Source organism: Mustela lutreola, chromosome 2 (genome assembly GCF_030435805.1).
Source record: "Mustela lutreola isolate mMusLut2 chromosome 2, mMusLut2.pri, whole genome shotgun sequence".
In the NCBI taxonomy this organism is placed as follows: Eukaryota; Metazoa; Chordata; class Mammalia; order Carnivora; family Mustelidae; genus Mustela; species Mustela lutreola.
The window spans coordinates 7920643-8147202 of record NC_081291.1 but is presented as its reverse complement, the minus strand read 5'-3'; the positions used below and the strand labels follow the sequence as shown (position 1 = coordinate 8147202).

At 53.6% G+C, this 226560-nt stretch overlaps 7 protein-coding genes, 1 long non-coding RNA gene and 1 other non-coding gene across 22 annotated transcripts; 2 read left to right on the top strand and 7 right to left on the bottom strand.

Moving 5' to 3' along the window:
- Window positions 1-10690: 10690 nt before the first annotated feature.
- On the bottom strand, window positions 10691-13021 carry LOC131823539 (uncharacterized). Its single transcript, XR_009350597.1, has 3 exons — window positions 12801-13021; window positions 11821-11911; window positions 10691-11600 (listed from the first exon to the last, which is right to left on the bottom strand). It is a non-coding gene; the product is annotated as an uncharacterized LOC131823539 (long non-coding RNA).
- Window positions 13022-19643: 6622 nt separating this feature from the next.
- TRNAK-CUU (transfer RNA lysine (anticodon CUU)) lies at window positions 19644-19716 on the bottom strand. The gene has a single exon. It is a non-coding gene; the product is annotated as a tRNA-Lys (tRNA).
- A 31308-nt stretch (window positions 19717-51024) lies between these two features.
- On the bottom strand, window positions 51025-52038 carry TIMM29 (translocase of inner mitochondrial membrane 29). Its single transcript, XM_059159995.1, has 2 exons — window positions 51904-52038; window positions 51025-51829 (listed from the first exon to the last, which is right to left on the bottom strand). The coding sequence occupies exons 1-2, from the start codon at window positions 51995-51997 to the stop codon at window positions 51141-51143; spliced, it is 783 nt and encodes a 260-aa protein (XP_059015978.1). The 5' UTR covers window positions 51998-52038; the 3' UTR covers window positions 51025-51140.
- A 90-nt stretch (window positions 52039-52128) lies between these two features.
- On the top strand, window positions 52129-60099 carry YIPF2 (Yip1 domain family member 2). 4 transcript variants are annotated; one of them, XM_059159991.1, is made up of 10 exons: window positions 52129-52232; window positions 52388-52448; window positions 52800-52957; window positions 53062-53142; window positions 54105-54192; window positions 55469-55585; window positions 55677-55843; window positions 55928-56110; window positions 56201-56329; window positions 56425-57429. In XM_059159991.1, exons 2-9 carry the CDS (start codon window positions 52418-52420, stop codon window positions 56309-56311), a joined length of 936 nt encoding a protein of 311 aa, XP_059015974.1. In that variant the 5' UTR covers window positions 52129-52232; window positions 52388-52417; the 3' UTR covers window positions 56312-56329; window positions 56425-57429. The 4 variants fall into 4 exon arrangements, with proteins under 4 accessions (XP_059015974.1, XP_059015975.1, XP_059015976.1 ...); XM_059159992.1 differs by lacking the exon at window positions 52129-52232 and having other exon boundaries at window positions 52243-52448; window positions 56216-56329; XM_059159993.1 differs by lacking the exons at window positions 52129-52232; window positions 56201-56329; window positions 56425-57429 and adding an exon at window positions 60032-60099 and having other exon boundaries at window positions 52243-52448.
- Window positions 56823-97927, bottom strand: CARM1 (coactivator associated arginine methyltransferase 1). 2 transcript variants are annotated; one of them, XM_059159988.1, is made up of 16 exons: window positions 97665-97924; window positions 73472-73597; window positions 71775-71881; window positions 70714-70818; window positions 68871-68981; window positions 67583-67760; window positions 65366-65456; window positions 65103-65184; window positions 59980-60065; window positions 59700-59789; window positions 59109-59246; window positions 58934-59023; window positions 58735-58847; window positions 58561-58638; window positions 58231-58299; window positions 56823-58063 (listed from the first exon to the last, which is right to left on the bottom strand). In XM_059159988.1, the coding sequence occupies exons 1-16, from the start codon at window positions 97882-97884 to the stop codon at window positions 57921-57923; spliced, it is 1827 nt and encodes a 608-aa protein (XP_059015971.1). In that variant the 5' UTR covers window positions 97885-97924; the 3' UTR covers window positions 56823-57920. The 2 variants fall into 2 exon arrangements, with proteins under 2 accessions (XP_059015971.1, XP_059015972.1); XM_059159989.1 differs by lacking the exon at window positions 58231-58299 and having other exon boundaries at window positions 97665-97927.
- Window positions 97928-99285: 1358 nt separating this feature from the next.
- On the bottom strand, window positions 99286-117145 carry C2H19orf38 (chromosome 2 C19orf38 homolog). 2 transcript variants are annotated; one of them, XM_059159997.1, is made up of 8 exons: window positions 116599-117145; window positions 112893-112993; window positions 111464-111772; window positions 109330-109422; window positions 106892-106919; window positions 106087-106130; window positions 104512-104549; window positions 99286-99909 (listed from the first exon to the last, which is right to left on the bottom strand). In XM_059159997.1, exons 2-8 carry the CDS (start codon window positions 112921-112923, stop codon window positions 99760-99762), a joined length of 693 nt encoding a protein of 230 aa, XP_059015980.1. In that variant the 5' UTR covers window positions 112924-112993; window positions 116599-117145; the 3' UTR covers window positions 99286-99759. The 2 variants fall into 2 exon arrangements, with proteins under 2 accessions (XP_059015980.1, XP_059015979.1); XM_059159996.1 differs by lacking the exon at window positions 116599-117145 and having other exon boundaries at window positions 112893-113076.
- A 3206-nt stretch (window positions 117146-120351) lies between these two features.
- Window positions 120352-123461, top strand: TMED1 (transmembrane p24 trafficking protein 1). 2 transcript variants are annotated; one of them, XM_059159986.1, is made up of 4 exons: window positions 120352-120643; window positions 121343-121440; window positions 121583-121766; window positions 122399-123461. In XM_059159986.1, the coding sequence occupies exons 1-4, from the start codon at window positions 120461-120463 to the stop codon at window positions 122615-122617; spliced, it is 684 nt and encodes a 227-aa protein (XP_059015969.1). In that variant the 5' UTR covers window positions 120352-120460; the 3' UTR covers window positions 122618-123461. The 2 variants fall into 2 exon arrangements, with proteins under 2 accessions (XP_059015969.1, XP_059015970.1); XM_059159987.1 differs by lacking the exon at window positions 120352-120643 and adding an exon at window positions 120914-121229.
- DNM2 (dynamin 2) lies at window positions 123197-204196 on the bottom strand. 8 transcript variants are annotated; one of them, XM_059159984.1, is made up of 21 exons: window positions 203881-204196; window positions 176694-176767; window positions 165674-165823; window positions 164328-164531; window positions 161873-161971; window positions 157864-158024; window positions 154475-154617; window positions 151958-152093; window positions 150643-150710; window positions 149885-150023; window positions 147465-147551; window positions 145815-145885; window positions 142617-142668; window positions 141644-141655; window positions 137622-137735; window positions 132685-132794; window positions 129961-130072; window positions 129277-129441; window positions 126847-127079; window positions 125577-125828; window positions 123197-123596 (listed from the first exon to the last, which is right to left on the bottom strand). In XM_059159984.1, exons 1-21 carry the CDS (start codon window positions 204039-204041, stop codon window positions 123557-123559), a joined length of 2583 nt encoding a protein of 860 aa, XP_059015967.1. In that variant the 5' UTR covers window positions 204042-204196; the 3' UTR covers window positions 123197-123556. The 8 variants fall into 8 exon arrangements, with proteins under 8 accessions (XP_059015967.1, XP_059015959.1, XP_059015961.1 ...); XM_059159976.1 differs by lacking the exon at window positions 123197-123596 and adding an exon at window positions 124055-124988; XM_059159978.1 differs by lacking the exon at window positions 123197-123596 and adding an exon at window positions 124055-124985.
- A 1390-nt stretch (window positions 204197-205586) lies between these two features.
- QTRT1 (queuine tRNA-ribosyltransferase catalytic subunit 1) lies at window positions 205587-213715 on the bottom strand. The gene is made up of 10 exons (XM_059159985.1): window positions 213436-213715; window positions 213199-213267; window positions 212972-213110; window positions 210110-210188; window positions 209912-210027; window positions 207738-207876; window positions 207387-207462; window positions 207168-207277; window positions 206992-207079; window positions 205587-206894 (listed from the first exon to the last, which is right to left on the bottom strand). The coding sequence occupies exons 1-10, from the start codon at window positions 213676-213678 to the stop codon at window positions 206742-206744; spliced, it is 1212 nt and encodes a 403-aa protein (XP_059015968.1). The 5' UTR covers window positions 213679-213715; the 3' UTR covers window positions 205587-206741.
- Between the last annotated feature and the right edge of the window lie 12845 nt (window positions 213716-226560).

The window sequence follows — 226560 nt, the reverse complement described above, 5'->3', positions numbered from 1 at the left end:
GGACGAGAAGGAGCAGGCGCTCCTGATGTACCACCCAACTCAGTCCGGGAAGGTCTCGCTCATGCGCACCGGGGTCTTCGTCCTCACGCAGCGTCCCCACGCCGCGGAGCATGCGCAGAGCAGGCGCCACTGCGGCGGCTATGGTGGTGGTGGTGGTTCTTCTCGCGGCTGTGACGGGAGGTTGGGGGAGGGGACGGAATGGCGGCGGGGTATGCGGGGAAGAGTTGGCCGAGGGTCCTTGAAACTCGGAAGTGAAGACCGAAGGCCGTGCGTGAGGGCGGGAGGCAGGCAGCCTGGACTGGGGCTGAGACTAAGTGGCTCTTGGGACAAGGGCCGGTCTGGGAGCTTTTCTTCATTTCTGGTCGGGGGATGGCGGGGTCTGTTGGGCAAGGCCAGGTGAACCTCGATCGTGGCTGCCTTTTCGTTAGCACTTACCCAGCACTGTTCGTTTGCTAAATATTTTTTTGACCTGCTGCTAAGCCCCAGACGCAAGTCTTGTGGCACCGCATAGACGAAGCAACCATGTTAACCGTTGTCGAGCTCTGCTAGGAAAGCAAGTAAGAGGCAAAAGAAATAAGTAGAATATATTGTGTTGAGATGGAAACATGGACAGTCGTGGGAATTTTAGTTGTTTGTTTGGTTTTTTTTAAAGATTTTATTTGACAGATCACAAGTAGGCAGAGAGGCAGGCGGTGTGGAGAGGGGGGAAGCAGGCTCCCGGCCAAGCAGTGAGCCCTATGCGTGGCTCGATCCCAGGAGCCCGAGAATATGACCTGAGCGGAAGGCAGAGGCTTTAACCCACTGAGCCACCCAGGCGCCCCAGTCGTGGGAATTTTAAATGGGGCAGCCAGAGAAGGTGTCACTGGGAAGATGTTTGAATCAAAAGGCGAAAGCAGTGAGGGGCAGAGCCTTGTTCTAAATACGAAGGCCCTGAGCCTCTAGGCCGCTTCTCTGTGTTTTGAAAGTGTCTCCAGTGCCACATCCTTTAGTCCTGCAAGTGGGCAAGTGCTCCCCAAAGTCAGGGCCCACAGCTTGTGACTGTCCCTATTCCTGTCTCTCAGGCCTGCTTTTACTCATTTTCAGGTCTCAGCTGACCACCTCAAGCCTCCACTGCTTTTGATTACTGCTTCCTTTTCCTTCACATTTCCTGGATGCTCTGTTGATTGTCTGTCTCCCTCCTCTCAATGTAATGGCAAAGATGTTACCAGTTCTAGTCACCAGTGAATACCCACTGTCTACATCTACATAAACCATACACAAACCAAGCAACTTGATGTTCTCCTCCCCTATGTACATGATACTTCAAATTTTTTATTGAAAGAATAATATAGATTGGCTGCCAATTAAGTGAATTTCATACCAGCATCAGCTCATTGCTTCTTTCTAAGCCGCTTGCAATAGAGGGTAGACAGTGAGATCTCATGCTGGAGTCGGAAAAGACCTGAATTTGAAACCTGACTCCATTGTCAGTAGCTGAGTGATGCCAGGAAAATTTACTGGACTCACCTACACTTTCCTTTTCTTCACCTGTGCACTGGAAACAAGCATGACCACAGATTGGTTAAGAGGAATCCATGAAAACAGGCCACCTGGAAGTTCTCTGAACCTTAGCTCATAATATTGAGTAATGCACAGTAGATGGGCAAGTGGAGTCTGAACCTCAGTATCTCTCCCTCAGGTAGTGGTTAAGTGTCCTTGACTTGCTAAACACAGAGGTGGTCCCTGGCCTCCAGTGGTGCACTGAGCAGACAGTGTTCCTGCTGATGGTGTGGGTAGTACATGAGCTCAGCTGGCTGTCTCCCATGTTGACCAGCTAATACATGATAGGAAAATGTAAGTGCAATGGAAGGAAAGCCCTAGGCGCAATGCAATCATAACATGGGGCACTCCTGGGTGTATGCCAACTCCCAAAGGATGAGCAGGAGCAGGGAGAAGGAGGGCACTGGGTAGAGGAAACAGGATGTGCCAAGATCCTAAAGAAAAGAATGTAGGAAGAGAACTCATTCAGCTGAGAGGGAGGTAAGCACCAGTTACGTTGGGCAGGGAGGGCCTCGTGAGCTTTTCCTGGAGTGCAGTAGGAAGCAATTAAAAGGCTTTAATCAGGAGATTCCCATAGTTGCTCATGCTGCAGGGTGGAGACTGGGTTGAAGGAGGACAGGAAGTAATGAGTCCCTTTAGGCCATTGGCATGGCCCAGGATGGAGAGGACAGTGGCCTGCACTAGAGCGAAAGTGGCACAGGTAAAGTGAGAGGAAGTCGGAGGTAGAATGGATAGAAACCCAAGAAATAGACCTGAGAGGTGAGCCTGCGAGCAGCTTTCTCTGCCCGTGAGACAAGGGGGACGTGAGAATGGGGGCAAGGGAGGGGCGAGAGTCTGGCTTTCAGGCCAAGATGTCTGTTGGGAGCAAGTTCATAGACCGTACGTTGATGTTGGATTCCCAGGTTAAGCAAAACTGTTCCTTTCAGCACTTGGTCTGTGATACATTTTATGTTAATTTCTGTGTATGGCTGAGGTAAGATGGCAGTTCATTGTTGTCCACAGGAATGTTTAGTTGTTCCAGCATCAGTCCTGAAATGTCTGCTTCCGCCCTGAATTACCTTGGCACTTCTGTCAAAAATCAATTCACCGTTTAAGTGTAAGTCTGATTCTGGACTCCATATTCTGTTGATTGAGAGGTCTGCCCTTACGCTAAGACCACACTGTCTTGATAGCTGTAGCTTTAGTATAAGTTTTGAAATCAGGTACTCCTCTTACTTTATTCTTCTAAATTGTTTCAGCTATTCTAGGTCCTTCGCCTTTCTGTGTAAATTTTAGAATCAGCTTACCAATTTCTACCAAAAACTGCTGGGATTTTGATTAGGATGGCATTGAATCTGTAGGCCAATTTGAGGAGAATTGTTCTCTTAACAATACTAAATCTTCTTATCTATAAACATGGTGTATCTGTTTATTTAGGTCTTCTCTAATTTCTCTTTGCTCTTTTCAGGCCTTTCCTACTCAGCTGAAATGACTGTTTTCAAGGTCACAGGCACCTGCCTATTGCTGAATGCAGGAGTCCGTTCTCCTCTGCAATGTCCTTGACCTGTTGGCAACAGTTGACATGTTACCTCCTTAGAACATTCTATTCACTTGGCTTCCGGTGTACCACACACTCCTGGTTTCTTCCCCTCCCATCATCTGTTCCTTCCCAGGCTCCTCCATAGCTGTTCCTTCCACCTGACCTTAAATGAACTACCTCACGACTTGGTCCCCGATGTACATTCACCCCCTTAGCTTCCAGTCTTGCCAACCTTCCAAAACCATCTACATCCTAGGTATCTAACCCAAAGGAGTAGAAAACAAGTATGTGAACAAATCCCTATAAACAAATGTTTATTGCTGTTTCACTCTTCACAAAAGCTAAACGTTGGAAACAGTCCAAATATCCATTAACAGAGGAAAGGATAGACTGTACTATACACATTCGATGGAATATTCAGCCACAAAAAGGAATGAAGTCCTAATACTTCATTCCTTTGGATATAGATAGGCCTTGAAGCCGTGGTTAGTGAAGGTAGTCAGACCCTCAAGGCCACGTGTTGTGAGTCTATCAAGTGCCTGGAATAGGCAAATCTGTACAGACAGAGAGCAGATGGTCCAGGAGCTGGGGCAGGGGGGAGTGAGTAACTGTTTAATTGGTTCAGGGTTTTATTTGGGGATGATGAAAATATTTTGGAACTAGAGGTAGTGCTTATACAACACCATGAATGTCCTAAATACCACTGAATTGTTCATTTAAAAATGTTTAATTTGGAGGTACCTGGGTGGCTTGGTGGGTTAAGCCTCTGCCTTCCACTTAGCTCATGACCTCAGGGACCTGGGATCAAGCCCCACATTGGGCTCTCTGCTCAGTGGGGAGCCTGCTTCTCCCCCATCTCTGCCTGCCTCTCTGTCAAATAAATAAATAAATTATAAATAATAAAATAAAAAATAAAAGAATGTTTAATTTTGTTATACGAATCTCACCTTAAGTTTTATTAAAAAAATTAACATGCTGATGGTTCCCAAATGTTTATCTCTTGCCTGGACCTTTCCCTTGAGCTCTAGAAACCTGCCTCTCAGATGCCATCACTGGATATTTAATAGGAGTTAAATTTTCAGTTCTGTCACATCCCTCTTTTGCTCAAAACCTCTAGAGGCTCAGGCGCCTGGGTGACTCAGTGGGTTAAGCAGCTGCCTTCAGCTGCTCAGGTCATGATCCCGGGGTCCTGGGATCGAGCCCCGCATCAGGCTCCCTGCTCAGCGGGGAGCTCGTCCTCCTTCCTGTCCTGTCCCTTTGCTGCGCTCCCCCTGCTTGTACTCTTTCTCTGTCAGATAAATACGTAAGATATTACACAAACAAAGAATAAAAGGGAAAGACCAAGAGAATGGGAAGACGAGCCACAGAGTGGAAGAAAATATTTGGAAAGACACCTCTGATAGAAGGTTATATCCAGGTTGGTGGCTCAGTCGGTAGAGCATGCGACTCTTGATCGCAGGGTGTGAATTCAGACTCCTCGAGCTGCATATTTGGTGTAGGGATTACTTAAAACCTTGAAAAATAAAATAAAATAAAATAAAATAAAATAAAACCTTGAAAACAAGACTGTTATCCAAAATGTAAAGCCCTAAAACTCCCACAATAAGAAAATGAACAACCTCATTAAAAAATGGGGCAAACCCGAACAGACAACCAGAGATGGCAAATAAGCATGTGAAAAGATGTTCAACTGCCATTGAGGAATTGCCAGTCCAAGCGCCAAGGACATGCTACCCTACGCCTATTAGAACAGGGTAAATCCAACTTGGGAAACACAAAAAATGCCCACGAGGGTATGGAGCAGCAAGAACTCTCATTCTCAGCTGGTATGAATGGAAAATAGTACAGCTACTTTGGAAGATAGTTTGGCAGTTCCTTGCAAAAACACTCTTCTGGGGGCGCCTGGGCGGCTCAGTGGGTTAGGGCCTCAGCCTTCGGCTCAGGTCATGGTCCCAGGGTCCTGGGATGGAGTCCCATGTCCGGCCCTCTGCTCAGCAGGGAGCCTGCTTCCCTTCCTTTCTCTCTCTCTGCCTGCCTCTCTGCATACTTGTGGTCTCTGTCTGTCAAATAAATAAATAAAATCTTTAAAAACAAAACAAAACAAAAAAACACTCTTCTGTATGACCCAGTATTCGTACACCTTGATAATTACTCTAAAGAGTTGAAGACAGGTCCACATGAACGCCTGTATGGGAATATTTATGCCACCTTTATTCATAGTTGTCAAAACTTGGAAGTAGCCAAGATGTCCTTCAGCAGCTGAGCAGATAACCTGCAGTCTGTGCAGACAATGGAATAATAGTGTTAAAAGGAGATAAGCTGGGGCTCCTGGGTGGCTCAGTCTGATAAGCATCTGCCTTCCGTGGAGGTCATGATCCCAGGGTCCCGAAATCGAGACCCTGCTTCTCCCTCTCCCGCTTCCCCTGCTAGTTCTCTCTTACTCTCTTTTTTGTAAAAAAAACCCCAAAGTCAGGCATCCCCAGGGGCTACCAGGCCTTTCCTCCCTCCCTGACTGGCTCGTTCCACTTCACCATGGACCTCCTGATTCTCTGTTCTGAAGAACACATCCTGGCACATCCCCCTCTAGAGCTTTGCCCATACGCTCCTGACACCTGCAGGGCCCCCTCTCCCTCTGACCCCGGGTGATGTTGCAGAGTACCCCTCCTTCATTCCAGGTTTATTTTTCTGCACGTTCCTAATACCCCATCCTGGAACAGGAGCTTTGTGTTTGTCTCCATCACCCGTATATCCCCCCGGGTTATAAGATGCTTCCTGAGGCCTCACGATTACACCCCCAGCTCAGATGCCCTGGGGAGAATGACCTTGGCCTAGAGTTAGTCCCATTGTTCAGCTCCACCCCTCAGCTCAGGTGTCCTTGGCCAAGTCACCTTCCTTGTCTGCCTCTCCTGCCTTCCCTAGTGGGAAGGATGGTGTGAGGTGTGTGGGGAGGGGCATGCTGCATATGCGAGGGGATGTGTAACATGTTTGCGGCATCACTCCCTACTCAGCAAAGATAAAACTCCCAGATGGCTTTAGCAAGCTCAGAGGATGCAGGTTCAGGTCCACATCTTGGCCAGTCAGCAGGCTCCCTGCTGATCAGAGAGCCAGATCTCAATCCCAGGACACTGAGATCATGACCTTAGCCAAAGGCAGAGGCTTAACCCACTGAGCCACCTAGGTGTCCCAGTGTCTTTTAACAGGCAGCCGTGGCTTTAACTCAGCCAGTAACTAGCATGGCATCCACTAAACTCTGCCACATCCAGCGGATACTTAACTACCCACATTTGTCAGAATTTTATTGGTGTTTTATTTTAGCTATAACATGTTTTATTTGAGGTTGACTTTATTAAACTTCTTTGAATTCTTGTACTTTGGGCTTCCATCAAATGTAAGCAACTTTACATATGTGTACATATGAATATCATATGTATACATCACATAAAATTTGGGCTAGGTTTGAAATACTGAGACATTTCACCCCATAGGATATCTGGTTGGCAAATAAGCACTTGAAAAGATATTTAGTTAGTATCTTAGCCATTAAGGAAACGTAAATTAAAACCACGCAGAGAAATCACTACCACCTATCAGAATGACTAAAATGAGAAATAATGACGAGACCAAATGCTGGTGAGCATGTGGAAGAACTGGAGTACATCAGAATACACATGGGCCTTATTGCAGGTGGAGATATAAAATGATGCAGCTTGTCTGGAGAACAATTTGGAAGTTTCAGAAGAAACTAAACAGACAAGTATCACACAACCCAGTAATTGCACTCCTGGCATTTATCCTGAAGAAATAAAAACATGTTCACACAGAAACTGTGCATTAATGCTCATAGTAGCTTTATACCTAATAGACAAAAACTGGCAGCAGCCCAAGAGTCCTTCACACAGATGAATGATTAAACAGACCATGGTCCATCCATACTACAGAATACCACTCAGCAGAGCGCCTGAGTGGCTCAGCCGTTAAGCATCTGCCTTTAACTCAGGTCATGATTGCAGGGTCCTGGGATCGAGTCCCATATCAGGCATGCTGCTCAGTGGGAAGCCTACTTCTCCCTCTCCCACTGCCCCTACTGTGTTCCATCTCTCACTGTCTCTCTCTCTCTGTCAAATAAGTAAACAAAATCTTAAAAAAAAAAGAATTCCAATCAGCAATAAAAGGGAATGAACCCTTGATTCATGCAAACAACCAAATGAATGATTCTCCAGAGAATTACGCTGAATACAAAAAAAATTTAAAAAGACAATTCCAAAAGGTTACAAAATGTCTGATTCCACTTATACAACATTTTTGAAATGGTAACTTTTTTTCTAGATGGGGACAGAAGAGCAGTTGGTGGAAGGAGGGAGGGCTGATTCTAAAGGGATAGGTATAGTAGTGGCATTGGAACTGTTTGTAATCTTGACTGTGGTGGTGGATATGGAAACCAACCCACATGATAAAATTGTATGGAACTTAATACATACACACAAACAAACAGATACAAGTAAGCCTGAGAAAATCTGAATAAGATTAGTGAATTGTGGTCTGTGTCAATATCCTGCCTGATAAATATCAATAAAGCTGGAAAAAAAAAAACCACATAGCAGGAAATTTATCTCTATCTTTATCTATAATCTATATATTTACCTCCTGGTTGTGATACTACACATCATTTTGTAAAAGATTGCCACTGGGGACTCAAACAGATATTCGCACACTCATGTTCGGAGCAGCATTACTTAACAATAGAGAAGACATGGAAGCAATCCAAGAGTCCATCAACAGATGAATAGAGAATGTGATGAATCTACACAATGGAATATTATTCAGCCTCAAAGAGGAAGGAAATTCTGATGCCTGCTACAACGTGGATGAACCCTGAGGCCATTATGCCAAGTGACATAAACTAGACATAAAAGAACGAGTATTGTATGATTCCTCTTTTACAAGGTACCAGAGAACAAGCAAATTAATAGAGACAGAAAGTAGAATGGCAGTTACCAGGGGCAGGGGAAGCGAGTGGGGAAGTTAGTGTTTGATGGGGACAGAGTTTCAGTTTGGGAAGATGAAAAAGTTCTGGAGATGGGTAGTGGTAATGTTTGCACACATCAGTGTAGATGTACATAATGCTACTAAACTGTATACTTTAAAATGTTAAATTGCAGGTCACATGTGTTTTACTACAAAAACAAACAAAGTGGAGGCGCCTGGCTGGCTCAGCCGGTAGAGCTTGCAACTCTTGATCTTGGGGTCATGAGTTCAAGTCCCACTTTGGGCATAGAGCTTACTTACTTAAAAAAACAAAAACAAAAAAGGTTACTGTTGGGGGAAACCGAGAAAGTGAGGAATTTGTGTTATTTCCTAGAACTGAATAAGAATCAACAATGATCTCAATAAAATTTTCCATTAGGAAGCTTCAAGAATATGTAATGGACCAGAGATACTCTCTTCAGTAGTGTTGGGGAAATGGGACAGCTACATACAAAAAGAATGAAATTGGACCACTTCCTTATACCATGCAGAAAAATAAACTCAAAATGGATTAAAGAGGGGCGCCTGGATGGCTCAGTGGGTTAAGCCTCTGCCTTCAGCTCAGGTCATGATCCCGGGGTCCTGGGATCGAGCCCTGCATTGTACTCTCTGCTCAGTGGGGAGCCTGCTTCCTCCTCTCTCTCTGCCTGCCTCTCTGCCTACTTGTAATCTCGGTCTGTCAAATAAATAAATAAAATCTTTAAAAAAAAAATGGATTAAAGACCTAAGTGTGAGACCTGAAACCAGAAAACTCCTAAACACATAGACCATAATCTCTTGGATATCAGCCTTACCAACATTTTTCTAGATATGTCTTAAGTAAGAGAAAGCAAAAATATGCACAGTGAAGGAAACCATCAACAAAATGAAAAGGCGACCTACTGAATGGGAGAAGATATCTGCAAATGATATCCGATAAGGAGATAATATCCAAAATATATAAAGAACTTATACAATTCAACATTAGCAAAACAGATGATCCTATTAAAAATGGGCAGAAGACCAGAATAGACATTTTTCCAAAGAAGACATACAGATGGCCATCAGACACATGAGAAGATGCCCAACGGCACTCATCATCAGGGAAATGCAGATCAAAACCACGATGAGAGGGCGCCTGGGTGGCTCAGTGTGTTAAGCCTCTGCCTTCAGCTCAGGTCATGATCTCAGGGTCCTGGGATCAAACCCTGCATGGGGATATGTGCTCGGCAGGGAGCCTCCCCCTCTCTCTCTGCCTGCCTCTCTGCCTACTTGTGATCTCTGTCTGTCAAATAAATAAAATCTTAAAAAATAAATAGAATTTACCATGTACCCCAGTAATTCTACTACGGGGTATTTGCCCAAAGAAAATGAAACACAAACTATCTGGCCCCCTCCGGTTATTGCAGCTTTATTTACAGTAGCCAAGATATGGAAGCAACCAAGTGTTCATCAACATATGAATGAATAAAGAAGGTGTGGCATGGCGATTATGTAGGCACATATGCATATATGAACATTAGCCATAAAAAATAATATCTGGCCATTTGCGACAACATGGATGGACTTGGGGGTATCATGCTAAGTGAATTAAGTCAGAGAAAGAGAAATACCATTTGATTTCATTCATATGTGGAATGTTGAAAACAAATGAACAAACAAACAAACAAAAAAACAGAAACCAGGGCACCTGGATGGCTCAGTTCCTTAAGTCTCTGCCTTCCGCTCAGGTCATGATCTCAGGGTCCTGGGATCAAGCCCTGCATCAGGCTCTCAGCTCAGCGAGGAGCCTGCTTCCCCCTCTATCTCTGCCTGCCTATCTGCCTACTTGTGACTTCTCTCTGTGTCAAATAAATAAATAAAATCTTTTAAAAAAAATAAATAAAATAAAGAAGTACAAACTTAGGCCTGGCTGGCTCAGTTGATAAGTGTGCAACTCCTGATCTTGAGGTCATGAGTTCAAACCCCACAAGGGGCAGAGAGTTCACTTTAAAAAAAAAAAAAAAGAGGTACAAACTTCTAGTTACAAAATAAATAAGTCATGGAGATTAAAAAGTACAACATAGGGAACAGCCAATAATACTGTGATGACCTTGTGTGGTGACAGATGGTACGTACCGTTACCGTGGTGAGCATTGTGTAGGATCGTGGAATTGTAATGTACACGATTGTCGAATCACTACGTTGTACACCTAATATCCACTACCATAACACTGTCTGTCAACTTTACTTAAGTTAAAAAATTGACATCAATATGCAGATAATTAAACAATCCAGTGTTGTATGCTTTGACTATGACAGAAGCAGTTGGTTTCTAGTGCGGTCTAAGTCTTTTTCAAAGAATTTTTTTCAAAGGTTTTATTTATTGGGGCGCCTGAGTGGCTCAGTCATTAAGCATTGGCCTTCGGCTCAGGTCATGACCCCAGGATCCTGGGATTGAGCCCCCCCCCATCGGGCTCCCTGCCAGGCGGAGAGTCTGCTTCTTCCTCTTCTACTCTCCCTGCCTGTGTTCCCTCTCTCACTGTCTCTCTCTCTGTGTCAAATAAATAAATAAAATCTTTTTTAAAAAGATTTTAAAAAATATTTTATTTATTTAGTTAACAGAGAAAGCACAAGCAGGGGGAGCAGCAGAGGGAGAGGGAGAAGCAGGCTCCCCACTGAGCAGGGAGCCCGATTGGGGGGGAGAGCTCGATCCCAAGAACGGGGGATCGTGACCTGAGCACAAGGCAGGCACTTAACTGACTGAGCCACCCAGGCATCCCTAAAGAGTTTTTAAAATATAGATAAAGATCTTACAGCTCTCTGGGGTGAAAATTCTGATAAACATAATACCATGAGATTAAAAAAAGCAAAGCTGCTGATCACTGACTTGTATTTTCTCAGTGGTTCTAAGCTTCCATCCAGAGAAGCAGGTAAAGTGCTTAGGACAATGTTTACCAGGAAAACTTGGGCTCAGAGGCCTTCCATATCCATTTGGGCCTATTTGGGCTCTCCTGCTCTTGGGAGTGAGCCTGTGTGTGTGTGTGTGTGTGTGTGTGTGTAATCATACTTCTTGTGGCCCTTCTGAGTTTCCCCCCTGAAGAATCAGCAGAAGGAGCCATGGGATCTGGTCAGGGCATCAGTCCTCACAGCGTCACTCTGCCTCAGAGTCTGTAGGAAACTTCCACAGCGCTCTACAGTCTAGAGAACTCACTACCTGGCTTTTGTACCCTGAGCTGTGTGGAAAGTCTGCTTATTTCACTCCACCCAGCCGGCGGTGGGTGCATGAATTTGGGCCAATGAACACACGGGTAGATGCATCTGCTTATTAGTGATCTCGAAAGACTTGCTAGGTCCCTTCTCTGTGATAATCGTACCTCAGTTGCTAGAAGAAAATTATAAAGGAAAGCGGGGCACCCGGTGGCTCAGTCAGTGAGGCGTCCGACTCTTGGTTTCGACTCAGGTGGTGATCACAGGGTTGTGAGATCGAGCCCCATGTCTGGCTCCCCGCCGGGCATGGGGCCTGCTTGGGTTTCTCTCCCTCTCGCCTTCTGCCCTTCTGGTCCTCGAAAAAATTAAAATTAATATTAAAAAAATAAAAAAAGGAAAGAGGTTCTCCCCTCTGGGAGTTACAGTCACAATGGGGAACAAGACAACTGAACAAAAACAGTTTAACTCGTCGCTTGATTCATTCATCTGTATTGTGGCACTCCTCTGCCCTGACAGAGGATACATTCTAGAGAAATCAGCAAAGCACTCGCCTGAGCAGGGCTTCCCACCTTGGCCAAGTAGGCACCCCGGCAAGGGGGCTGTTCCAATCCCAAGCCTGGAGAAGCTCCTGGAGGTTCTGAGACCCTCGCTGGTGGACATCTGGAATTTGTATTTATATAAAAAGCACAATGTTAGTCTTACCATCTGGAAAATCTGTGAACAACGGAGGAAGCAGTGACTCCAGTGGGGCAAACCCACGGACTCCCCAACCTACCCTGCCTGCTTGCCAAATCTCGGAGAAAGTCAGGGTCCTTCCAGCAAGCAATTTCCAGCTATTGTGACCATGTGATTAAAATTACCTTTTTTTTTTAAATTCCAGATTTAAGTGTGTGCTAGAATCCACATTTTTTTTTTAAAAGATTTTATTTATTTATTTGACAGACAGAGATCACAAGCAGGCAGAGAGGGAGGCAGAGAGAAGGGGAAGCAGGCTCCCTGCCGAGCAGAGAGCACGATGGGGGGCTTGCTGGGGGGCTTGATGCGGGAAACATCCCAGGACCCTGAGACCATGACCTAAGCCGAAGGCAGAAATTTTAACCCACTGAGCCACCCGGGCGCCCCACAGAATCCACATTTTTAGAGTGGCTACCAGAATGCCTCGGAGGGTCTATCACCCTTCCTATCACCCTTCAGAGGATTGGGCCACACCCACAGAGCAGATCTGGGGCGGGGCTTCAGAACCCGAATGGCCCGCGAGCTCCCAGGTGAGGCTGTCCCTCTGGCCCCGGGACTGGGATCTGGGATGAAATCCTCTTGGCAACCTGAGCAGATTCCGCCTGTGATCGCCCCAGTGGCCTCTTCCCAGGCGAGGCAGGTTAAGGAACTTGTCATGGATCACAGATGGCCAGGGCGGGGGGTGGGGGCGTGGGGGTACAGAACGGGGGAGAGAGGCGCAGGCCCCGACCAGCTCCGCTCTGGTCTCGTGACTGGGAGGAGCAACCATCTGGGAATGGAGATCTACCCCTTTTAGACTAAGTGTAGGTTTTACCTGTTTAATCAGTCCCGGATGCCTCAGAATGCGGCCCCAGCTTCCGACTGTGCCCCGTGAGGCCCCGCTCCCCTCCCCTACCTGCAGTTCTTTTCAATCCTTCCTCCACCTGCTTCAAAACAGCAGCTGTGCGCACCTGACCCTGGGGCCCCTTTCGTTTTTTTCTGGTCTTCAGGTGTCCACACACAACCCTTCAGCATGACTGCCCTCAGACTCGCCTCCCTCCCCACCCGGCCTCCCTCCTTGGCGCCCACAAGGACTCAGCTCAAACTTAACTTGATGCCCTGCCCAGACTGGTTAGACACCCTCTTCTGTTGGGACAAAGAGGAGCACTTGAGAAGGCTTCTTTAAAAGGTGTGGAAGAGGGGCGCCTCCTTGGCTTAGTCCTTAAGTACCTGCCATTGGCTCAGGTCATGATCTCAGGGTCCTGGGATCCTGGGACTGGGCCCTTCCTGGGGCTCCTTGATCAGCAGGGAGCCTGCTTCTCCTCCCGCTGGCCCTGCTTGTGTTCTCTCTCTCGCTGTATCTCTCTGTCAAATAAACAAAATCTTTTTAAAAAAAAGGTGGGGGTCGCCTGGGTGGCTCAGTGGGTTAAGCCTCTGCCTTCTGCTCAGGTCATGATCTCAGGGTCCTGGGATCGAGCCCCGCATTGGGCTCTCTGCTCAGCGGGGAGCCTGCTTCCCCCCCCCCCCTCTCTGCCTGCCTCTCTGCCTACTTGTGCTATCTCTCTCTGTGTCAGATAAATAAATAAAATCTTGAAAAAAAATTGTTGAAGAAATGAGCTTAGTAAGCTGAAGGATATTGCATGCTAAAAGAAGCCGGTGTTAAGGAACCACTAGGAGTACGGGCAATAATGGCTCACACCTGTGTAACCCTTCCTGGGACCACCTGCCATTTTAGGCCACCTGTCTGTAAATTAAAATATGAATGGGAATGCAGAATGGTACGACCATTTCAGAAGATAGTTGGGCAATTCTTACAAAGCCAAACTTAACTCTTACCATATGACCCAGCAATCATGCTCCTTGGTATTTACAGAAATGAGTTAAAAACTATGTCCGCACATGGGGCGCCCAGGGGGGCTCAGTCAGTTGAGCGTCTGGCTCTTGATTTCGGCTCAGATCGTGATCTTCAGGTCCCAGGATTGAGCCCTGCTTTGGACTCTGGGTTTGATGTGGAATTTGCTTAAGATTCTCTCTCTTGGGGCACCTGGGTGGCTCAGTCATTAAGCATCTGCCTTCAGCTCAGGTCATGATCCCAGAGTCCTAGGTTCCAGTCCTGCATCGGGCTCCCTGCTCCGCAGGAAGCCTGCTTCTCCCTCTCCCACTCCCTGTGCTGTGTTCCCTCTCTCGCTGTGTCTCTCTCTGTCAAATAAATAAATAAAATCTTTCAAAAACAAAGATTCTCTCTCTCCTTCTGCACCTCCCCCACTTCCTAAATTAAGTAGTTTAATTAATTAATTTAATTAGATTATTAATTCATTTAATTAGTTAAATCTCTTTTTTTGAAGATTTATTTATTTATTTATTTATTTCACAGAGAGAGAGATCACAAGTAGGCAGAGAGCAAAGAGCCCGATGTGGGACTCGATCCCAAGACCCTGAGATCATGACCTGAGCCAAAGGCAGCAGCTTAACCCACTGAGCCACCCAGGCGCCCAGTTAAATCTTTTTTTTAATGTCCACACAAAAACTTGTCAAAACTTGAAAGCCCCCAGCTTTTGAAACAAGTGGATAAATAAGCACATCCTCCTGGTCCATCCAGAAATATTAGCACTAAAAAGAGATGAGCTATTCTACGAAAAGACATGGCAGAACCTTAAATGCACATCACTAAATAAATGAAGCCAGCCTGTAAAGGCTACAGACTGTAGGATTCCAGCTCTATGGCATTCTGGAAGAGGCAAAACCGCAGACAGTAAAAAGATCAGTGGTTTCTAGGGGTTGATGGGGCTGGGGGAGGGCTGAATTGGTGGGGCCCAGGGGATTTTTAGGGCAGTGAAAATAATCTGTATGAACTCTAGTGATGGATACCTGTCATTCCACATTTATCTAAATTTCTGGAAAGTGTAGCACCAAGAGTGAACCCTAATGCAAACTGGGGACTTTGGGTGGTAATGATGTGTGAATGGAGGCTTATCAGTTGCAAGGAAATACCATTCTGGCAGGGGATGATGGTAATGGGGGGCAGGAGGTGTGTAGGAAATCTCTGTACCTTCTCAATTCTGCTGTGAACCTGAAACTGGTCTGAAAAATGAGGCGTATTTTATTTTTATTTTTATTTTTTAAATTTTTTTTTAAAGATTTTATTTATTTATTTGACAGAGAGAGATCACAAGTAGGCAGAGAGGCAGGCAGAGAGAGGAGGAAGCAGGCTCCCTGCTGAGCAGAGAGCCCGATGCGGGACTCGATCCCAGGACCCTGAGATCATGACCTGAGCTGAAGGCAGCGGCTTAACCCACTGAGCCACCCAGGCGCCCCTATTTTTAAAATTTTTTTAAAGATTTTATTTATTTATTTGATAGACAAAGATTACAAGTAGGCAGAGAGGCAGGCAGAGAGATTGGAGGAAGCAGGTTCCCTACTGAGCAGAGAGCCCGATGCGGGGCTCGATCCTAGGACCCTGAGACCATGACCTGAGCCAAAGGCAAAGGCTTCAACCTACTGAGCCACCCAGGCGCCCCTATTTTTATTTTTTTTAAAGATGTATTTGAAAGAACACAAGCTGGGGGAGCCACAACAGAGGGAGAGAGATAAGCAGGTTTCCTGCTGAGCAGAGAGCTGGACGTGGGGCTTGATCCCGGGACCCAGGGATCCTGACCTGAGCTGAAGGCAGATTTTTTTTTAAAGATTTTATTTATTTATTTGACCATCAGAGATCACAAGTAGGCAGAGAGAGAGAAGAAGGGAAGCAGGCTCCCTGCTGAGCAGAGAGCCTGATACGGGGCTCGATCCCAGGACCCCGGGACCATGACCTGAGCCGAAGGCAGAGGCATTAATCCACTGAGCCACCCAGACGTCCCAGAAGGTAGATGTTTTAATGAACTGAACCACCTAGACATCCCTAAAGCTTGTTTTTTTTTTTTTTTTTAAGATTTTATTTATTTATTTGACAGAGAGAGAGGTCACAAGTAGGCAGAGAGGCAGGCAGAGAGAGAGGGGGAGGCAGGCTCCCTGCCAAGCATATAGCCCCATGCGGGGTTTGATCCCAGGACCCTGAGATCATGACCTGAGCTGAAGGCAGAGGTTTAACCCACTGAGCCACGCAGGCGCCTGCTACAACTTTTTTTTTTTTTTTTAAATGTACAACATCGAGAGTGACAACTAATGTAAACTGTGAACGCTGTTTAATAACAACATATCAAAATTAGTTCCATTGTAATAAATTTCAGTGGTAACTAAAATGTTCCACACTATGTCTTTTTTTTTTAAGATTATTTTTAAAGATTTTTATTTATTTATTTGACAGAGATCACAGGTAGGCAGAGAGAGAGGAAGGGAAGCAGGCTCCCCGCTGAGTAGAGCCCGATATGGGGCTCCATCCCAGGACCCTGGGATCATGACCTGAGCAGAAGGCAGAGGCTTTAACCCACTGAGCCACCCAGGCGCCCCTACTTATTTATTTTAGAGAGAAAGAAACAAATGTTCCCCATTAAGGCAAGGTTTAATAATAGGGAAAACTGGAAACTGTGGAGATCTTCTTTCTTTCTTTCTTTCTTTTTAAAGTAATCTCTGCACCCAGTGTGGGGCTTGAATTTACAAACCTAAGATCAAGAGTTCTGTGCTCTAGCAACTGAGCCAAGCAGGCGCCCCTAGAAACTGTGGAGATCTTCAGGGGAGAGGAGATACATGGGAACTCTTTGTACTATCTGTTCAACTTTCTGTCAAGCTAAAACTGCTCTAAATAAAGTCTGCTCACTTAAAAACCGATGTCCAGGGGTGCCTGGGTTATAGCTGGATTATACGTTATAGCTGGGTTATATGTTGTATGTTATAGTTGGAATGAGGCCCAGAGGGGGATAATAACCCACCCAAGGTCACACAGTCCTGCAGAACTGGCGTTGCCTGCAGGCTCGCCAATGCTGGTGCTCGTGCCCTTAACCTTAACCACTGCACTCTTCTGTCTGCTGCACACACAGCACTAGAGATGGGGTGGGAGACCGCCATCCAGAGGTGATACGTGAAGACATAGAGGGGAGGAGAACCCTAGGTTTGCATGTGCACTCCGTCGTCTGTGACAAACAGTGCTGGTGTTTTGTTTTTTTTTTTTTAGAAAGTCTCGTCCCGGGGCGCCTGGGTGGCTCAGTGGGTTAAGCCGCTGCCTTCGGCTCGGGTCGTGATCCCAGGGTCCTGGGATCGAGTCCCAGGACTCTGCTGAGCAGAGAGCCCGCTTCCCTCTCTCTCTCTGCCTGCCTCTCTACCTACTTGTGATCTCTCTCTGTCAAATAAATAAATAAAATCTTAAAAATAAATAAATAAAAATAAAAAATTAAAAAAAAAGAAAGTCTCGTCCCACTTCTATTAGTCAGGGTTCTCCAGAGGAATGGAACCGGTCAGATGTGCACGTGGATAGAAGGACATTTGCTGTGACCTGGATCGTGTCCCCCCAACCCCCAAATTCATACGGAAGCCCTGATACCCAATGTGACTGCGTTTGAAGATAGGCCTGTAAGGGAGTAAATAAGGTCAAATGAGGTCATGGGGGGGGCCTGGATCTAATGGGGTTAGTGTCCTTGTAGGACCCGACACTGGAGAGCTCCATCTCTCCCTCAGTAAGTCTCTCCCTCTCTCTGCCTCTCTCTGCCTTGTGAGCACCCAGCAGAAGGGTGTCCGTCCATAAGCCAGGACGAGAGTGCTCACTGGAAAGTGAACTTTCTGGCACCTTGAATTTGGACTTCCTAGTCACCAGAACTGTGGGAAAATAAATTTCTGTGGTCTAACCCTCCAGCTTCTGGAATTTTGTGATGGCAGTCCAGTTGACTTTAAGAAATTGGGTTCAGGGCCTTGTGTAGCCTGCCAAGTACAAAATTGGCAGGCTGGAGACACAGGAAGGGTTGAGCCTACAGGGTAGGCTCCAAGGTCATGTGCTGGCAGAATCCCCTTCTCCTCAGCCTTTGGTTCTATCCAGGCCTTCAGCTTATTGGATAAGGCTCACTTCCATTATGAAGAGCAATCTGCTTTACACAAAGGCTACTGATTTCTGTGAATATCATCCAAAAAACCCTCACAGAAACATCCAGAATAAGGTTCGACCTGGCGTATCTGGACACTGTGGCCAGGCCCAGTTCACACCTAAAATGAACCGTCATATCCCCAAAATAGACTAGAAATGCATGGACACCAGATCACTGTTCCTTGAACACCTTTGGCATGGACATACTGAGAAATTTGGTTTTTGTCCCAGGGCCTGGCAAAGGGGGTCTGTTGTCTCTTCTTTGCCAGGATGAAGCTGGCCACAGGGAGTGTAAACTCCAAACATCTAACATTCTCCCCTTTCTGTTCGGGTGACATAAAGCAGGCCATGTGCGTTCGAGTTTGGCCCATGGTGGGTCCATTCTACCGAGGGTGTTAGAAGGTGATCTCAGGCAGAGGGTCCCCACCTCAGCACCGTGAACTTGGGGATCAAATAATCCTCTGCTTGGGGGGCCAGGTTGTGACCGTGGGGTATTGAGCTGCAATGGGGGCCTTTGTCCATCACTTGCCTCGTCCAGCACAAGGACTGGGGCCTGGACTCATCCCTCAGTGACACGCTGGTTCTCAGGCCTGCGACTATAGAAGCATCCTTGTGGCAGACAGTCCGGTGTTCTTGGTGTCCGTACTTTCTCTTCTTTTAGTATTTCACCATGACTGAGCGCGAGCTGACCGACCATCCCACTGTCTGGTGGCTGCTCAGATGATGGTTGGTTTGGTGTGTACTGGTGAGGGAGAGATGGGGTTGGCTGGGCGTCTCTCTCCCCTGTGTCCGCTCCCCGACATGTTCACTCTCTAGAACTACCTGGCTCCTCACCACCAGGCCCCGTTTCTTTTCCTTTTTAATTAATTCTCTTTTTGAATGAGAGAGATTGTGTGCACACGTGGAGAGGGAGAGGCAGAGGGAGAGGGAGAGAGAGCATCTTGAGCAGTCTCCATGCCCAGCACAGAGCCTGACGTGGGAACACAAGCAGGGAGAGTGGGAGCGGGAGAAGCAGGCTTCCTGCCAAGCAAGGAGCCCGATATGGGACTCGATCCCAGGACCCTGGGACCATGCCCTGAGCTAAAGGCAGACACTTAACAACTGAGCTCCCCAGGTGCCCCTGAAAGAGCAAATCTTAAAAGTTTTATCAGAAGGAAAAAAAATTTTGTTACCATTTACCATGATAGACGTTAGCTCAACACTGTGATGACCATTTCACGATGTACACAAATACTGAATATTACATTGTACGAGTAAAACTAATAAAGCAGCCGTATGTCAGTTATGCCTCAATTTTATTTTATTTATTTAATTCTGTTAAGATTTTTTAAAAATTAGGGCGCCCAGGTGGCTCAGTGGGTTAAGCCTCTACCTTCGGCTCCGGTCATGATCTCAGGGTCCTGGGATTGAGCCCCGCATCGGGCTCTCTGCTCAGTGGGGAGCCTGCTTCCTCCTCTCTCTCTCTCTGCCTGCCTCTCTGCCTGCTTGTGATCTCTCTCTGTCAAATAAATAAAATAGGTAAAATCTTTAAAAAAAAAAAAAAGTAGTTTAAAAAAAAGATTTTAAAAAATTAACAAATAGTATATTATTTGCCCCCGGGATAAGATTTCTTTTTCTTTTTTTTTTTTTTTTATTTAGTTGTTATGCTTATTATTTTTTTAGTAATCTCTACACCCAACATGGGGCTCGAACTCATGACCCTGAGATCAAGGGTCTCATGCTCTTCCCACTGAGCCAGCCAGGCGCCCCAGTTATACCGCAATTAAAAAAAAAAAGAAATAAAAGGAAAATCCCCCTACAGGAGAAGAAAACAAGCGAGGATGAGAAGGGACGGCCACGGACTCGCTAAGGGAAGTCCCTCCAGCCTCCCGCCGGGGGGCCAGGGCCAGGGATGACCTTTCAGAGCATCTGCTCTTTCTCCCTGCCCTGTCCTCCCTCCTCAGTCCCAGATGCCAGGCTCTGAAGGCCCCACCACTTGTGGATGTCTGTGCACTGATGTGGGGACAGAGACCCACTCATGGCCAGCCAAGGGCGGGACTGTCCCTCCATGTTGGGTGAACAGAACCCACAGCCTCCAAGACCCATTAAGTTATGATACTTCAGTGACTCGTATTTTTCTTTTAAGATTTTTTATTTATTTGACAGACACAGCGAGAGAGGGAACACAAGCAGGGGGAGTGGGAGAGTGAGAAGCAGACCTCCTGCTGAGCAGGGGAAACCCCCCCCACGCCCGATCCAGGGCTTGATCTCAGGACCCTGGGATCGTGACCTCCACTGAAGGCAGACATTTAATGACTGAGTCGCCCAGGCGCCCCAGTGACTCGTATTTAATCTTGACCTCCTACTATAAAGTATTCTGTATTTATGTGACTTCAAAGACTTTCGTGTGAAAAAAAGAACACCCTCCCTCCAGTTTAATACCCAGTTCCAACCCCAAAAGGGTGGGGCAGATTTTCGTGTTTATTTGTCTGGGTCTGTAGGCCTGCATGTCCAAAATCCTGTTTAAGGTTTTAGAACGCTTTCAGTCGTTTCTGAAATGAAAGTAACTCCCACAGGAGAGCGCTTGGCCAGCTCCATTGGAAGAACATGTGACTCTCGATCTCAGGGTCGTGAGTTCAAGCCCCACACTAGGTGTAGAAATGACTTAAATAAACAAAATATTTAAAAAAGGTAATAATTGGGGCGCCTGGGTGGCTCAGTGGGTTAAGCCGCTGCCTTCGGCTCAGGTCATGATCTCAGGGTCCTGGGATCGAGTCCTGCATCGGGCTCGCTGCTCAGCAGGGAGCCTGCTTCCCTTCCTCTCTCTCTGCCTGCCTCTCTGCCTACTTGTGATCTCTCTGTCAAATAAATAAATAAAATCTTAAAAATAAAATAAAATAAAATAAAAAAGGTAATAATTCCCCTAAACAAAGAAACTCCCACAACTCTCCAGCACCAGGGTTCTGACAACCCAAAAATGTCTCCAAACATCACCAGGTGCTTCTTGGGGGGTCAAAATGGTCCCCCAATGGAGAAGCACTGATTGAAGGTGGCTTCTAACCATCCTTTTCGCCTCACCTGTGGCTGGAGGCCCATAGTGGGAATGACCAGTTACCCCGGCCCTGGGGCTTGTACGGGCGCACACGTGTGGCCGGAGGACCCTGTGTGGGCGGGGGTGGGGCAGAACCAGGCCCCTGTCCCTCCTAGCCGCTTTCCATCCACCTCCTCTTTGCCTCTCCCGCACGTTCTCCTCCGTCTCTCTCTGACCTCGTCCCAGTGCAGACTGGGCCTGGGAGTGGCATCTGTGAGACTGTGGCAGAACAGGTTGTCCCACCCCGAACCGGAGAAAGGAGAACCTGTCTCTGCCTAAGCCGGTGTTCCCAGAATGCCCCCGGCACGTGCTCGGGCTCGCAGGCTGACCTTGGGATAGGATCAGAAGTGGAGCCTCCGCGCCGGATTCTCCCAGGAGCAGAGTTTCACTGTCTGGGCCTTATCTGGCTGTTACTTCTCCCTGCGGCTGCTCGTCGGTTCGTCTAATGACTTTATTAACCCAAGACACAGTTCTGTGAAGGCGGAAGCTGCCTCTTAGCCTTTGAAAGTGACGGCCAGCTCGCACCTCATCACGATGGCTGCTCTCCAGAAAACAGGAGATAGCAGGTGCTGGCGACAAAGTGGGGAAATCGGAGCCTTTGTGCACGGTTTGAGGGGAGACCACAGGACGGTTCCTCCGACAATTAGAAATCGAATTCACCATATGTCCCAGCAATTCCACTTTTGGGTATAGAACCCCCCAAAAATGGAAAGCAGGGTCTTAGAGCCGTTCGTCCATCCATGTTCCAAGCACCACTATGAGCCAAGTCATGGAAACAGCCCGCATGCCCATCACCAGGCGATAACAAAACGCAGGCACTGCCATTCTAGCTTAAAAAGGAAGGACATTCTCACACCTGCTACAATGTAGATGAACCCTGGGGACATTAATGCAAGGAGCCAGACACAAAAGGATAAATACTGTCTGCGTCTTCTTACGCAAGGTCCCGGGAAGAGTCAAACGGATAGAGACAGACAGTAGGAGACGTGCTCCTACGGTGGGAGACAGGAGCCGCAGGACGGGAATGAGGGTTTAGGGTTTCATGGGCGCGATGTCAGTTTTGCAAGACATAAAGAGCTCTGGGGACGCCTGGGTGGCTGGCCGGGTCCGTTGAGTGTCTGCCTTCAGCTCAGGTCGCGATCCCGGTGACCTGCGATGATCAAGCCCCACATCGGCTCCCTGCTTGGCAGGAAGCCTGCTCCTCCCTCTCCCTCTGCCACTCCCCCTGCTTGTGCTCTCCCCTCTCCCTCAAATAAAGAAATAAAATCTTTAAAGAAGATACACAGCATTCCGGCGACAGGAGGCCGTGATTGTTGCACAACAATCACGTGAGTGTATGTGCATTAACTGCATTGAACTGGACATGGAAAAATGGTTATGATGGTCAGTTTTATGGTGTGCATATTTTACCCCAATTTTTAAAAAGTCCTCACAAGAGTAATAAACCCAGGCCGTCCAGCTAACTTCCGCCAAGCCAGCCCAGGTCCTCACAACCAAGCTCAGCTGCTGGCTGGGCGACAGGAAGAGTCTCCAGATGGGACCCCCAGTCCGGGCTTCTGCTGGGAAAACTTGCTGTATGGAGGGAGGGAGCGCGCAGGTCCCCAGCACGGTGCATGACGCTCTCCTCGCCAGCCCTTTGGAGATCGGTGGCGAGTGCACAGGGCAGAATGGAATTAGGAAAGCACCAGCCCTGAGTCCGCACGCACACACAGTGATTCCTGCGGAGAGGCCTCGCCTGGCAGGATCGAAAGGAAGAAAAGCTGCTCCTTCAGCAGCTCCAAGGCTGGTTTCCTTGTAACAATACCCTGCGGTCCCTTTGCTGTGGTATCAAACGTGTCAAAGTTGCCGGCCGCGCGCTTCACCCGACACCTCTAGATGCCTGCATTTCGATTTTTTTCCTTCATAATCCAAATTCCCCCAAAAATAAAGTAGACGAGGCTCTGGATTATGTTTCTAATGCAAGGTGAGGACCACATTTCTTACTTCTGAAATCAGCCTCCAGAATCTTGCGCTAGAAGGACTAGACCCGCGGCTGCGTTGACCTGGGCTGAAATCCTCACTGTGCCCCACCAGGCCCCTGCCCTCGTCTCAGCAAGTCCCCACGCACTAGCTCACTCCAGCCACACCAGCCTTCTCGCCATTGAGCCAGCCTGCCACAGGGCCTTTGTTCCTGCTGTCTTTCTGCCGGGAGCTTTCTTGCCCCCATCCGTCAGCTCCCTCACACGGTTGTTCTGATCTCAGCTTCTCTGGTGACTGCATTTCGCAGTGCAACCCCTCCCTCAGGACCCAGCTCTCCCAACTCCCCTTTCGCTTTCCTGTTTTCCCTGTGCCCCTCATGTACCTCTCCCACTAGCATTAGAGCGCCGTGGGAATGCGGGGGCTTTCTTTCTGTCCATCAGCGTATCCCACGTGTCAGTAATAGTGGATAGTACATGCTCGATAAACACTAGTTGGATAAATGAATTTATCTGGGCCACCAATATGACACTTTAGTTTACAGTTTGAAAGGTGAAAAGGATTACCAGACTGTGAATGATTTTTAATTATTTCTAAGTTTGTATACTGTATTTAAAAAAATAGTAACAGGGCGCCTGAGTGGCTCAGTGGGTTAAGCCTCTGCCTTCAGTTCAGGTCATGATCCCAGGGTCCTGGGATCGAACCCCACCTCAGGCTCTCTGCTCAGCGGGGAGCCTGCTTCCCCGACCCCCGCCTCTCTGCCTACTTGTGATCTCTGTCAAATAAATACATTTTTAAAAATCTTAAAAAAAAAATAGTAACGATTTTGTGCGGCAGCAGCAGCAGCAGCTCCATCCCTCCAGGGGCTCGGGCCAAACATCTCAAGAGCACCCTGACCTCTGCTCACGCCCACATCCAGTGCCTCTGGAAATTTCTTTTTTTTTTTTTTTTTTAAAGATTTTATTTATTTATTTGACAGAGAGAAATCACAAGTAGATGGAGAGGCAGGCAGAGAGAGAGAGAGAGAGAGAGGGAAGCAGGCTCCCTGCTGAGCAGAGAGCCCGATACGGGACTCGATCCCAGGACCCTGAGATCATGACCTGAGCCGAAGGCAGCAGCTTAACGCACTGAGCCACCCAGGCGCCCCCTCTGGAAATTTCTAATGGTTCTGTTCTGTGGTATTGTGAATGTCTGTTTAGTTTTTGTCCCATTCCTGGCACAGAGCTCCCAAAACCCTCGGAATGCCGTAAGCGATAAGAGTGATATAGGTGTTGGGGTACCCGGCTGGCCCAGTCGGAGGAGCACACTTGACTCTTGATCTTAGGGTTGTGAGTTTGAGCCCCACAGTGGGTGGAGAGAGGACTTAAAAGTAAAGTCTTAAAAAAAAAAAAAAAAAAGGAAAAGAGTGATAGACGTGTCTTGATATCCATAACAAGCATCTTTCAACCACCCCCGAGTTTGTATTAACAAGGGAACTTTTGGAAAGCACCCGAAGGATGGAGCTGGCTGTCCCGCAAACCAGGTAAGTGTTGGGAGGACTGGCACTGGCACTTCCGGTCCCTCCCCTCCCTGCCCCCACACCCCTAACACCCCCCTCCCCCGCCTCCAGGGAGGGGAGAGGGGCTTGAGGATCACATCAAGGACCAGTGGCCAGTGATTTAATCAAACACGCCTATGTCATGAAGCCTCCATAGAAACCCAAAAGATTGGGTTCAGAGAGCTTCCAGGTGGGTGAACCAGACGCATCGGAACACAGAGCCCCAGACCCTGCAGGACAGAAGCCCCGTGTTGGGGATCTTACACCTGGTACTTCTTCATCTGACTGTTGATTTGTATCCTTTGATCTGCTGTGGTAATCTGCCAATCTAGTAATGAAACGATTCTCTGAGTTCTGTGATCTGCTCCTACGAACTTGTTGGAACCAGAGGAGGGGGTGGTGGGAACCTGTGGTTTACAGCTGGTCCATCAGACGCACGGGTGACCTGCACTTTTGACTGGCAGCAAAGGGACAGGAGACAAGTCTCTTGGGTCTGAGCCCTGAACCTGCAGGATCTAATGCCATCTGCAGGGGAGTGTGGGGAACCGTATGCACCTTGTTCTCAGAAAGCTGTCGTTGTACATTTTGACCTGCCCTCAGGCCCTTGACCACACCAAGGCTTAATTTTGTGTCACCTCCCTCAGAGTCATCCCAGGGCTGAGGCCACTTTCTGGGTGGCCTATGTCAAAGCAGTAAAGACGGGGCGCCTGGGTGGCTCAGTGGGTTAGGCCTCTGCCTTTGGCTCAGGTCATGATCTCAGGGTCCTGGGATCGAGCCCCGCGTCGGGCTCTCTGCTTGGTGGGGAGCCTGCTTCCTCTTCTCTCTCTGCCTGCCTCTCTGCCTACTTGTGATCTCTGTCTGTCAAATAAATAAATAAAATCTTAAAAAAAAAAAAAAAAAAGCAGTAAAGACATCAGCTCCCCACAGTCATCTGGGACCAGGGTTAGCAGAAGGGGCAAGTAACACACAGACCAAAGAGCCTAACGAAAGGACAGGAGGATGGATTCAAGATGGGAACTAGAGAAAAAAAATGCAAACACAAAAGAAAGCACCATGGAGGGCTTCAGGAACAACTAGATATGAGACCTAGAGGAAAAAAAAATCCAAAGCATCTCTCAGCAAATGTCTCTCCAACTTTAACCATGGCCATACGCTGGAGAGGTAACATCCAGAAGTTTTGACTGTCCCCAAGGATGCGTTCTTTTCCAAGCACATCAATGGGCTCAGACATGGCATAAGTTATTGCTGACCAGGAAAGCGCACCCAAGGTTCAGAGTTTTTACTGGGGTTTCATGAGGTAAGAGTGACTGATGGAACCATTGGCCATACGGATCCATCTTCGGCACCTCCCACGGCTGACCTCGCATGGCTCAGCTCCTGCCAGCCAGTCACATGGTTGGCTTTTTTGGTGTGGTCGGCCCCCACCCTGAGTCATCTCCTCGCATAAACAATCCAGGGGCCCACCCTGAGTCATCAAGTCCACATCAAGTACCCAGTGCAGTCTGAGGTTCCCACCATGAGAAGCCAACCCGGCTCCTGCCAGGAAATCCCAAGGCTTTAAAGGTTACCTCCGAGGAGCCAAGACAGAGACCAGACCTCTCTTTGGGGAGTTCTTCACTATACGGTGTTACACCTCAATTTAAAACTTATCAAAATAATAGTTCCACATCTAGGCCAATTGTAATAAAGCCTAGACATCAAAGAGAGAGAGAGAGAAAGGGAAATGACTTTAAGATCAATCAGAATAAAGCAGCAGCAATCATCCTGACTGCCGACATTGCAAAAGCAGCAGTGAAAAGTCAGAAGACAGGGAATCCCATCTTCGATGTACTGATTTTTATAAAAAACCAGGGTGCCTGGGTGGCTTAGTCATTAAGCGTCCGCCTTCGGCTCAGGTCATGATCTTGGGGTCCTGGGATCGAGCCCCACATCGGGCTCCCTGCTCAGCGGGGGGTCCTCTTCCCCCCCCTCCCTCTGCCACTGCCCCTGCTTGTGCTCTTTCTCAAATAAATAAATGAAATCTTTTAAAAAATTAACATAATAAATAAAAAAACTAAAGTCAACGTTGCACTGAAAACAGTTTTCAAAACACAGGGAAAGGAAGGTATTTCCGGCAAATAAAAACTGAAGGTTGGCCATGGGCCAACACGCCCCCAAAGTTCTACAGGATCTTCTTCAAGCGGAACAGCAGAGAAGTGAGCCCACATGGAAGGGCTGAGAACCAAGAAGGAATGTTGAGTGGAAAAAGTATAAATGTGGGTAAATCCAAATGAGTGTCAAATTTGAAATACTCATAATAATGCAATGTGAGGGTGCCTGGGTGACTCAGTGGGTTAAAGCCTCTTCCTTCAGCTCAGGTCATGATCCCAGGGTCCTGGGATCGAGTCCTGCATCGGGCTCTCTGCTCAGCAGGGAGCCTGCTTCTCTGTCTCTCTCTGCCTACTTGCGATCTCTGTCTGTCAAATAAATAAATAAAATCTTAAAATAACGCAATGTGAGGTGGAAAATGAACAACTTAGAACTCATTTTCTGGTTTTTTTTTTTTTTTGAAGATTTTATTTATTTATTTGACAGACAAAGATCACAAGTAGGCAGAGAGGCAGGCAGAGAAGAGGAAGCAGGCTCCCTGCTGAACAGAAAACCCGATATGGGGCTTGATCCCGCATGATCCCTGGGATCATGACCTGAGTCCTAGGCAAAGGCTTTAACCCACTGAGCCACCCAGGTGCCCTGAGAACTCATTTTCTTAAAAAAGTCTGGTGGCCTTGTTCAGCAGATGTTTCTGGAGCACAGAAGACAACCCAGATCCTGATGTTTATGGGTGGGGTGAGGTATGTGATAGGAGAAATGCCTCGACCAACTGTCTGGTTTCTGGGCGACAAGCCCTCAGAGGGCAGAGCAGGGACGAGAGGCTAGACCGTGCGGGCGGTGGGGGAACCACCGCGGGAGCTCCAGTTCAGGCGACGCCTGGGGCCAGTGGGGCTGTGTACAGAGAAGCAGCCTCTCGGCACCACTGGTTTCTGTGAAAATGAAGACTGTGAGCTTACGAGACGGTGGGTGTGAGACGTGGTTTGGCAGCCAGCCGCGTGACCTTCCCCAGCCGCTGAACTTGGCTGTCCCCGGGCGGCGGACGGGCTCTCTTGGCATTCTGAGCCCAGTGCAGGTGTGCGCCCTCCCACACCCCGCTGACAGTGTGTGCAGAGAACGGTGCCTTTTCTTTTTCTTTTTTTCTTTTTTTAAAGAAGGCAGTCACGTTTCTGCACAGAAGGTGGCTAAGAACCAGCCTGAGCGTCCCTCTCATCTCGGGACGCAACACGTGGCGGGCTGGTCCATAATTCTGGATACTCCTCTCTCGCCTCAGAATAACTCGTCAGCTAAAAATATTTTCTTGGTGGGCGCCTGGGGGGCTCAGTGGGTTAAGCCTCTGCCTTTGGCCCAGGTCATGATCTCAGGGTCCTGGGATCGAGCCCCGCATCGGGCTCTCAGCTCAGCAGGGAGCCTGCTTTCCCCCACCCCCGTCTGCCTGCCTCTCTGCCTACTTGTGATCTCTCTCTCTCTGTCAAATAAATAAATAAATAAAATCTTAAAAAATAAAGAATTTAAAAAAATTTTTTTCTTGGGGTGCCTGGCTGGTTCAGTCGCTGGGTGTCTGCCTTCAGCTCAGGTCATGATCCCAGAGTCCTGGGATCGAGCCCCGCATCGGGCTCTTTGCTTGGCGGAGAAGCCTTTGCTTCTCCCTCTCCCACGCCCCCTGCTTGTGTTGCCTCTCTCCCTGTGTCTCTCTCTGTTGAATAAAATGTTTAAAAAAAATATTTTCTCAACGAGGCTAATCATTAGGGAAATGCAGATCAAACCCGCGACGAGATACCACCTCGCGTGCATCAGGGTGGCTATTATATAAAAACAAAACAAGGAAAATCGCAAGTGTTTCGAGCACATGGAGGAGAGGAGGCCAGTACAGCCACCGTCGGAGACAGCTGTCGCATGTCCGGACTGCCTTCCTTTTTGAGACGGAATCCTATTCAGTCACGTGCTTAAATCGCTTTTATCAACAGGCACTTAGGTTGGCAGTTGTGAATCCTGGTGCCGTGAACATGGGCACACACACATCTAGTCAAGACCCTGCTTCTAGTTCTTTCGGGTGTCCACACCCGGAGCTGCTGGGGACACCTGAGGGGCGCAGTCGGACATCCGGCTTGGTCTCGGCTCGGGTTGTGATCCTAGGGTCCCTGAGATCTGCCCTGGACTAGGGCCCGCGCTCGGTGGGGATTCTGCGAGAGATATTTTCTCTCTCTCAAATAAATAAATAAATCTTAAAAAAAGAAAAGTGGAATTGCTGGGTTACGTGGTAATTCTGGGTTTCTTCTCTCGAAGTCCCTCCATACGAAGTCCCTCCCAGCAGCGATGCGCCAGGCTTCCGCCCAACGCACGTCCTCACCAACCCTTACCATGTTCTTTGCTGCTGTCGTAGTTTTTAGACTGGCCGTCCTGATGGGCGTACCTCATGGTGTCAGCCTGATCATTTTGAAAGCACTTTAACTCTGTAGCAACTTAAAAAAAAAAAAAAATTCTTTTTATTTGAGGGAGAGAGAGAGAGAATCTCAAGCAGACTCTGTGCGGATCGCAGAGCCCTACTCGGGGCTCAAACTCACGACCCTAAGATTGTGACCCCAGTCGAAATCAAGAGTCAGAAGCTCAACTGACTGAGCCATCCAGACGCCCCAGACTGCAGGGTGAGGCTCATGGGATTATTTCCCAAGCCTACACCCAACAGCTAACTGTTTTCAGGAGGAGTAGGGAGACTTTCCAGCACCAGTATATCAGCAAAGCCACAGCTCAGCAAACCAACTGAGATAAAACCGAGCTGCCGATGTGACATGCGCCGCCACAAAGACTCCAGGAGCCCTTGCAGGAGACGATGAGAACTTTCCACAGATAGCTGTCCCAAGAGTAACGTTCGAACCAACCTGGAAACACACTGCTCACACTATAACTGGTCAGGGCTTAGCCGGACTCAAAATGATGGAAAACTCTAGAAGTTCTAGCGTGAATAACAACCAGAGAAACTAGGTTCTCAGAGCACCCCTCCCTGTTTGTTTGTTTGTTTGTTTGTTTTTAAGATTGTATTTATTTGAGAGAGAGAGAGCATGAGAAGGGGAAGGTCAGAGGGAGAAGTAGACCCCCTGCTGTGCAGGGACCCAGATGAGGGACTTGATCCAGGGACTCTAGGATCATGACCTGAGCTGAAGGCAGTCGCTCAACCAACTGAGCCACCCAGGGGCCCCTCCTCCCTGTTTTTAATTCAAAAGATTATGAGAATTTCAAATGTTTTCTCACCTAATTATTTGCTGGGAAGGATCAGAGGCAACTACAGCATTTGAGGACACAGTTTCCCCAAGACTGCCCTCATTTCTGATCTCAGTTACAAGTTCAGGTTCCCTCAAGACCACCTGCAGGTTTGATAACTCACTGGAAGCTCTTAAGCCCACAGTTACAGTTTATTACAGGGAAAGGATCATTACAGACTGAGATCAGCTGAGGGAGAGGCGCACAGGGCAGCGTCCAGGAGAAGTGTCACGTGTGCAGTTTTTGTTGTCTCCTCCCGATGGGAGACAGGACAGCTTTCCTCTCCCAGCATCCATGAGTGATGCAACACAGAGTATCGCTGGTCAGGGAAGTTCACCCAAGTGCAGGGTCCAAGTTTGTAGGGGGCACTGTCATGTGGGCACAGTTGACTGACTCGTGGGATTGCCCACAACGTCGACCTCCGTCTCCAAGTGCACTGATCCCACGTGACCCAAAGCCCCCACCTCAGACCATGTCGTGGGTCTTTCTGGCCCCCATCCCAAGTCATCCCACTGGACTCTCCAGTGCAACCCAAGGCCTCCCGGCAAACAAAGACCCTCCTATCCGGCATGCATCTCTGAGATTACCTCCCAGAAGTGGGAGACGAAGACCACACCTGTTTTTGGACAAGGGGAAACTCTACTTACTATGCAGTGTTCTGGTCCGTTTCCTCCAGGAAATGGCAAAGTGCAAAAGGGCAGGAACTAGAACCAGCTTTGTCTCCCAGGGCCAGAGATTTTGTTGCATGCAAAGAATGGGACTACTGAAAAAGGAAATTCTTCTAGGTTGAAGTATTTGGGTCATCGTCATAGACGGCATGGATGGGGATCTGCCTTTAGGGCTGTCCCCTGAGCCCTTGTTGGAAGAGAAGCCTCTTCCTCTCCATATGATGGCCACTGTTCTGGAATGAATGTTGAAGCCCCCAGAACCCGTCTGTTGAAATCCTAACCCCCAAGGTGTTGATATTAGGAGCACGGGGGCCTCTGCACAGCGATCAGGTCTTAAAGGTGGAACCTTTGTGAATGACCATTCGTGCCGTTATAAAAGAACCCAAGAGAACTTTCTTGCCTTCTTACTGCTAAGTGAGAGTCCCCCGAGATGTCGATCATTTCCAAGCCAAGGAGAAACATCTCCCCTGAACCTGACCTTCCTGCCACGTTGATCGTGGACTTCCCAGCCTCCTGAACTTCCCAGAAATCAATCTCTGTCGATAAGCCACCCAGCCTGTGGCGGAATGAGGCCACACTGGGCGGTCCCCACCATGCCCAGCCTCTCCTGAGCTCACAGGGCCACTTCTCAACAGCAACCCCACAAAAGAGCTCACTTAAAAAAAAGGGGGGGGGGCTTTCGGTTTCCTGAGAGCAGAAAACGCCCACCCAGGGACAGAGACAGGGCTCCTCCCAGGGTCACCTCCTCTGGCCAAGTGGTTTTGGACAAATCACAACCTCTCTGGGCCTCCATTCCAGTGGCTGGACTAGAATCACCTTTCTAAGGCCATGGGGTAACGTGTTACTGGTGGCACGGGTGACACTCAGTGGGTGTCAGCGCTGTGAGGGGTCTGCGTCCTTCGAGCTCTGTGCCGTGTTCCTCATCACCTGTCCCCCTGGCTGATGTCTCCATGTAATGAGGTCGCAGCCACAAGGCTCAGGCTCAACAGCTTCCGCAGTAACAGTGTTCCCCTAAAATGCATTTCATCACTGATTTTTAAAAGTAATTTTTAAAACACCATGTTTAAATATACAAAAAATACACCATCTTAACCAATTTTTAGCATCCAATTCAGTGAGATTAAGTATACTCAACATTGGGGGTGCCTGGGTGGCTCAGTGGGTTAAGCCGCTGCCTTCGGCTCAGGTCATGATCTCAGGGTCCTGGGATCGAGTCCCGCATCAGGCTCTCTGCTCAGCAGGGAGCCTGCTTCCCCCCCTCTCTCTCTCTCTGCCTGCCTCTCTGTCTACTTGTGATCTCTCTCTGTCAAATAAATAAAATGAAATCTTAAAACAAAAAAGTATACTCAACATTGTTGTGTAGCCAATCACCTCCATCCATCTCCAGAACTTTCCATCTTCTGAAACTGAAACTTTGTCCCCACACAACACCGACTCGCCTTCCCCTCCCCCAGCCGCTGGCACCCACCATCTTCTTCCTGTCTCTTTGGATCTGTTACCCTACATACCTCGTAGAAGTGGAATCACACGGCATTTTTCCTTTTGTAACTGGCTTATTTCACTCAGCACAGTGTCTTCAAGACTCATTCGTGTTGTGTCAGACTTTCCTTCCTTTTTGAGGCTGAATAATATTTTATCGTATGGATAAATGATAATGTTTTGTTTATTCATTCACCCACGGTTGGACAATAGGGTTGTTCCCACCTGCCGGATACTGTGAACAATGCTGCTATGAGCGTGTTATTAGTTATTCTTAGTTATTCTTTTGAGACCTTCCTCTCGGTTCTTTTGGGGAAACACCCAGAAGTAGATTCTTGGACCATATGATGATTCTGTTTTGAGTTCTTCCAGGAGCCGCCATACTGTTTCCCATCGTGGCCATTATCACATCTGTTTTTACTGTTCTCTTGTACATAAGAGCAAGTGGTGCTGGCTGCCGTGTATGATAATAGTAGAAAATTGTCTTCGAGAGGCTTCCTTAGATGAAATGGTGAACCCACTAAAGTAAAATTAAAAGTCTGCTTAAAAAATCTGGGTGTTGAGGCATACCCCAGCTGCTCTGACTTCGCTTCAGGTGGACTCGTGGGCTGAGTAGGAAATTTCAGGGTGGGCTTGTTTCTGTTCTTTGCTTTCAATGTGTTTTCTTTTGCTAATGGTACAAACACTTCTGTTTTATCCTGCTATGAATCTGGAACAAACCTTCAGCAAGGGGGTGGACTGGAGGATTTTTCTGACATTCTTTCTGGTGATCTTATGCATTCCATCTTTGCGATGTTTCCCAGAGATACTTGCTGGCCTGTCATTAAAAACACAAACTCACGCAGACTTTGTAGCAGTCACATATCCTGGGAGCTGCTGGCATGTTAAAACCCCTTTTTGCCAGGATAATAGCTAGAGAGATCGCAGCTAATAGAACCAGTCCCAGCTGTCTCCATGGTAACAATGTACCCTATCAATGTCACCTTCATCCCGCCAAGAACATGGTTCATAGGACCAGTCCCAGTTGTCTCCATGGTAACATTGTACCCTATCAAAATCACCTTCATCCCTCCAAGGACGTGGTTGCACAGAGATCAAGGTAGAGCCAGGAGGGGGAAAGATACCAGTGTGTTTTTAATCTCCACTTAAACAGTTTCCATCTCTGTAGATCAAGCTAACAATATTTAAAAGCAGAAAGGCTCATAATGGGCTTTGACATTTTTATAAGGCAGCATTTCCAAACAGAGTAACACGGAGCAATGGCCTCAAATGTACAGGCAAGAACATTCTCCTGACCACATGATGAGTCAGAACAGGCTTCATGTATGGTCTCAAGAGCAGAGACTATTAGGAATCATACTCTGAAAAAAAAAATTGCATTATGATGGAAAGAAATCTGAACATAAGCTATAGCCACCAGGATCTAATGCCCGGGATCCACTAAGTATCAATCATAAATACCATCAGCGAATGGGCAGGATTTCACATTGGCAGCAACTTCGGCTGTCATTTGGGGTCACCTCAAAGCCCTCGCTACAGAACATAAGGTCCAGGATGTAAATTCATCATTGACAACAAATAATGACTCTCACTGACTCTTCAGCCTACTGTAACAGGATACCATAGGCTGGATGGCTTATAAACAACAGAAATTTCTCTCTAAGACCTGAATTCTGGGAAATAGAAGATCAAGGCATCAGCAGATTTGATTCCTGCTTCATTTCCTTTTTTTAAAAGTATTTTTATTGTGTCCTTGCATGGTGGAAAGAAGGCAAGGGGGAGCTCCCTGGTATCACAGATCCCATTCATGGGATCCCTGCCAAGATCTAATCACCTTCCAAAAGCCCTACCTCCTGATACCATCACGGGGGGGGGGGGGGTTCTGGATCTCAATATATGAATTTTGAAGGGACACATTCAGATCATAACATTGACTGAGTGTGTAGCACATGCCAGGCACCAGAGAGGTGGTAGGGAACAAGAAGGACAGACCCCTACTTCTTTGGACCTTCATCCAGTGGGGAAGATGGCAGAGACAACATCAGTGTACTAGGGAGGAAGGCAAAGCTGGGCACGAGGCTATAGAGTGATCTCAAGAGTAGTCAGGGAACACGTTTTTAAAAAGGTGATGCTGAGCAGAGCCCAGAATGAAGGGATGGAGCTAGGCAGATAAATGGGGGTGAAGAAAAAGCTTTCAAGCAGAAGAAACAGCAAGTGCAAATGTCCTGAGGTATGACTTCACTTGGTGTGCTTATGTTCAAGAAGAGCTTGGAACTACATGTGCAAGTCAGGGGAGAAGTAGAAGACTATTCGAGGGGGAGTTTTCAGGACACTTTGAATACTTTAGTGATTACTCAGTAATCTGTCCTGCCCTCATAGTCACCTGGAAAGCATTTAGCAGAGTTTTTTTGTTGTTGTTGTTGCTTTTTTTTTTTTTTAACCATTTAGCAGGTTTTGAGGGCCAAAGAAAAAGCCATCTTGTTTCCTTCCTCTAATACATTGTATGCTGAAAATTAGTTTTCTCGGGTACTTACAGAACATAATGGAGAAAGGTTTTTTTGTTGTATTTTTTGTTGTTTTGTTTTATTTTTAGGCTAAAGCACATGGTCTCACTTAACTCATGTCACCTAAAAAAATCTCTTGCCTCCCGGCCCTAGTATCCTCTTGTGTAACTGACTAACCCAGAAGTCCCAGGATGATATGCTCCACAGAGGTGAACTCTGTAGAAGCCATTGCTGGGACAAGGAGGAGCGATGGTTAAGCCCTTGGGTTGAACCAGACTGCTTGGGCCTAACTTCACCTCCTACCACTTTCCTGTAAGATGGGAACAAGAAATAGCAGGAGTATCTATATGAACAAAATGGGAAATATTAATAAAGAGGTAGAAAACCTTGGGACACCTGGGTGGCTCAGTCAGCTAAGCCTCTGCCTTCAGCTTGGGTCATGGTCCCAGGGTCCTGGGATTGAGCCCTACATCAGACTCCCTGGTTGGCAGGGAGACTGCTTCTCCCTCTGCCTGCTTTCCCTCTGCTTGTGCTATCTCTCTCTCTTTCTTGTTCTCTTGCTGTCAAATAAATAAATAAAATCTCCTTGAAAAAAAAAAAGTTGAGCAGCTAGAAGAAAGAATCGTCACAAATGAAGATAGAGACAATAGTAATTATTGAGTCTGAGGAACAGAAAGAAAGAAAAATGAAGAAAAGTAAACAGAACTGTAGGGACGTATGGGAAACCATCAAGTGGACCAACATACTCCTGTGGGAGTCCCAGAAGGAAAACATTTAGAGAAAGGGGCAGAGGTAACACCTGAAATAATGGTTGTAAACATCCCATATTTGATGGAAAAAAACATGAAGCTCAATAAACTCTCAACAGGGTGAACTCAGAGAGACCCACACCAAGACATACTATTCTGAAAGCGAACCACAGAATCTTGAAAGGAGTGAGCTAGAGCCAGAAGCAACTCATTGCATACAAAAGATTGTGCAGACCATGAGCCGATTTCTCATCAGAAGTTCTGGAGTGTCCTAACAGAGTCAAAGTACAAAATGAAGAAAACTGTCCACCAAGAATTCCACATCTGGCAAAACTGGCCTTCAAAAGTGAGAGAAGCTGGGCGCCTGGGTGGCTCAGTGGGTTAAGCTTCTGCCTTTGGCTCAGGTCATGATCTCAGGGTCCTGGGATGGAGCCCTGCATCGGGCTCTCTGCTCAGCGGGGAGCCTGCACCCCTCCACCCCCTCTGCCTGCCACTCTGCCTGCTTGTGATCTCTGTCTGTCCAATAAATAAATAAAATCTTTAAAAAAAAAAAAGTGAGAGAGGAATTAAGACCTCCCCAGGCAACAAAAGCTAAGGCGGTTTGTCACCGGTGGACCGGCCTATAAGAACTGCTCCAGGGCATCCGGCAGGTGAAAGGACAGTAACTCAAAGCCACGCAGAGACATAAAGAGCCCAATAAAGGGGAATACACAGGAAATCATAAAATCTGCTATTCTTGTAACTTCAGTGTATCACTCTCCTGTTTATTTGCTCCATAATTTAAAAGACTAATGCATTCAAAAAAGTATTGGCTTGTGTTTTTGGACACACAGTGTTTGGAGATGTAATCTGGGGACAACGACAACCGAAAGAAGCGGCTTGGAGCCATGAAGGAGCACGGTGCCTGCTACTGTTTTCAGGGGGGTCAACCCCAGTCAGTGTTCTAACATCTGGATGACTCATGTTCTAGCCACCCAGGGGCCCCCACAATTGTGAGTTCCATGTGCATTTCACCACAAAAAAAAAAAAGTATATGAGTGGGTGCCTGGGTGACTCAGTCGGTTAAGCGTCTGCCTTCAGCTCAGGTTATGATCCTGGCATCCTAGGATCGAGCCCCGCAACGGGCTCCCTGCTCAGCGGGAAGCCTGCTTCTCCCTCTCCCACTTCCCTCTCTCACTGTGTGTGTCTCTCTCTCTTAAATAAATAAATAAAAGAACACCCTTCTGCTTCACTCTCTTTGAAAAGTGTTTTCAGAGAGGCAGAATGCCTAGATTAAAAAAAAATAAAAAGTATATGAGAAATTTTTTTTTTTAAAGAGCTATCAAGCCATGCAAAGACACAGAGAAACCCACTTAAGGGAAAGACGCCAGTCTGGAAACACTGTCCTGTATGATTCCAACTGCAGGACATTCTGAGAAAAGACAAAAGTTTAGAGGCAGTGAAATATCAGGAGTTGCTGGGAGGAGTAGGTGAAACAGTAGATTTTTCATGCAGTAAAACCGTTTTGTATGACTGTAAGGGTGGGTCTGTGCCATTGTTTTCAAAGCCCATAGAATTTCCAACACCAAGAGTGAGCCCTACCATAAATTATGGGCTTTTATTAGAAACAATGTATCAATCTTGCTTCCTTCTTTATTCTTCATTCCATAGTAATGCAAGATGTTAGTAATTGGGCAAACGAGGATGGGCTGGGAAGAGGGACATAGAAAATCTCCGTGTACGTCCTGGTTAATTTTCATGTAGAATTGAAACTGCTCAGGGTGCCTGGGTGGCTCAGTCGTTAGCCATCTGCCTTCAGCTCTGGTCATGATCCCAGAGTGCTGGGGCTCCCTGCTCAGCGGGAAGTCTGCTTCTCCCTCACCCACTCCCCCTGCTTGCATTCCCTCTCTCATTGTGTCTCTCTCTGTCAAATAATGGATAAAATCTTGAAAAAAAATTAAAACTGCTCTGTAAAATAAAGTCTATGAATTTCCACACCTGCATCTGAATCCACTGGGGAGCCCTGCACACGCATGAGAAGCCCCTCACCTCCATGGAGTCACTCTCTGGGTGGGTCCCTCAGACCAAAAAGAAACCCCACAATTCCCAGGCCATTCATTCCCCATTCGCCTCAGACCCTGGTTTCTGATTGAACCAGACAAAAGCATTGTTGGGCAAAAAGATGTTAGAATTGCGCTGATGGGAAATCAGAACTCGGGGCTGCTCTTTCCCCCTGCTGCCCCTACTGCCAGGCTCATCTCTACAGATGGCAGATCAACCTGGCACATCAGTTAGCAAACTTTTGGGGGGACCAAGCCCCATAAATGCTGAAAAAAAAATTTCCAAGGAAGACAACTAGGCATGAAACCCGGGTTTTTATTCCAAAGGAAGCAAGTCCAGCTTTCCCCTCCAAGTCATTTTCCTGATCAGCCCTAGTGCAAGGCAAAGACCAGATCAGCCCCAGCGTGGGGAACAGCGCCTTGGAACAGAGGGGGAAATGGTTGGCGCCAACCTGGTGAGAGAGAAAGGGGAATCTGGCTCCCTCTGGTGGTCACCATGCGCCACACACTCATCCGATGGTGAGGTCACCAGCATGTCCTTCAGCAGGTGCATAAATAAACATAGGGTGGTCATCCAAATAGTGAAACACACACACACATATGCAGAGAGAGAGGGAATCTATAGAGACAATAAAAAGATCAAGGGTTGGGGGGAGGAGGGATGAATAGGCGGGGCCCAGCTGAGTTTTAAGATACTGACGGGGTGCCTGGGTGGCGCAGTCATTCATTGTCTGCCTTTGGCTCAGGTCATGATCCCTGAGTCCTGGAATCAGGTCCCTGCATCGGGCTCCCTGCTCAGCGGGGAGCCTGCTTCTCCCTCTCCCACTCCCCTGCTTGTGTTCCCTCTCTCGCTGTCTCTCTCTCTCTGCCAAATAAAAATATTTTAAAAATTTAAAAAAAAAAAGATTAAAAAGACACTGAAACTATTCTGTACCATATAAATGGATACGAGACATTATACCTTTGGCAAAACCCATAGCCTGTACAGCACCGAGAGTGAACCCTAATGTCAACTGTGGGCTTCAGTTAATAATAATAATAATGTACCAGTGTTGCTTTATCCATAATAATCAGTTACTAATCCAAGGTCTTAGCGACAGAGGAAACTAGGGAGTGGAGGGGGTCTGTGAGGATCCCTCCTGAGTGAAAAACACTCAGTTTTTCTGTAAACCTAAAGCTGATGTCAATTTTTTTCCTGATGTTTATTTAAAAAAAAAAAACTTTATTTGAGGCATGACTCATATAAAAACCAATACAAAAAGACAAATGCCACATGAGACAAGTTATAGGAGTTCCCTAAGGAGTCACATCCGTGGGACAGGTAGTAGATGGTGGGAGCCAGGTGCTGGGGAAACGGGAAATGGGGAGTTTAGTGTTTAGTGGGGACAGTTTGTGGGAAGATGCAGCATTCTGGAGGTAGGTGGTGATGACGGTCACACCGCACGAAAGTGCTTAATGCCTCTGAACTGTGTGCTTTCAAATGGCGAAGATGGGGGGAGGCGCCTGGTGCTTCAGTTAAGCATTGGACTCGATTTCTGTGAGATCGAGCCCCACATTAGACATCACATGAGGCGAGTAGCCTGCTTGAGATTCTCTCCCTCTCCCTCTGTGCTTCTTCCCCCCTCTAAAAATATAAATAAATAAATAAATAAAATGGCTCTGATGGTAAATCTTATGCGATGTTGTATTATACCACAATTTTTTGAGAAATGCTTTGAGGGGGGCGCCTGGGTGCTCAGTGGGTTAAAGCCTCTGCCTTCGGTTCAGGTCATGATCCCAGGGTCCTGGGATTGAGCCCCGCATTGGGCTCTCTGCTCAGTGGGGAGCCTGCCCCCCCACACTGCCTGCCTCTCTGCCTACTTGTGATCTTTGTCAAATAAATAAATAAAATCTTTTAAAAAAGGGGGGGTGACCTTGCCTAAAACAATGCATTCGTTGATATTTTACTTTTTTTCCCCATTCCCTCTGTTTTTTTTTTTTAAATAACTTTTTTTAAGATTGATTTGTTTATTTGAGAGAGAGAGAGCACACATCCAGAGAGTGTGTGTGCAAGTGGGGGAGGGGTGCAGGGGGAGACTGTTGTAGCAGACACCCCGCTGAGCAGGGAGCCCAGCCCAGGGCTCAATCCCAGGAACCTGAGATGAGATCGTGACCTGACCCAAAACCCAGAGTCAGACACTTCACTAACTGAACCACCCAAGTGACTGCTTTCTCCCCCTTTAAAACCCGTTCCTTCTCTGTAAGCCCTTGGCAGCTCTCCCCTACTTGCTAGATGGGAAGCTGCCCACTTCATGAATCAATTAATAAAGCCAATTAGACCTTTAACATTTATTCGTTTGAATTTTTGCTAGTTAACAGGGGTAAAGGTAGTTTCACACTTGTCTTGAGCTCCAAACTGACTCCCCAGCACCCCTGAACTTGGGCAGTGCTGAGCAGGCAGTGGCTGACCTCGTCACCTGAAAAATGTAAGGCCACCCAGCTACTTGCTCTCTGACCCTCTCTCCGTTTGGTTTGATGCTCTCTCTCTTGCTACGCAGAATTTCAGAGACACAAAACAGGCGCACCTGAGTGGCTCATTCAGTTACGAGTCCACCTAATGGCTTGGGCTCAGGTCCTGATCTCATGGGTCATAGGATCGAGCCCAGAGTCAGGCTCCCTGCTTGCATGCTCGCTCACTCTCTCAAACAGATAAATCAACAGATCTTCTTAAAAAAGAAAATAAAAGAGCTGGTTCTTTACAAATATTCTCCAAGTGCTCACGTGCAGCCCCCCCAAGGCGGGAACCCTGTGCAGAGTTCCTGACTCTCGGGCTGTTACCTCCTCTCTCGGCTGTTGATAACCAGCTAAATCACTGTTGTCTGCATGTTTGGGTGTTTTTCCCTTTGAATTTTTGTTTACTTGATGCTGTCTGCACATCGTTTTCTTTTGAGAGAAAGTATTAGGCCAGAAGGAGCCAAATCCCCACCTTGCCTTGCTGGTGTCCCTGTGCTGTTCAGGGGGACGAAGAGAGGCGCATGAATCTGGATCATTCACCCTCTCTTCCATGGAGTCCCCGCTGTGTACCCCGCAGCCCGAATCCATACGTGCGACCTCACCCCCGAGGTGATGGATCAGGAGGTGGGATTTGCAGGACGCTTCTGTCCCCAGCCTGGAGCCCTCATGAATGGGCTGAGCGCTCTTATAAGAGACCCCAGACAGCTCCGCAGACAGGGCCCAGCAAGAAGGCTACAGTTCAGCCAGCCAAGCCAGCGCTCAGATCCCAGACCTCGGCTTCCAGAACCGTGAGAAACAAATGTTTGTTTGATCAACTACCCGGTCCGTGGTGTTTTGTCGGGGCCGCTGGACCAAGCAGAGACCGAACCCCAGCAGCACAGGACAGTCCACACTTGACCTATATCTGACTGTTGGACGTTTAATCATTTGCCTCGGACGGTCTGGGTGTCCCCCTGGGGTACACAGCTTCTCTGGGAGAGCTGCCCGTGCGCTCGTGGCAGCTGCGGTGAGGACGCCCAGGTCCCTGGGGTCACCTTCCCACTCAGTGGTCAAGGACAGCTCGCGGTTGTGTCTCCGTGATGGCCACTGTTGTCACACTAACCTCAGCCAGTCTGATGACGGTGACATGGCATTTCTGTTGGGATCCCCTTCCTGCTGTTCCCAGCAGTCTCGGGTCAGCGTGGGTACTCGGCTGAGACCACAGCTTCCGGTCTCCGCTGTGTCATCGGGGCCCTCCCCAGAGGCTGGGAACTCGGGCTCTCAAGGGCCTTTCCGTCAGCAGCCGCTCAAATGCTTAAGATCAATCACTGAACCAGCCTTTTGAAAGAAGTCTGATTAAGGAACTAACGTTTCTTACTGTACCCTAGCCAGTGATGTCCCACCATTGGGGTTTCCACCAAACAGTTTCCTTGACTAGACTTTTCTTGTTCCATTGAACTTTAACTTCCTGCCTTTGATGTTGTTAAAAACCAAGAATACATTTTTTTAAGATTATTTATTTATTTATTTATTTGACACAGAGAGAGAAATCACAAGTAGGCAGAGAAGCAGGCAGAGGGATGGGGGGGAGCGGACTCCCCACTGAGCAGAGAGCCCCATGCAGGTCTCTATCCCAGGACCCTGAGACCATGGCCAGAGCTGAAGGCAGAGGCTTAGCCCACGGAGCCACTCAGGCACCCACCCAAGGGTCCTCTGGTAAAAGTTGAGGAGAATACATAGACTCAGGGGCCTGGCAGAATGGGACCTAATTTCTTCTACTAATTTCTTTTTTTGTTTTTTAAAGATTTTATTTATTTATTTGACAGACAGAGATCACAAGTAGGCAGAGAGAGAGAGGAGGAAGCAGGCTCCCCGCTAAGCAGAGAGCCCGATGTGGGGCTCGATCCCAGGACCCTGGGATCATGACCCGAGCTGAAGGCAGAGGCTTTAACCCACTGAGCCACCCAGGCGCCCCTTCTTCTACTAATTTCTGTATTTGTTAATTTAATACAGCGGGCATATTGCCTTGGGGGAAGAGGAGAGTTCAAACAACGTTTGGGAGAGAGGATAGCAAAGAAATTCTCTTACGAAAATGTTCAGAGCAGCCCTGTTCCTAAGAGCCCAGCGGTGGAAACAACCCAGATATGTGGTTTTGGGATGAGCGAGGAAATCAAACATGGTAGATCCATACAATGGAATATTATTCATCCGTAAAAAGGAAGGAAATGCTGACCCTTGCTACAACATGGATGAACCCCAAAACACTAGGCTAATAAAAGAGGTTGGACACCCAAAAGTCATAGCGTGTACGAGTCTGTGTATATGGCATATCCAGAGGGGCCCCTGGGTGGCTCAGAGGGTTAAGTGTCCGCTTACGTGGGATGCCGGTGTCTCCTGAGCTCCAAATAAGGTGGACAGACAAAAGCATCGGGCTGCATTTGGAGGCCCCTAGTGACGTCATTGATTCCGACCTGGATCAAAAATCCTTAGAAGGGGGGCACTTGGCATCACCTGGGGAGATTTACAAACTGTGGTTGCCTGGGACCCAGCCCAGGAGAGTGACTTCCCTGGCCTAGATGGGTCCCCCAGGTGGACCCAACATGCACCCTGAGTTGAGAGCTGATTGCAAGAACCATGGGGGCAAAGGAACGGTTGAAGGGCACAACCAGCTGACAGATCCCCATGTGGGCTCCAGGCCAAGATGGCTAAACCCATTCCTGCAACAGGTCCAAGGTTCAGGGGCCGGGAGACTTCTCTAGATGAAAAGGACGTTAAAACAACCACATACAATGTGCGGACTGAGTTCGGTTCTAGATTGAAGCAGATCCAAATTTAAGGAGACCTGTTGAAACTCTCCAAGAAATGTGATCGCGGACTGGCTTCAGATGATTCCAGAGAATTACTATGGATTTTGTTCGGCGTGACAGTCACGTTGCCACTGTGAAAAATGCATATGTGAGAACAGGGGTGAGTTATGTGATGTCTGGGATTCGCTTTAAAATATTCCAGCCAAGAAAAAATGAAGAAGGAACAGCTAACACAAATGTGGCAAAACCTTGGGCTGCCTGGGTGGCTCAGTCGCTTAAGCATCTGCCTCTGGCTCAGGTCATGATCCCAGGGTCCTGGGATCGAGCCCAGCATCAGGTTCTCTGCTCGGCGGGGAGCCTGCTTCCTCCTCTCTCTCTGCCTGCCTCTCTGCCTACTTGTGATCTCTCTGTCAAATAAATAAATAAAATATTTTTTAAATTAAAATAAATTAAAAAAAAATACTCCAGCCAAGAAAAAGTGAAGAGGGAACACCTAACACAAATGTGGCAAAACCTTGGGCTGCCTGGGTGGCTCAGTCACTTACGCATCTTCCTCTGGCTCAGGTCATGATCCCAGGGTCCTGGGATCGAGCCTCACATGGGGCTCCCTGCTCAGCGGGGAGCCTGCTTCCCCCTCTCTCTCTGCCTGCCTCTTTGCCTACTTTGTAATCTCTGTCTGTTAAATAAATAAATAAAATCTTTTTTTAAAAAATAAATAAATTGGGGTGCCTGGGTGGCTCAGTGGGTTAAGCCGCTGCCTTCTGCTCGGGTCATGATCTCAGGGTCCTGGAATCGAGTCCCGCATCAGGCTCTCTGCTCAGCGGGGAGCCTGCTTCCTCCTCTCTCTCTCTGCCTCTCTGCCTACTTGTGATCTCTCTCTGTCAAATGAATAAAATAAAATCTTTTAAAAATAAATAAATAAATAAATAAAATCTTAAAAAAGAAGTGACAAAATCTTAACTGTTGAGTTGGGCCATGCGTATGTATGGAAGTTCAAACATACTTCCGTGTTTGGAATTTTTCAGGCAAAAGAGTTTTACGGCTTTATTAGCTGTTCCCAAACCTTAATGTCCTTTCGGTGCTGCCTCTCCTCTCAGCTGTCTCCCAAACAGGTACCTCTCACGTGACCAAATTTGGAAGGAGGGTGACTTGCGGAGAGTTTTTCAGAAGTCAGGTGCTTGTTCTCGCCCCGACACCTGAGCAACCTGAGCATCGCTCTAAGACCCTGCTGGGTGGGGCGCGTCTGGAAAAGCCAGTCACACTCAGGTGATTGCAGCCGCGCTTGCTGCAGGGGCCTGCACTGAAGTGGGGCGGCCCCTGGAGCACAGGATTTAAGGCGGCACCTCCCTCTCCGGGGCAAACCCCGCGCTTGCTGGACCTGGACACAGAGTTCCTCCTTAAAGCCTAGGCCAGGCATAGGCACCTCGATTGCCGCGTGCTGTACCAGGTCCTATGGCGTTGGAGGCCTCAGTACAATTCCCAGAAAACTAGGGAACTGGGCAGGCTCCCAAGGCAATCCAGGGGGCCCTGCCCATCCGTCAAGCTCTGTGAAGTCTCAGGGGAGAGGACCAGGCTTCCTGCTAACCAGGTAGGTGCAGGTGCAAGGGATGGATGTGGTCCCTCCCTGCAGCCCCGACTTTGGCCACGATCTACCCACCATCTCTAAAGAGCAGTGTATGCTCTAAGAAGGGATGTGTGGGGACCGCACTACCTCGCCCACTGCTTCTCAGAACAAAAGCAAGCGGTGGCCAGCCATTCCCACCGGGGTACCGCCGGGGAGCCCGCCTCGGAGCCAAATCTCTGGTGCCCTCTGCTGGTCGCTCTGATTACAACAGCCTTTTCCGAGGTCAGCAGGGAAAGCTGGAATAATTAAAACTCGTTAAGAGTAAATTTTAAGAAAAAGGGAGAGCTGGAAAATGTTCGTATTGTATTCAAGTGTCTTTGGGCTCTGAGAGACAAGTTCCAGGCACTGTCGGTCCTCCGTTTACTGAGCATTCCCCATGGGCGGCCCCGGACCAGCTCTATCCCTGCGGGCTCCGGGCAAGGCTGGGGAGCCACAGCCCCGGGGCTAACTCGGAAGGCTGGGGCATGGCTTCAGAGCCAGGCTCTTACCCGTGCGACGCGCCGTGGAATGCACGTGCGTGCTCGGTACCAAGTGCTTCCTCGTGGTTTTTGATTTCTCTAACAACCCTGGGGAGAATCATTCCCATTTATAGATAAGGAACTTGAGGTCTGAAGTCACTCCACCTGTCCTTGGTTGGTCACAAGTGTGAAAGGTGAAATTCAAACCCTACTTTATCTTTAAGATTTTATTTATTTGGGGCGCCTGGGTGGCTCAGTGGGTTAAGCCGCTGCCTTCGGCTCGGGTCATGATCTCAGGGTCCTGGGATCGAGTCCCGCATCGGGCTCTCTGCTCAGCGGGGAGCCTGCTTCCCTTCCTCTCTCTCTGCCTGCCTCTCCGCCTACTTGTGATTTCTGTCAAATAAATAAATAAAATCTTTAAAAAAAAAAAGATTTTATTTATTTATTTGAGACAGAGCAAGAGTGATCACAGAGGGAGAAGGGGAAGCAGAAGCAGCTTCCCCACTTGGCAGGGAGTCCAACACGGGGCTCATCCCAGGACCCTGAGATCATAACCTGAGCCAAAAGCAGACGCTCAACCTACTGAGCCATCCAGGTGCCCCCAAGCCCTACTTTAAAAAAAAAATACACAATATTATTAACTGTGGTCACCATGCTAATTATGACGTCCCTGTGACGTACTCGATGTTCGATGTTCGTACCTTTGACTCTTCGCCCATTTTGGCCCCCATCCCCATCCTCTGACAATCAACAATCTCTTCTCTGTATCTGTGAGATCCTGTTTTGTTTTTTCTTTGTTGTTCTGGCTTTTTTTAGATTCCTCATATAAATGAGATCATTTAGCATTTGTCTTTGTTTCGCTTACTTCACTGAGCAAAAGGCCCTCAAGGACCATCCACGTTGTCACAAACGGCAAGGTTTCCTTCTTTTTTACGGCTCAGTAATAAAGTTTGTCGTGTATATATATATACTACATTTTCTTTATCCATTCATCCACTGATGTTTCCGCATCTTGGCTCTCGTAATTAATGCTGCAGTGAACATGGGAGTGCCATGGGAGTGCACATATCTTTTTGAGTTAGTGTTTTTGTTCAGATAAATATCCAGGAGCAGCATTGCTAGATCATACAGTTCTTTTTTTTTTTTTTTTTTTTTTAAGATTTTATGTATTTATTTGAGAGAGAGAGAGTGAGAGAGAGCATGAGAGGGGAGAAGGTTAGAGGGAGAAACAGGCTCCCTGTGGAGCTGGGAGCCCAATGCAGGACTTGATCCCTTGACTCTGGGACCATGACCTGAGCCAAAGGCCGTCGCCTAACCAACTGAGCCACCCAGGTGCCATTTTTTTTTTTTTAATATTTATTTATTTCAGAGAGAGAGAAAGAGAGCTTGAGCAGGGGCCACAGAGGGAGCAGGAGACAAGCAGAATCGCTGCTGAGCAGGGCGCCAGGATCACAGGGCTCCTATCCTAGGACCCTGAGATCATGATCTGAGCCAACATCAAGACTCAGAGGCTTAACCGACTAGGCCACCCAGGCGTTCCTGGATCATATATTAGTTCTATTTTTAATTTTTTGAGGACCGTCCATACTTTTTTTCCACAGAGGCTGCACTAATTTTCAATCCCAACAGTGCATGAGAGTTCCCTATTCTCCATGTCTTGGCCAACACTTCTTGTTTCTGGTCTTTTTGATACTAGCCATTCTCACTGCATGAGGTGATACCTCATTGTGGTTTTATTTGTGTTTCCCTAATGGTTAGTGATTTGAGTATTTTTTCATGGACCTGTTGGCCATCTGTATGTCTATTTGGAAAAAAATGTATATTCAGGTCCTCCGCCCCTTTGTTAAATCAGCTTGAGTTTTGCAATTGAATTGTATGAGTTCTTCATATAAATTGGATATTACCTGCTTATCAGATTTTTTTAAAGATTTTATTTATTTATTTGACAGACAGAGATCACAAGTAGGCAGAGAGGCAGGCAGAGAGAGAGGGAGGAAGCAGGCTCCCCGCTGAGCAGAGAGCCCGATGTTGGGCTCGATCCCAGGACCCTGAGATCATGACCTGATTGACCTTAACCCACTGAGCCACCCAGGCGCCCCTGCTTATCAGATTTTTGATTTAGAAGTATTTTCTCCCATTTGGCAGGTTGCCTTTTCATTTTGTTGATGGTTTCCTTTGCTGTGAAGAAGGTTTTTAGTTTGCTGTCGTTCTACTTATTTATTTTTGCTTTTGTTGCCTGTGGTCCTTGGTGCCAAATCCAAAAACTCATCACCAAACCGATGTGAAGGAGCTTACTGCTTGTTTTCCTCTAGGAGTTTTATGGTTTCACGTCTTACATTCTTTTACCCATTTTGAGCTATTTCTTGTGTATGGTGTAGGATAGTGGCCCAGTTGCATCTTTAACTATTGCATTCTTTCGAATGTGGCTGTCCAGTTTTCCCAACACTGTTTATTTATGTTTATTACTTAAAGTGATGTATTTATTTATTTGAGAGAGAGAGACAGTGAGAGAGAGCATGAGAGGGGAGAAGGTCAGAGGGAGAAGCAGGCTCCCCATGTTGCTGGGAGTCCAACGCAGGACTCGATCCTGGGACTTCAGGATCATGACCCGAGCGCATAGCAGTTGCTTAACCAATTGAGCCACCAGATGCCCCCAACACCATTTATTGAAGAGACTGTCCTCTACCCATTGTATGTTCTTGGCTCCTTTGTTGTAAATTAATTGACCATTTGTGCATGGGTTTATTTCTGGGCTCTCTATTCTGTTTCATTGATCTGTGTGTCTGTTAGGTGCTGATATCATACCGTTTTGAATAATGCACCTTGTAATATACTTTCTCAGGAAGCGTGACGCCTCAGCTTTGTTCTTTCTTGAGATTGCCTTTACTATATAAGGGAAGGGTTTCTGTGGTTTCCTACAAATTTTAAGACTTAAAAAAAAAATTTCTGTGAAGTGCCATTGGAATTTTGGTAGAGTTGTAGATTGTTTGGGGGTAATATGGGCATTTTAACAATATTCTTCCCATCCATGAGCATTTATGTTTCTTCAATTTTTTTTTTTCATCAATGTCTTGTAGTTTTTAGCATACAGGTCTTTCAGCTCCTTGGTTAAAATTATTCCTAAGTGGTGTTTTTGATGCAATTGTAAATGAGATTGCTTTCTCAATTTATTAGTTTGTGTAATGCAAATTTTTGTCTATTTTGTATCCTTCAATTTTACTAATCCTCCTTTCCAATTTGTTTGACTTTTTTTTTTTTTTAAGATTTTATTTGTTTATTTGAGAGATTGAGAATGAGAGAGAGAACATGAGAGGTGGGAGGGCCTGATGCGGGACTCGATCCTGGGACTCCAGGATCATGACCTGAGCCAAAGGCAGTTGCTTAACCAACTGAGCCACCCAGGCGCCTGACTTTCTTTTTCCTTATCTAATTATTCTGGTCCAGTTCAATCACAACATTCGTGTGAAAGCTGGGATTCAAACTGTACTTTTAAGTCCCACTTCTTCCCCAGACCCTACACTCCTTATGGAAAGAGACAGTTCATCCGCTTTGCTGTTTCTGATGCTGGTAGATTTGGGGCGGGGTGGGATCTCTTCTGGGCTGAGAGCCAGTCCTGCAATGCTTCCCTCTCCCCAGCAGGATCACACAAGCTCCGACCCACAGTGGGCATATGGTCATCTCCTTTAACTCTTTCAGCATTTGAGGCCCACACTGGACTAAGCACTATAGGGTGTTGGGAGCTCAGCAATGAACAGACCCCTGGAACCACCCTTTGGGCGCCTGTGTATACCCCAACACCCAGTCTCCTTGTCTGATCTAACAATTCCAGTCCACAGGCTTTACAACTCAGGAGGCAAAAAGGTACTGGAGAGAGGGAGCAAAAATATGGAGGACTCCTCTGGAAAAGGCTGACCTTCCAACCAAAGACAAAGACACACAGACTTTAGGCCTACACTAAGCTCCTAAATTCCTGGAACACTGAGTTATCTACTTGGTTGTCAACTGCTCCTTTCAGCTTCACACCTACAGGGGGTCTGCATGGGACCCACCCTGGCTGAATGTCAGAAGTGGCATTTGATAACCAGCTCAAGGGGTGAGGCCATGCCGCTCTTTCAGTACTTCTGATCACAGCGAGGAACAGGTCTCACTCGATGCCAGTGTGTCTTAAACCTTTCCTGAGGTTGGTTAGTATCTCTGTTGAACAGAGACATCAGGATTTAGGCCTTTGGTAGGTAACACGGTAAGATTATAATTTAGTATCTGCCATATTTGTTCTCATTAATTTCTTTTTCATATTCACTAACTCACTGTATTCAAGGTTTACTTACGGCTAATGATAGCAGCATTTAGTAATTCTGGCAGGATGCTGTTAAGATCTAATATAGGAAAAAAAAAAGATCTAATAAGATCTAATATAGGATCCTGAGTTTGAGGAGTAAGGCCACAGGGTTGGGAGTTAGAGCTTGAATCATGGTTTCGCCACAGCTTTGGAAAAATCAACTTTTTTTTTAAAAAATTAGATTTATTTATTTATTTGATAGACAGAAATCACAAGTAGGCAGAGAGGCAGGCAGAGAGAGAAGGAGGAAGCAGGCTCCCCGCCGAGCAGAGAGCCCGATGGAGGGCTCGATCCCAGGACCCTGAGATCATGACCTGAGCCGAAGGCAGAGGCTTTAACCCACTGAGCTACCCAGGCGCCCCGAAAAATCAACTTTTTGAACATCACTTTTTCCACTGTACAATGAAAAGTTTGACTTGCAAGATGCTCCTGTCCCAAAAATATGCGTATAAAAACCACTGGGGGCGCCTAGATGGCTCACTGGGTTAAAGCCTCTGCCTTCTGCTTGGGTCATGATCCCAGGGTCCTGGGATCCCTGAGTCAGGCCCTCTGCTGGGCAGGGACCCTGCATCCCTCCCCCCAACCCCGCCTGCCTCTCTGCCTACTAGTGATCTCTGTCAAATAAATAAAAATCTAAGAGTAAATAAATTTAAAAAAAGAAACAAAAAACCACCATGTCCAGCATACCCATAAAATGAACGGAAGGTCTAAATACCAAAACTGAACAGCAAAACACATGAACTCAAACACCACAACAAAGATTATTGTTTCATGGGGTTTCTTTGATTTTTTGGTATTTGGGGGTTTTGTTTTGTTTTTTGTAAGCTCTATGCCCAACATGGGGCTTTAACTCATGACCCCAAGATCAAGAGTCACGTGCTCTTCCAATTGAGCCAGCCAGGCAACCTTTCATGTCCCAGCTTTATTAACTAGACAGAGATACCCTCATTCCTCTATCTGTTTTTAAAGTAGAGTTATCACAACCTAAGTACCAGCTTTGTACACTAGCCTATTCCATCCACAGGATTCTGGGTTTCCAGGGTTATTGAAATATAAACAGAATCTGTGATTCTATAGATAATTTCAGATCAGAAGATGTTTTTTCCTCCCAAATCACTTCAACATCACTGTTGTGAGGGAAAAGGTGGTTTTTGCAAAAAGATTTCCTGTAAAATCTGTACCACTGACAGTCCCCTGGTTTGGTATGGTTTATCGTAAAACGTTACCATTTGGGGTAAGCTGGGTGAAGGGTACAAAGAACGTCTTTGTGCTATTTTTCCTCTTTCCTCTGAAACTGTGTTTTTTTTTTTTTAATTTGACAGACAGAAATCACAAGCAGGCAGAGAGGTAGGCAGAGAAAGAGGAGGAAGCAGGCTCCCCGCCGAGGAAAGAGCCCGACACAGGGCTCGATCCCAGGACCCTGGGATCATGACCAGAGCTGAAGGCAGAGCCCTTAACCCACTGAGCCACCCAGGCGCCCCTGAAACTGGTTTTTTTTTTTTTTTTTTTTTTTTTTTAGAGAGAAAGGGAAAGCAGAGAGAGAGACAGAGCGCAGAGAGGGAGTGAGAGAGAGAAGCAGACTCCCTGTTAAGCAGAGTTCCACTCAGGGCTTGATCCCCGGACCCTGAGATTATGACTTGAGCGGAAGGCAGACGCCGGACTGGCCATCCAGAAACTGTTTCTTAGCTTTATTTCAGAATGATTAAAACTACTACTCATGAAAACGAGGATAAACTTTTCAACTCCAAATTTAAAATGAAAATCAGAACGGTCTTAGGACTCCTTGGGAGTCACCTGACAAATGTGATTAGCCTTGGTCGAGAAACTGTGAGGCTCAATGAGGAAGGCTCATGTAGACTCACAGCTAACTCGACAATGATAAACGTCACATGGTCTTGTCGCTTTGCTCTCCCCCAACTCCTAAACCAACCGAGACGGAGACCAAAACCAAGCTAACTCTGAATTAGCTTTGGCTAACAGGAACGAGAGGAGAGTGGCCAAAAAGGCTGTGAAATATTCTGCACATAATTTATTTAAGTCACTCTGCATCTGATGCTCGCTTGCACCCACTGCACCATCCGCGCCAGGGCTTGGGCCCGGTCTGCACCCAGGCCTCGGTCTCATCTGGGGACCTCCGACCGCACCAGGGAGTCGGCCTGACTCAGGGCGAGTTTGTCTTTCTTCTCCTTCTGCAAGACCTGCTCCTCCCACAGCGCCTGGTCCACCTGATCGTCGGTGAGCACGACAGGCTTGTACTTCTCGTCAAAGAGCCGCTCGTTGGTCTCGGAATGCAGCTGATGCGGCCCGACGACGCGCAGATGAGCCGGCAGGTGCCGGAACTCCTCGTCGTTGATGTCGCAGTCGCGCATCCGGGCGGCCAGCACCCACCAGCGGCCCACGAAGCCCAAGTCCAGGATTCGGTCCGGGAAGTCGGTCCAGCGGGGCTGCAGGTAGCGGCAGCGGGCCTGGTAGAGGCTGGCCTCGGCGTCCACGGGCGCCTCGTACACCAGCGCGCAGAGGCCCAGGTTCACGTGGCGGAGGCGGCCGCGACCCCGCAGCCACAGCAGCCGCTGCACGTAGTCCTCGGAGGCGCGGTTGCGCGTGGCCGGGGCCAGCAGCAGAAGGGTCCCCGACGCATCCAGCAGCGCCTCCTCGAAGGCCGCCTCGCTCGGCGCCAGCGCACAGCAGGCCGCCGCGCCGCCCAGCAGCCCCGTATACACGGCCGCCCGCCAGGGTCGAGCCCGCGCCGCCGCCGCCGCGTCCCGGCAGGCCTCGGCGTAGTCCCGGAGCAGCACGCGGGCCCAGGAGCCTGAGGAGAGAGAAGCAGAACAAACAGGTGAGAGCAGGCCGCTGTGGCCACCGCCGCCTCCCGCCGCTACTCACCCAACCGCGTCCACACGCCTGGCTTCGCGGCCGCTGGGCCACCAGACTCTTCTCGGTTTCGGGACCAAAATCTCTTCAGAGCGGCCGTCGCCATTCTCTTCCGGCTTGGCGTCCCGTTTCCGAAGAGAAACACCGCGTATGCGAAGAAAAAGGCCCGGGGGCCTCCTGCGCAAGCGTGAGCAATGCCGGAAGTGGTTTCCCATCGGAAGAGAATAGAAAAGGGACCGATGCCGGATGTTGCTGTCCGAGCTGAGCGCGGTCGGCTGTGGCGTGGAGGCGGGCCGCGCAGGCGCAGAGAGCCTGGGCCACGCCGACTGAGGCAGCGTCAGGTGAGGAGGGCGGGGTGCACCTGTGGGGCGGGGACGGCGAGTTTCACCCCCCCGGCTCCGTGCCCTAACGGCCAGGCTGGGCTCGGGCCTGAGAGAGAGGCCCCGGGGGGCACCGAATAGGGTTGGGGGCGGGTGTCATTGGCCTCTGTCCTCAGAGCGGGATGCGGTGACGCCCCTGAGCGACCATGGCAGCGGCCGACGAGCTGGCCTTCCACGGTGAGTGCGGCGGCGACCGGCCGGAACCTCCCACCCAGGTTCCAGCTGACCGCCAGCATGAATCCCGGTCAGCTGTGAGCCCTAACCCCGACCCAGGCAAGATGCCCATCCGGGACTCGAACCCCACTCCCGGCAGAGCCTCTGTCCCAGAGCTGACCCCATCCCAGAAGCAGCCTTAATCGCAGGCCCTGGCTAGGAGTGGGGGAACACGCCTTCCACATGCTCATAATTTAGGAAGCTGGGCCCTTCGGTGGCCCCAGTTGGGAGTCTTGGCCCCCAGATGAGCCATGGACCAAACCAAATTGTCCTGACTCCCAAAACACGCCTGTGTCCCATATTCCTTCTCGGTAGAGTTCGAGGAAGCTTCTGATCTGCTGGCCGAGACCCCAGATGCGGCCACCACCAGTGGAAGCAATCAGCTGACCCCACAGGGGCACGTGGCCGTGGCGGTGGACTCGGGTGGCAGTTATGGAGCTGAGGAGGAAGTGGAGGAGAGTGACAGGACTGCGGTGAGTCCCGGCGGGGCCCTGCCTGCCTCCCGCCTTGCCCCCAGCCTTGCCCCCAGCCTCTGCCCAGGCCATACGGGCGGCTACTGAAAGCCCATGCCGTTCAGCTCCTACAGGAGGAGAAGCAGCAGCCCGGATTCTGGACGTTTGGCTACTATCAGAGTTTCTTTGACGTGGACACATCCCAGGTCAGGCCCGGGAAGTGGGTGGGATGGGGCTTGCAGTCACACAGGGCTCGAGCCACCAGCACGGAGCCCTTCCTGGACACCGGAGTGCTGGGGATGCCCAGGTGGGAGAACGAGTTCCCGCCCAGGCTGGCTGGATTAACTGCATGTGGTGTGACCGGGGCTCATGGGAACACAGATGCATGTGCTCAGGCAGGTTAGAGAAGGGCCTCCTGGAGGAGGTGAGGAGTGCGCTGAGACCGGAAGGAGAAGGAAGCCTCAGCTGGGCAGACTGAAGGGAAGCACGTGTTGCAGGCACAGGGAACAGCAGATACAGAGGACCGGAGGGGAGAGAAGGCGTGAGGTGTCACAGGAACCCGCGGTCACTTGGTCTGGTTGGAGAGTGTGAAGTGGGGGACAGGTAGGCGGAAGCCAGAGCACAGAGGCCTCGTATGCTGTGTGAAGGAGTTTGGGTTTTATCCTGACGGTGCTGGGAAGCCATCAGCGGGTTAGAGCAGGAGAGGAATGAGTGGAATTAGCAGACACGGTGCAAGGACGTGGGTCAGAGTGCCCAGGCCAGGAAGGGAAATCATAAACTTGGGGCGCGGAACAGGGGACATAGAGGAGAGAGATGTAGGCGGAAGGAGACCAAGGACTTGACTGTCCCCTACCTCACAGTCCAGACACATCACAGCAGGACAGGCTGTTCAGGGCAGCCACGCCAAGGGAAGGGGAAGTAAAGGGAAAGATGACTGGCCCAGAAGATTCCTTCAGTTGGCAGCACACTGGGGTATTGAGACTGGCAGGGGGAACGGCTCCAGCCCCTCGAGAATCCAGCGGGAACATCTGAGGCCTTGCAGGCAGGGGAGATGGGAGGTCAGCAAGGAGGGAGCCTCTGAGGGCAGGGCAGGAGCTTGGCCCTCTCCTCTGTCGGGGCTAAAGGGCCCCGTGCAAGGCTTCCATTCTGAGCCCCACCTTGTCTCCAGGTCCTGGACCGAATCCGAGGCTCGCTGCTGCCCCGGCCTGGCCACAACTTTGTGCGGCACCATCTGCGGAATCGGCCAGACCTGTATGGTGAGTGGTGGTGTGCATTCAGCTCGAGAACTCCCTCGGCACACGTGGAGCGGGTGCTGGCCCATGGATTCCAGCTGAGAAGAAAGCAAGGGGCACTCCGGAGAGCAAGGGGCACGTCCTGTCTGGGGAGACGGTTCTAGACAAGGCTGCCAAGGGCAGCAGGGCTCAGAAGAAGAGCAAACAGTTTAGAGCATGTGAGTTGCCGTTTCACATGGGTTGGACAGGGAAGACCCTTATGAGAAAGATGAGAGAAGGATGAGGCCTTGTTGGTGTTAAGGGATGGTGCTGAGGAGATTCAGGGGAAGAACATTCCAGAAGGGGACACGGGTCCAGTGATGGGGCAGTATTGTCCTTGGCGTAGTGAGTTATATGAGGTCACAGAGGTGACAGGAGGAGACTGCGCTTGCCGTACAGGTCTCCATGAGAAGGAGTCTCAGTTAAGGGCTCTGAGGCTTCCTCTGGCCATGGGGGCAGGGGGCGCGGGGCGGGAGCAGTGCTCTGCCATTTTCCACGTGTGGGATGGTGGGATCCAGCCCAGGTGGAGAGCAGTGGTTGGACTGTGGACTAGATCTCAGAGTTGGAGTCGCCAGGATGTCCTGACATGCCCGAGGGGGTTGGGAGGAGAGAGAGGCAGGATGGCTCTGGGGTGTTCATCGGGACCACCCAAGGAATGGGCCTGTCATGTACGGACTGGAAAGGCTGGGCAGGTTGGAGGGGAGGGCACAGGGGTGGGAGGCTGGAACTGGAGAGGCCTAGACGTGCCCATGGAAATGTTGACTATAAGCCTGTGGTTCAGGGCACAGACCGGACTGGAGATATTTGGGAGACATTAGGCTCGATGTGACATAAGGGCCGGAGGCTGGGCAGGATCGTGCAGGGGGTGAACACAGAGGGAGAGGAGGGGTCAGGACTGTGTCCTGAAGGTCCCCGTTGTTAAAGGGGTCAGGGACTTACAGATGTTGAGGAATTGCCAGGGGAGTGATGTGGCAGAAGCCAGGAGCACGAAGTCCTAGAAAGCACATGCAGTGTGTTTCCAGAAAAGGGAGATCAGCTACATACAGCAAAAGCTATGGAAAGGTCAGGAAAGCTGAGGGACTGGGAGCCAGCACGGGCTTCAGCCACCCCACATTGTCATCACTGGTCATGTTGCGGGGGGAGTCAAGTCAGGGTGGAGGTAGCTCGGACCTTAGAAAGAGGCTTGGGTCCCGGCACAGTTGAGATGGGACAAGTCACCTGTCCTGGGAGCCCTGGGTTCCTCACCACCCCCGGCCCACAGGCCCCTTCTGGATCTGTGCCACACTGGCTTTCGTCTTGGCCGTCACTGGCAACCTGACCCTGGTGCTGGCCCAGAGGAGAGACCCCTCTATCCACTACAGCCCCCAGTTCCACAAGGGTAAGTGAAGTAGGCAAGGCCCCGGCCCTGCCCAAGCTGGGAGTGCCGCGGAGCCCCGAGGGTGACGGCCTGCCTTACCCCTGCCCCCCAGTGACCGTGGCCGGCATCACCATCTACTGCTACGTTTGGCTGGTGCCGCTGGCGCTGTGGGCCTTCCTGCGGTGGCGGAAGGGGGTCCGCGAGCGCATGGGGCCTTACACCTTCCTGGAAACCGTGTGCGTCTACGGCTACTCCCTCTTTGTCTTCATTCCCACCGTGGTAAGTGCGGCCCCAGGCTGCGGAGGGGGGGGCGACAGGTGCCCAGTGGAAGGCCTGGCAACCAGCTGCCCGTGTCGCCCCCAGGTCCTGTGGCTCATCCCTGTCCCATGGCTGCAGTGGCTCTTCGGGGGGCTGGCCCTGGCCCTGTCAGCCGCTAGCCTGGTGTTCACTCTCTGGCCTGTTGTCCGAGAGGACACCAGGTTGGTGGCTGCGGTGCTGCTCTCGACTGTCGTGCTGCTCCATGCCCTCCTGGCCGTGGGCTGTAAGGTACAGGCGATCAGGGCTGGGCCTCGGGCTTGGGGGAGATGGGGTGTCACCGACTGTCCCCCAACACTGACCCCAAGGGCTTCGGCACAGTTTTACTTCTTCCAGCCGCTGCCTCTGGCGCACCCGGCCCCCCCAACACAGGCTGCATCTCTGTCCCCAGACCTCCCGCCGCCGCCCACCTCTAGCACCCACACCACCTAGGGAATGCCCGGCCCGAAGGTGAGGCCAGTTTCCCGCGGCCCCTGGGGGCTTCTCCCGCCCTTGCTCCCCGAGGCCAGGCGTCACAGCTCTGCTCCCCGGCGTCTCCCTTTCAGGCCCAGCATGAGGGGAAACCGCTGCCCGCCCTGCCCCTCAGACGATGACTGAAGTCTCCCCTGACACCTCGAGATCACTCTGCTGCTTTCCAGACTTTTCTTACAAAGCAAACACTTTTATTTTCTATGCAAAGGTGATTCCGAGAATTTGTAGAAAGGTGGGAAAAGGGCAGCGAAGCAGAGAGCTTCCGGGGGGGCTGGTGCCCCCGGGCTCCCCGCCAGGTCTTCTGCTTTCCCTGATGGGACGCGTGGGAGAGCCGACAGGGCCACCCCGGCCTCGACTGTGCCTGCCCTTCCTGGGTGCCCAGGGAGCGGGTCCCAGGGCCGAGCCTGAGCTCCACCACGGCCATGTTCGGGGGTTCAGCAACGGGGGAGCAGAAGTAGAAGAAAACTGCCTGTGCTGAAACATACATTTCCTTGTTTATTTGTTTTGTTGGGGGGGGGCAGAGGTCCCTGCAAGGCCCCTTCCCAGGCTGGGGAGGGACCAGAACGCCATCATAGTAGTAGGGACTGGAGCGTCTACAAATATCACGGGAAATAAACAGGCCTAACGTGAGCTACGAGGGGAAAGGACGCCTTCCACGATCGATTCTTGAGGTTTCTCATGTCGGCCCCAAGTGGCTGACAGTGACCCTTCCCTCCAGGCCCTGGGCCCATGGGGCCACCTGTTCTAACTCTTGGTAGGGGTGGGGGAGGGGACCTGCAGGGGCTCAGGGACAGGACAGCAGCAAGAGGCAGGGGCCGAGGACGGAGGGCCTTCCCGACAGCCGGGGTGGGTTGTACATTCAAGTGTGAGGTGAACCCTTTGGTGGGAGGGGGGCCTCGGGTCTCTAGAGGCCTGGCCCCACCCCTGTCCCGAAGACTCGGCAGGGCTGCCCCTCACCACTGAGCCTCTGAGTGGGGGGAGAGGGGCTGCTGGCTCGGCCCGGCCGGCCTGGTTTCTCAGAGGGTCTGTGGATTGACACTGGTTCTTCTCGTAAAAAAATAAAATTAAAAAAAGCAGCATGTCACGCCCATTGTGACCAAGGCCTGGTAGTTGAAGGGGAGGCCCCGCCCAGTCAGGACCGCCTTCCCACTGGACACAGGCAAGGGAGGGCAGGCGCCGGGGGACCGGGTGGGGTGGCAGCTGCTCCCCGCGCGCCCCCCCCCCTCCGACACCGGGCCTGCAGCTGTTAGCCCCGGACACGCCTGTTACAGAAGATGTCAGACCCAGGTCAGGGTGGAGGGCAGGAGGGGGAGCCAGGGCTCCCACGACATGATCTCGTGTAAAACATGGCAGCGACACACGCTCAGGGCCAAGATGTGGGTGGGCGGTGGAGAGGGGACGGCGGCGGCGACGTCGTGTAGAAAAGTGTCCGAGTTCCCAGAGCAGAGGGCTGGGGCCGGGAGCCGGGGCTTCCCCGGTGCGGGGGTGAGAGCCGCCCAGGCGGGGAGGGGGTGGGCAGGGTGTTCATTTGGTTTCCTGGTGCTGTCAGTCTGTTCCACGCCGGAGGGGCCTAGCTCCCGTAGTGCATGGTGTTGGTCGGGATGGACATGGGGGAGGCCATGGAGATGGCGGGGCCGCCCATGGTGAACTGGCTGTTGACCGCGTAGTGGGCGCTGGAGCCGCCGCCGCTGCTGCCCTGGGCGCCGGAGGACCCTGTGGGGTGGGGGTGGGGGGTGGCACGGGCGCTGAGGGGCCGGCCCTGCCCCCTCGCCCGCCCAAACCCGCGGCAGAGTCAGACAGAGACAGACAGCAGGCGAGAGGGCAGGCGGGCGGCCAGGGGACCACACACTCACACCCACGGGGCCCGCTCCCGCCGTTACCTTGGACAATCCCCGTGCTCATTATGGAGCCCATCCGGGAGTGGGTGTGATTGACAATCCCCGTGTTGGCTGCGCAGCGAGAGGGAGGAGGAAGGAAGGCAGACGGCGTCACCGCCCCCGGCCGGCCCCCGGCCGGCCCCGCGCTGGCGCTAGGGGGTGGGGAGGGTGGGCGCGGCGGCTGCAGAGTGCGCGGAGAAGAACGGAACGTGGGGCCTCTGCCCGGAGCCCCAGGAAGAGAAGGGAGTGACGGCGACCGTGGCACAGAGAGCCCAGGCCCTAGAGAACTGTGGCCGCCCACCCCGCCGCCCCCAGGCCCCTGGGGAGACTCACCTAAAGGAATCAGGTTGTTGTGGCCCACGCTGGAGCCACCGGCTATGACACTGCTCAGGTCGTAGGCGGTCGGCATCCCTGTGTGCAGAGCCGGCGAGGTCAGGGGTGGGGAGGCCGTGTCCTCACCCCCACCCCCAGCAGAAGCACCCCGCCCCGCCCCCACCGGCCACTCACCAGCCACGGCCATCCCGCTGCCGAGGTTGTAGGTGCTGCCCGTGTTCCACATGTTCTCCGAGGGGGACGTGTAGTGGGAGCCGGGCGGGGGCGAGGGCGTCGTGCCTGTGTATCTGCAGCACAGACAGACCAGCGCGCAGGGCTGAGAGGCCGCAGGGCAGGACGGGCACCCCCTGTGGAGGCTACGGGCCCATCCTACCTGAAGAAGGGGTTTTTCAGATCCAGGAGGTTACTGGATTTGGAGCCCGTCTGGTCTACCTGGGCCACAATACTGATGTCATAGCTCTGTCTGCAGAGAGGACAGGGCAGGACGGCCATGAGCTGGCTGGGGAGACAGACCCCTGCCTCCCCCAGCCCCGGGTGGCAGCTCCCACCTCTTGTTGGCAATAAGCAGACATGTCCCTGAGAGCGTGTCCCCGGCCTTGGCGAACAGTGGTGACTGGAACAGGCAGCGGACCTGGTACCAGTGGGTCAGGGGCTCCGTCGGGGCCGTGGACAGCCATACTGTCATTCTGCCAAGCAAGGACAGGCACACGCAGGACCAGGCTGCAGCCTCTGCCCTGTGCGCCTCGCGCTCTCCCCAGGTGTTTCTGATGGGTCCCCTGGGGCCCTAGAGCTGAGACGCTGGCTGGCCGGGCATCCCAGGCACACGCCCATGCACACACGTCCATGTACACGCACACACCACAGTGAGGATGGGCCCACTCACCCTGACCTCTGCCAAGAGCCGGAGACCGGGCTCCATGAGGGACAGTTACTGAGAACAAGACAGACCCCCCCCCCCACCACCACCAGTCTCTGGTTCAGAGGGAGCTCTCATTGCTTTTGCAGGGACAGGGAGCCTAGAGCAGTCCTGTCCTGTCCTGTCCTAGCCCCGAGCCCACCCTGGGGATCACAACTGCAGGGAAGTCGCTGGGACTGGGCCGGGGCGGCGCACGGAGCACACCCTCGCTCTTTGCACTCACATGGAGCCGATGAAGGCGACATCAAACCAGAAAGCCAGGCCGTGAACTAGCCCGGAATGCAGCATGTGGAATTTGAATGGGATTTCTATCCTGGAAGGCAAAGTGCAGTGATTGCTGGGGAAGCCAAACAGGGACGGCCAGGAGAGAAGAGGGGTGGCTGGGTGCAGTGTCCCGGGGCTGCTGCCGGCCCGCCCTGGGGCAGAGAAGGCCTGAGGGAGTGTGTGCCGGTCCTGGACCCTAGCAGGAGCCAGGCTTAGCAGCGGGGCATGGGTGCCAGTACCTGTGCAAATCTCCTTCTTTGGCTTCTAAGAAGTTCACTGTGTACTTGACAGACTTGGCCATCAGGATCCGGATGTCAAATGTGTCCTGGGAGAGAGACCACAGTGTGACCTGGCTTCAGGCACGAAGGCCAGCTGGGAAGGGGTGAGCTCTGCCCCACTCCCTGTCTGGCCACGGCTTTGAGGCCGTTGGGCTAAAACCATTCTCAGACATGCTGGGCGGGGTGGGGTGTCCTCGAGCCACCACAGAGGACAATGAGGCGACAGCTCTCAACCATTCATGTGCATTAGAGACTTGGCAGCTCCCCTTCTGGGAGTCTGACCTACACGTGTGCGTGGATGTGTCCAAGCTCGCACACACACAACCAGTCGTGCTCTGGAAACTACCTAATGACGCCACCAATGTCCCATCCATCAGGGACTGAGCAAGGACGGGGAGGCTGTGAACAGGTGGGGAGGGTCTCAAGACGGACTAAGTTAATAAGCAAACGGGGGGACTGTGCTGCCCTCCACTCCCGCCAAGCTGGAGGCTTTAGAGCAGACGGGCGCTCCTGTGAGCAACTACAGCAGCTGAATAAAATACTGGGGCGGGGGGGGATACTTGGGGGGAGCCTAGTTTGCGAGTCAGGAAGAGCAACAGTGGCGGCCGCCACTCTGGGAGCCAAGATCCTGGAGACACGCTTTTCCGCCTGTGCCTTTCCCCTTGGGGCAGGACCTTCTGGCGGCCTCCCGAGATGGGGACAGCAAAACGGGGACTCAGGGTCACCAAGGCAGCTAGGATTCCAGGGCTCCAGAAACGAACAAAAGGGAAATGCAGAAACAGGAGATGGGCATTCTGCACGGGATCCCACTCCGCGGTGTGGGCCAGTTCCCGAGCTGCACAGGCCTGGGGCTGAGAGGCGGAGAACTCACGCAGGAGCCACTCGGAAGACGCTCATAGACCAGGGGGAGGTTCAGCCGCACATGAGTGCTGGACGAGGAGCCCTCATGAAGCAGCCACCAGGCTTGCACTGAGACCACTGACTGCCGGGCCCTAAAGCAGCAGTTCCCCAAATGTGGTCCCTTCCAAAGCACTCGCAAGGTCAAAACTATTTTCATGATAGTACTAAGATGTTTTCTGCCTTTTTCTTTGGTTCATTTACCAACTGAACACAGAAGTAGAATCCAACTGTCTTCTATTAAGCCAAACATTAAAGAGATTTGCAAATTAAAAATGCCAACTGTGGGGCGCCTGGGTGGCTCAGCTGGTTAAGCATCGGCCTTCGGCCCAGGTCATGATCCTTCGGTTCTTGGATCGAGCCCCACATTGGGCTCCCTGCTCAGTGGGTGGCCTAATTCTCCCTCCCCTCCCCGCTCATGCTCTCTCTTGCTATCTCTGCCTCTGTCTCTCAAATAGATAAAAATCTTAAAAGGGACACCCGGGAGGCTCAGTTGGTTAAGCAGCTGCCTTTGGCTCAGGTCATGATCCCAGGGTCCTGGGATGGAGCCCCACATCGGTCTCTCTGCTCAGCAGGGAGCCTGCTCCTCTGTCTCCCTCTGCCTGCTGTTCTGCCTACTTGTAATCTCTCTCAATCTCTCTGTCAAATAAATAAATAAAATGTTTAAAAAAAAATCTTTTAAAAAAAGCCAATTGTTCTCACTGAAAAGTTTTGGAAAATCGTTTTTTACTTAAAGATTACTATGTATGTTGGGCACGTAGGTGGCTCAGTCAGTTAAGCGACTACCTTTGGCTCAGGTCATGATCCCAGAGTCCTAGGACTGAGTCCGACGTTGGGCTCCCCCTACTCTGTGGGGAGCCTGCTTCTCCCTTTCCCTCTACCTGCCACTCCCCCTGCTTGTTCTCTCTCTCCCTCTGTCAAATAAATAAAATCTTTTAAAAAAATACTATTTATGGGGGCACCTGGGTGGCTCAGTGGGTTAAGCCGCTGCCTTCCGCTCAGGTTGTGATCCCAGGGTCCTGGGATCGAGCCCCGCATCGGGCTCTCTGCTCAGCAGGGAGCCTGCTTCCTCCTCTCTCTCTGCCTGCCTCTCAGCCTACTTGTGATCTCTGTCTATCAAATAAATAAATAAAATCTTTTAAAAAATACTATTTATGTTAACATGTAATGGGCTTGTTATTTTAAAACATGTATTTTTTAGGCTTGATTTTTTTTTTCAGGGCTTGAACTCACAATCCTGAGATCAAGATCTGAGGTGAGGTCAAGAGTCGGATGCTCCACCGACTGAGCCACCCAGGCTCCCTATCTTGGACTTTATTTTTAATACCAAGAGATACTGACAGTGTAGCAATAGCTAGAACACTAACACAAGCTCTTTGGGATCCTCCATTTTTAAGAATGTGAACAGGTCACCTGAGACCAAAATGCTTAAAAACCATTGCCCTATAAGCAGCCAAGAAATAGCCCAGCAGGGGCGCCTGGGTGGCTCAGTGGGTTAAGCCTCTGCCTTCGGCTCAGGTCATGATCTCAGGGTCCTGGGATCGAGCCCCGCATCGGGCTCTCTGCTCAGCAGTGAGCCTGCTTCCCCTTCTCTCTGCCTGCCTCTCTGTCTGCTTGTGATCTCTCTATCTCTCTATCTCTCTCTCTTTCTGTGAAATAAATAAATAAATAATCTTTAAAAAAAGAAATAGCCCAGCAAAAGTCGAGTCTGAAAAGCAGCCTCAAAATATGTCAAATGCCTGAAAAGGCCAAGGTGATCTATCTATATGGCTAATTGCCTTAAGAAAAACAAATCCTTGAGAGGGAAAACATCATCCAGAGCCTCCATATTTCATTCTGGCATCCAATAAGCAGGTATACTGAGAGAACCAAAGGATGAGAAGAAAAAACTGAGAGTAAACAAAAAAGAGAAGTATACTTAGCACCTACATACTAAAAGTGACCAGAAACTTAGAGATGTACAAGGAAAAAAAAGGTAGAAAAAATGAATTTCAGAGAACACAGATTAAGAAAAAAGCAAAATGAGATCCTGGAACTGAAATTAAGAATTAGAAAATCAGGGGCGCCTGGGTGCCTCAGTGGGTAAAACCTCTGCCTTCGGCTCAGGTCATGGTCTCAGGGTCCTGGGATTGAGCCCTGCATCGGGCTCTCTGCTCAGCGGGGAGCCTGCTTCCCCCCCCCTCTCTCGGCCTGCCTCTCTGCCTGCTTGTGATCTCTCTCTGTCTCTCTGTTAAATAAATAAAATATTGGGGCACCTGGGTGGCTCAGTGGGTTAGGCCGCTGCCTTCGGCTCAGGTCATGATCTCAGGGTCCTGGGATCGAGTCCCACATCGGGCTCTCTGCTCAGCGGGGAGCCTGCTTCCTCCTCTCTCTCTCTCTGCCTGCCTCTCTGCCTACTTGTGATCTCTCTCTGTCAAATAAATAAATAAAATCTTAAAAAAAAAAAAAAAACTTCTCCATATTAAAGGAGCTAAGTTTAAAAAAAAATAATAAAATATAAAAAAAAAAAAGAATTAGAAAATCAGGGGTGCCTGGGTGACTCAGTGGGTTAAGCCTCTGCCTTCAGCTCAGGTCATGGTCTCAGAGTCCTGGGATCAAGCCCCACATGGGGCTCTCTCCTCAGCGAGCAGAGAGCCTGCTTCTCCACCCCCAACTGCCTCTCTGCCTACTTGTGATCTCAATCTCTCCATCAAACAGATAAATAAAATCTTTTTTAAAAAAAGGAATTAGAAAATCAGCTTAAACAGCAAAGAGAAGACTGGAACTGGAAGACGAATCAGGAGGAAATACGAAAATGAAGCAATTAGAGAAAAAAAGGATGGAAAATGCAGAAAAGAGTGTAAGAATCATCTGAGATAAAAGGTCTTAGGAGAAGAAAGAGAATAGGGCAGAGGTAGTGTTTAAAGAGACAGTGCCCAAGAGTCTCCCAAAACTAGTGAAAAACATCAAGTGGGGGGAAACAATAATAATTTTTTTTTTAAAAATTTAGAATGAATTTTAAAAAGATGAGAAATTTATACCCATAAAGACCAGTAATCACATCAAATGTAAAATGGTCTCAATGTTGCAATCAAAAGACAAAAAATGTCAGTCTGGTTAAAAAACAAATCCCAAATATGTGCTGCTTCCACAAAACAAACCTTAAGTAATAAGGACACAGAAAGGTTGAAAATAGAAAAATGGAAAAACATAAACTGTATGAAGATTAACCAAAAAGAAAGCCAAGGTAGCTGAACTACTAACAGGAAAAAGAAAAAAAAATGGGGGTGGGGAGCTTTAGGGCAACTAGTACTACTTGAGAGAAAAAAGGGAACATTTTTTATGATGACAAAAGGATAAATCTAAGAGGAAGATACAATAATCCTAACCTGTATGCACCTAATAAATTAGTGCCTAAAAACATAAAGCAAAAACTCAGGAATGGGAAATCTACAATCGGCAATAGGAAAAGCAGAACCTTCCCTCCACCACCCAACATTAGGAGACAGACAAGATTTGACCAACATGATTAACTAATGTGGCCTGACAATATAACACTGTACTCGACACGTGATAAATACACATTTTTATCAAGTACACACAGAACTTTAACCAAAAGAGACCATGTAAGTGGGTATAAAGCAACGGTAGACAAATTTCAAAGGAACATACAGTGTATGTTCTCTGACCATAGGAAGAAAAAGAGTATGTTGATTATGCTATATTTTGAGGAGGATTATATACATATGGATGTATTTGTGTGTGTGTGTATTTATACATATACACATATTTGTATATGCACATTTAGATATAAAACTTCCGAAAAGATACACAAAAAATATTGTCTGCCTATACACTTTTCAGTTTTATATTTTTTTGATTTTTGAACCACGGATCTGGGTCAGTTCAAAAATCTCGATTAAAACCAATTAAAATCAGTTCACCAGGAACCAGGCCCGCAGCAGCCGGCGCATCCCGCATGCTTACTGCGCGTGAAACACTCTCCATGCACTGCCACTTTCCCCCGACATTCCTACGTGAGAGTTCTGTGTCGCAGCCGAAGCAAGAACTCAGCGGGGACAGTGGCTTTCCTAGGGCTGCACAGCTTGCACAAGGCCTGACAGGAAAGACCATGGCCTCCTCTTGTCACCCCAGAGGAGGGCCATGCCCAGTGCTAACTGCAACAGTGCCTTGGGTGCCCCACTCACCACCACAGGCTGCCGGAAATACTCGTCCACCGCAGCACCTCGGAGGGCTGACAGGTCCACTCCATGGAAAGATGGCTGGTACCTGCAGAAAGCCCCCATGCCCCACAGCAAGGTCACCAGCAGCAGGAGAGACAGGTGGGGCAGGCTGCCTTTTCTCCCAGCTGGCCCTCATCCAGCCCAAGTCTTTCAGGTCCTACTGAGGATGAGGAGAGAGCGAGAAGCGGGCTGTCCCTGAGAAGGCAGGACGCCCAGGTCACACTCACCAGAAGTTGGCCTTGGTGAACTGCTCCATGTAGAGCTGCTCATCCGTGAAGGGTGCGAGATGGACGTCACCAATGGTGGGGAACATGTTTCCTGGGGGTGGGGGCAGGGAGGGGTGCTGCCGTCAGCGCGGAGCATCCCAACGGGCCTGGCAGAGCTTCCAAATGGCCCCACGATGCCCAAGCCTGGGACCGCCCAGCCTCTCTCTCATTCACTGGCATGTCCGCACGACACAGAGGTCGTGAGCACCTTCTCTCCCCCGAGCCAAGATGAACATTAGACGCGCACAGACTCGTTACACTCGGACAGCCAGCCAGGGAGGCAGGAAGGCCTGTCCTACTGTTCCACGACTAGGGCGAGGAGCTAGGAAGGCACCTGCCAAAGCCTCAGGGGCAAGCAAGCGGGGCCTGGGGCGCACAGGCAGGCCTCCGGGTCCCCGCGCTGTCCGCCAGGCGGGGTCTCGCGGGTGCCGTCGTCCACGGACAGGCGCGCAGCCAGGGAAGGTGCGGCAAAGCTCTCTGGACAGAGTAAAGGTGAGGCCTTGGCTACACTGTCTGGCCCTCAGATGACACCAGAGGCTGGGCGGAGGGTTTCACTGAACCCAAGCTCTGGCGTACAGGGGGCCACTGGGCTGCCCCGGTCTGCGACATGGCCTGAAAGGGGAAGGGGCGGGAGGGCAGGGTCCTGCCTTGGACTGATTCGGTGAACAGCCCGATGAGCCAGCGGCAGCGAGCACCAGGGCTCAGGAGGCCCCACCAGCCTGGGGAACTCAGGCCCTGGGTCACCTGGTCTCCAGATGTGGGCCTCCCTCCCTCCTATGCAGGCGAGGGGGGCCTGGAGGCAGGACTCTGCCTTCTTGACGGGCTACAGGCTCAGCTGAAGCCGCTGGGATGGGGGAGGGGCGCACGCGACTCGGGCTCGGAGGCCACACTCCAGGCCGTCTGCCAGGAGGACACGGCTACCGCCCTGGGGCAGCGGGGCCAAGGGGGCCTGCTCTGAGAGCACCTCAAGGTATTTGGCTGGGGAGGGGATTCCCTTCAGCCCGCCACGGAGCATCCGGAGGTGGGACAAACCGTGTGCAGGCTGAGAGCGGAGGGTGGGGTGGGGGGTGCCGGCCCCGAGCCTCCTAGTGGACAGGCTGCTTGACAACCGCGTGAGCCGCCGGGGCCACCAGAGCTGGAGCCCCATCGGGGCTGACATCCTCTAAGAGGAGCCCACTCTGCTGGGGCGCCCCCACCCCAGCCAGCTCAGCTCAGGACACAAAGGGAGGAGAGCGGGTCCAGGATAACCCCCCACGTGGCCTGGCTTCCCGCTCAGAGGCGTGACACAGGCCACGGCTGCGGGAGGCGCTGCCCACGCCCTTCCCCCAGGGGCGGAGCCCAAGGCCGGGCCCTGCAGCCCAGATCCAAGGAGGCCTGAGGACCAAAGTGGTGCTTCCCCCAGAGAAGCACCCTGGTCCCCAAGGGTCCTGCCAGTCCTCCTGGCCACGGTCCTCCCAGGCTACACGCACGCATGTGCACACACACACACAACCTCCTACTTGTACAGAAACACTCGAGATACATACACAAACCCCAAACCATGCCCGGAAATGGGACACACCGGCAGATGTTCGTGGCGGCCACGCACAGACCCCCAGTGACCCAGATAAGGAGATCTGAACAGCCCGTGACCCAGCCGCATGGAGAGGAAGGCACAGTGACACAGACAGCTGCTCCCTGATACCCGGGAGCCCCCGGCCCACCCGCAAACACATACGAACGCCCTCCTTTGACTCCCCGGCTCAAGAGGAGCTCGGGGGCCTGCCAAGCCATGGTGAGGTCTGTGGTGCTGGGATGAAGACAGAAGGCGGCCTCCCCAGGAAGGCGGCCACCGCAGAACACCTCTGGACCTACCGCAACCCCCATTCCCAGCCACACAGGTCCCCATGACACCAGGGCACAGATTCCCCCCTGTCATCTGTGGTAGTCTCTGGGGACCTGGGGTTGGAGCAGGGGGCTCTGTACTCGGGCCGGGCTGGCAGATGTCTGGCCCAGGACTCGTGAAGCCACAGCCAGCTGGGGTCGGGTGGGGTTCAGGGGTAAAGGCCTAGATGTCCCCGGCCCCACAGGCCGCTGACACAGGCAGGCAGGGTCAGGAACCACAATCGGACCAGGCAGCAGCCAGGGGCTCTGCGGGACCCCGGCCCAGCTGCCGCCCGCGCCAGCAGGGACACTCACCCCCAGGCCGCAGGTACTTTTTGGCATGGAGGTAGCTCTCAAGCATGCGCTCGTTGAAGAGCATGTAGCCCATGGGCTCCGAGATGATGATGTCCACCTGCTCAGGGAGCGAGACTTCCTCCACCTTCCCGGGGATGACCACGATGCGCTCCGTGAGGTTGTTACTCTTCACCAAGACCTGTGGGTGGGGGGGAGGGAGGGGTTCTAGAGGGGTCATGGGGACTTCTGCCCCCAGCCACACCATGGGTCGTTCCCAGACCCCTCTTCTGAGGGGACGGCTGCGACACACGCGCGGCCGCCAATCTGCTGCCTCCATGTTGGTGTCCTAACCACAGCCATCAGCAGCCACGGCCCGTCGGGCGCTAACTCCGGCTCCAGCCCTGAGGTCACCTCTCCCCTTCAAGGACAAAAGCTGATGAGAGGAGACAGGACGAGCAGGCTTTGCTATAGTCACCAAAGCTAAACCTGGACGCACCCAACCTAGTGATTCCAGTGCTAAGCACGTGTCCTACAGATGGGACCACACAGCACAGAGCGGACACGTGCGTCAGGATTTGGCGCAGGAGGTGTTTGTACCGCAAAGATCACAGAGTGGACCCAAGGTCGATGGCGACAAACAGTGGTCCCCCCTTCTCGTTCCCCCCACACCGCCCTCCGGGCCAAGAGATGCTCTGAAGCCACTCGCGACAGTGAGGAAGCTCGTCCTGTGGGAACACAGACCATCCCAGACAGGCTGTCCGGGAGCAGAGCACCACGTGTGCTGGGCTGTGTCACAGGAGGACACCCGCCAGCGCGCGGAACCCGGGACAGCTCGGGAGACCTTGCACACAGGTCTCTCCGGCTCCTGCGGGGTGGGGGCCCCTGCGGGCTGGGGGCGCGGGGTGACCATCTGCTGTTTACCCTCTGCAGCTTTTAGCTTCTGAACCTTGCGAATGAAGGTTTCAGGGCTCGGAAAGGAGAAAAGAAAACAAAACCCTGTTGCTCCCCACACTGCACAAATGTGGGGGGTGGGGCTCAGAGCAGGGCCACTCGCCGGGACAGTCCACCCCCTGAATCAGGAGGCTGTGCAGCCTCTGAAGACAGCAGACGGGCCCGGGCCCTGTCCTGGAGGACACAGCACCTCAGGCCCAGCCCCTCCCTCCCTCAGCCAGTAGGTTCTAGACACAAGAGACCACAGAGAAGCAGCGTCCCCGGGGAGCACGTGCCCTGGCAGGGCCGGCTTCCGCAGGCGGGGAGAGGCACACAGCTCCAGGGCGAGGCCAGGCCGGGGTCACGGCGGGCTGCTGACCTCTGCGTGCTGGGCCATGGTGCTGGCTTCCACCGCGTAGATCTTCCTCGCTCCAGCTTGGGCGGCGAAAAACGAGAGGATCCCAGAGCCACAGCCAACGTCAAGAACGATCTGGAGGAGGAGGGGGCAGGGAGAACACGGCACCAGTGAAGCGGACGGTGATCGCAAGGGACGAGCCTGCCCGGGGTGCTCGCTCCGTCGGGGCCCCCGCTGCCGGGTGCACTCTGGGCCCTGCAGCCCCGGCTGGCCGCGCCTGCGGCTGGTTTCTGAGAGCCACTTGGACGCGTGCGAGCCCCTCATTTGGATCCGAGGGTGGCGGGGGGGGGGGTTTCTGAAGACTGCTAGGCTGTTCAGACCGTGACACTCTCAGGCCAGATTCAGAAAGGAAGGGATTGAGCTGTGATCGGTCTACACAGCACTGCAGACACCGGGTGGTCACGAGCAGGCCTGGAACTCCTCTGGGAGCGAGCACTCGCCAAGGACACCCCTGAGTCTTGCCGTGCAACTGCTAAGGCTCAGGGCAGACCAGCCAGACCTACATATGGGGCAGGAAGGGGTGGCCCTGACCCCTGACCCTGCAGGGCATCCCAGCAACAGGAGCAGTGCCCAGGGAAGGCTCCACTCGGCCCAAGCGCACATCTCTTGACTCGTTGGGCCAAGGGCTGTGGTCCTCTGCAGACGTGAAAAGGTGTCCCTCCGGGACCTCAGCAGCTCGCACAGGCAGGAAAGGAGCCCTGAGGGGGGCTGTCGTGGGGTCGGTGCAGGATCTCTGGGCTGTATGCTGACGGCTCAGCTGGGGCGGGGAAGCTGCCCGGCACCCCAAGGGCCACTCGGCCCCCAGGATGTGGACCCTCAGAAGAGCCCAGGCTTGCGTGTGGCTGGCTGTCCTAACCCGGGACTGGACCGACTGCTCCCTTAGGGGCCGAATCAAGGCAGCATTTCTGGGGGCGCCGCGCATGAGCTTTCTGGAGCAGACCTGCTCTGCAGATAGCAGCAAGCCCAGCAGGGGCACCCAGTCGGGGCACTGGGACTGTCGGGGCCGGGGGTCGAGAGATCTGCTCATGATCCTGAGCTTGAGAGTCACATACAGGTGCCACTGGCTGAGTCAGCGAGGTTCCTGTCTTTCTTTCTAATCATGAGTATATGCTACTTGGTAAGAGTAAAAAGATTTTTCTTTTTTTAAAAGAGTTTTGGTTTTTTTTTTTAAGATTTTATTTATTTATTTGAGAGAGGGAGAAAGCACGAAAAGTGGAGGATCTGGGGGAGAAGGAGACTCCCTGCTGAGCAGGGAGCCCGATGTGGGACTCGATCCCGGGACTCCAGGATCATGACTTGTGCCAAAGGCAGGCACTTAACCAACTGAGCCACCCAGGGGCCCCAGAGAAAAGAGATTTCTAAAGCAACTAGGACAGTAACTAGATAAATTACAGTGTATCCACGTGACTTACTAGTATGTCCAAGGTGTAGCATTAGGTGGAAGAAAGTGTTTTACATGAAGAGCCTACAGAATAGATCTTGTTTTGTAAACTACTGAATTAACTAAATTAAAAATGCATACGCTGCTAGAAGTGGGGGGGTCCCTGACTGGTGGCAGCGGTGGGTTTGCAGTAAACTGACAGAGGCTTTTCCCTGCCTACATCATATACACCAGGTTACTTTATTTTTTTACACAAAAAGCAGTTAGCTTTTGTAATAAGAAAAAAAATTAAAGATCAAATCAACGAGCAAAGAAAAACGTAATCAGGGCCGAGGACATAGCACCACGGCTCAAAGCCAGAGGGAAGAGGCGCTTAGGACAGCGGAGGGAGGCCGGGCTCCGCCGGCGGGTGCCAGGCCCGCTCACCTTGTCCTTGAAGTCTGTGTGGTTCTGCAGGATCGCGCGCTGGTAGGTGCCCGTCCGCACGTAGTCCTGCATCATGTTCTGCTGCTGGGACAGGTAGCCATAGAACTGGAACAGAGACAGGCCAATGGCACAAGGCACGTGGCAGCGCAGATGGCCGAGGCCCCGGCAGGCCCTGTGACAGAGGAGGGCCCACTGGGGCACGAACCTCCCTCAGGAAGCTGCACCCCCTCCACCGAGCCGGGCCCTGCTGGCAGCTGCTGGTCACTCCAGGGAAGGAAGCAGAAAGCCAGAGTGGCCCCCGGGAAGGACACCGCCACCGTCACCACGGCCGAAGTAGGCAGCCGGGTGCTGCCTGGACCTGGACACCAGCCCAGCAGAAGTCAGAATGTGCCAAGGAAGGGGTCCTGGGATGGGGGAGCGGCCTGCCCCATCTTAGGGTCCCCAACGAAGCAGAGTTGTCGATCAAAACAGAGCCCTAGAACTCAGGGCGCCAGACAGGTGAGGTGGTGCGGGGTCTCTCTGTGAGACAACGGGCGAGCGGGAGGCAGCGTGGCACCTGCGCCGGGCCACGGGCTTTGGCATCAGGCAGACCTGGCTTCCCGTGTTGGCTCTGTTGCATAATAGCTGTGTGACTTGGAGCAAGTCATTTAACCTCTCTGAGCCTCAGTTTTCTCATCTGTAAAATGGGGACAATAATAGTACTTACCTCCTAGAGTTGTTGGGAGGATCAAGTGCCTCTGTGCACGTCAAAGAGCTTGGACCCGGGCCTGACCTACAGCACGGGGTTGGTGTGACCGTGCTCCTGTGACTCTGAGCGCTTGTGGTCCCGAGCTCCACCTGCACTCACATGCTTCCAGCAACCCTCCTAGGCAGGCCCTAGCATCTCCGTCTCACAGATGAGGAAACTGAGGCCCCGCAAGTGAAGGACACCTGCCCAATGTTACGTGGCCAGCGAGGGGCAGAGCCGGGACGAGAACCCGGGTAGGCCCGCCCTGCACCGCACGGCCTCCCAGGGGCCACCCGGTGGTGACAGCCTGGCTGGGGGGGTGACGGGTACCCACCTGGAAATACTGTACGGCAGAGGACTCCTCGGTGCGCTCGCTGAACACCGACCGCTCCAGGGTGTGGCCCCGACAGGTTTTCAAGATGTTATAGAAAGAACAGAAATCTGGAAGGGGAAAGCCAGGTCATGCGTGGGCATCTCGGGGGGCGGTCTAAGTGCACACCCCAGCTCTTCCCTTTGAGCACTCGAGCCTGGCAATTGCTCTTTCCCAGTGTTGAGACTGGAGAAGGCAGCCAGCCCAACCTGCCCCTTGGCGGCCGCCACAAGAAGGCCGGCGTCCCATATGCTCTGTGTGGCCGGCAGGGACGAGCCGGGCCGAAGCCTCGGGAGGACGCGTACCCGCCGAGCCACGGTCAAGGCCTGCGGGTCTGCCCCAGCCAAATAACAGCGAGTGCACCCGGCGGCTCCCGGCGGGGTCTGTGTGGGGTGCAGCGGGGGGCGGGGGGGCTGATCCACAACGTAAAGGTAATTGCTGCCCCGGGACCGTACATTCAAAATGGTCACGAGGGCCAAGTTCCCCATGTGTCTTTGAACACAGCGTTTTCAAAGCAGAACAGAATCTGTAAGGCAAGCTTTTAAAGACTGCAGGCGCGCAGCCTGGGCAGATGAAGTCCTAGAGGCGGACAGCAGGGCAGCCGCACAGCAGCGGAAGCACACGGGAGGGCCCCGCGCTCGGCCCTTGTGCCTCGCAAGTGGCACATTTTCGCTACCTGTACTTTACCTCGATTCAAAAAACTGAGAGAATTAAAAGGGAAAAAAGTTGGGGCGCCTGGTTGGCTCAGTGGGTTAAAGCCTCTGCCTTCGGCTCAGGTCATGATCCCAGGGTCCTGGGATCAAGCCCCACATCGGGCTCTCTGCTCAGCAGGGAGCCTGCTTCCTCCTCTCTCTCTGCCTGCCTCTCTGCCTACTTGTGATCTGTCAAATAAATACATAAAATCTTTAAACAAAAAAAAAAAAAAAGGGAAAAAAGTCAACTAAGTATCCAGAGCAGGATCAGACTGGCAGGACTAGACCGGTTTAAAGGCAGACTCGGGGCTGTCTGTGCAGGCAGGGGAACAGAGCGGGGGGTTGCCTCTGTGGGGAGGGGGTCAGTCACCAGGCTGCTTCCTCTATCCCCCTCCCCCGCCACCTCCTCCTCCAGTGGCACCAGGACAGCTGGGGGCTCCTGGGCATCGGTGACGGTGACCAGGCTGGGCTGCCACACCTTCACGCGCTCTCCAGCTCCAGGCACCTCATCACCACGAGCCACCAGCGGTGGCATGGAGACCACCAAGCCTTCCTCGGGAAGCCTGTATCTAGCAACCCCAAAAAGAGTCTGCTTAGAACCCTCCCGTGGCTTCTCTGTGCACTCGGAACAGGGCTCTGTGCCTCGGGACCATGTCTTGCCCCCTCCTCCACTTCTAGGACGCCCAGGTCCCAGAAAGCCCCCCAAGGGCTCCTCCATGAGCCCTGGGGGGCAGCCAGGTGGTCGGGGACAGGCCTCTTGAAGGAATGGCTGTATGAGCCGAGCCAAGAAGGGCCCAAAGGATTCAGCAAGGGATGGTCTGGGGCGGAATGGTCCGGGCAGTGACAACGGACACTGATCCGCATGGGCATCATCTGTGACGGCGACCTGGGACAGAGGGATGGGCCGCGGTTCCACCAGGCTCCAGGTCCCCCTCGGGTCAAGCGCCGGCAGGACAAAGGGTCACGTACCGTTCGGCGTGGCGAACTGGATGAGGACGCTGTTGCAGCCCAGCGTGATGATGAAGGACTGCTTGCCCACGCGGCTGCACTCCGTCTCCCGGGACACCGAGCACTTGAACACACACACGTCCTCATCTGCGGGAGGAGAGAGGTGCGCATGAGCCAGCAGCTCCTAGGGCCAGCCGAGCGAGGCTCCCCGCCCGCCGAATTTGTGCAAGTCGTGTCCCGGCCCCCCCACCTCCCTCTCGTCACGGCCCCCCAGGATGCTTCGGGGGTACCCAACAGCCCACTCAGGGAGCGCCTGCCTCATGGGCCCGCCCGCATGGCCCAGGCCGAGGAAGAGGGGATGGCCGGGGAAGGCGGGACAACGCGTGGCCAATGGACAGGAGGGCTGTGCACGGAGGGACCAAGGCTGAGAGTAAGGTAAGGGGTGGCCAGGCACCATGGGCCCAAGCAGGACCTCCCAGCCTGGGGGCACCTCTGCCAGGACGTTCCCTCACGAAGCAGCTCCTGGGGCCCAGGCCCTGGGTCATACGGTGGCACTGCGCTGGGTCGCCTATAGGCCCCGCTGAGGGAGTCTTGTGGGAATGCACCAATTCTGCTCTGTTACATGGGGGGACAGTGGGCCTTCACCCCTGAGCGGGGTGGCTGGGGGTCAAGAAAGAATTTCTGGGGGTGCCTCTGTTCCTTCACCGGACTCCTTTCCCTCTCGTAGTGATGCGACGCCGGGATTATGAGCGCAGCCACTGAAGCCAGACGGCCTGGGCCCGTGCCCCACCCGCACTGCTCCCTGTAGGACTTGGGCAGGTCACTCCGTCTCCCTGAGCCTTGGTTTTCTCATCCATCAAATGGGGCTAAAGGTGGGGCAGGCACTGGGCCCAGCACACAGGGATCACGGCATCCACAAGCTGCCGCCACCACCAGTCCTGCTCCTTCATTCAACAAGTGCAGGACACGCTGCCCCCAACCCCAGCCACATGGTGAAGCTTGGCAGCACCAGAAACAGGACAGACCAATAAGCCACCAAGGTCCTAGTGGGGGGCGGCAGGACAGACATGCCATCTGTCGTCTGCTTGGCAAAAGCGTTTCCTCTGGTCCTCTCATGACGGTTCCAGATCATGAAAACCTTTTCACAAGCTACAGAGGACGATGGGGGGCGGGGGACGTGAGGGTGCAGGTGTGACAACGTGAAATGACCCAGGTGTGACAACAGCATGTGGTTCTGGAGAATCATGCTCTCTTTCTTCCAAGAAGCGGGGAAGTACCAAGAGTGAATTCTCGTGATGTTGGTAACATGCCTTTGTGCTCATCAAACAGACAACTACAAACTGTGCGTACAGACACCAGCATCGGCACGCATGTGGTGGAATGTCCCAGGCCCTCCAGAAAGCCAAAACCACCTTGAGAAAGAACAAAGGCACCCCCCTTAAGTTTTTGTTGTTGTTGTTTTTAGTAATCTCTACACCCACTGTGGAGCCCGAACTCACAACCCCGAAGTCAGGAGTCCCACAGTCCACCAACTGAGCCGGCCAGGCCCTCCTGACATTCAACAAGGGTGCCGGGAGCATTCGATGGGAAGAAAATCATCTTGAGAAATGGTACACGGACAACTGGAAGTTCACATGAGAGAGAATGAAACTGGACCCCTACCTCACACCACAACTAAAGCCTCACTCCACTAGATCAATGACCTAAACATTAGCGCTAAAAACTGTAAAACTTCTAGGACGAAACAGAGGAGTAAATCTTCCTGAACTTGGATTTGGCAAAAGACTTCTAGAGGTGACATCAAAAGCAAAACTAGATCAACTGAACATCAGAACTGAAAAACTTTTGTGATCACAGGACGCTATCAGGAAAGTGAAAACTAGGGCGTCTGGGCAGCCCAATCTGTAAAGCGTCTGCCTTAGGCTCAGGTCATGGTCCCAGGGTCCTAGGATCGAGTCCCACATCGGGCTCCCAGCTCCATGGGGAGTCTGCTGCTCCCTCTGACCTTCTCCCTCTCATGCTCTCTCTCACTGTCTCTCTCTCAAATAAGTACATAAAATTTTTTCTTTCAAAAAGAATCTTTAAAAAGAGTAGTGAAGACTACCTACAGAATGGGAGAAACAATTTACAAATCATATGCCTGATAAAGATAGTGTCCTGAATATATAAAGAATTTATGCAGCCCAAAGAGAAACAACACAATTTAAAAATAGGCAAAGGACCTGAATGGACGCTTCTCCAAATAAGATACAGGACTGGCTAACAAGCACATAAAAAGATGCTCAAACCATGAGTTATCGGGGACACAGAAATCAAACCACATGGAGACATCACTTCACACCCACTAGGATGGCTATAATTTAAAACAAGTAGGGGAAAATTACAAGTCTTGGCAAGGACGTGAAAACTAGAACCCTCGCACCCTGTGAGAGACGTGGGAATGTGAAATGGCACAGCCGCTGTGGAAGAGAAGCTAGTGGTTCTTCAAACAGTTAAACATAAAATTACCATTTGACTCAGCCACCCCACTCCTGGGTACGTACGCAAAAGTACGCAAAAGGATGAGAGAAGCAGCCAAACGAGCACCCGTATCCAAATATTCCAAGTAGCACTATTCACAAGAACGAGAAAGTCGCAACAGCTCGGATGTCCATCACCTGCAGGACGGACACACAGGATGTGGCAGACCCACGCACGGAGGTGTTATGCTCGCATAAAAAGGAATGAAGTCCCAGGGCGCCTGATGGGCTCAGTCAGGAGACAGAGCAGCTCTTTGACCTGGGGTCAAGGGTTTGAGCCCCATGCTGAGTGTAGAAATTACTAAAAGAATAAATAAGTTGGGACACCTGCGTGGCTCAGTGAGTTGAGCCTCTGGCTTCAGCTCAGGTCCTGATCTCAGGGTCCTGGGATCGAGCCCCGTGTCAGGCTCTCTCCTCAGCTGGGAGCCTGCTTCCTCCTCTCTCTCTGCCTGTCTCTCTGCCTACTTGTGATTTCTGTCAAATAAATATATAAAATCTTTAAATAAATAAAAAAGTAAACTTTAAATAATCTTTAAATAAATAAAATAAAATATAAAAATAAAAATAAATTAAATTAAATTAAAATATTTAATCTTTAAATAAATAAAGCAGTAAACTTAAAACCCAAAAAACAAAAAACTGAAATCCTGACACGGGCGACAACACGGATGAAGCTCAGAGGTATTATGGTGATTGAAAGAAGCCAGACACAAAAGGCCACATACATGTGATTCCTTTTATATGAAACATCCAGAATCCGCTAATCCGCAGAGACAGAAAGCAAACTGGTGGCTGTCAGGGGCTGGCAGGAGGGCGAATGGGGAGGGACCTCTTAATGGATTCAAGGTTTCCCTCTGGGGTGATGAAAACGCTCTGGAACCAGACAAGGGTGGTGGTCACCCAATACTGTGTATCTACTAAATACCCCTGAAATGTACACTTTAAAGTGATTTGTTTTTATGTTATGTGAATTTTATCTCCACAGAAAAAGAAAAGTGCTCCCAGCGCATGAACGCAGATATGAAGGGCCTCTGGTGTTCATGGCTCCCAAGCTCTCCCCTCCTGTAGTCTGAGCACCAGACCTGGGCCCAGCCCTCCTCACCCCTCCGGAGCCAGGTGCCCCCGTCCTGGGAGGAAGGCGCGGCCAGCCCCCTGACCACCGTCCCCCAGGGCTCCCCATGGCTCCCGCATGCAGCCGGAAGTGGGTCCCAGGAAGGGACCCTGGCACGGTGCCGCCCTCTACGGCCCTCCTGGGGCGGGAGATAAAGCCAATCTGTTGGTGGCACCAGGGGAACAGCAAGCGGAGGAGGAGGGCCTCTGTTCCCCATGCAGCCTGGCAACCCGACCAGTTGCCCGAGGCGCCCCCTGCGAGCTGGCGCTGGGCGAGCCACCACGAGGACCTGTGGCCAAGGGGAGCTTGGCCGTGTCCAGGGAAGCCAGTGACCTGAACTGTCCCACTGTGGAGAGGCAACCGTGGCCCGTGGAGCCTGCCCCCTGTGAGAGTCACGGCCACACCACCCCACAGACAAGTCCCAGGAACACAGGAAGGGCTTGGTAACTATTTGACAAACCAAAGGAAAAAAAAAAAAAGCTGAACCATGTTCTTCCATTTATTTATTTAAGACATTATTTAGGGGCACCTGGGTGGCTCAGTGGGTAAAGCATCTGCTTTCTGCGCAGGTCATGATCCCAGGGTCTGGGGATCGAGCCCCACATTAGGCTCCTTGCTCGGTGGGGAGCCTGCTTCCTCCTCTCCCGCTCCCCCCACTTGTGTTCCCTCCCTTGCTGTCTCTCTGTCAAATAAATAAAATCTTTTTTAAAATTTAGATTTATTTAAAATTTATTAATTCTTAAAATTTTATCAATTTTATTTATATTAATTGATACTAAAATAATTTTACTTATTTAAAATGTATTGATTTTATTTAAAAAAAATAAAAAAAAAATTTAAGATTTTATTTATTTGACAGAGAGCACGCACAAGTGGGCGGACTGGTAGGCACAGAGGGAGCAGGAGAAGCAGGCTCCACACTGAGCAGGGAGCCGGATATGGAACTCGATCCAGGACCCTGGGATCATGACCTAAGCCAAAGGCACATGCTTAACTGACTGAGCCACCCAGGCGCCCCTTCTTCCATGTATTTAAAAGACTCAGAAATCGAAGCTCCTGGAAGGCCCCGTGTGACCCACACCCCTCACTCATCACCCCTACAGTCTCACCGTAGGCCAGCTCCTAGCCTTGGCACAAGCCTTTTCCCCTTTGCCTACTCTGCCGTCTCACTAGGATGGGCCCTCGGGACAGGACTGGTGGGGTGGCGCTGTCTACCCCTGCCAGGGGACAGCCCACAAGGGGCTTCTGCTCATTCGCTGCCCAGGGTCCCCCAGGCCCTGATGAGCAGAGCTAGCATGCACACCCCATCTTCTGGCCAGTTCCCTGGGACAGGATGGGGGGATGTCCTGGAAGACAGCGTCTCCCCCCAGGCAAGAGGTCTAGAGCCTGGACCCAGAAGTGGCAATTAGGTACGCACTCCCCCCCGCCCAGACACGCGTGCGCACACACACACAGGAGTGCCTCTGTTGGCCAGGAAAGCTCCTGGTAACTCAAAGACTGGCACTTTCCGCTCTAGTCGCCCCTTTATCCAGCCATCACTGGGTGAGCCATGGAAGAGGCAGGAGTGACTCTGTGCCCCGCCTCCAGAAACCCAATGAGAAAACCGATCTGCCCTTATCATATGGGCAGGGGCAGCGTACTGAGGGGCTGGGAGCACAGGGCCCAGAGCGGTGGGGGACAGGGAGAGGGAGAGGGCTTTGAAGGCTGCTATGATGATTTCGGCGGGGGTGACCACAGGGAGAGCTGTTGGCCACGAAGCTGTGCTGGGTTCCTGGTGATCGAGGTCAGCGGAGCTGGGGTTTCTGCCCTGCAGTAATACGATCGGGCAGCAGAGCTCGGGAGGGGCCCCCTCCCAGGCTGGCTTCTCTGGAGAGGCTCTCCTCCCAAAGCAGGGTCTGAACAGAGGAGTACGCGGGAAACACACATGGACTCGGGAGTAGTCATCGTGCCGCAGACGGGCCCAGCCCGCTCCTGGCCCCAGCCTGGCACCTCGGGTCGGCCTCCCACCTGCTCTGCTGCAGGGCATCCCGCTGGGGCTCCGATGCCAGGGGACTGGGGACCAGAACCCCCAAGGACAAACACAGGACCAGCATGCTCATGGTGTGCTGATGGGAATCCCAGGGTAGGAGAACCTTCCTGCACCTTGTTCCCCAAGAAGGCAGGCCCCTGTAGCTCCAAGCAGCCCCAGGGAGCCAGGCCCAGCACCCACCCACCCCTCACTGAGACCGGGATAGGGCTGGCATCCCACACTGCACCAGCACTCTCCAGGAGCCACACTCTGTCCTGTCTTTACCCCTCAGAGCACCTCTGTGTCCATCTACTGCTCCACTTATCCATGAGGAAACAGGGCTCGGACAGGTAAAGAGTCTCTCTCAAGGTCACACAGCATATGCGTGGCCGAGCTGACCGGCACCAGGGTCTGTGCTCCCAACCAAGGCGCTGCACAACACGCCTGTGCTTCCTGGGGGTAAGTGTCGGCCAGCTTCCCCTGTAAAGGAGCAGGGAGTAAATACTTGGGGTTGGCAGGCCTCAGAGTCCCTGCTGCTAGGACTCACCTCTACGCAGACCATACGCAAGCGAGCGCGGCCGTATGCCGACACGACTTTTGGACAAAGCCAGCAGTGCATCGAGAACCCTGGCCGCGCAGAGGCTGGGCGCTGAGCCCTTTCCGCCCACTGCCTTGCTGGCTCACCGGACATCGAGAGGCGGAGTGACCCTCCCCATCCCAGAGGACGTGAGGACAGCCGGGGCAGGGGGGGGCTTGGTGACGAGGACCCGCAAGTAACGGGCACAGCTGCCGGGGCACAGGGGCCCCAGGGGAGCCTAGAGACGGCACCTGACTGCGGCTGGGATGAGGAGTGGGAACGAATTCTCCAGCAAGAGGAAGAAAGGCCCATGGGAAGGCAGGAACTGAAAAGGAGGCTGGCATGTTGTGATTTATACTGAACAGACACCTGGCACAGAGCTCCCAGGACTCTGGGAGTGCCTGAGCTGATAAGAACAATAAAGGGGTCTCCTGTGAGTCTGTCAAAGCCCCCCTGGACCACTTGAGTCTATGTTAATGAGGCGACTCTCCAAAAGCCCCAAAGGATGGAGGTTGGTTGCCAGGGGGACCAACGGAGTAATTAGAGGGCTGGAACTTTCAGTCCCCCTCCTAGGCCTCCAATGGCTAAGGACTTATCAATCATTCCTGCGTATAAAGTCTCCATCAAGATAAAACCCAAAGGACGGGGCTCAGAGAGTTTCCCGGCTGTAAGCACGAGTCAGCGCTGGGAGGGGGCGCCCCTTCCCCACACCCTGCCCTACGCCCCTCTTCCTCCGGCTGCTCCCGAGTTCTATCCCGTCTACATTAACCACCGTTCTAGGAAGGGAACGGTTTCCGAGCTCTGTGAGCCTCTCCAGCAAATCCACTGAGCCTGAGGAGGGGCCCTGGGAACCTTAGATCTGCAGCCGGGCGGTGAGGAGCTCAGGGGACATCTTGGACCCGTGGTGGGGGTGGAGGGCGACAGTCTGGTGGCCCCGAGCTCTTACCCTGGGGGGTCTGACACTGTCTCTGGACAGGCAGGCAGTATCCGAATGGAGCAGACTGTGGGCCACGTGGCTGGTGTCGGAGGCCCCCATCTACACAGCGATCAGAGCGGGCAGTGTCAGTTCTCAGAGCAGGGGAGACACCCAGGAGGCCGCTTCTCCTCAGAGGACCCCAGTTGGCAGAAGGAGGGGCCCAAGACAGCCTGGCTGTGGCCAGGGAGTCTGCTGGGCTAGACTCCCAGGCCGGATGGGCAGATCTGGGTCTCAAGAGGCTGGGGAGTCCAGCCGCTCCCACAGCCGTGGGCGGCACCTGGAGGGACTGAGTGCTGAGCCGGCCTTGGGGACAGGGCTGGAGGAGCTGTGGGCCAGGCAGGAGATGAGGGAAGCTGGGAAGCCAGCGGCTCTTGGGGCAGGGGGACAAGCTGCCTGCTCCCTAACCATCACAGAACCAACCCGGACACCCCCTTCTCGATGGCTCCCTGGGCACCAGAAGCTGGGAGACCCTGCCGCACAGGGGCCTCCCCAGGCCTAGGCTTAAAGGAAATGCCTTGCTCAGCACCTCAGCCCTGGGCCGACCCCAAGGCCTGGCCGCCAGGAGGGCCTCGAACAAGCTGGCTGATTCAGGGAGCAGCAGACACACAGGCGCCTATCTCAGGGGCACTGACCAGATGGTCCCAGGGACACATGCCGGGCCTCCGTCACCTCCTGGTCACGTCTAATGTGGCCAATCTGCTGCGGTTGTTCTCCTGCTTAGACCTCTCCATGGTTTCCCAGAGCCTTCTGGAACAAGCACACACTCCTCACGGAGCTCACGAGCCCCTCCTCCATGTCCCCCATGCAGCCACACTGGCCTTCGCCACCCCCAGACCATGGGCAGGACTTCTTTCTGGCCTCCATGGCTCCCAAGATCCAGAACGCCCTTCCTCTCTTCCCCCATGTTGCTGTTACCTCCTCCTTGAGGTCCTCCAGCACCTCTCAGACAAGCGGCCGGCCACACATCAAATCTTTATGTAATGCCCTCCCCCCACCCCCCACTGCCCAACTGATAGCCCAGAGAAGCACAGGCCCAGAGGTCCGCACGTGGCTGCCATGGCGCCCAGACCCAGAGGCACTTGGGGGATGCTCACCTACCTGGTGGCCCTGGGGCATGGAGTCTGGGAGGCCAGGCCCCTTCCCTAAGTGCAGGGGACAGACGGCATGGGGATCCCGGTGCCCAGGCCCTAGCGGCACACGTGGCCTCAGGAAGGTTACTTAAGCACTCGAAGACGCTGGGCACCGGGCGCCCACACAGTCAATTTCCTGCCCACTCTGCTCTCCTCCGCCTCCCCCTCCCTCTGGAACAAGCAGTGATGGGACACACAGAGGGTCACTGGGTCCTTCAGGCTGGTCAGACCTGGGTCAGAGGGACCCAGTGGAAGAAGGACAAAGGCCTGGAGTTCTACTGTCGCCCCGTGGAATCTTCCATCCTCGCGCCAGACGAGGGAGGCTGCGGCATGGAGAACGGAGGCAGAGGATGAGACGGACAAGCCGTCCCCAGCTCAGGGGGAAACGGGCCACATTCCAAGTCCCAGCCTCTCTAGCAGGGAAACTATCACAGCCATCAAACGAGCACTAATTAAAGCTATTTATCTTGGCAGACTTGGGGCCAGGGGGGTTGGGGGGGGAGAACTGCTTGTCCAAACGTGAGGTCTTTGGCTAGATCACCTCCTGCCACCACACACAAGACAGGCCGTGCACCTTGCAGTGGAAACCATCCCGCCGTAAGGCCGGGTAGGTGAAAAGGAGGGCGAAGTGCAGGAAAGTCAAGGTGCTTTCCTCAGCCTACCCTGCTTGGGGCCATCAGCTCCCGTCCGGCCCGGGGGCCCCCAGCCTTCCAGCACTCCCGGGTGCCAGCAGGAGGCCAATGGCCCAGCACGGAGAAGAGGGTAAGAGGGACCAGAAGAACTCAGGGAGGGGGGCTCTGATACACGTGTACATGGGGTATAGGCAGATCTCAGCCTGCCTCGGGGAGTAGGCGACACCCTCGCCGAGGCAGGCACTGGGTGATGCAGGGCTCACCTTCCTGGAAGGGGCCCCGTCTCCCAGAGGCGCCCCATGCCTGGCGGCAGGAACCGAGTTTCCAAACTGTGGGCACCAGAAGCTTCCCCCCACCCCGTCCCTGTGTGGTGTGGCATCCCTGTGGCCAGGAGAGGAAGGAGGTCACTCGGCTCAACAAATGACTCGTTGAACACGACACAAAAAAACTAATGATGTACTCTTTGCTGGCTAATTGAACAGAATAAGTAAGTAAGTAAATAAATAAATAAATTACAATGAATCAAAATGAAAAGAAATGATGGGGATCGAGGAAGACCAGGGTTCGGGGCCAAACTTGCTACTCTCCGGCTGTGTGACTGTGGCCCTTCGTTCCTCATCTTCAAATGGTAATAGTGACGCAGCCCCCGGGGGGGCAGGACATGACCGGTGTGGAACCCTGACTGCCTTCACTCTCGACCTCAGGGGCCTCATCCGGGAAGGGGGGCTCACAAGTGGATAAGACGCCCTCCCTGCAGCCCAGCTTCTGCGAGAAGACGTTGGGGACAGCACGGCACCAAGTACGCAGTAGCCAGAGCAGCCACTCCATGCTTCAGCAGACCCGCGCCAGTCTCAGAAGAGAACCCAACCCCGGGAAGCCTAAGCCGGGCCGGCCTGGCCTCCCTCTCGGCCAAGTAACCTAAGCCCGCTCCTCCGGTGCTGTCCCAGGAGACGCTCCACACAGCTGCCGGCCCTGGGGTGTCTGAGGACCAGGAGGTCACCCTGGCTCCTCTGGCCTGGCCCGGCCGCGGGGGCGGAGCGGGGGAACAAACTGTCTCGCGCATCTCTTCCCAGGGCATCTGTCAGGGCCTCCCCACCCAGAACCCCCCCGCCAGCCCTTCGAGGGCCTTATCCTGGAACTCCACTTGCCAGTGTCTGCGAAGATAAACCCAGACCCGGGACTGTCCAAAGCAGCTGAAAACCAAACTGCCCGCTGAATGGGGGAAGGAAGGTGCAGCCAGTAGAAAGCCGGGGGGTGCAGGGGGGCACCGTGAGGGCTGGCAAACATCCAGGTGCCACGGGTATAAAATGGGGGGGTGGGTCGGACAAGCATACACACTGCAGGTCTGGGGACTTTTCTGGAAAGAAACACTGACAGAATGGCTTCGTGGCTGCCTCTGGAGGGCAGACGGCCTTGGCACCATGCCCCTTTCCTCTCCCGTGGCTTAACCACGCAGAACTTCGGGCACAGTGGATTCCCAGGGAAAGACTGCCGTGGGAAAATCCAGGCAGGAAGGTCACACCGGAAGACGACAGGGGATGTGGGGCACGGGCCAGGACCAGGAGGACTTTCCAGGTTCCACCCTCCTGAGCCGTTTGAGTTCTACCCTGTGCACAAGAGATAACCAGACAAAGCAATCACGACGGCAGGTGACGTCTGGCACCCACTCAAGGCATCTGGGGTGTCCCAGAGTGAGCAAGTGTAACCACATACCTCCCTCAACCTGCTAGAGGGCCAGAGGCGGGGGGGGGGGGGTGGGAAAGGGCCTGTGACTGAAGGGTCCCTCTAAGGTAGGCAGCTGGACGGCATGGACTTCTCAGCGACGGCTCTCGGCTGGAGGAGAGTAGCACCCACACCCCTCCCCGTGTGACGGGAGGAGGAGCAGTGACCCCACAGCAGGGATGCATTCCAAGCAGCTGTCACCCAGGGAAGCCCTTCTCCCCGCATCAGGGAGGCCACATAGTGAGGCACATTTCCCAGAACTCCAGCTCGCATCAGAACCAGGTCAGAATCTGGGCTCTGCTACCCAGAGCCTCCCCCTCCCCACCAGCCCCAGGCGAGAGGCAAGTTCCCACGGCTCCCTACTGTCCTGGGGACTAATACCCTCTTGGTATCCAGCCCGATACCCGTGGGTGTTACTGGCCCAAAACACAAACCCTTGCTGCCATGTCCCCAAGGCTTTCTGGCCCAAGGCAGAGAGTAGAGCCCCAGACAGAATTCTGGCCTTATGCCCCCCAGCCCCCATCCGGCCACTGGACCAGCTCGACTAAGTGCTCCTCTGGGACACAGGAGCAGCCATCTGGCCAAGGCAGAGCGGGGGCCAGCTTCACCTGGTGCTTGGGAAGGTCTTCGGTTTAGGCCTCAAAAGCTCCCGGATGGGTCTAAAATTTAGGCCCTTTCTAAAGGGGTCCCAAGTGGATGGAAAGCACCTCCTTCCCCATTACCTCCCTAGGAGGAGACCAGACAGGGGCCCTTATTTCTATCAGCAACGGGTTATTTTCTAAAGCAGGGACGGGGTCGCACAGTGTGTTCATTCCTTTGAGAAGAGTCACAAGAACCCAAGAGCGAGCCCCCTCCAGGGGCACAATGAGGCTCGTACTGGGTGGCGGGGTGGGCAGCGTGGAGGGCAGCCTGGAAACCGCAAGTGGCAGGTGTCCTTCAGGAGGGGCCCTGAGAACTCAAGTCTCTGAGGAGGACACTTCCCGGACTACCCAGCAACAGGTAACAGGACACTGGGGACAGACTCAGATGGGGTTGGGGGTGGGGGTAGATGGAAAAGCCCCTGACCCGAGAGGCAACCACCCAGGGGGTTTCCTGCTCACACTAGGGGAAGCAAGGTTCCCCCTGGCCCCAGCACCACCAGGGCCACAGGCCTCCCGGGCTCCTACTGGGTCTGACCGAGAGTCGCGGCAGCACCCCAGGGAACGTGAGCCGCCAGCCACCCCCCACAACCCCCCTATCCCACCGCCCGGGCTGACCCAGGCTGCAGAAGGGCCCCCGCGCTAGCAGCCCCAGACCCCAGACCCCACGGACCAGCGACAGCTCCTCGAGATCAGAGCCCTGCAAGGGGGCTCCCCGCAAAGGGCTTGCCTGTGGCTGGGCTGGTGGTGGGGGGCAGGGGAGGCCAGCCCCACCTCCAGACCCAGCAGGATGGAGCCCAAAGAGGAGTTGAATTGTGGGGTGTGTGGAAGGGCAACCCCAAGAGAAGAAGGAGCAGACAAAGAAAGAGCTTGGCTTTTCAGAAAAGAGTCCTAGGGGGACCAGGCGGGAGCTATTACATGCAAATGTCTCCCCATCCATGCTAATCAGCTGCGCTGCCCCGGGCTTTGTGAGCCACAAAAGGGACAGCAGATGTGCGCCAGGGTTCCCTGGCCCCTGAAAGTTCGGGCTTAGCCGGTAAGTATTGGGGGGGGTGGTTAGGCAACAGAACCAGCAGCCCCAGCCCCTGGGCTCCTCCGTCTGAGACCCGGAAGCTGGGACGCACTCACTACTGGATAAACGCCTAAGGCTGCTGGGTGCCTTGCTCACAGCTCCAGACCACGGTCCTTTCAAGAGAGGAAACCGAGGCACAGACAGGATGTGCTCAGGGGAGCTTAGCCCGGGGACCCCTACCTTATGAAAGAGCCAAGCCCCACCCCAGCATCCACCCGGAAGGACAGGGGCTGTAGGCCCTGGCTGGTTGACGACAGGGGCCATCCCCGAGGGAAGGCAATGGAGCTTGCCTCCTATGGCTGTGAGGGGTCACGAAGGGTCTGCACCCCCCGTGACAGCAGGAGCTGGGTGGGCAGTGCTCTCAGAGGACCAAGCTTGGCAGGGGAGGCCTTTGGCAGAGGGGACACGTGGGGAGGCCTGGGAGGCAGGGCTGGAACGAGGCATGTCAATGGGCAACAAGAGGACCCCGGGCAGTGGGGGGTGGGGGCGACCTTCAAAGTGGGGAGTACACTGCACCTTTTGGCCCCCGTCAAGGTCAGGGCCAGCGTGCTCAGCCCAGGGAGCGCAGCCCACCATGACTGAGGGGCGGGAATGCGGTTCCTGGGGGTTCTGCCCTGGGGATGGCGGAAGGCCCTTGACATGCAGACCGGAGTGGCTCCAGAGAGGCTGCATAGGGACAGGCAGGACCATGGGGCAGGGGCAGCCTCAGCAGAGAAGGACGAGGGAGGATGACCGTGCAGCACAGGGGCTGAGCACGGGGAGGCCGCCAGGGGCCCGCCCCTGCCCTCAGGCTGCCTCACTGAATGGGACTCCAGATGAGGCAAGGGCGAGAGGGGACAGAGGCTGCCTCGGCCCTGGACAGAATCAGCAACGAGGCAGGAATGAGGAAAGACTGGCTCTGGGCCCCAGAGGAGTCCCCGGGGGCCACTTCTCCGACACAGCACAAGGACCAGAAGGGGCAGGTGGGCACCTCCCCCACGCACCTTGCAGGCTCCTTTAGGGCACGGATGCTCCAGAAAGGCAGCTCGGCTAGGTGGGGGTGCTGGAGCCAAACCAGGCTGGCATCCCAGCGGCTCCCTGCCCCCAATGCCTCTGGTTCCTCGCCTATAAACCGGGGGAGGGGCTGTGGCTACTCAGCTCCCTACAGGATGTGCGTGGCTGGGGAAACAGAGAATGGGCTAGTCCCCCACTCCCCCCCACCCCCGGCCCCGCACTCACTGCTCCGCCCAGCACCCCTGTGCCAAGTGCACGTGGCAGCCAGCCGGCCCATCGGGGCTGCTCTCACGGAGAGGCCGAGAGGCCGATCAATGAACACACAGCGCCTGGCACGGAGCCCGCCTGCCCGGCACATGGTCGTGCTCGAGCTCAGCGAACATCCACTATAGCAGGCCTCGCGGATAACCGGGGGATGTGGGCAGGGGGTAAGGGGCATCAGAGCCAAGCATCCTGACGGTGTCCCCCCATCCGGGGGGCCCATCCAACACTCGGGACTCCACCCGCTGGTCACACAGAGCGCTCGCAGCAGAGCCGGGTTCTGTGGGGGACCCCTCCCGGGCGCAAGGCAGGTCTGGAAACTCCAGTCAGCCTCTGCCTTCCCCTCCAGCTCGAGGAAGAACACGGCCAAGTTTCTGGAATGTCCCTCTCAGGTCTGCAAGAGAGCCCCCCCTCCTCCCCCGTCTGCCTGGGATTCCTTATTCACATGCCCCCTGGAGGGGATCACGAGCACTGACCTGCCAGCCCTGCCCCCAACTGTCCTCACCTGGAGCGTCACCCACACCCGCGGCATCAGGCAGGTTTCCGGACGTGAAACCAGTCCACTCTGCCGTGTGTAACACAGCCAGCGCAGACGAACCCCCGCCACACGAACACAATTAGCAGGGAAGCAAACCCGCCAACAATCTTAAAGAAAAACAGCCCAGACCCGCTCTTGCCAAAGCTGTGGGTGATGAATTGCTTGGAGACACACAAAAAGAGGGAATAAAAGGGGGTTCCCTCTCTCCGTGCAAGGAGTGGGGACGGGGAGGAGGCAGAGCCCCCTCCCGCAAACCAGTCTGGACCTGTTTGCGAGAAGGCCCTGCCTGGCAGAACAAAAAGCACCCAAAGGCCGGGGGACACGTTCTGGGTCCGGCCTCGGGTGGCACTTTCACGGGCCGCAACAGAACCACCCGACGTTTTGGCCTCTGTGGGGGTTGATGAAACAACAATTAAAACAAGTCATCGAGAGTGTCACGAGACCAGAGTTCCAGATCCAGCTCCCTCGGGCCTGGGGGAAGCCTGGTCTCAATTTCCTTCATCGAACTGGTTTTCGGGAAACAAAGGGAAGGGGGCAGGGAAAGCCCGGAACTCCCGATTCTTCAACCAAGAGCCAGAGCAGGTGACCGGGTCTCTCGGGGCGGGTGCGAAAGTGCCAGCAGCCCCAGCCCACGCCGCGCCTGCGACCCTGAGTCCTGAAGCCTCCCAAGCAAGTCCCTGAAGTGAGGGAGCAGGAAGGCGGACGCACATGGGGGCCGGGGGGCCCTCCGGAGTCATGGGGGACCAGGCACGGCCAGGCAGGATCTCAAGGCCACGGTGGGCCCCTCCCAGGCCTCGAGGTCTCCGGGTTTTCTGATCGCCAGGCACCTGGCCACCCACACCTGGGACACATCTTCCCTTCTGGACAACGAGGCAGGTTTAGACTCTGTGTTATTCCTCTGCTGTGCGCTGGGCTCACATCAACCTCCAAGCCGCCCTCCATCATCCCAGAGGAACCGGCAGCTGAACTGCCCTTGCCTGGCCAGAGTCACAAGGTCACATCAAGGTAAGACTCCACCCCCTTTACTCCTCATGACCTCCAGCAGCTTCTGACCCAGACAGAGCTGCTGCAGTCCCGGAGAGGGAAGGGAGAACATTCATTCCAGCTGGGGAGCGCTGAGAGGGCAGGACCACTGACCCAGGGATGCTGCAGAGCCCAGGCACCCCCAGAGCCACAGCCCCCTGGTCCCCAGGAGCTCCCTCCTTTCTATCTCAACCCTCTGGCCAGGGGCCTCCCGCCCCCACGCTTAGCTCCTCAGCTGCCATGCTCCGCAGGCTGGCTCCTGGGCCACGTCCCCCACAGCGGGGTGGAGAAGAGTGCCTGGCTTGTGCAGAGCTATGCCTCCAGGCCACCCACAGATGTCCCCCAGCACCTGGGTCACCTGCCACCAGCTAAGCCCCTCATCGAAGCCTCCACCCACAAGGAAGGAGAGATCTAGGAGTCGGAGTCATTAGCCAGGGATCACCCTTCGAGGAAAGGACAGGGGTTTGGAGCTGGGCTGGAGCCCAGACACAGCCACAGGTGTCACCTCCCTCCCCACCACTCTTGGAAGAAACACCGTGGAACCCCTTGGGGGCCCCCTACACTCACCCCTAGCATCCTGCTCCAGTAACATCTGGGCTTGCCTGGTGGCAGCCTCGATCTTAAGCCTTCCTACTAAGTCACACCAGCCCTCCAAGGTAGGTGCCATCAAGAAGCCCATTTTACAGCAGTAGAGGAAACAGGCACAGAGATGTCACGCCAAGGTGTGGAGCCAGACCTAGGCCCCCCTAGGCCCTCCTCGGGCCTCACCTGCTGTTCTCCCACAGGCTCTGCCGCCCCACCCGAGCCGGGGGGCCGCCCTGCCGAGCCCCACCGCCCCCTCGTCCTCCCCAGCATTTTCAAGCCTCTGCCGCCTTCACTGTCTTCTGGAGGACACAGACCACTAAGCACAACGTGTTTAGGTGACTGCGGACTTAGCTCCTGTCACACAACCGCCCCCAGGCCGGCAACTGCGGGAACATGAGCTTGGCTTGGGCGTCACCGTATCCGCAGCTCCTAAAACAGGAACTGGCACACAGCAGACGCTCAGTGCGCTCTTGCCAGCGGTCTAAAGGTAGACGCGAGGTAACCTTCCACCATAAAAAGGCAGCAAGTCCCCCGCCCAGTTCGTGCTTGTGGCTGGATAGAGGGAAGGTCAGGTCTCTCCATCTTCAAAGAACTGTGGCTAGGCCCTGGGGGCCTGAGCGAGGTGCGCCCTCCCCTCTTCCCCTCTCCTGGAGACTCCACCACCCCGCCCCCCACCACTGCCATCTGGCTGGGTCCCCTCCCCCAGCCCTCCAAGGGGGCTGCCCCTCCTGACCAGAAACCCAGTAACCTCCCCTTTGCTCTGGCTCACTCTGACAGACTGCTGACGTCTTGGTCCTGGCCGATCAGAGCCGCACCCCAGCCCAACAGACCCAAGACCCCAGCCTCTCCCACCAACCACCCCATTCCTCAGAAGCCAGAGCCATCCACTTCACTCCCAATCCAGGACTAACCTCCAATGACTCTCAGCCTTTCTGGTGTCAGAGATCTGTCAGGGCGAGGATCCAAATGGGAAGCCTTTCCCCAGAAACACAAACAGAGAACCATCAGCAACACCGCATTCATGTCCATCAGGTAGACACACCACGAAGAAGCTGACATGTGTTCCCGCCAGAGAGCTGCCACTGTCACCCCCTTTCTCCTTTGTGTCAAGGAGTCTGGTTCAAGGTCACAGCCACTGACTCTTGTCCCTCTAGACTTCTGCAAAACTGCATGCAATTTTAGGGCATCATGGGACCCCCCAGGGACCCTTAAGGACTTCAAATTAACAGACGTGTCTAGGGACGGCTCGGTGGCTTAGTTGGTTAAGTGTCTGCCCTCAGCTCAAGTCATGATCACAGGGTCCTGGGATCAAGCCCCTCATTGGGCTTCCTGTTTGGGGGGAAGCCTGCTTCTCCCTCTCCCTCTGTCTGCCAATCCCCCTGCTTGTGCTCTCTCTCTCTGTCAAATAAATAAATAAATCTTTTTTTTTAAGATTTTATTTATTAGAGGGCGCCTGGGTGGCTCAGTGGGTTAAGCCGCTGCCTTCGGCTCAGGTCATGATCTCAGGGTCCTGGGATCGAGTCCCGCATCGGGCTCTCTGCTCGGCGGGAGGCCTGCTTCCCTCTCTCTCTCTCTCTGCCTGCCTCTCCGTCTACTTGTGATCTCTCTCTGTCAAATAAATAAATAAAATCTAAAAAAAAAAAAAAAAAAGATTTTATTTATTTATTAGAGAGAGAGCATGCACAAGAGAGGGAACACAAGCAGGGAGAGTAGCAGAGAGAGAAGCAGGTTTCGCGCTGGGCAGGGAGCCAGACGCAGGGCTCGATCCCAGGACTCGGGGATCATGACCTGAGGTGAAGGCAGATGCTTAATGACTGAGCCATCCAGGCGCCCCAATAAACAAATCTTTAAAAAAAGAGAGAGAGAGAGAGACTGTCTCAGAGCTGCCCGAAGCCCTTCCCAGCCTCCACTCTCCACCGGGAGCAGCGAGTCTGTCCCCGGTCTGGCTCCCCGGGAAAGGAACGGCACCCGCTGGGGGAGGTTCCCCAGCCTCTCCCACTCTGCTACATCCGACCCGCTCCGATGTCCTGCACCTCACATCAGCCCTGAGTTCCCGCCATTCTCCTTCTACCCAAAGGCCCTTCCCACCCACGGTGCCCAGACCGCGACCAGCGATGCGGCGCGCTCACTCCAGGCGCGGCTCGTGGCGCTGGCCACTTTGCACCTGTGATCTCCGACGCGGGCCCCTACAAGCCCAAACGCTGTTGGTCGGACTAAACCGGGTGCACAGGGATCATAAAGGGCCCCACGTGGCAGCTCAGGCGGGAGTCCACCACCCGAAGCGTTTGGGTCAGGTTAGGTTTTGCTGTCAAAGGAGCAGCAAGCCAGTCTTTCAGAACTTCTGGGTTTCCAAATGGCCACTGAGGGGCTTTGGTCAGGTAGAGAGGAGGAAGGGGGGCTGGGAGGTGGGCAGCGGGCAGGACCTGGGCCTGGAAGAGCAGACCAGCTTCAGACCCGAGGCAACAGCCCCCCACCTCCATAGGGCTCCAAGTCAGATGCCCAGAGGAAGGGGCCAGGGGCCGAAGGAGGGTGCCGGGTAAGGAACATTTTCCCACACCCGAGGGCAGCCTGGGTTCACAGAAATGCCTCTCTATTTTAAGAAACAAACCACTGCAAGTGGAAGGACAAATGGCTCCTGGCGCAGAGCCTCCGTGCTGGGGCAGTGACCAGCAGGAAGGGGACTTCGGGCAAATCGAGGCAGCAGGCCCATTCCAAAGGGGGCAGCACTGTTCAGTACACCTCGGGGCCCGGGGGCCCGGGGTCACCAGCCCTTCTGAGTTTTTATAAGTACAAAGTCAGATTTTGATGTGAAATCACACAATCTAAAAAATAGCGGGGGGTCTACTTCTGGTTTAACCACATAGCGGGAAGCAAACCTGAGGGCAGGCCATTCACAACCCTGGCCGCGGGTCATGGCCTTCGCCCTGGGCGGAGCTCATCTTCTGTGCCATAATACAACTTCCGGGCCTCTGACACACTTTTGGGGCAGGCTAAGGTGAGACTATTCAGTTACATTCCTATTGCATTCCCTAGTCTGGAAGCTTCCACGGGCCTCTCTCGCCCTGCTCCCATGCACTGTAACCTGCTGCCACAGTGGTCTTCGGAAATGGCGGGCAGCTCCTGATCACACACACCAAAAGGCCCTGTCGTTTGTAAAACGTCACTTGGACCTCACCTCGCTACCCCACCTTTGGCTCCTCCATTCTTCAGAGAGACCCCCTGGCCCCACACCAGGCTGCTGACCCCCATCCCCACTTGAACCCTCCATAAACCAGAAACGCCCTTCCCAACCCTGGCTATGTCCACATCCCACCTACTGTGACCACGGTGACTGATCGTCGCCCAGCGTCTGTCCTCTCTCCTCCGGAAAGAGAAGCCCTGAAATTAGCTGCGCTGAGCCCGTGGACCACGCCGACAGACGACAGACTACATTTCCCAGCCTCTCTTGCAGCTAGGGGCGGCTCCGCGACTGCATTCTAGCCAAGGGGATGAAAGCAGAAGAGCCCAGAGCCAGCCTCTGGACACTTTTCTTAACAGACACCTGGCCTATGTGTTTGGCACCTTTGTCCCTTCCTCTGTCCTGCTGTCTGGACACCAGAGTAATAGCTGGACTCCAGCTGCCACGTTGCTCCACAGGGACAGGACCTCACCCTAGAAATGGTGGCAGGGCGTGGGGGTTAGCTGGAAGGACCTGCACCCAAGGAATTCCTAAAGCAAAGTGTCTACACCAGCCCAGATCTGCCACCTCTCCGCCGTGACAGCACAATAAAATGTTGCTAGAGCCACTGCCTCTGGATCTCCGTTATGCATGAATAAATGGAATCCTGACCACTTTCCACCAAACCACCCTGCAGTGTAACAAAGAGCAGGTCCCACAGCTGTGACCTTGAGAGCCAGCTCCCCTGCAGGACCAGCCATGCCACCTGGTCAAGCCCTCTCAACTGTTTTTCCACCAATACAATGGAAGCGGTGTCCCAGACCTCCTGGTACTATTCGAAGCACTAACACACAGCCACAGCCACACCGTCAGGCTAACTGGCCCAGAGAGTCCGGAAAGTATAGTCTATCGGGCCTGAGTGATCAGGACATTTCACAACCAAAACAAACAGATGGACACAAAGAAAGGCTTTTCAGTTTCTCTTAAAAGCTGTGGCATGGGGCACCTGGGTGGGCTCAGTGGGTTGGGCCTCTGCCTTGGGCTCCAGTCATGGTCTCGGGGTCCTGGGATCAAGCCTCATATCGGGCTCTCTGCTCAGCAGGGAGCCTGCTTCCCCCTCTCTCTCTGCCTGCTTGTGATGGCTCTGTCAAATAAATAAATAAATAATCTTAATTAAAAAAAAAAAGCCGTGGCAGTTCTGGCGAGCCGGGCTGGGGCCATGTTCCCACCGTAACCCCCTCTCCTCCTGCCTGCTTCGTTCACTTATCTCAGGGGTCCACAAGCTTTTTCTGTCAAGGGCCAGCAAGTCAGTTTTGGTTTTTCAAGACCCAAGAGTGTCAGTTGAATATTCTTACTTCAGTTCTCGGGGCTTTTTTAATAGACCCTTCAGAAACATACAAAGCTCCCTTTAGTGGTTGAAACAGAGGCACCGGCCTGCTCTGGCTCACAGACCATCGTCTGCCCATAGGCCCTAATTTATGTTTTTATCCTCTCCCCAGCTGTCCCCAAGGTCCAACATTTGAGTCTGTCCACACCGGGTCCCACAGAGCCTGGTGCCCAGTAAATGCTCAGGAAAATGACAGCAAGAAGGAGCACGTTACAGGCACCCCTGGAGTGGGAATGAGGCGTCACCCCAGCTGGACACTGAAGGTCTTAGAGTGGACAAACTCTTTGGCTCCCCCTCCCCCTGCTGCCAGGGGGGTACCACACGACTGTGACTGGAGGAAGTCCCAAGAGCTCCCGGGTCTACGGCAGCAGGCCGGCCCTCAACCTTGCTTTCACAAAGGGTTTTTTCCTCTGGGGTTTCCACGCCCTGGCATGCCCCCCACAAACTGAAACGGAGCCCCTATCAGAACCAGGCAAACCGACTCGCACTGACCTAAGAAAAAAAGTGACACAGTCATCTCCAGAAAGGACACCGTGGGCCTGAGGAACCGAGAGTGTTCTGCTCTCCGCCGTGGCCGGCCCGCAACGGGCTTCCCGAGAAGCTGCCTCCTCTCCAAGGGAAGGCTCCCTGCGTCCAAGAACTCCAGCGGCCGTGCCAAAGCTTCCTCAAGGCCCGGGATGCCCGCACCTCTGCCCAGGGAAAACGGCCCGGTTTTGGTAGCTGCCATTTAGCCACTGCCATGGACACGGGCCATCAAACGGCGAGCAGGGGCGGGGAGGGTTATCGTTCCCTGCGGGGTGACCGGGACAGGGCCTTCTGCAGCTGTCATCTTTCTCACATGGGAGGGTGTTGTATGCCTGCTACCCAGACCCATCTCCCCAATCTCCCTAGCACCCGCCCCCGCACCCCCGCACTGAGGCGGCAGTCACAGCCCCGGGGTCCCTCTTCCATCTGCTGGGGGTGCGAGGCAGCAGCTGGACGGACGGCCCTGCAGCCAAGAGGCTCCCTCCTGGAGAAGGCCCCAATCCCCACACATGCCCACAGTGGCTGGACCATCTCTGACTTTCTCCAAGGGACTACGGGCTCGCACTCTCCACCCGGCGGGCCGGGGCTGCTCGTAGATCCAGGAGCATGGTGTACCCCCACACCTCAGCCCTGGTACTCCACACTCCCCCAGCATACTTCACAGCGATCCCGTCCCGTGCGCCCTGCTCTCCATGCCTCCTGCTCAGGGACAGGTGATGCCTCACCCTGTGCAGTGACCCAGCCAAGTCTGAGGTCATCACCAGCCCCAGCCTTTTAGGCAGCAGGTGCTACCCCCAAAAGAGTATTAGCTTACTGAGCAAACACACGCTATGTCACAGTGTCCCGCCATCTCCCCCATTCTACCGATAAACAAACTGAGGCACAAAGACTCACAGATACTAGTAGGGCAGTGATTTAGTCCTCGTAGTAGACCCTAAGAAAGTGTGTCCAAGCCTCAACCCCCCAAGCCCGAGCCTGCGAGAGTGGCTTATCTGGAAAAAAGGGTCTTTGCAGATGTAATTAAGGCTCTCAAAGATAAAATCTTTCTGGATTTAGAGCGAGCCCTAAATCCAATCACAGGTGTCCTTACAGAAAAGACACAGAGACACAGTGGGGAGGCTGTGTGAAGACAGAGGCAGAGAAGGGAGTTCTGTTAACAAAAGCCAATCAAGGCCCAAGATCCAGACGAAGCTGTTAGAGGTGAGAAGACATTCTCCTCCAGGGCCTCTGGAAGGAGTAGGGACCCTCACAACACCTTGATTTCAGATTTCTGGCCTCAAACTGTAAGAAAATACATTCCTTTTGTTTTAAGGCATCACGTGTGGCATGGCAGCCTTGGGGAACGAACAAAACCAGGGTCAGCTGAATCCAGAACCCACGTTTTCAGGCCCACGTCAGTGCTCCTTGACCATCGAGGGTGAGAAACATTCTTGCAGACCCTAGAGGATATCATCCCTGACTCAGGATCTCAATCTGAGAAACGAGGACTTTCCCCCTTTCACAAATGCCTCAGTTATGAATTACCTCTAAAAGACAATGTTATCTTTATAACTAGTAACAACGTCGAGATTACCCACAACACAACACAAAATATAAAAGCTCTCCTGGAGGAAGATGTTAAACACAGGAGATACTAGGTCTGGGGGTGCCTGGGTGGCTCAGTCAGTTAAGTGTCTGCCTTAGGCTCAGGTCATGATCCCAGAGTCCTGGCTGGAGCCCTGCATCAGGCTCCCTTTTCCCTCTGCCTGCAGCCCGCCCCCCCTCCACCCCGGGAGTGATCTCTCTCTCTCAAATAAAATCTTAAAAAAAAAAAAAAAAAGGAGACACCAGGTGTGGTGTATTATGAGCACTCTCTGTACTATGTCCCCAATAATTCTATAAATCAAAAACCGTCCAAAAAATCAAAAGAAGTTATTTACAAAAGAAAAACTATCTTGGAACTACTTTGAGGATTAGCCTCCGGATCCCAGTTGGGAGAAACGCTGCCCATCTTTATTCTTTATTAATGCTTGCCAAATGAATGGCCACGCTTAGCACCTGGGAGAGCCTGCTGAGCATAAAATAGAGCTTAAGTGCCTGTCCTGAGCTCTGACCCCCACCTGGGATACCCTTCTCCCCTCTCCTCATTTGGTCCCAGAAAACCCGGCTCTGCCCCCCGCAGAAAGAGCTGAGATACCTGGGAGGTAGGCACAACTCCACAAGTCTGGGTCTTCCAAGCGGAAGTGCAGGGAGAACCCAGTGTGAACGGGCTGCTCTCGATATTTTCCTTTGGCCCACCCCCCCACTTCCCAAAGGGGCAAAAAAAAATTCACACAGGCCAAAGGCAGGAAAGGGCCTCCTCCGTGGCTCCCAGAGCATCAGTGCAAGAAGCCCTGAGACAAAGCTGAATGAAACAGAATAGCAAAATGTGACCAAGCAATCAGGAATCAGAACAGATAAATAAAGAGTAACAGAGAAAGAAAAAGGATCAACTACAAAGACTCGGGGGCCTTGGCAAACACATTTGTGATTTTTTTTTTTTTCCACTGAAATGTCAGTTTTGAAACTAGCTTCTGAAAATGTAACCAGCTTCTCACATCCCCAAAAAGAAAGATCGGAGGACCGTGGCGAGGGCGGAGGCTGTGTTACCTCTTACTTCGGAGCCGGACATCAAGAAGCAGCCCTACCCTTCCACGTTTCCACCAGGAGCACATCTAGCGGCTCGCACCACCCTGGCATGGGCCCTCTCTCCGGGTCTAGAAGTTTCCCACACGGAGGTCCAGAACGCCAAAACGCTCGCGATGGGTGGAACCAGGTCCTCCAGGCCGCCCCAGGCCGGGCACCACTTTCCAACTGTCCTCAGCAGTCGTGGGAGTCCCGAGAGATGGCCAAAGGCTGCCCCCATCCCTCCATCCCTCTCCTAGGGCGGCCACACCCGCCCCCGGGGACCCCCACCTCTCCCATACCCCAGGCCCCCTTTCCTCCCACCCAGCCCCCACACCCTCGGCCGGCTACGAATTCACCTTCCCCGCTCGGCCCCCCACTTCCTGCCTGCCCCCTCCCAATCTCAGGGCCCTCACTCCCCCATTTCCCGCTTCCCACCGTACTCCGGGCACCTCACCTCTGGCCACCACGCACGCCTTCTTTTCTCTCTGCCCCTTGACATCGTTCCTCCACTGCCCTCACTCGGGGGCCCCCCACTCCCAGCTCCCTCGGCCCGGCGCCACGGACCCCACACCAGGCCCCCACCGCTCAGGGCCCCTCACCCTCGGGGCCCCGGGCCCCTAGCTGCGGCCGCGTCCCTCCCGCCTCTGGTCCCCCGCCCGACCCGCCTCGTGGGCAGCCCCCGCGCTCGGCCCGGCCCCGGGGCCCCGCACTCACGGCTGTAGAGGGCGATGCCCGCCGCGTCCGGGCCGGCGCGCACCTCGAGGCGCAGCGCCTGCTGCTCCGCGTGCCGCTGGATCTCGCCGTTCGCGTCGCCGATGGTGAGGAGGCGGGCGCCGGGGAACACGGACACCGCCGCGCAGGGCCCCGCGCCGCCCGGGACCGCCGCCCCTGCGCCGCCCGCGCCCGGCCCCGCCGCAGCCGCCGCCGCTGCCATCTTAGATCCGGCTCCAGGCCCCACCGCCGCCGCCGCCACCGCCGCCGCCGCCGCCGCGCCCGGGCCCAGGCCGCCGCCGCTGCCGCCGCCGCCGCTGCCGACGCGCAGGCCGAGGCCAAGGCCGAGTCAGGCAGCGCCGCCTGCCGGCCACGCTCCGCCTCGCCGCCACTGCCGCCGAGGTCCGGCCCCGTGGCGCAGCGCCCCCTGCTGGCCGCCTAGGGCACCGGGAGGGAGGGTGCCGGGGGACGGGGCCGCCCCGCCCCGCCCCGCCCCGCGCGAACGGTCGCGGCTTTGTGAGGTGGCTCCGCGGCCCAGGAACGGCGGGGGCGGAGCGTGAGCCGGGGGGCGGTGCTCCGTCTCTCGGACACGCCCCTGGGCCTGGGCCCCGCCCCCCGGCCGGGCGAGGCTCGAAAGGCCGCGCTTTGTACCGCGGGGCTGGCGCGGAGAAGCGGGGAGGGCGGGGACAGGGGCGCGCCCTAGGGGGCGGTGTTCGGCCGCGTGGGCACGCCTTGGGCCACGCCCCGCGCAAACGGTCGTGCTTTGTGAGGCCGCCGCCCTGCCCGGAAAGGTGGAGGCGGGTCTGACGTCCGAAGACTCCGACACACCTCTGCGGGTGCTCCGCCCCTTGGCCCTGCCCGGCTTTGTGAGGAGACACGCGGGGGGCGGGGTCCGGCTACGATGAGGCTCCGCCCCTGTACCGGTCCTGCTCCCTCCCACTGGATGTCGCTTTGTGAGGCGCCGGGCTCTCAGGGAGGGCCTGCGCGAGGGGCGGGGCCAGATCCCGGGACACGCCCCCAGCGTGTGGCCCCACCCCGGCCCTCCAGAAGGGAAAATCAGTTTGGGGAGGCACTCAGTCTCTGCCCTGGACCTGAGTCGTGGGAAGGCCCCCACCCAGCATTCAGCCGCTCCTTCTCTCTTCCCCATCGTCTCCGCCCCCTTCCCCCATTGCCCTCCTCCTCCCTCCTTGGCCATCTATTCCCCTACGAAAAATTCTAGGATCTCTCTCTCTAGGCCCCTCCCTTAACCCCTTTCTTCCCCCCCACCGATGACTGGCCAATGAATCTTGCAGAGCAGGGTCAAGTGCCGCCTTCACACACACACACACACACACACACACACACCCCTATCTTCCAAGTCCGTCTGTCACTGCTTGAGGGCGTCATTCTCTTCTAGAGGGTCCAAAAAAGATTGTGACGTCTTTCCACCTTCTTTAGTTCCTACTCTTCTCTGGACCTCCATCATCTCACTCACCAGTGCAAGGACTTCAGCAAAGACCCCGTGTGACAGTGTCCGCCCTCCGAGCTTTCCCTTGACTGCATGCACCTGAGGGCAACTAGGCATCCGGTGATTAGACCCCAGAGATTCTGGGCTTGAAGGATTACACTCCACAGAGACCTTGGGAACTGCTCAACCAACACGTGCTGTAATTAATAACTTAGGCATCCCAGCAGGACAGGCTAACAGAACATACCCCGGGTACCCTATGTCCCAAAAACCTGGTTGGGTTGGTCAAGTCAGATGTGGCAAGGGGAGGAGGAAATCGGAGGGGTGTGTGGAGGGCCCAGACCGCTTATGGCCCAGCTGGGGGCCACAGGGATCCTAACATCTCCTTCCCACGAGGCCTGAGAAGCTGGGAACCCAAAAAGAGTCTTCCTGCTTTCTGTCCAGACTCCAGGACAATGTCTGTGCCCCCTCTGCTCCTCCTGCTTCTCTGTGAGGAGGGTCCCAAAGCCAAGGATTCCCTTTGCCTCCTCTGTCAATTCCCTGAGAAAACAGCAGCCAGAAATCTCAGAGTAGCTGGAGGGACTTCAGGCCCTCGAGAGAAGGGGCTGAATGGAGAATGCACAGACACAGAGGGGCCCCCGGTCCTCAGCCTCACTGGCAGGCCCGGAAAGTGCTGAATTCGGGGGGCTCAGGCGAGGATGACGTGGAGGTGGGCCTTTTCCGGGGCCCAGAGCTGCCGGGTGTCTCGGTGGAGCCTGAGCACGCATCTAGAGTGGTTGCATCTTCTTCTGGATTCATTTTCTTTGTCCATGGAGGAAAAACAGAGAACAGGGTGATTTGAGGTTCCACGATCCAGGGTCTCCCTACATTCTGAGTTTGAGATACCCCCCGCCCAGTCCATCCGGTCTCATTTCAGCCCCACACACCACCCCACAGCTTCAGGACCCAGATCCTGTCCTCTGTCCTCCTGCCTGTCTGCATGCTGAGTAGGGAAGCAGACAGCATGGGTTCAAATCCCACCTCCGCCTTGTCCCATTGAGTAACAACTTAACCCCCCTGAGCCTCACTTTTTCCTTTTGCCCAATGGGGAGAATGCTCCTAGACCCCTCCTAGAGTTGCTACAAAACATGGAGGAATTAAATAGATAAAGTGGCTAGCACATAGCAAGCGCTAATAGTTAAGTGAACAAAGCTGTGACCATGATCTCTTCCCCTCCCCCACCTTGTCGCCCTGTTCTGGACTCCCACAAAACCTGCCTCGAAAGTCTATCCTCTCCTCTACCATAGATGCTCCTGCCCCAAATGCCAGTCAAGAGGAGATGAACTTGGGATGCCTGGGTAGCTCAGTTGGTTAAGCGTCTACCTTTGACTCAGGTCATGATCCCAGGGTCCTGGGATCGAGTCCCACATCGGGCTCCCTGCTCAATGGGGAGCCTGCTTCTCCCTCTGTCTCTGCTGCTCCCCCTGCTTGTTCTCTCTCTCTCTCTCTCTCTGACAAATAAATAAATGAATAAAAATCTTTAAAAAAAAAAAAAAAACAGAAGAGATGAAGTTGATAAAACTGAAGTTTGGTGGGTGAAAGCAGGCTGGGGTTCCATCCCGGCCCCATACGTCCCTAGCTGGATGATCCCAGTAAGGCCATAATTAGCTTCTGTGTCCTTGTCTATTAAAAAAAAAAGGGGGGGCGCCTGGGTGTCTCCATCAGTTGTGTGTACGACACTTGATTTCAGTTAAGATCATGATCTCAGGGTCCTAGGATCCAGGCCCCCATCTAGCTCCCTGCTCAGCGGGAAGCCTGCTCGAGATTCTCTCTCTCTCTCTCTCTCTCCCTCTGCCCCTCCCCCTGCTCTCTCTCTCTCTCAAACAAAATTTTAAAATTAAAATTAATGTCAACCCCACTTCCTAGGGCATCCTAGAGCAAATATCAGACCCTCAGCAGGGTATCACGATACAAGCTGGAGAACAATTAGCTGCTTCACTTTTATTTCAGCCATCAAATGCTTCAAAAAGAAACTAGAATTGAAAGCAGGGACTCAGACAGATATTTGCATACCCATGTTCATAGCAGCACTGTTCATAATAGCTGAATGGCAGAAACAAATGAACAGAAAGCAAAATTCTGCCTTCAACAAGAAGGCTGTGTGTGTGCTCTCTCGCTCTCTCTCAAATAAAATCTTTTTTGTAAAACACCAGACACAAAAGGATGAACAGTATATGGCATCATTTCTAAATAAAATGTCCAGAATACGCAAATCCGCAGAGAGAGAAAGGAGCATGGTAGATGCCAGGGGCTCGGGTTGGTTAAGAATGAGAAGTTAGTATACAGTGGGGACAGTTCTATTTTTGCAGGACAGAGTTCTGGAGATCCATGGCGGTGATGGTTGCACAAGGTGAATGAATGCACTTAATGCCACTGAACTGGACTTTAAAAATGGCTAAAGGAGCTCCTGGGTGGCTTAGTCCTTAAGCATCTGCCTTCAGCTCACGTCATGATCCCAGGGTCCTGAGATCAAGTCCTGCATTGGGCTCCCTGCTCAGCGGGAAGCCTGCTTCTCCCTCTCCCACTTCCCTTTCGTGTATTCCCTCTCTCCCTGTCTGTCAAATAAATAAATAAAATCATTTTTTCAAATGGCAAAAATGGTCAATTTTATGTTACATATACATGTTACCGTATTTTTTTTTATGTTACCATAATGAAAAAAAAAAAAAAAGAAAGAATACCTAGAAAAGATCTCACTAGGGACGCCTGGGTGGCTCGGTTGGTTGGGCGGCTGCCTTCGGCTCAGGTCATGATCCCAGCGTCCTGGGATCGAGTCCCACATCGGGCTCCTTGCTCGGCAGGGAGCCTGCTTCTCCCTCTGCCTCTAGCCTGCCACTCTGTGCCTGTGCTTGCGCTCTGTATCTCTCTCTCTCTCTAACAAAAAAAAAAAAAAAAAAAAAAAAAAAAAAAAGAAAAGATCTCACTAGAATTTTCTGTGAAGGAAAGGAAGCATGGTAGTGTGGCTAGCATGCTATCATTTATGTAGAAAGCATGAGGGTAAACATCCTCTCTTTTCACTTTTGCTTGCATTGCCAAGAAGCTCCTAATGGTGGTGGCTGTCTGCATGTGGAGGGGGAGACCATGGAGTGGAAAGGGGTTACTGACAGAAGGATGCTTTACTGGATATATAATTTTGACATATGGATGTGTTTCACATAAAAAAAAAATTTTTTTTTTAAGTAGGCTCTGGGGGCGCCTGGATGGCTTATTGGGTTGAGCCTCTGCCTTCGGCTCAAGTCATGATTTCCAGGTCCTGGGATGGAGCCCTACATCAGGCTCTCTGCTCAGCAGGGAGTCTGCTTCCCCTATTTCTCTGCCTTCCTCTCTGCCTACTAGTGGTATCTCTCTCTCTCTGTGTGTCAAATAAATAAATAAATAAATAAATCTTCAAAATAAAAAAAAAGTAGGCTCTGTGCCCAACATGGGGCTTGAACTCACCACCCTGAGATTGAGTCACATGCTCTATCCACTGAGCCAGCCAGGTGTTCCCCTCCCCCAAGTTTTTTAATTAAAAAAATATATACATATATAGTCACAAGGACTAAGATACTTTTTAAATTTTTCTCCCTGTCTCTGTTTCCATTTGTTTCATTTTCCTTAAAAAAAAAAAAAAGAAAGAAAGAAAAGGAGAGAAGAAAAATCCCCAGGGTCCTGGTGCCTTGACAGCACGTCTTCTCACAGAAAGTTTTAGAATTTGCCCTGCCTACTGGATTTTGGGCGGGGGGAGGGTTTTGTTTTTTACTTTTTGTTTTTCGTTTTTTGTTTTTTCTTAACACCATAGGATTTGTCCCGGAACTGAGACCTCACAGGGCTGAACTAGCCGGCGGGGCCAAGCCCCTTCCTTCCCACATTCATACACAGTTTAAATTCCCTTGCTCCTCTCTCCGGAACCCCAGTATCGCGTCTGCACCTGCCCTTGGGCGTCGCCGGGTAAAGGGGCGCGTCTCTGGTCCCTCCACGCCCGCGGCTCCCCGGGACTCCCTGTCGCCTCCCTCCGCCCTCTCCCTCCGTCCATCATCCGCCGTGTTTGCTGTCTCCTGAATCGATCTGACCAGCATCCGTTCCCTTCTTCCACCTCCGTTGCCGACACGCTGGACCAAGCACCCACCACTTAGCTCGCCTGGACCAGCACCGTCGCCTCGGTCCTGGCAACCACCCCCGACCCCCGAATGACACATTCCGGTCGGCCCACGCCCCCCAAGTCTGTCCTCCCCGCAGCCGCCAGAGGGCGCGGGTGAGCACCTGAATCGGTCACCTCTCCCCCGCCCCCCTTCCCCGCCCGGGAACGCTCCATGGCTCATCACATCTCGGCAACAAAGTTCTCCGCGAGGCTCCCCTCGACTCTCCATTCGGCTCCACTCCAGTTATCCTGGACGGTGCCAAGAACGTGTCCCGAGACTGGGGCCATCTTCCGTAGCTACCCCCTGCCTGTTGGCCAGCTCTGAGACTTCCTGGATCTCCCATCTAAGGGCGAAGTGAGCTTCCCTCCCACTCCTACCCCCTGTGGCATCGTCTGTCTCCCCGCCACCCACCCCCAGGGAGAAATTAAAAAGCTCTGAAGAATTAAAGGCTTTGTCCTGTTCTTGTCCCAACACCCAGGAAGGGTGTGTTGAACCAACCCAACCCTCTCCCATTATGGTGCCCTTGGCACCAACTCCCCACCCAGGCTCCCTGACTGCAGTCCCAAAGTGCCCACTTGCAAAGGGGCAGATTACAGAGACCTTCCCCACCTGTAAGAGAAATGCTCAGCTTGGAGAGTTAAGCTGAAATCCCTGAAACTGAACATAAAAACAGGCTTTTCTTTACCAGGAGGGGACTACAGTGTGCATCAGACTGTTAAAAAGCACGTGACCCTTGGGGCGCCTGGGTGGCTCAGTGGGTTAAAGCCTCTGCCTTTGGCTCAGATCACGATCCCAGGAACCTGGGATGGATCCCCATATCAGGCTCTCCGCTCAGCGGGGAGCCTGCTTCCTCCTCTCTCTCTGCCTGCCTCTCTGCCTACTTGTGATCTGCCTGCCAAATAAATAAATAAATCTTTAAAAAAAAAAAAAAGCACGTGACCCCACCCGCTCACCCTGAGTCCCCTGTCACCATTCTGTAGGGTCGGCCCCATGGTGGGCAAAGGCGGCCCGGAGATCCTGCCCAAGGGCATCGGACGGCCTGGACGTGGCTGCCTCCCATCCCCTGGGATTTTCCAGAGCCAACTCTCAGCTCACAAACAAATCCCTGCTCAGGGATTCTGGGCTTTTCCCAGCCACACCCCACCCCCGCCCCAAGCTCAGAGATATCAGACCACCTGATGGTGGTCTTCCAGAGGTTAAGACAGTCAGCAGAAACCCAGGACCAAGAAATGCAATGACTTACCATGGAGATGGCAAACAGAGAGTTATCAAAGGTCATATCTGAAATAGAAAGAGAAAGGAAAGCCCAGTGCCAGTATAAAATCCCTGCTCACTGCCCTCCGGGGGCCCTCCCGTCAGAGCCACAGGCCTCAAGTCAACTGTGAGGAAGGGCTTGGGACCCATTTCCCAGCATGCTTTGCTCCCTTCGAGCCCATTCTGCAAGGTGAACCATTCCCAGCTGTGAACTGAACTGTGTCCTTTTTCTCCTCAGAGCCCTCCCCCAGGGGCCTCTTGTGGCCCTCTGATAAATGGGTTTCTCCTCTCTGCTCCCACTTTCCAGAACTTCTCTCAGGGCCTCCACCGCCCCAGTCTCTCCTTCCATTGTCTGCTCTCCACCCGCCTCCACCCCCCACGGCCCCCTCCTGCATCTCTGCCTAAACACCACTTTCTCCCAGGACTGCCCTCCTGGCCCCAGACAGGGTCCCGCCGGCCATGGGCTGTTTCCCCACTGCAGGATGGGCTTGTGAGTGAAGACCACCTGTCTTGGTCTTTGAGGGATGTCCCCCAAACGTTAGCACATAGTAGATGCTCAGTAAAATTATGGACCCGTGGGAGCTCCTGGGTGACTCAATCGGTTAAGCCTCTACCTTCCGCTCAGGTCATGATCCTGGCGTCCTGGGATCAAGCCTGAGTAGGACTCCTTGCTCAGGGGAGGGGGGCTGCTTCTCCCTCTGCTGCTGCTCCCCCTGCTTGTACTCGCTCTCTCTCAAATAAATAAATAATCTTTTTAAAATTAAATAAAAGTGTGGAACAGTGAAAGTACAGAGGATGGAATTTCTCCGCTTGGGGCCACTTCCTGAGTGCCCCCCCGGCCCCCGGGTGGAAGCCTTCAGGATGACACGTTCTGGATCACCACTTAAGGACAGGGCCAGGCCGTCTGTCCCCCGTGGAACTGAGGGCCCAGCACTGGAAGCAAGTGTTACATACACACTTGTGTTTTTCTCCCAAGGGGTAAGAAGAATGATAGGGTGCTGAAGGCAGGGAAATAGAAACACACCCCCCAGTCTAGGGAGTCAGGGAAGGCTTCCCGGAGAAGGCAGCCTTTAGACCAAGACCAGAGGGAGAAAGAATGTTGTAGGCAGAGATCAGGATGACTGAAGGGCCTGAGGATGAGGCGGAGAGAGAAGGTGAGAGGTGAAACCTGGCCCTGGGGGGAGGGGAGGGTGTATCCTTGACCCTAAGGGAAGTGAGCGGCTGCAGAAGAGGCTCAGTAGCAAGTAAGGAGACCCGCTAGCATTTTTCTTTCTTTCTTTCTTTTCTTTTCTTTTTTTTTTTTTTTTAAGATTTTATTTATTTGTCAGAGAGAGAGAGAGCGAGAGTGAGCACAGGCAGACAGAGTGGCAGGCAGAGTCAGAGAGAGAAGCAGGCTCCCTGCGGAGCAAGGAGCCCGATGTGGGTCTCGATCCCAGGACACTGGGATCATGACCTGAGCCGAAGGCAGCTGCTCAACCATCTGAGCCACCCAGGCGTCCCCCCGCTAGCATTTTTGAGGGGGTGAGCCTGCCCTGGCAGGGGATAGGAGTAAGAAGGTACATACCTGTGGTGGCGAAGTTGACCTGAACCCAGCAGGATTCTCGCTGTCTGCAAAGGGATTGGGGAGAGAGATGACCCGCTCCTCTCAGACCGGAGGGTTGTTCCAGGAGGCCCTGGCTCCAAACTTGGCCTTCACTCCCCACCTTTCTTTGCATCCTCCCCCGAGTCCCCTCAGAAGGAAGTTCTCTTCCAGGAGCCACATCGCCTGGTGAAGTCTGGATTCGATCCCTGGGGCTGCTGCTAGCTCTATGCCACCAGGCAGCGGGGGCTCCAGCCCTCTCTCAGGGAAGAAACTGAGGCTGGGGCCACTGCCTACAGGCTACAAGTTGGGCACCGCACAGCCCCAGAGGGTGTCACCTCTCCCAACTCTGACTTCCTATAGAGTATTACAACCATTTTGGGCAGTCAGTGGTTGAGGGATGTGAGCACGACTCAACCACTTGCTCCCTGCATGGCTAAGTTGAGCCTCAGTCTACTTGTCTATAAAATGGGACTACTTATAAAGGCCAGCTCTAGCAGTAGCTGTGAGCAGCTATGGACTCCAGCAGCAGCTCCTAGCACAGCGCTCTGCACACCCTAGGTGCTTTATAATTGACCCCAGTTCCTCTTAAGCAACCCTCCCACGAGAGGGCGCTGTTTGGAATGGAGACACCCACCCCCCACCCAGCACCGGAAGTGCCCCTCTGTCCCCAGAACCTGGCCAGGTCTGATTCCTTAACACCCACAGGAACTTCTACCACGAACCCACCAACCATCTGATATTTCTTTCCACCAAAGCACCCTTTGAGGATCTCCAGAGATGGTCTCACCTTTTCTTCTGCAAATTTTTTACTTTAACTGGGAACAAAAAAATAAATAAACATTTATTAGATTTTAGTCGTGGTTGCCTCCTAGTTGCAAAAAACAAAACAAACAAGACTGCAGGGGCGCTTGGGTGACTCAGTGGGTTGAGCCTCTGCCTTTGGCTCAGGTCATGATCTCAGAGTTCTGGAATCGAGTCCTGCATCGGGCTCTCTGCTCAGCAGGGAGCCGGCTTCCCCCTCTCTCTTCCTGCATCTCTGCCTACTTGTGATCTCTCTCTGTGTGTCAAATAAATAAATAAAATCTTAAAAAAAAAAAAAGTCTCCAAAGTCTCCCTCATATATTTATGACCCAACCTTGCCTTCTCCTCCCACAAATGTGCCCCTCACAGGAGAGCTACTGCAAAACCCTCCCCACCACCCAATTACCTGAGTGATGTGTATTGGTAAAAGCTTCAAACAAGCATGTAAAAAAAATTTTTTTTGTTAAAGATTTTATTTTAAGTAATTTCCATATCCAACGTGGGACTCGAACTCACAACCCCAAGATCAAGAGCTGCATGCTCTACCTACTGAGTCAGCCAGGTGCCCCCTACTACTGTTTCAATTGGTTTTGTTTATTGTCAGCTGCAGTGATTGACAGGAGCTGGGGGAGGAGGAATGGTGAGTTAGTGTTTAAAGGGTCAGAGGGGCCTGGGTGGCTCAGTGGGTTAAGCCTCTACCTTCATCTCAGGTCATGATGCCAGGGGCCTGGGATCGAGTCCCGCATGGGGCTCTCTGCTCAGCAGGGAGCCTGCTTCTCCTCATCTCTCTCTGTGTCTGTCTCTCTGCCTATTTGTGATCTCTCTGTCAAATAAATAAATAAAATCTTTAAAAAAAAAAAAAAAAGGGTCAGAGGGGGGGCCTGGGTGGCTCAGCAGGTTAAAGCCTCTGCCTTCGGCTCAGGCCATGATCCCAGGGTCCTGGGATTGAGCCCTACATCGGGCTTTCTACTAAGTGAAGGGCCTACTCCCCGCCCCCCTGCCTGCCTCTCCGCCTACTTGTGATCTCTGTCTGTCAAATAAATAAATAAAATCTTTAAAAAAAATAAATAAAGGGAACAGAGTTTCAGTCGGGGCAGATGACAAAGTTCTGGAGATGGACAGTGATGATGGTTGCGTAACGAATTGAACGTACTCAATGCTGCTGAACTGGACACTTAAAAATTAAGGGTTGAAATGTGAAACTTTGTGTTATATATATTTTATAATTTAAAAATATATGTCATGGGCGCCTGGGTGGCTCAGTGGGTTAAGCCATTGCCTTCGGCTCAGGTCATGATCTCAGGGTCCTGGGATCAAGTCCCGCATCAGGCTCTCTGCTCAGCAGGGAGCCTGCTTCCCTCTCTCTCTCTCTCTCTCTCTGCCTGCCTCTCTGCCTACTTGTGATCTCTGTCTGTCAAATAAATAAATAAAATCTTTAAAAAAAATAAATAAAGGGAACAGAGTTTCAGTCGGGGCAGATGACAAAGTTCTGGAGATGGACAGTGATGATGGTTGCATAACGAATTGAACGTACTCAATGCTGCTGAACTGGACACTTAAAAATTAAGGGTTGAAATGTGAAACTTTGTGTTATATATATTTTATAATTTAAAAATATATGTCATGGGCGCCTGGGTGGCTCAGTGGGTTAAGCCATTGCCTTCGGCTCAGGTCATGATCTCAGGGTCCTGGGATCAAGTCCCGCATCAGGCTCTCTGCTCAGCAGGGAGCCTGCTTCCATCTCTCTCTCTCTCTCTCTGCCTGCCTCTCTGCCTACTTGTGATCTCTGTCTGTCAAATAAATAAATAAAATCTTTAAAAAAAATAAATAAAGGGAACAGAGTTTCAGTCGGGGCAGATGACAAAGTTCTGGAGATGGACAGTGATGATGGTTGCGTAACGAATTGAACGTACTCAATGCTGCTGAACTGGACACTTAAAAATTAAGGGTTGAAATGTGAAACTTTGTGTTATATATATTTTATAATTTAAAAATATATGTCATGGGCGCCTGGGTGGCTCAGTGGGTTAAGCCATTGCCTTCGGCTCAGGTCATGATCTCAGGGTCCTGGGATCAAGTCCCGCATCAGGCTCTCTGCTCAGCAGGGAGCCTGCTTCCCTCTCTCTCTCTCTCTCTCTGCCTGCCTCTCTGCCTACTTGTGATCTCTCTCTGTCAAATAAATAAATAAAATCTTTAAAAAAAATTAAAAAATTAAAAAAATAAAAATATATGTCAATTTCCCCCACCCCACCACCAACACTGCACTTCTGGAAGATTCTTTACTGCAAGTTTTTGAGTAAGACCTCCCCAGCTGTGTGCCTCGGTGCTCCTAAAAAATGGGTGTGATTGGGGGTTCATTTGCACATCCCAGCAGTTGCACATCGGGCAGCCTCTGGGATCTGCACCATCTCTGCCTGCTGTTACCTTTCCTGACCATCACGGCAATGGCCACCAGCCCAGCAAGGAGAAGGAGGGCTCCAGCCAGGCTCAAGGAGAGTGCCAGTATCCAAGTGGGCACTAGAGGAACATGAGAAAAAGAGGGAGGACAGGTTATGGAGTTGTGGGGTGCAGGGTGAAGGTGGGACACCTGGCATTCCTCCAGATAACCTTTGGGGAGCCAGCCCCCTCCCCATACTGCCCAACCATTTGACTTGGGTGTAGCTGGACCCTGGGGATCTGGCAAGTCTTGTGACCGGTCAATTAGCATATCCCCCACCTCCCAGTCGCGGTGATTGGTTCAGGGATAGGCATGTGGGCAAAGCAGAGCTAATGAGAGCTGATTCTGAGTCTTGGCTCCACTACTGGGAAAAGAGGGTTATTCCTCCCGCCAGCATTACAACGCTGGTAGGATATATATCTAAGTCTGCTAGGCACAAGTTTGACAACATGAAGAGGGGTTCTTGCCTGAGAATAAGACACAAAAAAGCAGAGTTGAGAGCTGACAAATGATTCCTGACTTCTTTGAGCACCTGGATCCAGCCATGCCTGAAGTCAATGCTGCAAAGTGACTTCAGTTTGGCAAACCAACACATTCTCTTTTGTTGCTGAAGCCAGTTTGAGACAAGTTTCCAGTTACTGGCAGCCTGAGAGTCCTGCTGCCTTCAGCCTGATACCAGGGGTGTCAGATGGCAACCACCCCCAGCCCCATGGTGGACCCTGAAATCCATGCAGAGGTCAGCCACAAAAGCATGAAGCTCCAGCTTCACAGTTTACTTCTCTGCAAGGGATGTGACTTCTCCTCCCTGAAGAGAGGGGGTCTCTCAGGAAAGAGAGGAGGAGATGACCCAATCCCTATGGAGATCAGGAGCTAAGCCAGGAAGGGGAAGGAACAGACATATACTTGATATTCTCACACTGTTAGCCCTTGTTCATTCATTCATCTGGGGCAGGAGGTCTGTTGTCCCCTCCCCACTCTGAGACCACAAACTCAAGGTGCTTGAAGGGGGCCTTTGACGGTGGAGCTCAAAGACACAGACTGTTTGTCACCGCAAGGCACTGGGGCTTCTGTGAGCAACAACATTCTCTTTAAGTGGGGCTTCTGCGGGTAACAAAGTTCTCTTTGCCACTGGAAAGTTCTGATGGATGGTGAAGCAGAGGCTCTACCTGGAGTCACCTCCTCCCTCCCTCCTGCTCCTTGATCCAGAGCCCACACCCAGCCTCCTGTCCTGAAAAGACCACAGGAAAATATCGGTCTTCCAGGCCTTCTGTCTCGCTTTGGCAAAGAAACAAAGTCCCGGATGCACCCAAAGGCCCTGCGCGATTGTCTTCACCCCTTCCGCACCCTCTTCTCCCCCAACTTCTCTCCTTGCCCACCATGCTTCGGCCCTACAGAGAGAGCACCCCGGTGTTCCTCAAACATTCCAGACACGTGCCACCTCCGGGCCTTTGCACAGCTGGTTCCCTCTACCAGGGACCCTTTCGCCATAGATCCCCACATGGCTGCCTCCTCATCATTTAGGTCTTTGCTCAAATGTCGCCCCCTTGGAGGCTTTCCCTGGCCACTCTCCTCTGTACTTAAAACGACACCCTTCCCTAGCTGGTACTTTATCCCGGCCTCTTTATTTGGCCCCTGCTGGCTACACTGAATATTTTCTGGCCTCCCTGCTTCTCTACTGTCTGTATCCCCTCTGAATGTCAGCTGGGGGAGGGTAGGGACATTGTTTTACTTGCTGCTGAAAATGCAGGTCCAAGAACAATGTCTGGTACATAGAGGGTGCTCAGAACTGGAGGAGGGGGGCAGGGCAGTGGAGTGTGGAGGGTTAACGCCTGGATACTAAGGCCCATGGGATCCCAGCTCTGCTGCCCTGTTAGCTGTGTGACTTGGCCAAATCCCTTCATCACTTGTGCCTCAGTTTCCTTATCTGCAAAATGGGGAGCATCGCTGAACCCATCGCGTGGGATGACTGTGAGAATTCAGCAATGAAGGTGAGTGAGCCCTGGACAGCTGGAGGCCTGGCTCGTTCCACAGAGGCTTCCAAGCAGAGGGAACAGCACGGGCAAAGGCTCAGCGGTGAGCCAATGGCGCTGTGGGCTGCAAAGGCGGGCAGGAGGGTCTTACCTGGGTAGGAGACGTTTACCACCTCACTGGGATCTGACAGCTGCGGCTTCAGGTCCTCACTTAGCACCCTATACTGGCAGTAAAATGGGCCCCCTGGAGCCTCCCTGCCACCGCCGCTTAGGTTGAAGGTGACCCCAAGCTGGTCCACGGGTGCCTGCAGGAGCTGGACCACCTGCCCACCACGGTAGAGCGTGAAATTTGCCCCCGGGAAGCCCTCAGGGGCCATGCAGGCGATGTGGATGGGATCTTCCTGGCTGCTGGGGTGCGGGGGCACCAGCAGGATGGACGGCGCTGGGATTGCCAAGGAGCCTGTAATGCAGAAAAAGGGAGGCAGTCTGAGTGGTTAGAGCAGAGGAGTTTCGTGGCTCTGTGGCCTTGGGCAAGCGGCTGACCCTCTCTGGGCCTCAGTCTTTCTTTACAAGTAAGTAGTCGACCCTATCCCATTGCTATGTTGAGAGGTTTGGGGACTAGGCACCTGGCAGGGGGTCGCTGCGTTTGAGTCATTTTATTATCATCGCAGTGGCTATTACATAGCGACGCTACTTCCATCAACAGCTACTTCCATAGCCTTACTACTTCCATCAACAGCCCTCACCGGATGCCCCGCCCTGTTAGGTGCTGGGGATGGAACCTGAGTGAGATGGACGGATAGACATGCCTGCCTCGAGGAGCGGATGTTTTCAGGGAGACAAGAAGCACCGGGAAGCCCATCAGACAGGGTCATGGGAAGCCTGCACTGGCTGGGCAGGCCATGGAGGGCTTCCCTGAAGAGGGGACACAGGAGGAGCTAGGGGAGAGTATTCCGGGCAGAGGGAAGAGCTTGGGCAAATGCTGGGAGGGCGGAAGGGGTGCGCAGTCTTCAAGGAGGCCAGGGTGGCTGGAGGGGATGAGCCACGGAGAGGATGGGAGGAACAGAGAGCAAAAGGGGTTCTCCTGTTTCCCAGGCCATGGTGAGGAATTGGGGTTTGTGGGGGTACAGTTTCCTATAGGAGGTACCAGTGTCTCCCCAGCTGGCTCCAGGCTCCCAAGCAGAGCTCAGGCGAGGTCTACACAAGCCTCTCCCTGTTTGGCCTCTAGACTTTTGCACGGGTTCCCCTAGCCCCCAGCAGAATCTCCTGTTGCCCCAGCCCCGGAGGTAACAGCCTGCAGAAGCCAAGCGGGGCTGAGTCATGGGGTGTGGGCACCGCTGTCCCCAGCGGGGTGGGATTTCTGATAGCCTTGATGTGCGGGTGGTGAGGAGCACCTTAAGACAAAGCCATGCTCCTGGGGGCATGTCCAAAACTCTGGGGCAAATCTGTCAGCTTTCAGCCTCCTCCAGCACCTGGGGAAGGCAACCCTGGGCTGCTTTCTGCCATCAGAGCAGAGGTCAGGTAGGCAGGGGGGGGGTGGGAGAGGGGTGGGGCTGATGCAGGGGGGACATCGGGCTCACCGGCTGCAAAGAGCAGGATGGTCCAGGGCATCTCTCCTCCCCAGTTTGGCCGGGAAATCTGGCTGAGGCCAGCGTGGCCCACGGCTCACCGCCAGCTCCTCCTGTGGGGCCAGAGCAGGGAAAGGAGAACCAGGGCTGATTGGAACGAATGTTTCCTCACTGGCAGGAAGTTGCACACACACGCTCAGCTGCCGAAAGGGACTCTCTCCTCTCCCCACCCCTTCCACAGACGCACATCAGATTCTGGCACTTCGCTGCACCTTGGTGGCCACATTTCTGCAGAGATGGTAGAAGGGACACATGGCTAAGATGATCAGGTGGTGTGTGTGTGTGTGTGTGTGTGTGTGTGTGTGTGTGTTCCTCCCCTTCTGGTTGGGATGAGGCTGTTTGGGAAACCCATGCCCAAGACACAAACCTTAGCCCAACCAGTTCCAACGTGGAGACATGTTGGGCAGAGGTCAATAGAGCATAGGGGTTAGTGCTTGGCTTCTGCACTTCTGGCAAGACATGGTCTGTCTCTGAAGCCTCAGTTTGCTGCTCTGCAGAATGGGGCTAAGAGTTGCAGGTATTAGATCCAAAGAACTCATAATATATACCGAAATGTAATGCTAGAGGTGTAAGTGCTCCCAGTGTGAGGCCATGGGAGCATGACCATCCCTGTGAAAGAGAACAGTAGGTCCAAAACTAAGGGAATGATATAGTTTACAGAATAAATTGCCTCCCGTTTACAACCCAGAAACTCCCAAAGGTCTGTGTTACCAGTAAGTTTGCTTTGGTCTCTCTCAACATTTCTGTTCAAGTCAGGCAGGTCCACCTGGAGGTTTACACTAGGGAAGGATGTTAAGTATGTGGTCACTAAACAACAAAAAAGGGCCATTATGCTGGATGTTTTTATTTGGATACATGAGGCTCATTCCAATGTCAGGACCTTTGCACGTGCTGTCTCTGCTGCCTGGGACACAATTTTATTAATCTGTTAAGATTCCACTTCTCTTTCAGGGTTCAGCTTAAATATAACTTCTGGGAAATCTTTCCAGATACCTCTGGATTTAGAAAATTTTCCTTGCTGAATTATACTACAGTGTCCTGAAATTAGCATGCTTGTATTTTCAAAGAATTTGTCTGTTTCATCCAAATTGTAGAGCTTATCAGTAAAAATTCTTCATATTCCCTTATTATCCTTTTAATGTCTGTAGGGTCTGTGGCGATGTCCCTCTTTCAATGGTAATGTGTTTTTTCTCTCTTTCTTGAATAGTCTTGGTAGGGGTAAATCAGTTTCCTTAATCTTTTCGAAGTACTAGCTTTTAGCTTTGCTATTTTCCTCTATTTTCTGCTTTGGATTTCATTGTCTTTTTGACTTATCTTTATTTTTTCTTTCTTCTATTTACCTTATGTTTCATTGGCTCTTCTTAGATTCTCAAGATGGAAGCTTAATTCATTGATTTTAAACATTTTTCTCCCAATATAAGCATTTAAAGCTATATATTTCCCTCTAAGTACTGCTTTAACTGCATCTCACACGTTCTGACTTGTTGTGCCCAAGTTAGAAATATTTTCTTATTTCCCTTGTGAATTTTTTCTGGGACTCATACTTTATTTAGAAATGTGTCGGGATGCCTGGGTGGCTCAGTGAGTTAAGCCGCTGCCTTCGGCTCAGGTCATGATCCTAGGGTCCTGGGATCGAGTCCTGCATCGGGCTCCTTGCTTGGCACTGCCTCTCTCTTCACCTCTGCCTGCCTCTCTGCCTGCTTGTGTGCTTTCTCTCTCTCTCTTTCTGACAAATAAATAAATAAAATCTTAAAAAAAAAAAAAAGAAATGTGTCAATTTCCAACATTTGTGATTTTTTGGATAGCTTACTGTTAGTGATTTTTAAATTTAATTCCTTTGTGGCCAGGAAATGCACTCCATATAATTTCTATCCCTTGAGACTGAGGGATACTTTAATGGCCCAGCATATCTCGATCCACATTCTTTATGCACTTGAAATGAAAGTACACTCTGCAGTTGTTTCGAATAATAGTCTGTAAACATCCATTAAATTAGGTCATCGTGATTTATAGAACATGCTTGAGTTTATCAAAATCATTCAGTTCTCTTCCTTTCAGGGTGCAGGGGTGGGTCTGTGGTGCCTCCTGTAGTTTCCCAATGCCTACCCCAGTGGTTGGCACACAGTGAACCACAACTAGTTCTTGATTGTCTGACCTGAAGGTCAAAAATATTCAGTCTAGTTTTGTCGCTCTATCCTGGTTGTGTAAGATACAGAGTTAAGAGAGATTCCTGGCTTATTTATTCCACCAGCTGTTTACTGAGTGCCACGAAGGGCTCAGAACTGTGCTGAGTGCCAGGGACACTGTGAGGGAGAAAACCTCCTGCCCTCAGGATGCTCAGAGTTCAGTTAGAGGGGCAGACAGCCAGACAATGACAGTCTAGTAGGTGAAGTGCTCTAATGGAGGCAGTCACCAAGGGGAGCTCTTAACCTAGTTTCTTCTGGAGGTTCAGGGAGGGCTTCTGGGAGGAGGTGTTATCTGACTCCAAAACCCCGAGAAGGAGACAAGGGGAGGATATTCTAGGTATATGTAATAAAGTGTGTGAAAGACCTTGGATGAATGCGAGGACTTCATCCTGGGAGCATTTAACCTGGTGCAAGAATCTTTAACCTGGAATTTTGACTTCAGAAAAAGAGACACACTTGGGACGCCTGGGTGGCTCAGTTGGTTGGGCGGCTGCCTTTGACTCAGGTCATGATCCCAGCGTCCTGGGATCGAGTCCCACATCGGGCTCCTTGCTCGGCAGGGAGCCTGCTTCTCCCTCTGCCTCTAGCCTGCCACTCTGTCTGCCTGTGCTTGCGCTCTCTCTCTAACAAATAAATAAAATCTTTAAAAAAAAAAAAAAAAGAAAAAAAAAAAAAGAAAAAGAGACACACTTACCTGTATCAGTCAGCTTTCATACAGATAAAGCCTAGAAGAGGTACAACTAGGAGTCATGGGCAGGCTGAAGGGAAATCAGCCAGGGATGTGACTCCCCGGATCAGGAAGCCGTTACCAGCCTGGGCCTGATGTTGCTAGGGAAGGAGCAGCTTGTGGAACTTAGGGATAGCGGAGTTGCAGGCTTTGGTAGAAACATGCAGCCCCACAGGGTGGGAGCCAGAGTATATGTTTACCTACACCCACCTCTCCTCCAGCCCTCGGATCTCCTGCTGGGGCCAAACCCAACTGGATGTTGAAGGAAAAGGCAGCTAAGTTGACCCGCTGTGTAGAGATCAGCCTCCAGGGGCACAGAGCAGGGCATGAAGGTATTGGGAAGGGCTCAGGTAGGGCGCACAAAGACTGCCTAGCATACATGCTCAGAATCTTTAGGTTATAATTTCAGGGGATTCCTGGCCTTGAGAAGCCAGTTGGCAAACTCCGCATGGTTGTAAGAAGCCCAGGCTGACTGCAGGCCGACACTGCAAAGGGAAGATGGACTCCACGGGACGAGGCCTGTGTAACTGCTCCGTCTCTTCTCTGGCTACTCCTCTCCTGCCGCTCTTCCTTTCTGCCCCTGCAGCACTCTGAGTGCCTTCTGACCTCAGAGCATGGTTCTCTCTGCTTGCTTCCTCTCACTTCTGCTTCAAGTCTGAGATTCAATGCCTCCTCCTCAGGGAGACACAATTCCCCAAGCCATCCACCGACTGCCCAACATTTACTCTGCGGTGCCCACAACCACCTGAAATCATGTTAGTTCCAAACTCAGGGATGACCGTATGACCGTCCTCCTCCACAGGAATGGCCGCTCCATGCAGACACGGAGTCTATTTTATTCACAGTGTCAGACACTCAGTAAATATTTGTTGACTCCTTGGACAGGGGGTAGTGTTTTCAACTGAAGCAAACAAGAAACAGAAACTTCGACAAACCGAGCAAACACAGTCAGAATCAAGTTCATCCGAACTCTGGAAGACAGGCCAAGGTTTGTGCCCACCAAGTGAACACTGAATCATAATGAAAAGGAAACTTGAAATGGCAGGAAAGAAAGCTCTGTGCTGTTTCCCCCCCACCCTTCCCTCATCTCCTTCCCAGCGCAGTGGAGGTCTTGAAGTCAGCAGCCTGTGTCCCCAGTATGGGGCTCCGGTACTCGGTCGCTGAGGTTGGCAGTATGGTGTTCGTCTGTTTTAACATGCCTGGCAGGTTCCTATGGGACCAACTCAAGGTGCTTGTCTGTTGAACTCAGAATGCATTCCTGGAAAACACTGTAAGGCAAAGGGAATAACCCACAGCCACCTGGGGCAAAATATTATAATCGAGGACAACACTAACCAGGGATTTTACCAGCTAAAATGGGTTTATTCAGGAATAGCAAAGAAATGCAACTGAGAACAAGCTAATCCTCAGCAAACGCATAGGAAGGTCTGGAGAACAAAGAAGAAAACTCTTTTATAGAGGAAAGGGGAAGTCCGGCAGGCTGTTATGAACAAGAAATCCATTGGCTTAAACTGGGAGTTGGAGGTGTAGTGATGCTTCATTGGTTGAGTAGTCTCAGTCTCTCATTGGCTGGGCTGTTACCAGAAAACCTTTCTTCCCCTGCTGTGGTAGTAGAGTCAGGTAGGAAAGTACCAGTTTGCAATGTACATCACTTCCTGTGGGGTCTGCAATTGACAATGAGTGGTAGGGTGTGAGAGCTCCCCCTCCTACCTCCTGATTCCAGCTAAAGGAGGTTTCCTCTTATTAATTTTCACAACAATGGACATGCCAAAAGCTGGGAGCAAGAGCTGGGGTGAGAGTTTCTCTGGTAATTAAGGCATTCAGAAGCACCCATATATACTGGGGGATTTAGCGAACAACATACATGCCCAGGGCAGGAAAAGTGCTCAAGAAAGAGCTGAGAAGACCTTGAGCTTTCAGCTCAGGCTTATCTCTAGATCCAGTGCAAACAGGAAGTGAAGGCTAAGGCAAAATTGTAAATGACCTGGAAAAGCAGGTCTTTTTACAGACACAGGTCTGAGGGAGTGCCCCAGAATAAACCTGAGGGAAGATTTTTCTTTTTTCTTTCTTCTGCTTGCTCTTTATAATATATAAATAACTATTATAACTCAACAACCAAAAGACAACCCAATTTTAAAATGGGCGAAAGACTTGAACAGACATTTCTCAAAACAAACAAACAAAAACAAAAACAACAACAACAAAAAAAACCCAACCAAAACAAAACAAACAAACAAAAAAATACAAATGCTGAACAAGCACCTGAAATGATGCTCAACATCATGAGGGTAATGCAAATCAAAACCATAATGAGATACTATTTCACAACCATTAGGATGGCCATAATAGAAATAAATAGAAAATGGCATGTGTGGATAAGGATTTGGAGAACTTGGGGCACCTGGATGGCTCAATCATTAGGTGTCTGCCTTTGGCTCAGGTCATGATCCCAGGGTCCTGGGATCAAGCCCCATATCAGGCTCCCTGCTCAGCAGGAAGCCTGCTTCTCCCTCTCCCACTCCCGATGCTTGTGTTCCCTAAAATCTTTAAAAGAACAAGCAAAACAAATAAGGATTTGGAGAACTTGAAGCCCTTATACATGGGGTATCAAAATGGTGGGAGTACAAAATGGTGCAGCTCTGTGCTCAGCAAGGAGCCTGCTGGAGATTCGTCCCCTCCTCCCCCCTCTACTCCTGCCCCCACCCCACCTTGCTCTCGCAGGCTCTCTCTAAAATAAATAAAACTTAAAAAAAATATATATATATATATATTTATATATATATATATATATATATAAATTAAAAATAAATTTTCAGGGGCGCCTGGGTGGCTCAGTGGATTGGGCCGCTGCCTTCGGCTCGGGTCATGATCTCGGTGTCCTGGGATCGAGCCCCGCATCGGGCTCTTTGCTCAGCAGGAGGCTGCTTCTCTCTCTCTCTCTGCCTGACTCTCCGCCTACTTGTGATTTCTCTCTCTGTCAAATAAATAAATAAAATCTTTTTAATAAATAAATAAATAAATAAATTTTCAGGGCGCCTGGGTGGCTCAGTTGTTAAGGGTCTGCCTTCGGCTCAGGTCATGATCCCAGGATCCTGGGACTGAGCCCCATATCGGGCTCCCTGCTCAGCGGGAAGCCTGCTTCTCCTTCTGCTTCTGTTCCTCTCTCGTTGTTTCTCTGTCAAATAAATTAAAAAAAATTTTTTTTCAAAATGTCCAAGCAGCGCGTTTGAATGACAGAAAACTTTGGAAATGAAAAGGAACAGTAACAGTGACTGCACATAAACTTTGACACAAGGTGGTGTGACTTCCCCAAGTTCTCCAAAAGCAGGAAAGAGCTGACAGCCACCAGCTGTATTCGAAGGGTAACTGTCAACAACTGCCAGCCACTCCAGGGCCTATCTTTAAAGACTCAAAATTTCCATCTAAACATTCTTCCTTATGTTTAGACAGAATCACCAAGTAGAGTCCATTATCTCCAGTGACTTCTTGGCTTATTTGCCAGCTTCCGAGAGGGTGGTCGCCTCCAAATATTCTAAGCCAGACTGAGGGAGCAGAGGTTAGTTACATGGTGGGCTGCCTAGTGGTGGGCGATCAGCCTGGAAAATAGCAGATAATATGCTGAGCGCCGAACGAGCATTCTCTCAATCTTCACAACACCCCAATGAGGTAAGACGAGCATCACATCGTCTTACGGATGAGGACACGGAGGGCCGGTGGGATGATTCCAAGCCAAGGGTCGAAGGGGTAGAGTGGGTGTGGGAGGCTTTGTGGCTCCCAGGCCCACCCTCTCCTGCCTCGTAAGCATCTGGCTGTCATTTTTCCTACCCTGGGTTATATCAGTTACTCTGCTTATTTGCTGCCCCCCACCCCACCCCGAGTTTGGGACCTTTGGGATGCAGACTGGGCTATGTCCCTCTACGGACTCTACGCAAGGATACGGGCAGGGCTTCGTCTCGAGTCCCACAGCCGCCCTATGGGGAGGTCGTCCCATCACCCCAGTACAGACGAAGAAACCGACAAAGCGATGGCTCTAAGGAGCAAAGGGGGTAAAGGGTCAGGCGGCGAACCTGGTGCCACGGACAAGGAACACGAAACACCCACATCAATACGAAAGGGTCTCCCTTTCTCCCCCAGTTGAATCAACTTATACGTGAGCCCTACGGTCGCGTACGGGTCCAAGCCCAGCCCTTATTTAAGGTCCACTCCGCCCGGGCCAGAGGGCCCAGTGGTCGTCGCGCGCAGCGTACTCTGGGAAAACCGCAGGGAGGAGCCTTAAAAGGTCCCGGGAACCTCCTACTTAGCTGTCTTAACTTTTGCCTGAGAAACATGCACCATCATAGTACTTATTTTTATCATTTTCCCTCACCATCCGTTGAGACCAGAGCTAGAAGCTGCTCAGAAAGAAGCCCCCAGAAGCTTGAGTGTTTTAAGGCACAGCAGGCATTCATCCGGGCAGCTAAGCTCTCAGGGGGCCCTTCACTTTTTCTCTAAGTTCGCTTCACACCACCGGCAGAAGGGACTACCAATGAGCTCCACCGAGTAGCAGAGGGGGCAGGGTTAGCTCTTAAAGGAACCGCAACCTCTCCGCAGACCGGAGGGTGACCCGGATGATGGCGGCCAGCGCGGCCCTAGCCTTGGCTCTCTGGCTACTACTGCCGCCGGTGGGGGTTGCAGAGGCAGGGCCCCCGCCGATCCAGGACGGCGAGTTCACGTTCCTGCTGCCTGCGGGGAGGAAGCAATGTTTCTATCAGTCTGCGCCGGCCAACGCAAGCCTCGAGACCGAGTACCAGGTACAGGGTCCCAAGTCGGGAAGCATGCGACCGAACGGAGCCAGGGCGAGGGGGCGTGGCCAAGCAGCTGAAGCGAGACAGCGATGAAAGAGGGAGGGGGAGGAGCCAGTGCGTAAGAGCGCGGGGGCGGAGCTAGGAAGACCGAGCAGGACCTGGTGGAGACGGGGCGTGGGAGCGGAGTGGGTGTGAATAATGGCAGGAGGCGGGGTTAGAGTGAGGCGGCCGGAGGGGGCGGGGCCATCGCTTATAAGAGGGCGCGCCTCGCAGGGCAGGAACCTCACGAGTGGACGTGGCCAAAGTTGGCTCGACTTGGGGAGCTGGTGGGCGTGACCAAGATGGGCTACTAGAAAGGGCGTGGTCAACATGAGGCTTTCTCGGGGGTTGGGTTAAGGAAAGCAGGGCCCTGTCACCTCACTTGGGGTGTGGCCAGGTAAACGTCGATCAAGGAATTACGACGGGGGCGTGACCAGATGAAAGAGCCCAACCCAAAGCTGTCCTATCAATGAAGACTGAGCCAAGGCAAGGGGCGCGGTCAGAGGGACAGGTGGGGCAGGACCAGGTTGCAGGTGTAGGTGTCCGCGCTCAGGTAGGCCCCTGGTGGTCCTGGATGGGTCTGTGCGGGTTGGTCCAGCCCTGGCTTTCCCTGGCAGGTGCCCTTGGCCTACCCCTAGCCCTCCACCCTCTTACCTGTCCCCCCAGGTGATCGGAGGTGCTGGACTGGACGTGGATTTCACACTCGAGAGCCCTCAGGGCGTGCTGCTGGTCAGCGAGTCCCGCAAGGCAGATGGGGTGCACACGTGAGTCAAGTCCCACTGTCTGCCTGGGTTTAGTTTCAGCCCTGCCCCTCCCCGGTGGCCTCAGGTTACTACCTTCCCTGCCTCTCAAAGTCCGGCCAACGGGCCACTGTGGGTCATGTGCGTCTGTGTGTTTTTCTCCCAGGGTGGAGCCCACGGAGGCTGGGGACTACAAGCTGTGCTTTGACAACTCCTTCAGCACAATTTCTGAGAAGCTGGTGTTCTTCGAACTGATCTTTGACAGCCTGCAGGATGACGAGGAGGTCGAGGGCTGGGCGGAGGCTGTGGAGCCTGAGGAGATGCTGGATGTCAAGATGGAGGACATCAAGGTGCGCCCAGGCTGAGCCGGGGCCACTTGTCCCAAATCTCTGGCTTGGGGCAACAGTGCTCCCCTACTCTCCCACCTTGGCTGGGGTCTGCATCTGTCTGACCCCCCACCCGCCCGCCCACTGTGCCTTCACCTTAATTAGAACAGTAGCCACTCACAGTTAAAATAATAGTGCATTTCTAAATATAGGAATTTAAGAGCTTAAATAACTCACAAAATCTCCATATGAGGTAGGAAATGTGCTTCTGATGCCCCATTTTAACTAAGGCACAGGATGGCTAAATAACTTTCCTAAAGCCACACAGCAACTGGCAGAGCCGCATTTGAACTCAGGCAGTCTGGCTTTAGCAACTATGCTGTTAACCACTAGTAAATCCGTTTTTTTAATACTTATTTAGGCATTCAATTCTCACTGCAATTCAGAGGAAACGAAGGCCCAGAGAGGCTAATAAATTTGCTCAAGGTCACACAGCCAGGCAGCCAGCCAGAGGATTTAGACTCAGGCAGTCTGGCCACAAGTTTCCTATCAGCTCTCTCCTCCTGAAACATAAGCTCACCCCATCCCCCCAGTTTTCTTGGTCCCTGCTCCCCAAAGGGCAGAGGCCTGACCCTGCCCCTCTCTCTGTTCCACAGGAGTCCATCGAAACCATGAAGACCCGGTTGGAGCGTAGCATCCAGATGCTGACGCTCCTGCGGGCCTTTGAGGCACGTGATCGCAACCTGCAGGAGGGCAACCTGGAGCGAGTCAACTTCTGGTCTGCAGTGAACGTGGCTGTGCTGCTGCTGGTGGCCGTGCTCCAAGTCTGCACGCTCAAGCGCTTCTTCCAGGACAAGCGCCCTGTGCCCACGTAGCCCCAGAAGGAAGAACAGGGAAAGGAGGGGCAGCAGGGCACGTGTGTGTGAGATCTGGGGTCCGTTCCCCCAACTGCTTCCTATGGGAGGGGAGGCCACGCAGTCACAGCCCGAGGTGTGGCCCTCGTGTGTCTCTTCCCTGCCAGGAGCCAGGCGAGAAACACTTGTTGGCTTGGCCGACAGGCCTGGGCCCTCCAGGAGGGACAGCTCAGTGGCTGCACCTGCTTTCCTGGGAATTATGCATGGAGGGGACGGCACTGCAGCATTTGAATGCGACCCTTGGACCTTCTGGCCCCTTTCCATGTCCCCTCTGGTAATGCGTGTGCCTTAGCCCGGGGCCCAGCCTGCACTGGCACAGCTCAGCGTGGGATGGGGGCCAGGAAGCAAGCTCGCCTTCCCTTCCCTCCTGGCCTTCTGAGGCAGGAGATGGCGGGAAGGGGCTTGCTGCTTGTGGGACCCCACACATTCCTCTGTCTCCCTGTCGCCCCACCAGAGGCCTGTTGTTGCTGCTGGGGGCAGCTCCCGGGCGGGGGCCGGCCTGCTGATGCCAGGGGCCGGGAAGGAGACACAGCTACAGTGTTCTTGCCAGGAGAGTCACTTTATTGAGAGGAAGGAGCCCAGCCCCTCAGCCCAGCGCCAGGTGGGCTCGCTGTGGGGTCTCATACCAGAACTCCAAGAGTGGGGGGCGGGGGGCTGCACGGCCACCCGCCCCTCCTGCTCTCTCTGCAGAGGCCCCAGGCAGGGCTGAGGGGTGGCCTAGGCAAAGCTTTTGCGCAGGAGCTTCACGGAACAAAGGGCGGTCTGGCCTGGGCACTGGAGTCAATAAATTATGGTCAGAAAATCACAGAGCCTGGTGTCTGGGGCTCAGGGACACCAGCCAGGACAGATCTGCCCCCCAAGGGGGCAAACCAGGCAGGCGGGAGGGGTCTCCCACGAAGCTCAGAAGAAAGGCCGGGCGGGAGCCGATGGAGGTGGTCGCCTGGGCACAAGAGAAAAATCAGAAAGCAAAGTTTAACTGTGACCTGGGCTGAGCCAGAAGGCCTTGGACCCGGGTGGAGTCCTCAGGACTGCAGTGGTGGGGAGGGGGCCCTGATCACGGCCGTCGGGGTCAGAGGGCTGGGATTCCCTCTCTCCTGCGTGATTCTGCTGCCCACCACAGGCCCGTGTCAGGGGCTGCAGCCAGGCCCCTGGGTTAGTATGTGTGGAGGGGGTGCGGCGAACGTTTGTCCCCATGCCTGATGTGTTCTGAAAACCAAGAGATTTTCCCTCTAAAGCACGCTTGCCTCTGGAACAAGTGAGCTCGCCCCGGGAGCAAGGTGGGAGATGGCCCACGGTGGCGGGGTGGAGGGGGTGGTCCTTGTCAGAGGCCTGCCTGGGGAAGGTTGAGCGGCCCACGTCCTCAGCCTGAACGCCAACACAAAAGGCCCACACAGCAGCCACCAGAAGCTTCTTCCCTTTATTTTAGTTTATTAATAGGATACAGAGTGCAGGCACTTACAGTGGTCAAACCGAGCGAGGAGCGAGCAAGGGCTGCTCTGCCATGGGCCGCTGGAGGCCCACCCCATCGGGGAGGCCTGGGTGGGAGCCAGGAGCCCCTCCGAGCCTCCCCACTCACTCAGCCCTGAGCCCGAGCCACCCCGGGGACCTAGGAGGAGGAGGGGACCCAGGGAGGAGAGCGCGAGGCCGGCAGGACGGAGGCTTCCGGCCCCGGCGAAGGCACCTCCGGCAGCCGAGGCTCAGCCGTGTGATTAATACGGCCACAGAAGGAATATTTACAACTTGCAGGGTGGGCAGTGCAGGGCCTGCTGGGCCTGGCTCGCTGCCTGGAGCTCCTGCTGCTGAGAAGCGGACATGCTCCTTGGGCCCCCGGAAGAGCTGGGGGGACAGGCACTCTTGCTGCCCCGGTTTCCAAAAGGCCTGTTCTTCTCAGGCTTTCCGGGCCAGAGAAGCCCGGGGTGAGTCGCCCCCTGGCCCCGGGAAAGGGATGCTCATTTGAGATGGCGCCCAGAGCACTCCCTCCTCTGTGACCCTGTGGCTCCATCCCCCAAAGTGCAATGGCCCAGCTCCCCACCCCTGCCTCAGGGTTCCAGGGCTCCTTCTTCAGTGCTGTGTCCAGCTGGGGATGGGGGCCAAGGTTAAGGAGGAGTCAGGGGGCTGCCCACAGGGAGCCTGGTCCTGGCACGTGGATGACAGGGCCGGGGACGGCGGAGGGGCCCGGACCACCGAAGCTCCCGCATGGTGGGGGTGGGGGTGCGAAGACCCCCCGAGAACACGCCCCCCCGTGGCCTAGTCCCCCGTGGCCTAGTCGAGCAGGGATGGCTCGGCTGGGCGGATAATGGTGGGCCGGCTGGGCGCAGCAGGGGGTCTTCTACTGCAAAGAGAATAAAGACAGATGGGGAGGGGAGGGGGGGACATGGCAGTGAGGCCGTAAGTAGGACAAGGGGGGGGACCCAGGCCCCTACTCCCCCCACGGTGCCCGATGCTCTGAACGCTGCTGGACACGAAGGAGCTTGCGTGTGACTCTGGGTGAGTCCCCGCCCACCCCGCACTTCGGGTTCCTCACGGGAGAACTCTGGACAACACAGCCTGGCCTGCTGGATGGGGTGAGGCAAGGCGGGGTGTGCCACGGCTCGTGTGTGTGTCCTCAGTAAGGAAACAAAGCTGAAAACCAGGAGAAGGGGCCCCAGGCGCAGAGTCCCAATCTGCATGGTGGGCCACCCGCTGAGGCAGAGGCCAGGCCTGGGAACCTGGGAGTCAGCCTGACTCTCCATTGCTCTGTGACTTTGGGCAAGCAAGCTGGGCTCTCTGGGCCTTAGTTTTCACACCAGCGAAAGGGGTATGAAGGCTCTATTTCCCGCAGGGTGCAAGGAGAGCTCCTTGATTCGAGGAGAGGCCTCAGGGCGCAGGCTGGTGGCTCTAGTGGTGGGCAGTGAGTGTGGGGAGGGGGGTCCAGCCTTACCTGGGCACTCCAGGGGGGATGCCGGGTGGAATCCGTGCCGGCCGAGACGGGATCTGAGGTGGGGCCGAGAAGGGGTCATTGTTGGCAAACACGCTCTGGGGTCCAGGCCTGGACGGGATGGGGGGCGCAGCGAAGGAGGCCGCTGCCCCCACTGGCACGGGAATCAGAGGGGGCCCCGGGGTCGGGCCTCTCACTGCTGGCGGCCGGCCCGGGGGGTGCACGCTGGACACAGGTCGGCGCTGTGGAGTGGGGCTGTGGAGGAAGTAGAGGTGTGAGCTGGAGAAGCGGGTGGGGAGCACCAGCCTTGCCAGGGTGGCTGTGGAAACCCAAGAGGGCCAGGGGGTGGCACGGGCTGGTAGCGGCCGCAGCCCAGAGGGGCACAGGGGCATGTCTACTCCTGGCAGCAGGCTGCATGGTGTCCCGGGCCCCTCCATCCGCCCCGCCACCACGGGCTTAGCAATGGCTGTGCCCCCAGCTAAAACTCGAGCCAGGGCCTGCCAGTACCTCTCCTTGGCCACCAGGGGCTCCTACTTCTCTCTGACCTCACTCCTAGGGCCACTTCGGTCTCACCAGTCCTGTTCGGGCCTGTCTGCTTCCCGCTTCCTCTAATCCACCCTCATTAAGCAGAAATCCTTCCAGAGCCCAGCCTTGACTCCAAATCAAGTCCAGTGCCTCTAACCCTGCCCTGGGCACCCCATGGGCTCCCCCCTGGGCTGCAGCGCCTGCTGTTCCTTCTTTCTAAGTAACTCCCTGGCTCATGGAGGCCTTGGCAGGGCTGACACCTTCTAGGAGATTCCCCTGACCGACCCTCTGTGCTCCTGCCCTGTCACTGGTTAGGTGTCCCAGTCTGAGGCTCTGCACTGCCCCTGCCAGAGTATGTCCATCCAACAGCTCGGAGGTGGCTGAGGGGGCAGGGGACAGGCCAGTCATGCCCTCCAGCTGCTTGCGCAGATCCCCCCAACCAGCTGTTCTTGCCTGTGCTCTGTGCTCCAGGACCATGACCCCAGGGCCCCTGCTGCCCTGGCCTCTCGCCCTCTCCGGCTTCTACTTGGGCTTAACGGGTGGGAAACACCAGGAGTCAGACGGGCCTTCCAGCCACCCCTTCTCTCTCCTTGTCCTTCAGGCCCAGGCCGGGCAGCAGCTCCCACTGCGACTAGGTCCCCTCACCCCAGCCACCCCTGGGGCTGGGGCCTGGCAGGCCACATTGGGAGAGCCGGGGACTCGCGGGAAAGTGGCCTCCGCAGACTCCAGGCGCCCCGGCCTCTCGGACCTGTGGCTGGTGGCGCTCTGTAGCCAGGTGTCATCGACGGGCGGCGGCACGGGCGTGGACACGGTGCTGGTGCTGATGTCCCCGATGATGTTGAGGGCCTCCTTGAGCGCGTGGTACATGCGCAGCATGTCGTCCCGCCGCTGGGCCTGGTCGGCCGACTCCTCCATGAGGCTGCTCTGGTCCGCCGAGGAGTATAGGTAGGCTAGCAGCTCGTGGTGGATGAAGGCCTTGGTCTGGGGGGCAAGGGGCAGAGGGGTCAGGGCGTCCCCCCCCACCTGACCTTAGGACAAGCCCGTCCCAAGCATCCGCCACACCCAGCGGGCTGTCTGGTCTTTAACTTTACGTACGACACAGATGATGTTGGAACTGCGGATGAGCCTTCTACCTGGCTGTTGGCCGCGTCTTTCCGGGGCCCTGTCACGTGTCCTTCCAGCCCGGTCCACGAGACGCTTACTAAACTTCTCAAGTCCTGCCTCTTTTACTGCTGTTTTTCCTCCCATTTCTTGTCTTCCAGCTGGTTTTCATTAAAAAGCTACTAGTTTCTGTTAATTTTATGCTCTGTTCCTTTCTACCACCTCTTACAGGATACAGGAGTTTCTTAGTTACTTTTTGGAGTTTCTGGGTTCATGTTCACGTGCCCAGGAGCTTCTCCAACGAGGAATAACTTTTCCTATTCTTTTGCAGAGTTTCGCAACTCTAAATGATTTTTCTGATCAAACTGCATTGGCTAGTAACTCTATAAGAAAGTTTGTTTGCTTGTTTGAAGATTTTTATTTATGTATTTCAGAGTGGGAGAGAGAGTGCGTGTGAGCAGGGGGAGGAACAGAGGGAGAGAGATCCCCAAGCAGACGCCTCACTGAGGGCAGAGCCCGATGCGGGACTCGATCCCAGGACCCTGAGCTGAAATCAAGAGTCAGATGCTCAACCAACTGAGCCACTCTGGTGCCCCTCAAGGAAGTTTTAAACCCAAGTGGAGATGGCCAACTTGTTCTTGTTTTTAGAGGGGATGTTTCCTGTGCTTCCCCATCAGGGCAGGAGTGGCTCTGAGGCTGAAATGCAGACTTGTAACAGAGGACTCCTACCACTGTCTTTTTTAAAAACAGATTTGATTTTTCCCAAACGAACTTTCAGAATCTGCCAAAATTACCTCACCTGAGGGTTTTTTGCCCTCCTGTTTTCCGGAGCCCTCCTGTGCATTCTGTTATGTTCCACAGTTTTCCACTTCCTGAGCAAGACTTATTATCAACCGAGAGGTCCTCCTCCCCTTCTTTATGTATTAAATGGATTCAATTACAGGGACAGAGATTTCTAATCTTCGGCCACCACGCAACAACGCTAAGATAACGACAAGTATGTATGTGCTCAGTGTGAGTATGGGCAAAGGTCTCTGTGGGAGAAATTCCTGCGAGTAGATACTCTGGGGCCAAACCACGCATGCATTTTAAATTTCATAGTGGCGGGAGCAAGTATATGGTAATTCCTATAGGTGAAGAACATACCAGCACACCCAGGAAACCTGACAGTGCTCAGCCCGAAGCAGATCGTGAAGAGCGCGGTGAAGAAGAAGGGACTTGGGATTTTTGCTCTGGATCCTGTTCCACCGAGAGCTTTTACAGGCGTGACAGGAACCGAGCCTGGTCTACGGAGACTGGTGAGTGCCCAGCTGAGTTGGAGGCCTGAGGCAGGAGCCCCCCGCACCCTCCCAGCAACCTAGAGCCGGACCAGAAAGCAGGCTAAAGCTCTGAGCGGCTCAGGAGCCGTGGAGGAGGCAGGTAATGCCCCGGAGCGAAGGGAGGCTGGGCTGCAGGCCAGCAGGAGGTCGCAGTTTGGGACCTACTCCGTCTGGGTTTTTATCCCACCTCCCACTCTGCTGAGTGACTCAGGGCAGGTTTCTTGACCTTGCTGGGCCTCGTCCTGTCTATAAAATGGAAATGACAGCAGCCCCTCTCCTAGGGTTATCGTAAGGCTGAAAAAATTCAGAGTAAGCGTAGATGTGTGGTGTTAGCTTTAAGTACCTAAGAAAACGGGAGTGAGCCCCGTGTGGCCTGCACCTTCCAATTTCCTGAGAGAGGCGGAGAATCCTGATTCTGATGTTAAAAAAGTAGTGACTCACTCTAACTTTAGATTTTAAGTAAAACAGTGTAGGGACGCCTGGGTGGCTCAGTCGGTTAGGCGTCTACCTTCAGCTCAGGTCACAATCCCGGGGTCCTGGGACCAAGCCCCACGTCGGGCTCCCCACCCAGCAGGGAGTCTGCTTTTCCCTCTGTCCCTCCCCTCGCTCATGCTCTCACTCCCTCTCTCTCAAATAAATAAATAAAATCTTTTAAAAACCAAACACACAGCGTTCAGGCCGATTTGGCTGTGGTGCCCCGGCCCCCGCCCCTGCACCCGCAGGCCCTCTCCCCTCCCCAACCGTGGCCTCGAACTCACGTTGTTGATCATGAGGTGCATGATGGTCTTTGGCATGAGGTCGCGGATGGACTTGTTGATGATGGCCACGTACGAGTCCACCAGGTTGCGAATGGTCTCCACCTGCCGCTCCAGCTGCGGGTCCATGGAGAAGGTGTTCTCCTGGACACCGTCCTCATTTTCTGCCTGCAGGGGAAAGGGCGCAGATGGTGAGGCGAGCCTGGGGAGTCTCCCTTCTCTGAGAACTGCTTGCCGAGGCCTGTCCACCGCCATCTTCCCGGGGACATCCCCTGATGGTCAGGTTGACGCTGTGAGGCCTGCTTGCCCCTGGCCTGAGCTGCCCGGACCTGGGGCGACCGTGGTCCAAGGTGATTAGATCCATTCACCTGGTGACCGGAATATGTTAATTTGGGGGCTGAGGGCAGCCATGTTCACTCTACCTCAAGGACAGGAGGAGGAGAGGGAACAAAACAGATGGGATCCCAGGCCATGTAGCTCCCCGGCCTTGGCTTTAGTTCTCCGAAGTTCCAGAGAACTTCTGGACCGTGACTGTAAAACCTTCTCCACCTCTCTCCTTTGTTTGCTCAAGAGAGCACAGGCTACATGCCTGGAAATGACCCACCCAGGCAGATGCTAGACTCCATCCTCTCCTAGGAGGGGCCAGTTCTGCTCAAGGAGCGTCAGTCGGGCAGGGCAGTTCCTCACCTGGTCCTTCTCAGGGTAGACCCCGGCTCGGAGGAATGAGGCCTTCCAGCTGTCCACGTCCTCCTGGGAGTCACAGGCCAGCTCGATCTGCCGAAGGTCCTTGTAGACGTTCCTGCGGCAAGAGGAAGAGGCCCGTTCTTGACCCTGCGCACAGGCCTGGCCGGTGCAGGAGCTGCAGCGAGGGCTCTGGGGTCTAACGGACAGGGACTCACACCCGAGCCGGGCATAGCCCGAGCCCCAGGATGGTAGCAGCGCCTGCACCATGTCGGGCTGACGGAGCCCCAAGTCAGTGCCCACAGCAGCCAGGACCGTGCCAAGAGCAGAGCGTGTGCTCAGCGAGCATCTGCACCCAGCAGCGTCCGGGAGTTTTGTTTTTTTTGCGCCTTTAGTCGACGCCTCTCTTTCTCCTGGGCACCTCTCCTCATTCATGCTCTCCTGTGGGGGCCGAAGCCTGCCGAAGATACTCTCAGAAGCGGGCATGTGTTCCCATCGAGGTGTCTTCAGGGAGGTTATAGCCAAACTGTGCACAAGAACATTCTGTGATGGGAGAATAGTTCTCAACCGCGCTGTCGGCTGAGGTAGCAACAAGCCACAGACGGGTTCTTCGTGAGCACCGCGAGGGCAGCGGAGGAAGTTCACTCAGGTTGCGTTTCATTTCAGTCAATTTACATTTTTTTTTTTTTTAAAGATTTTATTTATTTATTTGACAGAGAGAAATCACAAGTAGATGGAGAGGCAGGCAGAGAGAGAGAGAGAGGGAAGCAGGCTCTCAGCAGAGAGCCCGATGTGGGACTCGATCCCAGGACCCTGAGATCATGACCTGAGCCGAAGGCAGCGGCTCAACCCACTGAGCCACCCAGGCGCCCCAATTTACATTTAAATGGCTAAATGAGGCCAGTGGCTACTGCACTGGACAGTGAAGGTCTAGAATGTGCGCACATTCCTGGGGGCTGGGCTGTGGGGAATGGAGGGCTGTGGAGCTGTCCCAGGACAGGATGGAGACTCCCAGCTACCACATGGGAGATACTGGGCAAATGTGGGTCTGTGAGCAGAAGGCCGGTGTAGAGCCACAGGCTGGAGGAAAAGCGGACGGACACCATATGGATGGCATTTATGGATGGTGTTCTGTAGGCCAGATCCCACAAGGCAGGTGTGGCCAAGATGGCCCAGCCATCCCAAAGCTTTTGTCTGAGATCAGAGTTTGGGGTTAGTCACGACCTTGTGATGGAGCTACGGCTGGCCGGCAGTCGGCAAGTCCAGAGACTGTGCCCTCCGACTTCTGGAAGGAGTCTTAGGGAGTGAGGGGCACGCCTTCATTGCTCCTTCTCCTCCTCCCTAGTACTGCATGGAACATCATCATGATGGCTGGTGCTTGGGCAGCCATCTTGGAAAAGGAGGAGGAGGGCTCCGGAGTAGGAACACCTGGGCCTGGAAGCCGGAGGAACTGGCCCCTGCCCTGGATGGTGAAGCCATAGGAAACCCAAACCTCTGTCTTGTTTCCATGACTACTATTCTGGCTTTCCTGGGCTCACTCCTAAATACTACGTTAGGTACAACCTTCACCCCCTCACGCAGGGGATCAGGGGCTGGGGAGGCGGGACAGCTGCCCTGTGCTCAGCAATGAAGAACCTCCAAGCCAAAGCCCAGGGTCTGCCTCATGCCCTCGAGCTTTTTAAGCAGGGGAGGTGGGGGTGCAGGGGGAGAGCCGAAGAGATAAAAGGTTTTTGGAGCCAGCTGATGGCAAAGTGGGCCCCAGAGCTTTTGGCCAGCCCAGAACAAAGTGGGATTGAGCTACTCTTACACAAAACATGACATGAGGCTTTTGCCTCGAACCGATGGCAGCGTGGGAGCAGTGGGCCGCAGGGAAGGTGGTCCTGGGGCAGCGGGGATGGTGTGTCCACACACGGCCCTTCCTCCTACTCTCAGACCTCCTGCCAGAACTGGGTTTCTTCCCCAGCTGAGAAAAGCATCTTTGTTTGTGCTAACGTCTCCCCGCTCCACAGCAATGCCCGTGGGGGTGGATTCAGCAAGGCCCCCTGTGCCCTTCTCTTCTCTCTTGACACTCACCCAGCGGTCTCACCCTGACTTTGACCATCACCTTGCAGTAACAGCTCCCCAGTTCACACCCTGCCTGGAGCTCGTTCCAGAACATCAGACTCTGGAACCTACACATCCACCTCCTGGACTCCCCTATGTGGTGTCTCACAGGCCCCTCTCCCTGACCGTTCCCAACCCTATGCTGACTCTGCCTTCTACATCTCAGCAGAGGGCAGCCCGGTCCCTGCGGTGCTCAGGGTCCCCAGAAAATGCCTTCTTCTCTTGTACCTGCATCCACCAGGCCTCTGGTCAGCTCTGACTCTCCGAATAGGCAACCTCCCCCTCTAAGTCCTCGGCCCCACCGGGACCAGTGCCATCCCATCAACCCTGGTCTCCCAGCTCTGGCCCTGTGCTCCCCCCATAGCCACCAGGAGGCGCCCGTGAGCACCCGAGCCAGGACCAGTTCCTCCCCAGCTCAGAACCCTCTATGGCTCCCGCCTCACTTCATCATGTCTCTGCCCAGGGATCCTCCCCGACCACACCCGGAAGCACCCAGTTTTCTGCTTCTTACTTGATTCCCTTTCTAGAACATGACATTCCAGGCCAGGGGACTTATGCAGAAAGCACTCAGTGGATGCTGCTGAATGGCCAAATGAGGCCAGCGACCATAGGCCTGTGGGCCCTCACCTCTGCTCCGTGTTGAAGATGGCAAAGACATGCTTGTTGGACATGAAGCCTTTCTCCACATCGCGGATCTTCAGGTTGTCCAAAGGCAGCATGTACTTCTTCTCCTTCTCCTGCGGGTGGAAGGGGAGGGGTCACCGTGATCTGTTTAACTGAGCATCTGAGGATGCCCTGGGCCGGACACTATGCCAGGGCCTTTGCTGGAATGCTCCTCCTCCCAATGCCCACACGGCTCCCTCGTGTGTCCTTCCGCTTTCTGGGCAGAGGGGACTCTGCTGGAGAGGCCTGCTTTGTCCCCACCCTGCACTCTCCTTCTCCGCCCCTCCCCCCAATCCTATTTCTCCTCTCGGTACCTCCCCTCATGTAACTGGACCCACCACATCCTCTTGCTCATGGACTTAGGCTACCGTCGGTACTGGGCCTGATCTGTCAGTTCAAGGTCAGGGACTCCTACTGCTTTTGTTCACTGCTGACACAGCACGGATACTCAACACTGGCCAGCTCTCATTCTACCCAGAATCCAACCCTTCCTCCACCAGAAATGAAACTGTTAACTCAACTATGACATCTTTACAATGAGCCTATAGCCGAGTTACCACCATGGTCCCATTATACAGAGAGGAAGACTGAGGCCAAGCAAGGCAAGCAACGATTCAGGAGTGGGGCTGGGATTTAAAATAAAATTCAACAGCTTCAGATGTTTCTGGAGCTGGAAAGTGAGCCCCCTTGAGATGACGCCTGAGCTCCAAGGCCACGGAAGTGTCACTCGCTTCCTAAGGGCAGCCCTGTTTAGGAAGTGCCCGCTGAGTGGCCGGCACTCAGTCCTGGTGACTTTGGGGGGTGGGGGGGGCAGCTTGGGAAGGATGTGGATCATGGAAGCCAATGTTCGCTCACCGACGGTGGCTAAGCTCCTAGTGTACCCAGCATAGGGAGGGGCCCCTGCAGGCATGTCACCTTAGACCTCTCCATGGGGGCGGCGTGGGGGACCCATTAACAGGTCTTCCAGGAAACCAGAGAACGGCATCGGGGTGCAACAAGATCCCTTGGTTCCCAGGCCCACGTGACCCACAGTCACTCGACGACCATCCCCCATCCCTGCCAGGGAGGCACTGTGCTCAGAGAGGTAAGGTAGCTGCCCAGGGCCACACAGCAGGGGGAGTGGCCCACACCGGGATTCCAGAAGCCAGGCCTACGTGCCCCACAGCCAGGTTCTGCACACCACCCTCTCTTTTACCTCTGGGGATCTTGGGAGAGGAGACCCCTTCCTCCTCATCCACCTGTTTTGTCCCTGGGTAGAGAAGGCCCCAGAACAAAGCCCAACATGGCTGCTCCCTCCGAATTCCAAAGCAGCCACTGTGATCGAGGGGAAGGGGGGCCAGGGGCTCCCTAGCAGGTGGGGACTGGCTTCAAGTTTCAGGACGGCAGGAAGAGAGGCAGGAGTGCGCAGCGGGCTTGGTGCCTGCCCTTGGCCCTGTAGCCTTGGGACCTCAGATGGGCTCTGCCCCAACCTGGCCATGTGCTCTTGGGCAGGCCACTGCCCCTCTCTGCCTCAGTTTTCTCATCTGTCAAAGGCGGACAGGAATCTGGCCCTACTTGTGTGAGGTGAGGATTAAGGCAAGCTCATGAGGCACTACAAGGGTTTTCTTCTGTGTGTCTGTCTGTCCCTCTATGGCTCCAGAGTCTGTTCCCTGGGCTCCGGCAAAGGAGGAAGCAGGGCCGAGCTACAGTGAGGGGCCTCAGAGGGGCCCAGTGGCCACGGAGGTGGGAAACCCCCGTTCAGCCTGCATTCTGGGAGTCCAAGGATGGAGGGTGGCGGAGAAAGGCTCCAGGCAAGGTCCAGGGCCCCACCAACGTCCCAGAGAAAAGTCTTGTGGGGTTTAGCAGGGGCCCAGGCAGGGGTTCCCCGCCAGGAAGATGGAAGGGCCTCTGCTGCCCCCGCCGTGCTGTGTCAGGAGACAGGAAGCTTCCAGTCGGCCGATCAGGCCAAGTAACTGAGTCACAGTCCTTCTGGGCCCTGAGCGAGACGCCACATCTGGAACTGTTTATAGTGTGATTCCGCCCAGAGGCAGCGGCGGCCTTCCTGATGCTGACACGCACACACGGAGCACAAGCACTCCCGGAGACTCGGCGGTGCGCACACCCCGCCCCCAGCCGACCCCCGGAGACCTTCCCGGCACACAGAGGCGGCGGACCCAAACCCTCCCTCCCGCCCACGCCCACCCGCTCCCCAACCCCCTCCTTAGGATTTCCTGCAAACCCACAACTTTCTCCAGATGCGAGCCAGCCCCGGCCGTGCCACGTCAGAGGAGACGAAGCGGATCGGCGCCGCCAGTGGCCTCCTCGCCTGCTCCGAAGGGCTGGGGCGCGGTGGCCCTACTCGCCCCCCCGGGGGCCTGCGGGATGGACAGCCGGCCCCGCCAACCCAGTGTTCAGACTACCTGTTCAGGGGGCTCTGAATGTGTACAGTAGTCTGCACATTGGTTAGGCTGGGCTCGGGCAAGCGGCGCATCGGGACCGGCACCCCCCAAACTTGCTGCCGCCTCCACGGCGAGGCAGACCCGGAGGTGAGTGTCGCCGCCCACGGCCCTGCTTCCCACTGGGGTGGAGGCCTGGACAAAAGACTGGGGAGTCCAGAAGGGCCTGGGTGGGAGAAGAGGGACCAGGGAGAGGCAAAGGGAGCCTGTTGAGGGGTTGGGGGCTCTCGGCAGAATCGGTCCCCTACTCCATCCCCACATGGTGACTGCTTCCTCTCGGTGGTTTTTCAAAATAAAGAAATACGTCGGCTTGCCTCTCTGAGCGCTCTCTGAGAAAGCGGCCTGATCGTGGGGCGGGGTGGGGGCGGTTGGCTGCCACGTGTGTGACTCCGAGGGTCCCTGCTCTGCGGGGATCTGGCTCCTGCCCCTCCTGATCAGAGGCTGCTTTGTGTCTGGGGCGCACACAGGGCCCCGCTCCCGGGCCTGCTGGTTCTCATTCCTGCCGGCGGGCGCTCTACCCTCCACCCGCCCAGCACGTCCTCCGGGCCCACAGGAGGGCCCGGGGCTCCTGCCCTCAACCCCCCCATGAGGGGAAGACAAGGCAGCCCCTCCCGCCCTGAAGGAAGGTGCTCTGAGAACTGGACGGTGGGGCGAGCTGCGATCACGCGGTCTGGGCCGGGAAGAGCCTCTGCCCTCGGCCCACGGCTGTGGCCAAGCCTGGCGCTCCCACCCCAGGTGGAGATGCCCGGGCCCAAGGTGGAGACCAGCCCTGGCCGGGCCTGGCAGCTGATGCCCCAGTGCAGACTGGCTTTCAGACTGCGGGGGTGGAAGGAGGGAGAAAATGGACAAGCATCCTCCTGACCCGCCCTCAGCCCGGCCATTTTGAGAAGCTGCTGCAGCCACGAGTGTCCCTTCCGGAGAGCCTGGTCTCGCCCTCCCTCAACATCCCAACCCCGTGAGGCTCTGTGAGCCTGCAAACGCCCTCCCGCAGTTTAGAAACAGCAGCCAGACAGGGTCCTTCAGGAGGCTCGGGGTTTCCGACGCTCCTGGAAGGTTCCAGGATGACTCTCTGACCTGGTGTGTCCAGTGGGATACCATTTCTCCTGAAACATCCTCCCTCAGAGGAACCGTGTCTGGCCTGGGCCCTGAGGGAATGGTCCAGGCCAGGGCTGAGGTGTCTCTCAGGATGGGGAGCACCTGCGCTGTGACAACCCCCCCACCCCCCGCCATGGGGACCCTTCCACGCTCTGTGACACCGGGCAGATCAGCGCTTGCGGCCTGAATCCTCCCTGGCAAACAGAGTGCAAGGATTTCCTGAGGAAAATGTGGCCACGATGGGTTCTCCAAGCCAGCAAGCCTGTTATAAGGCGCAGGAACTGTGCCCTCCCAGGTGAGCAGGACACACAGCAGCCACGTGACTAGATTCCGGTCAGGGGTGTGAGCAGAGCGATTCATGGACCTTCCTCATCAGGCCTTTCTTCCCCTTCCTCCGGTGGTTAGAGGGCGCAGTGTGATGGGCACGGGGCTTCCGGGACCATGATGGGGAGCCACATGTTAAGGGGACGATGGGGAAGGTGGAGCTTGGGCCCACGCCAGCCTCACAGAACCAGGACATGGGAAGGAAAGAGACTGCTGTCCTTGTCAGTGCCTTCACTTGGGGCCTCTTGTCACAGACACTGAACTCCACCCCGGCCAATGGGGAGAGCCTGGAGGCCCAGGAAAATGAGAGAAACATAGTGGCCCTCCCTGGTGACCCTCAGAAGCCAACCGGCTCTCAAGAGAGCAGCAACAGGGTGGCATCATTCCCGCGCCACTAAGCCGTGGCCACATTATTAAAGGAACGAAGCAAAGCGACGGGCCCCTCAGGACCGAGGGCGGGCCCGTGCGGGGGCCCAGACAGCCGCGGCGTGCCCGAGGCTGCGGGCTGGACTCGCTGCCCTTGCCCACAGGGTCATGGAGACTGCAGGAGGTGGTGGCCTGCGGGCTACTGCTCAGGTGTCCTTTGGACAAGGACAAGCACTTGCAGACTGCTCGAAGCACAGACACTAGAGCTCGGCCCATCACAGGGCCCGTGCTGTTGCACTTCACAGATGGGGAAACAGAGGCCTGCAGAGGCTAAGCACCTGGCTGGGCCAGTGCAGGCTGCAGACGCCAGAAGCCCGGCCCCCCAGCAGCCGGGGGGTGAGTGGGAGTCCCCGACCTGGCGCCCCGTCCCCTCTGAGAGCCAGGGATGCCTCCCTGTGACTCTGCGAGCAGGGCTCCGTTTCTAGCGGGCCGAGGGCTCCCCTCCACCTTCTTTCCCACCTGGAGGAGTGGCGCAGCCATGTGGCTGGACACACCGCTTCCCCCCAACCCCTGGGGCTGGCACGACCGTTCTCTGCGGGAGCCCTGGGAGCCTTTGTTGAATGACCCGGAGTGAGGGAGTGAGCAACCCCCGCAACTGCGCCCTCCCAACCCTGCACTCACCTCCTCATCCTTGTACCAGGACAGAGACTCGGCGGTCAGCACAAACCAGTACTCCTTGGAGCCGCCCTTCATGAGGCTGATGTTGTTGATGGTCAACCAGCCCCTGCGGATCACCTGCGGGGGACGGGGTGCTCAGAAGACAACGCCCGCCGCCCTGCCGGGCCCACCCCTGCGTAGCGGCCACTGCCCTTGTCCCCAGGATGGAAGAGGGACCACGGCAGGGACACCTCCAGCCTGAAGCCCAGCGACCCAACTCCACCTTGCCCCTAAGCACTTCCCACTGGCAACCAACAGGGGACACCCAGGCAGACAGACACGGGGCACGCACTCACCCACGAGCCTGGGGGTGACAGGGAACCGGGCCCCGGGAGACCCCTGCCCACAGGGTTAGGTTCAGTACACGCAGGCAAGCACAGGGATGCCCATCGTCTAGAAGGGGCCGAGGGAAGGTCCCGGGCCCGTACATGTGTCACATGGGATGTGACACTGGAGGAACCACACCTGCAAGACGCAGGCGCCACGCGGCCCGCTGCCCCCTCACACCCTCCTGGAAGACAGCTGCTGGGTGAGGGGAGGCTGCAGGAACCGCCCCCAGACGGAGCGGCTCTTGCTTTCCTTTCGCAGCTGCCTAGCAGGGGTGCACCACGCAGCGTCAGCTCGGCAGCCCGATGTCCTGGCTCACCTGCCCAGCCCACTCAGGGGAACACCGGTGGGCAAGGGGACCTGCTCTGAACGGGGATTGTGGCCAGTCTCCGTCCTGGGTCTCCCTCCCCCACAGACTCTTCCCAGAGGATAGGAGGAAGGGAAGCTTCCACCCAGAGGGCTGGGGCCAAAGGTCTGATCCTGGGGAAGCTGCAGGGCATCCTGCACCCATGCTGGCTTCAAACCCGGGGGCAGATTCTGGCTGGAGGATCCCCAGATGGGTCTTGTGTGGCTGCAGCGGTCATCTGAGTAGGAGGCCCAACCCAGGCCTACACAGAGGACTCACCTGACAGATCTACGTAGGCAGCCTGGGCGGCCATGGTCCTACGTTCCCCGGGTCATGAAGGCATGTGTGGGCTGGAGCTACCCACCACTCTGGATTGGGGACCCCAGGGCAGCGGGAAGCACGGAGAGGCACACGCAGGCCCGTGTGGGGCCCAGGCAGCAACAAACCAGGCCAAGCAACAGAGGTGTGGCCAAGGACAGCTGGGAGGGACTGGTGTGGAGTCCCCCCAGGGTAGGGTGTGGAAAAAGCACCAGTGATGCTGCTACCCGTGTTCCTGATGGGTGGGTCTCAAGAGGGTCCCCCATCCCGTCTTCTGTCCTGCCCCTAGGCCTGTCAGATGTTCACAGGGCCACCTGCCTCCTGGGGTTGGAATCAGGCTCTGAGCATGCCCAGAGGCCCTTGCACTACCCAGAAGTCCTTGCCCAGGGTGAGGACAGCACAGGATGCCACCTGAGAGCCCTTCTTCAGGCTTCCTAGTGATGACCAAAGCACTGGAGAGACCTGCGGCCATCAGGGAGCACCTGCCTAACCTGGGCTGCCCAGCGGGCGAGGGGGCGGAGGCCTTCAGCCTCAGTAAGGTCATCCTCCCCGGGCACCCTGGTTTAGCACCGAAAATCTGTGGAGTCCTGGGAACAGCCCCCAGGCCCAGGCAAAGGGGGGATGCCTGGTCACACTAGGGGCAAGGATGGTCTTCAGACTCAGGCCCTAGGCCGTCCTGCATCTGACCCAGGAAGGAGTCCCTGCTCTAGCCCCCATGCCCCACCCGAGGGCTGTGCATTCATACTGGCTCCTCCCTTCCCCACTGGGGCAGGGGTGGAGGGCGGCGGGCAGGGCCTGCCTAGTCCCGGCCCAGGCCAGGCAGAAGAGACACATCTAGACCTCGGTCACTGAGCAACTAGCAGAAGGGGAGCAGGAGGCAGAGCTCACGGGTGGTCAGGGCTCCCCAGAAATCTTTACATGGTGAGGCCTCTCTACTCCAGGGCCCAGCCCAGTTCCTGAGGGAGCAGATGTATCCCACCTGCTCCTCAGGCTTGGCTCACCCGCCTCCACCCTCAGTGCGCCCCAGGCAGAGTGGGCGGACAGGGCCCAGGCCGAGCTGTGGCTCGTGTGGCCAGGCCGGGCCCGGAATGGCACATCTGAGTCTCGAGGCAGGAGGCCGCCGGGTAGGCTTGGAGAAGCCTCCAAGGTCCCCTTCCCCTCGAGCTGCCCAGAGAGCGGTCCGTGTGGGAGCCAAGTGGGGTCAGAGACGAAATCCCACCCTGGGGAGGCCCAAGCCGTGGGCTGCAGACACACGCGTGGAGTCTAGAGGAGAGCGGGGCGAGCCTCCTCGTCCAAGAGCCAGACTTGTGCCCCAGGGGCCTGGCTTAGAAGGAGTGGGGTGGCGGAGGACAGAAGAGGCAGGCAGGCTCCCACGCTCCAGGGTGCACAGCGACAGGCATGCAGGCACGCCAGGGATGGGAGGAAGGGCCGCCGGGGGAGCGCGGGCGGCAGGCAGGAAGCAGCAAGCTGGGGCCCGCTGGCAGGGTGGGTCAGCCTCCTCCTGGGTGAGGGTCTCGGCCTGAGTCACCCAGGGCAGGGATGGAAACCACGGCTGGGAGACCCAGGGGCCCACAGCCTTGATGGATGTGGCAGGGCTGGCCTTTGTAGCTGGGGATATGGAATCTGGCAGGAAAAGAATGACTAAACCTCTTGGGGTGCGAGGGAGGAAACGGTTCGAGTTCCAAGAGGACGGTGGGGGGGGGGGGGGCGACATCGGGAAAAGCGGGAACTACAGGCTTAAGGACCAGTGATTCCTCCGGCCACTGCCCCCGCCCGACCCTGCCGAGCCCCAGATGCAGCACAGCCCTGGCCCAGGATGAGCTCAGCTACTTCGACCCAGGGGCTCACCAGAAAATCCCTGCCAGAGGGCAGCAGCCGGCCGCCCAGCGCCTCAGGGGCCGATGGTGGGAGAACAGCCCGGAGGAGGAGGCGCAGGCCTTGCTCTCTGACATGGAGAGCTGGGGTTGAAGCCAGCTGCCTGGGCTTTCAAGCACCTTGAAAACAGCTCACCTCTCAGATGGGAGCAGCACCTGGCCCCCAGTGGGCGGGCCTGGGCTGGGCCACACATGGAGAGGAGGTGTTCCCTATAACAGGGATGGCAAATACCATTCATTGTGGGCAGCCACACTGACCAACGGGTAGCAACTGCCACCTCAGTTGAGAATTCCAAGTGAGAATTCTGGGCGCAGGTGGAAAGCGTGCCAGGAGCGACTAGTGATGTCTGCCGTAGGCAAAATACAAGGGAAGGGGAGCAAGTGGACCAGAACAGTCTGATCAGCCATCACATCTGCCACGGGGACAGAAAGATAGTGGCAGCATCCAGGAGAGAGTTTCCTGATCAATCAATCAGTCATGTCTCCCATGGGTGTGGGAGGGGTGCCACGTGCAAAGCTATCACGTGGAAAAAAAATTCTTTGACCAGTTAGTCACATCTGCCAAGAGATGGGGCGTGGTGGCATGTTCAGGAAAGAATGCCGGGATTGATTAGCTATGCCTGCCCCCGGCACACACAGGGGAGAGGCACAGAGGGAAGAGTGCTGGATCCATTAGTAATGTCTGCCATGAGTGCAGGAGGAGAAAAATTCAGCATGGTGATGTCTGCACTGGAGCGGTGGCAGTGACTAGAACATGTTCCAAGAACGCAGGACTTAAGCAAAATCTTCCCTGGCCAGGGAGGTGAGGGGAGGGAAGCGTGGGAGGTGTTAGCTGAGTATTTGCCATCCCTGACCTACAGGAAACTAGCTAAATGTGTCAGGAATGGGCTGGAGGGGTGGGCCTCCCACAAGGATGGTGGTGAGGTTAGTGTCTGTGTGAGTTGGCTTATGCCCAGGGCAACACGGAGGCCAGCAGGTGCTGGCCATGGCAGGCGGTTTTTAGGTTAGCTTGATTTTTAGTTGGTTCTGTTATTCTGGGGTGAAGGGATGTTACGGGGTGGCGAGGTCTCCACCACTCTTGGGTTCTCTAACATTTGCTACCACGCTAAGTGGGTACTTACCAAGATCTCCCCCTTTGAAAATGCAAAGTTAGGATTGTGGGTAAATCAAAGAAGAGCAGGCAGAGGAAGAGAAACGTAAGGGACATGAGGGGACAGAGAAAAAGCAGGAAAAGCACAAAAATGGGAGGAGAGAAGAGCAGGGGGAAAAAACAGCAAAAGAAAAAAAATTACATGCTATTAATTATATTCATGGTGTTAATATTTAATTCATTATCATCTCCCGAAACAAAAAAGCAACAATATATGTATGACCTACGGCAAGCGCAAAAAAAATCATGCAGTGGTTATATCCTTCTTTTCCAGAGGGTTCCATAACCGTGCAGGACAGAGAGCCCCTACCCCTGCCTCCACCCCCACCCTGCCTACCATGGAGAAGCGGGGCGGGCACTGGCAGAAATTTTTGCAAAAACTGATGTGTTTTCTTAGAGAAATAAAAGAGGCACCTGCTACCGGCATGTATGAAGCTGTTCATATTGTTCATGGCCAAGGCCTCTGGCTGGGACATGACATCGAGGTAGAAACCCCTCCCGGGGCTCTGGGCTTCTTCAGGTATGGGGCTCAAAGTCCCCTCAGGCTCCCCAGGGCGGCTTATCACAATGCAGCCTCCCACCCAGACCCTCCCACAGATTCCGAGTCTCTGGGGCTAGGGCTGGGAACCCCATTTGGCTGCAGACATCCACTGGTGACTGGGCTGCCCCTCTCCCCAGGGTCAAGTTCTAAGCGTGGCCGTGGATGTCAGATGGGGCCTCGTGGATACACAAATTTGGCCCCCTCCCCAGCCTGTGCCAGAGCTTCAGCTCAAAGATACGCTTCCTGAAACATCAAAGCCTGAACAGACTCAAGAGGCTGGGAAGTGGGGGTAAAGGGTCTGGTGGGACATGCCACAAGCCAGGCACCATCACTGGGCTCAGTGGTCCCTAAGTGACCATCCGCCCCCGAGGGTAGGGCTATAGGCTATGGAGGGGTGGGCTACCTGGTTGGGGATGGCTCTCTTCTTATTCAGCTGTGTGTTCCTCTGCTGGGCGCTGCAAACAAAGCAGAGAGAGGACTCATGTGGTGATGCGCAGGAGGGATGTGGTGGGGTTCTCTCCCTGGCTAGGGGGTGGGGTGGGGGGGGGGTGTGGCGAGTGGCCAGTTAAGGCCAGAGGCAGAGAGAAGCCAAAGGGCAAGAGTCAGGCTCATGCAAGGAGAAAATGTATCTAAACTGAAGCTTCAAGGCCCTGACCTCAGCCATTCCCAAGAGCACCAGCTACTGCCGGGACTCAACAGTCCCAGAGCCTCCAAGGCGGGGGCCTGAGAAGCTGGACTCCCAGGGGGCTGGGAGGGGGCCATAGTGGCTTCAGAGTAACTTGAGCACCAGGCTGTCCGGGGGTCAAACCTGAGGCTTCTCCCCACTCTCTTCCCATCCCTGACTGGCAGCAAGTCTTCAATGGCTCTGACCACAGAGCCAGCCAGCCCGGGAGATCAGACCATGGGACAGCCGCCCGCTATGCATCTTTCTAGAAGGTCTCTTATTCGTCTACAGTCCCTGATCTCTTCTTCTTCAGCTACCCTGTTTTCTGGCTGGTTCGTGCCAAGCAGATGAAGATCAGATACCTTGCACGTGGGAACCTACTTAGCTCCCTTGTTCACCCTATCTTCCGCTGGGACAATCACAGCGCCGCCTGCAAACAACTGACTGTGTCCTGTAACTTAGACATCCTATTTTCTTTTCTTGTCATATTGCTTTAGGAACTTTCAGAATACGACCAGGAAAACCACCTTGTTTCATTCCTTTACTGGCTGCCTCTGGGGCTGTACCTGCAAGTTCAAGCTGGCTGTTGGGATAAAGGAAAGGGGGAGCGAGCAGGAAAGGGGGAGGGAGGGTTAAGGAAGTAGGCATCTATTCCTATTGTCGGTCAAGGTTGGAACATTTACAACAGGGGAAGAGTTTATCCACCGATTTTCCTAACATCCAATGAGTTTATTATAGAGCTTTTTCTCCAGGCCCTGGTGGTTGTGTTTAGGGGACAGCCCAGAGCACGCAAGCCCAGGAAGGAGTTCAGTCAACAGCGTCAGAAGGAGACGGGACTGATTAGGCCACACACAGTGACGGCTGGATGCCAGTGAGGTCTCGGATGTGCTGCTTCCGAGGGGCTTCCTGGCTCCCACCCTCCCCGGGCAGCCTGTGCAGCTGCTCCTCTCCCCTTGCCTCTGCCCAATCAGGAATGTCTTGCTGTTGGGAATGGGGGCGGGCGGGTGGGAGGGAGTGGGGAATGGTGGGGGGAAGGAGTCCAAAGTCCCCCCCGGCGATGGGGCCTGGGTCTCTCACCTCTACCTTGCTTCGGTCTCCCCAGCCCTCCCTGCTTTTTGGCCTTCCTTCCCTGTCTCCAACGCTGTTTGGTCCCCTGTCCCCTGCCTGTCACCGGCATTCTCCCCCAGGCAACATCCTTGCCCCCCTTTCCTACAGCCCTTCACCTACTCCCCTTTCCAGCTCTGGTCTGCCTTGTGACAACGGGCTCCATAACACGTGTGTCCAGCCTGCGGCCTTGTTCACCGTCCTGCCCCAGGCCCGGCTTTGAGACGGCACTCCATGGCTCTCCAGTGGGCCCCCAGGGACATCCCACTGCCAAGGCTGGGCCCTGGCTTGTGCCTGGAGCCTGGCGCCCCCGGGGCCCCGCCCCCAGCCAGGGCGACCCCGTTCACACACCAGGAAAAAGGCACACAGCAGGCAATACCCACCCGGTCACCAGCTGCTCAGTATAATAACAGCTGGGGGAAGTGGGAAGGCCCAGGAATCCAGAGGGAAGAGTGGAGTGGTCAAAGGAAAAACAGGAGAGAGTGTGAGAAGGAACTGTGGATGAAGTATGAGAAGCAGAGACATCAAGGTGAGGAAAACAGCAGCAAACCAAAGAGGGGGTCCAGCGTTTTCAGCTCACACACACCTGGCTGCTAGGGGAAGAGGCACAGGAGAGAGCGCCTGGCGTGGGGCCCATGGTCAGAACCCCCTGGCCCTCCCATAGCAGGGACGGTCCAACCAGGGCCCCTGGCTCACCCGGGCCTGGGAAGCAGCTTCTGATCATGCCCTCATTCATTCTTTCATGCCTTCATTCCTTCCACTCACCTACCACATGTCCAGCAAAGATCAGGCGACCAAGTGTGTTGAGTGCAACTGTGACTGTCCCACCCCAGAAGTGCTGAGCCCAGCTCAGAGACCCCCCCCTGAGCGGAAGAGACTCCTGTCCAGCCTGCTAGCCCAACACGAGGCGCTCCCAGGAACGTCACAAAAAAGCCTCCCTGCTGCCCCGCGGCCGGGCCAGGGGGCGGCCCTCCAGACTCGGCACAAGCCTCACACAGCCCTGACCCAGCAGTGACGACACTGCGTCTTGCTGGTTTGGTGCACGTCTGTCCCTGGCACCGGCCCTTCCTTTGAGGGCGGGGACCTGGGTCTGTGCTCGTTCACTGCTATATCAGAACCCCGCACAGAGAACACACACCAGGGTTACTTGCTAAGCGAATGCCAGGAAGCTGGCTACTACTGGTTCTGTGACTCATCAGGCTCAGGCAAGACCACCTTCAGGAGCCACCAGAACCATTCATGTGACGCCCAAGCAGGCTGAGGGCGGACCCAGGGGGCAGAGGGAGTCAGTGAGCGGTACCAGAGGCCGCCAGCACGTACATCTACATCATGACACAATCAGAGACCCCTGCTCTGGCCCCTTATCCAGGTGCCACAGGAGGTTCCCATTTTGAATCTACAGTGTGTGGACGGAAGCCACGGAGAGCCTGGACAGCACTTCCCAGAGAGCAGCCCCCAGAGCCGGAGCCCCGGGCGCAGAAGACACTTGCAGTGACAAGTGCAGATGGGGGAGTCTGGAGAAAACTGCACAGCTTATGAAAGGCTCTGAGAAGTCACGCAGAAAGGAAAGCACCGCGTGCTGCCAGCTGCACCCTTTCTGGAAGTCGGCCCCACAGGAGGCGTGTTGAGGGCAATGAGGAAGGGGACTGCTGTTAGCCCAGGAAAGGCTCCAAATACCCTCAGGTGGCTCCATGCTTCACCCCAGTATTTTGACAGAAAGACCCTCTTGCCCTTGTTGGCTAAGGGAAGCCAACTCGACCGCCTCCCTTGGGGCCTGGCTCTGAGGGCAGGCACTGCAGCCACCCACCAGCCGCTGTCCTGAAAAGTACATACTTAGCAAATCCAATGAAGTCCTCATGGTTCGTGTTGATGTAGGACTGCTCGATGTCAATCAGAAGAAGAATCTGGAAGAAAACCGGGTTAGCTATGAGCACAGATCCGAAGTTAGCAGGAGCCCTTCCCAAACCCACCAGCAGGGGGAGACAGAACCATACTGTTTCCCAGGCGGGAGACCTGGGAACACACACACACATACCCTCCTACATACACCTTGGGGTACACCTGCAGGGGGAAGGGGGCGTGGGTACTCTGAACCTTCAGAGCCTCACAACAAAGAAAGACTGGGCCAACAGAGCGGAGTGAGGCCGCCATGTGGTGGTTACAGGCACAGCCTCTGGGATGGACCACCCAGGCTGCAGTCTCACTGGGGCCCCTGCCTGGCGGTGTGACCCTTGGCCTCAGGTTACCGAACAGTGGAAAGGGGCAACGAGAGGCCCGACTGCATAGGGTCAAACAAGTCAGAGCATGTTAAGTGCACAGAGCAGTGCCTGGTGTGTTCTAAGTGCTGCATTAAAACAGCAAAGCCAATTTGGCCAGCCGAGGGCATGAGAACGGAACACGCAGCACGCACGGGTGCCTAGGAACCAGTCACGATGTCCCGTCAGCTAAGGGACAGGCCTTTACACAACACCCTGCCCCCTCCTGTCATTTCACTGCACCTCTGAGCACTCTAGCAGGAAACATGCCAGGCACTGGGACCTTGTGGGGTTGCTGGAAAATGCTGGGAGGGCTCTGTGCGTGGGAGCCACTGCTGCTGGGTTTCTAAGGCCTGAGTGCCCCGGGCTGGGGCCCGGAAGTGCTGGCGGTGGGACAACCAGGCACCGTGGCATGGCGAAGGGACAGCCACGTTCTCGACAACAAAATGAACTGGAATCTTTCAAATTTTTGATACAACTTCCAGGGTATAGAAGCCACATGGGCTGGAGCACAGGATGACTGTGGGACCCTCGGAGGGACAAACAAGCCAGGTTCTCCACTGATGGGCAACATGACACGGAGTCTTGTTCCGGTGCTGGTTTGAACAAACACCTGAGAGGAGGCCATGGCGGACAACTGAGGGGGAGGGAGGGAGACCAGACGTAGGCCCCCTAGGGAGTTGAAAGGACAGCCGCAGGCTCCCTCGGCATGTGACAGGTGAGACCCAGGTCGCGTCCGTGTGGAGGGGGGGCCCACTCTCCGTCCTTGTGTGCGCCTGGATGGTCTCCACAAGGAAACTGTTAAAACCTAGAAACCACCCACACATCCTCTGCTGGGCGAGGGGATGAAGAGGCTGTGATCCACATGTGCCACGGGATACCGCTGAGCGATCAACGGCAAGAACCTTCCTGAACATCACGAACAGCAGGGAAGAATCATGAGTGCTCTATGCTAAGTGTGGGAGGACAGAATCAAAAGGTTACACACTCCAGGAGTCCATGTGAGTGTCATTCTGGATAAGGGAGCAGACCGGTCATTGCCAGGGTTGGGGGGGGGGACAGGGATTTTGAGGGTCACAGAAGGGTTCTGTACCTTGACTGAGGTGGGGGTCACCTTGCTTTATGCGTTTGTCATTATTCAAGGCAACGTATGCTCAAGATTTAAGCACATATAAAAAGATGTACGCACACAAATTCTACCTGAAAAATCAAATGAAAAGTCAATTACCTGGTCCTTGGTTCTCCCCTCCCGTTCCCGGATGTAGGTAGTGACGATTCGCTCCGTCTCTTCTCGCAAGCGGGGGTAGGAGCTGAGCTGGGGGGCGGGGGGGGGGGTAGAGTGGTGACATTGGCGGAGTCCTCGTGGCCCAGGAAACAACATGAACCACGCAGAGAACACCGGGGAAGGGAAGTGACCAGGCGTGGGCCTACCGAGTCCCCACCTCGCTCCTGGCTCACAGCTGCTCCAGCTGAGAGACAGGAAGGGGACGGTGGGGGAACGGTGTGCCAGACAGAATGACAGGGCGCCCACACACGAGCAGAGATGATTCTCGAGAATGGATACGAAGGTGGAAAGTGGCAAGAGAAAGTGGGTGGTGTGTGTCTGCTGCCCGACAGTGATGGCCACCCCCTCCGCCCAGCACAGGGTGAGAGCAAGGACACCGAGTCAAGTGTCAAGGCCAGCAGGCCCACGGGGCGGGAACTCTCGGCCAGCTCGTGAGTGAGCAGCGCCTGTTCTAGGATGATGGGGGCAGCATCTGGGCCATCTCCCTCAGCGGGACCCCCTTACAGAAAGCTCTTCTCTCATCATAACCTGAACCAAACGTACAGAGAAGCCCACCTTCCGAGGTTCGGGTTAAGTCCACGTGTCAGGGAAAACTGAGGAGTTGGTCAAAATCACTAGTGGAAAGCCTCTGAAATGCTCCGTGACACGCGAACACACACGTCTTTGCACTGATCGCGGTTCACGCTGGGTAACGGGGTGGACACCCTCCTCCTCTAAGGTTCTCTAAGGCACTGCCCCTGGTCCTCACTGCCTGCTTGGGGACTGTCCCTGGCCACACCCCAAGCCTCTCCTCCCCCACAGAGCCCAAACTGGAAACGTGGAACACCCACGGGCCACAATGCCCCCCTCTCTCGTCTGCTAGGCAGAGCTGAGATGTCGCAACGCGACAGGTGGCCCATGGAAGGAGGTGCCCACTGAGGCAGAGTTCCCAGATGCGCAGGTGGAGACTAACACGGGGGTGGGGAGAGGAGATGTGGGACAAATGTGCAGGTGACAACAAAACCTTCGGTTACCTTCTCGGCACACTTTTTAATGACCGTGGCCAGCTCTGAGACCACGAGATCAACACACTTCAAACTCGGCTCTTTGAGCTTTACAATCTGTTTTTTCACAATGGCTTCAAAGGCCATGTCCGGGGTGAAGAGCCCCGTCCTGGGTCATGCGGAGGGCGGGGCGAGGTAGAAAGATACCCAGGGACAGCGCAGGCCACACACGCGGGATGGGAAACAGAAAGAGAAGAAAGGAGAGTCAGCTGGTTAGTGACATGCAGGTCGGAGCCTGTGCCCGCATTTGCCCCGGAAGCTACTTCAGATCAAGGAGGAGTCCTGGGTCGGAGGGGAGGCTGGGGCCAGGGCGGGGCCAGGGGTCAGTGTCACGGTGCGGAAGGCGAAGGGAACGTGATGGCCTCGAATTTTCGCACCTGGGACAGTGGGCTCTACGGTGATAAACCCCACCCCACCTAGGTTTTTTTCTCTCTCTCTCCCTTTTCTAATCGAAGAAGCTTAAGAAGCAAATGTGGGCTTTTCCAGACCGAGACAGAAGGCTCAAGCAGTTTCCCTGCCTTGGGAGACCGACCCCAGAGTCTGGGGCCCCTGCGGACGTGCAAAAACAAACCGGCCACCGGCAAGCACTCCCGCAGTCTGGCCGAAGCACACTGCCCTGGGAACCAGACCTGCGGGGGAGCCCAGCGTGACCCGCCAGGTGGAGACGGTGGCCTGTGAATACCAGCACATGGGGGCCGGGGACCTAGTGGCTGGGAGAACGTGCTGCCTGGAGGGACAGCTCCGTTCCTGGAGGGAGCCAGGGGCACTGGTGGAGCAGCAAGGAGCCGAGCTGGCTTTGCAGGGCCGGGCACCTGAGCACTCATTCTGCTGGTGGCACATTCGGGCCTTTCTTGGTGCCTTGTGGACAGAGAGGTGGCTGGCTCCAGGAAGGCCCACGGGTGACAGGCACTCATCAAGAAGGAATGATGGCTTGGGGCGGGGGGGCAGGGTTCAGGGAGCTTGACCTCCAACAGCTGACGCGGGATCCCTCTCTGCTTCCCAGAAGGCAGCAAAGCGACAGCCCAACGATACCCCCATGTCCATCAGACACATGCTAGGCTTGGTATCAGGGTCCCAGGGAGCCCTGCCCCCCAGTCGGGCCGGTTCTAGAGGCCTGGCGCACCCTCCCACCCCGCAGACATCGCGCCCAGGCCAACACGCCCCCGCCCCAGGGAGAAGGCCACATTCTTGGAAACTGAGGCAACCTGGGGGGAAAGGGCACCAGCAGGGCAAAGGCTGGAGCAGCACTGGGAGCCTGATACCAAAGCCTCATACCCCACTTCCACAAGGCCAGGAGTCACCCTGCCGAGGGCCCAATACCTTACTGGTACACTGCCTAACTGTATTGATTAGCTCCTGGATAACCAGGTCGACACATTTCAGACAGGGCTCTTTCAGCTTGACGACCTGCTTTTTCACAATGGCCTCGAATGCCAAGTCCGGGGTGAAGAGCCCGGTCCTAAAACCATCCGTACCCAGGGGTGGGGGAGATAAGTCAGAGAGAAACAAAGCACGGTCAGCAATTTCATAGGCACAGGCCAGGTCCCCGAGAATGAGCCAAGGTCACGGCAAGTCTGGGGGTCAGATGCCAGCATCCACTGCCTGGAAACCCACAGGATGATCCGAGGACCCCAGGGCTGATTAAGACTGGACAACCAGGGTGACAACTTTTGTCAGATAATGGAGGGGACCCAGGAGCCTCACAGGGGACCCGTGATGGGGACGCATGCTGGGTTCCTGTAACCGTGACTCAGCTCTGGCTCCCCAAAACCCCCAAGGGTAAATCTCCAGTGAGCTTTCTCAGCTGGGCTCATGCCAACTGACTGGGCGGTTTAACCTACATTAAACCCAAGGGTGGCAAGCAGCCCTGTGGCCTACAACAGATCCACACAAGACAGCACACCCGCCCTTGAGTGCCCTTGGAGACCCACAGGGAGAGACTTAAAGCTACTGAAAACCACCCAGGAGCCCTCTCCAGGCCTCACACTCAGGGCACCTGGAGGGAGCGGCAACCAACTGGCTGGACAGTGGCGCCACATGGGTGAAGGGAACACGGCAGCTCTCCCCTTAGAACTTGCCTGACTCCGTGGATGTTCTTAATGGCGTAGCTGATCTCGCGCCGTAAATCCTTCTCGTCAAACTCCATCTGAGAGCAGACAAATCACTCACATGCAAAGAGGTACCTGTGGCACCCCCATAACGGGTGCATATTTGGGGAAGGTATGTCCTGTGTGTGGCTGTTTTCACATGGCAGACTATTTCACCAGTCAAAATTTTTAAAAACATTAAAACCCAGTTTCAGCGAGGATGGTTTGAAATGAACACACTCTCTCTCTCTCTCAGAGGAAACGTGAACTCACTCTCTAAAGGAGCATGAATTCACATGAACTTTTTTATGGGCTATTTGGCGGTACCAATCAAGAGCCTCCAAAAACACAGCTATACTTTCAGGCAGTTTTAAACGTTCTAGAAACCTACCTTGAGGAATTCATAAGAATTAGTTATGTTCATAGAACTATTCATAACTGCTAAAGAATGTGAAAACAACTTAAATAAGTCTAATAATGGGAGACTGGTTCAATGTATGATGGGACATGCATAAGATATTATCTTGCCGTTAACAACGCGTGAAATGTAAATGACTGGTTTGGAAAGATGGCCACCATATGAAAAAAGCAGGATGGATGAGCAGATGTGCTGTGTTTTGTGTAGGCCGGGGACTTACCCATTTGCACAGAAATAATCCAGAAAGGGCAAACAATGAGAAGTTAACAGGAGCTGTCTGCGGGTATTAGGGTTAGGGGTGCTTTTCATCCCTTTAAGCTTGTGGCCTTTGTTGAAAATAAATTTTACTGGTTTTTATAAAAAATGATGTATGTTCATGGTAAGAAGTGTAAAACTTCAAGCAAATTAACAAAAGAAAAATCTCAAAGCCCAGAAGGGACATTCTTATGAGTACTCTTGCAGATCTGTCTGTACAAAGACACCCACGGAGACATCACAGCCTTCACGAGGAAGGATATTGTACATACTATCCTATATGCTATCCTATACGTGCTGGCTCCTTACCCTGCCTATTTTCCCCTTCACCATGATGAGGACACTTTCCCATGAGAACTGACCTACATGTTCTATGTACTTTTTGCAAAGACTGTGTATTGGATTTTGTCAGAGGGCCAAAATGGAACTTTCCTATGGGTCTGCCGGACACCTCTGAGCTGCCCGCTCAGGGAAGGAAGCCTGGAGGTGACACCTCCTCCCCGACCCCCCACCGCACTGCCACTGGCACCACTGCTGCCCACAGGAGGCAGATGCCGGGAGGCAGGAGTTCAAGACCCAGGGCATGGGAGGAGGCCCTGACCGGAGTCAGGAGGGCCCACGCGGCGGTGCTACCTTCACCAGCTCAAAGGGAAACCGCTCGTGGAAGATGCGATTGATTCGGGCGCCCCCGGAGAGCTCTAGTGTGTCCACTTGGTCTCCAGAGCCTTCGATCCTCTTTTCAAAGTCCACCCCAAACTGCTGGACCATCCTGCCATGAAAAAGAGAAGCCGACGTCAGAGGAGAAGGACCTGACAACAGCGCCAGAATCATGCTCCAAATCAAGCCGTGGCTTACATGCTCCCTTTCATTTTCTTAGCAGCGAAATGTATGCAGAGACCAGAACAAATCAATCATAGGATCGCCTACGGCGCGTAGTCACGACATGCCAGGCCCATTCTGCAGGCCCGTTATGGCGATTCATTCACCGAATTGGGGGGTAGCGGTTCTTAGTCCCATTTTGCAGATAGTAAGAGTGAGGGGTGCGGTCACGGCTCAGCGACTTCTGCCCTGACCAGGCAGAACTGTGTGTGAAAAACGAGCTCCTCCACACAATTCTGGTGTCTTTGCCCCTCTGAGCCTCTGCATAGTGAGTTGATCTTAATGGTGGCCCCACATGGGGTCACAGTGAGGATTCCAGGAACTTCTGGATTTCATCAACTCCGAAAAATCACCGACCCTAAGGACTGCTAGTCTGCACCCCCAGAAGAAAGAAACAACGCAGCCAATTACGGTAATTCACCTCAAACTTTTGAATTCAGGGAAGTTAAAATGTTTTTTCTTTTTAAAAAGTGCTTAAGTAAGTGATGGAATATGTTACCACCACATGCACGCCCTTTGGAACCCAGCCCAGCCCTTAAAACAGTCCCCAGGTGTTGATGACTGGTACTGTGACCCCGTGAGCAGCCGAGAACTAAAGTATTCGTTAGCGTTTGGTTTTCTGTAGCATTTCTACTCGTTTCCCCAGCCTCTTGCACTGCCTGCCTTAGTCATTTCTGTACCTCCGCCGCCCCCAAATTCTTGATGTCCTCAAGCTCTGCGTGCAGTCCGCCCCGAAGGGGAGCTGCTGCCGTCAAGGGACCAGCCCCCACTGGGCCAGCGGCGTGGAGCACAGCTTGCTAGCGAAGAGACGTCCAGCTCTCATGGGCAAACACTGCCGATGCTCGCAAGATGCCAGGCGGCCAGGCTTGGCGCCAGTGAATGGGGTTCTCCCGGAACACCCGGTGGGAGGGCAGGGATGGGGTGTCTCATACCCCAAGAAACTCTGCCCGCAAGAAGTAAACGGTGTTAAGCTTGAGCATAAAAGCATTCTCACCCCTGAGCCCTCCAGCATGCAGCGCTGAGTGGAGGGGTCGGGCGAGGAGGACACCAGGGTTATGACAGCTACCGCGGGTCACGGGTGGTGTCCCTCTGCTGTGACCTGCGGACGAACCACATGTGTGGCACCATTTGCCTTATGAACTGCCAGTGAGTTTCTGGATCCTACTCGAGCCCAGCACCCGGGATTCCTGGCGGCCAAGAAACTGGGAGTAGAGGGGCGCCTGGGTGGCTCAGTGGGTTAATCCTCTGCCTTGGGCTTGGGTTGTGATTCCAGGGTCCTGGGATCAAGCCCCACATCCGGCTCTCTGCTCAGCAGGGAGCCTGCTTCCCTTCCTCTCTCTCTGCCTACTTGTGATATCTGTCAAATAAATAAATAAAATCTTTTTTTTAAAAAAAGAAAGAAAGAAACAAACAAACAAACAAACTGGGAGTCTAGAGGCAAGAGAAGCAGAGAGAGAGATTAAGAGAGAGAGAGAGATTCTGGGATTGTCGGGCACATGTACTCCCCCTCCTCACAGCAGCGCGGCTGTGGAGTCCTCCACAGCTCTGAGCTGAGACAGCCAGTACCCACCCAGGATCAGGGTGAGAATTCCAGGAGAAAGAGCAGAAAGAGCTGACACACGGCCAAGGCCCCACCCTGGTCGCCCATGTCTATCCTCCCCACAGCCACCAGAAGGCACCTAGGATACCTGAGTCAAACCATCCCTCCACGGCTCCCACCTTACTCAGAGGAAAAGCAATTCCTCCCCATGGCCTACTAAGACCCGAATGCTCTGCCTGTCTCCTCCCCTCCTCCACTCTGCTCCTCACTCTGTTCTGTCATACAGCCTCCTCCAGCACTGCAGGGCACAGTCCTGCCTCAGGGCCTTTGCAGTGGCCAAGCCCCCATCCCTGACCTCTTCGGATCTTTGCCTGACTATCACTGTCTCAGGGCAGGCTTCTTGACCACTCTGTTTAAATGGCACCCCCAGGCTCATCCTGGCACCCTAGCCCCTTCCATGTTAATATCTCACCATGTAACGCAATCCACATTTTCTTATTTGCTTATTTTCTGTCCCATCGCTCCGCCCTCCCCTTTCTAAGCACCTGGGGCAGGCATGGCTGTCTGCCCCGTTCACTGGGGCGACCCGAGTGCTTCCACAAACGTTACGCTAAGTGAACAAATGAACGAATGAGGATGGACACCCAGCCTGGACCTGGGACCCTGTGGCCGGGTGGAGGCCCCCCACAAGCCAGGCTGGGGGGCTGGGAGGTTGGGAGGGAGACACGTACTGCAGCAAGGCTTTGGTTTTGCGTGTGGGGTCGTCGGGCCTGAAGTTCTTGTACTCCTCCACCTCCTTCTCCAGGGACAGCAGCTGGCTCTGCAGCTTGCTCCGCAGGGCTGGCAGTGACTCCCGGATGTGGTTGGTCAGTTGCTGGGGGAGGGAGAGAGGTCAGAGGTCAAAGGTCACAGGTCAGCACAGGCGGGATGCCAGGGAGGCTCTGGCCTGCTGCACCTGCTGAGGGCCAATGCCGAGAGGGCCCCTGAGCGCAGCACGCCCCCCAGCCTCGGGAGGAAGCAAGGGAACTATCTGGCTGTAGTCACACTAGCATGTGGGACAGGTGGGGTGGCACGTGCTGCTGCGAACGGCCCACGGGGCTGCTGCAGGGCAGCCTACCAGGGTGTCCGCACCGCAGGGTCCACATGACACATGGGCCAACCCACGGCAGCCTCGCCCAAGTGCTCCGGTGAGAGGCCCAGGAGGCCAGCGAATGACCCACGCACTGAAGGACCGGCCGGTGGGGGACGGTCCGCGTGGGCCACAGAGCAACAGGCAGATGGAGAGACGCGGGGCTGGGTGCGAACAGCTCCCTGGCAAAAGGAACGTGCAGAGCATGTGCTCCCTTCTGTGAAAGAGGGAGAACGTAAGAATGTATTTTTAGTTGCCTGAACAGAGGGAAGGAAGCTCCACAGGAAACAAATGCGGAAGAAAGGCGGAGTGGGGCGGGCGGGCAGGGGGCCTCTCACTGTGCCCCCTTCTCTCATCTGCTTCAGAATTGTGTGGATTTTTTTTCTTAAAGATTTTATTTATTGGGGCACCTGGGTGGTTCAGTAGATTAAAGCCTCTGCCTTCAGGTCAGGTCATGGTCTCAGGGTCCTGGGATCGAGCCCCATATCGGGCTCTCTGCTCAGCAGGGAGCCTGCTTCCCTCTCTCTCTCTCTGCCTGCCTCTCTGCCTACCTCTCTGCCTCCTTGTGACCTCTCTCTGTCAAAATAAATAATAAAATTTTTAAAAAATATATTTTATTTTCTTATTTGACAGAGAAAGGAGGCAGAGAGGGAGGCAGGTGAGGGGAAGTAGGCTCCCTGCTGAGCGGAGAGCCCAATGCGGGGCTCAGTCCCAGGACCCTGGGATCATGACCTGAGCCGAAGGCAGTGGCTTAACCCACTGAGCCACCCAGGTGCCTCTCGTGGATTTGTTAATTGCTCACAAATTGTAAGAGGAAGCAAGGCTACAGGAAACGTTAGAGAGAATACCTCAGGATGGAGGGAGAGAGAAAAACATGAGAGAGAACAGAGAACATCCCACTGTTACGGCAGGGAAAGAAGGGAAGGCAAGGGAAAGTGGGGGCGGGGGGGGGAGGGGGAGGGAGGGAGTGAGGCCGGGGATACAGGCACAGTGGCTTCTCGGCCCGAGTGTCACTAGAGGGCAGCCGGTTAGTGGTGACCGGCCAGCACTGGGGAAAGGACCCACCACCAGATGGGAGGAAATGGGAGATTCACTATACTTGGGCTGCATGACTTGATATTTTACTATACTAGAGAGAAAGAGAGACCGAGAGGGCGAGAGGGAGGCAGGGAACAGAACAAAAGCCATAAAAGCAGCTATTGCCCTACAAGTGAAAAGCACCCACTGCCAGCTCTCCTACGAGAGACAGGGACGTCCTAGCATCCATCAAGCTAGGAAGGAGGTGTGAGGGAGCCTCACCCTCCAGCTCACCACACTGTGCTTATGAATCTGACGGCTCCACTGAGGGCCTCTGTGGCCAGGACCCTGCCCCAGCGGCTGCCCCCAGACCCCTCCATGGGAGCTGCAGGCCTTTAGGGGGCACTGAGGCTACACGCGCTGCAGACTGCGCCCCCCCACCCCGTGTCCGACAGCATCCTAGAGCCCGAGAGCAGCGGCTCATGGAGAAGTGTGGGCAGCGGCGGGGGGGCAGGCACAGCTCCAGGAAGTGCCATGAGGCCAGCCAGGCCCCGCCTGAGCGCCAGCCCTCAGAGGCGGCCCCCGCCACCTGCGGGGTAGTTTTACTTCCCTTCCTCTCCCTCTGCCCCTCCACCCAGGCCACCTGCTTCCTCCCACTGGACACATCCCGTCTCTCCCCTCAGCTGCCCTCTCCGCCTTCTGCTCTGCACTGGCTCTTCCCGGCCCTCGTCGCTCCCTCACCCTTGATTGTGCCTTGACCTGGGGACTTGCTCCCAGTCTGTGCCCCCCCGTTAGAAATATGCCTTCCCTGAGGACACGGTCCCGGCTCTGGCGTTGCTGCTGTGCCCCCGCAGCCTGGCCGCAGGGACGGCCCTCACTGTGGCTCCGAGTCCCTCCCCGCTTCCGGGAAGCTGCCATCAACTACCCAGAGGGCACATCTCACAACCCTGGATGGACAAACCAGGCCCGACCCGAAGGACAGGCCCGGCCCGAAGGACAGGCCCGGCCCGGTACCGCGAGCCTGCACCAGCCCCCATCAGGGACTCTCCTCTCCAGACAGAGCCACACGCGAGCGGTCCGACGGTGGTCACGTTAACAGCCACCTGCGTGCACCAGGAGGATGAGAAACCATCTCGGCCGCGCTCCAGAGAGAAGCTGGCGGGACAGCTTGCAGCCCATGTGTCCAGAGACAATGACGCAGCCACGTGAAAGAACGAGGAAGGGCGCTTCTCGGCCCGGGCCGCGCTCCAGGAGATAACGCTGAGCAGAAAAACCCAAAAGTGGGGCAGGACGGAGGGGTGGGGAGGCATCCACAACTACATCATCCTTTATGGTACAAAAGAGAGAACTAGGATTCTCAGAAGACCTTTTTGCGTCTATGGACAGAGACACGCAGGCAGAGTTGACAGCAGGCCCTGTGGGTGAGAGGGACGGGGCAGGCGGGGCGCCTCACGGCACGCTCACTGTTTCCAAACAGTGAGCGTACAGAATTTATTTCCTGTACAGAAGAGCGGGAGGAAAACAGCACTACAGCGGGGCAGCGTACGTATGGGGCACGGACACCACAGCCCCAGGGGGCCAGCTGACGCCTGGGGGACGGGGGCTCGGACAGCTCGGCCGGGCCACCCCGTCAGAGGTGGGGCTGGGCTTCAGACCCGCGGAACTCAGGCCCCACAGTCCCCCTGCTGAGGTCCTGTCCAGCGCTCCCAGCCACCCTGCCTTGGTGCAAGCCAGGTCGCTGTCACCCAGGTCACCCGGGCCAACTTCTGGGTACGGTGATTAGATAATTCCAAATATTTAATTATAGTGAAAATAAAATCAACAATAGTAGCGGTGGCGAGAATAGCGCTGTCAGTGACTCACGGAACACCCACCCCTCGCCAGGCCCCGAATCGAATGTGGTTGGAACCCGTGTTGCTGCAGACCAAGGCCAGCAGCATGGCGGACCGCCGCAGCACGAAACCCCGGCCATACCTGGTTCAGGGTCTTCTGCAGGTGCGGGGTGCCCATGCGGTCAGCCATGTGCCGGTAGGCCGGGTGGGAGAGGAAGAACTTCCTCTCGGCCGCCAGCGCCGCACGGATGTCCTTCTTGCCCTCGATGTCCTTCTGGCTGCGGTTCACCACACCGATGTAGCCTGCGGGGAGAGCGGGTCAGGGCAGGGGCAGTGCCAGGTGGGCCAAAGGGCCTGGATGCCCACCGTGGACCAGGCACGCAGCTGAGCCCAGTGCAGGCAGACACAGCCGCTGTCCCACAGGTCACTCACAGACGAGGTCCCCGGCCAGACCCGTTCCTCAGAAACGCGGAAAACACGAACACACAGAGCGGTCCGGAAAAGCGACAGAAGTGTCTGGAGGAAAGAGGGGTGATGCCCAACCTCGTATGAGGCAGGGAGAAAGGAAGGCTCTGGCGAAGATGAAACCCCCAAACTGAGCTTTAGAGACAAGAATGAAAACCACCTCAAAAAAGAAGGGCGGTGGGCGCCTGGGTGGCTCAGTGGGTTAAGCCTCTGCCCTTAGGTCATGATCTTGAGGTCCTGGGATCGAGCCCCACATCGGGCTCTCTGCTCAGCAAGGAGTCTGTTTCCCCCCTCTCTCTGCCTGCTGCTGCCTACCTGTGATCTCTCTCTCTGTCAAATAAATAAATAAAATCTTAAAAAAAAAAAAAAAAAAAAAAAAAAAAGGGCGAGAGGGACCAGCTCATCTTGCCAGTTATTAAAACCTGTTAACCTGTTCCACAGCTGTTACATTTGTCGAGCTTGGATATATCGGGCATGGATGTCTAGAGAAATGAATGGCACAGAACAGAAAAAAGTCTAAAACCACACATGATGGCAGGTGGGAATAGATGGTTAATGCTTCTAAGCCAACAGGAGGGAAGCTCGTTAGAGATGATCGTATGTGGGTTAAAATTTTCTGACTCAGATACAAGAAAATGGTAGCCGTGACTGACTATATGAGAAATGGGGCTTGTGGGAGAGGTGAGCTACTTTCTCCTTCACTGACTGGCCTTCCGAACCATTCTGGAATTCTTTAATCATAGAAAACAGGATTTAAGATAAAAATGCTAATGTGAAGAAAATATCTGCTCTCTTAGGACATGAAGCAACTGGAAGGGTAGAGAACAGGAATGGTGTTCAAAAAGCCAGAACAGGGCTGTCTGGGTGGCTCAGTAGGCTGAGCCACCCAGGTCTGACTCTTGATCTCAGCTCGGGTCTTGATCTCAGGGTCGTGGGTTCGAGCCCCATGCTGGGCTCTGCAAAAAAAAAAAAAAAAGCCAGAATAGTACTGGGTTCCCAGGTATGGACACAGGGCACCAAATAGTATGGGTGTGTGTGCTTCATGGGGGGAGGGTGTCCTGGGACATCAAGAACTCAGCCAAGAGCCTGACCCACAGTAGGTGCCCAGTAAACAGACGTGGTGCCTATTTTCATCCAGGCTAACATAATGAAGAGGTGGACTGGGGAGAGGTGGCCAAACGCCCTCAGGGATGCGTGCAGACAGACATACCCCACTCTCAGTGGGGGGCGTCCCAGGTTTCCCTTGGGGAGAGGGGAGTGGTGCCTGCCTACCATGTATCCCGACAAGTCTTGTGCAAGACCGGTTACCTTTCATCCTCTCCATCTTTGCCATTATGTCCATTTTACAGATGAGGGGACGTGACCATGGGGAGGTCACAGAGGAGAACCAGATGGGAACCCAGACCGGTGAGAAGCCCAAACTCACTACCATCCACACAAGAGTAAGCAGGAGGGAACAGCAGAGAGCAGAGCCAGTGGTCTGGCTGGGATTCTGGTTCGTAAAAGCATAGGAGTTCTGAGTCTTTTGTAAGCCAAGAAGAAGGACGCAGCTGGTGAGATTCTAAAAGCCACAGGACGGGAGCAGAACACCGAGGGCACAAGTCAGTAGCCGGCAGACAGGTCGGGGAGAGGAAGCACTGACTTTCTTGGAAACAGACAGGAAGGCAGAGGAGGGCAGACACAGAAGCAGTGGGGCGGGGAGGAAGGAAGCCGAGGAGGTCTGTGTCATCATCCAGCTACCTGTCACCGATGCTGAGCCCAGGTAGCATCCCTCGGGACTAGGATTTAGGCCCAATACACGTGGGAAGAGCATGGGGTTAGGGTGGCTGGTAGAGCGGACAGGGACATGCGGGGTCCGCTTCCCCGTTTGGCACCAACCCTTCCTTCCTAAACCTCTGACACAGACCCTGACCCTGGCAGCCACCTCTCCTTTCTCAATGTCTCAGCATGGCTTGGGGAAGGTGGAAACCAAGGTCCGGATGTTGTCCCCATGCCGATCCCACACACGGAGGAGCGAATCCCTAGGGGCTAAAGAACAGATCTCAATGGTGCTGGCAACACCAGCGCACAGAGGGTGCTGACAGCTGACAGCAGATCGCCTGAGGCAAGGAATGGGGCAGGAAAGGGAACCAATTAATAAAATGGCTTAAAAAAATTTTAAAAACGGTGACTGGGTGGCTCTGTGGGTTAAAGCCTCTGCCTTCAGCTCAAGTCATGACCCAGGATCCTGGGATCGAGCCCCGCATTGGGCTCTCTGCTCAGCAGGAAGCCTACTTCCTCTTCTCTCTCTCTCTCTGCCTTTCTGCCTACTTGTGTCAAATAAATAAATAAAATCTTTAAAAAAAAAAAAAGGCATTAAAAAGAAAAAAAGACCATAGAGCAGTGCCTCGTACATCACAGATAACAAGTATCTGCTCTTCTAATTTTTTGAAAAGAAAAATATTTAGGCTACTCCTGTGAGAAGATCTAAACCTGAACTTTATCAGGTTCTCCGTCTAGATTTCATTGCCAATTTTTGGGAATAATCGGCCCAATCCCAAATTGGGACATGATCTGGTTTCTTCCACCAAAAAATGATATGGGAGAAAAAAGGGGCTGGTGAGGGAGCTGTTGAGCCAGAAACTTAGGCATTTATTTGTAAAATGATAGGAAGCCAAGGATGTGCTTTGTGATCCCCCAGGGAGCAAATAAGGGGAGGGCATTTGGGCATTCGAGATGAGCTGTGTGTTGATAACCACTAAGGCTGGGTCTTATGGGTCTTCTATGGGGCTCCTCATACTTCTCTACTCTCAAGAATGTTTTTTAAATGTTCACGATAGAAAGTAAGCATGACCGTTAATAAAAATTATGAATCCTAGGGCGCCTGGGTGGCTCAGGTGTTAAGCATCCCACTCTTGACTTTGGCTCAGATCATGACCTCAGGGACATGAGATCGAGCCTCACATTGGGTTCCCGCTCGGCGGGGAGTCTACTTGGGATTTTCTCTCTTTCTCTCCCTCTGCCCCTCCTACTCACATACTTTCTCTCTCACTAAAATAAGTAAGTAAAATCTTGGGGAAAAAAAAAAGAAAAATTATGAATCCTGGGGCACGTGGGTGGTACAGTCAGTTAAGCATCCAACCCTGGTGTCAACTCAGGTGACGATCTCGGGGTCATGCGATCCAGCTGTGCGTTGGGCTCCAACCGCAAAGCAGAGTCTGCTCTGCTCCCTCTGCCCACCACCCCTCCTCTTGCAAATAAATAAATAAATTGAAACAAAGAAAGGAAGGGAGAGGGGGAAGAAGGAAGGAAAGAGACAGGGAAGGAAGGAAGGAAGGAAGCAGTCAATTAATTAATTATGCATCCTGGGGAATGTTTTCAGAGGAGAGCCCTGAAGTATAAACTGGCTGGAGAGGCTGTGCTAGGGATGACTGTGGTGTCCTTTCTCTGTAGGCCTGTTTATGTCCCCGAAAGCGAGCAGGTGTTAACTGTGTAACTGGGAAGTCAATGTGTACAAATCAGAAGAAAAAGATATATAGGAAACAGTAGTTACTCCCTGCACCTAGGAAACAGGCAGCAGTGGGTGCTTATGTGTGTATATTTCCTGGCATTGGTCCAGGTTTCAGTAATGATAAGGACAAAAACATTATCATCTGAACCTCCTCCCTGCCACTGCACCCCGCCCCCAGCTCTGCACCCAAGCCCACCTCTTCTCAAGGGGAGCAGCTTGTTCTCCAGGACGTCCCTAGCATCAGTGCCTTCGTCCATCAGATCGAGCTTTGTGATGACGCCAATGGTCCGCAGGCCTGAAAGAGCCCAGAGGTCAAAGGATGCCGTGAGGGAGGAGCTTGGTCTGGCAGCTTTGGGCGGGGATCCCCACTTCCAGGTGTGGGACCTGGGACAAGCCATAACATCACCTGCCTGGACCCTAGTTTCCCTCATGTCAAGTGAAGACAACAGCCACACCAGTCTCAGAGGGCTCTTCATGAAGACACACTGGCTTGTGACAGACACGCCATCAGTAAATACTGGCCACCATCATTGTCATTCCTGTGACCTGCTGACAGTGTCTCGCTGCCACAGTGTCGGGGGAGACCTTGTGGAAACTCAAAATCCCGGCTCAGTCTCCATGCTGCGCTGAGTTAGCTGCAGAGTCCCAACATCATACACAAACCCACGGCGACGGTTTCTAGGGTTACCCTGCACCTGAGTGGCCAAAATTCCACTCTGGAAACCACCTCATCAGAATCCTCCTATCCCCAGGCCCACTCGCAAATCAAGGGAAACCCTCTAAGCAAAACTGCTCACCTACAGATCAGTGGCCCCCGGCAGGACTACGGATCACCTCTGCGATGGTGCCCATGCATGTGTGGGTGTGTGCGTATGTGTGAACCACATGAAGCCCAGGGAGGTCCTCAGAGGACGCGAAGGGGGCACCCTGGCACCCTGCCTGTTCACACTCAGCCATGAGCCTGTGAGCTGCCATCACCTTTCTGGACAATGGAGGGGCCACAGCTGTGAACACCCACAAAGCTTGTGCCAGGCGGGGAGGGGAGGGCAGAGTGAGGGAGGATATGGTACCGCAGAGGGGTCTGGGGGCCCGGACTCTATTGGAAATGCTGGATTTCACTGGAGCGTTATTTCCAAAAGACCAGAAACAATCCACATGTTCAAGAACAAAGAACAGTCAACAATGGGCAGTTTGGTGGGTGCTGTGTACATGCATCCCACTGGTAACAAGGAAACATGCACACACAGCACAGAAAAATAAGGAAAGGTCATTTTGGGGGTAATAATTATGAACACTTCCAGAGACAGAAAAGCTAACATCAAGTTCACAAGTGTAAGTGAACCCACGCCCATTCCCTCAACACCCGATCAAGCCTCTGTGGCATCTCTGTCACAATCAGACTCTATCCCATGGGACTGGATGGGGGGGTGGGCACAGGGAGGCTGTGGGGGGGCGCCAGGTAGAGGTAGCCTCTCCTAGGAGAGGGGTGACCTGGGGACACAGTGTCCCCTTCGCTGGACAAAGATACTCAGAACACAGTCCTCAACTCTGAAAAGCTTGCAGTCCACAGTGCAAAAGGGCCGTCAGTTCCTACCCCTCCCCGAGCCGTCCTCGAGCCAGACCAGAACCGGAAACCAGGGCGCAAAGTGCCAGAGCCTGTCTTGCCCCATCTCCTCCCTGGTCCCCGACTCCCTCCAAACCACTATGGAATCAGGCAGTCAGAGGGCATTTCACAAACCACATTTCAGTGCGTGTCCCCCTCCACAACCACCAACACATGCAGGACACACCCGGGTCCCCACAGCAGCCACCAAGGCCCCTGGGATAGTCCCACCCCCCACGTCACCTCCTCTGCCCCAGTCACAATGGCCTCCTTGCCATCTCCTGGGCACCCCAGGCTCAATCAAGCCCAGCCTATTTAGCATCACTGGCCATTTCCCTGGATTTTGCCTCTCTTCATCATTTGCCGTTCTGGTCTTGCCTGAAACCTCACATCTTCAGAGACATCTGACCCCCACCTCCTCCTACCCTAGCCACTCTCTCAAAAGGTTAGATTTTCCTCCAGTGCTTGCTTTTGGCTGAAACTGCCCCACCTGCTTATTTTCTTATGGTTTTCTCTCTCCCTCCCTGGAACATCAACTCACCAGGGCAGGGGCCCCTTGTCAACTTTGTCCCCTACAGGGTCCCCAAGGCCAAAACAGAGCCTGGCATATAACAGGTACTTAACTGACATGTACTTAATCAATGGCCTAAGGAAAAGTTTGACCCGGAATGCCCCGAGCCAGAGACGCCACAGTCCACACTGAGCCCTATTGCCCCATCGGACTTCATGAACTCATCCCCCTTTTACCTTCTCTGCCTGGCCCCTAAGCATTACAGGGACCTCCCCAGTCCTCTGAGGTGCTCTACAGGCTAGGACTGCTGTTGCCATTCTGACAGAAGGGGACCAAGATGCCCAGCTGCCACACAACAGCCTCTTGGGCAGTCCATTGGCCCTGCAGGTCCCCAAAGGAGAGGCTGTATCCCAGGAGGGCCTATTCCTAGGGGTCATAGGCCAAAGGCCGAGTGACCTAGAAACAAGGATGCTGGGCAAGCTGCCATGCTCCCAGGCCCTCGGAAGGGGAACGCCTACTGTGGGGCTCAGTAGTTACCTTGTGGGTCGACCTCCTTGGCCAGCTTGAGGGCGTCCGAGTTGGCCAGGTCCATGTTGGCAGGGGTGACAGCGAGGATGAGGCTGCTTTCCCGGCTGATGAACTGTAGGATCATGTCCTTGATCTGGTACTCGATATCTGGGGGCTGGTCCCCCACAGGCACCTTGGTGATACCCGGGAGGTCGATGAGGGTCAGGTTCAACACTGAGAGGAAACCAGAGGGAAAAGTCATCAGACACAGAGGAGGGGAGGCAGGCAAGGCCCCACGGCCCCACAGCTATCCAGCCTGCTTCCCTAAGTGCTGGGGGGTCAGGCTGCAGGAGTCCTCTGCCCTCCAACCAGATCACTCCTTTTGATCCAGTAGCTCCTCTTCAAGTCCCCCTCCTACAGGCAGCCTCCCTCTAGTGCAGCGATATAGTTCTAAATCGGGACGTTTGACTAGCAGCCTGGAATCGCTCTCTGTGACTAAATAAATTTTGGCCCATCGATGCAGTTGTGACCAAAGGCTGCTGCTTGCCAGTGTTTGCCATAAAAAACAAAAGGATGCTCTGATAAGAGACACACTGAGATGTATTCCTGCCAAGAAATAGCATTTTATATTATGCTACAATCTGAGTAAAAGTGTGAAACACACATGCATGAAACACACATGCAAACAGGATCATAACTACTGACTCAGCCGTTAGAATACAAGATACATTCATAATCCTGAAGGCTCCAGGGTAGGTTTTTGCTCAATACCCTTTCATAATTTTTGAATTTCTGTGCCGTGCAGAGGCATCATCTATTCAGAAATACGTCGATTTAAAAACTCATGGCCAAGAACTCAGGCTGAGGAGTTCCGAGTCTGCTGGAATATTCTCCGAATGCCATCTCAGTTAGCAATCTATGCCCTGGGGCCACAAGTCGTACTTGGTGGCAAGCTGCTCTAGGTCACTGATGGGAGTTTTAAAATCAGAATATTGTGCAGAGAAGACTGGCTTTCCGGCTCCTCTGCAAGGCCCAGAAGACCTGGTTACCCTGGGCTGGTCTCCTTATGTGGCCCAGGACCTGGGAGCCACACAGCAGCCACCCCTTTCCACAGGGGCGTACAGCTATGAAATGCCCCAGTCCCCACCAAGCCTGACAGTCTTCCCAGCATGCTGTGTTTCCTGAGAGCTGAGACTGATTCCTCAGCACCATGTTCCTATTAAAAAATGGGAAGCCCGAGACCAAGAGGGCTATGTGCGTGAAGAATGGAAGGGGTCCTATTTCTTGTGAGAGCACAGCCGACCCCACCCACAAGCGGCACAGAGTCGGCTCCCCTCCATCGCGACACCCAAACGGTCTGCGCCGGTGCTGCCTACCGTGGGGCGAGTAGACCCGCAGGTTGATGGGCACTGGGGAGATGCCTTTGTTGGTCCCCGTGACCCTGTCGGTCTCCGCTTCGATCTCCTGCCGGACTTCATCAAAGTCTGTAAACTTTTTGGACTTACAGTGCAAAAACTCAGCATATTCTGAAAAAGGAAGAAAGATGCTTGAAATGAGAAAGAGAAGCCATCTCACTCGCGGGCAGGGAGCTGATGGCCTTCTGGGACAGGTGCCTTGTCAAGCAGAGAAAGTGAAGGGTCAGTCACAGAGGCTCCAGGAATTTGGGGAGCAACAGATTTATTCTCAGAGACAGAGATCTGCAGGCACACCCCGTCAGCCGGGCCTCCTCCCAGACCCCAGGGGATTCCTCAAGGAACAAAAACCAGCAAAGACCCTGTCCCCAGGGAGGGAACAGAAACTCTCGTGAGGTATTTTGTGAAACAACACGTCAGGACGCGCTATGAGGAAAACAAAACAAAAAACCAAGGAGTGGGTGTAACCAGCAGTTGTCACTTTCGGACGAACAGGACATTAGGGGAAATACGGGCACGTGTCACTGGACAGCAGGTGGGGTACGCGTGAGGAAGCTGCCTCATTGGTGGTCTCCGTTGAGACCAAGTCTGGAATCGTGAGGCGGAAACTCCCTCGCTGTGGGTCAAAGGAGACGCAGGCCACTGTCCCAGTGGGATCCTGGGCTGCTGGCACTGTCCAGCTCACCAAGATGCCAGACGCATGTCCCTGAGACCCATCTGTCCCTCCTCCCCAAGCACCTGCACGGTGTGGGGAACAGGGAGCCACCAAAGCCCATCTCACTGTCTCTCTTCCCCTCCTGGCCATTGGCAGGGCCCCCCACCTAGACATGAGGCCCTCAGGAGAAGAGCTTCTGGGCAAAGGAGGCCTTTCCATGCCTTCTGAGCCGAGTGACCCCGACAACTAGGACTTGGGCCCCTCAGCTCTGGGGTAGAGCAAGAACAGAACATGTTTGTCCTCAGATGTAGGGACAGAGCCTACTGGTACTTGCTGTATAATTCTTCAACTTTCCCGTATGTTCCCATTTTTGCGGTCAGTGTTGGGGAGGGGGTACCCCGTAGGCTCAGAGACCACAGCTCTGCGGTAATGATTAAAAAAAAAAAAAAGACGGAAGTCAGACATGCTGGCAAACAGCCCAAAGGACCAGACCACTGCAGAGAGGCTGCGTCCTCTCTAAGAGGAAAGAACGAGAAATCGCCTCGGTGTCCACCAGGAGGAGACCTGGCTACACAAATCCCAGCACAGAAATGCCATCAGCTGCCTCAAGAGGGGACAGACATGGAGCCTGACAGAGGAGCCCCAGCAAGAATGGAATGCCAAGGGGCGCCTGGGTGGCTCAGTGGGTTAAGCCGCTGCCTTCGGCTCAGGTCATGATCTCAGGGTCCTGGGATCGAGTCCCGCATCGGGCTCTCTGCTTAGCAGGGAGCCTGCTTCCCTCTCTCTCTCTCTGCCTGCCTCTCCATCTACTTGTGATTTCTCTCTGTCAAATAAATAAATAAAATCTTTAAAAAAAAAAAAAAAAAAAAAAAAGAATGGAATGCCAAGAGGCTCGCCACCCCGTCACCGTGACCTAACCAACCACGGCCCACGTTCAGCTCCTGCCGGCTCCCGCCGAGCCCTGTGCGCGTGCCCGCGTGCTCCCACGGGCCCCTCAGGGGCAAGCACCGGGGCAGCATGCGTCTGTGCCGTGCAGGAGGAACCTGAGGCCCACAGAGGGGAAGCGACTTGGCCCAAGCTCAGTGGTGGAGCTGCGATTCCGACTTCAGCTCTTCTGTCTCCAGGTAGTGGCTCTTAGGTCATGTGGCCTTTGTGAGCTCCGCATCGCCCCACACCCCCCAAGGCTCTTAACCTCTCTGAACCCCTGCATCGGGGACCCGGGGGATTCCGTGGGCTCAGATCACGGAGAACCACCTCCACCGTGGGCACTGGCCACTTGGGGACAGGGGCAACGAGGACACCGCCAGCATGGGCACCCCCACCCCACCCCCACCAGCTGACCCAGTTCCCAAGGACAGTCACGCTCAAGCCCTCCACAGGGACAAGAGGAAACGCTTGGCTGCTCTTCCGGCAGCAGCCTCCAAAAATGGAACAGTCCCCCAACCCCCCACAGCATACCTCAGTTCTCATCCGGCTCGGGGCCCTGGGCTCAGCACCCGCAAGAGACCATCCCCCTTCCAGGAGCACAGACACAGGACGCAGGCCCTCTGACTTGTACACTGCGCCGGGAGGCCTGGTGCCTAGAAGGCCCACTCCCAGCCCTTCCTCCCCCAGGGCCTGCCTGCCCGCTGCCTCTCGCAGGGAGCCTTTCTGAACTCCAGGCCGCCTGACCCTCAACCTATATCTTGGGGCTCCTCTCCCCACATCAGAGCCACGTCATCCTGGGATGGTGCTTATGGGACCACGACCTGCCGGCTCTGAGTCCAGTGTACGCTGGCCGTCGCCCCTTCTGCTGACCCCTTTGTCTGCAGGAGGTGTAGACGGTGCCAGAAAGAAGACAGCTTCTCCCCTGGGAACTGGGGGGGGGGGGGGGGGAGGGCGCAGCACACCCTCTGTGCTTGAGAGGAAGGTTCAGGAGCCTGGCAGGCCCATCCCTCACTCCACACTTTACTAGGCTCCTGGTCACTTTGGAACCACGTGCCAGATTCCAGGGTTGATACTAATCTTCAAAAGCTCCCACCAAGCCTGCCTTCCCCCCACAGCACTGACTCCCTTAAAGCCGGACCTCAGCCCTCCTTTCCTCAGAACCCTCCACAGCGCCCAACTAACCACCTCCCCAGAGCCCTGAATGTCCTTCTCCCCAGCCTCTGACTTCAACTCATTCCCCTCCAGCCAGCCACTCGGGTCTTCTGCCCAGGACCTTTGCACTGGCTCTTCTGCCTCCAGGCTCTCTCCCTAACCTCCTTCAGGTTCAAGTGTCACCTTCTCCATGAGGCATGCTCTGGCCCCCACCCAAGATAGCGAACCTCTTGAGTGTCTCTTCCTTCCCTGCCTTATGACTCTCCAAGCACTGGTCGCCTTCTGACAACACTGAACTCCTCATCCTGTGTTATTTTCCAGGTTCACCCTACAGGGCAGGGATCGCAATCACTCTGTGTCCCTGGGCTCCCTCTGGGTGCTTCTACTGACCTGCTCAATTACTGTACATGTGACTGAACGACTATCAGAAAGACACTGTGGTCCCTGCCTCGGCTTCTCTAAGTGGGTCCAACACCAAGGCCACCAAGCTGAGTAGATGGGAGACTAGACTGGACAGGGACTGAGTCTGGCAAGGCCACCTGCTGTTTTTTCCTCCCTCTCTCTCTCTCTCCCCCAGCTCCCTCCTTCCTTCCCAAGATCTTGACACTAAAGGCCCAGTCCTGAACTGGGTTCCTGGTCTGGTCCAAGCGTGTCAAAGGAGGTGGTGCCACAGACACTCCAAAGAGACCCACACAGAAGTCAGGGGTGGGGGGGACCTCCTGGAGGGACCAACCAGCCCAAGTACAGCCCCAGCCCACCCCAGGGCGAGGGAGGCAGGCCAGGGCAGCAGTGGGCAGAGAGGCTGGGCCTGCATCCTCTCTGAGGTGGTGACTTCCCCCCATTGCCTGAGGATCCCCTGGCCTAGGGGCTCTGGGGAAGGAGGGGAGTCCCTGCGGACCAGGTCTGCCTCTGTGCCAGTCTCCCAGTGGAGAGAACAGAAACCCGAGAAGTAGACAGGAGCGACTTTGCCTGGGGCTCCACAGCCCTGTACGGGCTGGAATGCCCTGGAATGCTGATGATTTTTTAATGACCCCCTGTCGCAAAGAATAAGTCAGAGGCCTGAAGGCTGAGCTCAGAGCCTGTGATGCCTGGAGACTCCCTCTCAACTCCTTCCCAGCAGCCAAAGTGGAGGTGCCCGCAGCAGAGCTGCTCGGCACTGTCCCCAGCCTGACTGCTGCGTAACTGTCCCCTGCTGGTCACAGAGAACAAGGCCAGAGCCCCCCACCCCAACCTTCGGTCCCAGAGCCCAGTGGCAGCACTGACCGCCCCAGCCCTACCCCCAAGGCCAGCCTGCCCTCAGCCAGGCTCTTCCCCAGGAGGAAGGGCAGCCCTAGAGTTTCCAAGAGACCCAGCCCCAGGGCCTGGAGCACAGCAGGAATGAAGCAAGAAGCCGGGCCCTTGTCCAACACTCGTGCTGCTGACCCAGAGGCGCCAGCCGCCCTCTCCCACCACCAGGCTTCCCACGCACATCCTGACTGCGGGGCAGTGAATGCACTCGCAGTTTTTTTCTAGAAAGACATTCTGCCCTCCTTCCAGGACTTGTTCCCTCATCTCCTTCAGGTCTCAGCCCTAAACAGCCCTTGGAGGGGAGGCCCACCCTGACCACCCTGGTCCCTCCCCCCACCACACCCCTGTGGCCGGGTGTCCCTGCTAAGGCTGGAGCAGCAGGAGAGCAGACCTCGTTCTGGTCACTGCTTTCTCAGGCGCCTGGTAGCTAGTAGGTGCTTAATAAAAATTACTGAGTGACCTATTAATTCAAAGTCATAAGGTGTCGCAGCCTAAGACCACATCACCCTGAGTCCCAAGCAGGTCCCCACTGTGCTCTGGGCATCTTCCAGGCCCTTCGGGAAGGTGTCCTCAGAAGGGAGATGGCAAGCACGTGCTGCCACCTTCGGGGTAATGGGCAACCCGGGGCACAAAGAAACAGCCCCAAGATAGTGGCCGCAATTCCCTCAGGCCTGGCTTCCCAAGAAGTCCTTACGTCCTCCTGTTTCAAAGGAGCTGGAGGAGGCCCACAGGACACGGAAGGCACCCTCCCCAACCTACAGGCAGAGCCGGGGACAGACAGAGCTGAAGCTGGGCTGGAACGACTGGCTTGGGAAGGGTGAGTCAGGCCCCACAACATCACGTGGGGAGGGGACAGGAAGGAGAGGGGCGGCATCCTAGCCACACCCAGCTCGGTGCCTCAGTTCCCCTACAAGGAAATGGGACAACAGAGAACACAGCTGTGGGGCTGCTAGGAAATCGAATTCCTCCATGCCGCTGCCGGAATTCTACAAATAGCTTAGCTGCCAGTCAAAGAAATGCACAAGGCTGGCCCTGGGGTATCAGGGCTCTTCTTCGTTTGTTTGTTTGTTTGTTTGTTTTTAAGATTTATTTATGTGACAGAGCGAGAGTGAGCTCAAGAGAGGGAACACAAGCAGGGGGAGTGGCAGAGGGAAAGGGAGAAGCAAGCTTCCCGCTGAGCAGGGAGCCTGATGCGAGGCTCAACCCCAGGACCCCAGGATCACGACCTGAGCAGAAGGCAGACATTCAATGACTGAGCCACCCAGGTACCCCCCCGCCAATTTTCTTGGGGGAGAGAGAGCGTGCATGCGCACTTGGGCCCAAGGGTGGGGCGGGGGGGGGGTAGCGGATGAAGGAGAGAAAGAATCCCAAGCGGACTCCAGCGGGAAGCCCAACTAGGAGATCGATCCCACGATCCCGAGATCACAATGAGCAGAAATCAAGAGCCAATCAAACACTTAAACCACCTGAGCCACCCAGGGGCACCAGCATCTCGGGGCTTTGCATGGAGGCGCCCTGCCCGGGTCTTCATGGACATTTCCCAGCCCTTCCGCGTTCTCAGTTCAGCAAGGAGAGGAACACCAAGCTGACTCCTGGCAGCAGGAGATGGGGTTCGGCTTCCCCTAACTGGGCGACGACAGGCATGCTCACCTGTGGTGGGAAGACACACCTGGGGACTCAGATATACTCGGGAGACCCTGAGTCCGAGCAAATGGGTCCGAACAAGAGGAACTCTGCAGAGGCTTTAGCCAATCGAGAAGAGGCAAAGCATGTGGCACCCCTGAGCCTGCTTGCTTCTCAGGCTCCCTCCGATTCGGGACAAGTCACGCAGACCTCCCATTCTAGGACACACCGCCACTGGGAAGGTGTCCTATCGTGATTTATAGTGAGAAATACATATTTGTATTTGTATTTGAAATACATATTTGTATTTCTTCCCTCCATTTTTGACACAAGAGCTCCTAAAATCCTTGGAAAGCCCTAAGTGATAAGAGCAATAAAGGGGTCTTAACATTTCTAATAAGCCCCTTTCAGCCACACATCAGTTTATGCTAATGAGGAGACTTCTGGAAAGCACTTAAGGATGGGAGCTGCTTGCCAGGGGGACCAATTTATGTGATTAAAAGAGCTTTGAGTCCCTCCCTGCCCACCCCCACCTGGAGAGGGCTGGAGGTTGAATCAATCGCCAGTAGCCAGTGATTTTATCAGTCATGCCTGTGTAATGAGGGCTCATAAAAATCCCAAAAGGTCGGCGCTCAGAAAGCTTCCCAGCTGGAGAGCACGAGTCGGGCGCTGGGAGAGGGGCGCCCCTTCCCCACACCCTGCCCTATGCCCCTCTTCCCTCTGGCTGCTCCCGAGTTCTATCCTTTTTATGTTAACCACCGATCTAGGAAGTGAACGGTTTCCCTAAGCTCTGTGAGCCGCTCCAGTAAATGCACTGAGCCTGTGGAGGGGCCCTGGGAACCTCAGATCTGCAGCCAGGCAGTAAGGCGCTCAGGGGACACCCTGGACCCGCAGTGGGGGCAAAGGGCGACAGTCTAGTGGCCCTGAGCTCTTAGTCTGGTCTGACACCATCGCCAGGTGGGCAGGCGGTGTCGGAACGGAGGTGACTGTGGGCCACGCAGTCCACGTCCACCGTGAACTGGAGAACTGCTTGGTAGTGTGGGAAAAACGTCACATACACCAGAGAAAGTGACAGCCCTAGCCCCTGCCTGGCTTGCACCAGCTCCTGGCTCTGTTTTCTCATCAGGACACAAGGTCCTGCCCTGAGTGCTGTAGACCGGCTTTACAGAAAAGGCCCCGCCAGGGCCAGGCTCCCGGAAAAAGGTGCCAGAGAAAGAGCTGTTGATAATCCCGCCCGCCCGCCCTGGACAGGCAGAGAAGAGGCGCGGCAGCAGCCCACAGGGGGTCAGGGTGCTGGGCGCCAGAGAAAGCTGTGGACAAAGCACATCAGGATTTGGGGGGAGAGAAATCATTAAGAAAATGTAAGAATAGGATGAGGTTACAGGGATGGGATGGGGGGTGGGGGCACTGGGCTCCCAGGAGAGGAGGACGAGGGTGGGCAGGGTGTTCCAGGGAGGGAGCGCAGTGAGGGCAAAGGCCTGGAGGCGTGAATGAACGAGCTGACCTTGAAGATGACACGAGGGAAGGTGGTGGCTGCAGCTAGGGACCAGAAGGAGGCGAGGTCCCAGGGGTCAGCAAGGCCCTGTTGGGGTCAGAAGGCTTTAAGGAAGCAGAGAGCCAAGCCCTGCCATCCCCTCTCTGGAGCCTGGGAACACCAGCCAAGGTCAAGGGCTCGGCGGGCCACATTCCAGACAAGAACAGTCCCCACCACCCAGGGTTTACTAGGCCAAGGGGTGGTGCCTAGGGAGAAGCAAGGTTCACCCATGGACCATCAAACTTCCTGGTGGCCGTGGTTTTAGGTATTATAAAGATTTTAAGTAATATCTACACCCAATGTGGGGCTCAAACTTATAACCCCAAGATCAAGAACTGCATGCTCTACTAAGCCAGCCAGGTGCCCCATGCGGTCTTAGGTAATTTTTAAACTACCTAAGCAGATTAAAAGTAACAGCTCACTAAGAGCAGTATGGACCAGAAGGCAGACATCACTGGGTGTCACAGGCATCAAGAGGACAAAGGCCCCTGGCAGAGCAACATCGTGGGATGCCAGACTGACCCCACAGCAGGCGGCAGCCACACCAAAGCTAGGGCCACAAGGGAGGTACTGCTCTCACCCCATTCTACAGATGAGGAAGCTGAGGCAGAGAGTGGGAAGCCACGTGCCCCAGGCCTCAGACCCTAGGGGTAGTGTGTGCTCCGGAGTCCTGCTCTCCAGAGTCAGCTGGACAAAAGTCTACTCTCTAGAAGCAATGCAGCCCCACATAGCCCCTAGAAAGCCCTCCACCAATCACCATGTCCCTCACTGCGAGTAGCCTCCTCCCTCTTACTAGTGGGATGTCCTGCCTCCTACCCAGCTAGGGCACCTCTGCTGTTCATCGTCCTGGACCCCCCACCTCTAGGTCACTCTAGACTGCCCCTCACCCTCACAGCACTGCCCTGGGCCAGACTTCATCACCTCTTCCCTGGTGCGAGGCTACCCTCTCCGTGGCCTGTCCTCCTTTCACAGGGCAGCCAGTGGGCTGAGCCGGTCTTACCCCACCCATGTGCTCTTTGGGCTCTCATGTCTCATCCTTCACCAGACTGCCAGGCCATGTCACCTGCCTCCTGACCCTCCCCCCAGCCTCCCTTCACAGCTTCACACATGCTGCAGCCCCTGCCCAGAATGTTCTTCCTGGGCCCCTGGCCCAAAATCAATCTAATGGCCCATATACACTCCCACACCCCCAGTCCTGCTGCCTTGCAGCCTGGCCATGGCATCCCCTGTCTGCTGTCTCCCTGGCATCCAGCAGAAGTCTAGCTTGGAATGGTCACGCGTCCGCTAGCAGCAACAAGACCGGAGATGACACGGTCAGGTGGAGAAGGAGGAAGGAGTATGTGTGCTGGGGGCACAGCAAGGGCCACCACCACAGGGGACATCGGGCCTCACATCCCACCTCCACCACCAGCCCAACAGGATGCAACCACAATTCTATCTCCACAGCTGCCACCCTGTCCCCACCTGCCCCCAGGCACCACTCCCACCTCTTCCAGTCCCCTGCCCTGGACAGGCTCCTGTGGTGTCTCCCTCCAGCAGCCACAGGATCTGGACAAGTGACACATGGGCCTAAGGGTATACCCCACCAAGTGGTTTTAGGGCTGGGCTCTCACGATGACCCTCCTGTGTGCTCTTGGGCAAGTGGCTTCATCTCTGGAAGCTCCGGTTCCCTCCTCCATAAAGTGGGGATGACGGGAACGGAGACCCCAGTGTTAGTCCGGTCAGGCACCAGGCTGATGTGCACCCTTGGAGTTTCTGCCTTCAGTGCTCTTCGCATCTGCCACTCTCCGCTGGAAGGAGAGCTCCCCCTTCCCTGACACCAGCACACCTGTTCGCTCTGGCTCCAAGATCACTTCTTTGGAAAAGCCCCAAGATGCCCCACCCTCTAGGATGAAGTTAGTCACTCTCCCCTCTCCACACACACTCCAATATGGGGGGGGGGGCAGGCCTGCCTGTCGCCCCCCCCCCAGTCTCCCGCTTCTGTCCCCTGGCACCAATGGGAATGGGTAGGTGGCGGGTGGTGGCAGCAGCCTTGGTCCTGTCACTGCTGTGCCCTGGGCCTGGAGCAGCCTGTGGCATGCACTAAGTGCACAGTGGACCACAGCTGGTGACGGCCACCATGGAGATGATGGGGGAGCCCTCCCGCCATAACACAGCCTGCCACCTTCCACTGCAGAAAGCCAGCAGACCTGTTCTCCCAGCAGGCCATCTGGAACAAGCCATCAGAAAGCACAAAACCACACCCCCTGCCTCAGCAACGCACGGGGAGGACCTGGAGTGTGCCAGGCACCGAGCTGCGGGTTGGACCTATTGAATAACGAGGTCTTCATGGCAACCAACAAAGTCAGCGCTATTATTATCTTCACTGTCCAGACAGGAAACACATCGTGAGCAGCCGTCCCTCCCCAGGGGCCATGAGGCCAGTAAGCTGCAGAGTCACTATCTGAACCCAGGCAGTCTTGAGCTCCCAGGGCCGACCCACCAGGGCAGAGGCTTTCCCTTGTGTGGCCCTGGGTCAGAAGCACGCCCATCAGCATCAGCTGGGAACTCATTAAAAATGCACATGCTCAGCCCTCTCCCACAACGGACGCACTGTCATCTGAAAGCCCGGGCTCTGCTACCGCCAGTCTTGGCCCAGCTGATTGGACGCTTACTGACTCGCCTGTGGCCTATGACACGGCAAGGCTCACAAGGAAGAAGTGTGGGCCAATCGGCTACGGCCTCTCACCGGAGTCACGCCCCCTCGCAGGTGGGCTGGGCGGAGTCAGAGGATGAAAATGAGAGCACGTGACTGGGACACCACACAGGGGAGGGGCTGAGATCTGACTGGGTGACGCCCATCCTGTGTGGGGCGCCCGGCGTAAAGGAAGGTGGCCTCGTTAAGCTTCAGTTTACCGGTAAAATGGGGGTGTGTCAGCTGCCTTCCTAGCACGGGTGTGTCGAACCGGGCCGTGCGGTGAGCCTGGCACCCTCTGAACACTGACCCAACCAAGGCCAATATTCCAGGCACGGAGGCCACTCGGGGCTCTGGAGGGGGCTCTGGAGGGAGGCAAGGCCATGCCCCGGAGAGCTTCCCAGTCCCCTTCTAGCTTCTGACCCGAGGTGCTTTCCAAGAAGACCTCAGCAGGTTTTATGCTGGAAGACATGCCCACCTCATGCCAGACTTGTGTCGAAAGAACAGAAATAAACGCGGCCACCCAGGCGAAGACAGAAAAAAAATCTACACCGGCCATTCTATATTCAGTGGATGGGCCTCTCCCCAAAGCCAACGTCGTCATCAAAACAGACACAGCGGTGATGCTGCTCTAAGGAAAAGAGGAGACAGGACAACGGAGTGTAGGAGGGACTGATCAGAGCGGCTGGAAAACTAGCTGGGGGAGATTTCTCGGGGGACAACTGGCAACATGAGTATGGCCTGGGCATCAGATACCAGGCAGAAATGATTACTTTCCTTGGGTGAGGCTCTATGACTGTAGGAAGGTGTCCTTAGTGCAAGGGGAGGCTCACTGAAGTATTCTGGGTTGACATGTCACAATGTCTGCATCTGATTTTAAAAGCGTTCAGCGAAAATGTGTTATCCACAGGGTAGCCAGCAAACGTGGCGACTAGCGGCCTGGTCACAATGGAGGATATGAGGCGTGGGTGTTCACCGAACTGTGCTTCAACTGTGCTACCCACATGGAGACCATGAATTCAAGCCCAAATGACAGCCCAAGACCCTGGACGCCGCCATTGGCCCCCTCACTCCTGCCGGGCACCGCGTCCACACTCATTTCCTGCTGCAGCGGCGAGCTGTCCCACTGTACCTGTTTTTGAGAAGATGAGCTGCAGAATGAGAGGTCGCCGGGTGACGATTCCTGAACCTCGGGGAAGGAAGTCCCTGTGGGAGGGGAAAAGGACAGAAGTTACTCACGAGGCTGGCTTGCAAGGCAGGAAGTGTGACCACACATGTGGGGCAATTGCGTCTTGCGAGTGGGGCAACATCAGCAAAGACACCAGTCCCAGCCCGGCACTGGGAGACGCTCTGACCACAGAGGGTCCTGAAGCCACAAGGGGCAGAGGAGGGACTGGAATGAAGGCTGCCGATGAGTGGTACCGTGTCCCTCTGGCTGGCAGCGCTCTAGCCCCAGCCTGCCCAAAGAGCTCTTTTACAGACAGATATTTGAACAACGTCCCCCACACCTCAAAGAGATCTGTACATTTCCGATGTGCACGTTATACATTGATATAATGCCATATGTATGATAGAAAGATGAAGTCAAAGTAGTTGATGACAAAATACGATGTTTCATGTCCCAAAAAGACCAATCAATATAGGCAGCAAGTAGATCAATTCTTGATCAGGGGTGGGAAACGAGGAGAGAGATTTCTGGGATGCTGGACACGTTCTAAAACTTGATTGTGGTGGTCAACTTACTAATACTTACTGTAAATTTACTAAAAATATCACTGCATTTGAAACGGGTAGATTTCCTAATACAGAAACAATCCCTCGATAAAACAGTGAAATAAAAAATGTATCCTGTATATTTCACTACAGAAATAGGCACCATCCACACCTGCTCACATTAGCAATGTGGATGCCTGCCAAGTAGGGCGACCAGAAGGCACTCTGGACCAGTGAGAAAGGAAAGTCAAAGAGCAGGGATCCAGGGGGGCACTGGAGTAGAAGGGGGACTTTCAGAGATCATTAAAGCCATGCAGAGGATTCTTGTGTTGTCATGTAAAAATGGAGAAAGGATCTAGGTTCGGAGAATTTCAAACAAGGAGTGTGCTTAGATAAATATTTAGGTCATCTGCAATCTGGGCAGGACACAGGCCAAGTGGTACGGGGCATCCCCCCTGGGGTGGTCAGAGAAGGCTCCTCAGAGAAGCAGAAACAAGAAATGAGCCACATGCAGGGCTGCGGAACGGCAGGGCAGGGAAACAGCAAGGAGGCCCCCAGCTCACCAGGCCTTAAAAGTTCCCTCTTCATCAAGACCCTCGCCAGAGGGGGCAGCCCAGTGTCTCCAGAAGAGCAAAGCCACTTCGAGGCAGATGCCAGGCTCTCCCGGGGCAGGGCAGGCCCACCGGTGGCTGTTAACCTCAAGCACCACACATGGCCTTGGCCCTAGCCCCAGGCCCCCTGACCCCCTGGCTCAGAGGCAAAGACCTGAGAGGCAGGGACAGGAGACCCCTCGCATATCAGAGACACGGCATCCTCCATCAGCGCAGGCCCTCCAACACAGAATCAGTGACAGCGCCAGTGACAGTGTGCGTGTCTTTTGCCAGAATCTCCCACTCTGCCTCTTTGATGCAACCCAACGGGTCCGTGATGGAACGATACAGAAACATGGGAACACATCCCTCCCGCGCCGCGTGTGTGAGCGACACAGGATCCTTTTTCCTGCTGACCCATGTTCGGGGACATGGATGGGACACAGTTTGCTTATCCGTTCTCTCGCTAACGGGACATCTGGGGTCTTTCCAGTTCGGGGGCATTACAAATAAAGCTGCTGTGAACATTTGCACACGTGCCTCTCGTAGACACACACCCCCATTTCTCCTGCTGAGTCAGAGGGTGGACCTGAACAGGCAAAACTTGTCTCTGGAGATAGAAATCAGAGCAGTTGGTTCCCTTTGGAGAACTGATTAGAAGGGGCACGAGGAACTTTCTGGGATGACAACATCCTCTATCTCGATCTGTCCGGTGGTTTCCTGAGTGTATGCATTTATTTTAAAAAGAATTAAAAAAACAAAACAAGGTCACTGGGCGTCAGGGAGTGGTGGGACTGTGAACTGAAATTCACGGGGTCTGGCCTCTGACCCCAGTTCACCGGGCCTCTGGGCCTGCGCATCTGACTCAAAAGCCGCTGGCATCTCCCCAGCCGGGGCCTAGCCTTCGGCCACTGGTATCGGCACACACTGTCCTGTGACTGTTCTGGGCGTGGCTGGGGGGCCAGGCACCATGAGCACAATGGTAACCGGACAGACACCCGACAATGAGAGCTTCAGCAGGACACGAGGACCAGCACGCCGCCCGAGAGAGCCCTGAGCGCTCTGGGCACATGCAGCGGAGGCAGCCTTCTGGGGCTGGGACTTGGTGGGGAGCGGGAAGGATGACCGGGGGTGCAGCCTAGACAGAGGAGGCGCGGCCCGAGGGGAAGAAGGCTGAAGGATGGGGCTGGGCAAGCGCACAGGGCCTTGCACACCAGTCCAGGAGCACCAGGAGCCCCGGGACTCCTCTGACTGTTTCCAGAAGTTCTCAGACTGCTGAGTGGAAAGAGAAGCAAGACCACCCGCAGCCTGGACAGTCCCCCACAAGAGCAGCTCCCCAGAAATTCCCAAGAGTCTCGGTGAGGAGGGGCCTGTCCGGCTGTGCCCCGAGGCCCACCCAGAGGGTTTTCTGACGCGGGGCAGTGGGGGAGCTCTCTTGGGGCTTCCCTCCCCTGGGAAGAAAACCAGGCCCGGGCCTGGCCCCATGGTCCTCCTCCCGGGTTCCTCCCGGGTTTCCTCTAAAGCAAAGACCAGGGATCCAAGCCTTCCTCCTGAAGTCACTCGATCCATCCCACATTTCACAGGGTCCTCTGCCTGCCCATCCCACCACCCCCATCCCACCCCTGCACTGCTTTCCAGCCTCTGGAAATGACTGCAAACGACTTCACCTGGCTGGTCACTATTGGATCTCCAGCACCTAGAACAGTGCCTGGTGTACAGCAGGTGCTCATGAAATGTTTGGTGAGTGACCCAGAGGAATATGGGCTCTGGAGCCAGCCAGCCTGGGTTCAAAGCCCAGCAGGGAGGGGAAGGCACAACAGGAGGTGGCACCAGGGGGGCAGATCAGAAGCCCCAGCTGTTTATTTACTGTTGTTTGAACAGAGCCTAAGATCCCACCAGGAACCCTTGGCTTCCAGCCCCCCACATGGGCGGGGTTGCCTGCCTGAGGGAACAATGGAGGTTTAAAACCCAGGCTGACGAGTGGGGAGGTGGAGGCCTTCCGGGGGAGGGGAAAAAAACAGATAAGCCAGCAGAGGATGAGTCAGAGCTAGCAAGAGCCCAGGTCACCCCTCACCTGGGCGGCATGATGGCAGGAGCCTCAACAAGTGCCTGAGGCTGGGATCCCTTCCTCTTCACCATATCCTCGTGGGGGTCACTCAAAGCCTCAGTGTGACCAGGAGACCTCAGCACAGCACCAGCTACGGGAAGAGCCCTCAGCAGGAGACCCATGCTCGAGGGACCTGTCTGTACCCAACTCACTCTCTCAGGCCGACAAGAGCCTAGACGGGGAGCACTGGCTGTCCCCCAGCCCAGCTCTAAGCCCATCTCTGCCAACATCTCAGCAGACCGTCTAGCAACACCAAAAGAACGATACCAGGGCCAGGTAGGCAAACTAAGGCTCGGAGTTTCAGGGCGTGCCCAGGCAACCCAGTAAGGAAGGAGCAGAGCTGTGATGGGAACACAAGTGGGATGTCAATGAGGCAGGCCCCCCCAATCACCCTCATGCCCCCCAGGGGCTCCGCTGTGGTTCTGCTAGAACAGAGGCAGAGTTCACCGCTCGGCCTCTGGAGCCTCACCACCCAGTCCACATGCCCCACGGTCCCCACCCAGTGCCTGCCTCATTACCACCCATCTGGATGCCATCCAACAGTAACCACTGGTCACCCAGAGCCCAGCCCACACTCAGTGGCCCCAGGCAGGTGCCAGTGTATCTTTGGGGTCACAGCGAGGGGCAGGCAGGCTGACTGAGACTGCAGACCCAGGGCTCCGTCCAGCCGTCACCACCCACCCCGCCCTGCAGCAAGCCCCGCTGGCTCCACCTGCACAGCGAGCATGAACCCACCCCCTTCTCTGCACATCCAAGGCCATCACACAAGCCACCCGTGCTTGCCTGGACCAGCGCAGCTGCTGACTCTCTGGCTACTCTCCAGCTACCCGCCCTCACCCCCAGAGACCCCAGAGGGTGCCTGTGGATGCCACGTCAGAGCATGCCCCCCTCTGCTCAGAGACTTCCCAAGGCTCCCACATCCCTCAGGGTAAAACCTCAAGTCCTCTCTGAGGCCCACAAGGCCCCACACGACCTGCCAGTCACCACCCCAGCCCTGTCCCCCACTCACTCAGCTCCCGCTATACTGTTCTCTGCCATGTCCCCCCCAAAAAAGGTAGGTTCCTGCCTCAGGGCCTTTGCACTGGCTACTCCCTCAGCCTCAAACTCTCTCCCTGCAATATCCACAGAGCCAACTAGCAACTCCTGACTAAACTACCTCTTCCGCACCCACTGCTCGGCACCCCCAATTATGAGGTCTTGCTCTGTTATAAGCCATTGGCTCAATTCTCAATTCTTCTCATGACTGGCACCTTCCAATTTACTCATTTGTCCATAGAGTGGTGGTCTGTCCCTTCCCCCCTTGCCCATTAGAGGAGCAACCTCATGGGAGCTTGGTCCTCTGCCTGGCATGTTCTCCAGTCTCTCCTCAGCTCTCAACAGCAAGCCAGGCAGGAGGCAGGTGACCAATGTCTGTGGGATGCGGGACCAAATGTGCCACTGTCCAATGAGACTGAGGCTCAGAAGGGGAGTGGGCCGTCCTGTTGACTTTGCCAATTCCACTCCAGGTGCCTCCCCTTCACAAATCCCCAGCAGCCTCCTCCCTGCTCAGCAATCCTGAGGTTCCAGAATCTGCCCCACCCTTGGCTCTCGGCCATAGGGTCACCTGCTCCAAGGTCTCATCTGGAGGCCAGGCCAGGAGAAGAAGTGGCCCATGGAGATGAGCAGCCGTGGCTCCTAGGCCTCTTAGACCAGAACTGGAATCAATCCAGGCACTCCCAACTCTTTTCGGGACTATCTGTGCAGGTCTGGTCACCTTTCTTTCTTTCTTTTTTTAAAGATTTTATTTATTTGAGAGGGAGAGAATGAGAGAGAGAGAGCAGGAGAGGGGTGAGGATCAGAGGGAGAAGTGGACTCCCTGCTGGGCAGGGAGCCCCATGCGGGACTCGATCCCAGGACTCCAGGATTACCACCTGAGCCGAAGGCAGTCGCTTAACCAACTGAGCCACCCAGGCGCCCATGTCTGGTCACCTTTCTGTGCCTCAGTTTCCTCATTTGTAAAGTGGGGATAATGTCACCTGCCTCAGATGGTAGTTGGAAGGGTTTGCAAAGTTCTTGCCATGTTACCCAAAAGAAACCATTTGCCCTATAAAATCAAGGGAAAGCGACACGATAAGAATCTGACCATGACCCTCCTCGGCTCCAAAGGGCTCCTGATGGCCTCCAAGGCCCTGAGAAATTGCCCTATCACCTCCCTACCCTCACCGCCACCCTCACTCACTCCCTCAACCACACTGCTGGTCAAGGTACAGTAGCCAGGCCAAATCTACTTTTGCTGCAGGACCTTTGCACGTACTCATCACCTGCCTGGAATGACCATCTCCTCTGAGCCTTTCCACAATCTTGGCTTCCTCTGGTCACTCAGAACTCAATTCAGATGTCAACTCTTTTGAGAGTCTTAACTGTCCCTTGCTGACACCCCCACCCCACATCACCCTGTTTTCAATCTCCTCCATGGGTCTAAGGATGGCCTCTCCCGGGGCGCCTGGGCGGCTCAGTGGGTAAGCCTCTGCCTTTGGTTCAGGTCATGGTCTCAGGGTCCTGGGATTGAGCCCTGTACCAAGCTCTCTGCTCCATGGGGGCCCTCCTTCCCCCACCCCCCGCTTGCCTCTCTGCCTACTTGAGATCTCTGTCAAATAAATAAAATCTTAAAAGAGAAAAGGTTAGCCTCTCCCTGTGGCAGTGCTTTCCAGAGTGAAATCTGTTAACCACCTAGATGTCCATTGGCATGGCACTGGCTAAATCAATCTTGGAGCTGGCCCAAGACGCAATCCAGGCCACAGTGCCGAAAGCAAAGTGTGATGCACAGAACTGACTGTGTCCTCCAAACTTCTTTTTTAATGCCTGTGCACATTCCTGCCTGTGTGGGGACAACAAACTTGGAGGGGACACGGAGCCTTGATGGAAGTCATGTATGGAAGGCAAGTGGAAAAACTTTGTGTTTTAAGTTTCCAACATGACGTGAATTTCGGTCTTCCATAACTTTTTTTTACAACTTTTGTAACAGGTAAACGTTAATTCTGGGGGCGCCTGGGTGGCTCAGTAAGTACTTGTCTGCCTTTGGCTCAGGTCATGGTCCCGGGATTCTAGGATCAAGCCCCACATTGGGCTCCTTGCTCAGTGGGGAGCCTGCTTTTCCTTCTCCCTCTGCTGCTCCCCCTGCTTGTGCACTCTCTCCCTCATAAATAAATACAATCTTTAAAGGTATATATTAATTTTTAACTTTTCAGTTGTACTGAGAAGCACCAAAGCAACCTATTGGCCAAGAAGAATTTTCACAGTTAACAGAAAAACCACTGGCAGTTAGGGACCCAGGCTCTTGAGTCTGCCCTCCTGGGGGTCACCTGAGCATCCTCACTGCTCACCCTGCAGCAGAAAGCCTGGATGACACAGCCATCCCAGCGGCATGCAGGCTGTGTGACCTTGGCAACAAGGTCACTCACATCCTGGGCCCAGCCTCGTCTATAAAATGGGGTGTGGCGGGGACAGGAGAAGATAGTGCAGGTGCTGGGGCGTCAGTGAGTCCCACTGCATCTCTAGGGCCTGGTTGGCCACACATGGATCCCTAGTTCTGCGCATGTCACCGGGCAGGGGGCCCAACTGAGCCAGACGGAGGCTGCTGGTAAAAAGAAGAGAAAGCCAGGCAGTGCCCCACCACACTCGCAGCATCCCAGAACCATCTTCCTTGCAGGCTCCTTCTCCAAGGAGAATGGGTGTACGTCCTCCCCAGTCCCCTCCCTAGAGCCTCTCCCAGATGTCTTCCGGACAGAGGGTGTCACGCAAGACAGGATGGCCTTACCACCCTTTCTCTGGCCATGCCTTTCTCACCCCCAACAGCCGATCTATCAGCGAATCCTGCCTTCAACACACCCGAAGATATCCCCGTCCCATGCTCGGTCCCAAACCCTTTAGGCTGAGTCCCCTGGGTGCCGGTCAGCCCTCTGTGTCCCAACCCTGCTCTGCCCCATGTGTTTCCAGCCCGGCAGCCAGAGAGAGCTTTGCAAACCACAAGTCAGATCACGCTGCCACATGCTTAAAACCCACCAGTGGCTTCCAGCAAACCTGGGACAAAACCAACATCCTTCCCGCAGCCCGCAAGGCCCAAAGCTAGAGCCCCATCACCTCCCTGCTGTTCTCTGCTGGCTCCCCCAGTTCCCGCCTCCGGGCCCCGCGGACATCTGACTTCAGTCTCCTTCTGGGTTCCTTAGCCTCCAGATGCCCCTACAGAGCCCGCCACTCTTTCTTTGGACACTGGCTGAATGGCACCTGCAGGGAGAGGTCCCCTGAGCGCTTCGCCAGGCTGGGCTCTGTCCCCTCTCCATGCTTCCTTCCTGCAAGCGGGTCCCATTCTAAACCGTCTGCTTTGTTCACGGCCTGCTCCCCTGCACCTGGCACCGCGCCTGGCACACGACACGTGCTGAGAAGCACGTGTAAGAGGGGCTAGCGTCTCCAGGCTGCACACAACACAGCACATAGCTCTGTGCACAAGAGTCTCTGTTCCGCCTTCACAGGGGCAAGCACCAACCCCACTTCTCAGATGGAGAAACTGAATCCAGGGTCCTGGGATCAAGTCCTACATCGAGCTTCCTGCTCAGTGGGGAGTCTGCTTCTCTGCCCCTCCCCTGGCTCCTGTACACTCTCTCTCTCATTCACTCTCTCTCAAGTAAATAAATCTTAAGAGTAAGTAAAATAAAATACAATAAAATCTTTTTTTTTTTTTTTAAGATTTTATTTATTTATCAGAGAGAGAGAGGGAGAGCAAGTGAGCACAGGCAGACAGAGTGGCAGGCAGAGGCAGAGGGAGAAGCAGGCTCCCTGCCAAGCAAGGAGCCTGATGTGGGACTCAATCCCAGGACGCTGGGATCATGACCCGAGCCGAAGGCAGCTGCTTAACCAACTGAGCCACCCAGGCGTCCCATAAAATACAATAAAATCTTAAAAAAGAAAATAAAAAATAGGGCACCTGGGTGGCTCAGCGGGGTTAAGTGTCTGCCTTTGACTCGGGTCATGATCCCAGGGTCCTGGGCTCCAGTCCCACATCAGGCTCCCTGCTTCTCCCTCTCCCTCAGCCTGTCTCCCCGACTTGTGCTCTCTCTCACTCTCTCTCTCTTCCTCTGCAATAAACAAAACCTTTAAAATTTTTAAAATAAGTTGCTTAAAATTAAGTTAAAAATTAAAAAAAGATAGACATACAGACTATACAGGTTGTTCTATACCAATTATACCTCAATAAAGCTTTAACATTTAGAAATTTTTAAAAAAAGAAAAATTTAAGGGGCGCCTGGGTGCCTCAGTGGGTTAAAGCCTCTGCCTTCGGCTCAGGTCATGATCCCAGGGTCCTGGGATGGAGCCCCGCATCGGGCTCTCCACTCCACAGGGAGCCTGCTTCCCCTCTCTCTCTGCCTGCCTCTTTGCCTACTTGTGATCTCTCTCTCTCTGTCAAATAAATAAATAAAATCTTTTGGGGAAAAAAAAAAAGTTTTAACAGAGCCTTCACAACCTCTGCCAAAAAATAAGAGGAAGGAACACTTCCTAACTGGTCCTATGAGGCCAGCACTATCCTGAGACCAAAGCTAGACAAAAACATGACAAGAAAACAGACTAATATTTCTTATGACCGAAAAAATCCTCAAAACAAATATGGGTAAGCCTAATCCAACAACATATAAAAAGGATTACGCACCAGAGCCAAGTGACATTAATCACAGGAATGCCCGAACCGTCCAAAAATGCAAAGATCAATCAATGCAACACACCATATGAAGAGTAAACGACAAAACTATACCATGATCTCAACAGATGCAGAAAAGGCATTTGATAAAATCCAACACCCTTTCACGATAAAAACACTCAACAAACTAGGAACAGAAGGGAATTTATCTCAACCTGATAGAGGGCATTTACACAAAACCTACTGCTAACATCCTACTAATGGTAAAGCCCTTAAAGCTTTCCCTCTAAGATCAAGAACAAGACAAGGATATCCACTCTCACTTCTTTTTTTTTCTTTTTAAAGATTTTATTTATTTATCTGACAGACAGAGATCTCAAGTAGGCAGAGAGAGAGAGGAGGGAAAGCAGGTTCCCCGCCGAGCAGAGAGCCTGATGTGGGGCTCGATCCCAGGACCCTGAGATCATAACCTAAGCCGAAGGCAGAGGCTTTAGCCCACTGAGCCACCCAGGTGCCCCTCCACTCTCACTTCTATTCAATATTGTCTGGAGGTTCTAGCCAAGGCAATAAGACAGGAAAAAAAATAATAATGATAAGTGCATCCAAAGGAAGAAGCAAACTATTCAAAGATGACATGATCGTGTCTATAGAAACTGCTACAGAATCCACCAAAAACAACACAAAAACCTAAATAAGTGAAAAGAAATCCAGTGTTTACAGACTGGAAAACTTAATATTGTTAAGATGGCAGTACTCCCCAAACAGATCTAAATCTTTCCAACAGGGGCACCTGGATGGCTCAGGTCATGATCTCACGGTCCTGGGATCGAGCCCCACATGAGGCTCTCTGGGAGCCTGCTTCTCCCTTTTTCTCTCTCAAATAAATAAATAAAATCTTTTAAATAAATAAATGAATAAATAAATCTTTTCAATGAATAGTACTGGGTCTACCGGACAGCCACATGCAAAAGAATGAAGCTGAAGTCTTACCTCACAAGACATATAAAAATTGACTCAGAATGGATCACAGACCTCAATGTAAGTCCGAAAACTGTAACATAGTTAAAAGAAAATATAACAAGAGTATTTACAATAACTAAGATATGGAAATAACCTACGTGTCCATCAATAGATGAATAGGTAAAGAAACAGTGAATTGTGCTATATGTACACATACTGGAATATTATTCAGTCACTTAAAAAAAGAATGAAATCTTGCCATTTTTGACAACAGGGATGGATTTCGAGGGCATTATGCCAAGTGAGGTAAGACAGAGAAAGAAAATTGCTGTCTGTTTTATATGTGAAATCTTAAACAAACAGACAAACAGAAAAACCTGCCAAACTCAGATACAGAGAACAGATCAGTAGTTGCCAGAGATGGGCGGGGGGGGGGGGGGGGGGGGGGCAGGGGATGAAAAAATAAATAGGCATCCGATTCTGTTCATTCAATTTGGCAATGCTTGCTTTCAAATGCACTTCTTAAAATTACTTTGTCTAACTGAAACATTCCCCATAACAACCAATGTCATTTTAGGTTGTTTTAGTAGGATTTTGACCTTTTTTTTTTAAGATCTACAGGTTCTATGACCAGTGTCGTATCCAAAAGGTGGACTGCTCAATTATCTGAAACTTAAGGATACCATTTCTTCAGATAAGCCTTGGGTCTCTCACAGCCAAATTAATACCTGAGTGGGGTGTGGCACTGGACTGGGACGTTGTGGTGTTTTACAGTGTATCTCACTGCACAGAATTTTTCTTGAGGTTGACAGGTGCCCTAGTGTCACTCTAAGCTGCTCCATGACCAGTTTAGGAAGCATGGGAGTCTTAGACTCAGGTGGCAAAAAATAGGGGGAAAATTTATAAAAGAAAATACAGGACTAAATCTTTATGACCCCATGGATTGAGCAACAGTTTCTCAGATTGGACACCAAAACCATAAGTGACAAAAGAACAATACAGGGATGGGATTTCATCAAAATAAAATTTGTCGTCTTCTTTTTTTTTTTTTTTTAGATTTTACTTATTTATTTGACAGAGAGAGAGAGATCATAAGTAGGCAGAGAGGCAGGCAGAGAGAAGGGGAAGCAGGCTCCCTGCTGAGCAGAGAGTCTGATGCAGGGCTCGATCCCAGGACCCTGGGATCATGACCTGAGCCGAAGGCAGAGGCCACTGAGCCACGCAGGCACCCCAAAATTTGTCTTCTTCTAAGGATGCTATCAAGAAAGTAAAAAGACGGGCGCCTGGGTGGCTCAGTGGGTTGAGCCGCTGCCTTCGGCTCAGGTCATGATCTCAGAGTCCTGGGATCGAGTCCCGCATCGGGCTCTCTGCTCGGCGGGGAGCCTGCTTCCTCCTCTCTCTCTCTCTGCCTGCCTCTCTGCCTACTTGTGATCTCTCTCTGTCAAATGAATAAATAAAATCTTTAAAAAAAAAAAAAAAAAAAAAGTAAAAAGACAACTCAATGGGAGAAGGTATTTGCAAATCACATAGCTCATAAGAGATTGGTCTTGATACAAGATATAAAGAGCTTTTATAAACCAACAATAGACAAAAAACCCAATTTAAAAAAGGACAAAGGGTTTGAATAGACATGTCTACAAATAAGATAGAAAAATGGTCATTAAGCACACCAAAATTCATCAGTCATTGGGAAATAAAAATTTTAAAAAAGAGAAAAATACCACTTCACCCACTACAAAGCTAAATTCAAAAAGACAGATAATAACAAGTGTCGACAAAGATGTGGAGAAATTGGAACTCTCCTACAGAGCTGGTCCACTGTAAAATGGGGCAGCCACCAGGGAGAACTGTAAGTTTCTCAAGGTTTAAGTTGACCATAAAGATTACCACATGGGGGGCGCCTGGGAGGTTCAGTGGGTTGAGGCCTCTGCCTTAGGCTCAAGTCCTGATCCCAGGGTCCTGGGATCAAGCCCCATGTCAGGCTCTCTGCTCAGCAGGGAGACTGCTTCCTCTTCTTTCTGTGCCTGCTTCTCTGCCTACTTGTGCTCTCTGTCACATAAATAAATAAAATCTTAAAAAAAAAAAAAAAAGGGATTATCACATGGTTCAGCAATTCCAGTCCTACAAAGAGACTCAAAAGAAATAAACACATGTGCACACGAAAACCCGTACACAAATGTTCACAGCAGTGCTATTCCTGATGGCCAAAAAGTAGAAATGACCCAAATGTTTGTCAATAGGGAACAGGTAAACACAAGGGGTCATAATCTGTGCCATGGAATATTATTCAGCCATGAAAAGGACTGGAGTTTTGATTCGTGTAATAGCAAGGATGAACCTTGAACACACAGTACCAAGTGCAAGGAGCCAGACACAAAAACTGTGTTGTGTATGATTCCATCAATACAAAACGTCCAGAGCAGGCAAATTCATAGGAAGCAAATTAGTGGTTGGGGGTGGGGGGTGGGGAGTAACTGCTGGTGAGGACAGAGTTTCTTTTGGGGACATGAAAAGGTCCTGAAATTAGACAGTGGTGATCGCCACAAACTCCATGAAGATGCTAAAAATCACCTGACGGGTACACTTTAAAACTTTACTTTTTAAGTCATCTCTACACCCAACATGGGGCTCAAACTCACAACCCTAAGATCAAGAGTTGCATGCTTGGGACACCTGGGTGGCTCAGTCGGTGAAGCATCTGCTTGTAGTTTGGGTCATGATCCTGGAGTCCTGGGACCGAGCCCCGCATCAGGCTCTGCTTAGCGGGGAGCCTGCTTCTCCCTCTGCCTCTGCCACTCCCTGTTTGTGCTCACTCACTCTCTCCCTCCCTCTCTCTGAGAAATAAATAAGCAAAATCTTCAAAAAAAAAAAAAAAGACACCTGGGTGGCTCAGTTGGTTAACCGACTACCTTGGGCTCAGGTCATGATCCCAGAGTCCCGGGATCGAATCCCACATCAGACTCTCTGCTCCTCGGGGAGTCTGCTTCTCCCTCTGACATTCTTGCCTCTCATGCTCTCTCTCATTCTTTCTCTCTCGCAAGTAAATAAATAAAATCTTTAAAAAAAAAGTCACGGGGCACCTAGGTGGCTCAGTGGGTGAAAGCCTCTACCTTCAGCTCAGAGTCCTGGGATCAAGCCCCCCAACAGGCTCTCTGCTCAGCGGGGAGCTTGCTTCCCCCCTCTCTCTCTGCCTGCCTCTCTGCCTACTTGTGATCTCTCTCTGTCAAATAAATAAATAAAATCTTTATTTAAAAAAAAGAGAAGAGTCACATGCTCTACGGACTGAGTCAGCCAGGTGTCCCCTCCAACAGTACTTTAAAAAGGATGAGTTTTATGGCATGTGAAATATACTTCAGTTCAGAGAGATGCTATTTTAAAACAAAAAGCAGGGGCAGGGCACCTATGGCTCAGTGGGTTAAAGCCTCTGCCTTCGGCTCAGGTCATGATTTCCGGGTCCTGGGATGGAGCCCCCGCACGGGCTCTCTGCTCAGCAGGGAGCCTGCTTCCTCCTCTCTCTGCCTGCCTCTCTGCCTACTTATGAGCTTGGTCAAACAAACAAACAAACAAACAAAACAAAAAGCGGGAGAGCAACCCATGTACCAAGAAGGGAGCAAGTCCATCATCTATAAAAACCACTGCTGGGGCCTAGGCGGCTCAGTTGGTGGAACAGCCCCTCCTGCTGCTCGCTCACTCTTTCTCTCTTTCAAATAAATAAATCTTAAAAAAAAAAAAGGGATAAAAACTACTGCCAACCCACACAAAACCTCCCAGAAAGGCCTGGGCCTCTGACTGTGGCCTGGCCTCATCCTGCCCTCCTCCGGCCTTATTCCCTCCATGACCCTGATCTTAGGCACAGCCTCCGTCTGCTGGTGGCATGCCTGCCCAGTGGGTGCCTCCCCCACCCCACCTGACTCCAAGCAGCGACAGCAGAGGGGGCAGCCCAGGTCGGAGCGGGGCCCGCAGCAGGCCCCGCAGCAGGCCGGCTGCCTTTGCTGAGGGAATACCTGTTAGTGACTGAGACGTGCGGCTCATTTACGAGGAGGAGTGGGCCTTCTAGAACAACTAATATGCACTGGGCACCATACAAAAGGCAGGGGCACCCCCAAGAGCAAGGCCCCAGGAGCAGGGCACCGACCTTCTACTGGGGTGGAGATGGACAATAAACCAAGTAAACGGGCAGAACCATGACAGGGAGTGATGAGGGCTTCCAAGAAAAAACAAGCAGGGCAAAAGGATGGGGTAACAAGACGGAGGCATTTTAGCAGTGGGGCCAGGCAGGGCCTGCGGAGGAGGAGACCTGACCACAGGCCGGGCGGAGGTGACAAGGGATCCATCAAGTTATCTCAAGGGACGGGCTTTCCAGGCAGAGGAAGAGCATATATGCAAAGGCCCTGAGGTAGGACCCTGTTTCACAGCTTTGAGGAACAGAGTGAGGAGCCCAGTAGAGCCAGAGGAGAACAAGTAAGGGAGGGAGGGAGGGAGAGAAAGAGAAAGAGAGAGAAAGAGGAAGGAAGAAGGAAGGAAGGGAGTGAGTACTGACACAACTGGACACTCATATGCAAAAGAATCTTAACCCCCATCTGTATCTCCTAAGTCCTACATAAATTAACTCAAAATGTACCTGACTCACGAGCCACAGAGCCAGGAGCACATGTGTTTCCAGCAGCATTATTCACCGTCGCCGAGAACTGGAGACAATGCACCGGCCTTCAGCGCGGGTGAACAGATCAGCAGACCGTGGCCGGTCACACCATGAAATACCCCCCCTCGCCCAGCAAGAAAAAGGACCAAAGGGCAGTTGCCTTCAGCCCGGATGGTTCTCCAGTGTGCTACACAGAGGGAGACACGGCGGACTCAGAAGCCGCGTGGGCTCACAAGATTCTGGAAAAGGCAAGACCACAGGGTGGAGAGCCCATCCTGGGGTGCCAGGTGTACGGGGCGGTGGTGGGGGAGGGGGAGAGACCACAAAAGGGCACAGGGGGACTCCTAGGGGGGACTGCAGGTGTTCTGTCTGTTGATCGTGCTGGTGGCTACACAAGCCTGCTTGTCTGTCAAAACAACTTTATGCTAAAAACAGTGCGTTTACTCTATGTAAATGATCCCCAGAGGGTGGGAAACAAGCCGGAGGAGCGAGCAGGCACTCTTTGTGCCGATGCGGGGAGATCTCCAAGAAACACTGTCCAGTAACAAGCTCCCCGCTCCGACCAGGGTGTAAAGCTGTGCAGGGGGGAAGGGAGAACACACACGCACGTGTTTGCTTCTGTTGGTCCGGAGCCCGGGCGGGCACACGCCCCCGGGGAGCAGGGCCGTGAGCTGTGGGAGCGCTGGCTGCAGGGGCGGAGAGGGAGCAAGGCCTCCGTCTCCATCCATTCTGGAATTTTGGAACTCGGTGCCATACTGAACACATTACCGATTTAAGCCATCAAGAACCACCTTTGAATGGTTCCAAAGGATGGTGTATGAAAAGGAGAAAAAGAGTGAACCACCGCAGGGAAAGCTGACAGACACCGCCTTGACCAAGAGATCAAGGTCAGCATCACCCATGGGAAGACCCGTCAGGGGTGATGGACCCGACAGGATGTGGAGGGAAGGGCTGGCTCCTCACCTCTGTGTTCTTCTCCCCAAACCTGGAGCCCCCTTCTCATCATGGAAATACCAGAAAAACCCAAACTGAAGGACATTCTGTCAAATACCAAAGGCATGAAAACCAAGCAAAGAGGGTGGTGCGGTCACAGACCAGCAGAGACTCCGGAGGAGGGATAACTGGCCTGCAGCGTGGCATCCCGGCTGGGGTCCTGGGACAGAAAAAGGACACAGTGGGGAAAGCTGGGGAAATCCGCAGTAAGTCTGGTTTTCCTTAATGATAACAACCTACCAAGGTTCACTTCTCAGCTTGAGGCACCCACGTACCATGGGGCAGTGGCTACATGGGCGCTCTTGCTACTGTCTTTGCTCCTTTAAACTTAGAACTGGTTTATTTTCAGGGCACCTGGGTGGCTCAGTCATTGGGCGCCAGCCTTTGGCTCGGGTTGTGATCCCAGGACCCCCACATTGGGCTCCCCGCTCAGCAGGAAACCTGCTTCTCCTTCTCCCACTCCCCCCGTTTTGTTCCTTCTTTCTCTGTCAAATAAATAAATAAAATCTTGGGCACCTGGGTGGCTCAGTGGGTTGAGCCTCTGCCTTCAGCTCAGGTCATGATCTCATCTCAGGGTCCTGGGATCGAGTCCCACATCGGGCTCTCTACTCAACGGAGAGCCTGCTTCCCCCACCTCTCTCTGCCTGCCTCTCTGCCTGCTTGTGATTTCTCTCTCTGTGTGTCAAATAAATAAAATATTTATAAATAAATAAATAAATAGAATCTTAAAAAACAAAAACAAAAAAACTTGTTTATTTTCGGGGCGCCTGGCTGGCTCAGTCAGCTAAGCCAGCTTTGGCTCAGGTCATGATCACAAGATCCTGGGATCGAGCCCCAAGTCGGCTCCCCACTCAGCACAGTCTGCTCCTCCTTCTGCCCCTCCCCCCACTCATCCCCCCTCCCCCGCCCAAGTAAATAAAATCATTTAAAAAATAAAACAAAAAAACAAAACTTGTTCTTCTTAATTTGGTCAATCTAAAATTGTTCCAATATAAAAAATGTATTACAAGCAAAACAAAGGCAAAAACTCCTCCAGATGGTGAAGAGCAGGAATTTGGCTTGAGGTGGGCACATTCTGGCAGGAAACATGGGCTTCTAATGGCACTGGGGGGAATGGGCCAAGGAACCTCTGCCTTACTCCGGGTACGTCCTAAAGGAGGGACTCTTACCTCACAATGAACAAATAAATCTTAAACTTGAAAAGAACTGAAAACTCAAGCCAACGTGTCATGTTCTGCCGGTGCCGGCAGCGTGTTCCGGGGGGAGCCTCCCTCCTTGGCCAGCTGCGCGCCCAGAGGCCCCCCTTCCGGTGACCGAGGCCTGGCAGCACCGGTGGCAGGTGTCGGCAGGACAGACGCCAGAGGCTGGACTTCCGTCAGAACGGCTTCCCCCCAGACGAGGGGAACTCAGTGTTGCAAGACAACACGAGCCGACTCAAACCACAGGAAGGCTCCCTCAGGCTGAGCGGGTGCTCCCCGTCTCTGGTCACAGTCCCCTAATCCTGATTTAGAGAACCCTGGCACTCGTCGCCCCACCAGGGAGCGGAAGAACAATGTCTGAAGGCATCATCCTCAAAACCACTGGCTCCCAGGTTACCGGGCCAGCTGCGAGCCTCCTGGACAAGGAGGCTGTGGCCATCCGGAGGAACCCGCCCCATCAGTAGAGAACACAGAGGCCCGATGGCCTGAGACAGGCAGGGTTGTGTCCCAGGCCCACCACAGGGGCGTCCTCCGGGGCTGGCCTGGCCGTGCCAGGGTGTATCACCCAGCAGGCGGCTGTCACTCCAGCTGGGACTGTCCCTGCCTGCTCTGCTTGCCAGCCAGCCTGCCGGTCCGTTTAGACTCTTATCGCTGAGAAAATGTATCACGCAGCAGAGTCTCCAGGATTCCGCCTCCTCCTCCGTCTGGGCGTGGGGGTGTCACCAGAGGGGCTGGGCAGCTCTGCTGGCCACCTGTCCGTACCCTGCGGGTCTGTGGTCCGAGCGGGTTCAATAGCCAGAAGAAGTCTCCCGTTCCAGAGCACGGGCTTGCCATGCTATGGCTCATGACCAAAATCCCCTGGGTGCTTTAAGTTGGTCTGGGGAGGCATGCTGGTATTTTACGACCTCTCCCCCTAGCTCCCTATGGGAAGACGACCCCCAGTGGCTCTCTTTCCACAGTTCTGCCCTGGTCCAAGTGGGGACTCGGGCATCCTGCCTTAAGAGCTTCAGAGCTCAACAAGGGGCCCCCATGAACGTGCTGGGCAAAGTGGTCCCCACTCCTGCCTGGCAGCCAGGTACAAAGCAAGAGTTAAGGGGGCAGCTCACTGGAAGGTCTGTGGGGCTTCCACTGCCCCAACCTGGGGGTGGGGGGGGCTCTGATGGCTGGGGAAGTCAGGCCAGACAGACATCCGAGCTTGGGTGGCGCTGGGGTCTCAGTGCAGTACTGTTATTACTCAGTGTCCACAGGACAATCACAGTCCTTCCCATGAAGAAGATGCGCATGCTTCTGGCCCCCTTAGAGCAGCCCAGACCCTACTCTCTGCTGTGAGCCCCAGCAGGGAGTCCCAGCCCCGTCCTCCAGCCCCTTTTCTCAATGAATGTCTGTGCAGTGAAACTGATCCAATTCGGATTGCTAGAGACATTCATTCAACAAATACGCATGCTCCTACTACGTAGCATGACAGCAAGGAACACACAAAGTTCCCTGCCCGTGAGAACCTGCCATTCTGTTGGGGGTTGGGGGGGGAGGGGCACAGGTGGTGCGGACAGAGAAAGAGACAAAACAACGAAAATAATTTCAGGTGCTAATAAGAGCTCAGAAGAAAACACATCAGGGAAGGGGGTCTGAGAGAGTGCCAGTGTGAGCCCGGGTAGGTAAGGGCTGGCCTCGCAGAGAGGGGAGCTTTCCACAGGGACCCAAGAAGAGACAGGCAGGCAGGTCACACAGAACTCTGGACCGAGAGGAGATACATGTAAGGGACAAACGAGGCCTCAGGTGACAGAGAGCCCGGGGGGTTCCAGGAGGAGGCTGTGTGGCTGGAGGGATGAAGGTGGGGGAGACTGGGAGGAGGTGAGGGCAGGAGGGGGGGGAGCACATTAGTTGGGAGGGAGGCAGAAGCCGGGGCAGGTTGTGCCAGAGGAGGGACGTGCCCCGACTCAGGGGTCCACGGGCACCCAGAGCGGGTAGGGGCTGAGGGCAGGACCCGAGGAACCAGGGTGCAGGCGGCTATTCTCAGGCAGACGGAGCTAAAGGGGAAGAGCAGGGTGAAGCCGGGGGAAGGACCTGCTGACCAGTCCCAAAACAACCCCAGGGAAGCGGCTCCGTGATGGTGTCTCGACCACCACGCTGGGGGTAGGGGAGGACCACACACCCCGCACCGGCCACCGCGCTCCTCTCCCACATGCGGTGCAGGTGCCCCTGCCCACGTGCAAACCCTGGGACTAGATGACCAGGAAGAGCCTCAGCATCCACCCCCCACAGGCTGGCAAATATCCAAGGTGCCTCGGTACCCGGCCCACTACACGGCCGCCACCGAGAGGAAGGGGGACGAAGGAGGGTGCGTGTCGGGATGAGCGCCCAGTGTTGGGACAGACGCGATACTGCACACCTGAAACCAATGTAACACTGTATGTTAACTGGATTTAAAAAAAAAAAAAAAAAACTTAAAAAGCCAAAAAAAGAAAAGAACAGAAAAGACCGCACCAATGAACAGGATCAAGCCACAAACTGGGGCCCACAGCCAGGCAGGATGGGCACAGTATGAATTCAAAGGAATGCCAACTCCTGCCCATTCTCCTCACCTTAACAGAAAGACCTATGCCTCCTCCAGGAAGCATTCCCCGACCACCACTTCCGCCCCAAGGCTCCCTATCAGAACCTGTGTCTTCCACGTGCCTCCACACCCCTTGTCACTGTGCCTCCCGAGAGGACAAGCAGCTCTGGGGGTTCACTCACAGCAATGCCCCCATTCAAGTCCAGCCTCTGCCGCTTGCGAGGGGGGCGCCATTCTCCCCCGGGGCCAAATACTGACTGACTGACTGAATCCGTGGGCAAGTGCGGGGACTTGGACACCCCCACCTGCATGCCTCCCACCCCAGTTGTCTCGTCTGTAAGATGGGGCCGTCCCAAAAGGACACACAGAGTGCTCTGTGCCTGGCACACGGCAAGCACGTCAAGGGATGTGGAAAGTCTGTTCAGTGTGGGAGGAAGCCCAGAGCCACCCCCAAAGCCCACTGAAGAATGCCCATCAAGCACCTGAGGTGCGGTACTGGGCCCACCAATGGGCACTGCGAGGACCTGGGGGGTTGGTTTATTCGACACCTGGCCTTGTTCCAGAAATCTCTGAGGCCACGGTGCAGGACAAACAGGGCAGGAAGAGTGAAAACTCGACCCTCGGAAGTTGGGTCATAGGTTGAGGGTGCCACTCCAGGTCCAGGCCAGCAGGCCCAGGGGAGGAGGCCTCCCATGAAGGTCAAGGTTCTGGGTTCAAGTCTGGCCACCCACAGCCCCAACATCCCTGGGCAGGCCTCTCTGACTCAGTCTCCTCACCAGTTAACAGGGACGGAGCATCGACCGGCCTCGAAGTGAGAAAGGCGCCAGGTGCCAAGGCCCCAGCATCGATGACACACACGGAGGGTGCCGCCACTTCTCACGGGGCCAGTCACGGCAACTCCCGCTGGCCTCCTTCCTCCATTCCTTAGCCCTCTGGGGCCATCAGGAAACTCCAAGCAGCAGTGACAGATGCTCCAATGCAGAAAGACCTCTGGGACGTGTCAAGTGACAGAAAGCAAGTTGCCACACTATGTGACTGGGGTGGTCTCAGTTCTAGAAAGCAGGCACGCTGAAAAAGAACCAACTGCAGGCAGGGCTACAGATTTTCCACAGGTCCCGACAGGGATTTCTGGACAAAAACACACAAGAGGGGTCTGGCACGATCCACCCCAACCTGACGACGGGGCTCCCCGTGGAGCCGGGAGGACGGGACGGGGCTGAAGCTTGGTCTTCCTCATCTGTTCTTCCTCATCAGTTTCCCTTTTCAGGAGAACTTGGCCTTCGATGTCCTACTTACGTAATGAAAGTTTAGGGAAAGCAGGCCTCCCACGGGCACGCTCCTGACCCTCCCGTGCCTGCTGGCTCAGGTCTGCATCTCAGCCCCCTCTCCAAGAGCGCAGCAGTGACCCAGCAGGATGCGGGGCCCTCCATGCCCGCCCTTCCCCCTGCAGGGGACACTCTGCCTCCAGGCCTTCGAGCGGCCTGCTGCATTGTGGGCCACCCAGCGAGCCCCTGTCCGAAGCAGCCCCCACCCAGCCACTCTCTCCGTCCCCGACCATCGTCGCCGCACTTCATGTTCAGAAAGTTGTTCTTATAACCGTTCACCCAATCTCTGTCCATCTTGGTCCCCGTGGGACTCCAGCACCCGGCAGGGGAGGTGCTCCTGGACGGAGTGCGGCTGGACACACGGCTAACAGCCTCAAAGGATGCTGGGAGCGAGAAGCTGCTCCACCATCCCCTCGGCCCCCTCCTCGGACACAAGGGCCATGGCGTCCACTGTCCACTCCACGCCTTCGCACCCCTAATGTCCCTGAGCACCCGGCTCTGGAAGAGATGCGCCCAGTTCACCGTCCAGCTCCTGCACTCCTCCCTGCGTGACTTCGAGTCAGTTCCCCTCTCTGGCCTCAGTTTTCTCACCTTTGCAAAGCAAGGATGCTAAGAGCAGTAGCCTAGGGCTGCCCGGACCACATGATCAATTTTTAGACAGAAAACCCCAGGGGAGGACACAGAGTGATGCTCGACAAATATCACCTCCTACTGGGTCATAAACATCCAGCAGCCGGTGAAGCCAGCAGTCACCTGGCTCCGTGTTCAAGCTGAGGGTGACTCCGGGAGGGAAAATCCCCAGCACAGCACCCATCAGGGACCTCACTGCCAATATTAACAGGATCCCAAAACGCACCCAGAAGCGGAGTCTTTTCTCTCCCAGGCCATCTTGCTTCAGAGGCAAGGCAATTTGTCTTTTATTCGTATGGGAGCTAATGCCCTATAAATATCTCATTATTGGCTTGCATTTTCCCAAAGCTTTCACACAATAAGGGCTTAATTACAGCATGTGGTTAGCAACGCCAGTAAATTAAGGGTTCGCTGATGTTCCCATTTTTTCTTGCAATTGAGGGCCCTGTAATTTCGGCATTTCCACTCGAATCCGTCAAGAGCTTGGCAGATGTGGCTCTGACCCAAATGCAAACACCTGGCGAGACACGTGGTTCCCTTCCATCGGCGTGAGCTCTGAAAACCCTCAATCTAGAACTGTCCACAGGCTCGTCCTCTGCCCTCAGCGGGAAACGACCAGCTCACTGCCAGGGAGATTTCAATCCGTGTACCTAGTGAGGGCCAGTATCCCTGGACAAGTAAGTCTGAGAAAGCCCTCAGCCGCCCAGAGCTCAGGTCTGGAGAAATCTGTCTTCCTGGCCATAAACATAATCTGAACATGCAAAACCAAACCAAGAACCATAAGGGGAGACCACCCACATGGGGGGGTGGCTTTCCAGCGGCATACACCTTCCCAGGCTCTTTGCTCCAAAAACACAACTGCTTTGCAGGAGACGAGAGCACCCCTCCGCTGGGTCCAGGAAACGAACAGGTCCGCTAAATTTCTCACTCCCAGGAGCTATTTCATAGCTGGGTGTCCAACACCCTGTCTAGCCAGTTCGCTACTGTGGGGCATTTTTGCTCCCCGTCTCCCACTCCCACCACCACAGGCTAAGTGAGTGAGCATAAATGACTCTCACACCAAGTATCTGACCCCAGCCACCGTTTCCACGTAGCAACACACCAGTAAGAGGCCCGTGCTAGCATTTCTGGATCTGGCTCAGTGGAGGGTCCTGGTTAGATCCCTGCCGGGCCAAAGTCAGAATGAGGCCCGAGCCGCGCGAGAAGTACTCAGTTAATGGTTCCGCTAAATTAAGGTGGTTTTATATAAACAAAGTAATTACGAATTCCTTTTCTTTGCGGAAAAAGAAATTAACTGATGGTGAGTCTTCACCTGGGTCTTTTGCAAAACACAGGGCTCTCCTATTTCACAAGGATTCGCTTATTTGAGCCTCAGTCCGCTCCCAGGGGAGAAGGAACATCCTGAACCCCATTCTCCAGATGTGTGAAGTGAGGCCCGGAGAAGTGAGGTCATTCAGTGGACCTATGACAGGGACAGCCACATTCCCACAGGTGCCTTTGGACGCTCCCCATTCAGGCTCGCCCAGGTACTACTGACCACACAGGTGAAGGAACTTTATTTAGTTTTGCTCCGCAAGGAGAAAACCGTGGAAACGGCTGTCATTTCCAAGCAGCTTCGAACACCCATGACCGTGAAGGCACATGCCGGTCCCTCAGTCTGGCAGGGGCGGGAGCAGCCAGTAGTCATCTGACAGGTATCTGTCGCGCACCCACTGTGTGCCAGGCTGCCTGGTGCGGCCATGTCTCCTGGAAGGACACGTCACTCAAGACCAAATGGAAATGGATCTGGAGATGGTAGAGACCCAGGGGCAGCTGAGTCTTGTCAAAAGAAAAATGGCACTGGGCCCCTCTGTGAGCCGGCAAGTACTGTTCACTGAGAAAATCAAGGTAAAGCTGAAAATCAAAGGCAAGAGCCCTCAGCTTTCCCAGAACCACGTCCGGAAGGATTGGAATGGCGCCACCACAGCCTTCCCTCTGCTCAGAGCCTCCCCAGGCCCCCACTCCAGCCCACCCCAGCAGCTGCTAATCTCATCTGCCCTGACTGTCCTGCTATACTGGCCTGCAGGCAGGCCTACCTCAGGGCCTTAGCACTGGCCGTTCCCACAGCCTGAGATGCTCCCCCAGCAAATCTCCACCAGCGGCTCTTCCCTCACATGCTTAAGTCCTAGCTCAAATGTCATTTTCTCCAAGAGGCCTTCCCTGACGGCCCCCCCCCGCCCCCTCCTATTTAAAACCCTAACTTGCCCCTGCCCTCTCCAAGAGCCTGCTCTTCTAGTCCTTAGCAGTTATCCATTTCCACCCTGTTTCTTCCTTATCTGCCCCCTCTCTTATCTGCCCCCCAGCACAGGGGTTTTGGTATCTTGCTCAGGGCCGTGTCTGCAGCCCCCGAGCAGGGCCGGACACATGAGTATGCGTGCTCAGGAAACATTTTTCAGTGAACAAATGAAAACTGCACAGCGTTTTAAGCACTTTCCCTGTGCTAGACACTCTTTCAAGCATTTAGTCCTCGCTCCACCCTCAATGACAGGCACCAGATGACTTGATCTTCCCTAAGAGGTAAAACACACCCATCTGGTCACCTGAAAGGGGCCCATGAGGGGACACTGTTAACAGCCCCATTCCCGAGCTGGGGATACTAAGGTTCAGAGGGGAAAGGCTCATGGGATCAAGCCCAGCCCTGGGGAAATTCTGAGCTGAGGGGCCTCAACCTCAGCTTCCTCCTCTTCTCCCAAGGAAAAATTTCCCAAGCTCCTCCCTTCATTGGGCTGCTGAGGCTAAAAGACCAGAGTCAGTGGAGAGCCACATCCTTCCCCCTTCTCGGGGCCACATGCTAGTACAGGGCGGATAAGCCAAGGGTCTTAACCTCAAAGGTTTCCAGGGCCAGGCAAATGTAAAATGAGCCTGGGTGAGTATTAGGGAATAGTGAGGAGTGTGGCACCTCATGCCAAGCAAGACTCAGGCCTAAGGGGGCCAGAACACGACGATCGTTAACAGCAGCAGCCATGGGCACAGGGTCAATGCACTCAACACCCATTAACTCATGTAGTCCCCCTGGGGAGGGTCTAGTTATCATCCTGTTTTACAGAAAAGGAACCTGAGTCCACTTGGCCAAAATCACACACCCAAACACACTGGAAGTCAGGCCTAAGGCCCGGAGCCCATGCACACCACCACTACACTCGAAAGGTGTGCAGCTAAGCACTGCAAAAATCTGAATTCTGATGCAAAATATAAATACTGGCAGCTAATGAGAAACAAAAAAGATTTTAAACACTACGCAGGTGAAACAAAAAGACCAGCACGCAGGCCTGGGCCCCCGGCAGCCGCTCTGCAACCACTGGTACAGGTTGAGCTAGCTGGGCCATTCTCCCTTGGACCACATTCTTAGAAAACCCACAGGAGGTGGCAATGAAACAGAGCCGCCCGTGCTCTGAGCCCCCGGCACAGGCCCTTGACATACTCTCTCGCTTGCTCCTTGAAACCATCCAAGATGTCCACTGTTAAGGGTCTACAACCCAAAGAAGCAAACAGGTTCTCATTCAAAATGAGGCCCGCCTGCCGTCCCCCTAAGGCAGGGCTTGGTAGCTAAGAAACCTTACCCACGCTCCAGAAATAAAAAGAAGTTAGCTCTGTTTGAGCAACCCATACCCAAGAAGCTTTTTTACAAGTCTGGTTCTCAGGCCCTGAACTAATGCTCTTAACGACCAAGGTCACATTGCAGGCTTCTGGGAGCAGGTTGCCACAGGAGCCCACTCAGTGGTAGGTGCCTGGGAGGGTGGGTAAGAGAGAAAGGGGAGGAGCAGAGAGGCAGAGGGGACGTGGGCAGGGAAGAGAGACCCCGGGTCCCCAACCTAGAGCCCCCAATTCCTCACTGAATGGTCCTGAGCACGAGTGCTCTTCTGAGCCTCAGTTGTCTGATCTGTAAAGTGGGATCATAGCAGTGTTGGCCTCATCAGGCTTCAAAGCAGTCCAGTGTGTAACTCGAAACACTTTCATTCTGATTAGTTTTTGTTGCTGATATAAGAGGAACCAGCGTGGGGAGTAACAGCCTGTCCGTGTCAACCTACTGTGCGCCGGGACATTGTGTTAAGGACTTTCAACACACCATATCCCTGCATCAAGGCAACAGTTTTGTCGAGGGACTCATCACCCCATCTTTAGGAGGGGAAACTGAGGCTCAGAGAGGCCAAACCACCTGTGCAAGGTCACAAGGCAAATGACACGGACAGAGCTTTGCTGTGTGCTCACTGAAAGCCTGAGCAGGGAGGAAGATAACCATGCAAAGGGGCCCACAGCCCAGCCCAAGGCTCAGCCCAGGCCCAGCTGACCCCAAGTCCACACCTTTCCGCCGCAGTGGACAACAGGCAGGGCGCCAGAGACAGAGCAGCAAAAGAGGAAATTCATGCCGCTGAGAGAAAAAAACTGGGCCTCCGGGAAGGCAGGGCGGGGCTGGGCACCCAGCTGGGTTCCAACGAGCCCTAGCCTGGTGCCCTTGGGCCAAGGATGAGTCTTTACTGAGCCTCCCAGCTCGTGCTTAAACTGGGGATAAGAGAACCTCCACCTAACGCACTGCGGGGTTCAAGATGCTGACAAAAGAACTCAGCCTGGGGCCGGCCACAGGAACATTACCCCTTAACACACCGATCACAACCACAGTAATAATAACGATGACTATGATGTTATCATTCAGCAGCCACAGGCACAAATCGAGTCCTTCCCAGAATGGAGAAGTGACAGTCCATCTGGGAGGCAGCAGGGTAAGAAGCGGGGGAAGGGAGAGGAAAGAACCGAACACCCCTGGAGGCCACATGTCCAGCTCTCGTTCATCTGCTTCCTGAATCCTAGAAACAGCCCACAGAGCGGAGTCTGTCCACTGGACAAATGGGTAAACTGAGGCTTCCCAGGGCTGGCCAAGAGCCTTATCAGGCTCCAACAAGGGCCCCCAATTTGCAGGCTTTCGCTTGGGAATTAGCCTGTGTTCTGGGGCCCCAGAGCACTGTGACAAGGACGGGGAAAGAATCCTGCAGAAAGGTCCCCCACAGGGTCCTACTTGTAACTGACAGGGAAATTCAGGTTTCATCCTTCAGCTCCCTGTCCTCTGCATGCTCCCACCACCCCCTCCCTACTGCAGAGGTGGGGCCAGACAGCCAGGGCTTGCCAGGGCACTGATGGGCGGACTAAGATAACGCCAGACACCTGTACAGACAGACAAAAGGATCCATTCGGGAGAGAAGCCAGCGTTTGCCAGGGACCAGGCTTTGGAGTCAGCCTAGGAGAACCAGACAACCGAGTCCCCCAGGGTCCAGCCAGCCAAGTCAGGCTGCAGAGGCCAGAGTAACCCAACAGAGGCATGGTTAAGTGTTAAAGTCTGCGAGGGGCACGGACCGGCGGCCAGGCAGCACAGGTCACCCCAGACAGCTAGCCAGGCAGCAGGGGCCGCCCTGAGGGACTGGACAGATGGACAGCCAAATGGTGGTGGCAAGGTGTTCTATCCAGGACAGAGAGACAGTCAACCAGACGGCAGGGCCTGCTCCAGATAAATCAACAGCCAGCCAGACCACAGTGGTCGAACCAATAGGTATCTAGCTGGCAGGTTTCGGACAGACAGAGAAGAGGGACCTAACCCTGACCCACTGGCAACCAGATGGTAGAATTCAGTCACGAAAGCTGGGGACCAGAAGAGTCGGCGACGGTCCACCGCACTTCCTGGCCCACGCCCCCCAGTCGGTGAGACGCCCCAAGGGCCTGAGCCGGATCCCCAGACCCTGCAGGAAGCCCTCCGCCCAGGGCGTCCTACAGAGCCCGCCTCCCTGTCCCCGTCCCCGTCGCGGGCACGCAAGCGCCGCAGTTACGCCGGCTGCGCAGGGCGCGCCATTCCCGGTCCGCCCTCCGCGCCCTAGGCCGCCGCCCGCCCGCAGTCGCCGCCGCGCTCGCTCACCGGCCGACGAAGTTCTCGAGCACCGAGCTCTTGCCGGCGCTCTGGCCGCCCACCACGGCGATCTGCGGCAGGTCCAGGTGGCAGCTCTGGCCGATGGAGCTGAAAGCGTCCTGCAGTTTGTTGACCAGGGGGATCAGCTCTTCCATCCCGCGGTTGCCCATGGCGCCGGTGGCCCCGGCCCGAGCGCCCCGCGCTCTCCGCCTGTCCCGGCCCTTAACGACGCGGCCCCGCGGCGTCCGCGGCCGTTGCTCCCCGCCCGCCCGGGCCTCGGCGCGACGCCCGCTCCCGGCTCGGCCTCACAGTCGCCGCCTCATCCGGTTCTCAGACGACACCCGACCCGAGCGACCTCCCGCCGGGGCCCCGGGGCTGCGCACAAAGCCCTCACACCGCTCCCGATTGGCCGGTCACGCTGCCACTCGTACATGCGAGCCAATGAAAGAGAGGTATAGGCCTGTGGTTGAGTGACCCTTCCCCCGAAAGACCGCCCAGCGGGCCCATTGGACTCCAGAACTGTCGCTTTTGCGCAAGAGCCAATAGCGTGGGGGCAGCGAGTTGTCAAGGCCAGGAGGCGGTGTTTCGGAAAATGTAGGAAGAATAAGCTCCGCCTATTGTGGGAGGCACCCTATGGGCAAGAACACCCAAGTCTTATTGGCAGGAAGACCCGCCAGTCAACAGTGCCAGCCAATGACGTTAGGGATCAATTCATCGACTCTGGTTTGTCACTTGACACTACCTAGTTCCCTAAGAATTCCCCATTGGTTTATATAAATATCACTCCATTCCTCCAGCCAACAAAGCCAAAGAGGACGGGCTTTGACCTCCGAATCCTGACTTTGATCGAGAACTTCTCTGTCAATCAAAGAATCTCCCGTTCTTGTGACTGTTTTAAGTCTGTTAGAGAGTCTTCTGGAGTAAAGACTAAGGCGCACCATACTCGCCGAACGGCGACACCTTGTGGTCGGACCCGGTAGTGATAGTCGCTTCTGAGTTTCCGGCCTCTGGAGAAAACTACAAGTCCTAGAATGCATCTCGGCCCGAGGTTGCAAACCTGCATTTCGCGCCGGGTTTCAAAGCGCTTTGAAGGGCAGTGCTGCGTTAGTAGTTCCTGGGGAGAAGCGGTTTAGCACTGCGTTGGCTCTCATTTTCATTCCTGTAAAGTCCCACCTCCACGTTTTTGCAAATGCTATGCCCTTTCCTAGGATTACCTTCCGCTCACGCCCCGACTTGATTCCGCTACCGCCTGTAACGTTGTTCCCCTGCCTCTTCAACTTGAGCGTTTCGTGACCTTTTCGAGTACCCAATGAAACTCAACGGATCCTCTCCCCCAAGTAAAGATATTATTTTGCAGTCGGTGTTGGGGGTTCTGGGAACTAGGAATCTTGACCTCATGGGGAAAAAAGCCAGGGATAGGTGGAAGTATTTTATATAGTGATCTGATTCCCCTGGGCATAGATTGGCCAGAGAGAAGCCCAATAAGGAGTCAGATGAAACGGAGGTAGGGAAAGGGACTGATGAGGCAGTAACAGGGAATGGCAGTAGCCAATGGTAGATGCCTGCTCCAAGACCTAAAACCCGGGTCCCAGAGAGGTGGGCAAAAAGTCAACCGACAAGGTTTCGCATTGCAGCCTTGACCGCAGTGACGGAAGCCTGGAAACACCCTACATCCCCTTCGCTGAGCTCGTTAAATAAATACTGTGCAACAGCTGTAAGACAGGAAGTCTTCATGTTCTGACGTGTAAACAATTTGAAATATACTCAGAGGGGAAAAAAAAAGGTACAGAATTGCACACAAAGGGCGCCCGCATTCTTGAAAAATATATATACATGGAAAATCTCTGGGAGAATACACAAACCGATCAAATAGTTTCATTTTTATGCTATTAGAATACTGGATCCTACACATTGTACACAGGATTACCTTTTCAATATAAAAACCCATTATCTTCTCTTCTAAGAGCACCAGCTCTATAATTGGCCCCATCTAGGTTAGATCATGTGCCTATTTTTTTGCTCACTTCATTCCTCTGAACCTGTCTCATCAGTAACATGGGACTGCAGCTACAAATGCTTTACAAAGTTGCAAGAATTAAACACACAAAGCACTACTTAGAACAGTACTAGGGGAGTGCCTGGGTGGCTCAGTGGGTTAAGCCTCTCCCTTCTACTCAGGTCATGGTCTCAGAGTCCTAGGATCAAGCCCCACATTGGGCTCTCTGTTCAGCGGGGAGCCTGCTTCCCCCTCTCTGTGTGCCTCTCTGCCTACTTGTGATCTCTCTCTGTCAAATAAATAAATAAAATCTTAAAACAACAACAACAACAACAACAGCGTAAGCATCTGCTAGATCACACCTACTGTCACCATCACTGTGTTTACTGACAGCAAAATTAAGCCATGCGTCAAGAGTCAAGGCTCAGAGCAGGAGCTCCGGAGCCAGGGGCTTCCTCTCAGTGGTGACCTTGGACAAGCTACTTTCCCTCTCTGCCTATTTCCTCACCTGTGGAAAGTTGGGGAACAAGTACCCACCCTCAGGCTGGCTGGGGGGCCTGAGCCACGGGAAAAAGGACGCATCTCCTGTGCTGGGGTACGTCCTACATGCCAGGCTGCGCCAGATGGTTTCCAGAGAACAGCTATTGCCAAGGTCACTTATTATTATTATCAATGGGGGGAGCGGGGGGGGGGCATGGAACTGGACACAACATGGCAATGACACATTGGCTACAGGGACACTCAGAAGAAGAGGACCAAGACAGGCCACCTTCCCAAGAAGGCACAGATAACACTCTAAATTAGAATAATAATAATAATAAAAAAAATCCTTCGGTACCTCCCAGTCCCTCTCCTCCTGCCCCCCCAAACCAGATCAACTCAGAGTGATCCCCACCGAGGCCAGGGCTTCAGTGGCCCAGGTGGGACAGAGGGTGGGGTCCCCGTACATGGTGCCCATGAAGTCCCGGACAAAGTCAGGGAAGCGCTTCTCCACGATGCTGGCCCTCACGGCGCTCATCAGCTGCAGCTGCGGGGGGTGGGGGAGAATGTCAGCCAAGGTATCAGCCAGGGGGGCCCCAGGACCCTCCCCAGTCCCGCCCCCAGGGCCTGGCCCACCCGGGCACCTGGTAGGCAATATTGTGGACGGTGAGGTGATGCAGGGCGGCCGTGTTGTCACTGTGCAGCAGAGCGTGCAGGAAGGCCCGGCTGTGCCTGTGGACAGGAGGCTGGGGCTCAGCCCCACGGCGTCCTGCTGCCGTCCACACCCTTCCCCAGCACCCCCGGGCCCAGCTTCCCCTACTTCTGGCAGGTGGGACAGGCACAGTCGTTGTCTATGGGCCGGAAGTCCTTCTCATACTGCTTCTTCTTCAGCTGCAGGTTCCCGGTGGGCACCAAAGCTGAGCCAAAGCGCTGGGGGAGGGGTGGACGAGGGCAAAGGGGGGGGTGTCAACCAGGTCTTCATCCGCACCGTCCCCCCCACCCTGCCCCCACCCCGTCTGCCCCCTGCCCAGGGCCTCACCGCCGTCCGCGTGGGGAAGACGCAGTCGAACATGTCACATCCGAGAGCCACGCAGACCACCAGATCGGTGGCATAGCTGAGGGGACGGCCGTGGCAGGAGGGAGCAGAGAACCTTGCGCCCTGCTCACACACTCAGGTCTCCCCCCGCCCTGCAGACACCCCGACTCCCCGGACACGGGGCCACCTTCCCCCCCCCCACAACCGCCCCGCCCCTAGAGGAAGGCTGTGTCCTCCTCCAGTCCCCACCCCCCAGGCAGCGCTGTGTCCTTCTACCAACACGAGCCCCGGCAGGAGTGCCCAGGAACCTGCTTGCTCCCCACAGGTAGGGCCGGGTTCCCTCCCTCCACATACCCGACCCCCATCAGGTAGCGAGGCTTGTCCTTAGGCAGCCTTGAGGTGCTCAGCGCCACCATCCTCCAGAACTGGCCCTTGCTTTCGCCCCCGCTCAGGCCCCCGATGGCGAAGCCCGGCACGTCCCTCTTGGTCATCTCTGGGGGTACAGGGCAAGGTGAGCGGCCACCAGGCAAAAGAAAATACGCCTCCTCCTCAGCAGCCCCGGGGCAGACCCTGCCCAGACATCCACAGTCCCTCGGGAAGAAGGGGGGGGGAGTGTCTGTCTGTCTGTCTGTCTAAAGGTTGCTGGTGGTCTCAGCTCTCATTTGTTGGGCGCCTGCCGCGTGTGACGCCCCCTCCCCTCCTGCAATCCTCAGGACAGGCCCACGGCCTCTGCTCCCTTCACCGACACCGAAGACGGCACCAGGTATGTTTTGAAACTGAGCATTTCCAAGATTCTAGAATCTAGAACATCCCATGGGCTGGGTAATAGTCTGTCCTCAAACTCTGTAACGTTTCAGCGGCCGAACATGTAGAGACTCCCACCAACTGGGGTAAATAACCCCACAGGTCTGGGCTGGCCACCAAAGGAGTTAGGTGCAAATTTCCAAGCGTTCTACATTTTAAAAGTGAGCCACTAGGCCCCAGAAAGGCAGCTCTGCGCCATTGTTGGGGTGTTCAGGGTCTCGACGCTGGCCCGAGGCTGCATATGCCAGAGGCTGTATTTGAACCCAGGTCCAGCCTCCGAGCCCAGTTGTGTCTGGGGCCCCAGTTGCCTAGTTCCACCTAGGCACGGCATTGACAAAATAGACCCAGTCCAAGGGGCAGTTTTCAAAGCTGGAACAAGCAGCCGAATCCATGGGGTAGGGGGACCAGTTGTTCAAATGTGGCCTCCCAGCCCCTCCCTGCGGACCCTGATCCAGTCGTGGGGAGAAGCCAGACAGCACTGGTACAGGTGAGCTTGGAGCATTTTAGAAGCAGCATCAGCGTGGCGGCAAACCGAATCTGCTAGGGCAAGACCAGCGTGGTTTGTTGTTGTTTTTTTTTTAAATGAGCGAACAGAGAATGCCAGGAAATGTTCCACACGTTAAGGCTAATGTTTCCTGAAGTCTTGGTTTCTGCTTTCATCTATGTCCACACATACTGAGCTGTGACAGGAAATGTGTCTCTGCCTGGGGCGGGGGGGTCTCTGTTAAAAAGACTTACTGGACTGGGAGCTGGGCACAGCTTGAGAAGAAAAGGAACTACAGCAAGGATGTCCTGCATAACGGTATACACGGATGCCAGGCGGAGGCCCAAGACTTTGGACAGACTTTCCTGTTTATCCTCTCACTTCGACCCATGACACTGGGAACATGTGCCCATTTTACAGAGGCAAAAAGGGAACCTCAGAGAGGCCAAGCCACTAACCCAAGGGTGCACAGCTATGAAGCAAGAGATCAGAGGTCTGGATCTGGCCAGCCAAACTCTAGGACTCAGAGTCTTGCCTGTGACGCTTCATTGCCTTTGAGTCCTCATTTCTATCTCCCTTTTGTCTCCATGGCCACGGCCTTCGTGTAGGCCTGTCTCTCTTCCCCTGGGCAAATACTCCGGCCTCCTTATGGGCTTTCTGCTTCCTATCCTACAGGGATATGTTCCATGATGCCTCTTGGTCGCTGTCACTCTCCCACTCAATAGCCCTCCATGGCTCCCCAGTACCTCAGTGAGGTATCCCAGGGCCTCCCATGTCAGCACAATGCCCTGGGCCCCACCCCTCACTCTGGACCCTGGGGAGGAACCAGCACCTGCACCGGTTAATGCTGTGGGTTCTACAGCCCAAGAACTAGGTCTAAACCCCAGCTCTGCAACATCCAAGCTGCGTGGCTTTGGGGTAAGTGACTGTACAGCCCTGTGCTTCAGGTTCCTCTGCTGTAACCTTGGGAACCTGGGAGTTCCCACCTTATAGGATGGTTATGAAAACTCTGGATCAATCTGTGACCGGCCCACGGCATAGCATCCAGCGAACACCCCCCAACCGCCAGCTGTTGGAATGACTATCATTCGGCAAACATTCTAGTCTGTTCTGCCCCCGGGCCTTTGTTTCAGCTATTCCTTCCACCCCTCAATAACCACCATGCACACCATCACATGCCAGGCCCATGGGGGGCCCTCAGTGATGGACAAGCCCTGGATGGAACAGCTTATGGGTCTACCTTCGAGGCAGGTGGTCCGGAGATCCGCGTCTAGACCACCCTGGATGATGGCAAAGAGGTTTTGCTTGTCTGGTCGCTGATGGGCTGCGATGCACCGGTCCAGCCAGCGGATGGACCTGTGAGAGGGCCCAAATCATGAGCCGTAGGGGAAGCAGACAAGGCTACAGGACTAGGATCTGTTCCCTGACACACACATACCTGTACATAGCCTCCTCCACGCGTGGCCCTGTCACAGTACTGCTGACCACATCATCTAGTTGCATGATGATGTCCGAGCCTGGGGGGGTGAGACAGAAGCACCATCACTGGGGAAGCCTTCACGTCCTGCTGGGGATAAGCTGGACCTTCGAAGTGCCGCCCTGGGTCTTGCTGGCTTCCACACAGCCCCCTAGTCTGTTCATACAACAACCAGAGGGAGGTTCTGAAAATACCCATCGGATCTCGCCTCACCCCAGCTGAAACCCTGCCGGAGCACGGGGAATGAAATCCCACTCCGGCAGAATTAACCTTCGAGAGCAAAATGTTGTGTATACAAAGCAAACTGCCCTGGTGTGGCAGGCAATGGGACCCCGGGAGCCCAGGTGCCCATCAACAGGTGTCTGGCTCAGTAAGTCAGGGTCCAGCCCTTAACAATGTTCCTTTCCCACAATTCCAAAATCTAGAAACTTCTCAAAACCAAAGACTTTATCTCATGCCTACAGCATATCTAATTTGGCAGCAAAACCCAAGACAGTCATTATCTTTAATAAAATCCGATTTAGCAGGTGACTTATTCAGTCTCAAAAAGGAAAAAAAAAATCTGACATATACTACAACGTCATGGCCATTAGGCTCAGTGAACTAAGCCAGACACAAAATAATGACAAATACTGTATGATTCCATTTGTATGAGGTCCCTAGAGAAGTCTAGGGACAGGAAGTAGATGGCGGCAGCCAGAGGCTAAAGGAGAGGGATGGAGAGTCAGTGTTTAATAGGAACGGGGTTTCAGCTTCGCAGCATGAAGAGTTCTGGAGAAGGATGGTAGTGAACAGTTGCACAACAGTGTAAATGTGCTTAGTGCCACTAAATCAGACATTTAAACACGGTTAGAGTCAGGGCAGCTAGCTGGCTCAGTCAGCAGAGCTCACTGCTCTTGGTCTCACGGTCATGAGTTCAAACCCCACATGGGGCACCTGGCCTACTTAAGTAAATTTTAGAAATAATTTTTTTTTTAAGATTTTATTTATGTATTTGACAGACAGAGACCCCAAGTAGGCAGAGAGGCAGACAGAGAGAGAGGAGGAAGCAGGTTCCCTGCTGAGCAGAGAGCCCCATGCAGGGCCCCATCCCAGGACCCTGAAATCACAACCTGAGCCTAAGGCAGAGGTTTTAACCCACTGAGCCACCCAGGCGCCACCCACCATCTTTTTTTAATGGAAAGAGGGAAGTTTAACAGGGTGCTGCCCAGACCTACCAGGACACTATGTATGTTGCATTATCCTTCTAAAATACTACAATTCTGAATTAGCCTGAAGAATTTCAAATGAGGGGCTGTGGATTTATATGTGTTAGAAAAGCTCAGGGGAACATTGCCAAGACGCATCATTCCAGGAAAAAAGCACAGTGCACCACACAAACCAAAGATGGGCCAATTTGAGAATAAATATGGATCGATTCAACTGAAGAAATTGAGACACATCAAATACATCTAAACCCATGGTTAAATAAACAAATGAGTAAAAAAACAACCAACTCACAATTACATGGTCATCCTAAAAACACTAAAGATTCATTCATCCCTGCTAGAAGATGCTAAGTAATCAATCCATGAGAACTAGTAAATAAGGAAAAGAATGAATCCCACTCTTCCTATATAAATTGAACTACTTCTTCTCCCAGGAGCAGGTGAGGGACGTTTTTCTTTACAGAAATAACCCGGTTGGGGCGCCTGGGTGGCTCAGTGGGTTAAGCCTCTGCCTTAGGCTCAGGTCATGATCCCAGGGTCCTGGGTGGGCTCTCTGCTCAGCAGGGGGCCTGCTTCCTCCTCCCCCTCTGCCTGCCTCTCAGACTACTTGTGATCTCTCTGTCTGTCAAATAAATAAATTTTTTAAAAAGAAAAAAAAGAAATAACCTGGGTGATAGATGAAGGCCACTTTGGAACTCCTCATGGCATGAGAGTCCCAGGCAAAGAGCACAATGGCTCCCAGGGAGATCCCAGCAGAGGTGAGGCGCTCCCTGATGGAAATACACACACTGCAAAGCCCTCTGGCTACAGGAAACCAGAACCTAATTTGCACAAACCTCAAGATCTGACTACCAACTACAGTAAATCCAGAAGGCAGAAGAAGACTGTTACATGCATGGTGGGGATGCGATCAGCAAAATTCAGACCCTGGGACACCCTACGGGGGAAAGGAACTCCTCTCTTGAAGGAGCAAATTTATGAAAAAAATGAACGAACAAATGAATGAATGATGAATGAATGAATGAATGAATTGGCATCCAATAGGGAGACGGAGCCCCACCTCCAACCCCACTCTGCCTCCTCCCTCAGCAGGGCTCCGCTTGGGATGCTCTGCCTCTCCTCCTGGTCCTCCCCTCCTCTGTCCCAAATAAATAAATAAATAAAGTCTTTTCAAAAAGAAAGACGACAGGAAGGAGGTACAGCTAGAAACTACATAATGTGCACTATATACAATATATACCACAGAGAAATGGTCATTGTGTTTATCAAGGGATGAAGGATACTGATATAAACAGAAAGGACAGAAGGCTTCCCCCTTCGCCCTTTGTTGCTCTCATTATTTCTCATTATTAATCGTTGCCCCACTAATTTGCCATTTAAGAGAAAGAACAGCTTTAGAGATATGATAAAAGCTCCTACATGCCAGGCACTGTGTTAAGTGATGAACAAACATTAGGTCATTACTTCTGTGAACTATCCTCACTTGAGTTGGCTCCTCTGAAGCTCAGGCAGAGGGAGTGACTTACCCAAAACCGAGCATCCCCTAAGGACCCGGCCCGCCTCACCTCCCCACTCTAGAGGCAAGGCAAGAGCAGATGGCCCAGGATTCGCTCACCTAAAGCGTTCTGGATCTCCACGGACTTCTCCGGGCTCAGAAGGGTCTCGTCGCCATCGTAAGGGGAACGGAAGCGGACGCCCTCCTCCGTCACCTCGGAAAGGGACACCAGAGACACCATCTGGAAGCCGCCGCTGTCCTGAGGGAAATCCCACCGCAGGGCTGTCAGGGGGGTGGCGCCCTGGGAGCCCAGGCGCCCTGGGATCCCGGCCCCGACTCCACCTCACCGTCAGTAGATTGTGGGGCCAGTTCATGAAGCCGTGGAGACCGTGGGCTTTCTGGATCAGCTCGGGGCCCTGGGTCAGAAGAAAGGAACAGGTTAGTGGGGAGCATTACCCCGAGGGCTCATGTTGGAGGACAGGCCTGGCCACCTACGGTGCCTGCCGCTCCCTCCTGCCCATGCCTCGGAGGTGCCCGTACTCCCCACTACCTGCCATCTCCCCATCAAGGTAGAACCGACCCACCGGCCTCAGACCCAGATGATAGGTGTTGCCCAGGCAGATGCGGCAGCCCAGAGCGTCCAGCTGCTCGGCCGTGATGCCCTTCATAGTGGCCTGCGTGCCCACTGGCATGAACACCGGAGTGGCTACCGGCCCGTGCGGCAGCCGTAGCTCCCCTGCCCGGGCCCTGGATCGGCTGCACTCCGCCACCAGCCGCATGATCCGTGGGGCCGACTCCAGAGACGTCGGGCTGACTGCTGCCGCCATTTTAGCTAAGGGAACCACGTGGTCACTGCATCACTCTGGGCGGCGCCATGTTGATTAAAGTCACGTGAGGAAAGCCGCGGGCGGTCTCTTCGGAAGCGGGTGCGGGAACCATGGCAACGGACGCCAGTACGCTTGTCCCCGCGGAGCGGCTAATTAGTTCCCACCGGCTATGTCTGGTTTGTCCCACCGACACATAAATATTGTTATGGATTCGAATCCTACCCCGGTCACTTCTCTGCTCTACAATCAAAGCCTCTCTCCACGCGTTAATTTTCTCCTCTATAAAACGGGGCGAGTAATAGTGTTTTTGTATTAAAAACGTTGTGAAAGGGGTGCCTGGCTGGATCGGTCGGTAGAGCATACCACTCTTGACCTGGGGGATTTAGGTTCAAGTCCCACACTGGGTGTAGAGATTACTTAAAATCCTTTAACAAATCAATAGAAATAAACTTTGTAAAGATTGAGAAGCATGGATGTATAGAGATCTTAATAAGCTGCCTTGCACAAGCTTTTGTCTATCTTGCCCATTGATTTGTTCCAAGAACTTAGAACAGCTCCTAGCACACAGGACGTGCTCCATATACATTGGTTTATACGATGAAAACAAGAATCCCAGATTTATAGAACAGACTCGAGACTCAGAACCTAGCCACATTTATACGTTCATTTATTTATATGTTCATTATACCTACTAGTGCCAGCCTTCACACCGCACAAAGATGAGAAAGGCTGGGTCATGGATTTATTGAGTACTGTGTCCTACTAATACTAACAAAATATTATGTGTTATATTATTGTTGTTGAAAATGGAGCTGATATCTGTCCCAGCCAGCAGAGGGCAGCATTGCCCCCAGAATCCTTCTGCTCAGTGGCTCACTGGCCTAAACTGCGCGGATCTGAGCAAGCTCTGACCTTCAAAGAGCCTTGGGCTAATGATGCCGACTTTTCTGAGCGGTGGACAGTCTTCGCTGAGGCCAAGGCCTGAAAACGCCCAACCATGAGGCCCACCCCAGGGCCTTTGCACTAGCTATTGCCTTTACCTGCAATACTCTTCCTTTCTGATTTTCCCATGGCTGGCTCGTATTTTATCAGTTGCTCCTGGCTTCCCCAATTTTAGTAACCAACGCTCCACCTGTATCATGTTGCTTGTAACTCTGTATCACTCTGTATCATGTTGCTTGTAACTCCTATTGTGCTTGTAAAACCTCTATACATCGATAGTGCTCAAATTTGTATTTTCAGTGTAGTCCTCTCTCATTGAACTCCCATCTCCTCTTTACAGATGCCTCCTTGACATCTCCACGGGGTGTGTGTCTATACTCAAACTCCAGATGTCTGAAACAAAGCTCCTGATTGTCCCCCCAAGCTGGCCTATGTCCTTCCATCTTCCTCTTCTCAGTAATGGCAGCTCAATCCTTCCAGGAACTCAGACCAGAAATGGGTGGGTAGTCCTTGAGCTCTCATTCTGACCCAGCCACCAGCATCTCTTACCTGGATTCTTACAGTAAATGGCTCACTGGTCTTGTGGCTTCTGTTCTTTACTCCCTAAACAATACACCTGAAGATATTTTAAAGGACATGCTTTGAGCATTTCACCATTATGTATGATATCTACTGTAAGTTTTTGGAAGATGCACCATATCAAGTAAAGAAAGGACACTGGATGGGGGTGCCTGGGTGGCTCAGACGGTTAAGCATCTGCTTTTGGCTCGGGCCCTGATTCCAGGGCTCTCTGCTGAGCAGGAAGCCTGCTTCTCCCTCTCCCTCTGCCTGCCCCTTCCCTCTCCCTCTCTCCCCTGCTCTCAAATAAATTTTTTACTAGTTCATTAACAGATTTTTGTTGTAAATAAATATTGTATGCTTTTTCAGTATCTGAGATAGCCATATTATTTGGCTCATTTAATCTAAAATGTCCAATGACATAAATTTATTTTATTTACTAACACATTTATTTCCATTCCTGTATAAGCCCACCTTGGTCATGGTATCTTTTTATATACTATGGCATTTGACATTAATTTTAATTAATATCTTAGTAAAACTTTTGCATCCCATCTCTTTTAAATTACATTGGTCCCTACTCTTCCTGTCTTGTACTGTCTTTGCCTGAGTTTGGTGTTCAAATGCCTATTTGCTGGAAGAAATTCTGCGAGATTGGAATTACCTCTTTCTGGAATATTTTATTGGCCTTGCTTGTATATCCATCTAGTTATGTTGTTTTCACAGAAGAAATATCTGTAGCTACTGATTTAAGGGATTGTTTTGTTTTGTTGTTTAATTTTTAAGATACACTCTATGGCCAACATGGAGCTCCAATTCGGGACCCCAAGAGTGATCAAGAGTCACCTGTTCTACCGACTGAGCCAGCCTGGCGACCCACCTTGGTTCTTGAAAGACAGTCTCAGGGCACCTGGGTGGCCCATTCCGGTAAGAGGCAGCCTCTTGATCTCAGTTCAGGTCTTGATCTCAGGGTGCTGAGTGCCAGCCCCGTGTTGGGCTCCACGCCCAGCCTTGAGACTACTTAAAAATCATCATCATGACATGGGGCGCCTGGGTGATTCAATGAATTAAGGTCTGCCTTCGCCTAGGGTCACGATCTCAGGATCCTGGGATGGAGCCCCACATGGGGCTCTCTGCTCAGCAGGGAGCCTGCTTCCCCTCTCTCTCTGCCTGCTGCTCTGCCCACTTGTGACCTCTCTCTCTGTGCCAAATAAATAAATAAAATCTTTTTGAAAAAGAATTAGAAGTAGGTAGGGTCTTGGGTGGCGGTGGAAACGTGGGGAGCCGGGCCAGCCTGGCCAGCATGCCCTCCACTTCTGCGAGAGCGTCCGCGGAGGGGTCTCCAGGAGCAGAACCAGCGGATTTTGTCGCGGCTGCTGGGCTGCGGGGCGGTTCTCGCGGAGCCCGTGGCGGCCCCGAGCTGGGCGCAGTTCGGGAAGAAGTTGCAAGGGTGAGTGTGACGCAGTCTCATCCACGTGCGGGACCTGGCCTGGCTGCGCCTGCCCGGCAGACCTGGTGGTGACGGAAGTGACCCAGCCATCGCAGGGTGTAGGGTATGAACTGGGCGCGGGTTAGCGAATAAGCGAATCCTGTGCCTTTTCCATCCGCGGTCATGATCCCGGGAGCGGCAGACGGCTCGAGGTTCCAGGTGTTGGACTATGAAGGGGAACAGGTGGAGGTCACACTGGATGGCTACTTAGAAGTTGACCCTCCCTAACAGGTGGCTGGCTGCCTCCCTGACCCAACCGCTTTACCTAACCCCATTTCCTTCTGTTTCTCTAATCCCAGACTGTGCTTTAGGGCCCCTTCTTCTCCCTTAGCCCTGGTTACAAATTAACAGGTATGTTTAAAATTCTAAGGAAGAGGGCGACTGGGTGACTCCGTGGGTTAAGCGTATGCCTCGGGCTCGGGTCATGATCCCAGAATCCAGGGATGAGTCTGGAGCCCCGCATCAAGGTCACTGCTCAGGGGGGAGCCTCTTCCTTCCTCCGCCTGCGGTTCCCTCTGCTTGTGCAATCTCTCTCTCCCTCTGACAAATAAATAAATAAAATCTTAAGTAAAATAAAATAAAATTCTTGGGGAAACAAAAGAACTAGGATCTCAACCAAAATGCTATTTCTTGTGATCTTACTGGTTTCCTTCTTTCTTTTTTATTTATTATTTATTTTTTAAAAGATTTTATTTATTATTTACTTAACAGAGACCACAAGTAGGCAGAGAGGCAGGCAGAGAGACAGGGGGAAGCAGGATCCCCGCTGAGCAGAGAGCCCCATGCGAGGCTGGATCCTAGGACCCCGGGATCATGACCTGAGTGGAAGGCAGAGGCTTTAACCCACTGAGCCCCCCAGGCACCCCAGTTTCTTTCTTTCTTTAAAGTCATTCTTTTTTGTCATTTTGCAGTTTTATCTAGTGTGTCTCGGGGTGGATTTCTTGTAATTTATCCTATTTGAGATTCCTTCAAATTATTGGATCTGGTGATCAGAGCCTTTCCATAATTTTGGAAATGCTCAGTTGTTCTTTAAAGGGCTGCCCTTGCCCCAAAGAGCCTCAACACAGGGGGCTGAGAGCAGGACAAGAAATGCTGAGGTGTTACCCATCCTGAGAAGATAACCCCCATCTGGGGGCTAAGGGTGAACCAACCTTATTCGCCTGGGTGCGCCAGTCTGACCCGGAGTTTCCATCTCGCTGAACTGGTAGAAGAAACGGAGGCAAAAATATCAAATACCAGAAACACTCACTATTCTAACTGAACCATCTCATAGATTTTCTTGAATGGTTCCTTCCTCATTTACTGTATGCCCTTGGGAACTTCCAGAAATGTTCAGTGGTTCTAATTTTAACACTTTTCACCAGTTTCACTGGGGAGGGGGTCTGCGAAGATCCTCATGCTCGCATGCGGGAAAATTCCCTTTTAATATTTTTTGATGTTTCTGTTTCCCATTCAAATATCAAATACATTTGAGGGGTGCCTGGCTGGTGCAGGCAGTAGAGCATGCAACTCTTGATCTCGGAGTTGTGAGTTCAAGTCCCACGTTGGGTGTAGAGATTACAATTCTTAAATACATTTGAAATATACACATATATCAAATCATTATGTTGTATATTTAAAACTAATACAGGGCTGCTTGGCTGGCTCCATTGGTAGAGCATGAAGCTTTTTTTTTTTTTTTTTTTTTTTTTTTTTAGGATTTTAAAATTTATTTCAGAGAAAGAGGTGCAGAGCCTGAGCAGGAGGGGCAGAGGGAGAGGGAATGAGAATCTCAAGCAGATTCTTTGCTGAGTGCAGAGCCCAAGTGGACCTGGATTCCATGGTCCTGAGATCAGGACCAGAAGTGAAACCAACTGTGCTCTCCAGGAGCCCCGGCATGCAACTCTTGATCTCAGGGTTATGAATTCGAGCCCCACATTGACATAGATTTTACTTTCAACAAATAAACAAATAACCAAGCAAATAAAACCAACACAATGTTATATGTCAATTATATCTCAATAAAACTGGGGGGAATCGCTTAGCAAATATGAAAAAGGTTAAAATGATAAATTTTATATTTTAAATATTTTTCCACAGTAAAGTTTGTTTCACAGTACAAATTTATTTCAAGAAATGAAACTAGGTATACATACACACAAAAATACAACAAATACAATGAAAAATTTGAAAACAGAGGAGTGTAATAAGCTTTACTGAGGATTCAATTTTCATTAAATAAGCTTTAAGGTTTTAAAATAGATAACATATGGGGCACCTGGCTGTCTCAGTTGCAAGAGCATACAACTCTTCGTCTCAGGGTCATGGGTTCGAGCCTCACACTGGGTGCACAAATTACTTTAAAAATAATTAATATCTAAAATAGATAATAGGGGTGCCTTGGTGGCCCAGTAGTTAAGCGTTTGCCTTTGGCTCAAGTCATGATCCAAGGGTCCTGAGATCGAGCCCCATGCTCAGCAGGGAACCTGCTTCTTCTTCTCCCACTCCCCATGCTTGTGTTCCCTCTCTCGCTGTCTCTCTCTGCCAAATAAATAAATAAGAATCTTAAAAAAATAAAATAGATAATATATAACCACGTCTTTTTTTAAAAATGGCGATGAAATGTATGCTGTGGATTATCTTTCCCACTCATGTCCCCTGTCAAAACTGTTCTCATCTCTTACTATTAAATAATGGTAAGTATTCATTCTTGTCTATACTCACACTCATCAGCATATGTTAGCAAATATGTATTTTCTTCCTGTTGCTGCTGTTGTTTTTGATTGATTCATTTAGATATACTATGGGGTTTTTTTTCATCATCTACAAAGCTTTAATACTTCAATACTTTTTACAAATGGAGCCTTTGAACTGCCATTTTCCACTCGTCATAGATCATTCTCTCCTGAAATTACCTCATAGATCATTCTCTCCTGGAATTACCTCAACAACATTCCCAACATTATTATTTACTCGAAATGTAAATTTCATAATAGTTATTTGATAATTTGATAGCAAAGCAGGAACAGCAGGAAGCCTGCTTATCCCTCTCTTTCTGCCTGTTGCTCCCCCGATTGTGGTCTCTGTCAAATAAATAAGTAAAATATTTTTAAAAAATCATTATACCACACATAGTCCTTTGATCTACTTTATGTTTCCTAGAATTACGTGTCTAAGATTTATTTGTGTCTTATTTAGTTGTGGTCCATTCTTTTCTTCTGCAAATCAACAGACCATCAGGTATTAGTATAAATATACCACCTTGTACTTATTCATTCTCTAGTCAATGAACTTGTGAGCTTTTCAGTGTCTTTTATTTTTTTGTTTTAGCTATTATAAATAGTTCTGCTGTGAACATCTGTGTATGCATCTCATTGTACACCTGTGAAAGTATCCTAGGAATAGACTTGCAAGACCCTAGACAGAATGGATATTCAACTTCACTAAGCAGTACCAACTTTTATTGAGGTGATCACAGCAATCGACGACACCTACAATTGCGGTGTAAGAAAACTTCCTTGTGTCAGACACTAAACTAACTGTGCCACCCAGGAACTCTAGTGTGCAGCTCTTGATTTCAGGGTCCTGAGTTTGAGCCCTACTTGAGTGTGGAGATTATTTTTATTTTTTAATATTTCATCTATTTTTTTGTCAGAGAGAGTGAGAGAGAGCACAAGCAGTGGGAGCAGCAGAGGAGAAGCGGGGCTTGATCCCAGGACCCCCCGGGATCGTGACCTGAGCAGAATACAGAGGCTAAATGACTGAGCCACCCAGGTGTCCCGAGACTACTTTAAATGAAAAAAAAAAAATAAACAAATAAGGAATGTTTGTTAACTCTTCCATTTATCAGGGGAGGCTGAGTGGCTCAGTTGGTTAAGCCGCTGCCTTCTGCTCAGGTCATGATCTCAGGGTCCTAGTATCAAGTCCCCCATCAGGGGCCTTGCTCAGCAAGGAGCCTACTTCTCCCTCTGCCTCTGCCTCTCTCTCTCTCTCTCCATCTCTCATGAATAAATAAAATCTTTAAAAAAAAAAACACCTCTTCCATTTTCAGAATTCTTCAATTCTGTCAATCAGGTGTAAGTGAAATAGTGTCTCACTGGGGGTTTAGTTTGCATTTCTGTGATTCTTACTGAGGTTGGACATGTCTTCAGATGTTGGAACCATTTAGTGATGACTTAATTTGGTAGCAGCATTCAACATGGGTGAGCTGCTGAGTATTTCCTTTTTAAAATTTAGTGCTTTGAATGTATATGATGTTATATATATATATATATGTTATATATATATGTATATATATAATATATATATATATGAGATACATTCTTTTTTAAAAAAGTTTTTATTTATTCATGTGAGAAAGAGAGGGAGGGAGAGATAGCAGGAGCAGCAGGAGGGGTAGAGGGAGAAGCAGGCTCCCCGCTGAGCAGGGAGCCCAAGGTGGGACTTGATCCTGGGATCCTGGAATCATGACCCTAGCTGTAGGCAGATACTTAACCAACTGAGCCACTCAGGCGCCCAAAACAGACCACATCTCAGGTGGTGATGAGTGCCGGGGAATAAAGAGGGCAAGGGAAGAAAGATTTGGGAAGTGACTATTATTAAGTCGTCTCTATACCCAATGTGGGGCTCGAACTCATGACCTCAAGATCAAAAGTCATATGCTCTACCAGCTGAACCACCCAGGTGCCCCTGGGAGGTGACTATTTTATGTAGGCTGGTCAGGACCAGAATCACCAAGAAGGTGACATGAGATAACGTTAAGACCTGAAGCAGATTTGGGAGGAGCCATAATAAGATCTGAGAGAGAGAGGGGCGCCTGGCTGGCTCAGTTGGTGGAACGTGTGACTCTTAATCTCTGGATTGTGAGTTTGAACCCCACGTTGGGTATAATTACTTCAAAACAAAATCTTATAAAAAGAAAAGAAAAGCGGTATAATTACTTCAAAACAAAATCTTATAAAAAGAAAAGAAAAGCTCTCGGAGAGAGCATTTCAGGCAATGGGAACAGCGGGAGCAAAGGTCCTGAGGTGGGAATCTGTCTGGATTGTTTGCAGTGCAGCGGGGAGGTCGGTGTAGCTGGAGGGAGGGAGGGAAGGAAGCGAAGATGAGGGTGAGAAGGTCAGAGCGTGAGGCTCTGCAGGGCCTTTGGTTCTCAAAGAGGACTTCGGCTTCCCTCTGAGCCAGACAGGAGGGTGGGGTTCCTTACCAGAGCGTGAAGTGAAGCAAGCTCTTTCTATCACCAAGAGGTAAATTGGAGTGTGGAGGCGGGGTGCAGCTGAGATTCACTGACATCTGCTTTAGGGGTTTGAGCGCTGCTCAGCAGGAAGGCCTGGGGGCGCCAGAAGGCCACCACTATTCGAGAGGCGCTGGGAGTGCGGCTTCAGAACGCTGGACAGCGCCGCGAGCGTTGCCGGGAGACCAGGGACGCGGCGGCTCTGGGGGCGGAGCCTTGGGCTAGCGTCCTTTCCCAAGCGGTTGGCTACGAGCGCCAGGCGGGAGACACTTATGGGGGCAGGGCAGAGGGCGGAGCCTACAACAGCGCCCAATTAGAGTTCGCTGACGGCACAGAGGCGTGGCGTCTCGTGGCAGGCACTGCAGGGAGTGGCTCTCGTAGAACACTTCCGTTCCATTTGGGGTCTGGTGATTGGGCATAATCAGGGGAGGACGGCCGACCTAAAGGCGAATAGAACGTGGCTGGGTGAGGGAGTTGTCAGAGGCGGGGCCTGAAGCCGGCCTCTCCGCCTCTCGCGTGGAGGTCCTTGCACAGGTTAGAGGCGTGGCTGGAAGGTCTTCCCACTAGATCGCCCAACCTCCCCTTCTCTGGGAACGCCACTGTCGTCCAGGAAGTAGGTAGTTCGCAGCCTTAGTTGGTACTGAGGTCTCAGGACCCAGAAGAGCAGAAGTCGGGTTTCTGGGCAGGGAATGGGAATCCAGAACCTCTGAAAGAGGAGTTGGGGATTCCGAATACCCCTAACGTTGAGATAGAGTACTTGGAGGCCGGTGTTGGCGGTTGTCCCAGGAGGTTGGAGTGTGTGTTCTCTCCGGCTTATCCAGCCCAGCCAGGTATGAAGGCTATCATTCCGTGATATTCTCACCCCCGCAGCCCAGTACCAAGTAGGCTAAGCTTAGCTGTCAGCTTCTTGGGAAACGCTGGGAAGGGCATGGGCCCAGGACTTGCAAAAATGACTTCCGTGGCTTTTCTGCTTGTCTCACAACCACAGAGCAGAGTGCCTGCAAATAGGGGCCCTCTACTTCTTGTGGCCTGAGGCAATGCAGTGTTCCTCTCTCTGAGCCTGACTGCCCCATCTGGGGCATGCAGGTGTCACCTTTCTCAGATCTGGGAGCAGTTTCCTCACTTAGCCCACTGGCCTAAATCACCCTGAACCTCAGTTCAGATGCTCCATGACTCGAGTCTCTTTGGTGATCAGCTGGCCTGCCTTCTCACCTCTTCCCACACACCTATTCTCTGCCCAACAGCCAAAATGACTGTTCTGAGGCACGACTGAGCCTGGGTTCTCCAGAGCTCAGAATCTTTCCATGGTTCCCCACTGCCATCAGGATAAACGTTAGAACTCCAGTCCTCGGCTGTCAAGGCCCCTGTAGTGGTTGCCCCCATGGACACCAGCACACTCCTCACCTTGCAAACGGAATGGCCCACCCACCTGACTTCAGCTGTCTGAAGTCACTTCCCAACACACAGCTGAGCTTCCCCTTCCCCATGCACCCCATAACCTGGGCTCACCCTCCCTAACACACCTTCTGGTTCCAATTTAACTGTCCTGTCTTTTTTGAAACACAGAAAGCCTTCCCTGACACTCCCTGCACAAGCTAGGCCAGGGCCCTCTTGGAACCTGGAAGCTGCATGAGCGCAGGACCCAGGTTCACACTCCCAGCACCCCGTACAGGACTAATGCGCATACACCACCCAATAAATACATGTGGAGTGAATGAAACAACGAACACATGAAGTTTCCATTTATTCTGGGATGGGTTAGAATGAGCATCCAGGCCAAGAAGGCTCACTGGTGTGTGGCCCATAATCGTGTCCAGAAGTCTCCGGATGGATTTGCAAAGGGCACAGACCGCGTGGGGCTCACACCTGCGGACTGAATCCTGAGGCTGAGCCCAGCTGCAAAAGGCCAGGCCGGGAGGACCAGGTCAGTCCTCCGGGGTGGGACAGGCCTTGCTGACTACCCAAGAATGGTCAGGGGTCAGAGGGATGTTTCCCTGCCAGAGTGGAAGCAATTGGGTGTCGACTTCCAGGTCAGACCAGACCCCAGCCCACAGGGACACCACCAGTACCCTAGTGATTCTGCTCGATGTAGAAAAGGTGGAAATCCTGAATCTGTGTCCCATTACTGTTGAGGAGCCCCCTTTGGTCCCTAGGTCTCAACCACCCCACACCTCCCCCACAGGATCAGTTGAAATTCCCTGCAAGGCCCTGCCCCTCTGATGTCATCTCAGTCCCGCCCCTCAACGTGTCCAGCTGTTCCCTCAGGCATGAGGCCTTTCTCCCTCCTGCCTCTAAAGGCTCCCGGGCCCTCTGGGGTAGTGTCCAGTCCTGGGTCACTGACCCTCATGCTCTATACACCAAGTTAAGTACCCTACCCGGATCAGCTTGCTGAGTAAGCCTGTGGACCAGTGGCTCTTCCTGCTGAGGCTCCTTGGCAATCTCTGCTCACGACTGAAAGATGCAGGACACCCTCCTCTGGTAGCACGCAGGCTGAAGCATCTCTCTGTTGCCCGCTGTGTCCCTGGCCCAGGTGGCCCTGGAGAAGCACCTCAGTGAGAACCTCCTCCAGGATGGCTTCTTGTGTGTAGAGGGCCACAGGCCCAGAAAGGCCTCGGTCAGCTCTGAAGGAGTGCCACACTGGCACCCAGGCCTCGTCCATGCTCAGTGTTGGCCACACTTTCCGAACCCAGCTTCCGGGGATAGCAGGTCTTGTGGGCTGTGACAGTGTTGCTGGCCAGCTGCATCACAGTGCCATTAGCACCAACGAGGTCCCTGTGAGGGTGCCAGGGGGTGTGTGCGCTCGTGAGCCGTCGCCTTGGGACAGGTCCCTGCTGTGCTAACCACATGATCCTGGCGGTGGCCGACAACCTCCCAGGGCTGTGCTGGCAGCACCAGGTAAAGCCTTCACCCAATTCTTTACTGGGCTGGTGTTCCTCAAAAATGTACATCCACGTCCTAACTGCTGTTAACCGTGACCGTGAAGGATCTCGGGCTGTGCTCACCCTGGGTTAGGGTGGGGCTGAAATCCAGTGACCTGTGTCCTTGTAAGAGAGGAGATCTGAGACACGGAGGCTCACAGGGAGGTCCTGTTAGGGGGACGGAGCCTGGGGGAAGGCTGTCAGAAGCGGAGGAACGCCCAAAGTCACAAGAAGCTGGCAGAAACACGGAAAGATCCTACTTCTCCCATACTGCTGTTCTTGGAAACGAATGTCGCTCATGTCAACACAACTTGGCCTGCCTTGCGGAGTGCTCAGGCCAGGCCCAGGGACCAAGACAGGCATCCATCCAAGACAAGCCACCCAAGGATCTGCCCTTTTCCACAATAGGAGCATTGCACCAAGTCACAGCTCCCTGAGGCCTCCACCTTCAGATGGCCTGGGAGTTTTTTACATGGCCTTGAGATTCCTGCCCTTGTGAAGGCCCAGTGTTCAGAAACTTCAGGATGGCGGTGAGAGATGCGTGCGGAGAACATGGGCCCACAGTTTGAAGGCATTTGGGAGGTGGGGAGGTGGGGCGGCGGGGCCTTCCCTTCTGTGGGTTTCTGGGTGCTACAGGCACCAACCACAGTCCACATCTCATTTCAACACAAGGTCCTACTGATCACAAGGAGCTCTTTGTCCCAGCCCCCTGGAAATGTCTAAGAGAGACAATGTGTCACAGATGTTGTCACATCTCATCAAAGTTTGGGTGGGGACCACCTCTCAGGTCTGCCTCCTCTCCACTAGTGCACACACACACTCAAGGGATGCCAGCTTACGGCAGGCTGACCCGGATGCTCGCGCTGCGGACCACAACTCGGGCGGGCATCACATCATCCCCCCCTCTCCATGAGCTGGACCACCCTGGGTCCTCCTCTGCTCCAGCGAAGGCAAAATTCTTCCCGTGTTTTCTTTTGTCTAGCACAGAACACCTTTCTCTCACCTCTCCAAAGCAGAGTTTCATCCTTTGAAGGAACACTGGATTGTCTGACTCAGCTGAAGAGTTCTGAGGCAAAAAAGCTTTGATCTTCTTCCAAAGCTTATGGCTAACCAAGTACAAGAGGCCGAGGGACTCCTCAGGGTTCAGAATTCAAATGAACCTGGTCTGAGAGATGGCAGAGAGACGGCAAGAGAAGGGTCCCTGCAGAAATGCAGCCCCAGGGCTCAGCCGAAAGGCTCTGCCGAGAAAGAGCTGAAGCCCGGGCAAAGGCAGTCAGGGCCCCCTCCCCCTGGGACAGGGCTGAAGCTGGAAAGCGCTGCTCTCACCGCAGGTTCCTCCACCTCCTCGAAGCTAGCTGACACTTCCTTATAGAACAGTCAGTAGCATCCTTGGTCTCTGCCCACTGGTTGACTGTGTCCCCCATACAAGGCAAAACTGCCTGGGATTGAGAAGCATCGCTCCAGGGAAACCTGCTAGAACGGGGCTGGGCTTCGACAAAGAGCCCCAACCACTCAGGCGCACTCTGAGCCTCTGGGCCGGGGCGGCACCAGGGAAGAAGGTGCCGCTGTCCGAGACACAGAACCACGCCATCCTGATGTAGAAGGTTCTATGGCTGGGTTCCCCAGATCCTGGGGCGCTTTAGCTAAATTCAATTGGCCTTTTTCAGTCAGGTTACACATACCAAACCTAGGACATTTCATTCCATGGTGACTTGAAACTGCACTTAAAACAACACCAGAATTCATGGAGCAGAAAAGCAAGC

What these genes read in the sequence shown, in the direction of transcription:
- TIMM29 (XM_059159995.1), bottom strand. Translation starts at nt 51,997, where the DNA reads ATGGCGACGGCCGCTCTGAAGAGATTTTGGTCCCGAAACCGAGAAGAG. An exon ending in AGGCGTGTGGACGCGGTTGG is followed by an intron (nt 51,830 to 51,903) that starts GTGAGTAGCGGC and finishes CTCTCTCCTCAG; the next exon opens with GCTCCTGGGCCCGCGTGCTG.
- TMED1 (XM_059159986.1), top strand. Translation starts at nt 120,461, where the DNA reads ATGATGGCGGCCAGCGCGGCCCTAGCCTTGGCTCTCTGGCTACTACTG. An exon ending in AAGGCAGATGGGGTGCACAC is followed by an intron (nt 121,441 to 121,582) that starts GTGAGTCAAGTC and finishes TTTTTCTCCCAG; the next exon opens with GGTGGAGCCCACGGAGGCTG. An exon ending in TCAAGATGGAGGACATCAAG is followed by an intron (nt 121,767 to 122,398) that starts GTGCGCCCAGGC and finishes TCTGTTCCACAG; the next exon opens with GAGTCCATCGAAACCATGAA.
- C2H19orf38 (XM_059159997.1), bottom strand. Translation starts at nt 112,923, where the DNA reads ATGCCCTGGACCATCCTGCTCTTTGCAGCCG. An exon ending in CATCCTGCTCTTTGCAGCCG is followed by an intron (nt 111,773 to 112,892) that starts GTGAGCCCGATG and finishes TCTGCATTACAG; the next exon opens with GCTCCTTGGCAATCCCAGCG. An exon ending in GGTAAACGTCTCCTACCCAG is followed by an intron (nt 109,423 to 111,463) that starts GTAAGACCCTCC and finishes ATGTTCCTCTAG; the next exon opens with TGCCCACTTGGATACTGGCA.
- QTRT1 (XM_059159985.1), bottom strand. Translation starts at nt 213,678, where the DNA reads ATGGCGGCAGCAGTCAGCCCGACGTCTCTGGAGTCGGCCCCACGGATC. An exon ending in GTGGAGGAGGCTATGTACAG is followed by an intron (nt 210,028 to 210,109) that starts GTATGTGTGTGT and finishes GCCCTCTCACAG; the next exon opens with GTCCATCCGCTGGCTGGACC. An exon ending in TCCACAATATTGCCTACCAG is followed by an intron (nt 206,895 to 206,991) that starts GTGCCCGGGTGG and finishes CACCCCCCGCAG; the next exon opens with CTGCAGCTGATGAGCGCCGT.
- CARM1 (XM_059159988.1), bottom strand. Translation starts at nt 97,884, where the DNA reads ATGGCAGCGGCGGCGGCTGCGGCGGGGCCGGGCGCGGGCGGCGCAGGG. An exon ending in CTGCCGTACAGTATTTCCAG is followed by an intron (nt 70,819 to 71,774) that starts GTGGGTACCCGT and finishes TCTCTGTTCCAG; the next exon opens with TTCTATGGCTACCTGTCCCA. An exon ending in CAGCGGGATGGCCGTGGCTG is followed by an intron (nt 58,639 to 58,734) that starts GTGAGTGGCCGG and finishes CTCTGCACACAG; the next exon opens with GGATGCCGACCGCCTACGAC.
- DNM2 (XM_059159976.1), bottom strand. Translation starts at nt 204,041, where the DNA reads ATGGGCAACCGCGGGATGGAAGAGCTGATCCCCCTGGTCAACAAACTG. An exon ending in CCTGGTACAAGGATGAGGAG is followed by an intron (nt 132,795 to 137,621) that starts GTGAGTGCAGGG and finishes TTCCACCCGCAG; the next exon opens with GAGAAGGAGAAGAAGTACAT. An exon ending in ATCCCCCCTGGAGTGCCCAG is followed by an intron (nt 124,989 to 125,576) that starts GTAAGGCTGGAC and finishes TTCTCTTTGCAG; the next exon opens with TAGAAGACCCCCTGCTGCGC.
- YIPF2 (XM_059159991.1), top strand. Translation starts at nt 52,418, where the DNA reads ATGGCAGCGGCCGACGAGCTGGCCTTCCACG. An exon ending in CGACGAGCTGGCCTTCCACG is followed by an intron (nt 52,449 to 52,799) that starts GTGAGTGCGGCG and finishes CCTTCTCGGTAG; the next exon opens with AGTTCGAGGAAGCTTCTGAT. An exon ending in TTGTCTTCATTCCCACCGTG is followed by an intron (nt 55,844 to 55,927) that starts GTAAGTGCGGCC and finishes TGTCGCCCCCAG; the next exon opens with GTCCTGTGGCTCATCCCTGT.